Source organism: Triturus cristatus, chromosome 10, assembly GCF_964204655.1.
Source record: "Triturus cristatus chromosome 10, aTriCri1.1, whole genome shotgun sequence".
In the NCBI taxonomy this organism is placed as follows: domain Eukaryota; kingdom Metazoa; phylum Chordata; class Amphibia; order Caudata; family Salamandridae; genus Triturus; species Triturus cristatus.
Window position 1 is genome coordinate 542,012,398 of NC_140593.1, and position 288,358 is coordinate 542,300,755.

At 45.1% G+C, this 288,358-nt stretch overlaps 1 protein-coding gene across 1 annotated transcript; it reads left to right on the forward strand.

Moving 5' to 3' along the window:
* The first annotated feature begins 57,974 nt into the window (after nt 1-57,974).
* On the forward strand, nt 57,975-212,004 carry LOC146789700 (uncharacterized). The gene is made up of 7 exons (XM_085630125.1): nt 57,975-58,107; nt 58,664-58,779; nt 66,195-66,285; nt 66,866-66,985; nt 72,115-72,279; nt 73,833-74,070; nt 211,930-212,004. Exons 5-7 carry the CDS (start codon nt 72,183-72,185, stop codon nt 211,931-211,933), a joined length of 339 nt encoding a protein of 112 aa, XP_085486251.1. The 5' UTR covers nt 57,975-58,107; nt 58,664-58,779; nt 66,195-66,285; nt 66,866-66,985; nt 72,115-72,182; the 3' UTR covers nt 211,934-212,004.
* Nucleotides 212,005-288,358: the final 76,354 nt, after the last annotated feature.

Here is a 288,358-nt window from a genome sequence, read left to right on the forward strand (position 1 = left end):
CTAAGAGTCTATACCTTGGTGCATCCATCATACGCAAAATACAACTCACCCAAGATGCTGCTGCAAGACTTCTTCCCTGCCTTCAGCCAAAAGAACACTTGACTCCAGTCTTGCAATTGCTCCAACTTATATCAAGAAGGGCAATATTCAAGGCACTTTTCATTGTTCATAGAGCCTCCATGGAATATTTCATCTATGCCTACGATCTAAATTCAAGCAATACAAATACATTGTGACACTGAGCTCCAGGCTTGCACCACCTATCATACCACATTACCGTAAGAGATTTTTAGGAGGCACTGCTGTCTCAGTACAAGCTGCCAAGTTCTGGAACACACTACCAGTCAGCATTCGAAGCATCCAGGAACATATACACTTCAGAAGGCAGTTTTAAACATGCCTATTTCCAAGACAACTACACCACCACACATACTGGCAAAAGAACCTAAAAAGACAGTCGCACCCTCCAGTAAATCTTAAACTTACAATCCACACTTTTAAAGCTAACCAACCAGCAAACTACTTTTGATATGCAGGTAAGTTAAGGAGAGTTGACCGATGCTTCGCCGGGGTTTTATACAGTCATGTAAGTTCATACATGACATTTATTGCCCACACTTATACTAATACCATAATACTCAGCGGTCTGCAGCCAACTGTAACTTACACCTCTTATATTCAATTAAGGCAGATATCAGTTGAGCGTTGTCCATCACCAGGACTGTGCAACCAATGAATTGACATCACTAAATAAACAGGCATGGAATAACTGAAAATATTGTCACACTCTTTGGGTCAATCAGAGGACTTTAATCTAATCCATGACTAGGGGTCCCAAATCTCTATACACTATGGCTGTTTTTTTACATTTTACAATGGTTTTCAGATATGATATGATTGTAACAATTCACATCCAAGCAGAATTCTCTACTTTTCGCTCTGCCTTTACAAACGCCTACTCTGGCCCAGAACTATACAGTAAAGGGGAGATGTAATCATATTTTGAATTGAGATTGTGTCACTTTTGTGGCACTGTCCGACGAAACATAATTTTTGGTATTTACTAAGCCATGCAAAGCCAATTTACGTGGCTTTGCATAGTTTAGTAAATACAAAGTAACACTAGGCAGCGAATATCACTGCCTTGCATTACCCTGCATTGGGAAGACATTCCATGGATGTATCATGGATGTTCCCATGTATCCACCCTTGGATTTTGGTGCATTCCCAGACTTGATAAAGCTAGTAAGACTGGGTATGTGTCAAAATGCTATGCCTTCCTCCTGACTTAGACATAAGGAGGAAAAATATCTTTATTTCTCCTTGTTATTTCCTCATTCTATCAGTGCTGCAATCTGCAGCTCACATAGAAAGAGAAATATGCATAAAAGTTTTGTTTTTGTGCAGGAAGGTGTCCCTTCCTGCACAGAAACAAGCCTGTCTGTAACACAGGCAACCTTGCACCATAGTGCACACAGTGCACCAGCACTAGTAGACAGCAGTCTTTGTAAATATAGCAAAGTTAGGCTGTTTGCCTTTAACTCGATGCAGCACAAGTTGCCTTGCTGCGTTGCGTGCAATGTAGGTAAATCTGCCCCCAAATTTCTGATTTGACAACCCAGCGTAGTAACCTGCTACACAGACTACAATCATAGTAAATGCCATAAAGGGACCTGCAGAGCTGTTCAAAGCTGTCAGCATACTGAAAAACCCTAAACTCTGCATTTGTGTGCATCCACCACACTACTAAGCAATACATCTCATAACACCACACCAGCCTACATGGCATAGCTAGCTGCCCATGTAAGTAAGCACTTCAGTGCCACACATAGGGTTAGTAAGCACTATACAAATATGCAATTCAATCCAATATTGATCATTTGTGCATAGCCAAGATTTTTTTGATCCTATCAAAATCTTCTCTTCCATCACACTTCCGAATTATAAAACAAAATGAGTTTCTTTAGTGCTTTCATATCTGCTAGTATATGTTGAAATATTTTGTACTGTTCATTTACAGGTATTACATTTTTGTGTGGATTCGAATCAGATTGACATCCAACAATATTTCTTTTCACACTCCCTGTACACAAACCACTGGAATGAAGCAGTTCTATAGGTGTAGCATTTTCTTCATAATTATGGATTTCCCACAGTTGTCACATCATTCATCATATGCTGCATAATCTGTATATTTTAGCAAAAAGAAAATATGTTTCTAGCTCACACAGATCAAAAGTTACTAAAAATGCTGCAACAGGTGCTGCTGTGCAGTGGAAGGTCCTTTCGTAAAGGTTTACTGACCACCTTTCAGCTAATTACAGCTGTATTTGGATGTGGAACTGGTACTAATTAAGTGAAATCTTTGCCCTGGTAGTGTTCACAAGTGTACAAATGACAGAATAATGCAGTGATACCATAACAAAATGTTTCTGCATTAAGCTACATAATTTGGGTTATCTTGCCACATAATTCAGACCTCCCTTGCCACATAATTCAAGTGGCTCTGTTTTTACCCCTGAGAAATAGTCATATAGTACCCTTTACAAAATCGTGTCACTCTGCACTCAAAAAATGAAATGTAAACAACATCTTTACGTTAATAGAATAAGCAGCAGTTTGTCGGAAGACATTGCCTAACATTTGACCTGTCTTGTAACACATTTAAAATGTAACAAAATAAAAACAAAATGTAAAGACATTTTTATTGCTCATTCTCCTTCTGAACTCCTACACCTCTATACTGTACCAGCCGCCTCAGTTTTTTGGGGGAAGGTCAAAGAATATTATGGGCTGGCCCGGCACTCAAATGTTTCACCATGGCTACAGCCCTGAAAAACACACACAAAAAATACTAAACATATCCAATCTCCATTAGACACAACCACAGGGTGTGTGCAGAAGAGGTGATATTGCATTAGAAGACAGCGGTCGGTTTGCTGCCAGCATGGGGGTTGGTAACATGGGCCTGTCCATTCAGTGGACATTGAAGCCAACTCTAATGCTGCACACGGTCAAAGGCTGTATGTGCAGGGAAATTTGTTGATCATGATTAAAAAAAACAGACTGAAAAAGCAAAGGTTAAAGTGACATTATAGTTAGGTATGAAAATAGGATCTTAGTTCATATTGAGGAAAAATACTGAAATTCACTGAAATATCCAAAACTTAAAGTGCCTTTATAGTTAGGTGAAGAAGTTTCACATGAAGTAGGTTTTCAAAAAAACTAAAAAACACAGAAATTCACCAGTTATAGTTCAGCTAGCTACCTATAACCTGAACCCCTGTAATGCACTGATCTTACATATTACATCACTCATGACATGTAAAATGACATAATCTCAAATGGCATCATTGAAGACATCACTGAGGACATCACTGATGACATCATCCAAGATATTGCTCCTCAAATTACTCAATTAACTGTAAGATCGCTTTAAAAAACAAAGGGGTCTATTAGGATGGCGGGCGAATGTCTGCTGCCACCGCCGGACCAGCGGCGGTCATCCGCTCGCGATCGCAACCCAGAAAACCGTAGTCCCATTAGCATGCCGGTGACGACCGCGGCGGTGAGACTTTTCCGCTGGTAGTATTCCGCACACTTGCCTGGCGGGTGGAGTTGGACCGCTAAAATGGGGCCGGTGCAGGGCCAGGCTCCGCCGGCATGATTATGATGCCGGCGGTAGCCAGCCTTTCCGGGGTGGTGGAACTGCCATGGAAAGGCATGCAGAGAATGTTTCTGGGGGCCCTTTGCAAGCCCCCAATGTGTTTGGAGGAGTGTGGGTGCATTGGGGGGTACCCATGGTACCCCCTACATGTCCCTGTACCAGGTGGCAGGCACTGTGCAGTGCCTGCCACGCAGTGCAGGGATATGCTTGACATGCCTTTTTGGACATCGCGGCAGTGCTGCTGGCAGCAGCAACCACCGCAATGTTAATAGCCGGGATCCGACCGCCGCGGTAGGAATTCGACTGCCGGAGAAACTAATTGGCCCGGCGGTTATGCCGCGGTCCTAGCGAACGGTGTTTTCCTGCTACCATGGCGGTCGGAGTGCTTTTCCGACCGCCATCCTAATAGACCCCAAAGTAGGTAGTGAAGGGCCCACAAACATAAAGCTTAGTTTAACCATATGTGCATGCATGAAACAAATAGTGTAGTACTGGAGACAAGTCTTATTCAGCATGGTAAAAGTTATATAGTCACAGTTCAACTATCAGTAAAGTCTTAAGGGCAAACAGTACTTTATTTTAACAAGGTACAAACTGAGTGTACCTAGTTTGAGTTGCAGGTGTATGTTACAAATAAGATGTAGCTTAAATCAAAGATTTATCACCAAAATATGAAAGAAAAACTAAAGTTTATCCTAACAATACATCATCGATTTCTGTGCACATACTGCCATTAAAGCTTTGTCATGTAGTGTCATTGACAATCTCTATATAAAATTGAGATTTAAGAGCTGGGGACATTTATTTCCAGAGGTTCAGTGAAAATTCTGAGACATTATACATTGTTGAAGAATGACTAATGTATGGGTGGCGCACAAACTGTTCAAGTCACAGAACGATTGCACATTTTGTTCTAATGCAGTATGCCATTCTGCTCATTCCAGGAATTTGTGTAGGTTATTTTTACAAATTATAGAGATTACTGCATAGAATCTGGTTGTGCATGCTATATCTGTGGCTAAAGCATTTGTGGGAAGCCTTTGACTTAAAATTCAAAGTCAGATTAATCTTATCATGAACCAGTCTTTTGAACAGTACTCAAGGTACAACAGTACTCAATCATGGACATTAATGTCTAGAGAGACATTACCGGGGCTATTCATAAAAGTATCTTACACTTGTGAGTAAATTACATGTGTAACTGTACTCCTACATAAATTGCTGTTTGTATTGATGTCTAAAAAGACATAACATTTCTTACACACCTGAAAACCATTTTCTACAAAAAGTGAGTGATTTCACAAATATGCTTCATGGCCTGCATGTTGCCAAAGGTCACATCAACACAACAGATGGGATAGAAAGTTGGGTCTAGGTGTAGCTCTCTCAATACCTTCCAGTATGAAAAGGGGTTTGCAAACTATCACAGTCAATGGATGATGTCATGAGCAATGTTTTCAATGATGTAATTTAACATGAGAAGAGTGATGTCATATCTGAAGTCATAAGCAAAGCATGGCTGGGTTGCCAGTTATAGTTAGCTCATTGAAAAACGACTGGCAAGTTTTAGTTGTTTTTTAGTTTTTAAATGCTAATTTGTACGTGACTTTGCCAGCTAATTATAATACTCTCACTTGAATCTTTTTTTCTGTGCACTTCTGATGTTCTTTTATGTCACTTAAGGTATTTTTTCATACCTTGATATACTGTCACTTTAACCTTTTTTTTCAATTAATATAAATTAAGTGCTCCCCTCACAAAGATGTGATGGCACCCACTGTGGGACTCAGGGGCACAGTCCCCTTTCCTGAAAAAACAGAAACAAAACATATAGCAGGCAGGGTAGGGATAACTGGGGCCAAAACATTTTTTTTAACTGCACCGCAAATAAATATGCCCCAAGGGTATTGTGCTTTTCTCTTTTTAGGGGAGTGAATGTGCAGTCCCCTCCCCATCCCTTTTTACTCTCCAGGGACCCCATCCCTGATTGCGGCTTGTCATTAAAGGGAGGGGACACAAGCTGCCCTCTCTCTGAGCCTTCTTTAGGCACTGGGGATCCTAACCTGTGGAGCTGCTTATATTAAAAGGGGACAGGGTACACGGCCACCTGCCCTGGGACTTTTTGAGACCCGGGGCTAATTGTTATTTTAGGGAAGGAGGGCATGCAGCCCCCTCCCTTTGCCTCATGATGGCATCGGGGATCCTATTCTCTGGGACTGTGATTTACATTTTGGGGAAGGTGACATGTGGTCTCTCTCCTAAAGCCATACATCCACCCCCAGGATCCCATCCCCCGTGGCTTGATGACTGCTGTCCTGGGGGCCTCTCCCATGGGGACACTGCTGTATTCCCTGCCCTGAAGAGTGAGTTGTGAAATATAAACTTGATTCCGTGCCCACAATGTCCAAGCCACGGAACACAACTTTGAACCCATCTGGGCGAAAGGACAGAAATAAGCTGCTCCTGCCCAGGCAGGAGCAATGAAATGAAGTGGCGGCCACCATAAACAAGATGGATTGTGGATGGCAAGCCGGGAAGACTGTGGGTCCTTGAGGATCTTTCCAAGGCTCATAACATTTGGGTGTTTTGTTGGTGCCCTGGGTGGGAACTGAAATTCCTCATTGAGTCAGCACCAGAAAATGACAAGAAAAACCAAATGTTTCAAATCGGGCGCTGGGAGCGGCTTTGCAAAAGCACACACCTATTTCGCTAAGATAACAGAGGGTGAAAACAGCTACCTTTCCGAGCATTGAGAGAAGCTTTCATGATACCTCTGGTACAGATTTAAAAGCATCAACAGCCACCTTTCATTTTAACAGTGCTTCGCGACGATTGGAGTCACCACGATTCGGAACATTGAAGTTAGAACACCTGGCACATTGAGGCTGTTTCAAAGATACGGCCAGACAAATAGACAGCTTGCCCTCACCTGAAGAACAGATTACACCGTGGTTCAGCCCTGACGATAATCCCTATAGTGAAATTGGGATGGGAAACGCGTCAGCACTTTTCTTTATTCAATGAGGGACAGTAATAACACAGCACTCTGGAGAGGGTTTGATAGTATAAATACATCCCCATAGAGAGACTTAATGCCTTTGCCCCATAGTGAGCTCGTCTTTGAATAGAAACAAAGTATAGTTTCTTTGCCTTGAGAGAGCTCATGTTGAACTAATATAGAACTGTGTCATTACTTGTAATATTTTGCAGATAATCCTGATATTTCTTGTTTAATTCACGTTATTGTTTATATGTATGTTCTAATTCATCTGAAAATTGAAGAATGTAACTTTTGAATGCTCCATGGAAAATTCAAATGGTATTACAAAATGTTTGTTTAAAAAAAAAGCAAAGTAGTAAAGCGAGGTGCAGTGACTAGAAGCATTGCTCCTTAGTCTGCTAAAAATAAATAACAGCCTTGACAATTGGTGGCTAGGTTCCTCTTTTTTCTATAAACTGGGTGGGAACTAGGCATACACTTTTCTAAATAACCATAGCCTTTTTTTGCTGGCACCTGGTATGGGTCCTGCTTGGGTATGCAGGGACCCTTAACATTTGGACAGGTTGTTGATATCCCAGGAGGGCTAGCGGGGCACCTACTTGAAAAATACAAAAAAATGAGCAGCATGAGCCATGCATTTATTATTCCCTACTCCATGTAAGGAGTGCCTCATAATGCCCTGAGGCTTGTTACAATTAAATGGGGCACCACCAATCATTTTTATTGTGAGTGCTGCAGGAAGTGCAGCAGACCCCCAGCAACATTAAAAAAATACCATAAGTCTCCTGGGTCATTGAATGCCTGACATCGGGAGAGCTTACCATTCTCTTGTAAAGCACTTTGAGCTGGAGCTGCATGCTCTTCAGCTGGAGGTGGTGGTAGGTTCTAGTGTTTCATTATGTGGTCTGAAAAATAATGGTGTTCTGACCCTTTCACACAGTCAGCAGGTCTGACTTACTTGAACTGACACCCTTATATTACTATATCACATAGTCACCTGTGAATGCCGGTTGGGGTTAGGCGAAGGACCTTGCAGCAGGACAGGCCCTGTGACCAACCCCATTTCTTGTACATGTGCTGGTGGGGGCAAGGCGCCAACACCCATGCCGCATACGGCCAACACATGGCACTGCATGGGATCAGGCACCTGTGGGTGTTGAGCCAAAGTCCATGTGGGAGGTTGAGTGCCCATGGGGAGTTTGGTGCTGGGCCAGGCCCCAAACCCACGCAGCACATGGTCATGGACATCTTACTTTACTTGAATAAAATCATAGAATTTCATCGACATAACCAAAGGTTAAAGTGAAATGTCAGTTAAAACTTACCATTTTAAACGTCATTAAACCACTGAAATTCACTGATTATAGTTATCTCAAGCACCTATTACTTGTGTCCTTGTCATTAGGGATGTTATCAATTGAGTCACTGAACATGTGATGTAATACGTGAGGGTCCAAGCAGTGCAATGAGAGATATATATTACCTACTGGTGGTCTCCAGTAGATAGTAATAGTTAGGCCTTCATTTTCATAGGAAAAGCGTTTTTTGACTTGCCTACATCTTTGGCGCCAGTTAACGAATCTTCACAAAACTGTCTAGGAAAAGTGCCCTACTCCGTCTTGTTGTGTATGGAAAGATTCAGGGTGATCTGTCAAGTGGGGCAGAGACATAGGAGTGGTCAAAAATAGTGCATTTCCCATGTTAATTCCCTTTGGGATTTTGAACATGACTGCCGCCCGAACTGCTGGGTGGAATTATACCAAATTGGGCAGAAAGCTAACTCTTGGTCCAGAAAAAGTGCTTCATGTTATTTGATGTAAATCCATTCAGTAGTTTTAGAGTTAGTAAAAAAAAAACTAATTATTATATCTAGGGACGCGAGCCCTCCGCGAATCCGCTCAATTTCGTGCAGAGATCTGATTAGCTGCCAACATTTCAACCAGGAAGTCTTGTTAGCCATCTTGGGACTCGTATTCAGCCGAGTCCCAAACAAAAAGCTAAAGAAAACAGAAGAGACAGGGTAAGAATACCCTGACCCTGAACCACCAGACTTGGTGCTGGTGTCCACTAGGGACCCAGCAGAGCCAAAAAGCATTCTGCTAAAAATTTTGGGGTGAAAATCAAGGTGGATTCGCGAATTCATGGCAAAAGATACCAAAAAAAGAAAGCACAGTCTCCTTAACTTGTTTTCACTTTAGCCCCCAGGAGGGTCAGGTCTCAGGGGCATGAGGGTACTTAATTTTACAAAAGGAGGGGGTGCACAGGGCCCTCCTCCAAGTGCTCTTTTTAGCCCTGGGGACCACCACCTCCCGGGTGCTTTATTTAAATGTGGGACAGGGGGTCGCGCCGACCCCCCTCCATTGGGCTCATTGAGCCCCAGGGACCACCACCTCCCAGGGGATATATAATGATGAGGGCTGTGCAGAACCCCTGGGACCAACACATCCCCAGGGCAAAATACATATTAAAAACTGGCCTCCTGGGGGAGGAGCCTAGCGCGCATCCAAGATGGTCGCGTGAGCACAGGGCTCCCCGGACCCTTTCTGCTCCTCGGAATAAATCCTGAGACTATCCTGAGTTGGTGTATGGAATCTGAGAGAAGAAGACCAGCTGACTATATATCTCTTTCCAAAATTCTAATCGGACCTGGGAATCCTGAGTTATCGTCGCCGGAACTTTTGGGACCCACCCGACGGAGGAGGCCGGGGTGGAGGTGACCCGTGGGGCCGGGCTGCAATTGAACAACAGCGGCCTCAGCGCGGTGCCAGTCACCGATTCAGCACTTTCGGTTTCGATTTTGGCCTTCAGGAGATCAGCTGGCGTGCGTGCTCAAGGTGGCGGGGTGCCTCTTGGGCCTCTGCCCGAGGTTTGCTTCCATCTGCTACGGACGGGTCTGACGCCTCCGACCCCTACACCGACAGTTTGTGATCCTTTCTCTGGCACCCGTGCACCCCTTGATCGGAGGTCCCATTGAGTGACGGCGCTCACATGGCGGGCAAAGGGGGACCGGAGGGGCGCAAGACCAAGGCCTCACTACGCGGGGGAGCGGTCCAGAGCAACAACATGGACCGCTATACCCAGGGCAGGGGGTCCCCTGGCGCTGCTGGCCTCTCCCCGGATGCTGCGGGGGGAGGCACGACCGTCGCTGCGGAACCTTCCCTACAGGACATTATGGGCGCCATCGAGGGCATCAGGGAAACTATCGCGACGCAATATGAGGCCCTGGCCCGTAAGATCGACACTGTCGCGATCGACGTCACCCTGATTCGGGCCGACCTCTCTAAAACCAACGAGAAGGTCCAGGCCCTTGATACACGGACCTCCACCTTGGGTGCGGAGGTGTCGGATCTGCGGGCCGCGCTTGGGGACATTAGAGTGGTCAACGACCACATGGCCCGGCGGCTTGAGGACTTCGAGGGACGGGCCCGACGCAACAATATCCGTATCATTGGGGTACCGGAGTCCTCCGACAGCCGCCCGGTGGACCTCGTGGTCGAGGAACTTATCCTGCAGCAGCTGTCCCCGGTTGGCCTACGTAAATTCTTCGCTGTGGAGCGGGCCCATCGGGTTCCTGGCGGCCGGCCGCGGCCGGGGGCCCCCCCGAGGCCTATCGTGGCTAAACTGTTCCACTACAGGGACCGCGATGCTATTCTGCAGGCTTCACGGACCCGTGGCCCGGTCCGCTACGAGAACTCGATCGTCAACTTTTACCCGGACTTCACGCAACTGGTCCAGAAACAGCGGATGGGATTCCAGGGGGTGAAGCGCCGTCTCCGCGAGCTAGGCCTGAAGTATTCGATGCTCTACCCGGCGAAACTTCGAGTGGAGCATGGAGAGCGGACAGTCTTTTTTGACACTCCTGTGGCCGCAAGTGACTGGCTGGACTCGCTGCCGGACGGGGGTGGCCGGCCCGGGCCCTCTGGGGGCACCGCAGGTGACGGGTCCCCTTAGACTGACCTTTGGTCCTTGCTTTTGCGTTTTTGCACTGTACAGTTGGGTCTTACTTCTTTTGCATACTGTGTTTTACCAGGACCCGTGAGGGGTGCGGGCGGGTTCGGGTCCCTTTCCTCCTCCGGGGTCTTTTTGTAGAATGGGGTTAGCGGGGCGACAGGCACACTGCAAGTTGGGGGGGGTCTTCGGCCCGCAGGGGTGCAGGGTGGGGGGCGGTGGACTTGGGGTGGGGTTGGGGGGGAAGAGGGGTTGTTTAGTTGTGTGTTTTTTGTTTACAGGGCGAGGAATTGATTTTTATCCATATTTGGGAGCGGTGCTGCGGGCTGGGGGCTTCTTGCTCTATTGGAGGGGATGGGGGGAGACGGGTTGAGGCTTATGTCGTGGAACGTCAATGGGTTGGGGGACCGTATTAAGCGGGGTGTTGTACTGCAATATTTGCGCCGTTTGACTCCTGATGTGGTGTTTCTCCAGGAGACGCATTTGGTCGGCAATGTCTGCCATGCGATGCACAGAGGGGGATACCGCCTCGTAGCCCATTCTGGTTTCACAACTGGCTCCAGGGGGGTGGGCATTCTCCTGCGAACCTCCCTTCCGGTGGAGATCACGAGGATAGTGTCGGATGACAGAGGGCGCTATGTGTGTCTGATTGGGAGGTGGGAGGGGCAGCCCCTTACCCTGGTTTCAGTCTACGTCCCCCCGGGCCTCCAGAACTCCACCTTTGCTGATTTGGGTCGAATGCTGCTTGACCTCCCGGACGGCCTCCTGCTCATGGGCGGGGACTTTAATTCTGTGGTTTCGGGTGAACTGGATCGTCACCCACCGAGGACCCTCCCCGCTGCCCAGTCATGGCTGGGTGGGATGTTGGAGACCTTCGGCTTGGTGGATAGTTGGAGACTACTGCATCCGACCCAGTGCCAGTTCACTTTTCATTCGGGGGCGCATGGGAGTCTCTCCAGGTTAGACTACTTCCTTATGCCAGCGGCGCAGACTGGTCGGATTCGAGAGGTCAGACACCTGGCGCGTGGTATCTCCGACCATTCTCCGCTGTGGCTTCTCTTTGACACCGGGCCGCGGTCCGCAGGGCGGATAGCTCCCATTAACCCCTGGTACCTGCGGGACCCTGTGACTCGTGACAGCCTGGTTAAGGCCATGGACCAATACTTCAGTGAAAACGAGGGGTCGGTGTCGTCTGCGTTGTCCCTTTGGGAAGCCTTTAAAACTGTTATACGCGGACACGCCCTCGCCCAGATAGTGGTGGCCAAGAAGGTTAGGAGCGAGGCGGTGGTGAAGCTGGAGACTGACGTCTCGGGGCTGGAGTCGGCCTTGGAGGCGAATATTACTCCGGACGGGCTACATGCCCTTAGCCTGAAACAGTTCGAATATAGGTCCCTGGTCACTGACGCGGCCCAAACTATGTATAGGGAGCAGCAGGGCCGATTGTATGACGCGGGGGACAAGGCGGGAAAGTTGATTGCGTGGCTGGACAAAAAGGAGAGAGTGAATCGCGTGGTCCCCGAGTTGCGTGCTGCGGATGGTGGGTGTGTGACTGAACCGGATGAGATTGTGGAATGCTTCGCTGACCACCTCCGGGCGGTGTACTCCCCGGTGACTGACAGGGACGAAGATGACTCTCGCCTCCTATTGAGAGATATTGCTCTGCCCGGCCTGTCCGTTGAGGACCGGGAGCGGCTGGACGCCCCCTTATCGTCGGATGAAATAGCGACCGCGATTCGTTCCCTTCGCTCGGGCAAGGCTATGGGTCCTAACGGTCTGCCCATTGAACTATACAAATTGCGTCCTGATAAGCTTGCGCCCTTCCTCGGCCGCATGTTCCGCGACTCTCTTGCGGCGGGTTCCCTTCCGGCCGACCAGCGCCTGGCCACTATAGTCGTTCTCCCCAAGGAGGGCAAGCCGCGTGACCGCTGTACCTCTTACCGGCCTATTTCACTGCTCAATGCAGAGCCTAAAATCCTGGCGAAAGTCCTGGCCAATCGATTGTTGAGTGTCGTGTGCGACCTTATTCATCCGGACCAATGCGGCTTCATCCCGCACCGCAACACCGCTCTTAACTTGCGGCGTCTGCACGGGGTCCTCGCCAGGGCGGAGCTCCTCACCGAGCCGGCCGTGCTGGTCTCTTTGGATGCCACGATGGCATTTGACACTATTGAGTGGCCATTCCTCTGGGCCGTCTTGGCTAAATTCGGCTTTGGGGAGGGATTTATTGGCTGGGTGAGGCTCCTTTACACGGGACCCATGGCTCAAGTGGTGGTGAATGGGCGGGTCTCTCGGCCCTTTGCCCTCGGCAGGGGCACGAGGCAGGGGTGCCCGTTGTCCCCGTTGCTTTTTGCTCTCGCCCTGGAGCCACTCGCTGCCTGGCTCCGTTGGGAGCCCTCGCTTAGAGGGATCCGGTGGGGCCCGGGCTTTGAAGATCGGGTCTCGCTGTATGCGGACGACATTCTCCTGTACCTCACCTCACCGCGGCAGTCGCTCAACGTCCTCTTTGACGTTCTGACCTCCTTTGGGAACAATTCGGGTCTCACGATCAATTGGTCTAAATCCTGCGTTTATCCCATCGCTGGTGGTCCTCCTCTCCTGCCGCCTCGGCTCCCGATTCAAATATCTCTGAGCGGCTTTAAGTACCTGGGGATATACGTTTCGCTGGACCCGGTGGCTCGCTACGAGCAGAATCTTCTGCGTCCACTTCGGCGGCTGCGGGAGGACACGGCCCGGTGGTGCAGGCTGCCCCTGTCCCCGCTGGGTCGGGCCGCGCTGTTTAAAACGATGTCCCTTCCCAGGTTCCTCTATGCACTCCAGAACTCCTTTGACGTTATCCCAGTGGCCTACTTTCGGGAGGTGGAGAGCCTGCAGAGGAGACTGGTGTGGAACGGCCGGGCGCGTATTGCTCTTGCCAAGCTCACTCTCCCCTGGTATGACGGGGGCATCGCGCTTCCTGACATTCGCAGGTACTATTGGGCCTCGCAGCTATCTGCCATTAACCACGCCACGTATGCGCCCGGCTTGAATCCGGCGTATGAGATGGACAAGTTCCTGCTTCCCGGCGGGAACTACAACAGGGCACTTTATTCCCGCCTGGCTGACCGGACCCTTACGGGTCCTACTAAGATTGCTGTGCGGACCTGGAGGGCTGCCACTGCGGCCACGGGCTGGAGTGAGCGAATGACATGTGCTACTCCCTTGTTTGCCTCCGACCGCCTGGGCAGCTTGTGGACCACCAAGGGGTTTGACCAGTGGGACACGATTGGTATCAGCAAAGTGGGAGACCTGTGGCACAAGGGCGCGGTCAAGACTTTCGCGGTGCTCCAGGCCGAATACGAGCTGACCGACAGGGAGTTCTTCCGCTACGCCCAGGTTCGACACGCCCTGCTCTCGGTCTTCGGGGAGGGGACCACGGTCCCTGTTTCCTCGCCCCTCGAGGACCGCGTACTTGACGGACATGTCCCTGATAGTACTATTTCTTTAATTTATAAAAAATTGATTAATCACCGGGCGGATCTCCTGGTGCGCCTTCGGGAGGCTTGGATTGGGGATGGGGTCGAATTGGATGACGAAGACTGGCAGTCTGCACTGTCGTCCCCCAAGGAGGTTGCCATTCCGGCTCGTCTCCGGTTGGTACAGCTCAAGATTCTCCATCGGGTGTATGTTACGGGTCCGCGCTTGGTCGCGATGGGATTTTCCGACGACGGGCTCTGTAAACGAGGCTGCGGGCTCAGCGCCACCTTTCTTCATATCCTTTGGGAGTGTCGCGAGGTGGCGGACTATTGGCGCCGGGTCCACACGGTTATGGGACAGGTCACCGGGGTTGTACTGCTGCCGGAGGTGCGTCGCTGTGTCCTGAATGTGTGGGAGCCCAATGACTACAACGCGGCTCAGACTCGGTGGGCGGCCCTAGGGAACATGATTGCCAAGAGGGATATAGCGCAACTTTGGGGCGCTCAACGGCCGCCCACCGTGTCAGTATGGAAGGAGAATATGGACTGGTGTATGTTTCGGGAGAAGACAGTGTATGTGGCCCGTGGCAAGCCGGGGGCATGGGGTAGAATTTGGGGCCAATGGAATGCGTATCGCGGAGGCATCTGTACGCCCCCCCTGGTAGACACTGATATCGCCATGTCCCCCTGACCCTCGACGGTTCCTGGCGCTTTTTGTAACAACTACATAGGGACGTTCATCTTCCTTGACCCCCCTTTCCCCCCCCCCCTCCGTCCCCGGCCTCCCGGTACTCCTCTCTTTAGCGGATTGCTCAAATGTTCTGACTGGAGTTCCCCGGGGGGAGCCTGAACCGCACTGGTATCCCTCGTAACTCGCCTTTTGTTTTTATTGTTTTTCTTTTGTTTCTGTTACTGTTGGACTGACGCTTGCTGTTCTTCGAGAACTATCTTGAGCCACTGCGGGGCAGTGCCCTGGGAACGGATTGCAACTTTGATATGTGTATATTTCCTTATGTACCTAGCGGCCGGCCCGGGTGGTTGTAGGCCCATACTTGTGACCGAATTGTTGCTCAATAAAAACTTTTTCAAAAAAAAAAAAAAAAAAAAAAAAAAAAAACTGGCCTCCTCCTGGAGCCATTAATGGCCCTGAGGACCGCCACTTTTCAGGGCTGGCTCCTGCTATCTCCTGAGGGGCCCAGCCTCGGGAGGTAGGTGTTTATGTTCACTTGGCAAGAGCTGTGGCAGCTCACACCAAGGGAGAGCAAACACTAACTCCACTCCCAGCAAGCGGGAGATGTCAAACTGCTCCTGCTTGCTGTGATCGTAGTTTTCATCTGCTTCCCTGCCTGCTATCAAGCTAGCAGGAAAACCAACAGAGGAAATAATTGCTCCCACATGCAGGGAGTAGCTTTTTTGGCTGCTCCCTATGTGTAGGAACAATGCCGGCTCCTGTAGAGCTAGCAGGAATGATGGGCATTGAGGCTCCCATGCAGTCCACAACAATGGTGACTGGGTGCCCTGGGTGGGCTCCAGGGCATCCAGGAGCAATATGGGGTTCCCGGGTCAAAATTGGCCCGGGGATGGAGACTGCATGGCTCCACTCCCCATTAATTCTTGGTTGGACCCCAGGGGATAGGTCCCCAGGGCTGAAATCAACCCATGGTGCTGCATGGCCCCCCTCCTCATTAACGTTTGGCAGAGTCTTTCTGGGTCTGGGGAGGGGGCAGTGTGGCCCCCTCCCCATTAATTCTTGGTAGACTCTTTTGGAAAAAAGGGGTAGGTGCAGTTTCGTTGTGGCCTCACTCACTGACACAGCTACTGAAAGACCGCCACAGACACTTAGTCACCCATTCACACACTCAGGCACTCACACACCCACTGAGAGAGCCAATCAGACACTGATATATCCACTCACTGACTCACACAGACACTCACACAACCACTCACAAACACGCTCACACATTCACTCACAGACCTAATAAGAAACTCTCACACATACTGACATATGCACTCAGACATTCTAGTACCCACTCACAAACCTACTCATGCACCCACTCACAGAACCACTCAGACACTCTCACAGCCCCTCACAGACTCATTCAGAAACTCATGCACATACTCACAGAATCACTCTCACATGCACACCCACTCACAGATCTACACAGACACTCATGCCCCCACTAACAACACCACTCATACTCTCTCATACCCACTCAATGACCTACTCAGAGACTCAAGCACTGACTCACAGACCTACACAGGTACTCACACACACACTCACAGACCACTCAGATACTGTCACTTACACTCTTAGACCCACTCAGACACTCATGCATCTACTCACAGAGGCACTCAGACACTCTCATATCCCCTCACAACCCCACTCATGCACCTACTCTCACAGCCAGCCACAGACCTACTGAGAGACTCATGCACCAACTCACAGATCAACTCAGAGAGTCACAGACCCACTTACAGACCTACTCAGACAAAAATTCACAGTCTGACTCATACACTCATGGAGGTACTCGTAAACCCCCACAGATACTCTCACACCCATCACAGACCCATTCAGACACTCATGAACCCACTTACAGACCCACTCAGACAAGTACACCCACTCATAGAGCCACTAAGACACTCAAGCATCCACTTACAGAACCACTCATGCTCTCTCATACCCACTCACCGACCTACTCAGAAACCTACACGCTGACTCACAGAACCAGTCAGAGACTCACACAACCACTCACCTACCCACTCAGAGGGTCACCCATCAACTCACAGGCTCACTCAGACACTGATGCACTCACTCACAGACTGACTCACACCCAAAACCGGTCCCAGGATGCTTGTTTCTGCTCCAGGGAAGACATGGCGTGGCAGTTTGGGCTGGACTGTTCCCATGATAACCAAGGCACAGTGATGCGAAGGAACAGATCATGTACTTTTTTCACATAATGTGAAGGATATCATAAATTATTCCTTCAAGATAAATTACTTACTTTTAGAATTAATCATATATTAATATCATTGTCTGGACACAGCTTCATTTAACACATCCTTTTATCAATAGACACATGAAGTGTCAATTATTCAATTGTACATATAGTTTAATAAACATGAATCAAATAAAGAAAACAAGAAAAAAATCAAAATACAAATAAACAAGGAACATATCATCCATTCCTTATTCCCCTATAAATGACTATGGATGCTAACTCCTTTTTGCTATGAGCATTCCATTTGTTTAAAGTAGCCCCACTCAGCAGTACTAAGAGGCAATAACACTTGTACACCTCTAGACAATTTGTTAGTACTTCGTATATCAGTTTAACAGATGGTTTCAATTTATGAGGGGCTCTTTATGTTCAAAAAAGTCGACGCGTTTCAGCCCAACTTGCTTTAGGGCCTCATCAGGACTAGGGTTTATAAGGATACCTCTCCCAGGACAACACCTATAATATAAAAATATATTTACAATATGTACAGCTATATATGTATATATATTATACACAAGAAATCAATGATAAACAAATCCTCTCTTGGAGTGGCAGTCCCAATGAAATTAAAGTATAATAAACCAGAAAGTGTGTAGGGAAAGAAACCACACCACCTACAAGATTTGTACACCCGTGTAGAAATGCACCACGGAAAAATGAGTCACATTAGTTAAAAGCGCCGTGTTAAGAACACTGTGGTATTACCATTCGGGAAGGAATCCGTGTCGGACCGTCAAATTCATCTGCGTTTATGTCTCAAAAAAAAGGACTATGCGATCCAAACAGTATGTAAGAAAAAGAAGAAAACAAACACACATCACTTTATTCCTATTCAAAATACTAAATAAATACTAAATGAAGACCAAAACGTGTGTCTCAAGGTCATACAAATAACACAAGGTAGCCTTGATCTTACCATTGGGACCAATTCATCGAGTGACACATCATGGGGGAACCCGTAAATCGCAACCCCAAGCTGAAATGTGTTGCTTATGAAGATTCTAACACGAAGAAAAGAAAAGAGGGAACAGACCATAAATACTAGGGAAACCCGACAGATGATTATTCTCTAAAAGGGAAGTATAGGCTAAAACCACCTATTGGTATCATACCTTTCACTCTCTAACAAGCTCGGCGCAATCAAATCCGCCTCTCCACACGGTTCCGAAAGGAATCACGTTACCGGAGTTCATGGAAGCAATTAAATAAAAAAAATTAAAAAGATGACGGACTCATACGTCATCTAACGTGCCAGCAGATAAAGAGGGCAGAAAGACTAACTTCCTCTTACTGCATAGACCAAAACTACACCGGCAAAAATAAAAATATACACATAAAATAGGTTGAAAAAAGAAAGAAAAAATCATAAAAGGAATTAAAAAGAAAAAGAATTAAAAAGGATTAGCAAGCCACCTCGTGTCAAGTAATTAATTCTGCCACTCCGTACAATATTACTAAGCGGATGCTGCACAAGTCACATCAGATTCAAAAATATTAATGATCAAACTTACTCCTATTCTGTCAACATACATTCAACCCTAAGGTTACAATTATGATACAGACCACATTTATTTCGTAGTAATAATGGTTCCGGCTGCCAGATATAAATAAACAGCTCAATAGCAAGGGTAACAACAGAATAAAACTCGAAAATGTTCGAAACTCAAGTTTCTTGTAGTAACGACCACACTTCATCCCTGTCATTAAGGCCTTGCGATTCCGTATGGTACTTTTCTATTAACCTTGCTTCTAGTCTGTTCAGTTTCATTTGGAGAGTGTCTTTGTTGGCATCTTGAAGTACCAACAGTACAGACCAATGTAAATCATTCTCTGAATGGTTATGACTTAGAAAATGTTGTACCAAGGGAGCTCCCTGTGTCCCACATTTAATTCTTGACTTATGCTGTAAAATCAGTTTTTTTACAATCTCAGCCGTTTGCCCAATATAGAACTTCTTGCATGGACAGTTTACACAATATATGATGTTACTTGAATTACAGTTTGAAAAAACTCTCTGCTCATGTATGTACCCATTGATGACTATTTGTTTCGAATCTATAGTCATTTTACATGCAACACAATTTTGACATCTATAATGTCCTATCACAGGTGGTAAACTTAAAAGACCCCTAAGATCTTTTCTTTGGGGGTCAGTGGTTCTTGCTGCTCGTACCAAGTGTTGTCTGATATTTCTGCCTTTCTTAAATGCAAATAGTGGTTTGGAAATATCTAGAGTATCAATAAGCTTCCAATTGGATTGAATGATCTTTTTGATCTTGTTGGCTTTGGGTCCATAAGTAAGGACACACGTAAGAGGTGATTTGTCTTCATGTTGTTTCGGGGTAAGTAATTCCTCTCTTGGCGTGTACCACGCTCTTTTAAGAGCGGTTTTGATCAATTTCTTAGGAATGGATTTACACCAATTAACAAAAAAAGTGCTTTCTGAACCTACCTTGCTGCCAAATTTGGTTTAATTCTGTTCAGCAGTTCGGGCTGTAGCTGTGTCTAAAGTTCCTATGTAAATTAGCATTTTTCTTGGCCCCAGCTTGCCGGATTACCCAAAACGTTCAACACAGCAGCTTAAGTGAGTTGCAAACTAGGTTTGAAAATTGCGCTAGGGTTCATTAAACGATGTCCAGGGGCCCATTTTTTTATTTACATTTTTTTTTACATAACTAATGCCAGTTGGACCAGCTATCCGGAGATCAACTCTCCAAGTTGCCTGCTCCTGACCGCGAGGACTTCAAAGACGTGCTTGGATGACCTGTTAATTATGCAACAGGCCCCATCACTGACCAACCAGCTCTGTTCCCGTGGTCCCAGGCTCTTGCAACCTCCTCCCTCTAAGGAGACCCAACAGACTTACCTGTAAGCCCCTCTGTGTAGTGCTTTTTCAAGTGGGCCCCTTCATTTTGCTCACCAGCTTCCGAGTCCTCAGCACCTCTTCTCCCGGGCCTATCTGAGATTGTTCTGAACCTTTTCTGCTGGAATTTTGGACCATGTCCCGACATCAACCTAAAACGAGAAAGTGAACTTCGTGAATGACTGGGTTTGCAAGTAGCTGTAAGGGTGAATGAGTGGCAGTCTGATTTGGTGTTTGTTTAAACAAGTTGGTGACTGAGTGGCTATATTGGCAACTGAGTGCCTGTGTGAATGGCTGTATGGGTGAGTGAGTGGATGTGTGAGTGGTTGTATGGATGTGTGAATGTGCATGTAAGTGGCTGTGAGTAAATGGAAGTGAGTGTGTGAGTGCTTGTATGGGTGAGTTAGTGACTGTGTCGAGTAAGTGTGTGTGTGAGTGAGTGGCTGTGTGAGCGGCTGTATTAGTGAGTGAGTGGGTATGTCAGTAGATGTATGGGTGAGTGAGTGACTGTGTGGGTGGCTGTATGGGTGGGTGAGTGGGTGTGTGAGTAACTGTATTGGTGAGAGACTGGGTGTCTGAATAACTTTATGAGTGAGTGACTACATTGCCTCAATTTCTATGCATGTTTCTGCTTTTTCCCCATTGTTTCCTATAGTGTGTAATTGTGTAATGAAGTGATACATTTTCTGAAATTTGACAATCCATAACTCTGAAAGTACTTACCTTAGAACTGTGTTAATGGTCTTAAAAATTATATAAAAATGAACATTATTTTTACAAATTGGTCTCGGATTTATTCTTGAATGTGTGTCTCATGTATTGCCTCTGTGAGTACAACAATGCTTAACACTACCCTATGATCAGCCTACACTACCACAAAACCAGAGCTAGTACTATCTACGTTTACCTGTACCTGCCTTTTGGGGATTTTTTGCACTTTCTGCATAGTATACTTTATTTTAGTACACTGTACAGAGAGGAATTTTGGTGCAACCGTGCATTAGATTGACTGTAAGTAACATTACTGCCCCGGACTGTGTTACATCATGTAAGGATAATCTGCTAGAACCTTTAAAGTCTGTTTTAAAATACAACAAATAGTGCTTGTATTCTGAACGGCATGCATCAATTCATTCAAAATTTACATTTTTGCTCCGAGTGACATGCAGCATGTTTGAACGTAATCTGAACAGATCCGAGAAGGAGTTAATTCAAGTTATTGTACAACTACAATCCAATTGGAAAAACATCACATGCGAATTATTAAGGAGAACCGGATTACATAGTTCTCAAACGAGGAACATACTACTGTTTAAATTAAAACAATTTATAAAAGTAAACAAAACGGCAAACCTCAGCAACCTATGCGGCCCCACCAAATGCTCTGTTAATCACTGAAATTGTCCACAAAGCTCCTGATAAATTAAAGTTATTAGTCTCTGTTTTCATACCAGGTACCTTCCGATTCTTACAGCATCATACAGGATCACAAAGGGATACCTCTGCAGTCTGCACTAAGGGTCTGCACTAAGGGGCAGATTTATGTTTGACTTGCGCCTCATTTACGCCGCCGTTGCATCAGTTTTGTGACGCAGCAGCGGCGCAAGTCCTGCGCCATGGTGCGGGGGTATTTACAACGTGACGCATCTGGGAGATGCGTCACGTTGTAAAGCCCTGCGGCACATGTAGGCGTTCCAGGGCAGGTGGGGGCGTTCCGGCGCAGGAACGCCTCCTAAAAGTGGCTGAGTGAAATCTACAAGATTTCACTCAGTCACTTTTGAGCCCATGCTGCGTCAAAACCCTGCGCCTGCTTGAAGCAGGCATAAGGATTGACGCAGCATTGTGAAGATAGGGCCCCCCAGAGCATTGCTGGAGCTGCGTCGCGCTTGCGACGCAACTCCAGCAATGCGCCACTTTTACGGCACAGATGCGTGACGCATCTGTGCCGTTTTTGCCCCATGGTGCGCCGCATTATAAATGCGGCGCATCCATGGTGGCGGAGCTGGGGCGCAAAATAACTGGCGCATCCCTGCTGATATGCAGGGATGCGTCAGTTATTATAAATATGCCCCAAAGTGTGCACACTGATGCTGGGTCTTTAAGTCCGATGTGAGTTGAAACATTATATAAACATAGCTCCTGCCAAGTGAAATTAAACTGCTATGTCGAGAGGGTGGGTACCTTGAGAAATAGCAGGAGCTGACCCTGGTAGGGTGGTGGTCCCCAAAAGCCATTATTTACTCCGGAAGTATGCACGGCCGGTCACAGGTAGGTGGTGGCCCCCGGGCCTGTATATGGCCAGGAGGGGACCATGTGGCCCCTCTCCCAGTTTAAATATGTTTTTGGCCCTGGGGAGATGGTGGTCCCCAGGGTCTGAGGTTCCACATGGCTTGACACATCATTTCTTTAGCCCTGGGGAGGTGGTGGTCCTTGTGACATATTAAAGCCCCAGAAGGGGGTCCACGCAGCACCCCTTCTCAATTATTTAAAAGCCCCCGGGAGGTGGTGGTGACCGTGGCTCAATGAGCTCAATGGCCGGGGTCTGAATGGCTCCCCTTCCATATTCAAATAAAGCCCCGGCAGGATGGTGGTCTCTGAAGCTAAAAAGAGCCCAAGGAGGGGGGCCCATCCACCCCTCCTTTAAGGTTGAGCCTAGCAGCAGCGCGCATTCACTGCTCGCTCTACGAGACTGCTATAGTAGAGTATAGGAGAGAAGCTGCACCCACTCTCCTCCCATATTTTTCATTGGCTTGTGTCATTGTCTTTCATGAATGCTGCCTTTGGATTTGCTAATAGGCTTGTTAGTCCCTCCTTAGCAAGGCCTTGTCTTCATTTGTACCCTTCCATGGTGACTGGTCCTTTTACATCAGTTGTTACACAGGACCTGTTATTTAGTCTGTAAGCACTATTTATTGAGTTTCTCTTACATCAGGCTAGACATGCGCTGCTTCAGCTGAAACCACTTGTATCTCTTTATGACGCCTGCTTTCAATCACTTTAACTCAGCATTATCTTGTGTCTGTTTCAAACCCCCCTCCCATGTAAAATAGATTTAGAAATGCACATAATCCTGTGCTAATGGGCTGAAGCTGACAACAGCACATCTGTGTTACATGTCATCTGTACTGAAGCCCTCTGGCAGGTTGTTTTCAAAAGCCTGTTTTATTAACCACAACACCACCACCAATACCACAACCACCACTAATACCACCACCATCAATACCACCTCCTCCACCAATACCACCACCACCAATATCCCACCACCACCACCAATACCACCACCAATACCAAAACCACCACCGCCAATACCACCACCACCAATATCAGTACCACCACCAATATGAGTATCACCACCACCAATGCCAATACCCCCACCACCAATACCACCACCTCCACCAATACCACCACCACCACCTATACCACCAATGCCCCAACCACCAAATACCACCACCACCACAAAAACCACCAATACCACCACCACCAATACCACCACCACCAATATCACCACCAATACCACCACCATCAATTCCACCAATACCAATGCCACCACCACCAATACCTCCACCACCAATACCAATACCACCACCACCAATACCAATACCACCACCTCAGTGCCTCTTGCTCACTAGTAATAGCAGTGCGCAGTACGAGGCTGGAGCAGCAACCAAGACCCTCCCTCCCTCTATGCCTGCCATAAAGCACAGCCCACCCTGAACCAGGAGGTGAAGCCAGGGCCCTACTACAGCTGGAGTGTTTTTTATTAGGCCAAAGATAGATATGAATGTACGCAATGCCACACTGCACACTCAAATCAGGGAGAGGGCAGGAAATAGCTCTCCCACTCTTCCTCCAGAGCCGTGACAGTGTAATCACAGAGCAAAAAGTGTTGGAGCACTTTGTTAGTTTTTATAGCTCAGATCATATGTAACTCTCACTTCACAATGCGTGTCTGTGTAATTTACAACACCTACACATCTTCTTCACTGCACAATTTATCACTACTTTGAAGACGTCACAGGCCAGTCTCTTCCTCTGATATTTAGAATCTGACAAGCGGCCGAGAAGGCCCTTTATTGCAATGCAATAGGTCTTGCATTTGCAAAAGTTTAAGCTATTATTATTGTAAATGACAATGCCTTTTATTTATCTTTCAAAACCCAAAACTTAAATTAAAGGCAGTGTCATTTAAAATGCCAATAGCTCAAACTCGGGTGAATGTGAGACCTATTGCATTTCAAATGCTTGTTTTCTCTATGCCCACATGACCCCGGGACCTGGTCCACCCAGGAGCTATACTGTAAACAACTGCACCTGTGCTTTTTATGGGGTTTTTTGCAGTGAATTTGTGAATCCATCTTGATTTTTGCCACATTAAAAAAAATGTTTTTGGGCCCTGACGGGGCTCCCAGGGGACCCGGGAACTGGGCATAGAGGGTCAGGGTATTCCTACCCTGCCCCCTTCTCTTTTTCCAACTTTTTGGTTCGGGATCAAATGAGTCCAAGTCCCTAGATGGATGCCAACACTTCCTGGTTGAAGTGTTGGCTGCCAATCAGATCTCTGTATGAGTGGGTCAGGTCCATATATATATATAAAAAAAAAAGATTTCTTTTCATCTTTCTAAAATTACTGAATAGATTTACATCAAATTGAAAAAAGCAATCTTTATGGACCAAGAGCTAGCTTTCTACTTAATTTGGTGTGATTCTGTTCAGCAGTTCGGGCTGTAGTCATGTTCCAAATTCCTATAGGAATTAACTTGGGAAACACACTTTTTTGACCCCCCTTTTTTTCTACATCTTTCTCACCCCTGAAAATGTCCATGCACAACTGGGATCAGCTGCACACTTTTAAATAAACATTTTGTGAAGATTTATCTATCTATCTATCTATCTATCTATCTATCTATCTATCTATCTATCTATCTATCTATCTATCTATCTATCTATCTATCTATCTATCTATCTATCTATCTATCTATCTATCTATCTATCTGTATATATATGTATATATATGTATATCTATGTATATTACCTACTGGCAGTCACCAGTAGGTAGTTATAGTTAGGACCTATTATCCATAGGAAATCTGCAACATTCTATTTGGAATAACTTTGGCGCCGGTTGACGAATCTTTGCGAAATTTTTAAAACTCGTGACCCGCTCCGGTCCGCTTCTACCCTGAAAGTCTCGGGGTGATTCTTCAAGCGGGGGCCGAGAAAAAAGGGGGGTCCCAAAACATGTTTTGCCCATGCAATTTTCCATAGGGACCTTTAGTCGCAGCTACAGCCCGAACTGCTGAACGGAATTACATCAAATTTGGCAGAAAGGTAGACCTTGGTTCAGAGTCGTGCCTTTTGCTCAAATGGTGTAAATCTGTTCAGTAGTTCCTGAGAAAATCAAAAGTAAAATCACATATATATCTGGGCGGAGCCTAACCACACATCTCATCGTGAGATCTGATTGGCTGTCAGCACTTCATCCAAGAAGTGTTGACAGCCTTCTTGGGACCAATATACATGATAGCCCCTCGTTAAAAAGCATGGCAGTTAATAGAAGGTTTTAAGACTTTAGATACATTATAAATCATTTGTTGATGGTACCATACTCATTTTAGGAATTGCGGTATGTTCTAAGGTGATTTTACCATGTGAAAAAGCCTTCTGCTGGGATATCATGAATCATGTTTGAGAGAAAACTATTTTCTCATGCTTTCCCCACAGAGGTTTGGAAGGTGATCTATAAGCTAAACTGAGAGCATATTTTCTGTAAATTCACATTATCTTTCTCAGTCATGTAAGAATGAAGTCTGAAATTCTCAGTAAAACATGTACATCCAACAAGGGCAGAGACTGTCAGTTGATTCCCTTGTGTTCTACTGCAGGTTACCAGTGCTCTAAAGAACAACTAGAGCGCTAACAGTCCTACTTATGACAAACGTATGGCACACCTGAAGCCATCTTGATTGGAATAAAGTGGTAACTCTTAAAACATTTAGTTTAAAAAGGAACAAAATGAGGGGGTTCCTTTTGCCATAGAAAGTATGATTAGTGCTGCCGAAAGAAAAATTAGGTCACATTTTGAGTGACTTCTCAAATCCTCTTCTATTTCATTAAACAATTCTGACATGCAGACTGAAACATGCACTTTCTATACCAGCAGCAGACTTCCCTGGTGAGCAGAAGCTTTACTACAGTGATCTAATGAGCAACTAGAGTGCTAACATTCAGAATTTATGGCAAATGTGTGACACATCTAAATGTCTTCTTGATGGAACCAAAGTAAACAAGCATTGAAAATGCAATAGGTCTCGCCCTCGTTTAAGTTAAAGCAATTCTGTTTGTAATTAGGTGGCTTTTTAGCTTTGCTTTTATTAGTGTTTTTCAAACTTTCATGTACATAACATGCATATGTATGCATATATGTATATGTATGCATGCATTTATCTTTGTATTTATATAGATATGCAGATTATATATGTTTATATATGTATGTATATATATATATTCACTGAAAAAACCATAGGTTTCAGAGACATTATAGTTAGAAATTAGCATTTAAAAAACCTTAGAAATTCACAGAAAAAACATAGGTTTCAGGGGTGTTATAGTTAGATGGCCATTTCACTCGTAAAAAACCATAGAAATTCCTGTTATAGTTAGTTCTGCTAACTATAACTCACGCGCCCGCAATGCACTGCTGATGATGTCACATATTGCATCATTCATGACATGGTCAGTGACATCACTGATGACATCACTGATGACATCTCAAATGACATCACTGATGACATCACTGATGACATCATCCACGTGACAATCTGAAACACCTCATCATACACTAGTTTAACCTTTCATCACTCACTGTAAAATACAGAGTACCATGTTTGAAACCATTGACACACCAATACCAGTTACGACATACCCACTCACTGATTCCTAAGTCTACACACACAACTACCCATTCAACAACAGAATCATTTATACATGCAGTCACTAATTAATAGAACACTATCAAATGCATCAACACCATTGGTATGGCAGAGACCTTTCATAGACATCATAGAAAGACGTTGATAGTAGGCTCTGCAGGGGAACAAAAGGCATCCTGCTCAGGGATTTTGTCACAAGCAGCCCTTCAAAGGCGGCTTCACCTTTGAAGCCTGCCTTTTGGACTAACATCCTGAGTGCAGTAAGGCAAACAAATCCAACTGCTAGATTCTTAAAAATCCTGCATGAAAAGTTGACCTTGACTGAAATTTGACTTGTCACAAATAGATCAGACTGAGCCAGATTAGGGAAGCTGGGCAAGCTTTACTGATATACAGTTGTACGTGTTTAACAAATTCCGATAATTTTTTTATGTAGAATCTTGCCACTTGGGTAGGAGGCCTACACCCCCTACCTGGTATAACCAAAAGTGCAGATTGGTTAGAGTAGCACTGATATTGGCCATAAAGGTGCAAGCCCATTCTATGATAAAGGAGGCTAGAGCGATCTACAAAGGTTGCATTACTGAGGCTAAGAGAGGCTGGGAAAAGATGAAGTGGGCAAACCTACTGGCTGCGGCAAGTAGTAGGGGTTCCTGCTCCTTTCGGAGTCTAATTGCTACCGGAATTGCAGATGGTAACCCCATGATTGAAAATCTCATATCCATGGCAATTTGGGTTAATCACTTCTCTAGCTTGTATTCTCCCAAAGATTGTAGTTTACAACTTATTGATGTACCCTTCAATCCTTGCAGCAGAGCTACCCAAGAGATTAGCACTGACTTGGCCACGTGCCACTATAGGCGACTATCTTGGTTGTTGTTACTGATGAAGAAGTTATCACGGCAATTAATAAAATGGTTTCCCAGAAAGCTCTGGGATTGGACAAGGTCCCTGGAGATCTTTTTCTTGGTAGACCTGATGTGCAGGGGACCTACTTTTCCTTGGTTTTTAGTGCTATAATGAGATGAGCCCCTATCCCCCAACTTGGCTTGGTGCTGAGATCAATCCTGTTTTTAAAAAGGGTGCTTGGGATAGCCCAGCCAATCATAGTCCTATTAGCCTAATTGATTGCACACAAAAGCTTTTTGCAAGGGTTGTGTTCAACAGGCTCCTAGAAGGAATGACTGTGTCTCAGAAACATACACCTTTGCAGGCAGGGTTCAAAGAACAGATCAGCACTTTGGATCAGGTGCTCCAGTTTTAGCTCCTTAATTAGATTTTTTTTTATTTGGGCAGGAACGGCTTATATTGCATATGTTGACCTTAGATCAGCTTTCGAATTGATTCCCCGCCCAAAGTTATGGCAGGTGCTGGATGAACTGGGGGTACCGCAATATTGCTTGCACATGATCAAGCACCTACATGAAAACAACTTTGCCCAAGTAAGATGTGTTCAGATGGGTGAATTGACTTAGCCTTTTCCTGTCCAAAGGGTGGTAAGGCAGGGATTTGTCCTTGCCTCAATCCTCTTTTCCCTCTATATCAATGATCTAGCAACTTTTGTGGACTGTGAAGGTTCCGATGCTCCGTCCCTTTCAAACACCAGGATACCAGCCCTAATGTTTGCAGATGATAAGCAGCTTATTTCAAAGACCCCTTGGGCCTACAGAAGATCTTGGACAGATCTGATATTCTTTTTACCCTTAGAGGCCTAGACAAAACCATTACCAAAACTATATTTATGGTACTCAACCCTGTTGTACCACACGGTCTAATCCTGGCCCCTTAGAGTGTCTCACCTGGAGCGTGTTCGCACATTCGAGTATTTGGGCATAACAATCCACAAGCACTTCAATTGGCAATCACATATAACTAGGAGAAGGCTAAGGCTGGAGCAAACCTCACGGGGTATTGTAAAAATGCATTAAGTTTCCCCTTTCTAACCTATTTCTCCAGCATTTCAAGTTTTCAGCCATCAAGCACTTGCCTCAGCTCTTTATGGAGCAGAGCTCTGGATGCACAGGACATGTCTCTTTTTGGGATTGTTGAAAATCGTTTTTAGAATTAAAAGGGCTTCCCATCAGCCCCTGATGCTTCCCTTAAGGCTAGACATGGGCCAAAATAAATGCAACTGACGTGGTCGGCCTAAAGCCCATATTATATTGGAAGAGGTCTGATCTACTCCGAAGCTGATCTCCGATCAAACAGGTTTGCAGGAGATTTTATGCAGTGTGAGTGCAGCTGATATCCCCTGGCTGAAGTATGTTAGGGTTAATCTGTCAAACATTGGCCTCGGGCAATTGAGGAATGTCCCCCTTAGTCCGGTGAAATATCTAAGGCCCAAATAAAGATTGTCTATTGGCAATGTAAGCTTTAAGTAGGAACTCGAACTTCGGCTTTTAATTACGGGTTGGAGCAATTCTTGGACGACATTGAGTCGGCAGCTGCAAGGAAACTCTTTTTGCAGTTTAGGTCTGGGTCCCTACCCCTCCTCTCTTTTACAGCCTGGTGTGGAGCTGAATAGAGCCCTTTTTCTCAACAATGTGCTCTGTGTCTCTTTTTTTTTTACACTTTATTTTTGACCGCAATATGACATGTGTAGTAGCAGAGTAATTCGTTAGGTACAGTCTTTTTCTATTTACAACAATCCCCTCAGTCAAATTACATAACAAGTCTGCTCTCAGCATTCTGTGCGGTATAAAAAAGGATAATCAGGATCCCATCTTGTAATGACAATGCTACCAATCGAACAATGGACACATTACATCCTTAGCGCCACTTCAAGTTTGTGCATATTTACATTCAACTAACGAGAACTTATACAAACCCCCTTCTCCCCCCCACCCTAACCCACCCCGCCCCCTATGCTCTTTGTCTCTTAGGAGTGAAACAATAGAGCACGTTTTATTTTTCAGTCTGGCGTATCAAGACCCTAGGAATGTGTGCATCCGACCAGTGTGTCATAACCTAGGGTACAGGACATGTAGGGCAGCCATGAGAATTCTTAATTGTGATTCCAGTCAGTGTATAATATTTGCAGTTTCACGGTTTTTGTTAGCTATGTGGCGAATCAGGCAATCTCATATGAAACGATCTATTGCCTTGTGTTATTTGTGGCTTAATTGTTTAGATCTCTAGAAGTCCCCGCTGCATTTGTTTTTATAGTTTTATATACGTTTTAATATGGATTTTAATGACGCATTTATGTCAAATTGTATTTATTCATTTTTTAATGTTTCAATTGCATTGACTTTGTGCTTTAAGGGCATGTTGCCGAATAAGGGGGCATATTATCAAGAAACGGTGTAAAAAGTATCGCTGCTTTAGCGGTAGAAAACTGCCGCTAAAGCGGCGATAATGGGCTTGATAATGTGCCCTTGAGAATTCCAATAGAAGCCCATGTTCTCGTGTCAACATGGGCTTCTATTGGAATTCTCTGCGGCATATTATCAAGCCCATTATCACCGCTTTAGCAGCAGTTTTCTGCCGCTAAAGCGGCGATAATTTTAACGCCCTGCTTGATAATATGCCCCAAGGTTATTAATTGATTGATTGACATAAGGCCTCATTATGAGTGGTGTATAATTATGCTACTGAGTGCAAACATTACTATTTCAAATAATGAGTTGGGTTCAAGTTGCACTGAAACTTGGGTTGTGACCGCCTAGATACATCCAGGTTATCGCTGGAAGATTTCGCATGGCAAAAACAGTGCTGAAAAAGGGAATAGTGTGTGGTTATAACTGCCACAAAGATGTTTGCCGCTCATTCCCCGAATTTGTCTGGGAAAGATTGAAGTCGAAGGAAACTAACACAACTCTGTGGTACCTGTATTTCCCTTAACAGTTTTACTTCGATTCAATCGTGGTACTGAGAAGGAGGGCACAAACAAAGCAATATAAACTGATATTTTGCTTTATAAAACCATTACAGTGCGATTGGCACTTAAGGCTCTCATTTCGAGTTGGGGTATGCCATCTAGAGCAAAAACTCAGAAAGAAATCCTACAAGTTGAAATTACGAGTCTTTGGGCCCGAAATCGTCGGATTTGAAAACAACATGCCTGATGAATTATATTTCCAGGCCCAGTGACACTGGCACTTTCACTTGAGCTGCAGTGGCATAGTCTGAGGACAGCAACATTGCCTGTCACCTGCCCACACCCTGCAGGAAGGGTGCAGACAGTGCGCCCCCCCTGGACAGGCAGAGGCGTGAAATGCAACAACCTTCCAAGGCCCAACAGAACTTCCGCTGACACTTTTTATTTGCTCAGAAGAGGTCCAAAATGTCAGCATTTGTTTTCCAAAATAGTGAAAAACTGCTGGTCAAATGGTCTGGTAAAGTCCGACTTGTTCTCGATACCGGGGGAAAAAGACTTGTGATTACCAAGCTTTGGTGTTGAGATTCTAGCCAGTATGTGCTCCACAAATACCCCATGCATGCTCACACATTGGTATAATGCCTGCGAGAAAGATACTGAGTGCAAACTTAGTTTATTACTTGATTAGGGTTTTTGTAAATCCTAGTAAAGTACTTTGCAAGTTGTGGGACAGGGTTAGAACGAAATCAAACGGTACAAACATAAGTCCATTAGGTCTCTGGTAATAGTCGTCCCACTTTTCTATGACACCCACTACATGGCCCGGGGAGCATCACAGTTTGTGAGGTTGGTGACTGCGGGCAGGTCTGTGTCATTCTGTCCATTACCATGGTGTACCCAACTAAAAAGCTGTAATAAGGGAGGGCTAGTGGTGGCAGCACATACATTGAGAGAAATGAGAGATGGGGGTTTAGTTAGGGGTTCCAGTGGGCAGAGGAAAATATTCTAAATGTGGAGAGCATTATTGGGGTCGTTAATATATAGCCTGCAGCACTTTGTGCCACTCACTTAAGAAGCCCTTGAAAATAGGTCTCAGGCCTTCCCTAGCCTATTGTAACTGCAGACAGACTGGGACCAGGACAGGGAGGCAGGACATTTCAAACACCTCTGTGTGTGTGTGGGGGGGGGGTCAATCCAGATGTGTCTCTCATTTCAAAGCTAGCACCAGGTACACAAAAGGGACATTCAGACCCACTCTTCAGTACACTCCTGGGCCTATGTATACTACAGAAGAAGAACTGCCCTGCTGCTTGAGGCCTCCCCTGCTGTCTGAGAAGGAAGACTGGAGTTGCACCCTTCATCCTAGGCTACCTAAGAGACTCCAAGGGCTAGTTAGTTGGCCTCCTGTTCTGAGCTACAGGGACACAACAAGCTGTAGAGGCCTCCCTGCAATTTCCTAGCTGACCTGCAGCACTGGACCTGCCTAAGCCTGAAACTAGAGCTACAACTGGACCTCCACTATCCCAGGCTCAATGCAAGGAATTGGCGCTTTTACATGTGAACATAGTGCAGGATATTCAGCAATCTTTGCTTAGGGCAAGTGGAAATTTTTCTCAGATTAATATCTCTCCATCATTCCCTTATTCTGATGTCTCAATTTCTGGAGATTCTTCTCCTCTCCACCAGACATTGGACTTTTGGGATACTCTGGACCTGCCTTTATTTGTGTCTCTGGCACAGTCCATAAGTGCAGGTTCTATCAGGGACCCTCGTCCCCCTGCCAAGCTTTGTCTACTAGATCCAGACATCCTACTTCCCCTGGTAAGACTACTCAACTGCTCATTGCAGAAGGGTTCCATTCCTCAGGTGTGGAAGCACACCAGGGTCCTTCCCCTTTTGAAGAAACCCAACATGGACCCTGCCAATTGGTCTAATTATAGACCTATTTCTCTGCTCCCCATTCTGTCTAAAATTCTAGAAAAACATGTCTGTATTCAACTCTCTGCTTTTATGGAGTCTCTAAGTTTTGTACATGACTCCCGATCAGGGTTTAGAGTGGGACACAGTACAGAGTCCACCCTCCTGGGAGTTACAGAACATCTCAGACAGCTCCTAGAGGAGGGCGAGACGACAGTGCTGATTTTATTCAATCTCAGCAACTCCTTCGACATTGTGTCCCATGACACGCTCATACGGTGACTGGAACAATTAGGGTTCCAGGAAACAATATTGGCATAGCTTTCCTCTTTCCTAAAAGGTCAAGTCTTCCAGGTTTCCTCAGGTAGCTCCTCCTCCATGTGTCATTCATTGACCTCTGGGGTCCCCCAGGGATCTTCTCTGAGTTTAGCACATCTCATTGTCTATGTACACCCTCTAGCCGATCTGGTGGAACACTGTGGTCTCACTCTCTTCTATGTGGAAAATACCCATATCATCTTCTCTTTATGATCCAATCAGGACAACAGCTCCACTTCTGTCTGGCTCAAGTAGCCTTATGGATGAATAGCAACTCGCTGAAACTGAATGGTGAAAAAACTGAGGTGTTGATCCTTGGGAAGAATCCATTCCTTTGGGGACAACAGCCTTGGCCAGCTGCACTGGGTGATGTCCCCATCCCTGTTCTCAAAGTCAAGAAGTCAGACTTCTTGGTGGACTCTAAGCTCTCCATGAAGCTGAAGGTGGCAAAGGTCTCTCGGGCCTGCTTCGCAACTCTGAAATTGCTACAGAAATTCATCTGAATTCTCCCCATATCTGCCTAAAGAACTGTCATCCAGGTTCTTATCCTGTTCCGTCTGGACAATGGTAATATCCTTTACCTGGGGGTTGACAAAGCCTCCTTGAGATGCATGCAGGTGATTTACAGACTGCAAAAACATGCCCTGGCTACATCTCTCTGCCATGTGCTTCATTGGTTAGGGGTGGAAAAAAATGTCCAATTCCAGACTCTGTCCTATGTCTTCATACCAAGTGCAGGGAGCTCCCCCCACCACATCAATGATTTTATAAAGCTGTATCAGCCTACTCGCTATCTGCACTCCAGCAACCTCTCCCTGTGCACCCTCCATAATATTAAAATTACTCGCATGGGAAGTTGATCTTTTACATTCCCAGGCCCTAAGCTCTGGAACGCTCTGCCGGAACATCTGAGATCCTGCACCTCGCTGCCCTCTTTTCACAGACAACTAAAGACGTGGCTATTTTTAATCCATCTGAGCTGGGAGAAACATTATCAGTTGCTAAAGCCACCAGTAAACCCTTAGTGGTTAGCCGTTTGGGCTATATAACTTATAAACATTTTAACATAACATAACCTGCCTAAGTCCTGCTGCCCTCTGCTGGATTGATTTCATGATCCCCAAGAGGTGCCTCCCAGGTCCTGAACCTTTGGTGTGGCCTCAGTCGAGCTTCTCCTGCAAGGAATGGAGAAGTCCTGAAGATTTGGGCTCTTTGCTCGCAACTAAAAACGGGCTAGTTCGCACCAATATCTTGCTGCCTGCACTGACCGCCAATCTGTAGCTCTGCATAACCAGACTGTTTGGGCTACAGCAACCACCAGTGAAAACCAGCACTGCACTTTGTGCTATAGCATTGACAGACCATAATACCTGCCAACACAAAGTTCCAGCAATGGCCATCCGCAATGTTTGGCAGAATGTTTGCAATACAGGGATGAATTTTCATGGCACCTGGCCAGCTCTTAGCGTGATAGAGACAGTCACCCACAAAGCGCCCCCTGCTCCTAGTGGCCTCCTCCACTGGGTACTAGTCTCTTCATTGACTTTGAGGAGGTAGCTTTTTCAGCTGGACTTACCTGGCTGGTCCCTGTATCCTGACTGCCCTCTATTGCCGTCAACCTCAACTTGTGACTTTCACCCGGCCTCGCACAACCAGCTAATTACGAATAGTGCTTAGTGCTTTTAGGTGCTATACTTACTTTAAATCTTGGATGTTGCATATCTCAGGTTCTACTGGTACCATTTTTGTCATTTTGGAATCAAATAACTTATTCAATTTTACTCTGTTTGTCTAAATTAGTGTGGGACTTTTCTTGTGTTGTGTTCTCACTTTATTACTGTTTGTGTGCTGCATAAATACTTTATAAGTTGCCTCTAAGCTAAGCCTGACTGCTTTTGTGCTAAACTACCAGAGGGTTAAGGACAGGTTAATTTAGTGACTTTAGTGGTTCACCATGACAAGGATTGTGGCTGTTGCTTGAGAAGGGCTCTCTGCTCCCCTCAATCAACAGTCCAATTTCTCACAATGGCGTTGATCTCTTTGCTGTGAAGGGAGTCTTAGTGGGCACTATGATTTAAGTGTCTGCCTGGCAAACCTTTTTATTTAAAGAAAACAAATTCCCTGAGCAGGAGTTTTCTCAAAGTAAATAACAAATTGCCTAATATGCAGCAAGGTTTCTCCCTAGGCATCTGGCAATTCACTGTGTTCCCTCCCTGTGTCAAATATGCATGGCAGAGAAAATCGGTGATAGTTCCCTGCCCCCAGAGGGACAGTATGATCATCGCTGTGATCAGGTGGCTTTTTGGTGGATGGATTGCCAGACCATATGTTGACATTGGCAGAGGCAGCAGAGGGTCTGTCTGTGTAAACCTGGTGCATTCCCCAACTCTAAATATAGTGAGGGACCTAGAGTTGGGTAGGGCAGGAAGACTGCTGAAATGTGGAGGTGCTCCCATTCCTCCACTCAAAATGAGGCCCTATTTCACATTGCAGTATTGGTCCAAAGGGGAAATGTGCATGGTATCGACAATGAGTATTATTTTTTACTGGCTCCAATTTCAGTAATAGTGGTGAGGAGGTGAGAGTAGTAGGCATTTATTGTGCCCTCACTAGACAGCACACTGCAGTTATTTTTAGCATCAAACTTATTTTTTAGATTTTGCATATTTACAACATGAGGTACAGAGAGTTACAGAGATTTGCTCACAATCACAACATTTTGGTCACATGCTGAAACTGAGATTGAAAGTCATATCTGCATGATCTAAATTCAAAATGAGTACATATAATAATTGCAAAAATGCAAATAGATAATTGAATTGGAAAGTAGGACACATTCATGGCAAGTTCTCAAATACACAAATGATGAAATAAATTGCAACTCAGCATTGCCCTTGCACCAGCATCTCAAGCACTTTGCGTCTAACTATATTACTGCCAGCTAATAACAAGTAAGACACACACTTTTCAAACATAACAAAGAAAATGACTGAGCTTTGCGACAAAATCTGGATCTGCCTGAGCACCCATAGTAAAATCACTTTTTAATGACCTTTTGTTGACCTTCTATAACAAGCGGCTGAATCATAGCTCCCTGAGATCAGAAGTGAAGGATTCTGGACATAAAAGTAATTTAAAGTTACGTTCAGGCTACTGAACCCAATAACTACACTTTATCCAACATTTTCCATGGAACTCTAAAATCCAACAAAACATAGCTAAAGTCCAAATGCAGATCCTCATAGAGCCATACTAATGTGATTTTCCACTAGTGTCTTAGTATTGAAGCTTGGAGATGCTGCATACAATGACTCCCTTACCATTCTCTTTGTATTAGATCTATTGAGAGCATTTAAAATGCTGCTCAACAAATTGTATCTTTCTTGCCTGTAGATGGTAGTCAAGGCTTCACCCCGCACAATTAAATGATTCAGCCATTTCCATGCAGCTAAATAGTGTGAGTCTTCAACTCTTCCTTCCACAGTCCTGAGGCCTGAAGAGTGGCACAAGGATCTCTCCTCTCCACATCTGTGTACACCTACATTAAAGCACCCTTAGTTCTACCCTAATCCTGCAACTAACACTTCCACTGGTCAGCCAATGGCATACATATGTAGTTACATGTCATAGGCCAAGGGGACTGGTCTGAGAACAACTCCAAGGGTATTGAGGCAATAAAATCCTGCAGAGGGACAACAGCCTTAAATTTAATGGGCCAAGATTGAAATCATAGTTCTAAGATCTTACCACATTCACAAGAAGATAAATGTTCTCTTACCAGCTATCATCTTCTTTGCAGAAGTGACACCCATCGAAACAAGAGTAAGGACCTTAGAAGTCATGGGGGATCCATACTTTGTCCTGAGTTATCAGTCAGGCCTAGAAACAAAGTCATCATTCTGCCACTTGACAATCCTCAAAAAACCCTCCTTTCATTCCTGTTTAAATTCATCCAGTGGCGGATGACACCCTAGCAAACTCTCAATTGAGCTTAGCCAAAACCTTCTATGAAAACAGATCTAACTCAATAGATAAAAACAAATCCAGAAAAAGCAAATAACACCTTAGCTTCTGTCTTAAGAAATGATAACCAGCTACAACTCACCTAAGAAGAAAGTATTGTTTCCCACCGAAAGTAAGAGCCCCCTTTAAGACACTGTGGGCCTGATTTATATGTTGGCGGTAAGTATACTCCGTTGCAATGGCAACAAGCATCACTATTGGCAACATAATGATCAGTCTGCTGGATTTAAATGCGACTGTACCATAGGTTTGACAACAGTTGAGACTACGCCGTCCCCGCCATAGCCAAACCTCTCTAATGGCCCGACCGAGTAAGGGCCAGCAGGGAAATAGCTATTTGTCCGCCCACCAATCAGAATGGGGGGGATAGCCATATATTTTACTGTCCATCACTGCCAGGCAAACTCTGGCAGTGAGGGACAGTAAAATGCTAATATTGCTCCCCTGCAATGGAAGATGGTTTCCGTAGTGAGGGGAGCATTTAATGTATTATTTTCATGAAGAAAATCTCGTTTTGATATTTTCGTTTTGGAAGTAAATACCAGTTTGTTGCAGAGCTACATCATGCTGATGCAGCCCTGCACCAAACAGGTTAATGCATTGGCAGAAACCGCTGTGACGGCAATTCCTGTCAATGCTTTCTAAATGACTGCCTACTTGATACTTGACAGTCATTTATAAATCTTATGGGCGGTCCCCTGTGCCATGGGGATGGAGTAATTTACTCCGTTCCCCTGCCAGAACAATGGGCCAGTCACCAAATAATGAATCAGGCCCTCTGTCTGAATGATAAATCCTGTCTGGAGGAAAAGTAAAAACTTTACCAGCACTCACACTCATCAAAAAACACAAGAAACAAGTGCAAAAGCAGAGGAGATTGATGCATCTTCTGAAATACTCTCTTGCCCTGTATTGGGCTCCCCTGTGCATTCAAACTGCCTGAACTGTATATGATTCAGAGAGAAACTGATACTGCACTTCGGCAAAACCTTTGTACGAAATATCTCCTCCTCTTGAAGATGGAAAACGAAGCCTACTATGAAGGCCACTACAGTATATTTTACCTGAGAGCACTATGCCTTTATGTTTGCCTGCAATCACTCTATTAGTTGCAATGCAGAACCTTTATATTTATGTGTGCTTTATATACATTCGGTATGCATTTGCAAACTGCAAGCCAGATCAAGGCAACTAGGATGTGCCTTAGTATATCTCTGTAACTAAGATACCCATGTGGTAATGGCTGCTGACAATCGACTCCATATTGTCTTATCATAATATCTAGGTCAAAATATCTGAGGTACAAAATATTGCGATTTTAAATGCATGGGGCAAATTAATTCTTTTACAATAATATTGATATTTAAAATATTGCTCTTTAAATATTGTGATAGTTTATGCTAATTTAATATGTTTTATAATATGTTTACTTCTGGAACAACTGAATGTAGAAATATATGTTATTGTTTTTAATATTACGCTTTTATAGGTTATGATTTTCTGAATGTGGGGTAGATTTTTATTTAAAAAAATATAATAAATAAAATGTAATTGTTGACATGTCCTTTATGTGTTTAATGTTTTCATTATGTTATATATTTATGTGATTTTTAGAAGCTTTGGGATCATTGGGGGATTGGTGCACGGAGTTGTTTAAAAGATGTGTTGATTTGTTTTTTCCAAAGTATTATTTTCAAATGTATCACTGAGATAAATTCATAATATTTCATTCCATATATTAGTATCATTTTAAATAAAAAATGGGGTTCATTCATTTTTATTATTTTTACTAAAAATATAGGTGGTTAATGAGGGAAGTGGCCGCATACATTATATTAGAAATATCAACTAGTATAAATTATGCAGAATTTTAGTGGTGTTTTGTTTAAAGTATTTGTATGGAAACCTCAGGAAATTAAATCAATCAAAATTATTTATTTAATTAGAGATGAATAAGTCTATTACCATTAATTAATACAAATACGCATTGATTACTGTTGTTTGGAATTATTTATTCTTAATTGATTATATTTAATTTTAGTTTCTCACTTACTTTACTATATAAAAACTGTTGACCATCCTTTTTGGACTGAAGAATAGTAAAACTCATCCCAAATTACACATACATTTTTTATAAAGTTTTAGAATTGTAATTAAAAATAATATTTTTGACATATCTTATATTTTTATTATTGCATTTTATAATTATTTTGTAGAGGCCTATGTATTGATTACACAAAATAATCCTCATGCTAATTTGTTTAATATTTGTTTTTATTATTTATATTATTTTTAAAAGTATTCAATGTTATATATGGTAAAAGCAAAGTAAGTTGTCTGACAGATAAGTATGCTTCTATTTATTTAATTTGTTTTTAATAAACATGAACCATATTTTTAAACATACAAATGTAGTTAATTTTTTATGTTTCTTTAGAGAAGCATTATTAAATATAAATATATTTTTTATAACTTTCATTGCTCTAATTTTAACATGTATTATCACTCATGGGCTACTTCAAAGTGACCCAGGGGGCACATGTAGTTCCATCATGCACATACTTTCACCTTGTGCCATGCACCTCATGGTGCATGGATGTGAAAAAAGTGGTCTCTAACACTGTGGCTTGTGCTGCTGTCCTTTTCCTGGCCTGCAGCACAAGCCGTAATAATAGGGAGCACTTTTCCGATTGCCACCATGGAGGTCAAATCGTAATTGGGTAGTCGGACCGCCACCTGCCTCTTAGGCAGTCCCCGGACCACCGTGGTGGCGGGCAGCGGGCCACTCATCCAGCATCATAATGATGTCCTAGGTTCTGCAGTGCATGCTTTATAAAAAGAGAATATTAATACAGGAATAGTTCTTGACAATCATGGTATACATCCAACATTAGACAATGTATATCTGCTGGTTAGCTAGTCCATACAATTTCAAAATAGTTCACCTTGTGCTTTCAGGAATCAAGGCATACAAACAGATAGTGACCCACCAACAACATGCCTAAACTATTCAAAACAGATGGTTAACGATTTCCTGCTTAGTAAAAGTCTCAGTAGCATGAGCTCGGAAGGAAAAACTCACATTTTACTTTAATGACTATATAATCCAGCTTTAGAACTGCTATTTTCTTATGCCTCAAAGGACTATGGCTCCAAAGGACAAATTGGTTAGAACTAATACTTGTTGAGTGATCATGCAGATAGCTGTGCTCAATTTCCTTTTACCTACAAAATGCATGGAACTACTCCTAAAGATGTTTTATGTGCTCCTGCAGCTATTCTCTTGTGCATCATACCATAGAACAATGCAGCATTGGAACCGAATGTTGAAACCACTCGCCTATGTGCCCCAATCATAACACACCCCACTTGGTACACTAGGTCACTCATACAGTAAGACAGAATTCAGTGAAGATCAATGGACAATCAGATTCCATGGGTAAAGCACTCACCACATTTCCTGTGGCAACTCATTTCTGCATAAGAAGCCCTATGTTCTTTTTAAATCTAAGGGCCCCATTAGGATGGTGGTGAGGAACTTCGATTTTCGATCACGATCGAATCGACCCGCCATTTTGTGCCCCGCCGCCATCTTGTGTTGCCATCACTCAGGCAGCACGGCGAACAAAGTCTATTCTGCTTTTTCTGTAGCCCGGTGTCAAAATACGTCCTCGGCCTTTGTTTGCGAAGCTGGTGTTAGAACTAGCCAAGTACACTAATCCCTGTCTGGCTTTCCTAATCCCTACTTCAACTATCTGTTGGCTCATACTATTCTTTCCTGATCATATCTTATTGACTGGCCTTCAGTGTCTCCTGCTAGCATTCTCTTGTTTCACAACTGTCCACCAATACACACAAACGTATCTCACCACCTGCAAGTTAGTTATAATCTGTTAATGAATTAGTTCGAGGGTGGGGTGACAAACACAGTTGGAGGAGAGGCCTCTTCGAGTCACCTGATATTTCTGTTTTCGAACCTTTCTTATTGGTTCCGCTTTGTTTTTCAACTTTCCCTATTGGCTCTTTTCCTATATGCTTTGGGAGTGTATCTCGTTAATAATTATGTATTGTATAGTATTTAATCTGATGCGCCACAGAGTGAAGTGGCAGTCTCCTGAGAACCTACCTTGTGTACTTCTAGGATAACTGTACTAGCTGCAGCTAAATAAATCCAATCTTCTAACGCCGACAGAGTGTCCCTTGTCTCTGTGTAGCGAAGCAGGTGAACTCCGGAGACAGAGAGCGTACCCTGCGCCGCCAGGTCCAAAAGGTTCTGGTTCTTCAATTGGCGCCCTACGTGGGGCGGCTTCAGTGGTACCGGTTCTGCTCGAAGGTCGTGAGGAACCCCGCAAGAAAATTCCGGAGGGTTCGCGAGCCACACTAAGCGACCCCTGTATGTCGAAAGTGGTCCGAAGGTCTTTTGCAGTGCGGTTACTCCTTCCTGACAGCTACTGATGACCGCTGCCCTGACTGCCGCCCTGCTTTGGCCCATTCCTTTGATGATGTATGGTATGGCGAGACGATAGACAGGCCTCTGTTGGTGGAAGAAGACGTCCTTAGTTAAGTATTTTCGTGGGTCGCGCCCACAATTTGGTTCTTTGTTTGATGTCCTTAGGTTTCTTAGATTTAGCGTTTGCAAAGGCTAAAGCCGAGGGTAAGTGCATTTGTGCTGCATAAACTGAGTTTTACTCCCTTGAAGTTTGTGAACAGTCCGGAGACATCTCGAGATGCCTGGTCTGACTAAGTTTGGAAGAATTTGTTGTCTTGGTTGTAATAGGGATTCCCGACTTGAGGACTCTTGTCCGATTCCTTCGGTTGGAACTCCCACATATGAGCTCTATTCGAAACATGGTATCGGCCCCATTGCCTTTAACGAGACATGGACTCGATACACGAAGAAAGATGGTGTTCTCAAATGGCCAGAAAACGGTCGTTTTGACCCTGATGTGCTAGACAATTCGGAAGCAGTTTTGTTCAAAAGAAAAGCCCGGCCGGCAATGTTTGACTCTTTCCGCCTTTGGCGTAAGGAAGCCATACAGAAAGAAATTAAACAAGCAAAACGAGATAGGAAAGCACAGGGTATGACAATTATACATGCTGCCCAACAGTTCAAAAATGATGAAATTGACAATGCGACTGAAATTTCAGTAAGACAACATCGTATGGCGATAGATAAATGCTATCCGGTGTTGCCTGTTTCTCCTTCTGATAATAAGAAAGATATAGAAGAAGATCCCCTAATGTCTCATTTATTAAGGTTGCCTCCACCCTATGCGCAAAATGCCAATGTACCTCAACTGTTACAGCCTGCTCAGCTGCTAGTGGTACCTCCGCCGGTTCCGGCTCTTCAGCATTTGCCTCCTCCAGTATTATCGCCCCTGCCGGTTTTACCATTAGTCTCAACTTCTTTGCCTTCATCCCCTGATCTTAGCTCTCCTTTGCCTTCTGCTTCTCCTGCAATTTCCAGTTCTTCTCCTGTCAGTTCTCCTAATACTCTGTCTCCAGTCCTAATGTCCAATTCACCGTCTGTGCGTAAGCGTCTCACAGATTCTGTCACTAGTATTCTATCTCCTTTCTTTGGCTTTTGCTCGAAGACAATCTCGTAGTCAGTTCCCAGATTTTGAGGAACGAGAGAAGCTAGACTCTCTTGCACGAAGATGGATCAAGAAGGGTCCACAATATAGTGTGCTTGATATTATGCCTACCTTTTTGCAATGGAATGCGCCTACACAGAGATATGTTTTTAATGTAATGTGCGACATTCTCATTAAAGAAGGGGAAGATGTGAGTTCGAGTCCGATCTCACAAGATCTGTTAGATGTTCAAGCTGATTTTGAAAAAGGACTTATTGTATGTTCCAAAGTTGAGGAAGCTGTAAGGACACTTATCTCTTATAGATCCTTATTGTTTTCCCAGATTTTTCTTGATTCTGATCCGTCGGTTAAACTGACGTCGAGAAATTAACCTATGAGAGAGGTTCCTCCAGTTTGGAAGGAGGCAGTAGCGGCTGTAGGCGCTAATGCAGCTATTCCTGCTCATTTTCAGCGTATATGGGTACATGTCCCTTGGAAGAGGTCTGAAGTTTTGGCTCTTAAACAGACTCTACCAGATCCTCATAAGAACCCTGCAGGTTATTACAAAGAATTATCACAGACAATCGATGCTTGCATTATGAATTTAGCAGATATTGATATGTTGATGGGTAATGTAGTCCCACAGACAATATAGGCAAAGATTCGTAGAGAGGATCACACACAGGAACTAGGTGCTACTTGGAATGTTATAGCTAATACAGATAGAGACCAAGTGGGTGGCGCAAAGCCTGACGCTTTGATCTCGGAACTTCCTGGTAGAATCATCACGTTAATGAAAACTATGATGCCTGCACTGAGAGTTAATTGGGATAAGCTAGCAGCATGCAAACAAAAGAAAGATGAAAGTGTCTCTGACTTCTTTACTCGTTTTGAGGAGACATTTATCGACCACAGTGGTCAGGACATGGCTACCGAGGGTGGACAGTGATTATTCGTGGATAAATTTGTATTCAATTTGCTTCCCGAGCTGTCACACAAATTAAAAGATTCAGAAAGTTCTTGGGCTGTTTCTTCTTCTGCTCAGATATTGGCTACTGCACAATATTATGAGAATAGGGATAAAGAAGAAAAAGAAAAGGAAGAGAAAAAGACGAAAGATTTAAAAACGAACGTTCTCTTGCAGCAAGCCTATCCGCCACATTATGTTCAGCCTCAGACTCAGCAGCCACCGCAGTTTCAGAGGTTGTATCAAAAATCTGAGCCATACATACCTTTGTTAGGTCCTCATCAATGTGCCTATTGTAGAGAGGAAGGTCATTTTAAGAGTAGTTGTCCGGTTTTATTGCAGCGCAACGGAGCGTTATCTGCTCCACGAGGTCGTGCTGGCCTCTAGTCAGCAAACAGAGGTAGAGGTCGAGGTGTGTTGATTCAAGAACAGCGTGCCCTTCCTTCTCCCAATTCCATGAACTACTTTGATCAGCAGAATGTGAGATCTACACAGTATTACAATGAAGACCATTATGTTGAAGGCGAGAATGAAAGTCTTCATGCCAACTAGGACAGCCATGGACAAAGTTGGGGAGTTGTGCTAATCCCAGTAGATCAAAATGGTCCTTATGTTAACGTCACTACAATGGGTGTATCAGAGCCATTTCCTCTAGATACTGGAGCAATGAGAAGTTCTATCATACATTATAAACTTCCTGGGGCACCTTTGTCTGGCTTAACGAATGTTTCTGTAGGATTCTCGGGCGCCCCTGTTCGCAATCCGGTTTCTTGCCCTTTGCCTATTTCAGTTGGTCCTTATGATTTGGAAGCTCCACTACTGTTGACGAATGGTTGCGGTGAGAATCTGTTGGGTCTAGACCTATTGAAAAGAATGCATGCTACAATATATTGTTCTCCCTCTGGCGTACATCTCACTCTAGGTCAGAAGTTGATCTCCCCAATGTATTTGTCCAAAGATCAGTTTCCTCCTGAGTTGCTTTCTCTTCCAACAGCACTTTGGGCCACGAGTCCGAACGATGTGGGTTGTCTTGAGATTCGGCCTTATGTTGTCACTCTCAAGCCCAATGTTGAATTACCGCTCATCCCGCAGTATAGAATTTCTGCTGAAGGTGAAAAAGCGCTTTTGGAAATCATTCATCACTTAATTCGGAAGGATGTGGTTGAAGAAACAAGAGGTAACACATGCAATAGTCCTATTCTTCCTGTTCTTAAACGTACTGATCCTTCTCAGCCTCCTGTGTACCGGTTTGTAATTGATCTGCGAGAAGTAAACAAAATTGTGATTCCACAATTTCCTGTTGTTCCAGATATCACTGCTTTGTTGACAATGATACCTTCCACAGCAACTTGGTTTTCTGTTATTGATCTAAAGAATGCCTTCTTTAGTATTCCCATTGCAGAAGAGAGTAGGGACATTTTTGGTTTCTCTCTTGGAGGCCGAAGCTTCCGATTTAAGCGCGCACCCCAAGGCTATTGTGAAAGTCCCTCCATTTATAGCCAAGCTTTAAAATGTCATCTTGATACTTTTTACTTGCCGATTGGTGCTGCTCTTATTCAATACATGGACGACTTGTTAGTCGCCGCCGATACAAAAGATATCTGCAAAGATGTCACTGTTACACTGTTACGCCACTGGTTTAAACTGAATCACAAGGTTTCACCTTCCAAACTACAATATGTTTGTCAAGAGGTTACCTACTTGGGTCCTCTCCTATCAAAGGAGGGATGACGACTGACACCAGAACGAATTCAGGCGATTGCACGAATGTCTGTACCATCCACACAAAGGGAAGTACGTGCCTTCCTGGGTATTACTTCTTATTGTAGACAGTGGATCCCTAACTTCTCTTTGATCGCCAAACCTATATTGGCACTCATTTTAAAAGATACGCCTCAGCCCCTTCCATGGACTGATGAGTGCCAAAAGAGTTTCACTGATTTACGCACTGCTCTCTGTTCTGCTCCTGTACTAGGCACCCCAGATTACACTAAGCCTTTTACGCTGTATGTTCACGAGAGAGAAGGTTGTGCATTGTCAGTCTTGACACAGCAATTTGGAGACAGACAGCGGCCATGTGCCTATTTTTTAGCTACATTAGATCCCGTAGCTAAAGCATTGCCCAGTTGTCTCAAAGCAACAGCAGCAGCAGCAATCTCTATCCGACAGTCTGCTGGAATGGTGTTGGATAACACTCTCATTGTCATGGTGCCACATGCAGTGGATACTTTGCTAAACAGAACAAAAACACAGCATCTTACGAGTGCACATTTAACTGGTTACGAGCTGACGCTTTTGGCTAGTCACTTACACATTAAACGATTTAATACTTTGAATCCAGCTACTTTGTTGCCCCTTCCAAATGAGGAGAGTGTTGAGGATCAGCATGATTGTTTCTTCCGTACTGAGGAAGAGACAAAAGGAAGAATTGACCTGAAAGACACACCACTAGAGAATCCGGATGGGATTCTATGGGTACATGGTTCTTGTTTCAAAATGCCTAATGGAGATACGGTTTCAGCCTATGCTGTAACTACCTTACATACAATTGTGGAAACTGCACGCATTAGACACAATTCAGCGCAAGCAGCAGAGTTGACAGCACTGACGAGAGCTTGTGTACTATCGAAAGGGAAAAGAGTGAACGTGTACACTGACAGCCAATATGCTTTTGGTGTAGCGTTCAGTTTTGGGCGTCTCTGGAAGGAAAGGGGATTCCTAACTTCACATGGCACCAAAATACAGCATGGTCAATTAGTGACTGATCTCCTTGAGTCACTTGCTTTACCCATCCAAATAGCGATAGTGAAGTGTAGTGCACACAAGAAGATTACAGATGACGTTGGACGAGGAAATGCATTTGCTGATGAAATAGCAAAGAAAACAGCGAGAGATTCAACGAGTCGAATGTATGTGGCAGGTCCTGTGAATTGGGTCAGAGAGAGGAATGTGTGAGAATACAGTGGAAAGCGTGAAAGCGATTCAGAAAGAGGCTTCAGAAAGAGAGTTGAGCAAGTGGAAAGAAAGTACGGGAATGTTAAATGAGATGGGTTGTTGGGTAGAATTATCCGAACATCAACGTTGGTTGTTACCAGATGCTTATGTACTCCCAGTGGTTACTATGGCTCATGGTCCAGCTCACCTAAGTGCAAAAGGCATTTGCAAACTTTTGGCTCCAGTGTGGCAAAATGAAAATATCCCAAAATGTGCAGACAATGTAGTAAAGCATTGTATTGTTTGTCTAATGTACAATCCAGGAAAGGGAACCCCAACTCCAGCAGGTCACTTTGCTCCTCCGACATACCCATTTGAAGTGTTGCAAATCGATTACATTCATATGGATCGATGCAAAAACCTCAAATATGTTCTGGTGGTAATATGTGCCTTTTCGAGGTGGATAGAAGCATACCCTTTGAAAGATAATACAGCTTTATCTACAGCTAAAATCCTACTAAAAGAGTTCTTCCCCAGGTTTGGTTTGCCGCGCATTGTCTGGAGTGACAATGTGAGCGAATTTCTTTGTTGGCCAAGTCATGCAGAAAGTTTGTGCAGGTCTTTGAATCAAGCAAAAGCTCCATGCGGCAAATCATCCACAATCAGCGGGTTTAGTAGAATGTTACAATGGAACTTTGAAGTTGAAATTAGCAAAGGTTCAAGCAAGTACGGACTCAATTGGCCTGATGCTTTGCCGTTAGCTCTGCTATCCACCAGACCTGCAGTACACTCTCGTTTGGGACTTAGCCCTTACGAAGTGGTATTTGGCTGTCCGGCCAACGTATGGGGAATACCTCGCCCTAAGAAATTCTCAGACTTGCCCTATCCAATGTTGATTGACTATCTGCATGACCTTACAACTAAATTGCGTGTTCTTCATCAACAGGTTCAGAGTGCTCTGCCGGAGGCCTCCACAGACCCAGGTCATTCCATCCGACCAGGTGACTGGGTCTGTGTGAAGAATTTTCAAAAGTCTAATAATCTGCAGCCCAGGTGGCGGGAGCCTCGAGTGGTGTTGCTAACCACAAGAACAGCCGTCAAAGTTGAAGGAAAGAAAAATTGGATTCATGGTGTGCATTGCAAGAAAGTACCTTTGCCTTTGCCTTTTGAACAGTGGGTTCGTAGAGGGGTTGGTGACTGTGAAGGCGAAACAGTTCCACAATTTGTACCCTTTAGCGACGCAGACCTGAATGGGACCCTGTCTGAGAAAGAGGACGACGACATTTTACAGGAAGCAATTCCATTGCATCGTCGCTTGAATACGACTGAACCAAGAACATTGTTTCAAAATCAGAGTGTTCCGGGGAAGGAACACTATAATCCCAGGCCCAGACAAAAGAACATTTGAGACTTTCTCCTCCCTTGTGTAGTGTTCTGTTTCGGTTGCAGGGTCACGGTAGGAGTCCAGGTCACGACCTGAGTAGTGACAATAGGTCTGCAGGATCTTCAGTGTCATAGGACGGTAGAGCATCGTGACTTCAGTGATTGAGAAAGATTGCAGTGAGCATCCACTAGTAGGATGGAAACTACACTAAATAATAAAGAAAGAAGAGATGGAGTGAAGAAAGCACCCTGTAAAATAATGTACAGTCGTTTTAGTATAACTTTATGTGTTTTTATATCATTATGTATTGCTTTGGCGATTATTGGTTGGATAATTTATGTTTTGCAGCCAAGAAATACCTCCCCTTCTTCCTCTTTGCCTTCTTCTACTATCTCTCCACACCTCTTTCATACTCTTCCTTCACATGAACTTGTCAGAAGAATCGAGTATTACAACAATTCCTTTATCCAACTATTACACCAGCATCAATTAGTGGTTAACACAACTGATTGTTGGGTATGTGGTCTTATGCCACATACCACCGAGAAAGGAATGCCATATCTAGTTCTTCCTTTTTCTTATGAGGGTTCTGCTTGGGCATTCTTCGTCATTTTCTCCAATGCTTATCAAAGCAAATTCAGACGGTCTGTTACTTCACAAATTAATTATCCGGATTTTAGTCATAGTTCCTTGATTAAGGGCATGGTAGTTATGGCTAAAATCATGGAGAACAGCAAAATTTCCATCGACGAAAGGAAAGCATACACCAATTGGAACGTCACCCAATATATGGCGAGTCTTAATAGTAAAGTGGGAAAGGGAAAGTCCTCACCAATCTGGACTATACCGCATCAAGGTAACTTCTGTTTACAGATAAACGATCGCTCTTCTGACACTGCACAAAAGAGTAACTGCTCCTACACGTACATTTATTCCTCTCAAAACTCGCCTCCTCTAGTGCCGTCTCAAGGCACCTATTTTATTTGCTATGATAGAGCTTATACTTGGTTACCAACGGGTTTCTCTGGTACTTGCTATATAGCCTTTCTTCTTCCTCCTACTTACACTGCTTCTGCCAATTATCACCGAACCCGTTTCGGCAGAGGAATTATTGATTCAAAGGACACAGCGGGACAAGAGGGGGGAGATTTCCTTAAAGGTTTTCTTCCCTTCTGGGGTCCAATGGCTAACAGCAGAAATATAAGGCAACTGGTCCGTGTCGTAGAGACTACAATAGACATCACTGTAGGAGCCTTAAGTAATATCATGGCAGAACTACAGGCGGATCGTCTTATGACCTTGCAAAATCGAGTTGCCTTAGACTTTATCCTTGCCGATCGTGGTGGAGTGTGTAAATTGATCGGGTCAAGTTGCTGTATTTTCATTCCTAATGACGCTCCGACAGTATACCAAGCTATCTCCAAGTTGCACATAATCTCCGAGTCTATTCATCAGGACGAAGGAGATTGGTCTTTAACGGAATGGTTTTGGGGACTACTGTCCAAATGGGGTTGGAAAGCATTGACATTCCTTGGAATAATCTTGACCATTGTATTTTCTTGCTGCCTTTGTATGCACTGTGGTCCCGCTATCTGTGATCTTTGTGCTACTATGTGCATCCCAAAATCCAAGCCACAAGTAATGGAAAACATAAGAATGATGTTACAGCAACAGCTCGATGACCTCATGGCTATTGACGTGGACTCAGATTAACGTGAGTCTATCTTGCCTGAGTTCTGGCAAAAGGAGGGTCTGAGGAACTTCGATTTTCGATCACGATCGAATCGACCCGCCATTTTGTACCCCGCCGCCATCTTCTGTTGCCATCACTCAGGCAGCACGGCGAACGAAGTCTATTCTGCTTTTTCTGTAGCCCGGTGTCAAAATACGTCCTCGGCCTTTGTTTGCGAAGCTGGTGTTAGAACTAGCCGAGTACACTAATCCCTGTCTGGCTTTCCTAATCCCTGCTTCAACTATCTGTTGGCTCTCACAATTCTTTCCTGATCATATCTCATCGACTGGCCTTCACTGTCTCCTGCTAGCATTCTCTTGTTTCACAACTGTCCTCCAATACACACAAACGTATCTCACCACCTGCAAGTTAGTTATAATCTGTTGATGAATTAGTTCGAGGGTGGGGTGACAAACACAGTTGGAGGAGAGGCCTCTTCGAGTCACCTGATATTTCTGTTTTCGAACCTTTCTTATTGGTTCCGCCTTGTTTTTCAACTTTCCCTATTGGCTCTTTTCCTATATGCTTTGGGAGTGTATCTCATTAATAATTATGTATTGTATAGTATTTAATCTGATGCGCCACAGAGTGAAGTGGCAGTCTCCTGAGAACCTACTTTGTGTACTTCTAGGATAACTGTACTAGCTGCAGCTAAATAAATCCAATCTTCTAACGCCGACAGAGTGTCCCGTGTCTCTGTGTAGCGAAGCAGGTGAACTCCGGAGACAGAGGGCGTACCCTGCGCCACCAGGTCCAAAAGGTTCTGGTTCTCCAGTGGGCGGACTTTCATCTGCCCCCTAAACCCCACGGGGGCCCGCAACGGGCCCCCAAAGCAATTCCCGCCAGCCTTTCCATGGCGGCATGGAAAGGCCTTTGAGAACACCCATCCTAATATGAATTGCAGTGCCTGGTAGGCACCGCCACCATATTAGTGCCCAGTTACACCCGGCCGGCAATCGTAACGATTGCCGACCGGTGGAAAAGCGGCGGACGCACTTTGCGTCCCTCGCGATACCCCCGCGCTGCGATACCCCCTGCCATGATAACATGGCGGGGGGATAAATAGGGTTGTGATGGCGGGCGGATAGCCACCGCCGGCCATCATAATTACCCCCTTAGTTCCAACAGGAGGACAGACACTATACATTGTTTTTCCTCCTGAGAGAGTTCATAACTGGGATATAAGTGGTTATTCCAGCTATTTTCATAAGTGATGGATATCACACAGAAGGTATAACCATTTCCCCCTATGCAATTTAGGACAAATACAATTAGGGTAAAATTATCTATTTATTTTTAGAGTCTTCAGCCCTTTTGACTGATCTTTATGTTGTTTTATGCTGTTGAGGTGTTTATCTTCACTCATTACTTATCAATCCCAATTTATCAAGGCAGGTGACCATGGTTCTTCTTTTGGAAATACAGTCATCCTCAAGCCTACAAATCTGGTAACCACAGTACCTGTCTATTTGGAAAGTGCAAGTTTTGAAGGCTAGATCTAAAACAATACCTTAAGGTGTCCCTATGATTGCATCCCTACCATTCCTATATTTGGGATAGCTTCCAGAAACAAAGGCTATTTTCTGTGGCAAGAATCAGTCATTATCAGGATCTAGTAAGGCCCAATGTATTACCCTGAAGTAGAACTATGCATAATTGATATTACAGAAGTGTATTTTCAAGTAATCTAATGTACATCCTGGCCTCTGTGATTGTGTATTTTGTGCAATTCTTATATTTGGTAAGCTGTGATTACCTGGTGGAACTGACCCAGACAGGGACCCCCTTCCTGTGAGTGCAGACGCTGGAGACTGCTCCACTGTTTGAGTGATGGCCACTGACAGTGGATGAGTGCTTTGAATGTCAATGCAAGGAGTCGTAACCCCGGTGCAAAGCCTCATGCTGAGACTACCATCTCCCCCATGGGTTTGCCAGGAAGAAGTTGGTGTATCCTCTGATATCACATCTAGCTCTCTGTGCCATGTCAGATCTATGTAACCTGGTAACTGCAGATCACTGGAAGCCCCTATAGCATTGCCCCACTACTAAGGAGTTTGTGGAGTCGTAACTCCATCAGGGGAGGTAGGGGATTCTGATTCTACCATATGTACTGGACCGTCTAAATGCCTAAAGAGATATTGTATTGTACTACCACCTCCAATTGCTGCTGGAGTTTCTTCCCTGTTCTGTTTTATGTTTATCTCCTTTTTGACAATTGTTTGAACTATGAGATGATGCAGTGCATTTGATATGTAGAAATGTTTACTATAACAGTGACCAAGAGTTTGCACCTGGTTATTTATGAGTGAGACTGAATATAACACTATATAATTTGTATTGCGTATTGTACCTGCCATACCAGCCTGGCACGCCATTACTGCAATACCTGTGTATTTGCCCAGAACATCATGACATCTATTACAATGTTATTGCGTAACTGTCCTTATGATTAAATGCTAATAAAAAATAAGAAAAACAAAAAAGCTTTCATTGTTTGCAAAATGCTTACCTTGAGAAACTTTATTTGAGAAGAAAATTCCTTGTGGAAATTATAAAGATAAAGTGTGTGTCATGGCCCCATGTGGTGCACTAACATTGTTCATCACATGCCTTTAGAAACTCTAAGCAAAATACTTTGAACTGGTATCTTCTAAGCCCTTTGAATGCCTTCATATACCTCTTGTGTAGTTTTTATCCTGAATATGCATTGCATACATTTTGTCAAAATTACATTTATTACATGTTTGCATGTATTAAGTGAAAAGAAATTGCAATTTTGCTTATCCCAATCCTACAGTTCAGTCGTAAACTATACTCCTACATTTTTCTCCACTTTTTAGCTCTCCTCTCACATCTCACTTTCAATCAGAATCGGTCTACATTCAGCAGTGTATCCCACTATTTTCAACAAGGTTCCTGCTCCAATGCCTTATGATTATATGATAGTATTCCCATTATCTCCCACAGGTTTAGCAGACCTTAGTGGTAAATTGCTGCACTTCACTGCCTTTCTGCCCACTAAGACTCAGTGGACCCCTTCCAGAAGCTTATTGCCATCTCCTTTGCATATTGAAATGTTCTCCATGACACAAATGTCATTGCCTGTTGGTGGCATGTTGAGACTGAAGTATTTTCATCCAACCCCTGGGGCCACTACGGTTGGGTCATCTGTGTCAGTTTGGGGGACCTGAACTAACAGGGTGTGCCCTACTTTCAAAATGACTGCTCTCTATTACCATTGCTTTGCAAGGACTCACAACACTGTTCCATGGGCGGTGCCCATGAGCGCTTATCCACACTCTACAGAGATCAGCTCCTGACTATTTGAAGGCTAACAAGAGCCTACTGGAAGTTCCATTCCTACATCTCCATCTATGTACATGCAGTCATTAAATTCGCAACAACACTGCCCCTGCAATTCAAGAACCCATTACCATTTCAGCGTATGCAGTGTCCTTCCATTTGGGTGTGCTGTTACTAGGGTGTTAAAAAGGAAAACCCTGAACCGGGAGATGATGTCAACTAGATGTATTAGGTTCTTTTTTCCCAGTCTTGGAATGAGACCAACTGAAGAAGAGATCTTCCAGTCTTTACAGTTTCCAACAAGATATTGGAGGCTTTCAGTTATACATTTTTTCAAGAATGGGTCATGGAAGCTCTCTCTAATGGTATTTTCACTTATTCTTGAAACATGTGGGAAAATATGAAGTAAGATGTACATAATTGGTTTGAAGTCTATTTTACGCTTTCTTCTCTTTATAGACCCCTAAACGTCTCTTCTGTTTGTTCTCGCATTCTTGGGGATTAACTCCATCTCAGTATTCCTTCTTAGAGCTTTTCTCAAAACCCAAGCCATTTCCTGAAACGGGAAGGTGTGGTTTATTGCATATCATGAAGATGACGTGTGATGGCCATTTCTTTCTTGCTTTCGAGCGACAGTGGCGGGTTAATAATAAAAAATAAATTCAAAGACTTACCTGATGCTGCAGGACACCTCACACTCTTCTGCTTCCAGTTCCTGGTCCCAGCAGTCCCTGGGACAGAATCAGGTTCTCCCCATCCAATCCCAGTGCTGCTTTCAAGCATTAGAGCAGTGTGGGGATTTTGCCTGAGTGATCTGGATTAACACTCGCTCAGGTACAGGGAGTCTGTGCTGTTTCTCCAACTGGGCTGTGCGAAACAGCTGGGTTGGAGAAACCTAAGTGCGCTTGTCAGTTTGGCTGGCCTAAGACTGCCAGCCAAACTGATATGCTCACATTAAGGGGCACCTACCAGTCATCCTTCCCTCCCCCAAGGCCCGGCCCCATCCCATACTGCACACGCTGGCTCAGCCAGCACCTGAAAAATAAAACAATAAGAAAATATTATCCAGTGGGGCGATGCTTCTCCACCATTATGAAGGAGCCGCCGCTGGAGGGGCTAAAGCATATGTTCCTGCTAGAGAAAAGGTTGAGTGCTGTGGGAGGACAATGATATTTCTTCACCCAAATGTTCAGTGGAGAGGCTGCTCATACTCCCAAAGCACTGTATATTTTGGTTTGGAGTGTTTATGGGGGTGTAAATTACCCCTTTGTTATGCACACTCATCTATGGCTCGAGACCATAACCAGGGGCAGTGTAATTCACAGCTGTTATTGCATGACAGAATGTTGAATAAGACTTAAAATAACATAGAATTCTTCCCTTTTCAATGTAACAGATGAAAAAATTGGATTCGCTGTTCCTGTCTGACACTTTTTGTCCTTAAAAGATAAAACATGCATCACGCTGACATGATCTTGAGGAAATGAAGAAAACAAAGTATAGTTCATCACTTTTATATCTGTTAGAGAAATAAAGATCTGTTATTCTGAAAATCAGACTAAACATGTCAAAATTTCCATACAGAAAACTTTAAGGCATAACAGCATATTGCACCACTTTACTAAGCTGCCTGCTTAGTATTCATGACGCTGATGTTTTCAAAGGAGAACAACTTCTATAAAGCACTTCTTTGGTGACAGAGCGGATCAGCATATTCACTGTGTTGATTCCTCAAAGGTCTTCACGAATCCTCCATCACAAGGTATATGCATTGTTTTTATGCTTGAAATGTTTGAAATGCGCCTGACATATTCTTCCATTTATTCAAAGTTATTGCCTCTTTGAAGAGGAAGAAACCACAGGGAAAACCTTTACTGGTGGAGAAAATCAATCTATAATTGGCACATGCAAATGTTCCTATCATTGAGATCCTTCTATTTTTATTTTATGGCGTGACGCTACATTTTTGGACAGTGCTATATAAAAAGATATAAAAAGGTTGCAGTATCGCCGCTCCTTTGTCCTTTAGGGTATTTTGCTCACGTCAGGCATTAGCTAAGGTAGATTTCTAAAGTGTATATTTGCGGCACAGAGTCAGAAAAATGGATAACTTAGCAAAACACAAGATCCAGGGGCGGTGGGTGAGATTTTAAAGTGGTGGGGCGCAAACGAATTAGCATACAGCACCGTAGCGAGCGAGCGCAGCGAGCGAGCCCGAACCCCAAAAGGGGGTTTTGGGGTGGTTACCCCCCCAAGAACATTTTGAAAAAAAAGAACAAAAATCGTGCATTTTCAAGCAAATTTGAGAAAGCAGGAAGGTTAATAAAGCAATTGTGAAAGTGCAGTTATTACATTAATAGATGGCATAACATAGGTAGCTGCCCAGGGCGCCAGACTTTCAGGGGACCACTGATAGAGCCAACTCTGTTCTGCAGAGAGCCTTGTCCTGATGACCGTGGATAATTATTAAATAGATTTTTTTAAAATATCGTTTTCCTTTAATATATTTGTTAATGTGGTTGATGTATGATTTTCTATTACAACATTTTCAGAGAAAGTGTATGTTTGTGCTTCATGCAACATCTATAAAAAGTTGCTTTTAGATCAAAACAGGTCCCGAGATATGAGAAATGGCAGGGTGTCACGGAGACTACTTTCAGCAATATCAGTGAGCTGCTGCTGCTGTGTTACAATACTGAAAACCCAAGTCACTGTCCTTGAATATTAGATGTACACGAAACACATGCTACGAATATCGTGTGTGCCAAATACCACTGTTGTGTAGTCTTGATTCCACTTCATGCCTCTCTTATCCACCAACAGACCACACCAGTCCCAATATCTCATTCTAGCAAGTTCTTTTCCATGCCTATTTTCTCTCTTCATCATTGGTTCCCATCTTTCGCTTCCTCTTTTATGCCCCCTCTTGTGTCTTGCTCTTTTTTGCTCTAGGTGAACGTCTGATGAGGAAGAGCAAGTGTGGGACCCAAAAATAAGTGCTGGTGGGCCACACCACAACCACATCTTTCTCTCTTTTCGTCAGCATCCAATTATGAGGAAAAATAAGGCCTGGTCCCCAAAAACGAGTTCTGGTGCCCATTGCCTGCAATCACGCACACAAATTAAGCACTGGGCCTAAGATTCTGAAACAATGGCCGAGTAGCTGCCTGGCTCGTTCTTGCTCCTGTGAGTAGTGTAAGCAGCTCCATTGCTTTGTGAGCTTTGCTCATCCTCTGCAACACCCTATTCCTATCTGGACTGCCAGTCCTATCAACTGTTCCATCAAGGTCTCTCCTGTAGCCGCCAGGTATCGTCAGTGTAGTGCAGAGTGACTGAGGGCCCATGCCTCTGTAAGCAGCATGCCGCAGTGTTCATAACATATGTGCCAATGCGTTGAGATCCACATTTAAATCTAGTTCAATTATTGCCATTGGCTGTTAGCAGAATGGGTCTAGAAATGCAACATTTGCCGCACATTTCCCCAAGTGTGCCCTGAGGAAAAACACAAAACTCTGTGTATCAACTTTTAGGTTTCATTCGGTTTTTATCAATTTTACCGACCCCTGCGCTTTCAAAACAATTTGACACGTTTCCAGAACATTCCTAATGTTATTGGCTAACTTAGCTTTAACAAGCACACATTTCTACAATGTACCACAAATAAGCGTGAAGGTAGAATTATATTTAAAACAAATACCAAACATATTGCAATCTTTAGCATCTCCACATACTCTGCCCTTTATTAAGGATATTTTCGGGATGGGTTGGGGGGTGAGGCGGTCCAATCTCAAGACCTCTTTATGTTTCTGTACTTTGGTCATTTCGTCAGCATTTTTTTTGTCCGAATTCAAACCTGGTAAATCAACTTGATGCATGCTCATACGTGTGGAGGGTTCTGGGGCCGTGCAGCCCTTCTGTTTAATACTGCTGTTCATCGTGGCTGCACTGCTACAGCTTTTACCACTTTATTTATCCACTTGACGAAGGCCAGGGCATCAGAGTGGACTCGCCAACAGTGAACCTTATCTCTTGATTTTTTAAAGCATAAGTGCCAGGCCTCAATGGTTTACTCAGAAGCCGGCAGCTAGTGCCTTCAACACCGGAGTGCTGAATATCAAAAGTGCGTAGACTGGACTCCCTCTCTTGCTTCTTTCATCCACCACGAAACAGGTCCAAAAAGAGCACAGGGGCCACATCTACTAATATTCAGTTTACTGAATCGTAAATTGCGGTTAACACACAATCTAAATTCCCGATTCATTATTATAAATGAAAAAAAACCTCCAATGATCAATTTGTGACTCATATTCATTCCCATTTTCAGTTTGCTGATTTCTAAATAACGAATCTGTAACATTCGAACATTTGTTTTCCACTCTTTACTGGATTGCAATTTGCCACAAAGGAGAAGAGCAAAGGAGCAGAGTGTCCAAAGAGGTTTATAAAGTTGTGAAATTGCATCCCATTTCCCTGAATACAAGAAAGTGACCCGTACACACAAACCTAAATTCAGTGAGCAGGAGCTGGTAGGAGACTCTACCCTGGCCTATCTCCCTTGAGCCCTGCTCCGTCCCCTCAACCCACCTCTCTCTAGGACCCTGCGCTGCGGCCGCCCTAGAAATCACATGCTTCTGAAAGTTGACTTTCATGTCTCTTTTGTGCATCCTGTGAAGACCAGTGTCACGGGAGGGCTCTGTGAGGGCTGAAGTGACCGAGAGAGAGGGCACAATATCTGGGCAGTGATCGGGGGAGTGAGGGTTCACTACCGGTGCTGAGAGCGGTGCCGAGGGTCACAGGAGACTTTGCCTGCAGCTGGGACCTCAGTGAGGGCTGGCAGTGAGCGAGGGAGTGAGGGTTCAGTGCCGGAGCTGAGAGAGGTGCCGAGGGTCACAGGAGACCTCGCCTGCAGCTGGGACCTCAGTGAGGGCTGGCAGTGACCGAGGGAGTGAGGGTGCAGTACTTGGGGACCAGAGAGTTTCCTGGTCGAGGGAGAGAGGGATCATTGCTGACTGAGAAGGATGGAGTTCACAGTGGAACTCACCTGCTGCAGGGACCGCTGTGAGGGCCGGCAGTGACCGAAGCAGGCCTGGGGGAGAGGGTTGGGTCCCAGGACCAGACTAGGAGTGGCCGTGAGCTGAGGGTGAATATTCCCTGGAGAGAGCGGGCTCTGTGGCAGGACCAGGAGACGGCCGGGAGGGGGCGATCAGATGCATCACTCGCGGTGACTGGAGCAGCCCGTCACGGGCCGTGGGAGAGAGGATCGGCGCAGAGCCGGTAAGAGTGCTCAGGGGGTAGTGCGCCTGCGGCAGAGATGTGTGTCACTGGTTCACTCTGGGTGGGGCATGTGCAGCGTTTCATCCTTGTGATGGGGTGAGTACAAAGATCGCTGCCAAGTGACCCATGGCCCGTGTAAAGCTTTCATAGGGTGACCAGGTGACTCCGTGCCCTTTCATTTCTTCCTTGTTCATGCAGTAATTGTTCAATTGGCTGGCTTGAACCTGAACTACAACTCCCAGAATGCACATGTTTGTTTAATTAACGCCCACGGCTGAAAACAAATCGTACCGGTCTTATGCAGCATTTCCGGACAGCCCTGCTTTACATACCATAATGAAGCATGTAAGGCCTTATGTGTAATGGAAACATCGAAACTTCAAATCCCAGCATTCAAAGTGCTCTTGTCTAAAACCAGGACTGTGATGGGTGGCGCTCACGAGGCCTCCAGGAAGCTACGAGATCAGTATTTCACCCCATGAAACTGTGATACCTGTTACTATAGCAACAGCCACTATGTAAATATCACAAGGTATTTTTACCTTTTATCATCCAGATCAAGAGTGAGAGAAGAAAGGGCAGAGGTCAAACCAACCCCAGGCGACGATAACAGCATCCATGGACACCTTCCGAGCCGGCCTCCTGCCCCTCCTAGGGTACATGATTCTGATGGTAAGTGGAGGCAGTTGTGGCTCGTGGGGTGTCGCGGGGGGGGGGTGTATCGCGGAGGTAGGTGGGGGGGGATGAAATAAAATGTAAAAAATCCTACCTGAGCAGGTCGGTCCGCTGCCTCGGGTCCGTTGGCGCAATGGCGCCTACACTCGGGAACAGCTACGCATCACTGACTGCTTGCTTGCAAGTGGGCGTGCAAAACCCTCTCAGCTGAGCCAATCCTGGTGCTGCTGGCAGCGCCAGGATTGGCTGGGGGCACGTTTTACACTCCGCCCGCCTGCCCAATAGGAGACCGAGGTTTGAGCCTTTGCTCAACCCTCGCTCTCCTAATGGGCATGCGCCAGAACTGCAAACACAAGTGCGCATGAGTGGGCACGGTGCGAAAATTCGTCCTCCGTCCCCACTCATGCGCACTTGTGCATTGTGCTGCTCCATGCCCCTGGTGACGGTCTGACTGCATGTCAGTCAACATGACGCCGGACCGCCCACGGGTGGTCTGACGTCATGCTGACTGACATAATTGTCAGCTTTATTCCCTCACCCGGGCGTTTCTTTCGCTTTCCGGGGCTTCTTCTGGTCGCGCGCTCCGGAAGTGGGCAGCCGCGGGTCCAAGCAGGGCTGGCTGGTGGGGCTACGCCCTTACGCCCCAATGGACGCACCGCGGCTGACAAGATCTTGAAACGCAACACCTTCTAACATTTTGGGGTTGTTTTCTAGATCAAGAGCAACTGACCTACCTTACTTTAATCATATGACATTAGCTAAAGCTGCTTCAACAACCTGGACTAAGAGACAATGTGTGAATATATTCCTTGTTTATTTTCAAGCAGCCCGCTATACATTTTTCATTACGAAAATGACTCCTTCCCTTAAAATGACCTTGCAAGAATTTAAAATATATATAATTAGCACTTTAAAAAGAATATTTTTGCATACTCAATTATTATTATCCAATCGAAACTTTTAATTATTTTATTGACCATGAAGTGTAAAAGGATAAGTCTACCCTGTCCGAATTCAACCTTACAACCTACAAATAAGAGGCAGATCTCAGCTGCTTGGACTATACTAGATCCTCATGCAACTGACATGACTAGTGAAATCCAGAAGTACTATTCACGTCTGCGACGGCCATCCTCTAGGAAACTATCCTCAGTTATTTTTTTAAGTACTCTTTTTGGAAAGTGTAATAGATGCTTATCTTAGCACAGGTAGAATTCTGCCTGAAGGTATTTTTTTTGGGGGGTGATACCCTCTGGGGTTTCAAAATGACATCACAATTTGTCTATCCGTGGTTGTATATAGTCATACATGTGACATGAGAAGGTACACTTCATAGATGTTTTTTTTTTAATTGTCAGCAGCCATCAACATCTTTCACTATGGAATCTATATCACGTTCATGATATTGTGAGACCAAGGGCCCTATTCAGACGGGTAAACTTAGACCTGAAGTCCAAGTTTAGACATGAAGTCTACTTTAATTGGCATCTGGCTTGCAACAGTACACCCGATCAACACCTTCCCTACCAGAATGGACAAACCTGAACCAGATCTTTAGTCCCTGAAGTACTGGGACATTTATACCCTGGCAGGTCAGGGTCTCTTCACCTCTGGTGACGGATTGCCCAATTTAGAGATCACTGCCTGCTTGGGGGGGTGGTCTCCAACCCCTTCTGTTGAGTAGCTGGTTTGGCAGTTGGACTCATGATAGAGAACTTTAACTCACCGACTGATAAAATAGGGTTATTGGTTGACTGGGGTGTGAGGCCTGGTCAAGTAGAAACCAAAATCCTAGTCAGGGTAAGGCATAAGCAAACTCAAAGTTTAACCTGTGCTCACCTCCCTGGTAGCTTGGCACAGAGCAATCAGGCTTTACTTAGAGGCAATGTTTAACACTTCAAACAAACAGTGTCAATGCCAATGTTTATTAGACATGATTTAGTTAATTAAAACCATTACATGATGTAAAAATGTACCATTTAACTTGTGCACACTCAATGAAAACATTTCTAGGACTAAGGTTCATACAATAAATATCCTAGTTGTACATGTTTAAAGTGCAAGTGCCTGAACTCTTCCACCATTTAGGCTTGATCTAATATGAAAATAAGAGCTATCTAAAACTTAGAACTCTTCACGCAAAGGCCTAATTATTCAGATAATTCATGTTATAAAGTGCTAGTGCATTAAATCATCAAGTCAATAAATTCGATGCACTTTGAGCTCAATAAATTAGCAAAACTATAAATATTTTTAACATACAACAATTATGAGTGCGGCCATTGAGTTCCGTCCGAGGGTGGAGAATGTTCTAAAGCTAGTAAATTGATTCTAACCTGGTTAGATTGCAGACCAGACACCCAGAGAATTGAACTTCTGTTTGTAAAAGGGCTAAAACCAACAAGTGTAAATTTGAGCAGAGCGCGAAAGTGAAATCAAGATAAATGGTGGACTAAAGTAGAGTCATAATTAAACAATTTATAACTGAGTGGCCCAGTGAGCCAAGCTAGGTGTTTCCGGTTTTCTTGAAGTAGTAGTCAGTTATACCTTATTTAACACTATGCCAGGATTGGGAGTTACCGGAACGATGTTGAAAGGAATCTCTGAGGACTTTGATGAATTTCCTGCACTTTCATAAAGACGTTGCATCAGATTGGGGAAAGCATATGAGGATGCCTCTACACAAGTGCAGATGCCCTTTGCCAGAAACATTGGTTTTAGTAGGGCCCTCCTTGCATTGTCGATGGTGGGACAGCAACACAGAAGGTACAGTAATGATTCCCGCTTGAAGTTGCATAATCTGCAGGCCTCTTCTTTGTCTGGGTTGGCCCATGCCAGGTTGAAATCTACTGTTAGTAGGCAGAGCAAGCGCATATAAAGAATGTCACTGTGCACCCTGCTGTTAATGGACACTGAAAAGTATGGCTGAGGTCTCCCAACCAGGTGTGATGAATTTAGAGGGTGTAAAATCTCCAAGGACCTTAAGAAGCATAGTCTTGCTGGTATGAAGCTAGCCGTAACTACCTGTTGATTACCTTTTTCCACGTCAAAAAGGTGATGAAGTCAAGAGTAAGCGCTGCTGGTTCAATTTGGAAAGATGCAATTGCCCTCTGTAATTGCCTGTTCCATGGGCTCCCGGGTTTCTTAAAAATAGGCCTTAAGGGAATTCTCTGGTGCTTTCAATGTGCATGTATAATATTTCAAAAATCGGACTCGCGAGTTAGGGTTTGAATTTACAGGCCAAATTCCAACCGAGTTCTTAAACTGAGGAGGTGCCTGGGCAGTTGAAATATTCTCTTGTAATCAGAGCACTGTGCATTCTCAAAGCAGCCAGAAGAGGCTGATGGCCATAATGTAGTGCTAGGAGAAGAGAAGCTTCAATTACTTTGATTATTGATGCAGCAGAGGGGCTGTTTAGTTTCTTATTGAGGCAGGTTAAGCTTAAAATAATGGCAGTTGATTTCTTTTTTAGCCAATTTTTATGGGCCAAGGATTGAGAGGACTCAGTGAACCACACCCCCAAATAGTTGTATTTTGCTGCCGTGGTGATGAACTTGGGCCCTATGCTGCATGAAAGGAATGTTTTCTTCTTGCACAGCCAAATATTACAATTTTGATCTTTTCCTGATTAATTGTGAAAAAAATCCTCTTGTTGCATGTATGAAGGCTAGTCAGTGCTCGCTGTAAGCCCACTTTTGTATGATTCAAATCCCTCGCCAAATGGAATAACAGCAACAGCTTTGTCCCGGATGTGTCCTTCTGTAATCAGCTGGCAGATATCTTTCAGCTTAAAGTTAACTCTATTTTTCAGGCATTTTCCTCTGTCACGAATATGTCAAACAGAGTGGCAGCTCCTGATCAGATTGTGTTCTTGAACTACCGACTAGCCCGAGGGCCATTGGTTGTACCCAGATCTGAAAGTTTCTCACCCCTTATTTGGGATAAAACACTTCATCTTATTAGCTCCATCAAATCCGGGGCCTCGTCGGATCCTTGTCCTCCTATGGTCATTAATTCTGTGGCCAGTATGGTGGCTGGACCACTTATGAATCTGTTAAATGGGATTCTTAGCTCAGGACAAAATCCAATTATCTGGAAGGGAGGTTCCAGGCTTCCTCTGGTGAAAAAACCTTCTTTGGACCCTAGGCAGGTGGAAAGTTACAGGCCCATCTCCTGTCTTCCATTTCCTGCCAAGATTCTGGAGAAGGCAATGAATGAAGAACTACTTTCCTTCTTAGATACCTACCAGCTGCTTTATTCTTCTCAATACGGTTTTAGAGCAAACCATTGTACTGAATCAGCACTGGTGACAGCTTCCGAGGAACTAAAAGGATGAGTCAGCAAAGGTGGCAGAGCATCATTGATTCAGCATCATTGATTCTGCATCATCTTTATGCCGCCTTTGATACGGTTCATCATACACTTCTTATTAATTGACTGCACTCTCTAGGCTTCAGGGACACTGCTCTTGCATTGTTGAGCTCATTTCTCAATGGGAGACAACAGTGGGTAGAGTGGGAGATGCTAGTTCCAGATCTTTCTCTCTCCCCTGTGGGGTGACTGAAGGATCTGCTCTCAGCCCTACCCTATTTAATGTATTTGTCACCCCCCCTTGTTAATCTCATTCATAGTTTTGGCCTGGCGGTATTTTCCTACGCAGACGATACACAGATTGTGGTACCAATCACTTCGGAGGTGGAAAAGGATGCAGATAACTTTTGTAGATGCAAAGCCCAAGTTGCTGAATGGATGCAAAGAAACTGTCTCAGGCTGAAATTTGATAAAACAGAGGTTCTGCTTTTTGGAAAGGATACCTCCTTCTGGGATGCATCCTGGTGGCCATCGGAGTTGGGCGCCTAACTAAGACCAGTTCCCAAGGCAAGACATTTGGGTGCCATCTTCTATACAAAACTATGCTTTTCGGAACAACTCAATGCTGTGACTTCAGCAGGGTTTTTCATGCTGAGAGTACTTAAGAAAATTCTGCCATTCATTCCTTTCGATCTACAAAAGGCGGTGTTGATGGCACTCATTGTTTCAAAGATAGATTATTGTAATTCCCTATATTTGCGGACCTCTAAATATCTGATAAAGAAGCTCCAGTCTCTGCAAAATGCTGCAGCAAGAGCACTACTGAAGGTCCCCAAATTTGGACCAATCCCTCATTTAATGCATGGCCTCCACTGGCTCCCAGTGGAAAAGAGGATCTTATTTAAGGCCCTCTCGATTATCCACAGGAACCTTCACAGAGCCGGGCCAACCTTTTTTCAGGAACGGTATTCCTGGTATACTCCTGGTAGGAACCTGAGATCCAGTTCAGCGCATATGATCACTGTCCCAAGAATAAGAAAAGCACAGTGGGGTGAAAGAATGCTCTTGGACTGGGGGGAGCTATGGAACTCCTTGCCTCTAGCCCTACGCATGCAACCCATCTTGCAGTGGTTTAGGAAAGAGTTAAAGACCTGGCTGTTTTCTCAATAGGTCATTGGCTATGTTTTGAAGTTAGGCCTCCAGGCGGCTTGTCTCCTGGATTTCTGATCCGCATAGCGCCAAGACACCTTTGGGTATTGCGCGTCTACGAAACTACTTCATTCATTCATCCATAATTACCATGTCTTCAGCATACTGTAAAATATGAAGAGACTTGTGGCCTAATCGAGGGAGTGCAAGGCTGCTGTTTGCCAGTGCTTTCCCTGGATCTGATGAACATAAATTAAAGAGTAGAGGAGTGAGCGCGCAGCCTTGCTTCAAACCCCTTTGAATGGTCATTTTGGGGCTGATTGTGTGAGGGCTGGTTCTCACACAGACCCATGTCTCAGAGTGGAGGGAGATTATTGCCCTTAGAAGGTTGGGGGAATACCTCAGTGTGACAGCTTGCTCCACAGCATCAGTGTGTCCACCTTGTCAAAAGCCACACTGTAATCAATAAAGCAGCAAAAGAGTGCTAGCTGATTGCTTTGTGCTGCTTGGTGGCTCAGGGTGGCAAGTCTAGTGGTGTCATCAATGGTGGATGCTCCTTCAGTGAAGTCTGTCTGGAAGTATAGAAGGAGCCCATTTTCCCAGGCCTCGTTTTTTTTAGTATTAATCTGGCATATGCTTTGGCCCCAAGTTCAAGCAGAGGTATCAAACATAATTGGTGGGCTTTGTTGGGTATCCATTCTTAAACATCAGGCATAAAATAGAACCTCCTAGCCTCTGGAATTTGCGCTGAAATAAAAGTGTGTTTGAATATTTGGGCTAAAACCATTGACCAGCCCTCTGGGGCACATTTAAAAATTCCTCCTGGAAGACCTTTGGGACCTGGCACCTCATCGTTTTTCATGGCCTTGATGAGTTTGGAGACTTGGGCTGGTGAGGTTAGTTACAGTTGATCCAGTGGTAGCTGATCGACAGGCCCCTGTTTATCCATAGAGCCTGATACTGAAGGGTGACTGGAGAATAGATCTGTTACATGTCTCACCCATCTGCTTTCTGAGACTCCATTTTCCCTCATTTAGTTGGAGGATTTTAGTTTGTTCACATAGTTCCATAAGTGAAAAGAGTTCTATCTTTAAGCATTTTGATGTACTTTTAACCACTCCTTTTTCTTTCAGGTCTTTCTTTTCTTTCCATACAGCCTTTTTATATGCCTTACGTGATTCTGTCGCAAACCTTGAATTTTTAATAGTGTGGTTGAGCTTGCATATGTGGAGGCTGCTCCTTAGCTTCTTCTGCTTTGTAATGATACCCTGATTATACGACTTGTTGCGCTGAGCCTTACTTGTTGGCTTTGGGGAATGTTGACGGCACCCATTTCACAGCATGGAATCTATCAACTTCGTAGTCAATGTACCCCAATTATTTTGCAGCACCCCCAGGGTAATATTGGGGTCAGTGGGCACCCTCCGTAGCCATTTGGAGACCTAAGAGGTGTCTGTAGGCCTCCATTTAATCCTCCTAACTAGCTTTCTTTCTCTGTGCTTCTTGAAGTGCTCAATGTATAATATTTGGCCACCACTAGAACCCCAAGGTCCACGTGAAGAGTCAGGGGATTGTGATCACTAGGGGATTAGACATGAAGATGTAGTCTACGGTTGATATTCCTTTAAATGTGGTGCGGGCTTGTGGTGGGGATCTAAGCTCATTAACACTGGTTCAGCAGAGATTAATTTGAAAGACGTCAGTAGATCGTTCATTTTTCCCCATTCCTTGGTTATTTGAGTATTAGTAGAAGAAGCCTTTCCTAAGGCCTTAATATTAAAATCCCCTGCAAGTGCACCTTCATGAGGGATGGGCCAGAAGGATGCCTTCTAGACTATTACAAAGGATGCTCATTGCTAAGGATTTTCATGCATGTTATGATAGCAGTTATTAAAGAGCAGGGAGAGGTTCTTCTGACCAAGTGTTAACTCTGATATTGTTGCAACTTGCAGCGCCGGGATGTTTTGATGAAAGGGTATGACTTCGAATTTGCCAGTTTGCTTTATGAAGATTGAAAAAAATGCCTGATGGCAATCCGTATAGGTAAGTACATTTGAGAGACTTGAATACTTCATGGAAGCCATATAAAACTGTGGGGTTGATTGTCCATGTTTCCTGTATTCTTCAAACTAATGAAAAAGTTGACAATAACATCTTGATATAACTCAATTCCTTCCTCTTCACCACTATTATCACTATAATCTTCATTTGGCATTTCAAGATCCTCACCTTGTGGCTCATTATGGCTTCCATCATATGCAATGTATGGGATGTTCTGTCGCAGGGCTATGCTGTGTAACATGCAGCAAGCCACGGTGAATTGGCACACCTAATCGGGTGAGTAGAGGAGGGCTCCATCAGTCTTATCCAGACATCGAAATCTGGCTTTAGGAGACTAAAAGGCTGCTCCACCAGCCTCTCTGTTCTTCCTTGGGCCTCAGTGAACTGGACTTCCGCTGATGTTGTTAGATTCCTTGGCGGTGCCAACAACTATATTCAGTTAGGATAAGCTGAGTCTCCTTTAAGAAATAAAAATAATTTAGCCAATAAATGTAACACTATTTGAAAACATGAAACTTGACATTAAACAAACAATATATTGACAGATTGTCTTTATTAACAGGCCATGCCCTCTCAGGCATATGTTGTGACATTTGCAGGATTATACTGCTGTTCCGTTGTACCAAGGAATCATGGGTCGATCCTGGAAAATGCGCACACACGCTTGTGTTGTACAAATCTGGTAAGCAGACAACTTGTACATTGATTGAATGGAAGTTCCTTTAATTACAGTAGACTTATTCTCTGGTGTGTGCTGCCAGTAAGCCAATACGTGTGCCATCAATTGCTCTAATCACATATGGTAGGTAACCCAAATCATAACAATGTCCCTTCCCATTGGCAAAATCCTCGTTTTATGGAATGTGGATGAAGCTGTTAATGTGTCTCATCATTGAAGAAAGTTCTTCCTGTAGCACACCACTGAAAGTTAGGTGTGACATTCCACCAGATACTGCAACAGTGTATTAGAATGATCCCGTGGCTACAAAATGGAGTACAGCCATGATTCTGACTATTGGTGTTATTGATGTGGGATTACTATTGTGAGGCAGAAGATCAGGCTCCAGCTGATGGCATAAATTAAGAATTGTTTGCCTATTTAATCTGATTATATCCTGTCCTTCAATGAATGAATATAAATTTTGTGGAGCGTAACCTTAGCCCAGGGGCATCAAGGTGCTACGGAAAGAGATCAAGGTAAGAGATGTCCAGGGATTTCAGGGCTTAGATGTTAGGACAAGTGAAAGGCCAGGTCTTCAAGGGTTTGCGGAATAGGGAGTTAGTTTCCAGAGTGGCATTTGGGGAGGGAAGTGAATTCCATAAATTGGCCCCTATCAGCGAGAACGCCCTGCCCCCCCACCTAGCTTTCCTGACCCTGGGAACAGTTACCAGGTTGTTGCTTGCAGATCTCCAGCCATTGCCGGGAAGGTATCTTTGAAACAGTTTGTTAATGCCTTCTGACCCCCTATTGTGGACAGCCTTGTGGACCAGGCAAGTGGTAGCAAGGTCTGGAAATGGTCTGAACACGTGAGTCTATTGTCTCCTCACTCTCCCTGGATGCATATATCTGCATTCAAAGTAACACTAATGTAAATGTTTGCTAAAATATTTTTTAATTATAACACACATTTCATCTACTTTTCAATAAATATACATCTTTTTGCAAACATAATTATACAGAACATGAATATGTTTCGTATTTTTTTTATCGTATTTTTTACCTGTCATTTTTTAAACGTGTAACTAATACATTTCAAATGCATTATTTACAAATTTTTAGCATTTTGCCTTCAAAAGTACTATCAACTGAGGTATAAACAACACCCCGCAAATATTGCATCTAAACACATTAACACACTACATAACAATTTTTGGGGTTAAAAAATTAGAATCTTGTAAATGTAAACAAAGTAGCCACCATTTTCAGTTTTGGTGATGCACTTAAGACTCGCATACATACTAATTCACAATGGCAGATGCCTGACCTTGCCATCAGGACATTTGCCATCAGATGGCTGCATAGGAAGTTGACCAGGTAGTGAGTGTGATACTCCATGACAGACACAGCCATAGGTGAATGTGTGTGATAGCAACATATGAAAGCCAATGGATGTGGTCATGTCCATCGACGATTGCGTATGCCATGTACATGTATGCGTGTAAAAGCGACAGTATCTCAGCAGGATGTACTGAATTATTTAGAAAGGTATGTACAAGACATTACAAGGAACACAAGAGAGGAAACTTAAAGTTGTTCTTTCAAAGCGCCCATAGGCGTCATATATTTGGCAGATCAAAAAAGTTTTTTGCAGTAATAAGAGCACAACAGGGTATAAATACTCTGGCAACCCTAGTGAAAGTGTACAAAGTGCTCGTGCTAGTGAAACAACGGCGCTAGTGACAACGTGAAAAACCACAACAGACGGCGCAAGAAGGCAATATATACAATACAGGGTCCATATAACAATTTACTCGATAGTATAATTGGTATTTTTCTTAGTTTCAATGAACCAGGTTTGTGTGCGCCAAGAACATTTAGGCTGGTGGATAATGGTCGACGGCGTTTCGATCCTGTCAGTTAAGGATCATCATCAGGACCTGGGTCGCCTAAATTGGGAGTGCTCTGTAAAAAACAATTTACCGGATCAGAGCGGCGGTCAGGAGGAAAGGAGAAAGGAGAGCTGGGGCAGGAAAACGACAGGAGGGATGGGGCAGGTGAAATGGAAAACAAAAAGACAAAGGGAAGATGGGGAAGATGAGAAGGAAAGAAGGGGAAAGACAAAAAGGAAGAGTAGGGGGGGTTGATAGTGGGGGTGAGAACAAAGAGGATGGGTGGGGCGAAGTGGCTGGAAAGAAGGAAGGGAAAGAAGGGGGGGGGAAAGGATGGCGGGACGGGAAAAAGGAAAAAGGGGGAGAAAAGAGCAGGGAGAGGGTAGAAGTGGAACAGGCAATGACTGGCAGCCTACCTTGAGCATGGGGGGAAGGGTGTTCAGCAATGGGTAATTGCTAGAAAGAGCAAGGGGAGAAATGTCTCCCTCGGAGATCTGTGGAAAACGAGGGATACGAGAGAATAAGGAGGTGGAAGTGGAAAAATAACAAGGAAAGGGAGGCAGCAAGGCTAACAGCGACTCACCGAAGTAAGGATTAAGGAACTTCGCAGGAAGGGCAAGAAAATTATTACTCGCAATTGGACACTCCTGCGGACGAACAAATCCTTCCAAGAACCGCCACTCTTCTCATACAAACGTGGCAACAATCTATCGAATCATCTTGTCCATGCTATCACGTGGCCCAATAAATCTACCACAACCAATACCATCACCTCGAGTTGGGGTTTACCACCCATACTGGGCCACTACAAATGTCAATCATGCAGCGTATGCGAACTAACCACCAATACCAAGGAATTCAAGTTCAACAACCAATCACATACCCTGAACACATTTACCAACTGCCGCTCACAGAATGTGATCTATGCCATCGAGTGCCCTTGCCATCTCATCTATATTGGACAAACTACTCAGATGATTAAGAAAAGAATCATTCAACACAAGAGCAGAATTAACTGTAAGACCATTACAGCACCTTTGGTCTCACACTATCTGGAACAAAATCACGATGCTCTGGACATGAAATGGCAAGTTATTGACCAGCCTCGCCTGCCTCCCAGGGGAGGCAACCTTCAAGCTCTCCTTGACAAAAGTGAATGCAAATGGATAACTCGTTGTAACTCTGTACACCATGGCTTGAACACGATTGATGAGTGGAACAGTACCTTTCATTATACCACCTGATGTCCAGTTGCTTGTGGCGCCATCTACACCATATCCTGGCCATTCTGCACTCCCGGGTCCCCTGTCCCGTCTCCCCCTTGTTCTTATAGATCCAGAAATCCTTTGCCCTCTTACCCTGAATGGTAGTTCATGTTTTAAAATATGGTGTTTCTACTAATGAATTGTTTTTTCTCCATGATGTTTATCCTTGCATAATTATTTTCATAACACTGTTGTTTACCACAATTACAGTGTTCATAAGGTCGGATTTCCCCTCTCCCTGCTTTCCCTCCCTCCTGCCTCGTCCCTTGCCCCCTTCCTGTCTCCTTTCCGATGCTGCCCTTTCACCCATAAACATGTTACTTTGCCCCTGGCTCCTTCTCTCTACCTTGTCTGCCCTCCTCTCTGCCCTTTTCCTCCTCCTGCCATTCATCCTGCTGTTTCGATCCCCAGCAGCCCCGTTCAACTCTTCCCTTTCCTTCCGTCCTTTCCCCGTGTATCTAGCGTCCTTAGCAACCAGGCTACATTCCCACCACCCTAGTTACCTAGACTGCTGACTCATTCCCCGCCTCCCGTCACCGGCGTCCTATGGACGAAGACTCCGCGTCACGCCCACTCCGCCTTCATTAGGAGGCTCCGTTCTTCACCTCATTGTCACTGATCGACCTAGGGGTTGCACACGCTGTTGGCTCCTCTTGACCCCGCGGTAATTTTCGGCTGCTCTGGATTGACTCCTGTTCTGCTGCTGATCGCCAATTGACTGCGCGACCAGAGTCCTGATTGCTGCTCCATCTAGAATTGGGTAAGCTTCTAAAGGTCCTTGTTCGTTCTCAGCCCTACCTCCGTTGTACAGCCGGTAACTTCCTGCTCCCCCCCCCTTCTTTTCCAGGCTGTATACCGGTCCTCCCCCTGCTTCGGTTGCCCTTCCTGCGAAGTTCCTTAATCCTTACTTCGGTGAGTCGCTGTTAGCCTTGCTGCCTCCCTTTCCTTGTTATTTTTCCACTTCCACCTCCTTATTCTCTCGTATCCCTCGTTTTCCACAGATCTCCGAGGGAGACATTTCTCCCCTTGCTCTTTCTAGCAATTACCCATTGCTGAACACCCTTCCCCCCATGCTCAAGGTAGGCTGCCAGTCATTGCCTGTTCCACTTCTACCCTCTCCCTGCTCTTTTCTCCCCCTTTTTCCTTTTTCCCGTCCCGCCATCCTTTCCCCCCCCTTCTTTCCCTTCCTTCTTTCCAGCCACTTCGCCCCACCCATCCTCTTTGTTCTCACCCCCACTATCAACCCCCCGTACTCTTCCTTTTTGTCTTTCCCCTTCTTTCCTTCTCATCTTCCCCATCTTCCCTTTGTCTTTTTGTTTTCCATTTCACCTGCCCCATCCCTCCTGTCGTTTTCCTGCCCCAGCTCTCCTTTCTCCTTTCCTCCTGACCGCCGCTCTGATCCGGTAAATTGTTTTTTACAGAGCACTCCCAATTTAGGCGACCCAGGTCCTGATGATGATCCTTAACTGACAGGATCGAAACGCCGTCGACCATTATCCACCAGCCTAAATGTTCTTGGCGCACACAAACCTGGTTCATTGAAACTAAGAAAAATACCAATTATACTATCGAGTAAATTGTTATATGGACCCTGTATTGTATATATTGCCTTCTTGCGCCGTCTGTTGTGGTTTTTCACGTTGTCACTAGCGCCGTTGTTTCACTAGCACGAGCACTTTGTACACTTTCACTAGGGTTGCCAGAGTATTTATACCCTGTTGTGCTCTTATTACTGCAAAAAACTTTTTTGATCTGCCAAATATATGACGCCTATGGGCGCTTTGAAAGAACAACTTTAAGTTTCCTCTCTTGTGTTCCTTGTAATGTCTTGTACATACCTTTCTAAATAATTCAGTACATCCTGCTGAGATACTGTCGCTTTTACAAGTATTTACCCAATCTCAGTTGGGTCTATGGGTATAACTCCTGTGATTATTCTACAATGTACATGTATGCAGCATTTCAATAAAGGGTCACTTGTCTCATAACACTGCAGCCAACAACACCTCGTCAACTTTTGCTACTTTTTCCAACCTCTGGGAGCAGTGATGAACGGGAAAGCAGATGACAGGGCCCCAGATTTCTCACCAGAGGAGCTGGTTTGCTGGCGACGGACGTCCTGTCAATGTACAGCCAGCTGTATGGCTCACCATAGGAACAGGTACATGTTGAGAAATTAATATGTAATTCTGACTAACTTTTTATTTATTTTTAGAAAAACAAAGGCTAGATTGCCCCTTTTAGTCCTGAGTGGAGTGAAGTGATTGAAGTGAAGTTTCATTTTTTTTTAAAATTAGCTAGAACTATGATGGTGTGTAGTTTTTAAACACATTAGAATTACAGAACATCACAGCATAAGTATGCTTTGTGTGGTTGATGACCTATATTTTATTTGGTGTGAATTTCTATCTATATATATGTAGAGTATAAAATGTCATGTGAATGCTACAAAATTAACATCTCATTAACTTAGAAAACACATAAAGTAATATAAAATAATAACAGATGTATATGAATATATGTGTATACATATACATAAAATCACTAAGCCTAAATTAGGTGTCTCCAACCAGTTGATTGTGAGCTACCAGTAGCTCCTGGACACCTTCAGAGTAGCTCACAACCTTGAGTTATTATTTTTAAATAGCACAAGATCATATTTTCCTTTATAAATTAAGGGAAGGCAGTGTTCATTTGACATTATTATCATCAGTCTGCATATAGCAGGGCCTGATAATGAGCAGTGCACAGTCAGATTCCTGCCCCAGCATGGGGCTGGACCAGAGAGGTGAACAACTGAAACAATGAGGTATGTAACTCTGAAATAAAAGTCCTGGTCAACACAATATTGGAGCTGTAAACAAAACGATGTGTCTGAAGCCTTTTAAACTTGAGAAAACAAAAATGGAAAGTAACCATTAAAATGTTACTCATTTCAAAGTGTCACATTAACAAACAGCAGGCCCCTTACTCCCAGTGTCCACTAGATACTGTGCCATAAGTATAAAGGAAAAATGCAGTCGTTATTTAAAAGAGAGAAATTTTAAGTGCCGAAAAATCTTCCATATTTTGAACTATCTGGCATAGTATTTTTCTACACTTTAAATATATCCTATTTTAAATTTAAAACATGTAGGTTTGAGGCATTCATGTAACAGTGAAAGGTATATCCTGTGCTGCAAGTAGATACGACACAAGATCTCAGTCACCCCTACAAATATATCCCATTCATACATGCACATGTTCACATATCCCCACAAGGACTGTGCTCTCACTGACACATGTGGCATACCTTTCATAGTGCCCTTAGTCATAGCATGTTCTTAAAACCATAGTCTCTGGCTCTGTAGACATTAGCCTCAAAGTACATGAAGCTTGGCATGGGGGTGTCTGCTAACAATGTGCAAGTTGTTCAACTTCAGTAGTTCTTGAAGATTTTCACTGATCAGAAGTAGGTCTTACTACAGAACATGTTTCAGACCCCTGGAGTAGATGATGTCAGTAGCTTGAATTAGATAGATTAGGACATGACAAAGGATAATGGTACTCAACAGGATACTACAATTTTGTTTGATTGTATACAAAGTTTCTTTACACAAATACAGTTGGAACCTATTACTAACACTAGTGATTGATTTCTCAAAATTGTGTTACATCAATACAAAGAAACAGTTACAAAAATGTGTTTTTCTTTCTTTTTCTGTATCTCTACAGGTCACCATCCATTACAAAAAGCCATACAGAAGGCCATCACCAAGAAGGTGCGACCCTGGGGGTCTACAAGTGGCACAGCATCCTTTTCAGAAAGAGGTGGGAGGATCTATGAAAGCTGGATCAAAAAGTCAGCTGAAGTCCAGCTTGGACGGTCCTCTCAACGTGGGAAGCAAGTGTGCCACACCCTGACCTCCTTAATGGCCTGCATACTTGCAGTGGCCTATCCCCGGCTTGATAGGTAGGTGAGAGTCCAAAAGCAGCATCAAAGGAGTAAGTTATTTGTTGACTTTTTCATGTTACATAACTATTGTTTTTTTCACAGCAACACATTTATGGCTTCAACATAAAGGTTGCCACATGTCCAACCCACAGGAAGAGTGCTTGAATGTGTAAGTTTTGCATGATGTGTGTTGCATATGAATTTGTGGAAAATTAATCCTCTACATTGCTGATCAGTACCATAGGACAGTTTCAGTACACACATTCCTGCCTAAGCAACAAATATACCTAAGTTTGTTAGGTGTTATAAGGGACAGTTGTACCAAAGATGCTGCAAGTTATCAGCATGTCAGGTATGATACTCCATCACAATTGTTAAGGATGTTGTAGTAGCCCTATTACAGGTTGGATTGCATAAAATGCACTTATGATACAATGGATGTTCATACATCACATTGGCAATTTGGTATTATAAATGAACAATAGTGAGCATTTGAGCCAAAATGCCTGGAAACATTAGATTAAATGCAACATTTTATTATTAAAAACATCTCACAAATATGTTTTAAATCAAAAAGACCATTTAATTTATGTTAAAAGTAACACACCTGCATGATGTCATACTCCTTCACAAATGTGCCTATAAGCCTGTCTGTTTGTTGATTAAATATTTGTTTGGCATACTTTGTGGGGAAAAAACAGACAGGATGTGTACACATTGGTGACAGAGTGGCACGTAGGTGAGGGGACTGGGAAAGGAGGCCACCAGCTCTTCGTCATCTTCAGAGGCCTCCACAAGCGACCAGTACCTAGTGGTGGTGGACCCTACAAGAACTGTACCACCTGCATCCTTGTCCACCACCCATATATCCATCTACACCCTCCCTCTTGCTCCCCCTGATTGGCTAAACCTGCTCACCTAACAGGACAGGGGCCTCTTTCAACCCAGGCACCTCACCCCCTGCCCAGGCACCCCAGCTACGTTTAGTGAGGGGGTTAGTTACCTTCTACGGAGCATCTCTGTAGGCCAGACTGACCTGATGAGTGGCATCCAGGGCCTTAGTTGCCAAAGGCAGCATATGGCAGCATACCCTGATGTCATTCACAGTTGTATGTTTGGCATGCAGAGATCACTTGCAGCACTAGCCTCCTACTGACTGCAGAATTCCAAGCAACCCATCCTTGTGCTCACAACTCAGGTCCCTTCCTCATCCCAGTTCCAAAGTCCCACCCAATCCCAAGCACACTCACTTCTTTGCATGCTACCACTTCAACAGACAAAAGCAGCACAATCATGCACACATGTAAACACAAACACGCAAAGAAACACAACAAACACACAAACAACAGACAGACACAACAAACACAACACCCAGAGGCACCACAACCACCACCATGCCCACATGTACCCCAACCACCACTACACCCACAATCACCACAACCACTACCAAACCCACAAGCATCACTACCACCACCACCACATACGCAAGCACTAGAACCACCAGTATTCCCACAACCACCACCACACCCACAACCATCAGCACAACCACCACCACACCCACAACCACCAGCACTACCACAACCACCATCACCACAACCACCAGCACACCCACACCCACCACCACACCCACAACCACAACCACCTACACACCCATAAGCACCACAACACCAACCACCTCAACAGCAGACTCATCCAAACACACACCTACACGCAAAACAACACCCACCAAACACAAACGCACACCCTCACTCAAATACAAAACACCAGAAAAAACACACACATCCAAACACACTCCAGACCCACATGCAATTGCAAAACATATACTCACAGGCACCACAACCACACCATCCACCTCAACAGCACACTCATCCAAACACACACCTACATGCAAGCCAACACCCACCAAACACACACACTCACCTGAACAACATACACCTGCCAGGAAACGGACACCGAAACATACACAATATACACCAAACCCACATGCAAGTGAAAAACCAACTGACACATGCACATCACACACTGCAGCTCCATCTACCCCCAAACCCAATCCTCTCGCACCCCTCCTACCCATACTCCTCCTCCTGAATTTTTAATTTCCCCAATTTTGTCTTGAGATTATTTTAATGTACTATTCTTTGATTCCTAGAACTGTTAATGATTAAAATGTGATTTACCAATTTTTACTTAAAATTATGACAATGCAACAGTTTTCTAAATTGTCTAATTTGTAAAGTCCATACATTGGTAATATATGTATGTGATGGACACTAACAATTTGATTTGGTGCAAGCATTCATCATGATGATGGACACTTACAAAAACACATGGATTTGTCATGTTTCTATTTTAAGTGTTAATACAGATGTGTTTATTTGTACTTTATAATTGATGAAAATAAACACATATGCGTTGCACCTTAAAATAATGATGGCACAAATAACATTTAATTAAATACAAGAAATGCACTATACAAAGGGAAATGTTAAATTAATAAATAGATTAATTGATTAAAGTTTGGTAATGACATTGATTTTACAGTTATTTAAAAACAATTGTTTTGCCTTATCGAGTGCAATTTCTACATTACATCACAAAAATTTAAATTGCAATAAATGTATACAGGTGTGCTTCTTTAAATATCTTAAACAACATCATTACACAAAATTTGAGCCAACGGACCCCTGCCTGTTCTTAAAAAATGAAAAGCAAACTTTTCATTTTTCTTTTTGTAACGCATCTCGTTTTCCTTTAAGGAAAATGGGCTGCCTTACAAAAAAAAAAGATTACTTTATTTAAAAGCAATCACGGACATAGTGGTCTGCAGACCTCAGCAGGCCATCATCCCTCTGATTTGTGCGATTCCTAGGGGGTCGCAAAGTGCGATCTACCTCATTAATAAGGTATAGCAATTTGCGACCCCCTAGGAATCGCAATCTGAAACACTAAGTTTCATGCATTGTAAATTGCAATTACCTAATTGCAATTCTCAGGAATTCGCAATTAGGTTTTTGCAATTTACAATGTTGATGTGTGTGCCCCTTAATCCGGCCCTAAATATGTCGATTTTAGTTCATCAGGGTGGCAGATTTAAAGTCCTGCACCATCCTGACAGACTCTAATCCTGCTGCCAAATTTTAAATCAGCCACAGTCTCCAAAGCAGATTTGCCAACAGCACACAAGCAGGATGTTAACACAGTATACCCAGTCCCGACTATTTTTGAGAAGGGGACTCCCTTTACCCTAGCCTGAGGGTAGGAGGTGTCACCTTGTGCCTCAGCACTGCTGCTGCTTGCGCTGGCATACAATGTATGGGTGTAGGCTTGTCCCGGGTATTTGGAAACCTCAGTCTCACTGACAGCATCACCTTCATTTGTGAGAATGGCCTAGGAGGGGATTATTTTTAATCTCTTAGCTGATAGGGGGCAGAGGTCTTCACAACGTTGACCCTTTTGTTGCTTAAGGAACTTCAAATGTGCAGCACTTTAGTGCTTTGAAGATGGATACAGAACACCAACAAGAAGCAAACCCACATCGATAGAAAGTATAATGTTTACAACAATAGACCCAGCAACTTTTGCTTACTTACTAAAAGCAGTTTACAAATGTGATCGCCTCGTTTCACATGTTGATTGGCAATGGAGTAACTTTTAGCCATTTTCAAGCTTAGTAACACATTAACATGTGGAAACAATATGTGGGATTTTCAAATAGAAAACCAAAAATGTTCCTTGTGATTATGATTAATTATGATTAATTTTGATGAATATATGTGCATAATCTCACGTCCTGTGACATCACTTCCTGTGCTGCCAAAGTAAATTGTATATGAGAATTAGTTCCTCAACTACTTGGCTTAAGACTTCTACCCTGCATACCAACGGAAAAATGAACTGCTTTTACACAGAGACACGGAAAGGCTGCTGGGATATGTAGTTTCTTTTTTCCAAATCGATTTTTAAAGGCTTCTATTAAAAGTGAGCAAGAGAGAAAAGCATAAAACACACCTCAAGTCTTGCCATAAAATTAAAGATCATTAAACGCGGAGGATGTAATATATAGGTGTCGTCTCCAAGTCCCCATAAACATTGATCTGTTTTTAAAGCAATCCAGTCAGACCTTTTACACTACCTGTAAAATCAAGGTATGAGGAAACAGGAGGGTAAAAATGAAGTGATAAAACACTTCAAATAGCCACTGGCTTTTAACGGAGTCAGAAACAATTGATGTGATCTGGATGTGACCTTCACAGGCTTACTGAATCTGCCAGCATAGCAAGGGAGAGGCCCATATATTACGTCTTTAGCAGGGAAGGTTAAGTAATCCCACCTACTCATACCTACGCAAGTAATACTGGGTAGCAAAAGAGCCTTGGATCTTTCCACAACCTGGGCAACGTCCATCACCAAAATGGGGCAGCCAGCCCACCGACATGACCTATTCAACACAAGTAAACATGTGACAGAAGTAATCTGCTACTTGTCTTTGCAAACTTCTGCTTCCGGTGATACATGGATATTTGAAGCCTGTTCAGGAATTAGTAACTGTCACATTCATTTTTAAAAGCAAGTAGAAAATTTGACAGAATACTGTAAGCAAGTGAGGTTTAAGGGGCCTATACTGTTTTTTGTTAGTCCTTAGAAATGAAAAATTACTGTCAAAACCACAAGGAATTTTGGCAATCAACAAAATGATTTGAAATTTGATACATCCAGCATCAAGCAGCTTACTACGCCTTTTGTGGATTGGTAGCTAATAGATTCTTTGGTATGCACACAGAGGCAACCAATTTATGGGTACATATGCACACATAAAACATGCACAATGTACATATACACCCATACCACCACAGCTGTAGACATCTGTTCCAACAGAGTCCAACAGACATACAAACGTTTCCTGTTTCCTAACATGATGCCACAGGACCATGTTCACATTTTTTCAGGCAGTTAATTATTTCTGCTAATTTGTGGTCTATTATTGCAGTGGCATACATTACTCCAATTCACTGATTCATAGTGTGTTAGTACCATTTGTTCTGCCCCATTAGTGCCATGATTTATGGCTGCTCATCTCTGGTCTACAAATGTGATCTCTGGGTAGCTCCTCTCATAATTAAGCGTGTAAGTGTCTGTTTTTGGTTTATAAAGCCACATATTTTCGTGTATCTTTATTATTCAAGTCAGCTGGGTCTTCAAATGTATTGACAACCAGTTGTGTGTAATGGTACCACAGGCAGAAGTACAGCACACAAGATATATTCAAAGCTGAATTTATTGCAGTAGCACTTAATCCACAGGCTTCTATTTCACTCAGTAGACATTGCCCCAAGTAAACATCTATGGAAGAACAAAGCTATACACTCTCGCCACCTCAATAGCACCAATAAAGTGCCTATTAAGGTCAACAGAGGCAACACAAGTGGTAAGCAATTAAAAAATACAATGAGCAAACTATACATTTGAAAATGTAAGTGAATCACAAACAACTTTTGGTTTCCAAATGTAATTTATCTTTCTCAAACTATGTAACAGAACAATCTCTCAAGCAAATGTTAAATTAATAAAATAACTTGCAACACCTTAGGTATACAATTAAGTCATATGCATCGAAGGAGGAAGTGGATGACAGAAAATAGAATTCATTGTCCATAAGAGAAATGAATTACTACACAATTCTTTTACATGTGCTCATGTGCAGATAAATGCCCCTAAATAACAAGTTCCCAGACTGGTAAATGCAAAGGGACCTTAGTGCGCTCTTGCTGGACTACAGAATATAACAACATTGACAAAATGAAGGTGTAATTATTAATTAGTCAATGCAGGAAAATGTTTACATCACGTAGAGTCATTAACACTGATTTTAATCGTGTGGGGGATATGTGCTACTGGGATTGACAGAATCAATGAGTGAAAGGCAATACTTATCCAATCTGAAGTCTCTAAATCTGAAATACCTACTAATTACAAGATAATTTTTCAAGCAAGATTGTGATGGTCAGGTTGAGAGAGGAACAGAGGCGGCGATCTTATCACTAAAGTGATTACATTTAATGAGAAAACCCTTGAAAATACTAAGAATAATGAGGATGTAGTTAAAATAAATAAAAATTACAGAGCTATGACCACCATCTGTGGTGTAGTCTTCGAAAACCTGAAGGCCACCATCTTTAAATTGTAATCATCCTTCTGTGAAGTAAGCCAAGAATTGGTAAACAATGTATGATGATGTGAAAGGGGGAAGACAACTGAGTTCCATGATCTTTGAATGCATTTCTGATAAATAGGAAGGCCATAAAAGAGCAATTAAGAGGGAATAGTAAATGTGGACACGAATATACAAGTTTAGCTATCTGAAATACACATTAGAAGGTCCTAATAAGTCATTTATATTTAACAGGCGGGCGCTAACCTAAAAAACATGTTGATGAAGTTATGCGTAGCAAGCAAACCTCACGCCTCATGTACAAGAAACTGATGCATCGGCATGGATGTGTCAGTGTCTTGCGCCTACGCCAAATGTCCTAGCAACACCATAGACGCACTGTATTTACAATACAGGGATCGAAGGTGCAAGTATTAACAGATGCGTAAGAAATTCTGACACATCTGTTGGTGCAAAAGTGACACCTTGTTGGAGTTGGTCGTAAAACTGTTGCATCTCCAGCAATGTGTCTGAAGACATAGGCGAGTCCCATTGGAAAAGCCCTGGATCATTCCTTACGCCTGTTCTGAGCAGATGTAAGGATTTTGATGCACTGAAAAAGTAGAGTGATGCAGAGAAATGTTGTAAATTTCACTGCTTCAGTTCTGGACAGCTTTTTTCATAGGAACGCCTACCCTGCATACATTCAAACTGGCGCAGGTATAATGTGACGCAGGGCTCTACAAACTGATGCATTGGACCCACAGCACCAGATTGTCGACATGGCGCACTGCAGCACCCGACGCCTGCCAGCGCCAGCGCTGCTGATCCCATCAGAAAGGAGCTCGACCTGCAACGCGAATGTCTTCAAGGGCCCCATCGCCCTGCATTTCTCAAAGGTACTGTTTGCGGGTCCTCCCGACACCATAGCTGACCTGTGACTTAAAAAACAAAATGTATATATTGTTGGGGATTTTTATCGTCTTTGGTCTTGTTTTCAAGTATTATAAAATTATTGGTTATTTTTCTAAACTAGTGTGGTGTCCTTTTGTAGTGCTTACATTGTATTACCGTTGGTTGGGTGCAAAACGCTTTACACACTGCCTCTAAGATAAGCCTGACTGCTCGTGCCAAGCTGCCGAGGGGTGAGCAGGGCTTATTTTCAGAGTGTAACTCCCTTATCCTGACTAGAGTCGAGGTTTTTGCCTGGCTTCGGCCCTTGCCCTAGCCTACCGGAAATCCCATTTCTAACACTCTTCTCCAAGCAGACGCCTGGCACTTTCAGATTATGAGAAATCAGGAGCCATGGTAAGTGCCTTTTCTGCCTTGCATGCCAAACTGTAGAACCTCCTTTGGGGTCTCTACCAGATAATTTATTTATGTTTACATTCCGTATAATTATCTACACTGGCAAACGTAATAGTGTCTGGCAAGAAAAGCAATGGATTCCATTGTAAGGGCACATGTTTTTTGGGTTAGGGGGGCAGAGTTTTCGTTAGATAGTTGCATTTTCCAGCAGCAATATATATAGAAGAGGTGACACATTTAAAAGTGATAACAAAATGATGGAAGGCATGGTACATTGGTTGGGCAGTGATACATAAATTAATGGGATGTAGTTCCAAGAATGAACACTCTAGGGTATAGTGACCAAGCCCAGTGGACATTTCTACACCCAGAAGAACATAGCAAAGTTGTGGGTTCTAGGCCCACATACTTAGTAAATGATAATGACAAAGACACTTGGGTATGGTGCTTACAACTGGCCACTTACACCGGTGACGCCTTTGTTTGATGGGTGTGGGGTGGGTGTAAGGGCCATCCCTCAGGGAAGAGGCTGGTAAAACACTAGACTCTGTCCCGCAGGACACGTCATTCCTCCCAAATTTGATTAAAAACAAAAGTCCAACTTTGGGACGGTATAAAAAACAACTAAAACAGCTTTAAGAGGCAGTCAGCAGGACACCGGTGGACGGGAAACAGCGTTTACAATGCTGTTCTTACCCCGCAGGTAGGTAACAACATGGTTGTTACAACGACCGCGTTGTTACCACAAATACCTTTACAACGCAAGTCGTTTCTACGACTTGCGCTAGATGGCATGAAACAACAGGGAATGTGTTGGATTTTAAATCCAACACATTCCCTGCTTTTGCGCTAACTGGAGTAGGAATAGTAATGTATACTATTCCTAAGTTCAGCACGCCATCTAGTGCAAGTCGTAGAAACGACTTGCGTTGTAAAGGCACACGTGGTAGCAACGTGTTGTTACCTACCGCGATGTAATATGTGGCGTTGTAACGTCACATTTTCCCGGTGGACATGTGCAGCTGGGAGCACTTGGGCATCTCTGCACACATCCATAATTTAACCAGGTACCTCTGGACATGAACACACAGTGCTGAAGAATTCCAGACCCTTCGGCTTCACGTCAGTTGGGTGCCAGTCCATCTATGTGCTGTTGATCAGTCCAGCATGCTCTCACTGTGATGCAGTTGGTGGTTAACAGTTCAAACTTGGTGCGTCAGGAGCATCAGTGGAGTCCACTGTGAAAGAATTGACAATCCTGTTGCCTAATCCACTGAAATCTCTGTTACACAGCCTGGCTGCCTCCTAGAATCCAAAACAAAGTCGAGTCCATCTCTTATGCTTCGGGACGCCCCTTGGTTGAGTTGCCACGGGACTGCCTGTGGGTTGCACTGGGGCTGCATATGGGTCTGCATTGGGACAACTGCAAAACCACCTCTGAGCCACTTCCTAGTCACTCGTGCAATGTCAGGAGTGAATGTGTTCTGGTCAGAACATCCGCTCGCTACCGGGATCAGGATGTAAACTAGGTGAGCAGGTGGTCACTGGTTCTTCAGATCATCACTGGTGCTTCCTGTCACCTTGTATGGCAAAGGTACAGGACTTCAGTCTTGTTACTTGATGCTCCAAGGGTAGTAGTGATGCACATGGCAAATTATGGAGTGGTTGCCATTAGAAGACTTGTACGACAGGTGGTGATGACTAGTATGGAGGTAGAGTGACTTGAGGGACTTTGAAGCCATGTAACTCATTGTATACTTAGTGCAGCTCTTCTGTGGCATGTGCGTTTGCAAGCAGGTATGCCGTTCGCTCTAAGCAGCCGGTGACAGGTGGCTGGACGGACACACTGTGAAGCTTCGGGCAGATGCACAGTTTGCTCATGCAGGTGACTTATGTTCGGTGCTCTCACTGAGCTATCTCCCATGACGTCACCACACCCCAGTGGCTGGCTTGTGTTAGTAGGTACAATAATATAGTATTATGAGTCCTCATTCTTGTCCCCTTGTTAATTTCTCCTGTGCATCTCAGGTCGTCCATTCTTCTGTGTGATGGGATTGTCACACTCCTTTCGCTCCACTCAATTTCTTCTTCACAATGTAGCAACGTGCCACACTCTCTTCTTCATACTTGCCTGCAGTGTGATGTGGTGTCCAGCCACATGTCTTCTCTGCACATTCACCAAAGTGGCGACAGGCCACATATTGCATGTCTTTTCTGCACATGCTGGGACGTGGCAACAGGCCATGTGTTGTTAGCTCTTCTCACTGGGACATCCTACCAGCTCTGTCATGTCTGATGGACTGTGCATCTTCTTCCGTCACGGACCACTGACCGGTCTGTTCCTGTCTCTAGTGCGTCTTCTAAGGTGCATCAGCCATTTCATGGATTAGCAGTGGAGCAGTTGATGGATCCAGTCTGGCGCCTCTACCAAATCTTTCTTCTCCTCAACAAGGTATTCCACGTGCAACTCAGGATCACTGTGGGAGACAAGAGTCTCCTTCCTTTTGTGGTGGAGGCAGCTTGCCACTAGGGGACATGCAACTCTACTCGTGCCTGTAATGGGCAGATGTGCAACACAGTCTTAAGGCACTAATGGGTGTACTTCTTGAAAAGTATTTTGCCCACTTCAGGGCAGTGCTAATGCAGTTTGAGTGAACACGATCTCCTTCCTGTGTTCGGGCCACACAGTGCCCCTCATCTGGGATCTCCTTTTGTGGGATCCCCTTGATGCAGTTCTATTCTTCATTGTGCGATTAATTAAAATCATTACAATAAAACAACACAATCCATAAAACAGGGCCATTTCTTATGTTCCTTAAAGATAATGAGGGAGTGTTAACATACCTTTATAACCGTCAGAAATACATAAAAGATCATTAAAAAAATGTCATTCATAACCTATTATAAACATTAAATTTTTTTATTAATCAACATACATATTAGTAAAACCATCCATACAGATAATCTTTGAGTCCCCTCTCTGGTATTTAAACAGCCCCATAATAGAAGCATAAGGTAACATATATTTGGTCCAGTTATGATCTTAATGCTTAAAATGTAAAGTGCGTCCGTGCTTCTTAAGATTACCTTGAACCTTATTGAATTTATCCTATTACATTGCCAGTATAGGAAAAAAAACAATATAGTATGGTTTCTATTCTTATTGTATGACCACAACGTCGTCCTGAGACAGTTTTTTCTCAGCTATAAGGATGAATTTGACAATGCTAACTGTTAAATTGATAATACGCCCTTGAAGGCACAGTATTATCACTTGGCGACACGTTCACACCCCTTGTTCATTGAATATTAGTTTTAAAAGTGTTTATCTTTCTTGAAGCAATTTGGGGAAAATACATACAATGTGCAATAACGTTTTATTAGTATAACCACATAATCTACACTTTTGTGATTGCCAAACTTGTACCCATCTAGGTGTCCCATCTTTTGTTGGATAGTGGCCAAATCTAAGTAAGCTTAAGCAATATATCTCTTACCGCCGGTTTCAAACAAGATGTTAGATAGGATTGGGGTTCAATTTTATTATACAAATTAATAACCGACCAGGCGTGCTTTTTTTTACAATCAGCGCCTGATCCAATATAAAAGATACCAAATTAATTGATTGATTTAAAATCTGTTTTAAAATGATTTTATTTCTAATCATATCGTCAAAAGGTAGGAGCTTAAAAGTATTCAAACTTTCCGTTTAATATAACCTCCATGGTCTGGTATACTCCTTCTTATTCATTTCTTGCCAACACATAAATGCAAAGGACTCAGGGTCCGATAAATAGAGTGAAAATAGACATTTTAAAAATGCAGCTCGCCTTACCAATATTTGGTTTAACAAACCAAATTCCAATCTAACTGTAGCCTGTCCAACATTTTTTGAAATCCTAAAAATTTACTTAAAAACATTTATTTGTAATTTATCCAACAGTTGGCTATCTTTACCTCGGAAAATTATTGACTCATATGTAAGCGCGGGGATAAGTTATGCCTTCATTACTTTTAATAAGTGCTTGTAACTTGGGCATGAAAGTTTATCACGCAATGATCTAAAGGCAAACGACAAGGAAGTTGCTTTGGCCTTTAAGTTGTCATTTTGAGGTTTAAAAGTCATCTTATCATCCATCGTAACTGTCCCAATAGATAAATCCTTCATTTTCCATAATGTCTTATCTGATTTTGTTGATCATATTATCATAATTTTTCTTTTCTTGATATTTATTTGTAGACCATTCGCTAATGTATATTGAGCAAATGACTCTATCAATCTTTGCAGCCCTATTTGCGTGTGACTCAGTAGAATGGTATCTTCTGCATATTGCAAATATTTTATACTTTGGCCTGCAAGGATTGGCGCGTGTGCATTGACATTATATAAATGATGAGATAGGTTGGCCATAAAAAGGTTAAAAAGACATGGGGTAAGTACGCAGCCCTGTTTAAGGCCACTATATGTTTCAAGGCAACGAGTGGTATGGCTTCCATCCCCCACTTTAACCTGTACCCACGTATTTGTATACAATAGTACAATCATATCTAAAAGATTTTTTGGTACGCCCCATGCTGATAACTTTGCTCAAAGAAGAATACGCAGAACAGAATCAAAAGCTGCCTTTAGATCTACATAACAAATAAAAAGTTTTTGCTTTTGATATTTAGTTTTCTCTGCCAACAAAGTAAGTATCAGCAGGGTCGTTATTGTTGATTGTCCCCTACGAAATCCAGTTTGAAAAATTGGGATAACATTCCTTGTAGTTGCCCATTCCTCTAGATCTTTAAGTAATATTGTTGCAAACATTTTCGCCTCTATATCCATTAGGGCGATTAGCCTTTAGTTTGCTGGTTTATCAGGAGGGCCACTTTTATAAATAGGATGTATTATGTTGCCTTGCCAGGATTCTGGAACCAATTTAGACTTTTACAATGTCTTCAAACACTTGGGTGAGAACTTTTTTAACCATATGTCCGTTCTTGCTTTAAAAACCGCATTCGGGATCCCATTTGGACCAGGCAAACCATTTGATTTACTCCTACTTATCAGTGACTTTACCATGTCCACCTGTGGTGACTCAAATATTAATAATTGATTGTCATAGTTTTTGTGCCTTCTATTCTCATTATGTATGTTAATTATCGATAAGGGATTACATGTGCCATTAATGGTGCGTGGCCCATTTGCAGTATTAAACCCGTACAGGATAGGAATAAAAGACTCCCAAGCTATTGCGGGAATATTAGCACTACTAGCTCTCATATTGCCATGTTCCAGAGAGTTAATTATACCCCAACAAACTCTTAGATCGTTTGTCTTGCTTACATGGTGCAATTGTATCCACAAATCTTCCTTATAGTCTCTTTTTGCTTTCCAAATCTCATTTTTATATGATTTCCTCAAATTCATCAATAAACATAATTGGGTAAATTTGATTACTCCATGTGATGGTTTGCAAAGAGCACGAGAAGCTTTATTAAGAGCCTTTTTTTTAAATAACCTGTGTGAATACCGCATTTTCCTTTTTGATGTAAGAGGGTTTCCCCTAAAAGCTGGTTTTACTGGAAAGCGATCAACCAGTAAAGAACAGAGATCTGGCCAAATTTCCACTATTAAGTTCCCGTGGCACCCCTCATTTATTACTTGATCTATTATAGGGACTAGAAAATCAAAAATCTCATCGTGTTCTGCTGAATGCCACGCCAGCCTTTTTAGATTATAAACAACTGGCCCTTTATCGGGAATTCTTAATTTTGGTAAGTAGTCCACTGCCAATGATAATGTAATTATTTGTGGGTTAGATCACTTTCTACTCTAGGGGTCACTTGTAATCCAATAAAACAATTAATTAATTTGTTTGAAATAATGGTATAGTCAATAGTAGAGTGATGCCTTGAATTTTTAAAGGTTGGGACACCTGTCGTATTCTATTGAATATCCTGCAACAGCACAAGATCCCATTTCTGCAATTGGGAACAGAACATCTTAGTAATAGCATTACCTCTCTTCTTTATGATCCCTGAATTCTCAGTAAACAAATGCATATTAAAATCTCCTGAAATCATAATGCTGGTTGACGGATACTGATGTGATAAGATTGCAATTGATTCCCATAATACTGAAAGCTGAGTCATCTTAATTGCATTCTTTACATTCAAATACACATTTATAAATATAGTTGGTATTTCAAAGTCTATTTTAATACACAATAACCAGGTCAATTGAAGGTCTATTACATGGTGAATAACATCTACGTCCAAGGAAACATAATTAGAGAGCCCGCCTTTTGCTCGAGCGTGAACAGATGTACGAGTTGCAAAGTTGACATATTCGTAAAAGCCTATTATGGGCTCATGGCACATTTTCCATGTTTCCTGGGACATTAAGATTTTAAAATTCTGAATAAAATTTATGGTATCATGATCTTCTAACAGCCTAGAGAGTCCATATACATGCCAAGAGCAAATATTGAAATTGGTAGGTCAATTCTTTCTGGACAGACTACTCCATCTTCCCCTTGATGCTTTGCTTCAATGATGGCGGGTAACCTCCTTTCTGCCTCTTCTTCGCTCGATGGCGCAGTGTTTGTGCCTTGAGCTGTGGTGTCGTGGCTCTGTATCCAGCCTACGGTCATGTGCCTCTAACCTGGTTGATCACTCTGTGTGATGTTCTCCTTGGTGGCTATGTGGTGATGGTCGGCCAGCTGGTGCTGCTTCTTTAATGAAGTGGGGCATTGTCAGCATTTTCTCTTGTCATTGTGTCTGTGCCCTTTGTATTTGGACTCTCTCTATGTCTTCTCTTAGGGACATGCAGCACTCTCAACAATGGTGGGCTGACAGGCTAGGTCCGATCCCTGTTGCCAGAGGTTCCCAACGGCATGTGTTGGTGGCTGGACACCACTAGGGGCATGCAGTGTCTCTTCACTGTCTCAGTTTCACTTTCTTACTACTGCCGGTTCTGCTCCGGAACCTCTTCACCAGCGAACAACTGCCAGTGATGCAATTTTGCCACAGGAGGCAAACAATCTTTTTCACTCACTGCGGCTGACCTGCTGCCCTGCTGCTGCTTCCACAGTATGAAAGGTAAAAAAGCCCATACTTACTGGCGGTATAGAGCCACCAGGTGGCATTCTCTCAGCCAGACTTTGCTCTTTTCTTTTTTTGTGTGTAATAGTGCTGGGCAATGCAGCATGGCTGCTGCTATAAGCACACGGTCTCTTCAGGCGACCTCTGGGGGCACTGGTGTACTGTGGGGGCCTGGTACAATCTCTCACATTCAGTGCCCCGCGGGGGCCTGTTACAAACTCTCACCTTCAATGCCCCAGGTCAGCCTTCCGCCTGGCTCAGTATGCAGTGGTCTTGGTGCTCTTTGACAGCCTCAGTCTCCGCTGGTGCATGGGAAACATAGAGCTGTTTATGCAGGTACTTGGGCAGCTATGGGGCAGGTGCACTCTTTTCTCCGGGTCAGTCTCTCCTGCTGTACTTGCTCCTTTCTTCCATTGGTGGCCACTTGCCACCAAGGACGTACTTGCCCTCTTCCTTCTTCACTGTGAGTGACTGCCAGCTTGTCATCTCTCCCAAGGCAGCTTAAAGTGGCTGCTGTTCCCCACCAAGAGGCGTGCACTGAATCTTACATCTCCTGATTCTGTGCTGAGGACTCTTTCTTGAAGCCCTTTGAGCCCAATGGGCGTTGCGTGCCTGTAGTGCATCACAGGTGCCCACAGCCCTAATTGAGCTGCAGCGGCAAAATGGATGCTGTTCACCCCCAGCACAGCAGTTGAGGCGACATGGGGGTCAGACCTACTCCTCGCCAATGTAAACTTGATGATGACACAGACACTTGGGTATCGTGCTTACAACTGATCATGAGCACGTGCACTCAGGCTCTTTTATTAGCAGGGTCACCTGACTGGTGCCGCCTGTGTTGGATGGGATGGGTGTGGGGTGGGTGTAAGGACCAGTCCTCGGGGAGAGGCTGGTAAAACACCAGACTGTGTCCAGCAGGACACAATAAACATCATGCAGGATTGCCATAATAATTGCACAGCATACGTTATACAGGTTGATACATCCTGCGGTATTATTCGAGAATACCGCAGGAACTGAAGATGTGAAAGCCGATGATTTTCCACGATGCCTGCATGAAAAATATAACTTTACCTGTCATATAAAAATATTTTTTATTTTTTATTACACTTGATAGCCAGGCAATGAATGACTGATCTTCCTCTTTGAAACAAGGTGTATGGAAAGACTGCCTGACGATTTGCATTTTGTGTAGCTCGTTGGCAGACCCCTAATCAATGCAGAGGTTTTGATGCCTTCCTTGGTGTGAATCTGTTTACTGCCTGATAATCAGACAGCACTTCTCTATTGCTGACGGATGGAGGAGGCCCATAGCGGCATTAACATGCAGCAGGCTGCCCCATAATGCCCGAGGACATTTGTCATTCAAATTTGCAGGAGCTTCTCAAGGCCTGATGCGCCCTTGAAGTAATGACTAAGATATCTAAATATCTACGAAGAGGTCAGCGCGGATACGTTTCTCGGTAATTCCAGTTTGCTTTAATTTCCCCTTCATCTGGCCAGAGCATTTCGAACGTTCCCCAAAGTCCTTTACGACTAGGCCTTTGTGAGCAGCGACAGCAGCTGATGAAAGAGAGGGCTGATTAATGTCTGCCTTTTCCACTGCTCACTGCGGCCGTTCCAAGTGAACCAGGGTTGCAGGGGAAATTTCAGTTTTTTATTTTCAGCGGATGGGAATACCCCTCCCCCCCACTCCCTCCCAAACTGCCTCTTTCACCCTCACTTGCTTATTGTTCCCTTAATAGTTTCGGGTCTTTCCAAGGTCACAGGAACCAACAGTTCCTGGCGGAGCTATTTTCGAAAAATGTTCATACGAGGAGGATCGTTTAATACCAAAATCCAGTTGCCTTGAATCACAATTGAATGTGCTGCATTTAGTTGTTTGGCACTGAGGTTTCAATGTGCATGGCGATAGGGAGCACTGAAGTGTGTACAGTGAGGCGCTGTTCTATTCAGCTGGCCTATTGAAATGCTCTTTCGGAAACACTTCAAGGGTTTTGAACTGTTCCACAAAGGCACTCATCTGGCATTGGGAAATAAATCCAAGGGTAACTTCCAGGTACATTATTACTGTTTCTGCAATTGGGAGGTGCAATATAAATCGTGGACACAAATGTGGTTATTTTGTCGCATAATTTACCTCAAATATCTTTTTGTTAACAACAACATTTTTCTTTGAGCTATGACGTGTGATTACGCATGTGCCATTCATGGAAAACATATTGCATTCCATACATACTCTAAGGGCCTTTGGTTCTTCTTCCTTGAGCCATTGGCTTCTTTGGCTCGGAAATCTGCAGTCATTGACTTGAGACGCTGTCAGTTACATCTTGGATCAGCTCACATGAGTATTTTAGCCTCACCTGTCTATTGGCTTTCTATCCGTCTGTCTCTGTTCGAATGCATGAGTGTTGGACCTGGTCCGTGTTGCAGGGTCTCCCCTAGATTTTTACCTTCTGTTGCTAAACCTTTTTTGTTGGCATTAGGACTCTGTGCACCTTCAGCCTGCTAACCTGTGCTAAATAAAGTACTTGAGCATTCTCCTTCAAACGTGGTAAAATTGTCTTACACCGAATTGGCATATTTATTGTATTTGTAAGTCCCTTTTAAATGGTACTGCATGTACCTATGGCCTGTAAGTTGAATACTACTAGTGGACCTGCAGCATTCATTGTACCATCCACTAAAGTAGGCTTTTAAAATATATCAAAGGCCTGCCACTGCAGCCGGTAGTGCAGTTTTATTCTGCCATTTCAACCTGGTAAAATAAACCTTTTGTCAGACCTAAACCTTCCTTTTTGATACAAATAAATCACCCCTATAGTAGGTCCTAAATGCTCATAGGGCAGGGAGCATTGTATGAAAAAAGTAAGACATGTGAACTTAGGTTTTACATGTTCTGGCAGTCAAACACTCCTAAAGTAGTTTTTCACAGTTGTAAGGCCATTCTCTCACATTGACTAACAATGGGTTACCTAACTACATTCAATAAGAGACAACTCTGGATTGGGAGCAGAAGCTATGCTATGTTCAATCAAATGAATTTTAATTTTAAATTCTCTTTGATGGTAAAGTTGGATTTCCAATCAATCAATCAAGCAGCATTTGCAAAATGCAACAGTGTCACCCCTAGGGGTATCTGGGTGGTGTGTCTCAGTCGTTAAGCCAGGTATTGAGGCTCTTTGAGAAGTCTGCCAGCGAGTGGGTTGTGTGGAGCTGGAGGGGAAGGCCGTTCCAGGTCTTGGCAGAGATGTAGGAGAAGGAGCCGCCACCGCTGCGGTTGCGATAGATGCAGGGTGTGTGTGCAAGGGTGAGTAAAGAGAAGCACAAGTGTTCTGCAGGGTTGGGGGAAGTTGAGTCAATGGTTGATATAGGCAGGTGCTAGGCTGTGAAGGTCTTTGAAGGCATGCAAGGGGATCTTGAGCTGGCAACTCTTCTCGATGGAGAGCCAGTGGAGGTTTCTCAGGTGGGGGACGATGTGGGTTCATTTGGGGAGGTCCAGGATGAGTCTGGTTGCAGCGTTCTGTATGGCCTGGAGTCTTCTGTGGAGATAGGTTGAAATTCCAGCGTAGAGGGCAATGCCGTAGTAGAGGCTGATGGTGACGAGGGCCTGAATGATGGTCTTTTGGGTGTTGGGTGAGATCAATCGGAAGATTCTGCAGAGCATGCAAAGTGTGTGGAAGCAGGAGGAGGCAACTGCGTTGATTTGTCATTTCATGGTCTGTTGTCACCTCAGACATTTTGGAGCCTTGCCAGGGAAAGGAGAATAACTTTCTAGAGCCAGATGTGGGGTAGGGCAGGGAGTCCCCCACACAAAGTCTGATACCAGGTATTAATTTTGGACCTCCACAGCCACAGTTCAGCACACTCCTGCACCTGGGACATTACAGAAGAAACTCTGCTCTGCTGCCAGGATCATCCCTCAGCCCTACCCTGTTCAACAGCTACATGACCCCCTCGCAGACTTTGTCAGATCCCACAGACTCAACATAATCTCCTACGCTGCAGACACTCAACAGACCCTCTCACTGACCAATGTAGCCAAATGGATGAGAGACAACTGCCTCCAACTCAATTCGGACAAAACTGAAGTACAGATCTTTGGTAAGAACACTTCTGTGTGTGAACACACCTGATGGCCTGCAGAACTCAGACCCTCACCTACCTCCACCAAACACTCCCGCAACCTCAGCATCATCCTCGATAGCCAACTGGAGAGACGGTGCTCCAGCAGGAGCACCTCAGGCCTCACCATCTTCAAATCTGCCCTCAGCAAATACCACCACTGCCTCAAGAAGGCCAAAAAGGACACCCCAACCACCCGCTTCGAAGCCTGCGACAATCACACAAAAGAACTCGTCAGCATCATCAGAAAATTTGTCTGCCCGTTGGCCACCAAGACTACGATTCGACCCTCCTAAGCCCTCAGCGACTCCCTGGTTGACTACTTCTATAGCAAGATATCAGACAACAACTGCAACTTCGACCCACAGCCAACTGATCTCGGCCACTTCCTGAAACCCACCCGCAACTCCCACAGCCTCCTCAGCGAATGGACACCGCTCACCACATAAATCACCACAGAGATCATGACCTCCATCCACTCTGGAGCACCCACAGACCCCTGCCCCCACCACCCTTCAATCCTGGCCCAAAGGATATCAGCAGCACCTTCATCGACATCTTCAACTCATCCGTCATCACAACCACTTTTCCTGACACCTAGAAGCATGCAGAGGTGAAACCCCTCCTGAAGAAATACTAGCTGACCCCAACGACCTCAAGAACTACTGCCCCATCTTGCTGCTCCCCATGGGACCAAGGTCGCCGACTGGATGAGATCCAACTTCCGGAAGCTGAAAATGGACAACATGGAAGTGCTTATCTTAGAGAAGAACACCTCCCCATGGGACAACATATGGTGGCTCCCTGCACTCGGACCCTCACTGACCTCCACCAACCACTCCTGCATCCTCAGCATCATCCTGGACAGCGATCTCTCCATGAAGCACCAGGTCAACACAGTAGCCTCCTCCTGCTTCCACACTCTCTGCATACTTTATAAGATTTTCCGATAAACTCCGTCAACACCAGTAAAACTGTGACTCAAACCTTTGTCATAGCTGACTGGACTACTGATATGCTCTCTATGCTGGAACATCCTCTCATCTCCTCAAACGACTACAGATTATACAGGACGCCTCAGTCAGACTCATCCTCGACCTCCCCCAACTGAACCAGCATCAACCCCCACCTTAGAAGCCTCCACTGGCTCCCCGTCAGAAGAGATGCCAGTTCAAGCCTCTGACTCATGCCTATAAGGCCCTCCACAACACCGAACCCTCCTATATCAATCACCACCTGACCTTCCACCAGACTACCAGACTTCTCTGATATGATTCCCTCACACACATTACCCGTATCTGGGAGAGCTGAAGCGAGGTCGTTTCTTCACCTACCTCACTGCCAAGTCTTTGAACAACCTCCAGCTCCACCTCAGAATATACCCCTCACTCGCCAACTTCAGGAAGAGACTCAAGACCTGGCTCTTTGACTAAGGCCTTCCATTAATCAGATCCTGGATCCCCCATGGGTAAATAAGAAGCGCTATACAAATACTGATTGATTGATATTGGTTTTTCAAATGCATGTTACATGTACTATTGTGTCCCTATTATGCAGAGTGAGCAGACCCTGCAGACACAACATATGGTCCAAAGCTATTTTTCATTGAGGCAACCTCTGTTACATTTGTCCTCTTCTTCTGAGGCAATTTTCATTTCTGTGTTGTGCTTCAATGCCCTGCTTCTCTCCAGATTGCCAATCCTGTCCCTAGACATGAACTGGAGCCCAAAGGTCTGGAAATGATTAAGGGTCTGATTTAGAGTTTAGCGTACTGGTTTCTCCATCACAAATGTGATGGGTATCCCCTCCGCCAAAAGAGCCAACTCTAGATCAGGCCTTAAGTCTTGAAAGGTTACAATGTCCTCCTTTGGACAGCGCAGTAACTATTCACAGAGTTGCAATTTTTGTTATCAATGACGTAATTTCAGATGCCATTAGGGATGTTATGAAGGAAGTAATTGAACATGTCATAATTGATTTAACATGTGAGGGTACAAACAGTGCACAGCAAGGGCACAAATTGTAGTTACTTTAGGGAGCAAGTTATAGTTAATTGAGATACCAACAGCTGGTGAAACTTAGTGGTTTTGTTTGTTTAAATGTTGCATTTTTCTATTGACATTTACACCTAAATAACGACCCGTCAACCTATGTTTTTTTCAGTAAATATATAATTTTGATTAAATGTAAAGTAAGATACTATTACAATTCCTAGCTAAAATATTATTGTAATCTTTGTTTTTTTCAGGGGAATTTCTACGTCTTTTAATATAAATTAAGCTGTCCATTGCTGTTCATGTATTGCTGGCTGCAGGCCTGTGGCCAAATCCCTGCAGACAGGCAACTTCCCATCTGGTAAGGGCTGCTGCACAGAGCCTGGCCTGCAGTCAGTCCTTGTGCCTAACCCCCAGTGGACAGCCCAGCCCAACCACATCCTAGTATGCATGCCTGTCATCCAAGAGAGAGGTCTCATCTGGGAGGCCAGTCCCTCCCCACATCATACTATGCATACCCAACACCCTGGTGAGGTGTCTCAGTGGAGAGGTCAGTCCCTCACCACACCCTACTATGTACGTCTGTCGTCTAAGAGAGAGGTCTCAGCTGAGAGGCCAATCCCTCTCCACACACTTCTATGTACAGCTGTCACCCTGGGAAAGAATATCAGCAGAGTGACTAGTCCCTTTCTATATTGTACTATGCACAACTGTCACCCTGGGAGGAGTCTCAGCAGAGAGGCCAGTCCCTCCCCACACCCTACTGTACATGCATGTCACTTTGGGTGCGGTCTCAATGGGTCAGTCAGTCCCTCCCCATACTGTACTATGCACTTCTGTCACCCTGTGGAGGAATCTTAGCAGAGATGCTAGTACCTTTTGACATCATACTGTGCACATTTGTCACCTAGAGGAGAGGTGCCAGAGCAGAGGTCAGTCTCTTCTCACACCCTACTGCACACATCTTTCACCCTGGAGAGGGGTCTCTGTGGAGAGGCCAGTCCCTCCCCACACCTTACTATGCACAGCTGTCATTCAAGGGAGAGGTCTCAGCAGAGAAGCCAGTCCCTCTCCACACTCTTCTATGCACACGTGTTGTCCAAGAGAGTGTTCTTAACAGAGATCCAGTCCCTCTCCAAACCTTACTACGCGTCGACCAGAATAGAGTTCTCAGTGGAGTGGCCAGCTCCTCACTGCACCCTACTATGTACACCTGTCACCCTAGAGGAGAGTCTTTGAGGAGAGGCCAGTCCCTCCCCATACCCTACTATACACATACGTCACCTTGGTGAAGGGTGTCAGCAGAGTGGCCAGTTATTTAATTCTTATAAGGGAGGGGGGCGCGTGCCCCCCTCCCCGGGCCAATTTGTTTTCCCGGGGATCCCACCATGCTCACCTGGCATTCAAGAGAAGGGTCTCAGCGAAGAAGCCAGTCTCTCTCCGCACATCCTACCACACATTCTTGTTATCTGAGAGAGAGGTCTGAAAGGAGAGGCCAGTCCCTTACCACACCACTATGCACATTTGTCATCTGAGAGAGAGGTCAGACAGGAAAGGCCTAATATTCTCCACTCACTACTACACACACCCGCAATCTGAAACAGAGCTCTGAAAGGAAAGGCCAGACGATCCAAACATACTATTATGCACACCCTTCATCTGAAAGAGAGGTCTCAGTGGAGAGGCCAGTCTCTCCCTGCACACTCTACCACACACATCTGTCATCTGAGAGTTGTCTGGAAAGAGGGGGCTGCCCTTTTACGCTCACTTCTATGCAAGTCCGTCATCTCAGAAAGATGTTTGGGAGGATAGGGAAGCCCTTCCCCACTCGCTACTAATCACACCTGTCATCTGAGAGAGAGGTATCAATGGAGAGTTTACTCAATCCATACCCTCTACTACGCACACCCGACATCTGAGATTGAGGTCTGAAAGCAGAGGTCTGTCTCATGACACACCCTGCTATGTACAGCCATTATGCAAGAGAAGGGTCTCAATGGAGAGGCCAGTACCTGCACATGACCTACTATACATAGTTGTTATTTGAGAGAGAGGTTTGAAAGTAGAGGGTAGTCCCTTCTCATACTCCAGTATGCATACCTGTTATCCAACAGAGGGTTTTTAGTGGCGAGGGTAGTGCTTACCACATAATACTATTTTCCTACCATTGTGTTGCAATTAGGCCTGGGCGGTAAGTTCCATTCCACTCACGGAGAACGCGGAATTGCCCACAATGAACTAGCTTTTGTGAACTCCTTTTAAAAAAGTATACGCAAGAGAAACTTTGCTGAGATGGTTTTGCTAGCTGGTCTCGATTGAAAAAAACTGCCATATCAAAGACATTTTGCCAGGATGAGACAGTGCCGCTACACCAGGCTGCTCATCATAATGTCATGAAGACATAAATTAGTAAAGTAAGCTGTTTTGTTTGTTTTTTATTTGTTGATATAGTTTGTTAATGTAGTTGTTGTTACTTCAGCATAGAGGTAATTTCAGAGCTGTGACCAGAGAGGTAAGCTTGTTTTTATACCCTAATTTGCACACCCATCGTCCAAGACACAGGTCACAAGACAGGAAAAAGTATCTCTCAACACTGTACTAGGAAGACTAATAATGAAAGAGAGATGTGTCAGCAAACAGGGCAATTCTTCCCCACAGTTCATACCTTTGATGGTATGGTATGAGCAGAGAGATACATTTTTCTCAAACCCTACTACAGACAGCTCTCACCCTGGTGAGATTTGTTAACAGACAGGTCATGCCCTTCCCAGACATCACTGTATTTCCTTGTTGGTCTGGGGAGAGGTGTCAGCAGAGAGGCTACTCCTTGTCAACATTGTACTGCACATCCATTTTGCTCTGGAGATAGGGGTTAGTAGAGAAGAGACTATTTCCCTACACTACGGTATATGTCCGTCATCCTGGGGAGAGCTGTGACTGGACAGTCATATCCATTCCCACAGACTAAATGGTTATTTTCCTGTTGAGAGGTCTCAGTGGAGAGGTCAGTATGTGTTATTCTTACTATGAAATATAGAGGTCTTATATAAGAGGTGAATGCCTTCTCCACCTTACTATACATACTGCTGAGCCTGGGGAAAGGTGTGAGTGGAGAGGCGGTGTCTCTTTACATCCTATTCTATACACTGGTTATCTTTATACAAGGTCTCCCTGGAGAGGCCAGTCTCTCCCCATCGTCCACTATGCATAAACAAACATTTATAGTTTTTGAAAACTGTTAACAAAAACTGCTCTTTAAAAGTTATCCTTTAGCTTCATGATCTCTGTTGTTTGTACTATGTCTCCCTTTTTTCCTTTCTCCAAAGCTCTTGCAATGCTCTCATGAGAGGCAGGGAGGCAATCCCTTGCATGCAGTCAGAGGGGTGTATAAATTATACATACTACATCAGGATATATTTAGTGTAAATCCAAAGTCAATTATAAAAAGTACAATCTTGCGGGAGGCTCCTGAGAGCAAACCAGAGAGCACTGACCCCTAAGTCCAGCTCTGCAGCACGATCCAACTCTTCCCATGCAAGCCTTTGCAAATGCACTGACCTCAGGTGTCTCCACATCACTGTTGTACTCATGCAATAGTCTTTATTTCTGCTCCCCTGGCTGAACTCTTGGCTGCAAAGTTTACAGGTAGCGTACTTCACAGAAACTTTCTTGGCAACTGGACTCATTTCAAAGAATTGCCACATTAAGGATTCATTGGGTGGCTGAGATGGCTAAGCTGGTGCAGAAGCCCCGGCTGTTCATCTGAATCTGATGAAGGCATTTTGAGAGGCAAACAGGAGAGGAGAACAGGCCAAATATGTCTACTCTCACCAAAATCCAATAGTGAAATAAACAAAAAGGATGGAATCTCCTTCTTTTAAATAAAGATAATCATATGAACCAATCACAATCTTTCCTTAGGGTGTGGTTCCTCTCCCAGACCTCTCACAAGACTTCCATTAGTGTTTCGCGAGATCGTAAAAATATTATTGCTTTATATATTTCATGGAACAATTCATAATCAATTTTTCCAAGCTAATCAACTTCTCTAATGTCTTAATTTGTTCAGAATTACAAGAAAACACGGTTGTTAACCGAGTTCCAAATGCACAATCTCTCGAGTAGATCACCAGAGCCAAACAGGAAGTACATCCTCCTCAATGTCTATGCATGGGATTGTGTATTTGACTCCCTCAAGCTTCTCACAAGATCATACAATTTCTATTGCTTTATATATTCAATGGAACAAATCATAATCAATTTTACTAACATAATCAACTTCTGTAATCTGTTACTTTGTCCAGAATTACAGAAAACACTGTTCTTAACTTAATTCCAAATCTATGATCTCAAAGAACATTTTGAGACCCGACCAGGAAGTACACTCCCCACAGAGTCCACGCAGGGAATTGTGGGTTCTACTCCCAATGAGAATCTTGCAAGAGTCACCACTTTACAAAAAAAAAAGAATATTAAAGCCATAGTTTAATGACTCTCTTTTTAAAGAATAATGTTTAATAATAACTGAACTCATAAAAAAGAACACTAAACAGTAGATTAAAACAAAATATATAACTCTAGTAATTAATCACCCAATTAATAAATTAGATTTATATAATGTAACTTTATACTATACGATATTTAAAAATGTTTACACTCTTTGTGAATTATAATTATGACTTTAATGTTAAAACACATACAAAGGCTTTGAAAAGTATGCTATTACATTATTAATAAACTTGCTGGTAAAATGTGTCAATATTAGAGTCTGAAGAACTGAGGAGATAGACAATCTCAAAACAAATATTATAGTACTACATCATTTTGTATTAACATTTTTACAAAGTGTGCACCTTTTCCTGTTAAGTTGCAATACAAAATCAATTCCCTTTCATAATAATGCCCGCACACAGGACATAATATTCAGTTATTCTACTATACATACACTTAAATAAAAAATAATTTACTTTACAAAAAAAATAGAAATTCACTGAAAAACCCCAAGGGTAAAGTAATGGTATAGTTTGATATGGTAAAAAGATCTGTTTTTGTTTTGAAAAAACCCTAGAAATTGACTGAGAAAAAACAAATAGTAAATTAACTTAGGTTAATTTCGTAGTGAGAACATTAACGTTTTGAACTAAGAAAATCACAGAAATTCACCAGTTATAGTTAGCAGCACTAACTAGTTCTCCTGAAGTTCTATTACTTGCATGTAATGTGTGATGTCCTTCAGGCCCAACAAATATAGTCGCCTGAAGGACATCACGCATTATATGCAAGTAATATAAAGTGACCGGCAATATGGCCTCTGCATTTCTCCTCGTTGAGGCATTCACTCATACATACTGCATGTGATGTGGACTTTTCAAGTATACCACGGATGATCAACAGCTTTACGTCTATGAGATCGCCCGTATTTAAAAGGTATGCAATTAATTGACATTTATGGACTTGCATGATCTCAATAATGAGAGAATACCCATTAGGTAAGGGCTTTATTTGTAGATCCACAAAGTATATGGACACAAAAAAGAAGTGGCAAGCATGGAGTTATTTGGTCATGGCATTATGTACACTATAAGAAGGCAGCAGCACTACATCGGCCTGTGCTTTGCTATTGCAAAATAGAGTTGTTTATGTCTAATGATTATGACCAACCAATGAAATGATATGTAATTTAAATGGGCAATTGACGCCAGTCACACTGACATTGAAAGAGGCAGTGTTGCCGAAACGCATCTATTCAGTGCTGTAAGTTTTAGCAAATAAATTAGGGTAAGGAATTCCAGTGAGCACGATTCATTGTCTCAGACATTGGAACGGCGCTGGAAAGCTGAGTATATGTATATATATATATATATATATATATATATATATATTACCTACTGGCGGTCGCCAGTAGGTAGTTATAGTTAGGACCTCTTTTCCATAGGAAAACCTCAACATTCTATTTTGAATAACTTTGGCGCCGGTCGATGAATCCTCGCGAATTTCTCAAAATAGGTGGGGCGCTACGCTCCGCTCCTACCCTGAAAGTCTCGGGGGGATCCGTCAAGCGGGGGCTGAGATAAAAGGGGGGTCCCAAAACGCGTTTTCCCCATGCATTTTTCCATAGGACCTTTAGAACGAGCTACAGCCCGAACGGCTGAACAGAATTACTCGAAATTTGGCAGAGAGGTAGTCCCTAGGTCAAGGAAGTGCCTTTTGTAGGTTTGGTGTAAATCTGTTCAGTAGATTCTGAGAAAATAGCCTTTAAATCAATATATATATCTGAGCCCGCTTACGGTACGCTTACCGTACGCTTACCGTAAGCGTACGGTGGCGTGCGCGAGCGCGATTCTGATTGGCTCTTAGATCTTAGTAAACATTCGAATCGGCCGAAACCAGGAAGCGGCGGCCGCCATTTTGGGTATTTCACTCAGAAAAAAAAGAGTGAAAACAAGAAAAGGGGGCAATGAGGAGAGTTACAGACCCCCTTACATTTGTGAGGGGGTCAAAGAAGGACTGTAAAGTACAAAGAAAACATTTATTGATTTTAAAAAAAATCACGGGGTACGCGTACGGTAAGCTTACGGTAAGCGTACGGTAGAAAAAAAAAAAAAAAAAATGAAAATCAGATTTAAGTGTTTAGATATTAGGGGGCTCTAAAAAGAGCCGTTGTGTTTATGAAATGATTTTTTAGTGGTACCTACAAGTAAGTACTGATGCAGAGTCTAAGGTTCAAGAGGAAGACTCTGTTCCCTTCATCATTGAAGTGCACACCATCTCCTCTATAAATGTCTTGCATGTCATAACGCAAGTTGTTGTGGTAAATGGCACCCATACCATAGTCACGGAGGAAAGCAGAAACAGATTTGTTGACGTGCTTTCTTGCTTTGTCATCGCACCGCGTGCCCACCGTGCGTGCACGGAACGAACTGCGTTAAGTGGGCGCGCACGCCACGAATGGCGTAAAGTAACTTAGCATTTAAAAAACCATACAAATTCACTGAAAAAACCATAGGTTTCACACACGTTATAGTTAGGAATTAGCATTTAAAAAACCTTGCAAATTCACTGAAAAAACCATAGGTTTCACACATGTTATAGTTAGCGGAAATTTTACTGATAAAAAACCAATGAAATTCCCCCGTTATAGTTAGTGCAGGCAACTATAACTCACGCGACCGCAATCTTCTGCTGATGACATATGTGTCTTTATGAAAAAAAAATATTTGTAATATATGTATAGCTAAAAATGTATGGATGAAGACATGGGCAAATAAGTGTCTAAATACAGTATTAGCATCAGCAGAGGATTGCGGTCGCGTGAGTTATAGTTGCCTGCACTAACTATAACGGGGGAATTTCATTGGTTTTTTATCAGTAAAATTTCCGCTAACTATAACATGTGTGAAACCTATGGTTTTTTCAGTGAATATAGATATAAAAATATATATATATAATTTATACATAAATATATATATGTTCTCAACCATCTCCAACTTCCGCTACATAAATCAGACTCCGACATTTGGGTAAGCTTCACCATCCAGCTTCAGGTTATTTACTTCGCTTGACGCATTTCGGCAAAATACAATTTTTAAACACAAAGTCGAAGGTCACATGGTTGTTTGTTAAATAGATATAGTAAACAGACTACGCAAAAGAAACATCATCATTGACATTGCTCAGACCGACTCATTGTTCCAGTAGTTAAACATCACTACTAGACCCACATATATAGTATTATAAAATCCATATTACATATGTTGAAGCTCAATGCAAAATGAGTACCGTAATTGTTGAAAATAAGCTGTCTTTTCTTAAAAATAAATAAATTTGTCACTATTTAATTTGAAGTTTAATTACCACAGTAATTACTATTTCCTGATAAAATCTCAGGATAGCTTAACAACTTAAAATATCACTCATGGTATACTATGAATCATCATATCCAATCAACCTTGGTGTCGGTCACAATGTCCATTTGCAAAAGAGTATCGGGCTAGTGCCCCAATGTTAAGTCATGTACAAACCATGGTTCTGCCAATAAATCAAAAAGGTTTCAATTTAGTACAAGTTATAATTATTAAAGTGCAAATGCATTACAGTACATCTGATATTCAGTGCAACATTCCTATAATTTTACAGTATCTCAGATTTTCTGTGCAAAATAGCAGTTTAAAGTGCAAAACTGTTACATAAACCAAAAGATTTTCTTAAAAAATTCAAACCTTCATAATAAAAATCTAAAAATTTCAAAAGACCTCTATATTCCATATCAGGTTGTGCTAAATATTTAAAGCCTTTATTGTATTATTATACCCATATTGCACCTCACGGGAATATAAGGACACAAGTACATAAAATTGCTAGTGCAAAATCATTTTATTCCTATATTTCCGTGAATTACCAATTAGGCGCACTATAATATTCCCTTGATTATCTTTTGCAGTATAGAATATTATTATCTAGTGACTCAATATAGCACTTTTATTAATCATGTTGCCACATACTCATATTACTTTAATAAAGTACACCTATTGATTGACCTTCTTTCTTCCTCTGAGTGTTAAAAACTAGTAGGGGTGGGCGGAATTTGCGAAATACACTTTCGCAAATTATCGCGAAAATGTCACAAATCTCCGCAAACACGCGGAAATATCGCGAAGATGCGTAAGTTTTTTTCCCGCCCGTTCGCGATATTCTCTGCATGGTTGCGGGTCGCTAACTTACCCCTGCGTTTGCTCGCGGGCGCGGCCATCTTGTTTTCAGTTGTCTCGCGGTGCATGATCGCGAGAAGAAAGATGTGATCGCGCGACGCATGACGTCACTGCGGACGCGAACTGTCGCGAGACAGCGCAAATGGCTAAAACAATACAACATCTCATGGAGAACGCGACCGGATCGGGAAAACTTGTCGGCGAACGCGGGGATTCAGGTAAGGCGATCGTGCGCGCGTGAGAATGTATTATTTTACAGCGCGAGCAAGAAACAAATTATCGCAAAGCTACGGAATGCGGAAATTTTGACATTTCCGCGCTCTCCGCGGAACGCGAAAATGCCAAATTATCGCAAATTCCGCGAACGGAACGGAAATTTCGCCCAGGCCTAAAAATTAGTATTCAACTAAAAATTAATTAAAATTAAGATGACAAATGGAAATTTGAGTTAGCAATTATATCAAGTGTACATATAGATCCTCCTCTATATTCAAACCATTTGGAATTTTGGTATTGAATAAGAGTATGTACTTAGACTCTAATTTACGCAACTTTCTTTCTCTATCACCACCTCTCAGATTTTTGGGGATTTGATCAATTGCAAAGTAAACAAGATCATTAATGTTTCCCTTGTGTTCTTCATTAATGTGGCGAGCTATCACATAGTCCTTGTCATTATTCTTGATTGCTCTTAAGTGTTGGAGTATGCGAATGTGGACCATATGGATAGTACTACCAACATACATTTTTGGACATGAACATTGCAAAACATAAACAACATAGTCACTTTTACAATTTAGTGAAGTTCTTATCTTCCATGGGCTATTTAGCAGGGGAGATGTTAACCAATTTTTCATTCTTACCATGTTTACAGGCCTTTCACTTATAACATTTATGGAAGCCCGGGGTGGTCTGTAACCAACTCCTTCCTCCCTTCTCCATATATATGTGTATACTATATACAGTTGCTTCTACTGTATATATGTATATATAATATATATATTTATACATAAATATATATATATATGTATACTATATACAGTTGCTTCTACTGCCCTTCTCTAGCCTGCAGCAGTTGGAGCGTCGTGTTGGCGAAGCCCACTGAACATCCAATAAAAGTTTTTTGTACCAAGTAGGCGCTCACTCATGGGAAAGTTTCTCCGGCAACGGTTTTATTATACCAGGTTACGCGTTTCGGAGACCCTCGTCTCCTTGCTCACGTACTGGTTTGAATTCCAACCACTCATTTACATGTTTGTATATCAACGCGAAAAAAAGACAGCACAAACATAACTCAAGATGTACTGAGTTATCACAAGGGCCACTTTGTAATGGCATATTTTAACATAAAAAGAATAGCATTTGCTTGCACTCTGTTATTATTAAACAGCCAAGTGGGATACTTTTGCATGCTTCAGTCCAATATTATGATGGTATAGTACCTGAGAGAATCAAACTAATGTTAGTAGATCATATACCCTGTGACATGATTACAGTGCATCATTGACATGTTTTCCTGTGGCCCACTTTCTTGGAGGGTCTACTAACATTTCAGAAGCAAGGTACATATTTACATATAAAGCAGAATACTTTTATCGTTTTACCAAAGTGGTTAGGAAAAAACTTGACTGATCTCCTTAGTGGCTCAAAAGTACTGTCATGATGTAGTGTATAACTATACATCCATTTTCATTTGTTACCCTTCATGCTCACCCAAAGTACATATACTTGAGTATCATTATCTGTACACCCAGTGGCAAAACAAAGAGTGGATGATCCGTCTCTATTCAAAGGACGTAAAAGAACAATCCTATACTGCCAGTGCTATAGACATGTGTTCTCATGTGTGGTTGATAGACATTAGCTGTATCGATAATATTCACCCTGTGATAACCCTATCCCTACTTTTTAATAATTATAACAATAAGTGTACATATGAATCAATACTCGCATGGTACCAATTCAATGGATTTATCTAACAAGTGCTCTTAAATCACGATGACGTAATCACAAAGAAAAGGGTAGGCGGCCTCCACTGATCGGAGCACTTTCTGTGGGATTAATTTTGCTGTGAGCCCGGCCCGCCTTGCAAACCAAGTGTTAAAAGACGGAAATAAAACCCAGATGAAAAACGAAGGTGAGCAGGCAAGGGTTGTGAGATGGATTTTCCGCTTGCTGATGAAGTTGTGTGAAAAGCTAAGCACGAACAGCCATGGACAATAACAGGTTTTAAAGGAATCATGCATCTACAAACATTCTTTATTTTAAACATTGAGTAGCAACTGTGCAAGGAGTGTTAATAAAGTTTTGCCATGCTACGTTTAAGGAAAAGAAAAAACGAACTCACCTGTTTGTAGTTCATTCTGCAAAAAGACATAAAGGCAGTGGTGAATATCACGCAGTGAGTCAAAGGCAGAAACTTTCCACCCATGATCAAGCCTTGAAAGAGGAGAAACGCGTTGGGTGTATATGACCTGAAAGGCTTCGTGTATGATATTAAAAGCAATTTACCAATTTCATCCGGTGTCAGCGCGCCTCTCTGAGTTGAAGGGAGGCGTTGTGTGGATTTAAATGCGGATGGCTCCGGTGCCGCTGCGCTGACCCACCCTGCAGTGTCTGTGGCTCACTGATCGGAGCACTTTCTGTGGGATTAATTTTGCTGTGAGCCCGGCCCGCCTTGCAAACCAAGTGTTAAAAGACGGAAAAAAAAAACAGATGAAAAACGAAGGTGAGCAGGCAAGGGTTGTGAGATGGATTTTCCGCTTGCTGATGAAGTTGTGTGAAAAGCTAAGCACGAATAGCCATGGACAATAACAGGTTTTAAAGGAATCATGCATCTACAAACATTCTTTATTTTAAACATTGAGTAGCAACTGTGCAAGGAGTGTTAATAAAGTTTTGCCATGCTACGTTTAAGGAAAAGAAAAAACGAACTCACCTGTTTGTAGTTCATTCTGCAAAAAGACATAAAGGGAGTGGTGAATATCACGCAGTGAGTCAAAGGCAGAAACTTTCCACCCGTGAACAAGCCTTGAAAGAGGAGAAACGCGTTGGGTGTATATGACCTGAAAGGTTTCGTGTATGATATTAAAAGCAATTTACCAATTTCATCCGGTGTCGACGCGCCTCTCTGAGTTGAAGGGAAGCATTGTGTGGATTTAAATGCGGATGGCTCCGGTGCCGCTGCGCTGACCTACCCTGCAGGGTCTGTGGCTCACTGATCGGAGCACTTTCTGTGGGATTAATTTTGCTGTGAGCCCGGCCCGCCTTGCAAACCAAGTGTTAAAAGACGGAAATAAAACCCAGATGAAAAACGAAGGTGAGCAGGCAAGGGTTGTGAGATAGATTTTCCGCTTGCTGATGAAGTTGTGTGAAAAGCTAAGCACGAACAGCCATGGACAATAACAGGTTTTAAAGGAATCATGCATCTACAAACTTTTTTTATTTTAAACATTGAGTAGCAACTGTTGAAGGAGTGTTAATAAAGTTTTGCCATGCTACGTTTAAGGAAAAGAAAAAACAAACTCACCTGTTTGTAGTTCATTCTGCAAAAAGACATAAAGGCAGTGGTGAATATCACGCAGTGAGTCAAAGGCAGAAACTTTCCAACTGCGATCAAGCCTTGAAAGAGGAGAAACGCGTTGGGTGTATATGACCTGAAAGGCTTCGTGTATGATATTAAAAGCAATTTACCAATTTCATCCGGTGTCGGCGCGCCTCTCTGAGTTGAAGGGAGGCATTGTGTGGATTTAAATGCGGATGGCTCCGGTGCCGCTGCGCTGACCCACCCTGCAGGGTCTGTGGCTCACTGATCGGAACACTTTCTGTAGGATATATATATATATATATATATTTCTTTTTTTTCACTGAAAAAATCATAGGTTTGGGCAAGATGGCGACCGCCAGCTCAGCGGGGAGAGTCGCTCCCGCTCCCGCTATTCTACTCCCTGACCCGAAGAGAAACGGCGCCTAAGGAGGACCGATTGATCGGTCCTGGTTCCGCCCCTGGCTCGCAGCAAGGTTTAAGGTTCAAGGTGGAGATACACGAGCCTCCGGAACGGAATAAAGGAATAAAGGGAAAAAACGCTAGCTTACTCACAGCTCTATCCACGCTGACTTTCAACGCCATTGGCTGGTCCGGCTGAAGCTTTCATTGGCATCGGCATACGGCTAATTAGCTTCTCTCGGCTTCCCTCTACTTGTTTGTGCCGAGCTGGTCTCACTGCGTTTGATACTTTGTTGTTACGCTTTCATCGTTCACCGTTTCATCGCTCCAGGACTGCCTGTGTTTTGTATCGGCTGCATCCTATGTGGCTTGCTTTTTTCCAGCTCTCCCGGCTCTGCCATCTTACCCGGTGCCTCTCGCTCTGGTTTTGGCGGGCTAGACATCCTGTGCCTTGCTCTTTTTTGCGTTCTCACATAATGCCGCCAAAAAACATCAACCAGCAGGCGAAACCCCCGAATACCCGCAGTGGCAAGAGCAAACATGCTCCAACCAACGACACAGAGGAGCCTGAAGTCGCCAATCTCATGCGTGGGACAGCCAAAGCTGGTGAGTCTACCTCTGTTCTCTCTGCTAAAAAAAAACGGGGAGAGCCTCTCTATAGGGGCACAAATCAAACCGTACCCGCGCTTTTTGAGAAACACGCTGTTAAAAATACTATTAATCAGCCCATTTTGGCATCGGTTGTTTCTTCTGCTCCAGCAGTTACCAAAGCAGATGGCAATTCTGCTGCAAACTCTGTAGTCGATGTCACCTCAATAAACCCTGACCCTGAATCAGCGGTGATGTTAGTCTCTGACCCCCTGATTGCATCTGGAACACCATCGCACAGCATTCTGGGACCTGTAGTTTCAAACACATTGAACACTCTTGGTGGAACCGAAACAGGAGACGGGGAGCTATTGTGCGATAACGTATATCCTCTGACCAGTCCCGCGATTCTCACTGCTCAGCTTGCTTCAGTCTCTACTGAAACCTTTCTACAAGACATTGCTTTGGAGCCCACTGAGAAATTTTTTTCTATGTCTGATTTAACATCCGACGAAAGTTTGGATAAGGACTGGGCTGATTACCCGGAGGACGGCAGTTTGGGTGACGAGACGGGGGCTAGTAAGACCTCTCCTGGCTCCAGCATAACTGTTAAGAAACACAGGGTCAGGCGGTCACCTGCATCTAGGAACAGATCTAATGGTGCTGAGGATTCTCTATCTGTACAGCCGGATTCCCTAAATGAGCAAGCTATTTCTGAAGAACCTGCCTCTGATCCATCTTCGGCAGTGATTCTCTCCATGATATATCAAACAATGCTGGCACATAGATCAGATACCAAAATGGAGATTGCCCGTACACAAGGCACGTGTCAAAAAGTTAAAAATGCTGTGCGCAGTTTTACAAAATTCTGCACTGACATAACTGCCAGAGTTTCGGAGGCCGAAACCAGGATTTCTACCCTGGAAGATGTAGTTGCCACACAAAAAAAGGAACTTGCTTCTATTAAGGCACAACGGGACGATGTCAGCTTCAAGCTTGCCGAGTTGGAAAATCAATCGCGGAGAAATAATTTGCGTGTTTTAGGCGTCCCTGAGAATCTTGGGGGAACAGATATCCGGAAATTTATTTATGATCTTTTTTCTACAGCATTTCCGGAACTTACTTCGTGGGACTGGCCGCTAATCATTGAACGTGTCCATCGATTTCCACTTCAAAGTAGATCTAAGCCTAAAGATGGAGAGTACCCGAGAGCCATTCTGGTTAGATTTAATAACTTTTTAGCCCGAGAAGCTATTTTTGATCTAGCCAGACCTAACAAAAAACGCTCTGCTAATGGCTGTTGTTTTTTTGTTCGGCCAGATTTCTGTCAATCTACTGTCACTAAGCGGTGGCAGCTACGGCAATTAATTGCTGGCTTTCAAGAAAAAGGCGCTACTGTTTATTTACAAAATCCAGCCAAACTCAAAGTTATCTTTAAGAATCAAACAAGATTTTTTGTTTCTGAAATTTTGGCCAAAGAATATTTGGACTCTCTATAATCTAATGCTAAATTTCTTACAGCGCTGTCTTTTTTTTTACATGCTATAGTTCTGGCCAAATTGTCAAAATCGATATTGTTTGTGTGCTGGATTAATCTGATTTTTGAAAGTTTTTTTTTTTCTCTTCGGGTCATCTGGGAGGGGGGCGGGATGGTACTCGCTGATCCCAGGGACTGGCTGTCCCTGTGCCTCATAAGGTGGGTTGGGGTGGGGGGATGGTCTCAGGGGAGGGTGTGTCGGGGTGGAGGGGGAGGTGGGGGTGGTGGGGGTGTAATTCAACCTCAGTCAGAGTTGAGCAAGACTGCTCGATTGGTTATTTTTTGGTCACGGAGTGTAGTTCAGATTTGTTTTCTATTGATGTAATATTTGGTAAAGCATTGGAAGTTTTTTTTTTTGTGGTCTTCAATTTCATAGGAAGCCATGTGTAAAAGACCACAATTTTTATAATTCTTTTTTTTGCCTCTTTAGTCAATGCATAAAATAATCAAAATATGTACTCTTAACGTTAACGGTCTCAATGATTCAAAAAAGAGAGCTATGCTGACTAGAATGATTTATCTGTCACAGATCGACATACTCTGTCTTCAGGAGACACATTTATCTTGGGAGAAAAAAGATTTGTTAAAGTTTCTTGGATTGGATTTGTTAATAGCCTCCAGGCAGACTGGTATTAAACGAGGCGTAGCTATACTCATGCGCCGGAATCTGGGCACAGTTATCGAGATCGCTGCAGATAACTGGGGCCGGTGGGCTATGGCAGAACTTCTTGTCTCTCAGTGTAGGCTTTTACTTTATTCAGTTTATGGCCCTAATCTCGATGACTCTGAATTATTCAATTATCTAAATCAGGAGCTAGCTCTCAGCAATGTCCCTATTATTTTCTGCGGGGATCTCAATATCCACTCTGATGCTGACGTTAATATTAGACAAAATTTAAGATATAATGGTTTGAAACCACGGTCTTTTAGGGCACTAAGGTCTTTGGTATTAGATAATGCCCTATTTGATGCTTGGCATATTATCCACCCAGAAGACTCTGGTTTCACGTTTTTTTCTGCTCCGCATAAGAAGTTTGTTCGTATTGATTATTTTTTTTTATCCCAGTTTTTTTGGGATAAAATCGAGGTGGAAGTTCTGCCCAGACTGTTATCTGATCACAACCCTCTCTGTTTAAAGCTTACTTTGTTGTCAGGTGGACAGGCATACAAATCAACCTGGACATTTCAACGGAATTTACTCTCACAACCAGATTATGTTCAATTTATGTCTAATGTTATTCGGGAGTTTTTTGAGATAAATAATGATTCTGCTTCAATCCCAGTAGTTTGGGATACATTTAAATCAGTTGTGCGGGGAGAGACATTAAAATATGCCAATTTTCAATTAAAGGATAAGCGGAATAAATTTAAAAGTGACTGTGATATGGTTCTGAATGCAGAGAAACGGCTTGCGGAGAGTATCAAACTGAATAAAGACATAGAGGAATCCCAACAAGATCTCTCGATTAAACGCAGTTCTGTTTATGCCCATATAGCCGACCAGGTCGCTTCCCTTTATAATCAATATCGGACAGAAAGCTATGAACTGAGCGAACAAACTGGGAAAGTTTTAGCACAAAGATTACGCCAAAGAGCTACGGCTAATGAGATTTTCAAAATCCAAGATCTTTACGGGGAGTTTAAAACCTCTAAAGCTGACATACTAGCAGCATTTAATGAATTTTATCAATTGCTATATCATCAATCCGATACTGTATCCGGTCTCGATATTAAAACATTTCTTGACAAGATTACTAACACAGAAATGTCACTAGATTCTTCAGAGTGTCTCAGTACCTTAATCACCTGGGAAGAGATCGAATTAGCTATTACTGGTCTTGCCGCTGGAAAAGCCATGGGTCCGGACTCTATTCCTTTAGAATTTTATCAAAAATGTAAAGGAATTTTAAAGCCTGAGTTGACGAACATTTTTTGCTCTGCCTTCGCTGGTAATCCACCGGAGTCATGGTCTCATGCCATTATTGTAATTTTTAAAAAGAAAGGTAAAAATAGCGAAGAACTTGGCTCATATCGACCTATTTCTCTGATCTCTACTGACAGTAAGATTTATTCCAAAATCCTCGCCAATAGACTCAATCCACTGATGTCGACTCTCGTATCCATTAGACAACACGGCTTTATATTGAAAAGAGATACTACAGACCATGTCAAAAAGATAATAGCATTACTAGAATGGGCTCAGATTTCTGAATCCGCAGTTGCGGTGGCCCTGTTGGACACAGAAAAAGCGTTCGACAGGGTCTCCTGGGAGTTTTTATGGTCTGTCATGCTCTGGATGGGCTTTCCCATCGTATTTATTAATGCAATTAAAACCTTATATACTCACCCCAAAGCCGTTATTAGAATTACCAACTCTCTTTCTAGTGGTTTTGCGATAACAAGGGGGACTAGACAAGGTTGCCCTTGCTCTCCCCTCCTATTCACATTATACCTAGAACCATTTCTTCGCAATTTATCTTCCGCCGCAGATATCATACCTGTACAAATTAACACCAACTTATTTAAAATTTTTGCATATGCAGATGATGTAGCTGTCACCACCATAGACATCAGACGTGCACTACCTAAAATCATCTCCCTTGCGGAAGAATTCGTTTTTTTATCTGGCTACAAACTAAATGTGGCTAAAACTCAATTAATCCACTCTGATTTTGGCCGACCTAATGAACTAGTTTTTGACGCTCAGGCTCAATATTTGGGGATAACGATTTCTTCCAAGGTTGACGAGATCGTACGTTTGAATATTGAGCCTGTTCTGAACTCTTCTAACAAAACTCTGGAGAGATTAAACAACCTACATTTTTCTCTTTATGGTCGAGTTAACATAATTAAAATGTTAATTTTTCCCAAGATTTTATATTTATTTCGAACGATACCTCTTTTGTTCCCTGCATTTTATTTTACAAAGATTGATAGAATGATTTCAAGATTTTTTTGGGGGTATCGTCGCTCTCGTCGAGCGTTAAAGTGGTGCTTTTTACCCAGCCTGAAAGGGGGCTGGGGAATCCCCAATTTCCGGCTGTATTATTGGCTTATCTCCATAAGATCTATTGGTATACTTATTTTCTCGGACACTGTCACTGAAGATTCTCTTTATCCATCCGTCTATGAACTATTATTGGGCAAGGCAGCCCCTCAATGCTTAGTTAAAATCATTGAGACCAGTTATTATAAAAAAAACTAAATTCAAGATTATCCTAGCCTGCGCTGCAATTTGGCGACAATTCAGGAAAAAAATTCTTGGTCTGGGTACAATTAGCTATTATTCTCCTCTGTATAATAATCCTGCTTTACTCTCCGTTTTTCACGACCAAATTATTAGAGCATGGTTTCATTTAGGTATACAGACTCTTGGTGACTTATATCAAGATACTCAATTCTCCTCATTCTCTGTTCTCCAGACTAAATTTGGCCTATTACAACATTATTTTTTTAAGTATCTTCAGATTCGTAGTTTTCTAGAATCAAAAGGTCTTCTCACTCATTCTTCCATGAACTCTAATAAGATACTAGAAACTATTAGGAAAACAAAGAAAATCGGCTCAGTTTACCAAATGATTAGCAATCTATGTGAAGATGATCTATTCTCGGTTGAGAATAGATGGGAAAGGAAGCTAGATTTATTAAATATTTATATGGGAAGATCAATTGAAATATCTATGAAAGTACTTTTTAATGGATCCCTTCAAAGCCAACACTCTGGTGCCGATCACGATCCGGTAAAAAAATTCCCCGTGTGACTCGTATCCGGTCTTTTTACCGTACGAATCGTACAAGTGCCGTACGAACTGGCAATCACGATTCGCATGGTAAAAAGTCCATACGAACCGCATCGGGAATGATTTCCCACACGTCCTCGGGTCGGAAAATGTGTCCGACACGTCCTCGGACGATTTACCGTACAAATGTGAAAGGTGAAGTCCGACCGAGGAAACACGATCCATCCCGTGCGTCCGATGTTACAACCGTATGGAAAAAACACCGTCCGCACCGAACTCCCATAGCAACCATGGAGACATGTGCCCGCATACGCGCCCAACACTCCCCCCCGCCCCCGTACGTCCGAGACATACCCCCCGTGTATGTACACCCCCACCCGTGTATGTACACCCCAGTACGTTCGAGTCGAACCCCCACCCCTGTACGTGTCGTACCACCGTCTATGTACACCCCAGTACGTTCGAGTCAAACCCCCACCCCTGTACGTGTCGTACCACCGTCTATGTACACCCCAGTACGTTCGAGTCGTACCCCCCCTGTACGTGTCGTACCACCGTCTATGTACACCCCAGTATGTTCGAGTCGAACCCCCACCCCTGTACGTGTCGTACCACCGTCTATGTACACCCCAGTACGTTCGAGTCGTACCCCCACCTCTGTACGTGTCGTACCACCGTCTATGTACACCCCAGTACGTTCGAGTCGAACCCCCACCCCTGTACGTGTCCGACCCCCATGTATGTACATCCCAGTACGTTCGAGTCGAACCCCCACCCCTGTACGTGTCGTACCACCGTCTATGTACACCCCAGTACGTTCGAGTCGTACCCCCACCCCTGTACGTGTCGTACCACCGTCTATGTACACCCCAGTACGTTCGAGTCGAACCCCCACCCCTGTACGTGTCGTACCACCATGTATGTACACCCCAGTACGTTTGAGTCGAACCCCCCACCCCTGTACGTGTCGTACCACCGTCTATGTACACCCCAGTACATTCCCGTCGCACCCCCAACACAACCTCCTAAGTACGGAGCGCACCCCAGGCCCCAACATCACAACCGCATGTACGAGTCGTACCAAGCCACACACAAGGACAGCACCGTACAACCAAATGGCCCATGTACACACCGTACTCACGCTCAAAACGCACGGACACAACCAGGACAAAACAAAACAACACAAGAATACACTATTCGAATGGCACAAAGCCACTAAACATGGCCAACAAACACTAAAAAACACACATTCACTGACCTGCAACTGCCAAAAACAAACAGAGGCCCAAAACACCACCACTCCTTATAACACACCCACCCAAACTTCAAACACAGCCACACCCACCAATGGACCAATAAAAAGGGCCCACACACACAAACCATGAGCCTTTGCAACAGACTCACTGCTGCCAGACACCACAGAACCATACTACAAGCCTCACCACACCTTACACTTGCACACCTTCACACAACCACCTCCACAAACACCCCCTCATCACATTCACACACACACACCTGCACAACCACACCCACACACACAACCATCCACACACACCCCCCACCATCCACACCCACACCCCTCACCATGCCCACTAACAAGAATCCAAAGTTCAGTAACCGAGAGTTGGAGGTCCTTGTTGATGAAATCCTCAGAGTCGAGCCACAGCTCTTTGGAACATTGGTCAGAAACACCAGCATGGCAGCAAAAACAGCCATGTGGCAGACCATCGTCGATGCTGTGAATGCTGTTGCGGACACCAGAAGGACCAGGCAGGAATGCCAAGCCAGGTGGTACGATCTGCGGAGGAGGGTCCGAGCCAAGATGCTGGAGGAACACAACCAGGCCAACGCCACTGGAGGAGGGCCCTCCTGCAGACCCGTACACTACCAGCCCTGGGAGGAGAGGGTGATGGCCATACAGCCGGTGGAGGCAGTTGAAGGATTAGGAGGACTCCGAGACCCAGGTGAGTACACAAACAACGCACCTCACATGGGGGGAACGTCATCCACAACCAAAATCACTAACAGGCACGCAACCACCCCAAGCTATCGCATGACTCAACCACACTCCATGAACACGCACATGCCACTGCCGCCACCATGCTCCATGCACCCAGCTGGACAATGTCAAGTCACAGGCCACAGAAGACACCAACACATGACACGGTAACCCGGATGGCGGGAGGGTGGGCCCCAAAAATCACATAGTGCAACTCAGAAGCAGACAACAATGCCCTCTGCCCATATGGCCTAGGTCACAGCCATACAAACACTGTGTCCCCACACAGGAAAGACTCGCCAGCAAATGGCGGACGCCTTGCATCAACACATGGGGGTGAAGGCACTGTTTTGCACATGACAGCAGCAAATGAACAGCCAACATTGTGAAAGAGTGGCAGCACACACCACCACAGCAGCAGCGCAGACACACACACTACACCCAATGGGTGCCTGGAGATCACAAACAAACTCACATCAACAAGCCAAGGGCCATTCAAAGATAACAGTGTGTGCCCACGAAGCTGGGCTGAGGTGACAGAGGGTGACACACAGAGGGAGGGACAGGGGGACACAGAGGGAGGGAGAGGGGGACAGAGAGGGAGGGAGACACAGGGACACGGACAGAGGGAGGAGGCTGACACACGGAGGGAGGGAGAGGGGGACAGAGAGGGAGGGAGACACAGGGACACGGACAGAGGGAGGAGGCTGACACACGGAGGGAGGGAGAGGGGGACAGAGAGGGAGGGAGAGGGGGACAGAGAGGGAGGGAGACACAGGGACACGGACAGAGGGAGGAGGCTGACACACAGAGGGAAGGAGAGGGGGACAGAGAGGGAGGGAGACACAGGGAGAGCAAATCAGCCGTGTGGTGTGTGGGAATGTCTGCTCGTCAGCAGGTAGACTGCGTGCATGTAGCCAAGGGTGGCCAGTGCCAGAACCCCCCCTCTTCTCCATGGCAAAACACAGGGCCATGTCACAACCTGTTCACGAGCACAACGACAGCTACCTGCATTATATAAGTGTGTGGATCCACTCCATGTGCACATGTACAGTGCTACACGGAAGGCGCCAATGCATGGCTCGCCACACCTGCCCACTCCACTGCTGACTGCAGTCACACTTGACGCAGCAAGTAAGACTGTGCCACACATAGTTAAAGGGGCCAAAGTGGTGCCCAAGGGACACACCCATGCACAAGTGCACTGTGAGTGGAATGCAAGACAGATCCTAATTCCAAGAGGAAAAGTGCCAACTTTTAAACTGATGAAACATGGATGTTGCATGGACCAATATTAACATTGTCTCTCTCACAAACAGGTCAACGTCGTGGTTCACCCCCCAACACTGGGGGGGAAGACTCACAGGACCCGGATCTGCGGGAGCCCGATCCCACCGGCAGCGACGACTCTCACCACTCTGTGGACGACCCCGACCGACCTGGCCCCTCTGATGTCCAACCACCTGCAGCACCTGCGTCAGGTACAACTGTGCCAACCACCACCCCCACTCCTGCCACATCCCAGGAGAAACCCAGGATCCCTGCCCCACCACCACAATGCAGCCAGGCTGGCCAGGAGGGACACGGTGTCCCGGGCACCCAGGAGGAGGCAGGCGACAACGCCAATGCCACCCCTCAGGGGTCCCGGAGACCCGATGTACCCACAAGGGCAGGCCAGGTGCAAGTGGGCAGGGGCGGTGGGAGTGGAGGACGGCGGAGGCGCGAGCCTGACCAGTTGGCTGGGGAACCGGTATATTCCCATGTCCGTAACATCCTGGACACATACCGGCAGGACACCACGGGCCTGGCCCAGGTTGTGTCCGTCCTCGAGGGGATCAAGACCCAGCAGGCCCAGCAACATGCGGAGCTACATGCCTGTCTACTGCAACACCAACGGAGGATGGAGGACGGACAGGCTGAGCTCGTGACGGCGTACACGGGAATTCACGATACACTCCGTCGGATGGCCGACAACATGGCCGACCCTCCCTGTGCCAGAAGGCGGAGAACATCACCACCCACAGGGAGGGATCAGGAGGAGGAGGAGGAATCATCCGATGGAGCATCCCAGACGTCGTCACGGCCTGCTTCTGAGGGTCCCCGCAGGAGGGCGGGTCGTCCACGGAAAAGACCGTGAGGGTCGGCGCTACATCACCATCTCCCAGGACACCTGGCCTGGCACCTGGCCCACTGGAGCAACAGCATCACAGCATCAAGAGACATTCTCTGCCACATGGCCCTGCTGGTCACTGTCTGACCAATGTTGACAAAGACTGTGGCATGGACAATGAGGATTTCCAATGGCAAGGACACCAACTCCCCTACTGAACTTTGGATTCCAAACTCCCGGAAAGCCCCTCACTTTATACCCCCCCCCCCCAAATAAAATATCACACCATGAAGAGAAGATGCCTGCTGGTTGCATTATTACCTTACATGTGTGTTGTAAAGTCTAAACATGCCTGAGTTCTCTTTTGACTTCAACCATCCACACCCTGGGGCCTGAGTCTGGCACAGGACACACGGGTCACAGTGTATTAGGCAAGACAGACATGGAGCACCATACACACCCGTGATGGGCCCAACCAGCTGAGGGGGTGGCCGCACAACCGTGCTGACAGACACATTGAGTACAGCAACAGTCATGCGCAGAGGTCAGGGATCATGTCCAGGGTCCTGGGGGGCACCCAGGTATGTGTAGACAGGTGGCAGAACCATGTCCTGCAAGCTTGAGTCCGGTGGATGCAGAGAATGGGGGCCTGGCCAACGTTGGATGCATGGGGATGGCACATGTCACATTACCCACACAGTCATGGACATCATGCACAATACACAGTCTCAGCCCACACACACAGCTTGCATCTTGCTACTCGACACATCGACACATAGCCACTATCAGGGAAATCCATGCCAGACATGCTGGATGCACTGTGGCAACACACCAGCATTGACTGAGAAGAGGCACCTTGGAGGCATAGGGACACCTTTATTAGTCATGTTTTCGGGATTGCAGAAGCAACTTGAAGTACACATGAACACATCTTGTGGAGTAACATGTGGGTCCAACACTGGCACCCCCCTTCTGCAGCACAAATGCGTGTTAGCCATGGAACGGGCACACAATTGTCGGCTAACAGCTAAACACCCACAGCTGCTCACGGAGAGACTGCCATACACCATTGATCCGCTGATGTGGAAGTCCCACACCATGTCAAGCCAATGCTAACCGTATGTGTCCGAGGGCAGTGTCACACACATTGATGCCATCATCACAATCCACTATCCCATCACTGTTGACTGTCAACCAGGCAGACCATCTATTCAGGTGTACACAGCTGCATGTTGTGTCCCATGGTGATGCTACATGGCTGCAGAGGAACCAAACATCGACAGGGGCAGTGTGCATACATCGTGAACAACTGCCACACCCAATACACCCCTGATGAATCCCTTACCCTATGGAGACTTCCAAACGTGTCCGTGCCTGTAACGCTGAGTCAGCCCACGATGACGTGTCCATGAGGAATAGCAGTGCCACAACAATGCAAGCAGCAGACGGCATGCGCAAGTACCTGGGGAAGAGAGACACACAAGAAGTCAGCCACAAAAAGCACAGCCACTTGCATGTGCATTTACTCGACACATGTATGGATGACAACATGCTAGGTCACAATTATGACTGGGGAAATACAACCATCACTGCCACCATCACTCCAGTGACACACCCACACACACCTCTGACTCCCGTGCCATACATGCAGGTGGAGACACACATCACAACACATGCCATACGGGGACCAATGCGTGCACACTCAGACACTGGTACTCACCACTAAGCAAAGAAGTCGCGTATGAGCCGAGTCCGGATGTCCTCTTGCGGCTCCACATCCTCCACATCACTAGCCCCATTGCCAAGCCCTTCGTCCTCCACGGGTGGATGGTCCTCGTCATGTTGATCCAGGATGAGTGGCACAGCTCTCTCAACTGCCATGTTGTGCAGCATGCAGCAGACCATGAAGATTTTGCAGACCTTCGCAGGGGCATATGGGAGCGCGCCGCCGGTCTTAAGGAGGCACCGAAATCGGCTCTTCAGCAGGCCAAACGTCCTCTCTATCACTCGCCTTGTCCGGCCATGGGCGGTGTTGTAGCGGAGCTGGGCCGGCGTGATGGGGTTGCGGAGAGGTGTGAGCAGCCATGGCATGTTGGGATAGCCAGCGTCCCCTACATGGGAAGCACATGGACATCGTTAGAAGTGGTGAAGCGGTCGTGCTGGTAGGCTATGCAAAATACAGGACAGACAGACTGTACCCACCAACAACACATGCTCTTTCGTTGCGCAGCTGCATCATCATTTCAGGCATCCTGCTACGCCTCATGATGTAGGCATCGTGTGCTGATCCTGGAAAACGAGCACAGACATGTGAAATCACCATGTTGGACTGACACACCACAAGGGCATTGATGGAGTGGTAGTGCTTTCGATTGCGGTACGCCACCTCCCGTGCGTGTGGTGGTACCAAAGCTACATGTGTCCCATCTATGGACCCAATGACATGGGGCATCCCTCCCAGGGCATAGAATCCACGCTTGACCGCAGTCAACTGTTCAGGGGTTGGGAACTTGATGAAGTCATCCAGGTGAATCAACATGGCCTCTAAGAAATCATGCAGCACACGGCAGAACATGCTCTGGGACATGCCAACAACATGAGCTATGGTATATTGAAAGGTACCCGTGGCAAGAAAATGTAGGGCAGCCATTACCTTTAGCTGGGGTGTCAGTGCCGTAGGATACCTGTGTTGCGGTTGCAGGTGTGGTGCCAGTCTCGCCGTCAACTCCAGAATCAACGGTTGGGGGAAGTGGTAGCACCGGATGCTGTCATTCTCCCGCATGGCAGCCAAGTCCGGAATTAGTCGGGCAAGAGGCGGCGCTCTGCAGTACTTTGGAAGTGACAAGGAAGAGTGAGTGCACTACGACAACAATTCATATGTACTGGACACATGTTAATCTGTCAATACACTTATGCTACATAGGGAGTCAGGTATGTGCTACATGCCCAGGACACGTATGGATGCAAGGTGACACTCCTACCAAGACCCAGCTACACACGGAGATTGAGAACCTCCCCATGCCATGACATGGGAATAGCTGTGTCCCAGTGCAAGTGAACAGCCAGACGCAAGACAGGAGTGACATACGCCCATACATCAGCAGAAGTAGGATGCCGATTGCAGAGACTGGTAGCGGAACACTAGAGCCACAGGTCACATGACATTACACTAGGACAGCCCACACACCTTGCCATGAAGGTGCACATGTCATGACTCACCACACATTCATTGTGAGGATGCAGACATGTCCTTGTCACGCTACTCCGTGTCCCATGCATACATGTGCACCTCACATCCGATACCACATGTGGCATGGTGTGCGGAACAGTGTGCAATGTCAATCTACACACAGACACATGTTGGTTGCTGCAACAGCTGCAGCTTTTGAGGGTGCTCCAACATCAACCTGATGGGAAGCCCCCACACATACATGACAAGGTCACATTGTGCACCGTGGGTAGTGACAAGTCAGGTGTGGTAAGCCCTGTACCGGGCATCAGGGGACACTTCCGTGTCTTGGTGTCCGTGCCATGCCAGTGACGCTCACCCCAAGTGTGCAGTACGACATGCACACATGTCAAAGGAGTCAAGGGCATGCCTGGCACACATTGCACCGTCACACAGTACATCTGTACACATCTCATCATACATCTGGTGCCTTCTCGACTCAGGAGTAATGTTCCACATCACAGGCCGTCACACCTGTGCCCCACACATGTAGTAATGCACAGACGATGCCCTGATGTCCATTCATGGACAAGTATGTCCATTCATGGACAAGTATGTCCATCCATGGACAGTTATGTCCATCCATGGACAAGTATGTCCGCCCTATCCCTACCTGTGTGCCGCCTGTCACCACTGTGATGTGTGAAAACCGCCGTACTGCTGCTAAGAGGGCCTGTGTACGTTCCCATATCACTATGGGAGTGCTGCCGTATGTGTACCCATCGTGATGGCGAGCGTACAGGCATGTGTACGGCCCGTACCACTACGAGTACGCATACGCAAGAACACCCATAGTGGTCGGGCCGTACGCACGCCTGTACGCTCCCTATCACCATGGGTGTCCTCGCGTATGCGTACTCGTAGTGGTACGGGCCGTACACACGCCTGTACGCTCACTATCAATATGGGTGTCCTCGCGTATGCGTACTCGTAGTGGTACGGGCCGTATGCACGCCTGTATGCTCACTATCAGTATGGGTGTATTCGCGTATGCGTACTCGTAGTGGTACGGGCCGTACACACGCCTGTACGCTCACTATCACTATGGGTGTCCTCGCGTATGCGTACTCGTAGTGGTACGGGCCGTACACACGCCTGTACGCTCACTATCACTATGGGTGTCCTCGCGTATGTGTACTCGTAGTGGTACGGGCCGTACACACGCCTGTACGCTCACTATCACTACGAGTACGCATACGCGAGGACACCCATAGGGATAGGGAGCGTACAGGCGTGTGTACGGCCCGTACCACTACGAGTACGCATACGCGAGGACACCCATACTGATAGTGAACGTAGGCACGTGTGTACGGCCCGTTGCAATGCATTTGGGGTGCCCTAGGGCCCCGGAACGCACCGTACCTGTGTGTGAAGCTCCAAATTACATAGGGGACACATGAGGGACAAGTATCAAGGCCTACATGCATGCTGGTTGTCATGGAGACCAAGTTCAAATTTTGAATTTGTTCTGGAAGGTGCACAGCAGAAGTCAGTTGGAATTAATCTACTTTGTTGCAATGTGTTTGTGGGGCTGACATCATGCAGGAGAATAAAACCGATAGAGAACCCACAGACTGCTAGGTTGGAAGGGATTGGAGGAAACATAGGATGCAAATGTGAGTGACCAATCACTCTGTACTCCTGTGCATGAGATGGGCCAGCAAGGCAGATATAAGGCAGCCAGGTCCCATGAGGGAGTACTTGCCTGCACATCTCTGTATTCCACGACCCAGCTGCTGCTACTGATTCCCTGGAACCATGTCAAGGGCTGTGGAGAGGTCACAGCCATTCACCCTGGAGGAGAACATGGCTTTGGTGGATGTGATCCTCCCACGGTACCCCATTCTGTATGGGCGACCAGGTTATCAGGTGAGTTCAGTGTCCACTGGCACAGACTGTGTCCCTTTTTAGTGACTGTGACTTCTGCCATTGTGTCCAGGTGTGACACACATGCTTTGTACTGTAGGGGGGGTCCCAGGGGGGGAATGCCTGATGTCTCCCAGCAGTGCCCCGAGACAGGAGGGGTGGGGGCCTATCACTCCCAGCAGTGCCCTGAGACAGGAGGGGTGGGGGCCTATCACTCCCAGCAGTGCACTGAGACAGGAGGGGTGGGTGCCTATCACTCCCAGCAGTGCCCTGAGACAGGAGGGGTGGGGGCCTATCACTCCCAGCAGTGCCCTGAGACAGGAGGGGTGGGGGCCTATCACTCCCAGCAGTGCCCTGAGACAGGAGGGGTGGGGGCCTATCACTCCCAGCAGTGCCCTGAGACAGGAGGGGTGGGGGCCTATCACTCCCAGCAGTGCCCTGAGACAGGAGGGGTGGGTGTAATGCACAGTGTGAGCCTGGATCATTGATTGTGTAGTTGCCCTCATTCCACCTGTGTCCTTTCAATGGCACGTACTGCTTTTGGCCTTCCCCCACAGGATCATGTCCCTATGACAAAGGTGCAATGCTTTGGATGCACACTATGCCTTGTTGTGAACAGCAAATGTGTTCTAATCTGTGTCCCCGTGACATGTGCAAGGTGTATTGATGTGGTGTCACTTGTTCATCCTCACAGGTAGACGCCTCTGCCAAGGAGCAGATATGGCTGGACGCCGTCAGCGCCGTGAGGAGTGCGGATGGTCGGAGGCGGCACCTGTCCCAGGTGAGGAAACGCTGGCAGGATATCCGGTGCTGGACGCGGAGGATCGCACGGCTCCTGCTGGGGGACTCACCTGAGAGCCACAAGAACCGCGGGCGCCGCCGTCTCTCCCACATCCAGAAACGTGTGCTGGCGGTGGTCTTTCCTGACTTGGACAGGCGTCTACAGGACATGCAGCAGCCGGAAGGGGGTAGGTACATGTGTGTGTTTGTTGTGTTTCACCAGCATTTGTAAGTGCACTGTTCCATGGATACACTTCCAGGGTTTATGGTGCTGTGCAGATCCTGTCACCCACAGTATTGCAGGGCTCTCCTGCCTCCCTTCCCCTCCTTGCAATGTGTTCCCTGGTCTGTGTGTAGTCACTCCATCACAAGGTTATGTAGCCTGACACCTTCTCCAAGTGTACAATGCCTGCAGCATCATGTGTGGGGGTGGTGTGTAACAGGTTTTGTGACCTTGCCTGTGCCCTGTCCAGTTCTGGACTTGTGGGTTCCATGTCAGTTGGCACTAATGCTGAGTCCAGACATGGGAGTTAATCTCTCGAGTGCCAGGCCTTCCAGCAGGCATGTCCCATGTGGTGGCCTGTGACATGATGTGCATGAGTGTGCGTTAGGCATAGTGCAGGGATGTTAGCGTGTGTTGCAGTCATTCCCATTCAGGAGCATGGAGTTGTGTGGCCACTACTGTCCCCAGGGGCATCTTTTCCTAGGTATCATGTGTGTAATCCGAGAATGTCGACAATCTCTGTGTCTACAGCCTAGGTTGTGCTCTGTGCCATTGTCCCCTGGCACCATATTTCTTCACGTGAGATGTATTAAAAGTGTCTACTGTCCAGCCTGACCTGATTTTCAAAGTACATACTCACGGTGGCCATTGCCTGTGTGTCTTGTTGCAATCATCTGATGTTGCCCATTTGTAGATTATTATTAGGACAGGCGCACCTTGGGTATTTGGTGTGTAATCTTGAATTGTTGCATCCCATGTGTATTTCACCCTGACTAAGAGATGTAAGTGCTTCCTGTGTCTCCACAGATTTGTCTCATGTAGGGGGTGGGTGGGGCGGGCATGGCCTACATGTCAAGACCTGTCATCTCCTTGCTCGGACTGGCCAGTGTGTGATGTTTGTCTGGACATACACTCAAGGTGCAGCGTGCCAGTCAGGGTGGGCATGTTCTCAGTATTACCTATGCTGCATGTGCCTCTAGTTCCTGGCTGTGGTCCCTGCTCATCCCAATTTCCTGCCACGCTGTGTGGTGCAGATGCAGTGCTGTATTGTCCCCAGGGCCTTGCTCCTCAGTCAGAATACCATGTCATCTCATTTGCTATTGTGTCATGCTCTCCATAGTTTTTCCATGGCTTGGTGGGTCACACAACTGTGTCTTGCTGGGCCTACGTATGTAGTTGTAACTCATCCTTTGTTTCAGGCTATGCACTGTAACCTACGTAGATTTGACTCATGTGACATATGTATACAGGTGTATGATTGATTTCTGTCTCTTCACCCTGCCCACAGCATCGTCGGGGGACATGGAGGGAGACATGGACACAGACGGCGCGGAGGGACCGAGCACCAGTGCCAGCGGTGACATCGGGGCTGGCACTTCGAGTGGGACTGATGCGGAGGAGAGTGAACCCGGGGACCTGTCGACTGGCACAACAGAGTATGAAGCTGACGGGTCCGAGGATGATCTCGCCGAGTGGGCGGTGGCTGCACCACCATCTGACAGCAGCCCTACATCTGGCACCGCCCCCTCCATAGGCATCAGCCGCCTCCCACGTGCTCGTGTCCCTTCCCAACGTGCCCGGTCACTACATGTCTCCTTCCTGCCAGGCACCGCACCCCCTGCCCCTGTCTCCACTGCTGCCGCCAATGCTGAGCCTGTGGACATCCAGCAGCAGTTGCAGATTGGTCGGACTGCGATCCTTAATGTCCTCCATGGCCACAGCCAGGTCCTCAACAACATGGAGGCATACTTGGAGGGCATTCATTCATCGCAGGCTGACCAACGCAACTTGCTGAGGTCCATAGACTCCACACTGACTGCAGCAGTGGGTCTCCTGCAGCGCTACGTCCCACCCCCTACCCCTGCTCCTTCCACAATTCCCACTCCCATGCCTGTCCCACATACACCCAGACGTAAGCATGCACCCACCACAACAGACACAGGCACCACACCAGCAGGGAAGGTCTGCCGCACACCTCCTGACACGCACACACAGGGTGCAGTAGGCACACCCACTGGGTCGGGGGGCAAACGTGTGACACGCAGCAAGAGTGGGAGTCCGCATTCCACCCAATCCACTCCCTCCAAATCCCCTCCCCTCAGCTGTCCTGGCCACGTCTCCCCCAAAGACTCCTTCATGGCCGCTCTGTCCCTGAGCCCCACAGTGACGCCACCACACAAGCGGTCAAGGAAGTCCTCGGTCAGGGTGGTTGAGTCCCCCCCCTGTCCACACCCTCCCCCAGTGGCGCTGCGACCCATCCCTCTGACCCCCCCCCTCCTTGGGGCCTGTGGTTCGGTTCCTTTGGGTGCAGGGGAGTCCCTGGAGGACCTTGCTAAGGTGTGCAGCGAGATCCTGGCCTCCGCCTTTGGCCCTGCCCCACCCCCTGTGGTGGAGTCCTCCATCCCTGCACCCACGACGCCTACCCTTCACCCCCCTGTCCCTGCGGTGCCTGTTTCTTCCCCCCACATGATGCCCTGACCCCTGTGGAAGACAACGGATTGTAACTGTGCAGGCAAGCTAGGGGACACGCATCCCACTGTGTCCCCCATCCAGCTGGGACTCCTGGACTGCCCTATGGCCTTTGTTAATATTGGACTTACGTCATACTAGTTTTTTGCTCATGCTGAATAAAGCTATTTATTTTTTGCCCTTGGAACAGTCCTGCATTGCTGGCATTGCTGTTGGTGGGGCTGCTACATGGTTGTGGGTTTTGGTCATGTGTTGGGTGTGTGGGAAATGTAGTAGTGTGCTGCTCATAGGGGGGACCCTGGGATCTGTGTGCCATCACTCGGTGTTAGCTACCTTTCTCCATTCATGTAAGCAGTTGCTGCATGTTGCAATTGTCACAAGGTGTATTCCTTCCTCTGTGTACCCTGACTTCTTCCCTGCAGGGTGTCCCCTGACTTTGGCACAGAGCTGTGTGTCCATTAGCTGGGTGTGTGACGTAGTCCTTCACCTTTGCACATGCATGCTGAGCGAGGTCTCCACCTGCATCATTCGTGGCATCCTTGGTAGTCATTGTACTTGTGTATGTGGCCTATTGACATGACTTCATGTGTACATGTTTTCTTTTCTGCGCTATGCATGCGTATACTCCCAGCCTCGCACACATGTGGTACATGTACTGCAGGGTCTTTGTGCACCTGACTGACATTTGTGGGCATGGTATCTGTGACTACTCCACCCTTTGCGTTCCATGGGCACTGCTGGGAGGACTCTGCACCCACCCCTCCTGTCTCTGGGCACTGCTGGGAGGACTCTGCACCCACCCCTCCTGTCTCAGGGCACTGCTGGGAGGACTCTGCCCCCACCCCTCCTGTCTCTGGGCACTGCTGGGAGGACTCTGCACCCACCCCTCCTGTCTCAGGGCACTGCTGGGAGGACTCTGCACCCACCCCTCCTGTCACTGGGCACTGCTGGGAGGACTCTGCACCCACCCCTCCTGTCTCAGGGCACTGCTGGGAGGACTCTGCCCCCACCCCTCCTGTCTCTGGGCACTGCTGGGAGTGTTAGGCACCCACCCCTCCTGTCTCTGGGCACTGCTGGGAGGACTCTGCACACACCCCTCCTGTGTCTGGGCACTGCTGGGAGTGATAGGGCCCCACCCCTCCTGTCTCTGGGCACTGCTGGGAGGACTCTGCACCCACCCCTCCTGTGTCTGGGCACTGCTGGGAGTGTTAGGCACCCACCCCTCCTGTCTCTGGGCACTGCTGGGAGGACTCTGCACACACCACTCTTGTGACTGGGCACTGCTGGGAGGACTCTGCACACACCCCTCCTGTGTCTGGGCACTGCTGGGAGTGATAGGCCCCCACCCCTCCTGTCTCTGGGCACTGCTGGGAGGACTCTGCACCCACCCCTCCTGTCTCAGGGCACTGCTGGGAGGACTCTGCCCCCACCCCTCCTGTCTCTGGGCACTGCTGGGAGTGTTAGGCACCCACCCCTCCTGTCTCTGGGCACTGCTGGGAGGACTCTGCACACACCCCTCCTGTGTCTGGGCACTGCTGGGAGTGATAGGCCCCCACCCCTCCTGTCTCTGGGCAATGCTGGGAGGACTCTGCACCCACCCCTCCTGTCTCAGGGCACTGCTGGGAGGACTCTGCCCCCACCCCTCCTGCCTCTGGGCACTGCTGGGAGGACTCTGCACACACCCCTCCTGCCTCTGGGCACTGCTGGGAGGACTCTGCACACACCCCTCCTGCCTCTGGGCACTGCTGGGAGGACTGTGCACACACCCCTCCTGCCTCTGGGCACTGCTGGGAGGACTCTGCACACACCCCTCCTGTGTCTGGGCACTGCTGGGAGTGATAGGCCCCCACCCCTCCTGTCTCTGGGCACTGCTGGGAGGACTCTGCACCCACCCCTCCTGTCTCAGGGCACTGCTGGGAGGACTCTGCCCCCACCCCTCCTGTCTCTGGGCACTGCTGGGAGTGTTAGGTAGGCCTGGGCAAAAATTTCGTTCCGTTCGCGGAAATTGCGATAATTTGACATTTTTGCGTTCCGCGGAGAGCGCGAAAATGTCAAAAATTCCGGTTTCCGCAGCTTGGCGATAATTTGTTTCTTGCTCGCGCTGTAAAATGATACATTCTCGCGCGCGCGCGATCGCCTTACCTGAATCCCTGCGTTCGCCGACAAGTTTTCTTGATCCGGTCGCGTTCTCCATGAGATGTTGTATTGTTTTTAGCCATTTGCGCTGTCTCGCGACAGTTCGCGCCCGCAGTGACGTCATGCGTCGCGCGATCACGTCTTTCTTCTCGCGATCATGCACCGCGAGAACAACTCAAAACAAGATGGCCGCGCCCGCAAGCAACCACATGGGTAAGTTGGCGACCCGCAACCATGCAGAAAATCTCGCGAACATGCCGGAAAAAAACTTCCGCATCTTTGCGATATTTCTGCTTGTTTGCGATAATTTTAAACATTCTCGCGATAATTTGCGAAGGTTAATTCCGCAAATTCCGCCCACCCCTAGTGTTAGGCACCCACCCCTCCTGTCTCTGGGCACTGCTGGGAGGACTCTGCACACACCCCTCCTGTGTCTGGGCACTGCTGGGAGTGATAGGCCCCCACCCCTCCTGTCTCTGGGCACTGCTGGGAGGACTCTGCACCCACCCCTCCTGTCTCAGGGCACTGCTGGGAGGACTCTGTCCCCACCCCTCCTGCCTCTGGGCACTGCTGGGAGGACTCTGCACATACCCCTCCTGCCTCTGGGCACTGCTGGGAGGACTCCGCACACACCCCTCCTGCCTCTGGGCACTGCTGGGAGGACTCTGCACACACCCCTTCTGTGTCTGGGCACTGCTGGGAGTGATAGGCCCCCACCCCTCCTGTCTCTGGGCACTGCTGGGAGGACTCTGCACACACCCCTCCTGTCTCAGGGCACTGCTGGGAGGACTCTGCCCCCACCCCTCCTGTCTCTGGGCACTGCTGGGAGTGTTAGGCACCCACCCCTCCTGTCTCTGGGCACTGCTGGGAGGACTCTGCACACACCCCTCCTGTGTCTGGGCACTGCTGGGAGTGATAGGCACCCACCCCTCCTGTCTCTGGGCACTGCTGGGAGGACTCTGCACCCACCCCTCCTGTCTCAGGGCACTGCTGGGAGGACTCTGCCCCCACCCCTCCTGCCTCTGGGCACTGCTGGGAGGACTCTGCACACACCCCTCCTGCCTCTGGGCACTGCTGGGAGGACTCTGCACACACCCCTCCTGCCTCTGGGCACTGCTGGGAGGACTCTGCACCCACTCCTCCTGTCTCAGGGCACTGCTGGGAGGACTCTGCACCCACCCCTCCTGCCTCTGGGCACTGCTGGGAGGACTCTGCACACACCCCTCCTGCCTCTGGGCACTGCTGGGAGGACTCTGCACACACCCCTCCTGCCTCTGGGCACTGCTGGGAGGACTCTTCACACACCCCTCCTGCCTCTGGGCACTGCTGGGAGGACTCTGCACCCACCCCTCCTGTCTCTGGGCACTGCTGGGAGGACTCTGCCCCCACCCCTCCTCTCTCTGGGCACTGCTGGGAATGTTAGGCACCCACCCCTCCTGTCTCTGGGCACTGCTGGGAGGACTCTGCACACACCCCTCCTGTCTCTGGGCACTGCTGGGAGGACTCTGCACCCACCCCTCCTGTCTCAGGGCACTGCTGCACTGCTGGGAGGGCTCTGCCCCCACCCCTCCTGTCTCTGGGCACTGCTGGGAGGACTCTGCCCCCACCCCTCCTGCCTCTGGGCACTGCTGGGAGGACTCTGCACACACCCCTCCTGCCTCCGGGCACTGCTGGGAGGACTCTGCACACACCCCTCCTGTGTCTGGGCACTGCTGGGAGTGATAGGCCCCCACCCCTCCTGTCTCTGGGCACTGCTGGGAGGACTCTGCAGCCACCTCTCCAATTTCACAATATGTACGCTCATGACATACACGGATGTGGGTACGCTCCATGCATTCGAGGTGGGGGTACGTGTCGTACTTACACTGTTGGGGTGGGGCTACGCTCCATACGTACGCGGGTGGGGGTACGGGTCGTACTTACACTGTTGGGGTGGGGCTACGCTCCATGCATTCGAGGTGAGGGTACGTGTCTTACTTACACTGTTGGGGTGGGGGTACGCTCCATACGTACGCGGGTGGTGGTACGTGTCGTACTTACACTGTTGGGGTGGGGGTACGCTCCATACGTACGCGGGTGTGGGTACGGATCGTACTTACACTGTTGGGGTGGGGGTACGCTCCATACGTACGCGGGTGTGGGTAAGGGTCGTACTTACACTGTTGGGGTGGGGGTATGCTCCATACATACGCGGGTGGGGGTACGTGTCGTACTTACACTGTTGGGGTGGGGGTACGCTCCATACGTACGCGGGTGGGGGTACGGGTCGTACTTACACTGTTGGGGTGGGGGTACGCTCCATACGTACGCGGGTGTGGGTACGGGTCATACTTACACTGTTGGGGTGGGGGTACGCTCCATACGTACGCGGGTGTGGGTACGGGTCGTACTTACACTGTTGGGGTGGGGGTACGCTCCATACGTACGCGGGTGAGGGTACGTGTCTTACTTACACTGTTGGGGTGGGGGTACGCTCCATACGTCCGCGGGTGGGGGTACGGGTCGTACTTACACTGTTGGGGTGGGGGTACGCTCCATACGTACGCGGGTGTGGGTACGGGTCGTACTTACACTGTTGGGGTGGGGGTACGCCCCATGCATACGGGGTGGGGGTAGGGTCCGTACATATCCGTCCCCACGCTATGTGATGCTTGTGCGGGCCGTACCCAGGCCTTTGCCACGTGGGTACGAGCCGTCCCGCCATTGTTGGGGTGACGTGGGTGTGGGCGTGGTACGACTCGTACCCACGCTCTTCAGGCGTGGGTACGGGAGGTACCTGTCTGGTTGTGTTGCCGGTTCGCGTCGTGACGGACTTCCGTTGTGGCGGTCGCTGGCTTAGCTGGACACGCCCCCACCCCCTCGTAGTGACCAGGGCATGGGAGTCAGGTATGTCCAGGGCATGTGTGCTGTGTGACTTTGGTGGGGGGTTTGTGGCCTGCCCTGGTCCTGCCACCCCCACCCCACCCCACTTTCCCCCCTCCCTTAGTTGTTCTGACCTTCTGCGGCGTCTGCGTCCGAACCTGTAGAGGAGGTCGACTGCTATGAGGGCCGGGATGACACGTAGGATCGGGTCCATGTCTGTCCATCGCGTACGGGTCCTCCTTGTTCGCGTCGTCCTGTCTGTCCGTCGCGTACTGGTCCTCCTTGATCGCTTCGTCCTGTCTGTCCGTCGCGTACTGGTACTCCTTGTTCGCGTCGTCCTGCCTGTCCGTCGCGTACTGGTCCTCCTTGTTTGCGTCGTCCTGTCTGTCCGTCGCGTACTGGTAGTCCTTGTTCGCGTCGTCCTGATTTCCCGGCAGTTTTTGGCAGCCGGAAAATATTCACTGTGCGGGATGACGTCGGTGCGAATCGTAATTCCTGGTTCGTGAATGGCAGGCTGCGAGCGTCCCGACGTCAGGTCGGCGCTTTCCCGGATCGCATTTGTAGGTTTATTTTGTTCGGTCGGGGTTTTTTACGATTCGTACGGAAATGGTGTTCCCGTGCGAATCGTAATTCCATGTTTGTAAATTTTGACGACCGGGTACGCGTCGGACGGAGAATATGCTCCGTCCGACTGTTCGTACCCGGTTTTTACCGGATCTTAATTGGCACCTCTATGTCTATTTTTGATCTCTACTATTCTCCTGTTAAGATAGCCAAGTGGAAGGTCGGGGGAGAGTCAAGATGTAATCGCTGTGTGGAGGTGGATGCGGACTCTATCCATATGTTTTTTAGATGTGAGAAACTTTCTCGCTTTATTACCGATATTGAATTGTTTATTAATAATATTTTAGGCATTGTTGTGAAACTCTCTCCTGAATTGGTAATTTTTGGCACTCAAACAGATCAGACATGGATAAGACCTTTCGCTGAAGAAGCATTTCTGTTCATTTGTATGTCTGATTTTCCGGTTCTGCATCACCTCCCGCTGGATTGATATTGAACCCCCTACCTTTCATCAATGGCAATCTAAGTTACTTCATATTTATCATATAGAAATGGCTATGTACAGGCTCAAGGGGATAAGGAAAAAAAAGCAAGGTTTAAAAATTTGGGACCCAATTACTAAATGGATCTAAGGTCTTTTCTCTATTTCTGTATTATTGTTGTCTGCTTTTCCTTTGTACAAATTACCTCAAACTTTTTTTTTTTTTCCCTTTTATATTGCTCAATGTATGACTGATTGTTGAAATAAAACAATAAAAAAGCATTTAAAAAAAAGAAAAAATCATAGGTTTTACAGATGTTATAGTTAAGAATTTGCATTTAAAAAACCTTTGAAATTCACTGAAAAAACCATAGGTTTCAGGGACGTTATAGTTAGTTGGACATTTGACTCATATAAAACCAGAGAAATGTGCCCGTTATAGTCTGTTGAGATAACTATAACTCGCACGCACGCAATGCACTGGTGATGACGTCACATATTACATCACTCATGACATGGTCAGTGACATCACTGATGACATCACTGATGACATCTCAAATGACATGACTGATGTGTACCAAGCTCCATCAGTACGCGAATCCTATATGCCATATTGCTAAACTCGTAAAGGATGCGCATTTCGTATCCGACAGGTTCGTGGCACCACGTCCCGTGTAACATCATATACGTATGTGGCCGTGCCAGCTGCTACTTTGGTATGCGACGGGTACGCAGTATCAAGCTGCGCCTTACGTCATGTATGTATGGGGTCACGCCCACTGCGAGTTGCGTATGTGACGTGTGCATGCTGCCAGGCCCTGTGTACGCATAGATGTATGGTGTCACGCCGGGTACGCCATTCCCTCATTTTTTTTGTCTCAAAACTATATCTAAATAAGTTAAAAGTGTATATGAGAACAAACGATAATCTAAAATATTTTAAACATTTATATATTTCTAACTAATAAACTTATATTATTGTAAATATATTTTCTAAAAATCGCGTCGGGTGCGGCCTCCTTGCGTGCTCGGTGCGCGATTGCCATGTGACCTTAAAGAAAAGCATTTGATTGGTTCATAACATTTCCCATTGTAACAGTTGGAAGACCCCACCCATTTCAGTCATTCTCTCTACAGCGTTTGATGAATGACTCCTCTTCTGGTTAGAGAGCTTTTTTGAAAACATTTTGCTATGTACACATATCAGACACTACACACAACATGCAACCATCATCTTCATCAGTATTCATGCTCTGTAAAATAGCCTTCCACCTATGATAGCCATGCATCTAGAAGCTACATAACAGAACTTTTCCCCACTGCCAGAGGTAACATGGTTGCATACGCTGTCCACAGCACAATGTAATGCGGTATGGCCCAGGGGCAGTATCATGTATAGATAATGAACACACGGACACAGATGGATAGTGGAAGTGGGTACGGGCACGTGCGCTCGACTCCTTTTTATTACCAGGGTCACATATCCAGTGACGTCTGTGCTGAATGCGTGTGGGGTGAGTGTAAACCAGCCCTCAGAGAACGGTTGCTGATAGCATCAACTACAATAGTAATCATTGCATCACACACAGAGATTCAATAATAAAATGGTCAATAGTTTGTGCTACAGTATGGTAGGGACACTAGATGTGAAATAATACAGAAAAGATTCTATCGTAAAAGAACCATAGCTTGTGGTATACTGAGATACAGGCAGTAGATCTGAAATAATACACAAAAAGATTGTATCATGAAGGGTCCATCCGGTCTAGTGCACTCAGATAGCCACATCAAAAGCATTCAGCATGTGCACAGCCAGCGATGATGCGTGCTGCGGGCGGGCCTTACTAGGAGCAATGTCTGTTGCCTACAACACTACATCATATGCAATAGCGACTCGATATGAATTGTAAACACTGCTGTCTGCAGTGTAGGCCAGAGAGCGGTCAGCAAGTGCCAACAGCCACGTGGCATTGACTTGAGCTGTCCTGTTTGCCGTCCGCGAAGCAACAAAAACCGTGTGCGGACCCTGTGATGATGCGTATGCGTGGTGCGGAAAGAACGCACTGGAGCAATGTCTTTTGCCTACAGGACTGCGTCATCTACAATAGCGACTCCATCTGAATTGTGAACACTGCTGTCTGCAGTGTAAATTGAAGGCAGTAGTGAGCACAGTCTTCCATGAATACTTTTTCTCACTTCCTCTTAGAAAAATACAACATAAATTACACAAAACTCTGCAATAAATAAATCAAAACAATTCAAATTGCGATCTCTGCTGTCCATTGTGTAGACTGTTATTTAGTGTTCTTTACCACTGCCAAGAAGAATTTGGTCATTGTACTAGACCTATAAGTCATCTTAAAAAAGTACTACAAGCAAGTATACTAAAAGGCTATTGTGTATATTTCAATAGACGTTGTAGTTAGTTGCCTACTGGATTCTGTAATTAAACAATCACCACTTGATCTGAATTGTGAGCCCTGCTGACCGCAGTGTAGGCCAGAGGTAGTGGTCATTAATGCCTCACAGTCATGTGCCGTTGGATTCGAAAGCATGGAGTTGGTTGCACCTGATCGGAGGGGGTACACACAAATCATCACAGACTTTAACTTCTGACATCCTCAATCACAGAATCATGACCCCGTTTCACTGTTCCGACCTGCTGTACCGTGGTGTACTCCACCGACTGCAGTCACCCAAGCCCAATAATAATGTGCAGCAGTTAGCTATGGAAGCACAGAGTCTGATGCACCTCAACGGAGGGAGTTCTGTGAAAACCAAGCAGCACGTAATATCGTACTTCGTCCATTTTGGGATCAAGACACCGTTCCACTGTTGGGAAGTAGAGTTGGTTGAACCTGTTCGAAGGGAGTACCTTCATCTCCACTCTCAGATGCAGTTCTAACATCGAACATTGTGGGATCAAGACCCCGTTTCATTGTTCGGACCTGCTGTACCGCGGTGTACTCCAGCGACTGCAGTCAGCCAAGCCCAATGATCATGTGCAGCAATTACCTATGGAAGCACAGAGTCTGATGCACCTCAACGTAGGGAGTTCTGTAAAAAACAACAAGCAGCAGGTAATATCAGACATCGTCCATTCTGGGATCACAACACCGTTCCACTGTTGGGACCTAGAGTTGCTTGCACCTGGTCGAAGCGAGTACCTTCATCTCCACTCTCAGATGTAGTTCTAACATCGACCGTTGTGGGATCAAGACACCGTTCCACTGTTGGGACATAGAGTTGGTTACACCTGGTCGAAGAGAGTACCTTCATCTACACTCTCAGATGCAGTTCTAACATCGTCCATTCTGGGATCAAGACACTGTTCCACTGTTGGGACCTGGAGTTGCTTGCACCTGGTTTAAGAGACTACCTTCATCTCCACTCTCAGATGTAGTTCTAACATCATCCATTGTGGGATCAAGACACCGTTCCACTGTTGGGACCTAGAGTTGGTTACACCTGGTCGAAGGGAGTACCTTCATCCTCACTCTCAGATGCAGTTCTAACATCGTCCATTGTGGGATCAAGACACAGTTCCACAGTTGGTACCTATTGGACTACTGTGTTAGTAGTATAACGAGCACTCCACCGTGCTGGGCCTCAGGCTGGGCTCTGTCTGCCTGTGTCACGGTAGCCAGCGTTGATTTCAGGAGCCTTCCCAGCTCGCAGACCTCGACCCAAAAGCTTCCGCCAAGTGTTTTTGAAGGACAAGGGTACCCCTTATGCGAACCTGGGGTGATACAATGTGGAAGAAAACAATGGTTCGGGATGGCCTAAGAAGGTCCAGTGCAAAGAGAAACCCTTAGGAGGGCGGATGATTTTGTATAGGTTCAAAGACTCATACGGGAGAATAATACTTAATATAGAGAAACAGGGGACAGGAAAGGTCAATATATGACACTTATTTATTGTACAAAGGTTGAATTCAAGTGCTCACATATTTAGTAAAAACAACAATTGATGGACAGAATGCAGAACAATGTCATACATTCACCCCAGTACAGAGATCTGGGCCTAAATCCATCGTTTTTTTGCTCACCATGCCATTCCAGTTTGAACCCAGCCATATGCAAATCAGTCTTGACCCTGTGCCCCATGGGAACAGTCCAGCCCGAACTGCCAAGCCAGGTCCTCCCTGGACTGGAAACAAGCATCCTAGGACCGGTTTCGGGCTTTCAGCCCTCGTCAGCCAGGATAGCTTGATTCCAGTGGCATGGAGAGCAAGGGACTCACGTCTGAGCATACCCTTCCCACTCGGGGTGACAAATGCAAAAACAACAATTGATGGACAGAATGCAGAACAATGTCATACATTCACCCCAGTACAGAGATCTGGGCCAAAATCCATCGTTTTTTTGCTCACCATGCCATTCCAGTTTGAACCCAGCCATATGCAAATCAGTCTTGACCCTGTGCCCCATGGGAACAGTCCAGCCCGAACTGCCAAGCCAGGTCCTCCCTGGACTGGAAACAAGCATCCTAGGACCGGTTTCGGGCTTTCAGCCCTCGTCAGCCAGGATAGCTTGATTCCAGTGGCATGGAGAGCAAGGGACTCACGTCTGAGCATACCCTTCCCACTCGGGGTGACAAATGCAAAAACAACAATTGATGGACAGAATGCAGAACAATGTCATACATTCACCCCAGTACAGAGATCTGGGCCTAAATCCATCGTTTTTTTGCTCACCATGCCATTCCAGTTTGAACCCAGCCATATGCAAATCAGTCTTGACCCTGTGCCCCATGGGAACAGTCCAGCCCGAACTGCCAAGCCAGGTCCTCCCTGGACTGGAAACAAGCATCCTAGGACCGGTTTCGGGCTTTCAGCCCTCGTCAGCCAGGATAGCTTGATTCCAGTGGCATGGAGAGCAAGGGACTCACGTCTGAGCATACCCTTCCCACTCGGGGTGACAAATGCAAAAACAACAATTGATGGACAGAATGCAGAACAATGTCATACATTCACCCCAGTACAGAGATCTGGGCCTAAATCCATCGTTTTTTTGCTCACCATGCCATTCCAGTTTGAACCCAGCCATATGCAAATCAGTCTTGACCCTGTGCCCCATGGGAACAGTCCAGCCCGAACTGCCAAGCCAGGTCCTCCCTGGACTGGAAACAAGCATCCTAGGACCGGTTTCGGGCTTTCAGCCCTCGTCAGCCAGGATAGCTTGATTCCAGTGGCATGGAGAGCAAGGGACTCACGTCTGAGCATACCCTTCCCACTCGGGGTGACAAATGCAAAAACAACAATTGATGGACAGAATGCAGAACAATGTCATACATTCACCCCAGTACAGAGATCTGGGCCTAAATCCATCGTTTTTTTGCTCACCATGCCATTCCAGTTTGAACCCAGCCATATGCAAATCAGTCTTGACCCTGTGCCCCATGGGAACAGTCCAGCCCGAACTGCCAAGCCAGGTCCTCCCTGGACTGGAAACAAGCATCCTAGGACCGGTTTCGGGCTTTCAGCCCTCGTCAGCCAGGATAGCTTGATTCCAGTGGCATGGAGAGCAAGGGACTCACGTCTGAGCATACCCTTCCCACTCGGGGTGACAAATGCAAAAACAACAATTGATGGACAGAATGCAGAACAATGTCATACATTCACCCCAGTACAGAGATCTGGGCCTAAATCCATCGTTTTTTTGCTCACCATGCCATTCCAGTTTGAACCCAGCCATATGCAAATCAGTCTTGACCCTGTGCCCCATGGGAACAGTCCAGCCCGAACTGCCAAGCCAGGTCCTCCCTGGACTGGAAACAAGCATCCTAGGACCGGTTTCGGGCTTTCAGCCCTCGTCAGCCAGGATAGCTTGATTCCAGTGGCATGGAGAGCAAGGGACTCACGTCTGAGCATACCCTTCCCACTCAGGGTGACAAATGCAAAAACAACAATTGATGGACAGAATGCAGAACAATGTCATACATTCACCCCAGTACAGAGATCTGGGCCTAAATCCATCGTTTTTTTGCTCACCATGCCATTCCAGTTTGAACCCAGCCATATGCAAATCAGTCTTGACCCTGTGCCCCATGGGAACAGTCCAGCCCGAACTGCCAAGCCAGGTCCTCCCTGGACTGGAAACAAGCATCCTAGGACCGGTTTCGGGCTTTCAGCCCTCGTCAGCCAGGATAGCTTGATTCCAGTGGTATGGAGAGCAAGGGACTCACGTCTGAGCATACACTTCCCACTCGGGGTGACAAATGCAAAAACAACAATTGATGGACAGAATGCAGAACAATGTCATACATTCACCCCAGTACAGAGATCTGGGCCTAAATCCATCGTTTTTTTGCTCACCATGCCATTCCAGTTTGAACCCAGCCATATGCAAATCAGTCTTGACCCTGTGCCCCATGGGAACAGTCCAGCCCGAACTGCCAAGCCAGGTCCTCCCTGGACTGGAAACAAGCATCCTAGGACCGGTTTCGGGCTTTCAGCCCTCGTCAGCCAGGATAGCTTGATTCCAGTGGCATGGAGAGCAAGGGACTCACGTCTGAGCATACCCTTCCCACTCGGGGTGACAAATGCAAAAACAACAATTGATGGACAGAATGCAGAACAATGTCATACATTCACCCCAGTACAGAGATCTGGGCCAAATCCATCGTTTTTTTGCTCACCATGCCATTCCAGTTTGAACCCAGCCATATGCAAATCAGTCTTGACCCTGTGCCCCATGGGAACAGTCCAGCCCGAACTGCCAAGCCAGGTCCTCCCTGGACTGGAAACAAGCATCCTAGGACCGGTTTCGGGCTTTCAGCCCTCGTCAGCCAGGATAGCTTGATTCCAGTGGCATGGAGAGCAAGGGACTCACGTCTGAGCATACCCTTCCCACTCGGGGTGACAAATGCAAAAACAACAATTGATGGACAGAATGCAGAACAATGTCATACATTCACCCCAGTACAGAGATCTGGGCCAAAATCCATCGTTTTTTTGCTCACCATGCCATTCCAGTTTGAACCCAGCCATATGCAAATCAGTCTTGACCCTGTGCCCCATGGGAACAGTCCAGCCCGAACTGCCAAGCCAGGTCCTCCCTGGACTGGAAACAAGCATCCTAGGACCGGTTTCGGGCTTTCAGCCCTCGTCAGCCAGGATAGCTTGATTCCAGTGGCATGGAGAGCAAGGGACTCACGTCTGAGCATACCCTTCCCACTCGGGGTGACAAATGCAAAAACAACAATTGATGGACAGAATGCAGAACAATGTCATACATTCACCCCAGTACAGAGATCTGGGCCTAAATCCATCGTTTTTTTGCTCACCATGCCATTCCAGTTTGAACCCAGCCATATGCAAATCAGTCTTGACCCTGTGCCCCATGGGAACAGTCCAGCCCGAACTGCCAAGCCAGGTCCTCCCTGGACTGGAAACAAGCATCCTAGGACCGGTTTCGGGCTTTCAGCCCTCGTCAGCCAGGATAGCTTGATTCCAGTGGCATGGAGAGCAAGGGACTCACGTCTGAGCATACCCTTCCCACTCGGGGTGACAAATGCAAAAACAACAATTGATGGACAGAATGCAGAACAATGTCATACATTCACCCCAGTACAGAGATCTGGGCCAAAATCCATCGTTTTTTTGCTCACCATGCCATTCCAGTTTGAACCCAGCCATATGCAAATCAGTCTTGACCCTGTGCCCCATGGGAACAGTACAGCCCGAACTGCCAAGCCAGGTCCTCCCTGGACTGGAAACAAGCATCCTAGGACCGGTTTCGGGCTTTCAGCCCTCGTCAGCCAGGATAGCTTGATTCCAGTGGCATGGAGAGCAAGGGACTCACGTCTGAGCATACCCTTCCCACTCGGGGTGACAAATGCAAAAACAACAATTGATGGACAGAATGCAGAACAATGTCATACATTCACCCCAGTACAGAGATCTGGGCCAAATCCATTGTTTTTTTGCTCACCATGCCATTCCAGTTTGAACCCAGCCATATGCAAATCAGTCTTGACCCTGTGCCCCATGGGAACAGTCCAGCCCGAACTGCCAAGCCAGGTCCTCCCTGGACTGGAAACAAGCATCCTAGGACCGGTTTCGGGCTTTCAGCCCTCGTCAGCCAGGATAGCTTGATTCCAGTGGCATGGAGAGCAAGGGACTCACGTCTGAGCATACCCTTCCCACTCGGGGTGACAAATGCAAAAACAACAATTGATGGACAGAATGCAGAACAATGTCATACATTCACCCCAGTACAGAGATCTGGGCCTAAATCCATCGTTTTTTTGCTCACCATGCCATTCCAGTTTGAACCCAGCCATATGCAAATCAGTCTTGACCCTGTGCCCCATGGGAACAGTCCAGCCCGAACTGCCAAGCCAGGTCCTCCCTGGACTGGAAACAAGCATCCTAGGACCGGTTTCGGGCTTTCAGCCCTCGTCAGCCAGGATAGCTTGATTCCAGTGGCATGGAGAGCAAGGGACTCACGTCTGAGCATACCCTTCCCACTCGGGGTGACAAATGCAAAAACAACAATTGATGGACAGAATGCAGAACAATGTCATACATTCACCCCAGTACAGAGATCTGGGCCAAAATCACATATTTAGTGACAAAAAGCGTGACATGCAGGTGAGGGTGGACTTTTTAAAAAGGAACATCGCATTGGCAACAATAGAGAACCATTTTTTCTTGGTTAAATCAGTACAAAAAAGGTTCAAGTTGCGTAAGGTCGACGACGTTTCGAACTCAATTATTTGAGTTCATCTTCAGGACAAATGTGAGCATATGAACTTGAGCATATGGGAGGTTAAGTAATGGGGTTGTCGTCATTTAAGGAAGATGCAACGGTGTGATCGCCACAGCAGTGAAAGTCTCGATAGGAACCGGTGGCTGGAGTAACGGACTTAGTCCAACCTGCTCAATGTATGGAGGCGGGGTTCCGGTGCCGGGAAATTAATTCATTACAGGCGGCACACGGTTCAGTCAATGGGGTTCTCGCGGGGGGTGGGTGGACGCATCCAGGACCCGCTCCACCCCCCGCGAGAACCCCATTGACTGAACCGTGTGCCGCCTGTAATTAATTAATTTCCCGGCACCGGAACCCCGCCTCCATACATTGAGCAGGTTGGACTAAGTCCGTTACTCCAGCAACTGGTTTCTATCGAGACATTCACTGCAGATTAATTTCACGGCACCGGAACCCCGCCTCCATACATTGAGCAGGTTGGACTAAGTCTGTAACTCCAGCCACCGGTTCCTATCGAGACTTTCACTGCTGTGGCGATCACACCGTTGCATCTTCCTTAAATGACGACAACCCCATTACTTAACCTCCCATATGCTCAAGTTCATATGCTCACATTTGTCCTGAAGATGAACTCAAATAATTGAGTTCGAAACGTCGTCGACCTTACGCAACTTGAACCTTTTTTGTACTGATTTAACCAAGAAAAAATGGTTCTCTATTGTTGCCAATGCGATGTTCCTTTTTAAAAAGTCCACCCTCACCTGCATGTCACGCTTTTTGTCACTAAATATGTGAGCACTTGAATTCAACCTTTGTACAATAAATAAGTGTCATATATTGACCTTTCCTGTCCCCTGTTTCTCTATATTAAGTATTATTCTCCCGTATGAGTCTTTGAACCTATACAAAATCATCCGCCCTCCTAAGGGTTTCTCTTTGCACTGGACCTTCTTAGGCCATCCCGAACCATTGTTTTCTTCCACAAAAGCTTCCGCCGGCATGTGGTGGGCCCTCTTTCACATATGGCGGTGTCGAAAGGTGAACTGTGGGACATATGTGCGTCGCAGCGGCCATGACGGTTTCTGGGTACCAGCAGGCTGAGAGCATTATTCCCGCAGCCACCTTTGCTCAAGGCCTCAGACTCATAGCGGTGTAAACTGCGCAGACCTGACAGACATGTTCCCCATTCCGGAAGAGAACCACACCCAGAGAAACGTGCCTTTTATTCATACCCCTACGCTAGCCTTGCGTATGCTGAGCCAGCCCACTACGCTCAAGATTTGAAGGGGGCACGTAGGCACTATGTTTTCGTAATCTTCCCTACTGACTTTACTATCATGGTTGCGTCCACTGTCCACTTCACTCAATAGACCATCAGTGTATGTTGACATGTACATGTCTGTGCTCTGCATACTCAAGTCTGTACGGCACATCCCCTCAACACTTTGCATTGTGTACTTATATAATCGAGAATCACTTGCCACCTTTGCACATACTTTGCTCCCATCTCTCCCCACATTCTGCATTGTGTGGCAGAGGTGCTATGTTTGATTTATGTACATGGCTAGCCGCGGTTCCCACAGTACGTAGTGTCGTTGTATCTGCTAGGTGTACATGTTGTTTGTCATGTTGTATGTGATTATATAAGGTAGCGCTTTTATTTACGAGCAGTGGTTTCTCCCATTTACATATCACTGTCTTAAAGAGGATACAGAAGTTTTTCTCACAGGTGAAAAGTGGGACCACAATGGCAGTCATTCATTACTATCCAAGAATGTCCAACTGCACGCTTCTAAGCTTACAGCCCCCAATCTTTTGTGCTTTCTTAAAAGCACGCCAACTCCCACAATCAGACCAACATTCACACAGCTTTCTAACGGCAGTTATCTGCTTCTTAATAACATGGACTGCTACGCAATGTGAGCTGGCATACCGTATGTCCTTACTGTTTCAAACCGGATAACTTCCTTTGGCAATCTCTATTCCCACCCATACAAAGTAACTCCCAAAGTTCAACTTGGCCTTCAATACGTACTTTGAAAACAGATTTTATTAAATGAAGCAAACTGAAAGCGCTTTTGTTTCAAACAGAAGTGTCCCTCACTTCTCCAAAAGTAATTTATCGACTGCAAATAGCACAAACTTCAAGTAAAATACTCTCCCTTTTAAATACGAACCTCCCATTACACTTTGTGAATTGTTACACAATTTTCAACACATCTGACATTTAAGGTCTGGCACAATTTTTTAACACTATCTCCTCCGGCGTTGTCACAGGCTTTCAAACTGTTTTTAGTCTAATTCCAGACTTCATTCATTCGATCATCTCTGGAATAACAGGAACAGTGCCCATAATTCTCGCTCTGTTTGCGGCCATCCTACTACTATTTTAGCTTGTTAAAAATGGCTGCGCTCCCTGTGGTAACAAGCAAGTCCAACAGAATATGCCTCTACGCGAAGCTACATCAATACCGTGAAAAAATGGAACAACTTTTCGGCTGCCTGCCTCTATCTTTTATCGGAGCCAGCTACAACATGACATTTATTTACACATATATAATCTGCGTGCAACCATCTTTTTATTGCAAAACTTGCCCAATCGACTGGCAAATGGACCTATGCCTTGCCAACATCCCAGCAAATGCTCCCGATATCCAGCAGGTAATGGAGTATCTTGAAAACCATGAACTTGATTGTTCGGGTAGTGGAGCAATGGCGGATGCAAGCCAAAAAAGGTATCCTGGCGGAATGGGATTTCTGTGCAGCCGTGAAAGATCTCCTGCAACGTGCGACCTTTGACAACATCGCAGATTGTCTGCCAATTCAAATTGCTGCTCCAACATTCAAGGAACATTACTGTCCCTTTGAGGATATGAATTGGATCGCTTCACTTTTCTCACACGATGGCAACAATCGCCTCTTGGAACATTATGAATCTCAAGCCGCTGAAGAATTTCCAGACTGCAATCTCCAAGACTTGTAAGAAATTCACTTTATTCTTGGATTGATTTTTTCCAACTTTTTTGACTTTTTCCTATAACATTTTTTAATACACTTCAACTTGAACTATTTTCATATAATAACTTTCTAAGTATGTTTAGGCATTTGAACTCTGTTTTCAATTTTGGCCCTTACGTCTCCAGACTAACCAGGGATGGATGATGTATGGCCTATGCAAATACGCTATTTACTTGCTAAATTAGCCTAAACCCGACATCCATTTTGAAACCATGTCTATTCTTTGTACACATGTCTCTCTGCCTGCCTGTTATCCATAAAGCCCTTTCACACAAATTAGCTCATCCTCAGCCTTTGCCTTTGCTCCAGCTTTTGCTCCCTTTGCTCTGGCGATCAAGATAAAAAAACATGGCATTGTTTAGGAACTGGTTGGCACAGTGTGGTAATCGTATCCTACCTTTATTTTCATTCTACAATTTACAGTCATTCATGTCTAATAGGTATTGTTTATGTCACATTGAACTGTAACATGTAATGTGGAATTGACTGATGCAGGAGCTTAGGTTTGAATACCAGTGGGTCCATTTATGGCACTTAAATAAAGACACTTTTTATATAACTTGCAGACTCCATCGCTTTATCCCACACAGCCACTTTCTTAAACACACCTGATTTCACCATTTGTCTTCTGTGGCATTGCAACATTCTGCATTATATTCTTCATGATTATTTCTTTATTCCTGCTTGCCAAAACACTCCATTCGAGTCTTCAGACCGGTAGGGATGAGTAGTTTGCTTCCCACTCCCGCTATAGCCTAAACCCATACTAACACCACTTGCACAGCTATGTTACAGCGGCCAGTATGCTACAGCGCCCAGAGTACATCAGTTTACAGCAATCAGCTCACGGTTTCATCCCCGAGAGTACTGGCACCTCACCTCAGCACCATCTCACTCTGGGCAAAACAGCACTTTCACACCGGTAGGGGTGAATACATTGCTTCACACTCCCTGTGTAGCACACCCTAACCACCCCACAGACCTCACAGCGCTCCTACCCTAATCTTTCCTACTCTTTTTGCCCTTTTTTCCCCTTACTCGCTTCAACGGAATCACAAAATGGCTGGCAACACTTCCTAATTGCAACCGCTCGCACCGCTCGCAGCCAATAAGCCTCGCAGCAAACTCGTGCTCATAACGCCTCAGCCAATCAGATGGCAGAATTCCCAAATATCGATATCTGTAAATTTTTATATTTCTCCAAAACTACTGAACGGATTTGCACCAAATAAACAAAAGCATGCTTTCTAGACCAAGACCTTTCTCCCTGCAAAATTTGGGGTAATTCCGTTTACCCATTCGACCTGTAGCCTTGTCTAAAGTTTCCTATGAAAATTACCATGGAAAAAACACGTTTTGGGACCCCCTTTTTTCTCAGCCCCCCCTTGACGAATCACCCCCAAACTTTTAACATAGGAGCTGATATGAATATAAAATTAGTTTGGAACATTTCATGAAGATTCATCAAACGACGCCAAAGTTATAAGCAAAACAAAAAATGTTCTTCCTATGGAAACTTGGTTCTAACTATAACTACCTACTGGCGACTGCCAGTATGTAATATATATCTATATCTATATCTATATCTATATCTATATCTATATCTATATCTATATCTATATCTATATATATATATATATATATATATATATATATATATATATATATATATATATATATATATATATATATATATATATATATATATATATATATATATATATATATATATATATATATGCAAAGAACTTCTTCACCAACTTCCAAAACTGCTGGAAAGACGAAACAGACCCAAATCCACTAAGTGCAAGGTATTTAATTTAGTCCATAAGTGTACCATCCACCGCCATGACACGTTTCGGCCCCAACATGGAGGCCTTGATCACATGATGCTTGTAGTGGAAAGCATAGAATTTCAAGTGCAAGTATTCACATCACGTGACCATCGGGCCAATAGACATAGAAAAAACTGTTGTATTATGTCAGAACGAACTCGATAATCAGCATAGTTCTCAAATAAAAGGGCATAAAAAAATATAATTCAATGATTTAGCAACTTAGGCAGCAACTGTGCAAATGAGCGCAATAGTGCAAAATCGAAAATGTGCAAAAGTATCAGATATTAGCGGTCTCTATGGGCAATCTCTTATACAGTGAGAATAATCCACTAAGATGGTAAAGCTTAAAATGCTACCTGGCCAATTGATAAAAATATGAATACTTAATGTTGTAACAACGAACCTGAACACATGTGCAAACTATGCAATAGTGCAACTTAAGCAAATGCAAAAATTAACAAGTGATAATAGTCCCCATAGTGAGGTAACAACTTCACATAGTTCAACATGTTACAGTGCAATCACATCCTTGCCCAGTATAAGATAGGAATATATAGTCCTATACCCAATAGAGCAGAGAACACAACAAATATTTTTTGTGTTACCTCTCAAAAACATATGGCATATTCTGGTCATTAAGCCCAGAAATACTACCTTTAGCAAATTATCTACAGGTCATCAACAGGAGAATCAATAATAACAACAGAATCAATGGCCGTATCTATAGAAAACAAGGAAAAACTAATGTCCAGGGACCCCAATACTATCCTGGTAAACTTCATCCAATATTCCCAGAAACTGACAAGGAATACATAGCCTAAAATCATCACAGCCAAAGAAATTTTGTAGCAGTTAAGACATTCACTGAACAGTAGCATATCTCTGGACCATTTCATAATAAAAGCAAAAATTCCCAAGTCCCTAAGAGAACATTGATACATTTCTATTATTTCATAAATATCTAAAACATGACCCTAAAACTGTGATGGTATTTATGCATAAAGCCCTGTAAACTTTACATCTAATCTGCCCTTAAAGGTCACGAACCAATGATGTATAATAATAAAAGAGGAGTGAGGTGACAAGGAATGAGAAAGTGATAAAAAAGTAATAAAAAAGTAATAAACAAATGCAGCAGATATGATCAACCAACGTATAAACAGAATGTAGGTACGGAGATTGACCAACTACCTGAGACGACGTGATGAAGCCTTAAGCTGCCTGACAGAGTACTGTGTGGAATTAAAGGCAAGTAAAGAGATCCTCACTTGAGTTAAGACCATTTGGGGTTTTAGTATCTAATTCAAGAATGTACCTGGTCTCCAATTGTCTGAGCAGGGACTCACGGTCACCCTCCCGACACAGCCGTGGGTCTGCGTCCACCACAAAATAACTCAAGGAGTCTAGACAGCTGCCATGGGTCTCTTTAAAATGTCTAGCAACTGGGTAAGCTGCGTCATTTTTGCTGATAGCCCGCATGTGCTGGAGTATACGTTTGTGGACCTGTAATTTGGTACTACCAACATATTGCAGGCCACACGCACACTCCAGCACATACACGGCATATTCAGTTTTACAAGTCAGTTTTTTCGATATAGTTACAGGAACATCACTGAAAGGTGTCTTATATGTGGTCTTATTCCTGCCCAATTTTCAGGCTTTGCAATTGGCACATTTGATAAAACCCTTGGAACTTTGTAACCAGGAATTGCTCGTACTAATTTCTGGGCTGCTCTTTACCAGGAATTGCTCGTACTAATTTCTGGGCTGCTCTTTACCAGCATATCATTCATGGAGCGAGCCCTACGAAACGTGACGGCAGGGGATTTGGGCAGAGTGTCACCCAACACGGAATCATTACGAACCACCGGCCAATTTCTATTAAAAATCATGCACAGTTTGTTATGTTGCCGGCGGTAAGTGGTTATTAACCTGGGTGGCTCTGAGTTGGAACTGGAAGTATTGGGCAGTATGATGGAGTCAGATCTATATATATATATATATATTTATATATAAAAAATATATATATGTAAATATATATTCTCCATAAACGAACACTCGTAGAAACCTGGGGACCCGTGGAGGGTGGTGCATACCTCGGGAGAGCACCCAGTACTTTAAATCCAAAGATCCAATGAGCAAGGCTTTCTGCCGCCTTTAGAGGAAGCAACAATAAACTTCCTGATTTGCAACGTTGCACATATCCTGAGAGAGCATTGTTTTCATGTGATTACGAAGGATTCTTTGGATATAAATATATATATATATATATATATGATTCCTCCAGGCTTAGGTAACTGCCACCGCACTCCTGAACAGAGGGTGCGTCGTCGAGGCGGACCACCCAGGCTCGGTCCGTAATAAATTTCGAAAATTCCTCGTACCGCAAGGATGACGACGCCGTGTTCTGGTCAAAAAAACTTTATTGCAATCGGCTGGTAGGACGCGTTTCGCCTGACTAGCAGGCTTGTTCACCAACGACTTGCCCGTTTCTTTAGCCATTTTAAATAAAGTGTTCACATCGTGTCACATGACTAAGACTACTAACAGAGTGTATTGGAAGAAAGACTCGTAGTTTTTCATCATAGCATACATGCACTGAATATCACGATCGTCACATGAAATTGGATATCAGTTTTGGTAAACAAATAAACGCTTGCTCCTTAATACATTTCAAAACATAATTAAGAAAGCATAATCTCATTATTTATAAAACAAGATAGGTAGATGTTTGTTTAGGGAAGTGTCTTTTTGTAATCTGGTGTAAATCTGTTTAGTAATTTTTGAAATATTGAAGTAAATCCAAATGTGTATATATAGGGAAGTAGAGGATTTGTAACCCCTCCCTATCTTGTAGTGAGATGTGATTGGCTGCCAACAATTCAAACCAGCAAGTGTTGGCAGCCATCCTGGGACACTGCTTGAGCCGTGTCCCAGAACAGGAAAACATTAGAAAAAATATAAGGGGGCAGGGTAGAAATAACCTGACCCCTTAGGCCTCTTAGGGAGGGTCTCACAGGGACCCTGCATGGCCCAAAAATAGAAAAAATTCTCAAAAACAATTTGGCAGGATCGGTGGATCCCGCAGACATTTTTTATAAAAACAAAGCGTGGATTCCAGGTAATTATCGTGGCTTAACACTGACTTGTAAATAAGGCACCCTTTCAGTGCACTGACTTGTAAATAAGGCACCCTTTCAGTGCAAGGGTGCCTGCATTGGCACTAAGCAGCTGTAATTAGTGCCAGCACTGGGGGAAAAGAAGGGCTGCACTGTATTGTTATAAATACAGCGCAGCCTGTGTTTCAAAAGTGGCAGAGAGCGGCATTAAACCAAGAAGGCTAACACCATGCTCTGTTACTTATTTTAGAAAAATGCCCCTTGGTGCCTACTTTATAAGGAGGGTTTGATAGAGACATGTTATTTCTGACATAAGAAGTAGCTGTAGTGGTACAGAGGATCTCTTAAGAGGATTGTAGAGGTCCTTTGAAGTCATATTCATTGTGATGGGTCAAACAACATACTGGTTCTAGAGAAGGGGATGAGGTAGAGGTATCCCACTATATAAGAGGGCCTTGTCAGTAAGTATGAATTAACCCCAGAAGAGTGCAGGTTGAAATTCAGTGTTAGTCAGAAACTGTGTGACTACGATTGGGAGGATTCTGTGGGGTAGTGTTGAAATGCTTGTTAAAAGTACTGCTGTTGTTTTTAAGAAGGTGTTTCTAATAGTTTGATACTTTTTTTCATTTTTCAAACAGGACTGAGAAAAGCAACTTGAGGAAAATTTTCTCCAGACACTAATTGGAGTCCTTTTAGCTTGCTTCATCTGATACAGATCAATGGCATACCCATAATCTCTTTTGAATGTAGCAGATGGATACTACAATGCTCATATATTTCTTCAGATCTACTTCTATCCACTTTTTCAAACTGTCTACATGAAGGCAATATTTCTTCAATATTAGACAACATCTACATTGAGATTTAATATAACTTTTGTCACCTTATTTACATCCACTACTTCCTGCCAAATTTTTTTGTTTTCATGGGCACACCATTCACTGTAATAACAAGGGGTTCTTCCAAAGTCTCTACACTCGTAATTTCAATATTTTGTAGCAAACCTAAAGTAAAATACACAAATCTTTTTCTGGTTTTGAGTAAATATACGGTTGTGCAGAGGGGACTATCCACCTTGCCTTCATGGATCTGTCATCGGCCTTCGACTGTGTTAACAGGGGAAGGCTGTGGCAGACCATGAGGGACAAGGGTGTGGACAGGGGGATTGTTGATTTTCTGGTGGACTTGCACAGTAATACTAGTGCAAATGTTAGGTATTCTGCAAATGGGGATACTACAGGTAATTTTGACATTAAGAAGGGAGTGCGCCAAGGCTGCATTCTCGCCTCATTTCTTTTTAATTTTTATATTAATGATTTAGATGTTGTATTACAGGAGGTACAGGCAGATTGCCCTAGAGTTGGCAGGCGGAGTATTCCAGTTCTTTTATACGCAGATGATGCGGTTTTAATTTCCAGAACGGAGAAGGGTCTTCAGGCTCTCCTAAATGCTTTTAACATTTTTATGACTGACAGAGACTTATTGGTCAATAATTCCAAATCATATATTATGCATGTTGGCCGACAACCAAAAAAGAATTTTGTTTTTAAACTAGATGATGTTTTAATACCCACTATACAATCATTTTTATATCTTGGTGTCTTATTTGACTCCAAGCTTAGCTGGGGTCCCCACCTGGCTAAAAAGAAAAAGGGGAATTGGCAAGGGTAAATGCCTCTATTTTTTACTTTGCAACAAAATTGGGGAAGAAGCCAAATAATGCAATGATTAAACTTTATAATGCTAAATCAGTAGCTACCGCTGTATATGGTAGCGAATTATGGGGCTATGTAACTGGAGAACAGTTACAGGTTGTAGAAAACAATTTTCTTAAACGTCTTCTCTGTGTCCCCGCCAGCACATCAAATATGGCAGTACATGAAGAATTGGGGACAAAGTATTTATGCGATATATTTGCCCTAAGGCCCCTGACCTGCTGGGTAAATTTGTGGTTAAATAAGGATATACCGCTTACCCATCTGATCGTGAAAGACCTTGGTGCCGATCACGATCCGGTAAAAAAATTTCCCGTACGACTCGTATCCGGTCTTTTTACCGTACGAATCGTACAAGTGCCGTACAAATTGGCAATCACGATTCGCATGGTAAAAAGTCCGTACGAATCGCATTGGGAATTATTCCCCACACGTCCTCGGGTCGGAAAATGTGTCCGACACATCCTCGGACGATTCACCGTACAAACGTGAAAAGTGAAGTCCGAACGCGCAAGTACGATTCATCCTGTGCGTCCGATGTCACAACCGTATGGAGAAAACACCGTCCGCACCGAACACCCATAGCAACCATGGAGACATGTGCCCGCATACGCGCCGACCCCCCCCCAGCCCCCATGAGTACACACCGACCCCCCCATGTATGTACGCGCCGACCCCCCCGTGTATGTATGGAGCGTACCCCCGTGTACGTACGAGTCGTACCCCATGTATGTACGGTGCGTTCACGGGGGTACGACTCGTACGTACACGGGGGTACGCTCCATACATACACGGGGGGTACGCACCGTACATACACGGGGGTACGACTCGTACGTACACGGGGGGTACGCTCCATACATACACGGGGGTACGTACATACACGGGGGTACGACTCGTATGTACACGGGGGTACGCTCCATACATACACGGGGGGGTCGGCGCGTACATACCCGGGGGGGTCGGCGCGTACATACACGGGGGGTCGGCGCGTACATACACGGGGGGGTCGGCGCGTACTCACGGGGGCTGGGGGGGGTACGGCGCGTACTCACGGGGGCTGGGGGGGTACGGTGCGTACTCACGGGGGCTGGGGGGGGTGTTCGGTGCTTACCGGGCCCCCAATTCCACTCGCATTGCGGCGTACTTTGCTTTTCAGGCACTTTTTGGGTGCCGTAAAAATATTGCCGTCCGGACCGCTGTCGGTTCAAATCGTACTTCCTGGTTCGTGAAACGCTGCCTGAGAGCGTCCCGACGTCACGTCAGCGCTTTCCCCGGATCACATTTGTATGTATCTTTTCGTCGGTCGGTGTTTTGTACGACTCGAACGGAAATGGTGTTTCCGTGCGAATCGTACTTGCATGTTTGTAATGTTTTACGACCGGGTACGAGTCGGACGGAAAAAAGCCTCCGTCCGACGGTTCGTACCCGGTTTTTACCGGATCGTGATCGGCACCCTTGTGTCTCAGGATAATTCAATGTGCGTCCCCTGGTTAAAATACTTGAAATCCTGCTTTCTCAGGCTTGGCCATCTGAATTTGTTTGAAAATCCATGCAGGATTGTAAAGGGGGATGTGGTAGCAATCAAGCAGGCTTTTTATATGGATAGGGTGGCCCAAAGAGAAGGGGTGGAGCTTATGAAACCCAGTATCAGAAAATATGTGATCCTTAAAACCTGTGACACAATGGAGCCGTACTTAACGGGCACTTTTACTTCGCATGAAAATTTTTGTTGACAAGGTTTAGGCTCAATATTTTTCACCATCTTTTAATTAGACCACAGTCAGATATTTTTAATAAGACTGCTGCTTCCTGTGGCTGCGACGGAATGTCTCCACAGGATATGCTGCATTTTATATTTTTATGTAAGTTTTATGAATACCCGCGCAGACGTTATCTTGCTGCCCTTTTAAAAAAACTTAACTTTAATCAAATCAGACCAGCACTTGTGCATCTACAGCTCCTGCATAGTGATAGTGTCTTACATGTAATAGAATTTTTAAAATTAACAGTTAAACTGAGAAATTGTTTGGATCAGTGAAGTTGCATCTCTCAAAGTATGATCAGTTTACCTACTGGATGATCTTTTTAGCTTGTACCAAACCTGACATTATTTGCACTTTATATTCTATTCTGTTTACTTGCCTCATGTATTATGTTTGTATTGTGTACATGTGTACTTTTATGGTGTGAAACAAAACCGAAATAAAGTCTCTCTACTACTACTACTACTACACAACTGTCTATTTAAGCACTTCCAGAAGCTCAGTGGATAGTATCTTTAATGTTAGAGATTCCTTTTCTCAGAAAGTAATGTAAGTGATACCATGGATATTCTGCACAATTCAGGGTTAGAAACCAAGCTAGTGTTCCTAAATTTCACAACATGTACTTATGCTCAGCATGACAACGATACCAGTACTCATTCATCTCAATATTTGCAGAAGTAAAGTAAACAAACAGCACCCATGCAAGTACATGGGTGGGGTCCTACTGTATCAACTTATTCCTGGCAAATAATACAAATACTACTACACTCCCATTTATACAAAGGAGCATGTCTACACCTCCCTTGTACTTCTTCGCCTATTTCTCCTTCTACATTTCTAGGAATCATTTCTTCTTTTCCAATTGTATTACTTTTTGTTGTAAAAGTTCAAGTTTCAGTGTGTTTCTGTAGTTGTAAATGGTTAAATAAGTTGTGTTATGTTTGTTTGTTGACCCTAGAGGGCACAAGTAGGCTGAAACAGACAGTTTACTTAGATGTGTGGTACACCTAACCTCTCCCTACACACATCCTTTATCTTTTTAACTTTGCCACTCCTCCCCATTTTGTAATAAAGCCAAACGTTTTTGGAGGTAAAAAGGTAATTTTAAACACAATTTCTGTATCATGGATCACAAACTGTCTCTGGTTTGAGAGACGATCCCTCCTGGTGGAGGACAGACCAGATGATGTTTCTATCAGTAATCAGTATGACAGCGGGGAAACATACCACTGACAGAACATAACTGTTGAGGGTCCCACAACAATTTTCGTTGGAGATTCTGTGATTTAATACTGTGTTTTCCCACTCCTATTGATTTCAAAACACACACTGACACACCCAAGGACTTACCAATGCAGAAAATCACACACTCAGGCATACAATAATGAAGACACTGATACATCCAGCTAAACACTTATGCATCCAATAACATACCCAGGCACACACTAACACACCCAGGGACTTAGCAATGCAGACCCTGACAAACCCAGGTATACAGCAATGCAGACACTGACAAACCCAGCCAAACATTAATGTATCCAATAACACATTCAGACACACACGGATGCATATGCTAACACATCCAGGCATATACTGATGCATAAACTAACACAGCAAACACAAGGAGATGATGGATGGAGCGCTGAAACTTTTCAGACACTCACCCCCAGTCACAGATCTGGGTTAAATCACTTTGCCACTGGATTCAAGCTAGCCTGGCTGATGAGGGGTGTTAGGCTGACACTGGTCCCAGGATGTGTGTTGCCGGTCCAGGGAAGACATGGCTTGGCAGTTCGGGCTGGATTGTTCCCATGTGGCACAGGGTCAAGACTGATTTGCATTTAGCTATGGCTGAACTGGGGTGGCGAAGTGAGCTAAAGTACGATGATGGATCCAACCCAGATCTGTGACTAGGGGTGAGTGTCTGAAAGGTTTCAGCGCTTCGTCCATCATCTCCTTGTGTTTGCTTTGTTCGCCCTAAGTTGGCACGGTATGCTCAGAAGTCGGTACCTTGCTCACTTTGCCACTGGATTCAAGCTAGCCTGGCTGATGAGGGCTGTTAGCCCGAAACCTGTCCCAGGATTCTTGCTTCTGGTCCAGGGAAATCATGGCTTGGCAGTTCGGGCTGGAGTGTTCCCATGAGGCACAGGGTTAAGACTGATTTGCATATAGCTGTGTCAGAACTGGGGTGGCGAAGTGAGCTAAAGAACGATGATGGATCCAACCCAGATCTGTGACTGTGGGTGAGTGTCTGAAAAGTTTCAGCACTCCCTCCATCATCTCCTTGTGTTTGCTTTATTCACCCTAAGTTGGCAGGATATGCCCAGACGTGGGTCCCTTGCTCACTTTGCCACTGGATTCAAGCTAGCCTGGCTGATGAGGGCTGTTAGCCCGAAACAAGTTTAGGATGCGTGTAGCCGGTCCAGGGAAGACATGGCTTGGCAGTTTGGGCTGGACTGTTCCCATGAGGCACAGGGTCAAGACTGATTTGCATATAGCTGTGTCTGAACTGGGGTGGCGAAGTGAGCTAAAGAACGATGATGGATCCAACCCAGATCTGTGACTGGGGGTGAGTGTCTGAAAAGTTTCAGCGCTCCCTCCATCATCTCCTTGTGTTTGCTTTGTTCGCCCTAACTTGGCAGGATATGCCCAGACGATGGTCCCTTGCTCACTTTGCCACTGGATTCAAGCTAGCCTGGCTGATGAGGGCTGTTAGCTCGAAACCGGTCTCGGGATGCTTGTTTCCGGTCCAGGGAAGACATGGTTTGGCAATTCGGGCTGGACTGTTCTCATGAGGCACCGGGTCAAGACTGATTTGCATATAGCTGTTTCTGAACTGGGGTGGCGAAGTGAGCTAAAGAACACTGATGGATCCAACCCAGATATGTGACTGGGGTGAGTGCCTGAAAGGTTTCAGCGCTCCGTTCATCATCTCCTTGTGTTTGCTTTGTTTGCCCTAAGTTGGCAGGGTATGCCCAGACGGGGGTCCCTTGCTCACTTTGCCACTGGATTCAAGCTAGCCTGGCTCCCAGGATGCTTGTTTCCAGTGCAGGGACCCTCGGTCTAGATCCAGTCCCCCCTCGCAGCTCCGCTGTGCCCTCTCTAGCCTCCAGACCCCGACCTCCTCCTTGTGAGTTTCGAGGCTGCTGCCCGCTCCTGCACCTGCTGTCCGCTCCAACTGGGACCAGACTGCCTGCAACCACCGTAAGCTTTCTCAGCTGTTTTTTTTCTTAATTATTCCCTGTTGTGCCTTTGGTATTGTGTCCATCTGTGTCTTGTTCTAATTCCACCACTGTTTTTATTTTCTTGTTTCTGCCTGTTCTTTTCACCTTTCGCCGCTGCTGCCCCTGTGGCCACTCTCCCCCGGAATTCCCCCACTCCCCCCTCCCAGCCTCTCCTCCCTCCCACCTCCCCTACTTAATGGCAGCCGCTGTGCGATCACCCAGCAGCCACGCGCAGCAGGCATGCTGCCGGCCCACCGAAGGGGCACCGAAGTCAAGCTCGACTGCGCCCGTCCGCGACCTGACTGTGGCCAGTGCCAGGAACCCTGGACCTCCCACTACCCATTGCTGCAACACCACAACCCTCCTCACACTCAACCCTGGAAGACTTAGAGAATGTCAACAGGCCTTGCCGAACACCACCCATGGTCAGATCTCCTGCCTCCACTGCCACCAGACCCTCACCACCACCCCTGCCTCCAACATCGCCAACAGCAGCACCGGCAACACCCTAAAATGCATCCTCCTCAGCGTACGCTCCGTACACAAACACGCCATGGAAATCTGGAACCTACTCGACTCGCTCTCGCCTGACATCACCTTCTTCACAGAGACCTGGACCAACGCATCCTCCGCCCCCGACATCAGCACCGCCATCCCAGACGGATACAACATCCAGAGGAAAGATTGCCCCAACCACCCAGGAGGGGGCCTTGCCATCGCCCACACGAGTACCCTCCACCTCACCACCTCTAGCGAAACCTTACCCTCCGCTGAACACCTGCACTTCCAGATCCAGACCACTTCCAAAGCCACATTCCGAGGATCCCTCATCTACAGCCCCCCTCGGCCCCCGAACACCCTTCGCCACCACCATCACCGACTTCATTGCACCCCATGCCATCGCCTCAACAAACTACATACTCATTGGAGACCTGAACGTCCACCTCGACAACCCAGCGACGCCAACTCCACTATCCTTTGTGACAACCTCACCAGCATCAGACCTAAACAACTTGTCAACACACCGACCCACAGAGCAGGACACACCCTCGACCCCATCTTCGCCACAGGAAACAGTGTCCGATTCAGCCACACAACACAGCCGCCATGGAATGACTACCACTGCGTACACTTCGCCATCAACAAACCCAAGGCACACAAACGTGCCCCACGTCTACCACGAAGAAACTGGAGCAAGGTTACCGATGAGCAACTTAACTCCACCCTCACCCGAGACAACCACACCTGGGCATCCGACGCAAATGACGCAGCCAGAGAACTCCACACCTGGATCTCCAACTGCGCAGACGAGCTCGCCCCGCTAAGCAACCCCGACAGACAACACCCCGGGAAAGCCACCTGGTTCACCACCACTCTCCAAGAAGCCAGACGCGCCTGCAGGTGCTTGGAGAAGAACTGGAGAAACACCAATACAACCGAAAACCACACCACCTACAAGGACGCCATGACGGACTACCACAACCAGATCAGAGCCACCAAGAGGAACTTCATCCACAACAAAATCCTGGCCAACTCCAAGGAACTTTTCAGTGTCATTCAAGAATTCACCAACCCATGCAGTGAAGCCACAGAGATCACCCCATCCCAAGACCTCTGCGACAAGCTTGGAACCTATTTCCACCTCAAGATCAAAAACCTCGACGACAATTTCATTGACCATCCACCAGGTGCCACAGACGGCCCCCCACCACCCATAAACAGCAGCCAGCCCACCATCTCCAACTGGACACCGATCATGGCCTAAGACATTGCCTTGACTATAAAAAGCATCCACTCGGGGGCCCCCATCGACCCCTGCTCCCCTCACATCTACCACACAGCCGCGGCCGCCATCGCACCCAAACTACAATGCACCATCAACACAACCTTCAAAACAGGCACCTTCCCAGATGACTGGAAGCGCGCAGATGTCAGACCCCTGCTCAAGAAGCCCACAGCTGACCCTACCGACCTCAAGAACTATCGGCCCATCTCGCTCCTCCCCTTCGCAGCCAAAGTTGCAGAGAAAACAGTCAACAGGAAACTGGCACGATTCATTGAAGAGAACGCCGTCCTCGACCCGTTCCAATCCAGATTCTGAAGCAACCACAGCACGGAGACTGCCCTACTTGCCGCCACAGATGACATCCGCACCCTCCCGGACAAAGGCCACTCCGCAGCCCTCATCCTTCTTGACCTATCAGCGGCCTTCGACACCGTCTCCCACCGCACACTAGTCGCCACACTACACAACGCGGGCATACATGGAACAGTCCTAGACTGGATCCGGTAATTCCTCACTGGAAGAAGCTAAAGGATCAGACTCCCACCCTTCATCTCCAACCCCACGAAAATCACCTGCGGAGTCCCACAGGGTTCATCCCTGAGCCCCACACTCTTCAACTTCTACATGGCCCCCTTCGCAGCCATTGTCCGACATGACGGCCTCAACATCGTATCCTACGCTGACGACACCCAGCTCATCCTCTCCCTCACCAAAGACCCCACCACTGCCAAACTCAACTACCAGAAAGGAATGCAAGACGTTGCAATCTTGATGACCAACAGCTGCCTGAAGCTCAACACTGAGAAGACAGAAGTCCTTGTCCTCGGTACTACCCCTTCTGCATGGGACAGCACCTGGTGACCGACCACCCTCAGAAGCCCACCTACCCCTTCAGACCATGCCAAGAACCTCTGCATTGTACTCGGCTCATCAATCACCATGTACCGACAGGTCAACGCCGTCACCTCCAGCTGCTTCAACACCCTCCACATCCTCCTCCAGACCTTCAAGTGGATCCCCCTGAGTCAAGGAAGACAGTCACCCACACACTCATCACCAACAGACTGGACTATGGAAGCGCACAGACACCGGCATCAACAATTCCCTACTCCGCACACTCCAGACAATACAGAACACCGCTGCCAGACTAGTCCTCTGCATCCCCCGACACGTTAGCCAACACCTATGAAGTCTCCACTGGCTTCCCATGGAGAAAAAAGTCAGTTTCAAAATCCTCACTCACGCCTACAAATGCCTACACAACAACGGACCCAAATACCTTAACGACAGAATCAACTTCCATGTACCCCAAAAAAAACTCCGATCTTCCAACCTCGCACTGGCTGAAACCCTGCGCATCCACAGAGCCAGAGCAGGCGGAAGATCCTTCTCTCACATTGCAGCCAAGACCTGGAATGAGCTACCGGCAGACATCAGATGCACACCTTCAGGAAGACCCTCAAGACCTGGCTCCTTGGCTAAACAGATCTGTGGACCCCCCCCCACAGCGCCTTGAGACCCTCAGGGTGAGTAGCGCTGATTGATTGAGGGAAAATATGGCTTAGCAAGTTGGGGCTGGACTGTTCCCATGAGGCACAGGGTCAAGACTGATTTGCATATAGCTGTGTCTGAACTGGGGTGGCGAAGTGAGCTAAAGAACAATGATGGATCCAACCCAGATCTGTGACTGGGGGTGAGTGTCTAAAAAGTTCCAGCGCTCCGTCCATTACCTCCTTGTGTTTGCATACACTAACACACCAAGGCCCTCACTAATACATACACTAACACATTCAGGCATACACTCATGCACATAATGACACACCCACTCTCACACCGATACAGCCACTGACACATTAAAAACACAGAGTTAGCTCTTTGTTTGAGTAGATGGGGGTTTTAACAAGAAAAGTTTATATTCTAGAAGGGTTTTTTCTAACCAGTTTCTCTTTCTTATCCTTTAAAAAAAAAAATGTGAGGCATGTAGTAATAACGGTAAGATTGGGGAAATGCAAAGAAGCAACTAGCTTCACTCTTCAACAACATTATGGTGCTGATTCCGATCCTGTAAAATCCGGGTACAAATGGTCGTACGGAGCGTTTTCTCCGTACGACTCATACCCGGGAATTCCACCGTACAAACCAGCAAGTACGATTCGTACAGAAATACCATTTCCGTACGAATCGTAAAAAACACTGTACGGATAAAAAATACATACAATTCTGATCCTGGACAGCGCGTACGCGACGTCTGCACGGAGTCAGGCAGCGTTTTACAGACCAGCAAGTACGAATCGTACCCACAGCCCTCCGCAGGGCTATATTTTTACGGGAGCCAAAAAGTGCCGGAAAAGCCATGTACGCGATGCACGAGGAAAAGGGGGCCCGGTACGTGCCGTACATGCCATCACCCACATCGTACGTGTCATCATGTACGGTGCGTACCCCAACATTGCATATGTACAGACCGTACCCCCCACCCCCCGTATGTATGGACCGTACCCCAGGCGTACCCCCACCCGCGTATGTACGCACCATACCCCAGGCGTACCCCCCACCCGCGTATGTACACACCGTACCCCTGTCGTAGCCCCCACCCACGTATGTACGCACCGTACCCCAGGCATACCCCCCACCCGCGTACATACGTGAGGATTGGGGTACGCCTGGGGTATGGTGCGTACATACGCGGGTGGGGAGTACGCCTGGGGTATGGTGCGGACATACGTGGGGGGGTGGGGGGTATGGTCCATACATACGGGGGGTGTGGGGGGTACGGTGCAGATGTACGCGGGAGGGGTGGGAGGCTGGGGGGGTAGTACGACTCGTACCCCGGGCACAAGTGTACTCGGGGTAGGGCTCGTACAAAGTTCGCTCCGTACGGAGCCTTTTCCATGCGCTTGTGTTTTCGGACGCGCGGTACGGATCGTACTTGCGCGCTCGGACTTCAGTTTTACGATTTGTATGTAAAACTGTCCGGGGACGTCTCGTAGACTTTTCCCGAGGCGATTCGTATGCATTTTTCACATACGAATCGTACTTCGCCGTTTGTACGGGACTTGTACGATTCGTACGTAAAAAAATATGGATACGAGTCGTACGGGAAAAAAAAATCCAGGATCGGAATCGACCCCCATGTAGTCACTGGAAGCAAAGCAACAACAATAACTAACATCAATGCTTCTTCACTGTATCCAAGAATGCACCCACAGAAGACATTTTTGCAGCGACAAGCTTGTGTCATTTTTCGCAGTGAATGCATGTCACTCAATTCCTCACAGGCAGCTGGAATCGTAAATAGTGCAGCTGAAGATGGTTCTCCCAAGGCTGCTGTAGAAGTTGACTGTCATGTTGCACCTCCTTTCTCTCATATCATCTGCATGTAGACCCTCTCATGAATTCTTTTTAGGTGCTTCCACATAGAACTTGTGCCATGCAAATACTTCTTTGCAGTGCCTCTGGATAACTGCTTGCCACAAATTGTACACTTGACATAGTTTGCTAATACCTTCTTTACCCCAGACGGTATAGCAAAGTGCTTCCACACATCACTTTCTTTTCTGCCAGCTGGCTTGTCTTTTTCATCCTGAACAGGTGTGGTTCCGCATCATAGACATATGATGTAGCTTCAGCCGTTGTCTAAAAGCACAGCACTGCTGTTTCTAAAAACTCCTTCTAGAGACTTCACTGGAGAAGTAACTGCTTTTGGGTGTGGTTTTCCATGTGGAAGGGTGGGGTCTTAATGTATCCAAGCAGAAGAGAAGTTATGGGTGTGTTTTTGAGTGAATTTGCGAATCCAGTTCGTAAATTTGCGGATTCGCGAAACTGGTGAAGTGGGTGAATGTTTTGATAAACAGATATAAAGTGGTTTATATATACTTGTAAATATGTTCACCCTGATTATGTTAATGACAATTGAGGGCTGTACATATGCGCAGTAATTTGTAAAAGTTTCATGGAGTTCGCAGATTTGGACTCAGGGATTTATACCGATCACATGATCAGGAGTAAAAACCATAGAGTAGCAGCCTGTCGATATTTCTGGACTCGCAATGGTACTGCTGTGTCTCAAGTACATTTTTACAAAAAAACTACGGGGGATATTCTCAAGAACGTGTGATAATCATCGCAAAATTAGCTTAACGCAATTTTGCACATCGCAGTCTATCAGGGGAAAATACCACCGTGGTAACGTGGTATTCTCAAGCCAGCGCACCATGCAATAGTCCCTCGATAACGCGTCAAATGACCACGTTAAAATCAACACGACGCCGCAAAACTGCGAAACACCAATGCCAGAAAAGGTTCGATGAGGCCAATCACAATATACAAATCAGCAATAACCAGCGACAGGCCTGCAATTCCCACGCGTCATGCGCGAAAACGCACCATAAAAGCAGAGTAAAAAAAAAGGTGAGATGACAGTGTACGAGCACAACCCCACATCCGTGACGTAGAACAAATGACCATTGTCCCGCACCAAATAGGCATCTCCTCACAGTCACAACGTACCGAAGTCTGCATGTAAACTGTGCCAATGCTGAAACATGCATGGAACACACTGTGAAACCACATCTCCCCTTCACATCGCAGACGGACAAGCCACCCCTCCTGCACACAGACGTGTCATGACCATGATCAATCAATTATGAAAGCGTGGACGAATGGAGAGGTAGTGACTCCCACTTACGTACATGTTGCCCATGTTGTGGGACTTGAGTCACAGGGGGCATCCCTGCATCATGGAGGTACATATCTGATCCCAAAAGAAGCCTTGTTGTCACATGTAGGTCACAAATGGCAGCACAAAATGGAAAGATTTGGGAAACATGTGAAACGCCGAAGAGTGGGATTCCCTACTAACTGTGACACAGAGAACTGGCACTTCGAATACGTTACACCATAAACAGCCGCTCTGCACAGAGGTGACACACCCACCATCCACGAACACATCATAAAAATGTTAGCCCCACATGTCACACACACACCTGTCTGAGTGATGTGCCTGTACAGATGAGTGACATGCACTCAGGGAATGTGCATGTGGAATGCATTTATTTGCACATGCTGTGCCTGTGGTCATTTTGTACTGTCCCATGATTGCTAAGGACTGTCACAATGTGACGTGCTCATGAGAAGAAACTGTCAATGATGATGTTCCTACGGGCTATTCCTGCTGCAGCTGCAGTGGGGTGTTGTCCACCTGCCTTATCTTCATCATCATCGTCCAGTGCATCTGGCACTTGCATCCATGGGGCATTACTGCGTACACATATGTTGTGCAACACACAACATGCAACGATCATCTTGCACACGATGCTTGGGCTGTACAGGAGCCTTCCACCTGTGATGTCCAAGCACCTGAAACGTGACTTCAACACGCCAAATGTGCGTTCCACGATGCTCCTGGTGTGTTTGTGGGCCGCATTGTACTGCCTCGGGCCTGTGTGTTCGGTGCTCGGAGGGATGCCATGATCCAAGCGCAGAGTGCATATCATTGGTCACCTGTGACAGTGCAGAGACATGAGTCAATAGTTGGTTCTGCATGATGTGTTGGCAGGCTCACTGGTTCATTGGTGCGTGATATGTGTGACTTTGTGATTCCTGTATGACATGTACTGCTTGTTGCAAATGAGCGGCATCAATGTGTATTACGTAGCCTCACTGCTGCCCCTCCCTCCCCCGAGCCTATTCACTAGTGTGCGCAGCGCGGTTGCATCACTTGCACCCCTACGGCACAACATTGTCATGCCTGTCTGCACATGTCCACAAGCTTGACAACGACACAGTGAGGTTGTGCGCTGAAGGTGGGCGGCCACTTGTGTGTAGGCCTATGGTAAGGACAGGGCGGACACAGATGTAGAGTTCATGCCTGGCTAAACTTGCCATGCGGTTGAGGGTAGACCTTTGGCCTATGCTGCAGAAATAGCGACACACAAACAACAGTTGGCATGTCTGATCCCGGACCGCGAGCGGGCTTGCGCTCCTTCATTAACCCCTTCAGCCGAGCCTGCACTCTGGGGGTATGCTACCTAGCAACATTATATATTGCATGACGGGTGGCACCAACACTACACCAGAGACACACGCATTAGCAACTTCCTTGGCAAGGCCTAAACTCATCCACGCCCAGAGCCACGTGTTGAATGACCACACCCCTACGCCGTACTGCTGTATGCCGGTCCACTCCCTTACGCTCACAGGGGGTCCAACACAGCTACATGTCCCAGGTCTACCTCACTGCCTAAGGTGACAAGGTAGCGCCCACTGTACACAGCACAATGCAATGTGGTACGGCCCGGGGCCCTCATGCATACATAATGACCACACGGACACACTGAGATAATTTGTGGAACTGGCTACGGCCATGTGCGCCCGGCACCTTTTATTGCCAGGGTCACACATCCAGTGATGCCTCTGCTGGATGGGTGTTGGGTAGTGTGAGCCACCCCTCAGGGGTTGGTTGGTGCTGGCAACAGCCACAACAGTGATCAGACAATCGGAAGTTCAAAGTACAAACAGAAAGGGTCCATGACTTGAGCTGCACAGAGTTAGTGGTCCGGGATGCACTGCGGCAGACACAGTCACACCTGCAAGGGATGGTGACTTGCGGTGCACTGAGATAGGGCCACGTGAGCTGAGCGGGTCCGCGTTGATGTCCAAGGAGAATGTCACGGAGTGTTACAGGGTTCAGTGGAAGGTGTCCATCCAGGGCTTGATGCCGAGGACATGAGCAAGCAGAACTTGGCAATATGGAGGAGTTGAATGCTACAGTCCAATTTTTCCCACCATGTCAGTATCAGCTACATGATGATCATGACAACACCCAGGCCATAGACTCAGATGCCACCAAAGTTCAACCAGAGAGTGTCCCTGACTCCCGTGGCACAGAGTCAGTGGCACCAGAGCTGGAAGGGGATGCAGTCTGCTATGAGGCCTGTACAATGATATCAAGTCGTCCATAAATAAATCAAGGCTTAGTTCCAAAGGTGTGACCTACAGGACTACAGTGTGGGCCGGAGGCAGCGGTCAGCATGGGCTCAAAGCTGCGTGTCGTTGGCTTGCGATACACAGAGTTAGTGGCACCAGAGCAGTTGTTGGTAGTGTTCGATCACCTCCATAATGAGGATCCTTTTTTCCTCAGGACTGAACCACGTCTTCCTCTTACTTCTCTCCTTGCGTACAACGATGTGTACTCTGCCATTGCATAATCAAGACCTAGTTCCAAATGTGTGACCTACTCACCCGCAGTGTAGGCCAGAGGCAGAAGTCAGCAAGGGCCCACAGACACGTGAAGTCGGAATGATGCTATGCACAGAGTTGGTGGCACCACATCGAAGGGAGTATAGTGACATAAACACAGCCAAGACATATGTACTCTGCCATTGTGTAATCAAGACTCATTTCCGAATGTGTGACCTAGTTGTCCGCTGCGTATGCCGGTGGAGTACGTCAACAAGAAAGGAGTACTGTTGGGCTTTCTCGCGGAGGCTGTGATGGTCTGAGTAGGCTGCCAAGGTTGCGGGCCTTGGGCTTGGAGCTTGCGCCGGAACGTGGTGGGCCCTTTTGGAGACACGCAGGTGTAGGAAAGTGAGCAGTGAGGCCTGGATGTGCAGGGGCAGGCAAGATGAGGTCTGGGGACCAGCGGCCTGGGGTGCAGCAGGCACACAGGATCGCAGGCAACACTGCTTATGGTGTCGGCCTCATGGTGGGGTGAGAGGCACCGGCCTGGGAGACACGTTGGGCATTCCAGAAGAAAATCACGCCCTGGGCTACGTGCTTTTAATTCACACCCCTACGCTGACCTGGCGAAAGCTGGGCCAGCCCACTCTGCTCACGCTGACAGGGGGGACGTAACTGGCTACATCTCTGAGATCTTCCCCACTGGCTGGGGTGACATGGTTGCGTCCACTGTCCACAACACTACCACCACCAGCAGCATATGTCGACATGGATATGTCTGTGGTCTGCATACTGCAGTCTGGCCAGCACATCCATGCCACACTTGACATTGTGTGCATTCTCATTCATGGGTTACTTGCCTCCTTCGCACAAGCCTGGTTATCACCTCTCCCCACACTCTGCTATTGTGTGGCTGAGGTGCCATGCCGTTGATGGCTCATGTACATGGCTAGCCCAGGTTACCGCAGTACGTTGCGCTGTCGTGTATGGTGGGTGTGCATGTTGTTTGGCATGTTGTATGTGAGTTTGTAACGTGTGCATTCTCAGAGTTGTGGGTTTCATGATTGTGAAATTGAGGTGTGTCGTGTGTTCCTTTGGTACTTACAAATGAGCACTGCATTTCTGTAGGGGCCATCTAGGAAGCAAGGTTGATGATGGACTGTCGGTAGATGTATGAGCCATGCACACTGCCTGGGTAGTTGGCACACTGCCTGGGTAGTTGGCAAGAACATTGGTGAAGAGTCCCCGATGGTCCACTATTGCCTGCACATTGAAGGAATGCATGTGCTTTCTGTTGCGCTAATTGTGTGCAGTGTCGGCAGGGGGCACAAGTAGGACATGTGTGCAGTCAATTGCCCCCAACATGTGCAGAAATCCAGCTATGGCGTAGAAGCCTTGCTTGGTCTCCAGCTGATCCTACGCAGTGTGAGGGAAGTATAGGTACTGTGGTACCAAGCCGATGATGGCATCCAGGACAGGTGTGAGGAACTTGGATAGGACTGGCTGTGAGACTCCTCCGACTCTGGCGGTTGTTGGTTGGAATGTCCCAGAGGCCAACAGGTGCAGCACAGCCAGCAGCTTTGTCTGAGGTGGGATGTTGGTTGTTCTCTGTGTTGGTACCGTCAGCCTGTGGGCAATGATGTTCAGTGATGAGGAGGATGGTTGTCCTTTTGAGTCTGTAGTGGGAAATGACATTCTCTGGTGTTAAGTCTGTGTGGCTGGTGCGTTTCCTGAAGGTCTGCTGTCTTTGTCTGCGCTGCTTCTGTGGTGGTCTGGGGAGATGGGGGGGTCCGGGGGCGGTGGCGGGCCTGGGGTTGTGGTGGGTGTTGTGGCCCGAGTTGTATGATGAGTAGCTCCATGGCATCTGTAGTTCTTCAGGTGTGGCTCTGGACTGGGCTCCCTTTTCTGGTGCCGATTGTCGTCCGACTTTGCACCAGATCAGCGCAGGTGTTAAATTCCTACGGCTAACGCGCCTTTTTGCCAGTTTTGTGATCTTATCACCGATCTGGCTGGTCGTTGAGAATGTTGCGAAGTGGTGTGTTCACTGCTTTTTTGCATGGGAACGCCTACTCTGCATCTCATCAGCGTTAGTTGCCAGTGTCATCTGTGGCGATGTTTTTAGCAGCTACTATTGCAGGTAAACTGGTGTTATGGACTGTTAACACCGGCTTGTGAATGGGGCAATAAGTTTATCGCCACTTTGGCTGCGATAACATGCCGCTAACTCGGCAATGCGTCCTTGAGAATATGCCCCTAAGTTTGTTTAATTATATTAAATAAACTTAATTTACTTTACATTAAGTACATATGCGAATATTATATTTTACAACCTACAAAAAGTTTATTTGTAAATAAAGAATATTTACAGGTTAGAAAAAATTGTAATACACTTAGCATTAAAAATAAACCATGCAAATTAACTGAAAAAGTAAACATTAGAAGGAGGGGCGCTAGGTGGCGCACGGGCGGAATGGCAGCCATTTGGTGAGGCTCCCGCAGTCCGGCTAAATAATCCTACATTTATCCTTCACCCTGCTGTTGCTGTGCTCCCGAAATCTCCGTGAGGCGGAGGCTGCGAGTCCGGTGCATGATCGGTGCGACTTAAAGCGGGGCATGACGAGCACTGCGGTGGCGGCGGACGACCTGCTGTGCTGAGCGAGGGCACCTTCAGAGAGTCTCGGAGCTGCGGCTAGGCTGCGGCGGGCACGCGAGTGCCGGGGATCCCACGTGGTCTACGGGCCGGAGGCTTAGCGCTCGCTGCTTTGATATTGCAGAGGCATTGGATTTGAGTGGAGGCCTTGCATGGATCCCTCCTCCGTTACCGCGATAGTGGCGGTTGGCAGGTACTACTGGAGCATTGTGTGGGGGCAGCTTGATTGAGTGAGGCGGCCCTGGGCAGCGGACGGTGGTTGTGGATGCCGGCATAGGCTCCCTTTGATGGCAGGTGCAAAGTATGGATGCTGACAGCTGGTGGCTGTGCGATCGGCGGTGACATATTGGCTATAGTGCTACTGGGACCTGGCATTATCTTCTGCGACGGGCATCGCTTTGCCTTGCTTTCGGTCTTGCCCCGGGCGGCCCGCCGCTTTCCCGCCACGCTGTTAAGGGAGTGCCTGGGACGGGCATAATCAGTTCCTAATTGAAGGTGAGGAGAGGTGGCAGTGGGCGCCCAGGGTACTTGGAGTCAGGAGCGCTACGAATGGATTGGCAGGAGTGACTGTGTGCGCCCTTTCCGTGCGGGGAGGAGTATATTATCCCCTCAGGGCTTTGAGCCCCTGATGGTACAGATGGTGATCTGGTGCATGGGACGGATTGGATCTTACAACGCTGTCTGACAAGCTTGGTGCAGATTCAGGGGAAGGCTACTGGTGCTGATCTATCGACCATAGCTCTGAGTTCTGCTCATAACAGGAGACTGAGGACTAAACTGAGCCTGTGAGTGGGACCACTGGTCTCTATCACACCTGCTGTGGTGCTTATTCTAGGCTACAGGATGGGAAAGATGGACGCGCACCAACAGAGACTGACTTTCGAGGCTAAGATGGGTGCTCGACAGCAGGCGGTAGGGGAAGAGCGCCGAATAGAGGAGATGTCTCACAATTAGCATGCTGGGTCCAGTAGCGAAGTGCAGTCGATCCTGTCGGAAGTGCGGCAGGGGTTTGCAACAATGGCAGAGAAGATGGATACGCTCTCTAATCGTATGGCCGCTATTGCCCACAAGATTGATGGTCATGAAACTCGGTTAAAGGAGGCGGAGCAGAGAATATCGGAGACTGAAGACACTACAACCCAACTGCAAAGCGCGTTGAACCAGATGGATAAGCTTATGAAGCTTATAGCTGTTAAGAATGAGACTATTGAAGCGCGCAGCAGACGCAATAATGTTCGCTTACTGGGCATACCAGAAAGTACGAATATGGGCCCGATGGAGACATATGTCGAGCAGCTGCTCACTGCGGTGATTGGAGCGGACTCTCTGTCTTCCCACTTCATTGTGGAGAGGGCTCATCGTACCCTCGGTCCGTGGCCTCCCCCTGGGAACGCGCCTAGGCCCATCATCGCGCGGTTACTCAATTATAGAGATAGGGATACCATATTACGAGTGGCCAGGGAGATAAAGCAGCTTAATTATAAAGGGGTGTCCTTTACTATTTTTCCAGATTTTACCACGCAGGTGCAGGAGAAGCGGCATAAATTCATTGCAGTCAAGCAGAAACTGAGACAAGCACAGATAGATTATGCCCTACTGTACCCTGCGCGTCTTCGAGTTACTTATCAAGGTACCCAAAAGATATATACGAAGCCGCAGCAGGTGGAAGACTTTCTTAAGACATTAAAAAAGCGGAAGAGTGTACCGTCTGAGCGTGGTGGCCCTACAGCAGCGTTCTTGGATGATGTGGAAAGATGGCCTCCGAAATTAGTGAGAGAAAACCCTGGGGAGATGTGGCGCCTGTAGCATAGTCAAGTTGGAGCCCATTGTGCTGCGGGGGCTGTTGCCGCCACTGTGAACTGGAACTTATGCTGGAGTTAGTGCAGCTGGGCAGGGCATGGACAAAATGGATAGTCGGACACCTCTGTCGCCTACGTGGGGGCTTGCTGGGTGCTGCAGGCCTCCTAGATCGGTGGGAGGTACCCGTAGGCCGCCCAGTAGTGCTAGCCCCCTAATGGGTGTACCCCTTTTTTGTCACTTGTGGGTTGGCTGTTTTTTTTTTTTTTTAGACCAGTCCCTTATGAGATTGGGATTGTCATGATGAATATCTTTGATTGTCTTTTTGAGGGGAGGGTTGAATGATACTGGCATAGTTGAGATGCTTCAGTGGGTGGGGGGAGGGGGACAGGGGTGTTTTGCAGCTTGGACTTCACTGCTCTCTGTTATGTGATAGGACAAATGATGCGTCTCTCAGTTATATATGACATTATCTCATGCTGCAGGGCTGTTGTTATTGCGAAATAAGATGCTATGACGGCGCTGGAGGATGATTCGGTCTTGAGGTTCCTGTCCTGGAATGTTAGGGGGTTAGGGGATCCTAGAAAATTCAGAAAGATATTGGCTTATATGGATAGGCAGCGGGTTCAAGTGGCCATGCTACAAGAAACGCACATACATCGGCGTTCTACACATGCCTTTGCCTCTAAGTGGGCGAGTGTTAGGGCCTTTTCTTCTTACTCATCATTTGCACGTGGCACAGCAATCCTGGTTAAAAAAGGACACCTTTTGCGCTGTCTGGCACGCTGGAGGACCCGCAGGGGAGATATGTAGTTATTTGGGGGAGATTGGGTAGAGATTTGGTGACGATTGTCAATTGCTATGGCCCTAATGGTGATGTGCCTGAGTTCTTTACTACCCTCTGGGGGAAAATTGTTGCTCTGGGGTCTACTCATATCATTTGGGGGGGAGACTTTAATATCACCTTGAATCCTGTGCAGGACAGGTCCAACCCTACCGCATACCATTATACTAGGTCTCGGGAGGTGCTGCAGGGTATTATGGAGGAGGGAGGCTTACTAGACGGGTGGTGTCACACTCATGTGCAGGTGTTGGAAGGGACTCATTTTACGTCCTGCACTGGAACGTGGGTTAGGATTGACTACTGCCTAATATCGAGGGGGTTGGGAGCTAACATACAAAGTGTCACACATCTGGCCAGAACCTACTCGGATCACTGCCCTGTAAGTCTTACGCTTGTACTGCCTGGTAATAACAGACCCAGACCTACTTGGCGGATGCGGCCGAATGCCCTTTTAGACCCAGTTTTCCAATCTGAACCTGGGGAAGAAATACAGGATTTTTTTCATCGCAACAAAGGATCAGTAGATAGCGTAGAGGTTATTTGGGAGGCATTTAAGGTCACTATCCGGGGGTAGTGTATTTCTAAAAATGTTGGCGTCCTACGTGACATACAGCGCACGCTCAAAAAACTCGAGCAAGATTTGAAGGGGCTGGAGGGCCGCATGATGCGAGGGGAAGCGGGTCAGATACACGCAGATTTACGGGAAAAGCTATCTTAATATGAAGACAGTGCTGCTAGGGAGGTTAAGTTTCAAGGACGATATTGGGTGGCTCATAGGTATGGCGAGGGAGAGCGTCCTGGGAGGGCCTTGGCTGAAATTACACGTTGTCCGCGTTTTGCTACGCAAGTATTAGAAATAGAGAAGCCTGGGGGGGTGCTCTGTTAGCATACCCTTGGAATCCTTGACGCATTCACCTCGCACTATGCTACATTATATACCTCGCAGCGCCAGGGCACGGTGGACTTAGATGCATTTATGGGGGATGTTGCGTTATGCTGGCTCAGTGATGCACATAGGGAATTCTTGAGTGCACCGTTTGAACTTGATGAGATTAGGGATGCCATCATGTCCCTGCAAAATGGAAGGGCATCTGGTCTAGATGGCCTCCCCGTGGAATTTTATAAGAATTACATAGACATCATGGCGCCAGTACTCAAAGAAATCTTTGAGGAGTCCTTAGAGGTCGGCATACTCCCGCCTTCGATGAGGGAAGTATTGATAACATCACTTTTGAAATCGGGCAAACCTTGAAGCTCCTGTGATTCCTATCGACCCCTATCGCTCATAAATTGCAATACTAAGATTCTAGCCAAGGTTTTGGCTAATCTCTTATCACTTTTGATGGACAGGATTGCTCTACCCGATCAATCCGGCTTTGTCCCTGATCGGGCCACTACCCATAATCTGCGTACATTGTTCTCTTTGATACAGAATGTAGCACCGGATTTCCCACTTGCTGCCGTATTTTTAGATGCCACCAAGGCTTTTGATTCTTTGGAGTGGGACTACTTATTCGGTGTGCTACAGAAGATGGGATTCCCCAAATTATTCATTTCGTGGATACAGTTGTTGTATCATCAACCCACTGCAAAGGTGTTGATAAATGGCCACATATCCCCTTCATTTTCTATATCACGGGGCACCCGGCAGGGGTGCCTGCTATCTCCCCTATTGTTCGCTATTGCGATCGAGCCGCTTGCGTGTCGTTTACGCCAAAAACATCGGGATAAAGCCTTTCCGTGTTATCAACGTCAGCTCCTCATATCATTATATGCTGACTTTATACATCAGAGATCCCCAACAAAACATCAATCCCTTGTTAAGGGAATTTCTGGTTTTTGGCAGACTGTCCGGAATCCATATTAACTGGGGGAAGTCGCAGATATTTCCTCTTACGGCTGCCGTTCCGAGGTTCCAGCAGGACTTCCCGCTCGAGTGGTGTGACTCTGACCTCCGCTATCTCGGCATACAGGTGGCTCGAGATAAGGCAGACACGTTAAGATTCAACTATGGGGTGGCCATCACACACTTGGTCAGTAATGTCACGCGGTGGATATCGTTGTCGTTGTCATTTGCAGGCCGAGCTTCCCTCATCAAAATGATCGTTCTTCCTCAATTTATTTACTTGTTCCTTCATATACCCTACCATCCTAGGACGTTTATTTTTCAGAACTCTACATATTGAACTGATACAATTGCTCTGGGGAGGCAAACAGTCACGCCTTCAATGGTCTGTACTCACGAAGCCGTATGACCAAGGGGGTTTTGATATCCCAGATTTTGAGGTGTATTATGTATGTGCGCAAGCCCATTATGTGTACCATTGGTTGTGGCCTGTGGCTTATATGCCGCAGGTGGCTGCCGAGGATTGGCTTGCACATCCTATTCTGCTCAATGGCTATATTCATGCACCCGCAAGCACGCGTGGAACGCCACCCACAACGGTCTCCAGCACGGTTGACGTATGGAGGCGTATGGTAGGTCTCCTTCAGTCACCCCCCTTGTTGTACTCCTCACGTCTCCCGCTCGTATATCACCCTGATATGGCACTGTTGCAGGAAACCTGATTTCGCAATATGTGTCAGCGGCTGCATATCGCTGCATGGGGGGACCTCTTCCACGATGGTGTGTTTCGCTCTCTTGAACACATGTTCCAGGCAATGCAGCCTACGCCCTTAGATGTCTTTTTATGTGTGCGCTTGAGGCAAGAGATGAAGGCTGTTCTTCCTGATTTCCTTCGAGAACCGACGAATTTTGTCCCGTTGCACTTCATGCTCACCTCGCCGGATGGTAAGCATTTGGTGTCGGGTATATATCGGAGCATACGGACGCAGCAAAAGGGCGCCACGCCAATAGCCTGGCTCGTGAATCTTGGAGTGCGGACCTGGGACGGGAAGTGACGGACGCACAATGGTTGTATTGCTGTAAACAAACTGGGCAAATTTCTGCTAGCTGTAGACTGAAGGTGATACATTACAGGTTCTTGCAGCGTTTATATTATACACCTGCCGAAAATTCCAATTGAAGCTGTCTGATAATGATAGGTGTGAACGGTGTGGCCGGACTGGAGCGGGATTTCTGCACCTGGCGTGGGAGTGCCCGGAGGTATGGGATTATTGGGTGCAGGTCTATGATGCCCTTGACAACATGGTAGACACTACACTTGAGCGGGATCCATTGGTAGCGCTACTGGGCTATACTGCACAGATTCCCAATAAGTGTAGGAAATTTTGTGCGGTGGCTTTGTTGCTGGCCAAGCGCAGGGTCGCTTGCCGATGGGGCAGAGGGCGGGCCCCAAAGTTTAAGGAGTGGCTAACAGATCTTTTATATTGTCAGGAACAGCTTTCGGTTTATGCTGAAACACAGCCGCTTGCCACCAGACCCAGGGATATCTGGGGTCCGCTTCAGACCTTTCTCCTTCAGCAGAGGGCGGAGGATGCAGACCTCTCTACTGTAGGTGGCTCATAAGTGATGTATGGGATGTGTGGACTCTTCTGGAACCTTGGTACTACACCTTTTGGATGGGTGGTACACCCCTCCTGTGGTTGTGCTAGGATATGGTATTTCTGCTCAGCTATGCTACTGTTGGTTGATGGTCTCTTGTGCCTTATTAGCAATCTTCCAGGTATCCGTATAGGAGGTACGGATCAGACGCAGCTTTGAACAATACATGTTTGATGTGATTGTTGTCCTGCCAATCAGAAGAATGTATATGGATCTCTATTGCGATGTATTGTAACTGTAATATGGATGTCCAGCTGTACTGTTTTGTTCTGTGCTTAAAACCATAAATAAAAGGTTTATAAAAAAGTAAACATTAGAAGGACATAATATTTTAGAAATGTAACTTGAAAAATCTTTGAAATTCAGAGAAAAAACCAAAGGTTACATGGATATTGTAGTTAGGAAATAGAATTAAAAAAACCTTTGAAACTCCCTGAAAAAAACAATGACTACAGGGACGTTCTAGTTAGGCTCAAATTTAATTTGTACAAAACCATAGAAAATCAGCAGTTATAGATACATGAGCTAACTATAATGTATGCCCCACAATGCACTGCTTATGACCACACATATTACATCACTCATGACATGGTCAGTGACATCACTGATGACATCTCAAATAAGAACACTGATGACACATCTGACTACATTATCCACAGAACTACTCACACACCCACTCACACCCCCATATAGCCTCTTACTCTCACTCACACACCCAGAAAACCACTCACAACCTTTTTCACAGACCAATGCAGACACTCACATACCCACTGACAGATCTGTACAGCTATTCACATACCCAGTGACAGATCCTTACAGCCACATACTGATGCAGACGGTCACACAGACACTCAAAAGACATATTTTAGAAACAGTATCAATCATTAGTAGCACATAAAAAATAGTAGTACCTTATTATATAGCTTTAAGTCTCAGAAAAGTTTTCGAAACACTTACATTCACTGGATGATGTTATCCAGTGCAGGCAGTGCTCCAGTGCTAGAGAACTGCACAAATGTACCATATTTTACTACATATGGTGTATTTGTTATGTGTTTTAGCACTGGGGCAATGTGTACTACATAGTACACATTTAGAATCTTTACCACCATTGTGCAAGGATTTCACCATTACAGGCAAAATTATTTTGGTGTTGAAAGGAATTCCTCACTGCATACAAACAATGCTGCCTGTAACGTTGGCCCCCTTGCACCATGGTGCAAAGGTTCCTTGTTGCTACCAGGTAGTAGACAATGCACTAGTGCTAACAGACAGACCAAATGGACCATATCTTAGTGGATATGGTGCATTTCTGCTGTCTTGCTTTCACAGAAGTCAACACAGCAACATTAATTGCTGCCCAAAGTTGAGGGAAACATTTGTATACCTCGCCCTCTTTATGTCAAAGTTTTGTGTTTCAGATTATGGAGCCATTAAAAACGGAACCATACTTTAATTACTTATATGCTTAGGAGAACTTTCATCTAAGACCACAAGTGTGTATACAAATGATTCACTAGTAATTTAGAGTTAAGTTTTATCACAGTAAACAATCTGAGGGTGTATACTAATAGAGAATGGCAACATATAGATGTATGCAACGCAAATGGTATTATATTTTCTCTTTCTTTTAACCAAGATAGGCAGCTCTGGTCAGACGTATTAGTGGAGAGATCAGTCCCTTTCCACTCCCTACTAGGCACAACCAAAACCCTGGGGAGCAGTCTCAGTGGAGAGGCCACTGTACTTCCCATATCCTACTACCACATCTGTCTCCTAGGGGAAAAGTGTCAGTGGAGAGGTGAGTTCCTTCCCACATCCTAATATGTACACATGTCAACCAAGACAGAGGTCTCAGCGGACAGAGAATCCCATCCCTACATCCTATTTTGCATGCCTGTGAACCTGAGGAGGGGTCTCTTCAGAGAGGCCAGTCCCTCTTCACATCATACTACACACCTCTTTCATCCAAGAGAGGTCTCAGCAGATAGGCCTGTCCATCTCTACAATCTGCTATGCACACTTATCGTCCAGGAGGGAAGGGTCAGCCTAGAAGCCTGTACCTCAATACACCCTACATGCACTATCAGCTGAGATGTCAGTCTTTCATCACACTCTACTATGGACATCCATCACCATGGGTAGGTGTCTCGGCAGACAAGTCAATACCTCCCCACAACCTGTGCACACATATTGCCCAGGACAGGGGTCTCAGCAGACAGAGAAGTCCCTCTCCACATACTACTACACACATGTGTTGTGCAAGAGAGAGAGACATCTCAGCAGACAGGACAGTCCTTCTCCACAAGGTTCGTCCAAGAGAGAGATCTCAGTTTAGAGGCCAGTCTTTCCACACATCCTACTACATGCCTGAACTCAAAGAGAGAGGTCTCGTGGAGAGAACAGCCCCTTCCCGCAATCTACTATGTACTCCTGTTGTCCAAGAGAGAGGTTGCACTAGAGAGGCCAGTCCCTCCTAACACCCTACTATACATACCCATCACCTAGAGGAGAGGTGTCAGTGGAAGAGCCAGTCCTACCCTACACCCTACAATGCACATCTGTCACCCTGGGGAGGGGTGTCAGCAAAAAGGCTAGTCACAATCCACACACTACTAGAGACACCCATCATCCAAGAGAGAGGTCTCGCTGGACAGGTCTATCCTTTAGCACACTGTACTATGCATGCTTGCATGCTGGGAAGGACTGTCATTAGAGAGGCCTGTTCCTGCTCACATCCTACCATGCATGTTTGTTGCCCACGGATGAGGTGATAGGGAGGTGAGTCCCTCCGCACACCCTAATTCACTCACCTGTCATCTTGGGGACAGATAATATGGGAGAGGCCTGTCCGTGGTCACACTCTACCATGCACACTTGTTATCTTGAGGAGAAGTGTCATCAGAGCTTAGTCCCTCTAGAAAACTTCTACGCTCACATATTGCCCTAGGAGAGGTCTGACCTAGGAGTATAGTTACTAACAACTTCCTACCTTGCGTGCTTGTTCCACTGGTGAGAGGTCCTTGCAGAGAGGATGAGTCCCCGCCCACATGGTACTTTGCACAGTTCCCGGACAGTTACTAAAGATGAGATGTATGAGCTTCTGAGACTGTTGCAGGAGCTGAACAAATATAGGGAGAGGGTGCTGTTTGGACGGACACACTCCAACAGGACTTCCTCAAGTGTTGATTTTTTTTCAAACAAAAGGTAATTGTATCGTAAAACAATTAGATAAGAACCTTTTTCCAGAAGTTTTTTTTATTTTCTTCTTGTTTTTGTTTTTATGGGTAGAAAACTAAAAGACAAATCTTCTGAAAAAACAGGAGCTGTCAAGTTGGAGGCAAAAATAAAGGGAAATTTGTGAGCCTGCACAAGATTGTCTCTAGCTGTATCTACATCTGAGAGGCAAAAATAATTATACTGCAGATACAGCAGTGTATAGTCATATAGGCAGGATTACAATCTGCCTACCTAGTTTGTACCTGAGGCGGTACAGGTTCTCCAGGTTGTACAGATGTTGCTGCACTTGAGGTTGTTTCTGCTTCTGCACTTTTCAGCACCAGCTAAGCATTGTCATAATATGGTTCCATATGCCAGGGGTGCCAAAACTACACTGTTTTTTGGTGGTGCAAAAACATTGCTTTACACCACCGTGGCAGACACCTTCTTTGCACCAGCCGGTATATCATTAAATTCTCAAGCATGGGTTTCCTTGTTGGGTTTTGCTGTCTCAGATGTGGAAGGTCCTGCTTACCGATCTGTCTCAGATGAAGAAGATATGATGTATGTTGTCTCCTCCAAAATATTCTTTCAGAAGAATTCGGAATGGCAGCACTGGGTTTAGCAGTTGATGTCAATATAGCCAAAACTTTCCTTAATTAGAAAAGAGGGAGGGTACTTCCTGTAATAAACTATAACATTAATATTAATCAATTACAAACAAAGTAAAATTTACTTCAATAGTTATTTAGATTAAACCCTACATTGTAAGCATTATTAAATATCAAATAATACATGAACATGATGTATTAAGAACACCATTATTCTAAATGTATTAATGTACAATCCTGTGACAGGCTTTAGAGAGTCTCACAAGACTCTCGCAAGAGTAAAGACACACCCATAGAAGAATCCCATCAGATAAAATCAATGTCAAACTTCCTTTTTTCTTTTGAGAGTGTCAAGTTGATGTCTACACATCTACTCCTCAGTCCAGTGAGCATCTTTCCAAAAGATTTATTAGGACTGTTTAGGAGAGCACCAGAAGATACCATCTTCTTCAGTTTCAGAAGAGGAAGCAGGCACATCAGAATTCATGCATGTGAAGACATGAAACGTGTCTCTTTTTTTGATTTTGCTTCAGTAGCAAAGAAAGTGTCTGTGCAGTATGTAAAGTGCAAGCTATTCCATACAAAGCATTCCCATGGCCCAAAAAAACAGCACATCTTTAGAACTACTGGAATGTGGCACCATATGAAGGCTGTTCACCCAGCACAATTCCTTTGTGCTGACATGCAGAAAAGTGCTGAAAGAGCATCCACTTCTGGAACACCAGCAACTGCAGAGTCAGGCCAACCAGCGCCACCTCATGTTGTAGCGAATAAAGCTGATACTAACCAAGCTTACCTTAATAAAATATTGTACTGCCTACAATGTAACACAATGATATTTTCAACTGTGCTGAGCCGAACAGCTCATGACAAACAGGACCATAAATGTCTTAGCGAACAGTATTTTTCTTTTATTTCCTCCAAGTTAATTGTCACTACTCAATCTTACTGTCATTTTTTCAGTTTTTTCCTGCTGCACTTCCATTGCCTTAAATGGAGCTCTCAAATTTCCTAGTTGCTGATTGTTGTAATGTTTGGTAATAAAATATTGCTGTACGTTAAAAGAAACCCTACAAATTCACTGAAAAAAACAAAGGTTAAAGTAACATTATAGATAGACGTGGTAATAATATCTTGCTTTACATTTTTGCTAAAACTTAGAAATTCACTTGAAAAAAGGGTTAAAGTAATGTCATAGTTAGGTGAACATGTCAGTGACAACATAACATTTGAAACTCTAAAAACCACAGAAAGTCAATATTTATAGTTATCACTGCTAATAGGTTGCACACCCACCATACACTGCTCATGAATTCACATATCACATCACTCATGACATGTGCTATGACATCATTGAGGAAATCACTGGTGCCATCTTGAAGGACGTGATTGAGGACTTCACTAATGACATCTCAAATCACATCATTAATCACAACACTAAGGACATGATTTAGAAGCACTATGCAAGCAGGAACCAACCCATCTCATCCTTTTTTCCCTCTCCCATTAGTCCTTTCTCCTGTCTGTTTGTGTGCGATTACATGGCTGGTATTATGCTCTGCTGATCTCATTCTTAAATGTCAGTGAAAACATTGATTCTGAGAAGCTCTCCAGGCTGCACTGGATATTATCACACTCAAGAAACACCCCTTGCTTTCATCCTTTAGTAGCACGCTGAGAGGTTTTGAATACTGCTTTAAGTGCATGAAACAGATATACTTTCAATCCATTTGACCTTAAAAGGCTTTCCTGATGTAAAGACACAGCAGGGTGCTGTTTTTTATACACCTGCACCTTTTAACCACCTCTGGCACTAAGTATGTGAATGCATCACTGCAGCCCCAAACAGGATTTCTGACAGTGGTCAATAATATATCTTGTGTGAAACATGACCGATTATAATCCCCCTGTGTCTATTTTATCTCCTCTCGATAGTACATGAGCAAACATAGAAACATTTATCTGTATAACCAAGGAATCAGTGTTTTATCTCATTGCCAATACCAGTTTTATCTTACAAAATACACCTCAACCAACTCCTGAGGCAGAAGTCAATGCATGTGGAATTGGGATAGGAAATGAAACTTGTAAGGTGATACTCAAGGGGTAAAAGGAATTCCAGAATAGAAAAGAGGCTTGAACGGAACAGACATAAACTAATACCAGTCAAACAATTAGCAAAGCAGGTTTCAAGCCACTACTAATGGTCTGATTTGCAAAATAATGCTATACAGCCAAGTCCCTCACAGACCGCACACCCAGCTTAATCAGTGAATAATTATTTACTGGAAACCCAACCTCTTTGTTGGAAGGTCAGCTGCTTCATTAAATACAGCCCCTTTTTGAACATGTAGACGTTGTATGACACTGCACATTCATTAAATATGTTAAAGCTGCAAAACCTAAACTCTCCTCTAAATATGCATGTAGTGGAACACACTACACCTTCTTTAATATACATAGAGTGGTAAAGTGGGGTAAGCCAAAATGATAGGGACCCCCTATCGAATGTGATGAAGATCCCCTGAGTCTCCCATATATCACTAATATTCATGGACCTTAAGCTCAATGGGGTACCCTGATGGATAGCCCCCGCCTGCATTGCAGAGGCTACAAGGGCCTGTCTAACACTCCAGAGCTGGTACACCTAAATCTTCCATTCAATACATACACTTTTGAAAACTTGGTTCCTTGATTGAAAATGCATACAATGTATTTGTATACCTAGCCCCTTCATGAAATATGCATCTTCTGGAAAATCCAACCTTTTCATTTGATAGTCACAGGCTGGAAATGCACTTGCTTATGAACTTAGACCTTTCATTGGACATACATAGTTTAGCCAGTACTGATATGCAAACTTGTGACAAAGATCTCTGCCAGGCAGCTGCAACAAGTTGTGAAACCCTGAAAAACAGCTGTCAGATCATGATACACTCACAGCCTCCTAATTAAATCGTAGTACAACCTACCTTTGTCTTTGCCAACAAGGTGCCATCCTACCAGAATAATGTCTCCATGGACTGGTAATTTAAGAAGCTTTCACTCCCTCCACTTTTGCTATGATATTTCTTTGTAAAATGATATTCTATTACTGTTATTCAGAAAAGAAGACTTTAACAGAAAAACATTTTCAGATAAATACAACTGTTTAGGTCCCATTAAGCCAGGTTTGCTACTGCCTCAGATATGAAGGTGTAATCATTAAACCATTATCACCTGTAGAAAACACAGGTTAATATTTATGCTACATCAATGGAGCAACACATCACAATTATTACTACCAGCACAACCAACTTCGTGGATATAGGCAATTCAGGAATATGGAAGATTACCTCTGATTACAAGCTAATGGCAAATAGCATGCAGTAATCAGTATTTGCTCATGATATTTAAGTTTATATTACTCACAATGTGATCTTTTAGTTTTGTTCCTATTGCAATTGGTACCCAAAATGTGCTTGCTTTGCTTCTGGTACTATTGTAATTGGTAATCACGTTATGATATTTTGTTCTGGTCCTATTGTAAAGCGCTCTGATGCCCACGAGCCAAGTCTGCTCTAAATAAACTCACCAAAATAAATAAATACATTCTGGCATGTTTTGTCCACGTTGAGCAAGAGATTTACCCAGAAATTTCCCAGTTCTCTGTTAAAAACTCTGTAAAAAACAAAGGTTATAGGAATGTTATAGTTAGGCTCAAATTTCACTCATACCAAACCAGTGAAATTCAGCAGTTATAGTTACCTGAGATATCTATAACTTACGCCCCCACAATTCACTGCTTATTACCTCACATATTACATCATTTAATGACATGGTCAGTGATATCACTCTTGATATCACTTATGACATCTCAAATGACATCACTGAGGAAATCATCCAGAGATTGTGAGTGTTTTCTAAAAGATTACGAGTGAATTTCTAAGGTTTTTTAAAAGTCTCTTTCCTAAGTACAACATCCCTGTTACCTTTGTTTTTTTCAGTGAATTTCTAGGGTTTGTTTAAACGTTAAGTAGGATGCCCATTGCAATGGTACTCTCTATGTAATTACATGGGTGCATGAGTAGAGACTGAGTGTTTCATCAGTGAACACGTGTGCCTCAGTATTTCAATGACTGCATGGGTTGTAAGTGGGTGTTTAGATGGCTGCATAGGTTCTGTGCAAATGTTATAATGATTGCATAGTTACAGCCTTGTTAATTGCATAACTCTATAGATAGTACCTAGATGATTAGATGAATGCATATGTAGTGCCTGTATACTTCAATGACTACATAATTTCTGCTTGCCTGATTGCAAGAGTACATGTATAGTTCCTGGATAATTGAATAACTCCATGGAAAGTGAATCACTGATTTGATGACTGCCTGAGTAGTGGCTTGGTGATTCCATGAGTGTCTGAATGCTGCCTGACTGACTGAGAAAGTACCTTCATTGATGTTAGATTCATAACAGTTGTCACTATATCTCTGAATCATTGGTTATCTCCTTCTGTAAGTATCAAACTGCCTGTTTTAATGTTTAATGCTTTTCTACGTAGCTATGTGTGAGTGAAACCTAGGTATCACACTTGAAATATAATTGCATACATGGCCCTCTTGAAACATACATTGCTTTGATACTGAGCGTGCATATGCATCAGTAAGTTTCTGAAATGGAAAACTGCATATTGATTTTTTTCAATGCACAAAACCTTTTGCGAATTGCATACCTACATCATGTCTCAAATACTTCTTCTGTGTCTAATACATATATTCAGCATATCTCAAACAAAAGTTACACTCAAAATGAATCTAGCACAAGAACTCTTGAGGCACTCTGCACTATTAATCCTTCTCAATTTTAAACAAGCCATGTTTAAAGAAAAATACTATCCTCACCATATACATGAAATTTTCATATGCCTTACTGAACATAGATCACCATGTAAACAGATATGCGATTTCTTAATAGATGTACACCTTCATGCCATCTTTCCCAAAATATATACCTATCTGCATCTTTAAGTAAACTCAAAAGTCCCAACGTATATATAGCTATGTGCAGGCACAAAAACCATATCTCACCATCTAAGCATATGCAAATTGGTCATATAAGTTAAAAGTCACACTGACAAACACTTCCCAATACATACCTAACAAGTATTACTTCTTTCTAATTCATATACAGGCGAACAACATTTTTATTTTATTTTTTATTTATTTTGAAGGTTTTATATAGCGCGAACAAGACCCTTGCGAGTATCAGAGCGCTTTACAAGTCATATGTAGAAAACAAGATAAAGCACACAGAGATACAGGTGAAACAGCTATACACAGCTTATACACGTACACATAAGCTAGCGCAAAAAAGAAAAGGACAACTATGGAGCACAAGAACAGAACTAGTAATAATATACAGTAAAAGGACAGAGAGTTCATGAGAATTTAGTCATGAGGATCGCTTTCACTTCTTTTTTGAAGGAGGCAGTGGACGGGTTCATTCTTGTTTCAATAGGCAAAGCGTTCCAGACCCTAGGAGCCATACCAGAGAAGGATCGGTTATAGGTTTTTTTCTTGGCAAATCGTTGTGGTTTTAGAAGAAGAGTCTTGGCACTCCTGGAGACCCTGATGCCCGCAGAGAGCACCAATTTCTGAGCTAGGTCGTGCGGGGAATTGTGGTGTAAGGCCTTGTGCATCATACAAGCGATTTTCAGATGAATTCTAGCTTCAAACGGTAGCTAGTTGAGGGCTCTCAGGTCAGAGGATATGTGAGAGTTTCTCTTTGAACCCGTGATGAGTCTCGCAGCTGAGTTGATAGTGGCTCTTAGTGGGGCTGTCGATGACCTTGGGAGGCGGCATAAGGTTACCGCCCCATATTCCACTCTATGGATTACTAGGGCTTGAACTGCTTGTTTGAAATTGTAGGCTGGCAGAAAGGGTTTCAGTTTTCGCAGGGTCTTCAAGTGGAAGTAAGCTCCTTTTGTGGAGGCGCTGATATGCTTCTGCATCTTTAGGTTGCTGTCAAGCATTACACCTAGCGATTTTGCTGAGTCAACGATGAGAGGTTGTCCTTTGAAAGCTGTTAAGTGCTTCAGCCAATCCAGGATAGTGGGAGTTTTGTTAGGGGGAGCGATTAAGAGGAATTCCGTTTCGAGGGAGTTTAGTTTCAAATGGTTTTCGGCCAGCCATGTTTGGGTTTTTTGTAGTGTGAAGTTGAGTTATTTAATGCCATCAAGTGAGTGGATCTCGATGTAGATTTGGGTGTCGTCAGCATACATGTGGAAGTGAATCTTGGCGAGGCTGAGAAGATCGGTAAGAGGTTCCATAAAAAGGTTGAAAAGGGTCGGTGAGAGGGAGGAGCCTTGTGGAACTCCTAATGTGACTGGCATGGGGTTGGACAGAGATTGGTTGACCTTGAATCTTTGGGAGCTATTTTGGAGGAAAGAGGCGAACCAGTTAAATACAGTTCCAGACATTCCCATTCTGTGTTTCAGGAGTTCAAGCAGGTTGCCGTGTTTGACGGTGTCAAACGCTGATAACAGGTCGAGTAGGATAAGTAAACAAGCTTCGTTTTGGTCCAGGATTTTTAGAGCATCGTCAATTACATGTGTCATGGCTGATTCGGTACTGTGACTTGCTCGGAAGCCTGATTGAAATTGGTTAAGCAGATTGAATTGATCAATGTAACTGTTCAGCTGCATGTTAACGCATTTTTCCAGGAGTTTGGCTAGCATAGGTATGTTAGAAATCGGACAATAGTTATTTAGGTCCGAGGGGTCAGCTGTTGTTTTCTTTAGGATAGGCAACACCTGACCTGTTTTCAGGATGTCTGGAATAGATCCTTGAAGGAGGGACGTATTTATGATCTTGGTCCAGAGTTATCAGAGGAATGAAGTCTTTTAAGTAATTAGCATTATCAGACATCATGCCATTGTTTTCTAAGATAGACATTGTTTGTAAGGTCTCTATGTCACCAATATTTAAATTGCTCAAGGGTTCTGATCTACTCCCTTGTACACTCCTACTATGTTGCGTGTCAAACCATTTCTTCAGTTTTAAATACCTTGAAAAATAAACTAGATCGATTCGTGTTTGTGTAAAATTCAAATTCATAGAGGGACAAAAAGACAAACCTAATGAAAGGAGTTCCATCTCTACAGTAGAGAGAGTCCGTCGGGTAAGGTTGACCACTGTCATACGTTCGCCTTCTTGCCCCTTGTTTCCATTCCCACGGGCTTTATTGTGTCGTCTTTTGCTCCTTGCTTTGGCTTGTTTGTTCCTCGCGTTCTTCTTCTGCCGCCGCAACCTCTGCCTGTTTGTGCATTCTGTGCCTGAAAGAATTCTGTCCTTCCTTGGTTCATCATCTGGAATTGTAATAAAAAATTATTTTTCTGATTAACTTGACTTGTTTCTTGGTTCAAAGCTGTTACAGATTTATCTGATAAACTACCATCAGAGACATCACTTTCATTGATCTCTCTGGTCACTATTGGAATGGTTGATTTTCCAACTGTGCACCCTTCATTCTTTTCAAGTAAATATCATATTTCTTATGGAACGTTAGGGTGCAACCAGCCTGGTAGTCCTTGAAGTCTCTGAAAAACGTACGCTGCATTTTAGCTGTGATCTCCTCCTCTAATTTACCCATCCGTATTAAGAGGTTTCTCATAAATTCCTCCAATGCTTCCTTGGCCAGCAGTTTTTCTAATTCAGCAAGAACTACATCAATCTTGGCCAGAAGTTTGCTTCTGTCTTTCATGGCGTATTTTACAAGAATGCGCCTCATCGTGAGTGAACATCCAACAGAATTGTTAGACCACTCTTCTGACATATCAGGGTCAGGATCCTCGTAGGTGGGAATTGTAAATATTCTTAGACCCCTAGGCACACGTCCCACTTCAATGTATCTCTGAAGTGATTCTGCCTCCCACCATTTGGAATGTTCTTTTTTATGTAGTTTTTCCAATGCATTATACAAGGTCTGTGCTCTTATCTCCCATGTTATATATTCGGTGTTGGGGTGGCCGAACTCCCACTCTCTCCCATTTGCGTAAAGAAAAGTCTGTTGGCCGTTTTCTTAATCATTGCTTCAAGAGCTGCAGCCATTCTGTTCTACCTCAATATCATGTACCTTGCAAGTGCCGACTATTGAGACCTTTCAGACTCTGTTATCAGTCAGCTCCTGGCCTTCTGGCTCACCACAGCCACACACTGGAAAATAAAAACCCGACCCGGATTCGCACTCACCAGCGCCGTGAGTGGAGCCCACCGCGTCCTTCAACGTCCGGTGCGCTCCTGAGGCACTGGAAGACGTTTCACCGCTAAGGTTCTAAATCCCCAGGTGGGTGCTGTCTGTCAGTTCGTTTCTCCGTCGGGCAGCCGCTCCAGAGTTTCAAAATCTGAATACGCTGTTGTTGATCCTAGCATCGGACCTTTGTTTCCTCAGGTCCACAATGCCGCAACAGCAGAGCCGGATAGGGGTCAGCCTCAATATTTTAATTTCACGTACAACACCAATCCCGGTTAGGTTTAAGAGGCTGTCGAGTGTCGAGCGGTCCGAGTGGGGTTACCGGAAACCCTTCAATCCTCTCAAAACTCCCACAATGTCAGCAGAAATTACTCGGACACCCTTGCAAGCTGCAAAAATACGTTTTTATGACTACAAACGATGCACTTCAGCTTTCGACTTGATCACGCTCATAAGCAAGCAGTGGTATCGTAATTCATTATAAACAGTGAAAGTGACAATAATAGAAAAACGACTACATCCATGTGCTTTTTTCACTGTAACTGCATCACAACGTTTGTAACACTGGAGGTCATTCAGCTGATTGTGAGCTTCCTCCAGGTAAAGGTCTCGTGGCCACAGCACTACGTTACCGCCTTTATCAGATTGGTGGACTATGATGTTGTCATTGGCCTGCAATTTTTTAATAAGCTGGGTGTAACAGCTGTTGTGTGCTGTGTTCATATATTTTTCACGTAGTGTAGAAGAATACAGTTTCTTGATCCCTGAGATGGAGAGTTCATGAAAAATGTCAATATCGTCATGTAGCATTAGGGGAGTAAAAGTCGATTTAGGTTTGAATTTTGTGTGGCCAGGAGTATTTAAGACCAACTGTTCCTCCATATTGCCAGAACTAGGGACTTCATTGTGTAATTGCTGTAGATTTTGTAGCAAATCTAAGTCGTTGACAGATAATCCTTGTGGCATCTCTTCAGCAGGCATTAAGTTAGGCTTTGGGGCTGTCATGTTGAGCAAAAAGTATTTTTGGAGTTTCAATTTACGCGTGTATTTCTATAGATCAATACGAGTTTTTGCATAATTCAGATTACTTGATGGACTATAGGTAAGACCAAGATGGAGAACTTTAGTCTCTGCTTGACTCAAATGAATATCAGTGAGATTTAAAACTAATGAAGCAGCTCCAGTTTGGTCATTGTCGACATGGAACACGTTCATTGTTTGTTCCATCTTTTGTTGTTTTTTCTTTTGGACTTGGCATTTGAGGCCTGCTTTTCGACGTAATCTGCGCTTTTTGTTGTTTCTTTTGCGTTGCTCTGATTTGGCCTCCTGGGTCGTAGGGTGTCGCGTCTGTCCTGACGCAAGCAATCCAACTCTTGCTCTAGGGAAACCTTTGTAAACCCCAATCATGTGGCATTTCTGTTGAGCTCTGTGTCAGACTCACTATCAGGTACCGAACTGAGGTCCAATACTGAGGACGCTGATTGCGGTGTTTGTTTAGCGCTAGTGCTTGGTTCAGTGGAGAATTGCACCATTGGATTTTTAGAGGCTTTAATGGCATCAAATTTCTTAGCGAAAGTAAAATCACGTCCCTGTTGGTAGTCAATTTTGTCTTGCTGAAATTTGAATGCCTTTCGCTTTTTTATGATTTCCTCCTCTTTGCTTAGTCGGATATGCATTTTATCCCTATATTTTGTACAATCGACCGGCTTGTCAAATGCATTGATTTCTTTGTTTAGTTCATCAATTTTCTCCTGCAACGCTGAGCGATCACTTTCTGCGTATTTTACTAAAATAGTAACAAGCTTGCGCGTGGTTGGGCTTGTTTTGAAACACATTACATGGATGTAGTCCCTTTTCTATTATTGTCACTTTCACTGTTTACAATGAATTACGATACCACTGCTTGCTTATGAGCGTGATCAAGGCGAATGCTGAAACGCGTCATTTGTAGCCATGAAAACGTATTTTTGCAGCTTGCAAGGGTGTACGAGTAATTTCTGCAGACATCGTGAGAGTTTTGAGAGGATATATATATATATATGTATATATATATATCACGACCACAATCCTGACTTCCAAGTGTTAGTTACACAGGACACAACCGGGAACGGACCACCACGCAGATAAGAATTCTTTAGTGTGCGATTTTATTCCCCATTAACAGCAACATGACGCGTTTCGACCGGGATTACCCGGTCTTGATCCCATATATATATCCTACTGGCGGTTGCCAGTAGGTTGTTATAGTTAGGACCTAGTTTCCATAGGAAAATAATATTTTGACTTGGCAATAACTTTGGCATCGTTTGGCCAATCTGCATGAAATTTTGCCAACAAAGTGTCATGGTGAGCACTATTTAGAGGACCAGTCCTGCAAGAATTCGGGGCTTTGCTGGCAACATGGCTATTTTTCCAAGTGATTGGATGCCTCAGGACCGCCTCGAGATCGGACCAAGCAATCGGCCGCTGCCAAAAGGCTGTCCGTGACTGCACGGAGAAGCGTGATGAGTTCATTAATGTTTCACGGCCTGGTCTGCAATCGGGGCAGGATGTTGGGGACCCAATGGAGTCCAGGACACTTTATTTACGGGGTTTCACTTCTACACAAAGGCCCCCCTCTTTTGCTTGGCACAACAGCGCTCATTGTGAGCATTATTGACTGTAGTCAAAAATGCCAGACTGCAGCTGCAACCAATGGAATGGGGCCAGCTGAACTCCCACTAGAGGCGGGACTGACAATCACGAGTGCGATTTCACCTGAGAACAGCTGTTTTTCCTTTGACGGCAAGCCAGTGAACAAGGGAATCAGACCTGAAACACGTCTGGCGTACTGGCGTATTGGCGAAGAACTTTTATGCTGGGAGGGCGATATTGGCTTTGCTGCTGTCCTTCCAATAAAAGAAGGTGTTATCTACGTTGTGTGTGGCCCCTCAAACTCTTGAGCGTTTTCAAATGGATTATGTAGCGGCCTGCTCCGGCCGCGAGGAAGCCCAACTGCAGACAGTAGCAGGTCCGTGCTGCTTTCAATGCGTCATTTAACAAGAAACAAGGGCATCCTACTCATACTGACCCTGGGTATTAATTATTGGACAGAAACAATGGCTCGTATGGCTTAATAACCAAATATGTAATATATAAAGCCCAATGGCAATGACAACAAAGGGTTAACTTGATGTCAGAAAGGAAAGTTGACCACACACATTAGAAACTTGGTAAAAAACATTGTTCTTTATATTTACAATGAAAAAGTCTTTTCTAAAAACAATTTCACAATATACATTCCAAACAAAATGACAGTTTCTTTAGACAATTCTGAAAAGTGTCCCAGTGAAAGACAGTGAATAAACCTAAACAAAAAAATTAACAACAAGGTGCAACATAAAAGGTTTCAATTATTCATTGTATGGGCGACCAAGGAAAGGGAATTAGTGAGATTTAATATACCAACACTTATTTATCATAAGTGTTGGATAGTGGTTCGCCTCTTAAATCTCGTCAACGACGTTGTGACCCTATTTGCAATGGAGGGTCTCTTCAGGACAATTTAATATAGGGACACCTGAACAATACTAGTATTGACCAACACGTCAAAAGAGTGTCACCGTGCTAGGAGTGAAGCAAAATAACTCACAGAGTACCCGGCCAGGTGCCCTGTGAGGGTTAGAACGGGAGGAAACAAATCCACAATCAGTATTCGTCTCACATATGCCCAACGAATACTTTTTAGCGCAAGCGAGTCGGTCTGGTAACAAAAAGGCTAAGGGATATAGCCATAGTATGTCAACCGCGTTCTTAATATCGCTGGTATCAGGAGTTATGATATACTCACACAAAGACGTTATGTCGTCTGGCGCTACTACGGGCAAACAGCAAACAGTCCGCTTGGTTTCAATGCGTCAGCGCACAAGAGGAACTACGCATCTGTTTTGAAAGGACACAAACTAGCAGCAACTCCAATTTGCCTGTAACAGCAACCAACAAGGACATTTTATTAATTGTAAAGGAATAAACACAGCAGCATCCAAATGACTATAAAAACCATGATGCACCTAGTTAACACGCCCACTAGAGGCGGGACTGACAATAATATCGCAAGTTCCATTTCACCTCAGAGCAGCCGTTTTTCCTTCGATGCCAGGTCAGTGAACAAGGGAATCAGACCTGAAAAGCGTTTGGCGTATTGGCAAAGAACTTGATGCTGGGAGGGCGATATTGGCTTTGCTGCTGTCCTTCCAATAAAAGAAGGTGTTATCTACGCTGTGTGTGGCCCCTCAAGCATTTTCAAATGAATATGTAAGTCTTGTTAGCCATACAGATGAGAACATCCTTCCATCTTATTTGCGAAATTTATTTAATTGTTATGACTTATAGCTCAGATAAATTAGGTCTGTGATACAAGAATTAGCTTTAAAGTCATTTGTGAATATATATACAAATTATTTTTGAAGTACATTTTTCATATATTTCCTTTGCACAGGCACTTTAATATTTTAGCACCGGTTCTTTAACTTTTCATAATTATATTGGGTACACTGTTTTATGTATGGTTGGCACATAGGGTCTAAATCTATTTAATAGACATCAACTCAAAACATAATGTCTCCCGCATTTATGCTGTTATGTTGTTAGGATTGACATTGATTAGATTATATATAAAATACATATACAGAGTAGCTATAGAACTCCGGACATTGAAATGTAATATGCATTTAAGCAATTAATTTTCTTTGTGTCACGGAATGCATTTGTGTGTATATATATATACATATATTTTTTCTATGTCTATTGAAACATGTGACCCGGCACTTGCACTTTATAAATGATGATCCTCCATGTGAGCGCTGTCATGTGATCAAGGCAGAGGAGCTGCCGAAACGCGTCATGGCGGAGTGATGCTTATAATAAAAACAAGTTAAGCACCTACTTGGGCCCATTCTCGTTCTGTTCCAGCGGAGTTGCAAGGAGTTGCAAGGCGAGCTTTCTTTATATATATATATATATATATATATATATATATATCCACTCGAAATCAGCTCCGTTTGCGTGGACCCCTGGCGCCTCTGTTTCCGGTGCAATTCCACAGCAGAGCCACAGCCGTCAATAAATCATCAACCAAAATCCCTTGCAGGACAGTCGGAATGCACTCACAGATTCCGTATTCATATTCCAAAGTTTCTTTTTATTTAAGCCATTGAAGCCCAAAATGTGTCGGAAAGAAACCAACGCGTTTCGCTATCAACCGATAGCTTGTTCACGGTCAGTTTTCTCTTTCAAAAAACAACCAATAAAAACACAAAGATGCCAAGACATTTGACCAATGATGTCACTAAATTGTTGCCCCTAAGATTTCTGGTTATAGTAGTCAACAACAATATTGGTACAGCCATTCAAACTGAAGTAATAACAGTGATTTTTGGGTAATTACAATTTCTGTGATTAAAAACCGCAGATAGAGTGTGTGAAAGCACTTCGCTCATTTAAACAAACACTGCCCGTATGCATCGAGAAATTTGCATTATTCACTGATAACAGCATAAGCGAGTTATTATTACCATGCCTAATATATGTGCATATTGCAGGACAGCGATTCTATCATGGTGTACTGATGTAGTCCAACCTTGGGTATTAACTTAATATTCTTAGAAGAAATTGATTCAGACTGTATACTTTGGATACCATACATTTCTAGGTTGTATTAAAACAGTCCTAGAGTTTCGATTGACACAGCGCGATGTCATATATAATCGTGTAAGTATGGCAATAAAATGGGATTAATGTTGGTAGATTGTTGCCCCCCGGTGGGCTTATGTGTAGCGAATGTACTTGAGTAGTTGTTATTACCCCAAAGAGTGACTGTAATGTCTTCCCAGTATCCCCAATTATATTCACATCGGGTGTCCTGATTGTAGGGTGTTACTACATTAATTGTCTAAAATTGAATGGTTGACTAAAGAAAAATTATGTGCATGTGGTGACCAGGGCCTAAAGACACCTCAACTTCTTCTCAAAGGTATCAATCACAACATTGTTCCTGAGACAGAAACATGAGTTCTATAAATGTATATACAATTCTTCGCTTTGGTTGAGACCCCATGGTGTATATGTCCGAAAGTTCAGAATTTGTCGAGACTCTCTGCGTCTCAGATTCTTTTCCCGGTCTCCTCCTCTTTCATGTATTGGAATTGTCTCTAAAGCATAGAAACGTAGAGATTTCCAGTCCCCACCATGGTTGCCTTCCATGTGCTTCGCAACTGCATTGCTCCTGTCTTTGTTTACTGTAGCCCGTACATGTTCAAGTATTCTTTTTTTAAGTTCGCACTTGGTGCTGCCGATGTATTTTTTCGGGCAAGGGCATTCGATTACATATACCACATATTCACTTTTACATGTGATAAGGTCTTTGATCTTCCATTTTCTGTTGTCTGGTAATGTAACCTCAGTGACATTCTTTGCAATTTGACAAACCTTGCATGTGTGGCATTTCTTGAAGCCCTTCGTTGCTAGCCATTGTGTTCCCTTTTTCTTTTTGTGATCCTGATGGTGACTGTGGACTAGTTTGTCCCGTAAATTTTTCGCTCGTCTGAACGTGATCTGGGGGTGTTTTCCCATAATTCCACTGACAGTTGGATCAAGTTGTAAGAGTTTCCAGTTTCTTCGGAGGATATCCCCTACTTGTTTGGCCTCTTTGGAGTGATCCAAAATCAATCTTATTGTTGGAGTTTGTTGATCAGTCGTGTCTTTTTTATTGCCCTTGTAGTTGACATCCAAGATGGCTTCTCTTTTTTTTCTCATTTGCACGTTTCCAACATTTTTGAATAGTGCCTTTCTTGTATCCTCGATGCTGGAATCTTCTGGCTGTATTGTGACTATGTTCCACCCATTCCTGTTGTTCCGAGCAGATGCGTCGCAATCTCAAAAATTCCCCATATGGTATATTGTCCTTCACCGATGCTTTGTGGAAACTTTTTGCATGTAGGGTGGAATTGGTAGATGTTTCCTTTCTGTGTAGGGTTGTTTCCAGTTTGTTATTGGCCACATAAATCTCTGTGTCCAGGAAGATTATTCTTTCGCTGCTGATATTGTAGGTAAATATATATATATATATTCACTGAAAAAAACATAGGTTTCAGAGACGTTATAGTTAGTTGGACACTTCACTCGGACAAAACCAGAAATATTCCGCTGTTATGCACACACACTCAGTCTCCCACGCAAATACTCAGGCAACCAATCGATAACCCATATAGACACTCATGTCGCTTCTGACCAACCCATGCAGCAGCTTATACAACAGACAGACAGATACAGACATTCACACAGTTTAGTCACTAACCCATGCATTCAGTAAGACAGATTTAATCACTCACTTATACAGCCAGTCACGCACCTACTAAATCCTCCACCCAGACACTTATACACCCACTCATTCTTCAATACACCTTGGCATATATATAAAACATATTTAAACTTTACAGAAACACACAGTCACTGGATGATGTCATCAGTGATGTCATTTGAGATGTCATCAGTGAAGTCACTGACCATGTCATGAATAATGTAATATGTAACGTCAACAGCAGTGCATTGCGGGGGCATGCATTGTAGTTAGCTGAACTGATTATAACGGCGGAATTTCTCTGGTTTTGTACGAGTGAAATGTCCAACCAACTATAACGTCCCTGAAACCAATGTTTTTTTCAGTGAATTTCTAAGGTTTTTTAAATGCTAATTTCTAACAATAACGTGCCTGAAACCTATGGTTTTTTCACGGAATTTCAATGGTTTTTTAAATGCTAATTTCTACCTATAACGCCCCTGAAACCTATAATTTTTTCAGTGTATTTCTAAGGTTTTTTAATTGCGAATTTCTAACTATAACATACCAGTCGCGTTTCCAGAGTGGTGGAGAAAGGTGAGCGTGGCCTCCGAAACACCTCTTAGCAATCCCACTCTGTGGGATTTACTGGAGGTAACAGGAGGAGTAGTTAGCCCCAACATCAACCTTGGGGGCCAACTATCCGTTTTACTACCACCAGCAAGTCCCACACAGCAGGATTGCTAATTTCTTATATCAGGCCAGCCCCCTCCCTGCACCACTGTGAAAGCATGCCCCCTAGCACGTTGTAAGTTGGGGGATTAAGTCCCCTTGAATCCTGAGAGTCCCTGGGGCTAACTAGCCCACCCGGTACCTCCAGTAAGTGGCACTGAGCTGCTTTGCTGAGATGTGGTCCAAAGCCACGCCCCTTTGTACACCTCTCTGCAACACAGCTCTGTGGCGCTTACTGGAGGTACCTGGTGGGCAAGTTGGACCCAAGGAACTCTCAGGATTCAAGGGGACTTAATCTACCAACATACAACGCCAGAGGGCCCGTTTGCACTGTGGTGAAGGGAGGGGGTGGGGCCTGATGTGACAAGTGTGCAAACATAACCCATGGCGCGTTTTAAGTTGGGGATTAGGCCCCCTTGAATCCTGAGGGTCCCTGGGGGCCAATTAGCCCACCAGGTACCTCCAGTTAGCACCACAGAGCTGCATTGCAGAGAGGTGGTCCAAGGCCACACCCCTTTTTACACCTCTCTGCAATGCAACTCTGTTGAGCTTACTGGAGGTACCTGGTGGGCTAGTTGGCCCCCAGAGACCCTCAGGATTCAAGGGGACTTAATCCCCCAACTTAAAACATGCCTCAGAGAGCGTTTGTACACTTGCCACATCAGGCCCCTCCCCCTGCCTTCACCACTGCGCAAACGTGCCCGATGGCGTGTTTTAAGCTGGGGGATTAACTCCCATTCAATCCTGAGCGTCCCTGGGGTCCAACTAGCCCACCAGGTATCTCCAGTAAGTGCCACAGAGCTGCGATGCAGAGAGGTGGAAAAAGGAGCGGGCCTGATGTGACAAGTGTGCAAACGCACCCTGTGGCACGTTTTAAGTTGAGGGATTAAGTACCCTTGAATCCTGAGGGTCCCTGGGGACAAACTAGCCCACCAGGAACCACCAGTAAGCGCCACAGGGCTGCGTGCAGAGAGGTGGTCCGAGGCCACACCCCTTTTTACACCTCTCTGCAACGCAACTCTATGGCGCTTACTGGAGGAACCTGGTGGGCTAGTTATCCCCCAGGGACCCTCAGGATTCAAGGGGACTTAATCCCCCAACCTAAAACATGCCACAGGACATGTTTGCACACATGTCACATCAGGCCCCACCCCCTCCCTTCACCACTGTGCAAACATGCATTTGGCGCGTTTTAAGTTGGGGTATAAGTCCCCTTGAATCCTGAGGGTCCCTGGAGTCCAACTGGCCCACTAGGTACCTCCAGTAAGCGCCACAGTGCTGCATTGCAGAGATGTGTAAAAAGGGGCCGGGCCTCAGACCACCTCTCTGCAGCGCAGCTCTGTGGTGCATACTGGAGGTACCTGGTGGGCTAGTTGGCCCCCAGGGCCCCCAGTATTCAAGGGGAATTAATTCCCCAACTTTCAACGTGCCACGGGGTGCTTTGCAGAGAGATGCACTGAGGAGGCAAGGCCTCCGGCGCGATGCCGTTTTTTTTTTTAGAAGGGGGCAGTGTTGCCCCCCTTTTTTTCCTATTTTTTGGGCCCTGGGGACCTCACCCCCCAGGTCCTGACCCCTATTTTGTTAATTTTTTTTAAAAGATGAGAAGGGGTCCACTTGGCCCTCCTCCCGAGGCCATTTTGGGCCCCTGGGACCCCATCCCCCGGGACATGGGCAGTATTTAAAAAAAAATTTAAAATATTTGGAGGGGGGCCACGTGGCCCTCCTCCTCAGGCCATTTATGGCCCCGGGGATCCCATCCCCCGGCGCCGGCCTTACCTTTTTTTGTAATTTATTTTTGGTGGGGCACCCCTGGACACTGCAGGAGCCGACCCTGGGGATGGCATTCCACAGGGCCATCAAGGGCTCCAGGAGGGGGGCCCCACGGCCCCCTCCCCATCAGTGCAAAGCCCCATGGCGGTGGTGGTCCTTGGGGGTCCATAACAGACCCCCACATTAGGGAGAGGTGTGGCACCGCGGCCAGGGCGACTGACGCTGGACGCTGGGGATCACGGTTCGATCCCTGGCTCTGGCAGCAGGGGTCTGCCCAGCACCATGCGACTCTGGGCAATAGCTCGCTTAATCTTCCCAGCGGCCCCCAGCGGGGGTGATTTGTGTGCTATACAAGTACTGGGTTACATTTTTTACATTTCTATATCTAGTGCCCCGGGGAGGTGGTTGACCCTCAGGCAAAAAACAAATAGAACCTCAGGGAGGTGGTGGTCCCGGGGCAGCTTGGGGGATTGGGACCCCCCATGCATTTCGTTTTCAAAGCTCGGGGAGGTGGTAGTACCCGGGGCTGCATGAGGGCCAAGTACCCCCTGCAGTTGTTTCTGAAAGCCCCGGGGAGGTGGCGATCCTCAGGGCAGCGTGGGGGGGATTGGGGGGATTGGGACCCCACGCATTTTTTTCACAGCCCCGGGGAGGTGGCAGTCCCACCGCAGGCCCCTGTTAATTAGTTGGCAGTGCCCCCAGGACCTGGCCCAGCTGGGGGCTTTTTGAAAACGCTCCCGTGCTTCATTTTTATTTTATAATTTCGGCGGGATTCGCGTCCCCAACGCGATTTCCGCCAAAATTAGTTTAAAAAATGCTTTTTCGGCCCTGGGGGTCCTTGTGGGATCCCTGAGCAGGCCTAGGGGGTCAGGATGTTTATAGCTTGCCCCCTTTTATTGTTTTTAACCTCTTTTTTCTGTTTTCTTGTGACTCGGTTCTACCGAGTCACAAGATGGCTGCCAACACTTCCTGGTTTGGAGTGTTGGCATCCAATTAGAATGAAACTCATGGTCAGGAGGGTTTGCGAACCCTCCTCGGCCACAGATATCGAAACTTTTTCTTTTTCTCATTTTTCAGGAACCACTGAACGGATTTACACCATTTAAATAAAGGTTTCTGTCTGAACCAAGACCTACCTTTTTGCCAAATTTGGTGTAATTCCGTTCAGCAGTTCGGGCTGTAGCTTTGGCTAAAGTATCCTATAGAAAATAAAATGGGGAAAACGTGTTTTGGGACCCCCTTTTCTCTTGCCCCCCTCTTGACGAATCACCCCGAAACTTTCAAGACAAAAGCTGACCGGAGCGCCTCACTCGTTTTTAAAATTTTGCGAAGATTCTTCAAACGACGCCAAAGTTATTGGGAAAACAAAAAACGCTTTTCCTATGGAAACTAGGTCCTAACTATAACTACCTACTGGCGACCGCCAGTAGGTAATCTATATATATATATATATATATAAACAAAAAAGTTGCTGCTCCGAATGGTTGCACTGGCTGGAGGTCTGGCCACAGGCAGGGCTGCTCCTTCAAAACATCTCCCCACAGACGCGCCACCTACGTGTTTCGGGATACCTCCCTTCCTCTGGGCAACATGCACACCAAATAAGGAACACCAGCAGTTTGATAAGGAAATCCCACCTTTATTTTCAGAGTAGCCCCGATAAGAATCAGGTGAGCAATAAAGCAAGGCATGATGGGATTTGAAGTCCTTTAAAATTTACATATCCATGTGGGCGCCGGGGTCCCCTTAGTGCAAATAACTTGTGGGACAAACAATGTTCGAGGCGCTTAAGGACTTCAAATCCCATCATGCCTTGCTTTAATGCTCACCTGAGGTATCCCGAAACGCGTAGGTGGTGTGTCTGTGGGGAGATGTTTTGAAGGAGCAGCCCTGCCGGTGGCCAGACCTCCAGCAAGTGCAACCATTTGGAGCGGCAACTTTTTTGTTTGAAAAAATATATATATATATATATATATATATATCCACCACAGTCCCGCCTTTTAAAAGAACGGGTCCGACACATGCTATTGGACCATTGCGAATGCCTTAATCATTGCCAGCATTGTGTTTTAAAACAAGTTCAAAATGTGCAGCAACTTTGCATACTGTTACATACTTCTTCAATCTCTGTGGATGGTAAGCGCAAAGAATGCTGGTAACTGGAGTCCCGCAATCCATATTGTCCCACGCACAGTGTGAGTCTGCAGTCCCACATCGCGAACTTTGGTTAAGTAACCGGTCCGTGCATTCAGTGATGCACTGGCAGTTGCCAGCGTATGAGTCTGCTTATCCACTCCTTGCGGGGACCTTGGCGGCCAACGTCGTCTGTAATTGTCCAAATCAGCAGTAATCTGCTGCTCTCTCCTCATTGTACCAGGAACGTTGTCTTGGGCGAGGGGGCGCCGCTTTTGCGCGTTCCGCACAGCACACCACAGAAGTTGTCGACATCAAGCGGAGCACCTGACCGAGAGGCGTGTCGGATGTGCAGCGTCGACTGTTGCACTTAACATCCACCACCAGTCCCGCCTTTTAAAAGAACGGGTCCGACACATGCTATTGGACCATTATTATATATATATATCCCAAAGTTTGCTCCTTCCGGACGCGAGGGACCCGAGAGAGGTGACGCATATGCCGGTGGAGCGCGCCGGCTAGCAAATGTCTCCAGGCAGTTACAAATCAATGCGCTCACAGAAATCAAAATGCTCCAGTTCAGTCAATTTCCTTGTTGAAATTGACTGAACTGGAGCATTTTGATTTCTGAGTGCGCATCGATTTGTAACTGCCTGGAGATATATATATATATATATATATATATATATATATATATATATATATATATATATATATATCTAGAGAGAGAGAGAGAAAGAGATTACCTACTGGCGGTCGCCAGTAGGTAGTTATAGTTTGGACCTAGTTTCCATAGGAAAAGCGTACAAGTGAAATGTGTAAGTAACTATAACATGCCTAAAACCTATATTTTTTAGTGAATATCAATGGTTTTTTAAATGCTAATTTCTAACTATAACGTCCCTTAAACCTATGTCTTTCCACTGAATATATATATGTGTGTATGTATGTGTATATATATATATATTTATAACCTGCATAGGTTTTAGGCACGTTATAGTTAGAAATTAGCATTTAAAAAACCATAGAAAGTCACTGAAAAAAACACAGGTTTCAGGGACATTATAGTTATTTACACATTTCACTCGTACAAAGCCAGAGAAATTAGGCCATTATAGTTAGTTGAGCTAAGTGTAACTCCCCGCAATGCACTGCTGATGACATCACATATCACATCACTCATGACATGGTCAGTGAAATCACGTATGACATCTCAAGTGACATCACTGATGACATCATCCTGTGACTGTGTGTTTCTGTAAAGATTAAATATGTTTTTTATATATATATATATATAATATGCATGCCAAGCGTATTGAAGAATGAGTCGGTGTATAACTGTCTGAATGGATGATTTAGTAGGTGTGTGACTGACTGTATAAGTGAGTGATTAAACGTGTCTTACTGAATGCGTGGGTTAGTGACTAAACTGTGTGAAAGTCTGTATCAGTCTGTCTGTTGGTGTGTGAGCGGCTGCATGGGTTGGTGAGTATCTACAAAAGTGTCTAAATGGGTTATTGATTGGCTGTCTGAGTATCTGTATGGGTGCCTGAGTGTCTGTGTGGGTGGGTGGGGTGTGTGTGACTCACTGCATAGATGTGTGAGTGGGTGATTCACTTGGTGTATGAGTTCAAGAGTGCGTATGGGAAGGGCTATATGGGTGGGTGGGTATGTGTATGGCTGTGTTGGTAAGTGAATGGATGTCTCAGTGGTACATGTGTGAGTAACTACATATGTGAAAGGCAGTATATGTGAGTGTTGGAGTATATAAAGGACTATATGTGAGAGTGAGTGATTGTGAGCATGGCTGTGAGGATGAGTGTATGCTTGTGTCAATGATTGTATAAGAGAGTAAGTATGTATTAGTATCTGTGTGAATAAGTGAGGTGGTGTTTGTATAACTGTATAGGTGAGTAAATGGGAGTGTGATTGATTATTTGAATGACTGACTAGCTGTGTAAGTAACTCTATGGGTGAGTGGTGGTATGTGAGTGTCTGTATAGGTGTATGAGGGCATATGATAGTGGCTGTATTGATGAATGACTTCATGTAAGAGTGACTGTATGGGTGAGTGAGTGGATGTGTGTGTAGACCTACGAATTAGTGAGTGGGTGTGTAGTAATTGGTATTGGTGTGCCTATGGTTTAGAGAATGGTAGTCTGTATTTTAGAATGGGTGTATCAGAGGTTATATTAGGGTGTGAGGAGGTGCATCAGATTATCATGTGGATGATGTCATCAGTGATGTCATCAGTGATGTCATCAGAGATGTCCTCAGTGATGTCATCAGTGATGTCACTGACCATGTCATGGGTGAAGTAATATGTGATGTCATCACAGGTGCAGAAAGAGGCAGGAGAGGTGCAGAAAGAGGAAAGAGGGCTGCAGAAAGAGGCAAGAGGGCTGCAGAAAGAAGCAAGAGAATTGCTGAAATAAGCAACAGAGGTGTAGAAAGAAGCAAGAGAAGTGCAGAAAGAGGCAAGTGAGGTGCAGAAAGCTGCAAAAGAGGTGCAGAAAATGACAAGAGAACTGCAAAAAGAGGCAAGAGGGATGCAAAAAAGGAAAGAAGGGTACAGAAACAAAGAAGAGGGCTGCAGAAAAAGGAAAGAGGGGTGCAAAAAGAGACAAGAGGGGTACAGCAAGAAGCAAGTGAGGTGCAGAAAGAGGCAACAGAGATACAGAAATATGCACAAGAGGTACAGAAACAAGCAAGAGAAGTGCAGAAAGAGGCAAGAGAATAGCTGAAGAATCAACAGAGGCGTAGAAAGAAGCAAGAGAAGTGCATAAGGAGCAAAGTGGGGTGCAAAAAGAGGCAAGAGAGGTGCCGAAAATGACAAGAGGGATGCAAAAAAGGGAAGAAGGGTGTAGAAAGAAACAAAAGAAGTACAGAAAGAAAGAACAGAGGTGCAAAAAGAGAGAAGAGAGCGATGCAGAAAGAAGCAAGAGATGTGCAGAAAGAAACAAAAGAAGTGCAGAAAGAAGGAACAGAGGCACAGAAAGAGGCAACAGGGGTGAAGAAAGACTGAAGAAGGGTGGAGAAAAAGGCAAGAGGGTGTAGAAAGAAGCAAGAGAGCTGTAGAAAGAAGCAAAAGAAGTGCAGAAAGAAGGAACAGAAGTGCAGAGAGATGCAAGAAAGTTGCAGAAAGAGGGAAAAGGGGTGCCGAAAAAGGCACTAGGGGTGCAGAAAGAAGCAAGAGAAATGCAGAAAAAACAACAGAGGTGCAGAAAGAGGGAAGAGGGGTGCAGAAAGGGACAAGAGAAGTGCATAAAAAAGTAACAGAGTTGCAGAAAGAGGCAATAGGGAAGCAGAGAGAAGCAAGAGAGGTGAAGAAAGAAACAAAAGAAGTACAGAAGCAAGGAACAGATGTGCAGAAAGATGCAAGAGAAGTATACAAAGAGAGAGGAGGGGTGCAAAAAGAGGCACAAGGGGTGCAGAAAGAGGCACGTGGGGTGCAGAAAGAAGTAAGAAAAGTGCAGAAAGAAGCAACCAAAGTGCAGAATGAGGGAAGAGGGGTGGAGAAAGAGGCAACAGAAGTGCAGAAAGAAGTCACAGAGATGCAGAAAGGGGAAGCGCTGTGCAGAAAGAGGGAAGAGGGGTACTGAAAGAGGCACAAGGGTTGCAGAAAGAAGGGACAGAGGTACAGAAAAAGCAATAGAACTGCAGAAAGAAGCAACAGAGGTGCAGAAAATGGGATGGGGTGGAGAAAGAGACAAGAGAAGTACAGAAAGAAGCAACAGAGATGCAAAAAGGGGGCACAGAGGTGGAGAAAGTGGCAAGCGGGGTGCAAAACGAAGCAATAGAGGTGCAGAAATAAATAAAAGAAGAGCAGAAAGAAGGAACAGAGGTGCAGAAAGAGGCAAGGGGGTGCAGAAAGAGGCACGAAGGGTGCAGAAAGAAACAAGAGATGTGTAGAAAGAAACAAAAGAAGTGCAGAAAGAAGGAACAGAGGTGCAGAAAGAGGCAACAGGGGTACAGAAAGAGGCAACAGGGATGCATACAGAGGGAAGAGGGGTGGAAAAAGAGGCAAGGGGGTGTAGAAAGAAGCAAGAGAGCTGTATAAAGAAACAAACGAAGTGAAGAAAGAAGGAACAGAGGTGCAGAGAGAGGCAAGAAAGGTGCAGAAAGAGGGAAAAGGGGTGCAGAGAGAGGCACAAGGGGTGCACAAAGAGGCGAGAGAAGTTCAGCAAGAAGCAACAGAGGTGCAGAAAGAGGGAAGAGGGGTGAAGAAAGGGGCAAGAGAAGTGCAGAACTAAGTAACAGAGATGCAGAAAGAGGGAAGAGGGGTGGAGAAAGAGGCAAGAAGAAAGCAGACAGAAGCATGAGAGGTACAGAAAGAAAGAAAAGACGTACAGAAACATGGGACAGATGTGCAGAAAGAGGCAAGAGAAGTGCAGAAAGAGAGAAGAGGGGTGCAGAAAGAGGCACAAGGGATACAGAAAGAGGCACGAGGGGTGCAGAAAGAAGTAATAAAAGTGCAGAAGGAAGCAAAAGAGGTGCAGAACGAGGGAAGAGGGGTGGAGAAAGAGGCAACAGGAGTGCAGAAAGAAGCAACAGAGATGCAGAAAGGGGAAGTGCTGTGGAGAAAGAGGCAAGAGGGGTGCAGAAAGAAGCAAAAGAAGTGAAGAAAGAAACAAAAGAAGTGAAATAAGGAGGAACAAATATGCAGAAAGAGGTGCAGAAAGAGGGAAGTGGGGTGCAGAAAGAGGCACAAGGGTTACAGAAAGAAGGGACAGAGGTGCAGAAAGAAGCAAGAGAACTGCAGAAAGAAGCAACAGAGGTGCAGAAAGAGTGATAAGGGGTAGAGAAATAGGCAAGAGAAGTTCAGAAAGAAGCAACAGAGATGCAAAAAGGGGGAACAGGGGTGGAGAAAATGACAAGCGGGGTGCAAAAAGAAGCACGAGAGGTACAGAAAGAAATAAAATAAGAGCAGAAAGAAAGAACAGAGGTACAGAAAGAGGCAAGAGAGGTACAGAAAAAGGGAAGAAGGGTAGAGAAAGAAGCACGAGTGGTGTAGAAAGAAGCACAGAGGTGCAGAAAAAAGCAAGAGTAGTGCAGAAAGAAGCAACAGAGATGCAGAAAGAGGGATGAGGGGAGCAAAACGAGGGAAGGGGTGCAGAAAGAGGCAAGAGGGGTACAAAAAGAAGCAAGAGATGTACAGAAAGAAACAAAAGAAGTACAGAAAGAAGGAACAGAGGTGAAGAAAGAGGCAAGTGGGGTGAAAAAAGAGGGGAGAGGAGTTAATAAAGAGGCAGAAAGAGGGAAGAGGGGAGCAAAAAGAGGGAAGGGGTGCAGATAGAGGGAAGAGGGGTGCAGAAAGAAGCAAGAGAGCTGCAGAAGGAAACAAAAACAAAAGAAGGGCAGAAATAAGGAACAGAGGTGCAGAAAGAGGCAAGAGGGGTGTAGAAAGAGGCAAAAGGGGTCCAGAAAGAAGCGAGAGGTGCAGAAAGAAACAAAAGAAGTGTAAAAAGAATGAACAGAGGTGCTGAATGAGGCAAGAGGTATACAGAAAGAAACAAAAGAAGAGCAGAAAGAAGCAACAGAGGTGCAGAAAGAGGCAAGAGGAGTACAGAAAGAGGGATGAGAGGTGCAGAAAGAGGCAAGCGGAATGCATAAAAAAGCAACAGAGATGCAGAAAGGGGAAAGTGGGGTGGAGAAAGAGGCAAGAGGGATACAGAAAGAAACAAGAGAGGTGCAGAAAGAAACAAAAGAAGTGCAGATAGAAGGAATAAAGGTGCAGAAAGAGGCTAGGGGGTGCAGAAAGAGGGAACAGGGTTGTGAAAGAGGCACAAGGGGTACAGAAAGAGGCAAGAGGCATGCAGAAGGAAGCATGAGAGTTGCAGAAAGAAATAAAAGAAGTGCAGAAAGAAGGAACAGAGGTGCAGAAAGAGCCAAGAGGGATACAGAAAGAGAGAAGAGGGGTGCAGAAAGAGGCACAAGGGTTGCAGAAAGAAGGGACAGAGGTGCAGAAAGAAGCAAGAAATGTGCAGAAAGAAGCAACAGAGGTGCAGAAGAGGGATGAGGGATGGAGAAAGAGGCAAGAGAAGTACAGAAAGAAGCAACAGAGATGGTGCACAGACATAATATCGAGTTTTTATTTTCAAAGTACAAAAATATCGAGTTGGAAATATCGAAGGGACAGAATATCGACATCAAGAATATTGCTGACCAGAATATTGATATGAAGGTAAGAAATATTGTTTTTGTTAGTATCAAAGTCAGTAATATCATTTGTAAAAATATTGTTGCTATTGTTGTTATTGTTAATTGATTTTTATATAGCGCTACTGGCAGTTCTCTAAGTGCTTGAGAGAGAGTTGCCCGATGTTGTCAATGGATGCATGGCCGCATAGTTGGCCAGTTAAGCCGTGTCTAAGGCCTCCTTAAACAGAAACGTCTTAAGCTGTTTCCTGAATGGGAGGAGTGCCAGTTCCTTGGGCAGGTACTTGGGCAGTTGATTGCAAAGTTGTGGGAGCAAGTTGGAGAATGCTCGACCCCCGTTGGATGCAGTATTGTATCCTGGAATGGTCAGGCGGCAGGTCTCGGAATACCGCAGTGTGTGGCCCGTCACATAATTCTTCAGGCGTTCTCTAATATAGGCCAGGGCTTTGCCACGGATTGCTTTATGGGCGATACAAAGGACCTTAAATTTAGCTCTCTGTTTGATTGGAAGCCAGTGCAATTTGGCAACCTAAAGATCGATCTGGTCATTCAGCACCACCTGTAGTTTATTAGTCAACTTCTGAGGAAGGCCTATATATAGGGCATTACCGTAATCCAATCTGGAGACAATTGTGGCTGATGCAATCATTTGCAGCGAGGCAGTTGAAAGGAGGGGGATACATTTCTGTAGCTGTCTCAGAAGCCCTATGCAGGTTCCGACCACTGTGGTGACTTGGTTGGCCATGGAGAGCTTTGAATCAATTTTTATGGCAAGTCTTTTTACGGCATGTACTGGTGTCGGGGTGGCACCCAGCTCTTGGGGCCAGAAACGGTCGCTCCAGGGGTTGTCTTTCGTGAGGATGAAAAGTACTTCTGTTTTTATCTGGATTGATTTTCAGTGAGTGGGCAGTCATCCAGTTTACAGTGAATCTAAGGATTATTTGTGCCACGACCTGGGCATAGCTGGAATTGTCAATCTGGAGAATGAGCTGGGTGTCGTCTGTATAGTTAAAAACTCTGCATTCAGCGTGGGCTAGGGCTGTCACCAGAGGCTGGAGGTTGATGTTAAAGAGGAGCAGGGACAGTGTGGTGCCTTGAGGGACACTGCAGGTGGGGATGCCTCTGTCTGATACCCACTCCCCTAACTGGATCCTCTGGGACCGCTCTCCCAGAAAGGAAGCTAGCCACTGGTGTGCCGGCCCATGAATACCCAGGTCCGCTATTCGATTGAACAGCCGGGTGTGGTTGACCGCATCGAATGCTGCTGATAGATTTAACAGAATCAGGGCGCTCGTTTTTTTGTTGTCCGCCATGATTCTGAGATCATCAAGGACCAACAAAATCACCAATTCCATGCTGTGGTGGGCTCTAAACCCAGATTGTCGCTTCTGGAGCAGTTAGTTATCCTCCAGGAATGATGAAAGTGTTTTGAGAACATGTTGTTCTATCACATTCGACAAGAAAGGGAGCTGGGAGATGGGCCTATAGTTCTTGAGGCTAGCGGCATCTGCTCCAGGTTTCTTTAGGAGGGGGGGTGACCCTGGCTTCCTTCAGGTTGGAAGGTAGCTGGCCAGTCTCCAAGCAGTTATTCAGTAGGGCGAGGAGCTGCTTTTCCAGGCCAGGGAGGGCCATTCGGAAAATCCTTGGGGGCCACGGGTCTGCGAGGGAACCCGATTTGGTACGGTTCATCAGCTGTATCAGTGACATAGAATCCAGCATAGGGAAGGCGGAGAGTTGCTTACCGGAAGGGGGCCTGATTCTGGACTAGTGGACTTTGATTGATGGGGGCATTGTCAATCTCAGAGATGATGTCCCTGACCTTTTGGAGGAAGTTGGTCTGGAATGTGTTGCAATCTAGGGGTACATCTGCAGATTTCACCTCCAATTTTTGGCTGAGTTCTTTCAGTATTCTAAAGGTCTCTTTCTGCTTATTAGGTGCGTCTGTGATTCTCGCCTCGTAGTATTCGGCTTTCCTGACAATGATGGATTTGTTATACATAGTAAGCATGGATTTACAGGTTGTCGGTTTCGCCGGGTTGTAGGCTTTCCGCCACCGCCTCTCGGCGTGGCGGAGGCTTTGTTTCAATGCCCTCAGTGTCTCATTAAACCAGTGGTTCCCAAACTTTTTCGACCCGCGGCTCCCTTCCCCCATTGGCCATTGCCCATGGCTCCCCACTGTTACTTTTTTTTGGCGGGTGGGGCTGATGTAAACCCGTCCTTGGGAGTACATGCATTTTCTCCCTTAAAATAAATGGGATGAAGCTCATGAAGGTATTAGAATCATATATGCAGGATGTTTCGTATTACTAAGGCAGCACCACTAATAAAATATTCCTAGTTACACTTCTTTGCCCATACCTTTTTTAAAGTACCCTCACAAACGTTATCACACTTACAGTGCTAGATAGCACACCTATGCATGTAGGCCCCATTGCCAATGTGTTTCTGCTCTTGAAGAATATTTGCATGCACTTCCATTTCTACCCATGTCTAACGTGCCAACGCACCTCTCTCAGCAGGGTGACTCATGATTTTTTAAACCACATTCAGCTTTATTTTTGCTGCCTCCTACCTGAAAGTGCCTCCAAATCAATGTAAGTAAAATAAATTCTTCCAATTCTTTTTTTAAATGCACATCTTTCTTGATTCCAAATGTTGGCATTATGCCATTTATGGTGTTTTACTTCCCTGTGCTCAAGGAGAGAGCAGGCCTGTCTGCAAATGTGTGTGTAATGAAAGAAATGTGTACTGGAAGTACTTATGATTCAAGTACAAATGTCAATACTTAATACTTAGGGGCCTATTAGGGGGGCGGGCGTACCCTAGCGGTGCTGGGACCGGCCGCCAGTGGTGCGGTGGTCCCGCACCGGCAATTAGGATGCCACCACCACGGTGGCGGTGGCATCCCGCATACATTGCATTGTGGCGGGCGGCGCTGGAAGCAGCACCCGCCACAATGCAATATATGCATGTCGCGCATTTGCATGCACAACATGGCAGGCACCGTGAGGTACCTGTTACTTTATGCATGCAAATGCAGGGGGGTACCACATGTGCACCCCCTAGCCCCCCCAACACCCTGGGGGCCCGCAACGGGCCCCCAACTGAGAGGACCGCATGCCTTTCCGTAGCGGCGAAAGGCTACTTCCCGCTGCATAGTAATATGGATGGCGCTGTCTAGCAGACACCGCCACCATATGCAACCCTTTTCTGCCCTGTCGAAGAGCGCAGACGCTCTTCCTGTCCGCCGCGGTACCCCCCGCCATCTTAATATGGCGGGGGGAAATGGGAGGCGGGCGGGGGATTATGTCGGGCGGACCGCCACCGCCATGCGGGCAGTGGCAATCTGTCCGACATACTAATAGACCCCTTAGTGTGTTTAATAGACAGAACAACTGTATTTTCCAGAGACCATGCATTGGTGCAAAATTAATTTGGGAAAAAACAAAACTATTAACTGGTCTAACAAAATTAATCGAGCATATTTCGCTTACTTTGGGAGTGTTGGAATGTGGGGATTCAGTGAAATATGGAGGTCATCCCCCTCCATATGCCATCAATTAAGCACTATATTTTTAACAACTTTAGGCATGTCACTTACAAATTGACATCATGCGTTTAAGTCTAATTAGTTCAACAGAAGCCAACAACCGCTTCAACATTAAATGCATTAAAGTGATTGGTGCATGGCTCCCCTGGCTAGGTTTGACGGCTCCCCAGGGAGCCACGGTGCACAGTTTGGGAACCACTGCATTAAACCAAGGGACCCCTTTCCCTTTATCTCTCACTCTATCTCTTTGGTCCGGTGCCACTTTAACTATGGCACATCGTAGAGTGTTTGTCAGGGCTTCGCTCTCCTGGTCGAGATTCCCTGGTTTGAGTTTAGTGGGGGGGGAGATCCTGAGTAGGGTTTCTACTAAGTTCTCAGCTTCGATATTTTTCCAATTTCGCACCTTTCTCCAAGCTGTGGGTGGTTGAGATAATTGGACATCTGTTGGAACCCAACAGCTGAGTAGTGCGTGGTCAGACCAGGCACAGGGGCTGATGGCTATTAGCATGGCCCATGGTTGCGAGGTCCAGATGAGATCCAGGATGTGCCCTTTTGACTTTGTCGGTGCGTCCACCAGTTGCTGGTGCCCCATTGTGCACATTCCTGTCTCAAACTGGCTAGCAAGTGGCTCCTTTGGAGCTTTATCCCATTGATAATTAAAGACACCTGCCACAAAATGTTGTTTGTATCGTGAGCAGAGGTCAGTGATAACCCCTGTAAACAGATCGTTAAAGCTGGGGGTTGAACGTGGGGGTGATATACCACCAGCAGTAGTAGGCAGGACGATTTAAGTGAGATTTTGACCCCTACTATATCTGCATTGTCAATGCTCTCTGCCACTACTTTGGTGGCCATTATCCATTTAATAAACAGAATGGCTACACCCCCTCCCCGCTTTTTTCCTTGACTGTTTTGCCAGAAAGTATCAAAGTTCCCCGGGAGGGCAACGATGATGTCTTGAACCAAAGTGTCACCCAACCATGTTTCAGTGAGTGCTAGGATGTCTATGTCTCCATCCTGGAGGAGTGAAAAGACTTCTAGGTAGTGTTTCTGTAGGGCATGCGTATTAAGGACTGCCACCTTCAAACCTAGTGGGTTGCTAGGTGTGGTGATAGTATGGGGGACTGTGCGCGAGGTAATAGGTCCTCCCGCCTCATTGCTGCTCAGCAGATTTTCAGCTTTCAGCTTCTCTACTGCCTCTATGTTAAGGGCATGACTCCCTGAGGCTATAGTCTGCAATTCTGCCCCTGTGTAATCCCGAATTTGGCAACGGGTCCTGGCCCCTGACCCCGGTTCGACGCGGACGGGCGCACTCTGGCTTGCCTTAGGCGTGCCTTCAGCACGCCTGCTGCGCGTCCACTCCAACATGGCCTTCGGATCACCAACCAATCAGCTCTGCGTTGTTAATAATATCGATGTTTATATCAGTGTTATGTATTTTAATATGCAGTTTAAATGTATGTGTTCTATATTTTTGGTTAAGTACTGTATTTTTATTTTTAATATATGTATTACATTTTTTGAAGTTATTAATTTTTTTAAGTACATTTTGCATTTTAGTTCCGTAGCGGGTTGGGGGTTTATAGGGGAATAGGGTGGGAAGTAGTTTAATTATAGTAAATGTAATAACTTTTGGAAATTATTAATTACTTTTAATTAAATGTTGCGTTTTTATTCCGTAGTGGGTTGTGGGTTTATAGGGGAGTAGGGTGGGAAGTAATTTAATTATAATTAACTCATTGTTATTTTTTATTAATTTTATTTGTATATTTAATATTTTATATTGTTAATTGTGGTAAATTTGTTTATCAATTTGTTATTAATTGGTTGTTAAGTATAAATAATTATTTTGTAAATATCGTTAATTGTGTTATTTTTTTTAGGAGCGGGTTGTGGGTGTATAGGGGAATAGGACGGGAAGTAATTTAATTATAATTAATTAATCATTTCTATTAATTAATAATTAAGTATTTATTATGTTATATTGTTAATTGTGGTAAATGCTTTCTTATTAATTAATTATTAATTGTTTGTTAATTATTAATATTTAATTGGAAAATATGTAAATTGTGTTATTTTTTAGGAGCGTGTTGTTGGTTTATAGGGGAGTAGATTGGGAAGTAATTTAATAATAATTAATGTATTTATATGTTTACTTATTTAATATTTATGTATTTAAAAATGTATATTGTAAATTGTGGTAAATAATGTATGGTTAATTATTTATTAAGTGGTTATTAATGATTATTAATTAATTATTAATTATGTTATTTGTGTGATTTTTTGGTCTGAGACTCCTTTGAAAGACTATTTGTGTGGGTGGCACAACCAGTGCTGCAGGCCCACTCGTAGCATTTCATTTGATTTACAGGCCCTAGACACACACAATGCACTGTACTAGGGACTTACTATTAAATAAAATATCCCAATCATGGAAAACCAATCATAACACTATTTACATGGAGAGCATATGCACTTTAGCACTAAATTGCAGTGGTACAGTGCCCAGAGTCCTAAAACCACCCCAAAAAAGGTCAAAAACAGGAGGTCAAAAAGCAAAAAGTCTGGGGGTAAACCCACTGAAAAAGCCAAGTCTACCAATTTGCATCATAAACATTAATGACTGTCTCTTCCATGAAACTGTATCCTATTGACTACAAAACCACTTCAATACTGCCTCGGCCCTAACACACAGGGCTATTGTCAGAAAGTGACAACACAATACTGCAATCACCAAAACGTATCTCCCAGTTTCATTTTTTTCACCATCATTATGTACAGCAAACTTGAGCCTGTTGGAACCATCAAATGTTGCCATCTGACCCAACTTCATCCTCCGACATGACCACAGTCTGGCAGCCCACTTGTCGATCCTATTACCTTACACTCAGAACAATTATTCTTAAACCTTCTGCTGCACTCTACACTTTACACACTGAACATTATCATTGCTGTAGACATGAGTGAAATGGATTTTCCTACCACAACTTTTGCACACAGCATTCCCAGCGAAACAGTTTGGGCTGTTGGACAAATGCCAGAGGTTGCCACACCTGTAGCATTTCCCTATAGTCTCCTTGTTGTCTTTGTTTTCAAACTTCTCACTTCAGAGACAACTTACATACAGTTATCTTTTTCCTTAAAGGGTACTTCACCACTACCTCCTGTATGCACTGCACTCTAGCCCTCACCATGTCCTCTCTGCATCTCCTTTACCCATGATGTAATTTTTTCCATACCCTCAACATCCGACTGGGGTTTTTCACAGAGAGTTTCTTTTGGACCCTTGGATTATTGGTGCACCTCATCAATTTGTCTTTTATAAAAGCATCCCTAAGATCACCAAAAGCACAGTGGATGCTATGAGTTGTAAGACACTTTACATAAGTGCGTCCTTTCTCAATTTTAAATTGTATCCTTGCAAAGAATTTGTGGTGCTCCAAAACAACATTGATATGAGTATCAAAATGTCTTTCCAACATCCGCATAGTCATCTCATACACATCCCTTAGTTTCCACTCTCCACTTCCAAAAGGTAGTTCATTATTACTTTCTTACTTGTTCCTCCCTTTAATGCATAGGTGATGCACGAGTACACCTTCCTTTCTGGCAGGAGAGGACTTTTCTACTCCAATGCGAATGAGATAGAATTCAAAATATTGTGTCCATTCTTTCCTTAGAAGAAAATGATCACTTTTCTCTAAAAGGAAAAGAGGAGGTTAAGGCATGATTGCTGCTGCAAAGGTGATCAATGCCCTGTCTTGTCAACAATAAGAGTAGGGCATTTTCATATTTGGGGGAACCAGGATCTTGGAGTTAATAGTTAAATCCAAACACCGTCACCATGGATCACATACAAAAACTGGGCTCCTACAGTGTGCTATTAAAAAGTGTGGAACAGCACAGACACTAGTACTTGTGCAGATAAGGGACATGGGGGCATATGTATGAAAGCAAAAATTAGTCGCAAACGCTGCGAATCGCAAAAAACAGCGTTTGCGACTGATTTTTCGCTATTTCATATGCATGACACACTTTTAAAATGAAAAATAAGAAATCGCTAAATTAGCGATTTCTTAGGCTGCGAAACAAGAAAACAGCGAATTTCCTAGCGAATACTTAATTTGCGATTCCTTAGCGTTGCGAATATCGCTAACAAGAAATCGCTAACTAAGAAATCGCAAACACATGTATGAAATTGTCGCAAATTGAGATTTCACAAAATTCGCAATTTAAGAAATCGCTATTAACACCAATTGCTTGCAGGTGGTAAACTGGTGCAAGGTACAAAAACCAGCCCACAATGCAACAAACACACCCACAATGGCTGCAATGTACGTGATAGCCAGGAGGCTGCGTATTCGGGCCCTTGCACACAGGAGAATGAGACAGGAACGTATCTTCAGGCTGCGCATCACCCTGTTCCAGAACACTGAAGAGGAGATCTATGACAAGTACAGACTGCACCCACAGACCATAATGGACCTGATTGAGGAGCTGAAACCCCACTTGGAGCACCCTACTCGCAGGACACAAACAATTCCCACACATGTGCAGGTCCTGTGCTCCCTGCACCTCCTGGCGTCAGGGAGTTTTCAACGGGTCATAGCGGAGGTTGGTGGGGTGTCACAGAGTGCACTTTCGAGCTTCTTCCATGCCTTCCTAGATGCAATGCTACTGAGGCTCTCACATCACATTTACTTCCCCACCACCCAACAGGCATTACAGCAAACGATACTGGACTTCTACCAGATTGCACGTTTCCCCCACGTCATTGGCTGCATTGACGGGACCCATGTGGCCATCACACCCCCAGCAGAAACTGAATATGTCTACAGGAATCGGAAATGCTACCATTCACTCAACATACAGATTGTGTGCAACGCTAAGTATCACATCACAGACATCGTAGCCAAATACCCCGGCAGTGCACATGACTCCTTCATCTTCCGACACAGTGGAATACACAGAAGTCTGAGTGCTGGAGAGTTTGGGGAGGGGTACCTGCTCGGTAAATACATTGCACACATCAATACATCCACTACATCACTTGAGGGGGGGGGGACATTGACTCACCTATTGTGTTTTTTTCCATGCAGGTGACGGTGCCTATGCAGTGCGCGACTTCATCCTGACCCCATACCTGGATCCTGCAAATGCAAGTGAGAGGCGCTACAACAGGGCACACAGATCTACACGCTGTGTCATTGAGCGAACCTTCGGAATCCTGAAGAGCCGCTTCAGGTGCCTGCATAAAAGTGGAGGCGCACTGCAATACAGCCCTGAGACCTGCTGTAAAATCGTTGACAGCTGTGCAATGCTACATAACATGGCAATGAGGAAAGGCACCACAATTGATGTGACCGATATTGAGGAAATGAGACTACAAAGCCTGATGATGTGTCAAGTGTTTAATCACACTTCACATGTAATTGTCCCCAGCACATGTTGTACACACAGTGCAGAGAAGGCACAAGTAATTGTTCAAACAGCCTTTTCGGGTAAATGCACCCGTGTTGCAGTCAGTGTCCCCGCAGATGATCACCTCCGTCGGTGCCGTCCAGGGTGAGTGCCCCCCATGGTGCGCCCTTGGCCTGCTACCTGTCTGCCACTGCGGCGTCTTTCACCTGGCAAGGTTGGAGTGATGCTGCTGCGACTCGATGTGTCCTCACTCTCAGCAGAGGCCATTAGTGCGCTGCCACCAGCATTGGCTGTCTGCAGCTGTTCCACAGCAGTGGTTACCTGCTCTAACCCTAGTGCAATGTCCTGGCAGCAATGTGCCATGTCCACCTGCATGGTTACGCTTCTGCGTGTGAGTGCACTGGTGGTGGTGGTGCAGAGGCGGTTGACTGCCTTTGTATAATTGTGTAGCCGTGCATTGGCACGTCGTCCAGCCCTGTCATTGGCAGCTTGGGTGTCCCTCAAAGTGGCACAGAGCTCATGTATTGCCGCTACCATGTTGCGATTGTCCTGATGTATGCGGCCTAGCTGGCGATTTATTGACCGCATTGCCTTGCTTTGCAGGTGCTGTTCCTGCAGCATGCACTGTTCCAAGCCGGAGAACACGGTGCCTTCTCCTTCTGTTGCAGTGCTGCTCCTGGGCCTTGACCTGGATATGGCTTGTTCCCTTTGCCTTGGTGTTGGTGCGTCATGACGGGGCATATCTGTCACACCCTGACTCCCCTCTCTCCTGTCGGTGTCATCGCCTGTTGCTGGGACTTCGTCCTCAAATGGAGGCAGTGGGGGCACATGTGCGCGCTTCCTGCGCTGAATTGGCTGCTGCTCTGTCTCATCGCTGGAGTCCGCAGGGTCTGCAGGCTCCTCTCCCTCTGCGCTGTCTTCTTGTGGCATGCCGTGTGCTGTGGATGTAAAGGGGACTACATGAGTTTGTGTTACTGTCTGCATGTGGTACTCAATAAAGTTACAATTCTTTGACGGCTAACCTCTGACTCATTTCCATTCAATGATCCCCAAAACACATATGTTGCATTTAATTGTGATGGTGTCATGGACACACAGTCACACACAGTACTACGAGTCCCATGATGCATTGCTGGGTGTGCTGTAAGACCTGGGCAGGATTGGCATGTTGGGAGTTTACTATGCGCATTTGGGGGAGTGTGCAAGGGATGGGGAGGAGTGCAGGGTGATTTGGCATGCATCTTACCTTGTCTGCTGGATGAGGGGTCGGAGCTGTCTATTGCCGCCAATCCACCAACGCTTTCAGGCAGGAGGGTAGACTCCACGAGCTCCTCATGGGGGGGTTGGCTGCTCTGCAGTGGATGGTCCTCCTCCAGTCTGATTGGCATCCTTGAGTCTGGCTGCCACCCTCTCCTTGGACCTCTGGCGCATATCATCCCACCGCTTGCGCAGCTCCTCGATGGTGCGTGTGGTGACTCCAACAGCATTCACCTTGCTCTGTATTTCCAGCCAGATTTTCCTCTTCCTGGCCTCTGGGACTTTGAGTGCCTTCTTCCCAAAGAGGAGCTCATGGCTGCAGACCATCTCCTCAATGAGGACCTCCTGCTCCTTTTCTGAAAACTTGTGTTTTCTCTTTCTTTTTTCTGCATCTTTGCCCTGCTGGTTTTGTTTGGGATCCATTGCTGGTTGCTGTCTCCAGGAAAGCCTCCTCACACTCCACAAGCAGCCTCTGGGTGTGGCTCAGGTGAGCAGGTGCAGGCAATCACTACAGTTTCCTGTTTGTGATGTCATCAGCCTGCACCAGGCTTGCAGATTCCCGTTTTTGCGATTTCTTAATTAGCGAATTTCGCTATTAAGAAATCGCAATACGGGATTCTGCGAATTATTTGCGATTTTTAAGGAATCGCAAATGATTAGCGATTTATTTTATACATCCCATTTAGCGAATCTGAATTTGCGAATCGCAAAATCTCGCAAATTAGGATTCGCTAAAGGGGAGTTTGATACATATGCCCCAAAGACCCTTGCAGAATTAAAGAGAATACTAACATCCATATTTACTAAGATGTTGATTTGGGGGTTGCATAACTTTTGTGGTTAAGTCCCCATGCAGAACCATTCTGGCATTTACCAAGCCATGTAAAGTCGATTTGCTTGTCTTTGTGTGGTTTAGTAAATACAAAGCAATACAATGCAACACATAGCGCTGCCTTGTGTACTTTTGCATCAGGTAGGTGTTACATGGGTGGAGCTTGGGTTTCATGTGCATCTGCTCATGTATTTTTGATGCAAACCCAGATTTACAAAGATTGTAAACCTTGGTTTGTGCCCGTAACTCAGGCACCCTTGCGTCATGGCACACGGGTGCATGCGTTAGCGCTAGGTAGACACAAGTCCTGATTTATTACTTCCATTTAGGTCTCTTGGACTGTGACCTCCTAAATAGGCATCTCCCTCAGCTTTTGCACATGCTCTTGCAGCCACTGCTAGGCGCGTTGGAGGTTCGGATAGACTGGGCCTGTGAGCTCACGGTGAACAGTCCAGTCCCATACAGATAAACTGACCATGCAGGGTTGGTTTCTCCAGCTGTGTATTGCCCCTTCAGCACATCATAAATCAAGACTCATATCTCCTCTGGATGGGCATGTCCCAATACTTAACTGCTTGTGCCCTATCGAACTCTAACCCATATTGAACTGTACCCTGTAAGACAACAGAGCATTTTATAGTGACGTCATTCTAGGGTTGACTGTTCCTATCCCATGGAATCTTTACTGGTAATTCTGCTCCCTATTTCCCCATGTGGAACCAGGATAATCCTGTTCCCTATTGAGGACCATATGCCTTCAGGGAGGATGGTAGTGATTTCAATGTATCAGAGCATTGATAACTGTTTGTCTTCTTTTTTTATGAGCTTGTCCCTAAAGCTGTCTGTTTCTGTCTATCATTGCAATGCAGGGATAAACACTCGTTACGCGTGATCACAGTGCAATGCACTGCTGACGTCCCCATATAAAACTTAGTGCAGCTGGCAAGTACAGATTTTGTACAACAAGGAGAGCCTTCCACTACAAAAACTATGCTTTAATGCTTTTTTTCCATGTTGCATGTGTGCTGTACAATGCAGCACACATGCAAAGTTTGAAAAGTATTGCAAACATTTCTCCTCTGTTACACCTGCCTTGAGGAATTGCAGGGTTGTGTGAAAATTCGATTCTAGTCTACAAATGTTAGTAGATAGGGATTTTCTTCAAAACCCATGGGTAGTTGCATGAGAACAGTCAAGTACCACCCATGAAATGCCCCCTGAACAAAGTAGTGCAAAGTAGCGTAGAGTACTACTTTCCTTTTCTTTGGCCAACATTCCAACTCAAATCCTGATTTGCTTTGGAAAATACATAGCAGCAAAATACGTTGAGCAGGGTTTCTAAAGTAACTCAAATCCAGTGCAAATTATTAGTAAATCTAGGCCAGAGTCTCGTAATTCCACGCTCACTCCACTCCGCTGTCTGCCTGAGGACTGTTGCTGCTGCTTTTCATTCCATGCCTCCCCACCCTCCCAAAAGTAAACAGAGCTAGGCCACAGGCACATAAAAATCAAGTCAGAGCGTGCCCACTTTGAAAAATAGCTGCAGCTAGTGGAGGGCACAATGGCCCCCCTCACTTCTCTGGGACTCCTCAGTCCTCTGGGCACCGGTGCCACTGTACAGGATGCACTACTAGTAGCTACGGCCCACCTGTCAGTCCTTCTCCAAATTCTACAAATCATAATGGAAAAAAGACCCTTGCTCTCCCTTCCTCATGGTGTGCATTCTATGTCACAAGGCTGACATTACAGTAGAGGAGTGGTCAGCTGTGAGAGGCAGTCAAGGCCCTGCACGTGCTTTACAGACCAGTTAAAAATTTAAGGAAGGTAAGGCCTGCCTCTCTTGTCCACACTTCTCGGTCAAAAGTGGGCTGCTGTTTCTGCTGCGTTGAACCCAAGTTGTGTGCCGCCCTGCTCAAAAACATTTTGGGAACCAGATTTATTTTTTCTCCCACAAATTACACATTGGAGTTTGAGGCTACAAGGTTCAGGAATACGATTATTTATGTATTCATAGAAACAGTAGTGAATGCATGAAAATGCCAGGCAGCATAATGGATGAAGGTTAAGGAATGTTCACACCAACCCACTGTGGAAGAAGCATACCCCCAAATTCAGGATACCCCCAAATTCAGATTACCCAAAATGTACCTCACATGGTTCTCCCCTGGGTTGATCCTGCACATAAAGGCACCCTCACCGAAATCTATTTAGCAGAATGAATAATCATAAATAACTGGACCCACTCAATAACTGAGCTTTAGATCAGAGGAAAGTGTAGAGTTGTGTTCCAAAAATCTCAAAAGTCAAGCAGCATGGGATAAATGCCACGAAGGCTCAAACACAAAGTTATACAAAGTAGTGATCAATCAGAAATAATCTAAGTCTCAAATGAGCAGCAAAATCATTACAAAAAAAATTCATAGCAAACTGGAGAAAATGCAGAATCCTCATGGCATGATTATAAGTCACAACCCTTTCAGCAAATTAGAACTTTAAATGTCATTTTCTAAGTTAACACATTTAAGAAAGCGTCGAGCATGTTCTAGGGTATTTCCATCTGGAGATATCCAACATAATATGAAACATTTCAACAACAATGCTTTACACCAATAAATAAGACTATGACCAGCAATAGAACTACAGCTCAAGGGCTTTGAAAACCTTTTTAGTTAGGAAGCCTAGGAAGTTCATTAAAAGCAGACAAACGCACATTAAAAAGGCAAGGCATAGCCCGCCTTCGCTTCTGCAGAGTCCGTGGAGAGAAAAGATGCACAGGGAGAGAGATGGAAGGGGAAGAGCAGGCATGAATGCCAAAAGCAGCATCAGAACAGCATCCATGTTATCCAATATGGCGCTTCTATATTAATGTGCCACAACTAAATTACATTAATAGCATACTTCTATCTCATATTGAACTAATTGCAACTGTAATCATGATAATTTAACATTTGCACCTGGTCTGAACTTCCAGATACTGGGGAGGCAAGATGGCGGCCGTGTAGTTGCGGTCGCAAGCAGTTGGTCGCGAGGAGGATAAAGTAGGAGTTACGGGATTATTGTGGTGAAACCCTGGCTGTCCTACCTGTGGATTGAAGGAGTACTGTTTCACGTAATGATACTCTGTTTCGCTGTTCCTGTAGCTTTTGGTGGCGAAACACTTCGTGCACCAGTTGCTGCCGCTGCTGATCGTTTCTTTCATCTCCGGAGAGGCTCGGCAGGCTGTAGGCGGAGGCAGTGGCAGCTGCGAACTCAGCGGAGGCTGCGGAACGGAGCAGGCTGCTATCGAGCGGTATTGTGGGAGTTGTGGGAGTTGTGGGAGTTCGGTGCAAGGGGCTGTGTTCGGGAGGAAAGCTCTGGCAGTCAGGTCCCCGTCATGACGAGACGAGGCACTCGACTGCTGAATACGGCTGCCATCCCCGGAAAATGAATAATGTTAAAACGGCTGTGCCTAAAAAGAAAGGAGAAGAAGAAGGTGCAATGGCAATTACAGGAGCAGGCAAGTACTTCAACAAACACATTGGCTGAGCCTCGATCCCTTGCCAATAAGAAACAGCAGCTAGCCGGTAAGACTCGTCAGAATACCACTGCTCCTGCCCCTACCACAGCCCCCACCACAGCCCCCCCTATTGCTAGCATGTTTTTGAATTCCGGAAAGGAGAGAGGGGCTAAAAGAAACCTCCCTTTGGAGTCTGGTGAGGGAGTACGTGAACAGGAGCAAGAACACCTCTCTACCAAAGATTGCAGTGAAGGTTTTGATCTGATGGGGGAGGCTTCAATCGCCGCTGCCTCTGACGGAGGGAATGCACTGGCTGTCAGCTCAGTTGCTACCCCGACTGCAAGGCTTTCTGAAGGTAAAGTAAGACTGTAGTTAGTTCCAAGATGAGCCCATCGCTTAGTAGGGGAGGCATGGGGGGGTACAGCTTGAGAAGGATGTCTCTCGAGAGATGGTAACCCCCCCTCAGTAACTATCGGGACTGTCGGAACTGCATCAGGGGATTTACAGCCAAGTGTCACGGAAAAAGTTTCAAGCGAGTGCTTTTTTTCGGTTTCGGAGTGGTCAGACGATGATGACGAACATCATCCCTCTATGGAAAGTAGTACGCATGGCACGGACAGCGATATAGAGCAGGAGCCTCCTGTTACCGCGGTAAGGTCAGGGGTAACTTCAAAAAGGCAGACTGATTTTGAAAGCAATTGGGCTCATCCACTGGCCACGTCTTCGCAAGGGAGCCCCTCTGAGCTGGCTTTACTGGAATCTATACACCAGGAAATCATTTCTCACCGAGAGGAGACACGCCAAGCTAGTAAGAAGATGCAAGCTGCAATGAGGAAAATGCAGGGGGCTGTGAGGAGGCTTTCAAAAGCTAGTGCCTCACTGGGTGACAGAGTATCAAACTTGGAGGAGAGGATTGTGTCATCAGAGTCCCAGGCTGCTGAGGCAGTAAACAAGGTTGACGCTCAGTGCTCACAGGTGTCTGATATCCAATGGAAACTGGAGGATTTAGAAAATAGGCAAAGACGGAATAATTTAAGGGTCCTAGGGATCCCGGAGGGGGCTGAAGGGTCAGATACTAAAGCCTTTATTCTTAAATTGTTCGCTCAAGCATTCCCGGAGCTCTCCAACTGGAACTGGCAGTCCGAGATTCAGAGGGTTCATCGTACTCCTTTTAGGGTTCGTACAAATGTGAGAGAGGGGGACAAACTGAGGGCAATTTTGATCTTTTTTGGCAACTTTACATTAAGACAGCTAGTTGCGGAGAAGGCGAGACCTGATGCAAAGAGGACTGCTGAAGCAATGTCTTTCTTTGTCCGCCCGGACTTTTGCCACACCACGGTGGAGAGGAGATGGAGACTTCGCCAGCTTATTAAACCCTTCCAGGAGAAGAAACTACAAGTGTTTCTGATAAACCCTGCTCAACTAAAGATTATTAAGGAAGGGAAAGCTTTCTATTTTGCCTCGGAGATAAAGGCTAAGGAGTTTCTAGATTCTCTGGAAAGTTAGGGAAATCATTTGTCGGCATGGTTCTAGGTTCTCTTTCTCTAGGATCAATCCACAGGGCTTTCTAAGATCTCTATGATTTCTAGGTGGTGTTCTATGTCTTTATTCCTTAACGCGACCACTGCTCTCATCATATGCACAGACTAGGTCTGTGCGCCTCATTTAAGGGGGTAGGGGACGGTGTTGGGTGGTTTGGAGGAGCGGGGTGGGGGGGGTTCATGGGGTGTGGCACAGGTTTGGGGGTGTAAAAATAAAAAGGAGTTGATCAGGTGTTGTAGAAGGATATATAGTTGTGAATTGTGTTCTTTTGCTGATATACTAACAGCATGCTTAGGCAATTATGTTTTTTGCTGGGTATTGGTATTGCAGGATTGTTCAGAAAAAACCATATCAGTATGAGTATTATAATATGTACGATTAATGTTTCGGGACTAAATGACTGGAAGAAGCGCCAAAGGCTGGACTTCCTAGTTAGACATAATAGGTTGGATCTAATTTGCTTACAAGAGACCCATCTTCCCTGGGCTAAACGTAAGTTGCTGAATATAAGAGGCTATGAGTTGATTGTATGTTCTTCACAGACATCCATGAATAGGGGAGTAGCATTATTGGCCAGAACTTCTTTAGGGGGAGCAAAGAGGGTTAAAAATGATAGGTTAGGTCGCTGGGTCATTGCAGAATTAAGTTTAGGAGTTACAATTCGTTCTATTTATGGGTCAAATTGCGATGATCCAGACATCTTTGACTATTTGGAAGCAGAGTTGGCAGGGTGGCCAACGCCGCTGATAGTCTGTGGGGATCTAAATATATCCGCAGTCTGGCAGAATATGTCTAAATATCTTGGAAGGAAACCTAGGGTGTACAGTGCTCTGTCCTCCCTTATAAGATCGCATGGACTCAAAGATGTCTGGGGTGAAAAGGAACCACAGGACCCGGGGTTTACATACTTCTCGAACCCATATCAAAAATACTCCAGATTAGATTACTTTTTTATTTCACAATCCGAACTTACTAAGGCTACTATTAAGAAACTCCCCAGAGTAATCTCTGACCACAATCCTCTTATTCTATCGTATAGGGTCTATTGTTCAGAGAAAAGATAAAAAACATACCAATTGGACTTTTGAAAGAAAACTACTATCAGATTGTAGGTTTCTTGAACATATCAAAAACTGGACTGGCGAGTATTTTGATGCAAACAGATATAGTGCCTCTAGGAATGGGGTTTGGGAAGCTTTTAAAGCAGCTTTTAGGGGGGAAACTATAAGCTGTTCTGCTAGATTAAGGAAGGAGGATATGGCAAAGGTTGATAAGCTTATGGAGGATCTTGCGATAGCAGAGAAGGTTCATAGTGAAGAAATAGGGAGTAGTTTGGACGGGCTGGAGAGTTTTAGAAGTATGGCGGTTATTAAAGCTAATTTGCAAAAATTGGTCACTCAGAAGGCGGTGGGGGAGTATCAGGCATCAAAGGCGAAAAGGTATGAGACCGGGGAACAGGCGCTGCAGGATTTTGGCCTTACGCATTAGGCAGGAAAGATCAAAGAATGTTACCACGAGTATTCAGGATGAGGGGAAGACATATTCGGAGATTAAGGACATACTAAAGATCTTCGAAAAGTTTTATCAAAATCAGTATGATGATGAGAGCCATCGGAGCCAACAGCAAGAGTTGTTTAATTTAGAGATTGGCAATATAGGCCCCTTACTTGATGTAGCCTTAAGAGAGCAGCTGGAAAGGGATGTATCGATTACAGAGATTAAAGATGCCTTGCGAGAACTGGCTGCTGGGAAAGCTGTGGGTCCCGACGGAATCCCTTTGGAAGTGTATAAAAATCTGGAAAACGAGTTACTTCCTATTTTGCTAGATCTTTTTAATGGCATTTTATGCTCAGGCATTATACCAGATTCCTGGAAGGAGACCAACATTATCATATTCCATAAAAAGGGCAAGCCCAAAGAGAAACCAGGGTCGTATCGGCCAATCTCACTTATTAACGCAGACACCAAGGTGTACTCAAAAATTTGGGCTAAAAGGCTGGGGAGGGTCATTGGCGGCCTTGTCTCCCCTTGGCAGCATGGGTTTGTGCCCGGACGGGGCACTACGGATCATACTCGCCGGGCCATTGCTCTTTTTGATGCCCATGCTGCTGGGGGGAGGGAGATGGCCATGATCCTCCTCGACGCGGAGAAAGCTTTTTATCGCGTAATATAGAATTTTTTGTGGCGTATTTTAGATGCAAAGGGTTTTGGCCCCAAGATCATCAAAGCTCTCCGAGCTATGTATTCAGACCCCGTGGCTAGGGTGTCAGTAATGGGGGAGAAGTCGGAGAAGATCTTGATTAAAAGAGGAACACGGCAGGGCTGTCCCTGCTCCCCGATATTATTCTCACTATATATCGACCCCCTGATCCTTAGAATAATGGGCTGCCATAGGATTAGTCCCGTTATTTATAATGGGCACACAACTAAACTGCTAGCTTATGCAGATGATCTGGCGATCTTTACCAGTGATCCACATCAGGCAATGTCTGCATTAGTGGAATTGGCCAAGGAATTTGGTAGCAGCTCGGGATATTTGCTTAATGAAGAGAAGACCCAGATCATCTGCACTAAGAACATTATTAAGTTAGACAGCAGATATTTGGATTCAGCAGTCTATCTAGGGATCAGAGTTAATTTGGATGTTGAGAAGATTATTATGGAAAATTACAGCCCCCTTATGGTGGCGATGGAAGCAGAGTTAAAAAGGCTGTATGTTCTACACCTCTCCCTGGTCGGAAGGATAAACGTACTTAAGATGACATTTTTTCCCAAGATTCTTTATTTGTTTCGAGCTATCCCTTTATTACTGGAGGAAAAAAATTTAAAAAATCTGGAAAGTCTTTTTAATAGGTTCATATGGCAATACGGGAAAACCAGACGATCGTTGAACCTTATGTCACTCCCGTATGACAGGGGTGGTATGGCTCTCCCAAATCTCCGGCTATATCATCTTTCTTGTTTATTAGCACATATGTCAATTCTCTTCCATCGCGATTCTAGCCTGGTAATGATTCAGGGAAGTATGCAGGCCCCTCCCTCCATTTTTGAGCTTCTTCTTGGGAAAAATGCTATAGGGCTGCTCCTAAGGGAGGTTGATAGGAGATTTTACAAGAAGCCTAGACTGAAGATACTGAATGGGATATGGGGGACTTGGAAAGCAGTCCAAAAGCTATTGGAAATCCCCAAGTATAGATAAAGATTTGGAACGGTTGCACTCACAGATAGACCGTGGTAGTTCAAAGTAATCCTTGTAAAAAATCCCCAAGTATAACATGTACCTCCTTCTTTGGAACTCTAGCCTATTTCCGTTTTTGGGCAAGAATATGATTAATCCTCTCTGGAGTGAAAGTGGAATTAGATCTGTAGGCGATTTTTTTGAGGGGGAGGAATTTTTAAGTTTTGGAGCATTCCAGTCTAAATTTGGGATTTCTACCAATTATTGGTTTCTGTATGGACAGGTAGTAGAGACTTTGAAGGCATTTAGACTGAGAATTCTGATATCTACAAGGCTTCCTGTGATAGACTATGTAGGGAATGGGGGTAATAAAATAAAAATTATATATAGTCATCTGCTGGAGGGAATACAGGATGATTTGGAGAAAGTAGAGTCTTCACTAGCAGTTAAAACAGATGATCCTGATGTGGACTTAGATCTTGCTTTATTGTTAAATAAGAAATTACTCCGCTCATCTAATCTGAGGGCCCAGCATTATAAAACCCTTTTTAATCTATATTTTACGCCGGCAAAGCTTGCGGCTTGGGGTTTGGTGCCGAAGGATAATTGTCCTAGATGTGATAAAAGCCCAGCGGATCTAATACACATGTTTTATCAGTGTGAAAAGCTGTCTATTATTTTGAAAGAAATTTCAGTCTTTTTGGAGGGGCTCTTAAAATGCAGAATTGATTTCTCTTCTACACTGATGTTAACGGGAGTCGATAGGAACATGAAATTAGGTAGCACCGCGGAAGCTTTGGTTTTTATTTGTACAGCTGTACTTCGCATCATTATATCCGCAGGCTGGAAGGAGCCTTCTCCCCCCACATTCCAAATGTGGCTGGCACGGTTGCTTGGGATACATAATATAGAATCATGTTTATTTGAATCAAAAAGTATCAAAGTAAGGGATAAGGGGAGAGCTATTTGGGCTCCAGTAACTAGCTGGAGAGATCTTTAGCAGCAAAATATTGGATTATTTTTCTCTTTCTTTTTCTTTTTCTATTTTCTCTCCTTTCTGTAAAAGGTTCTTTAAGGCATGTGAGGGACAAATAAGTGTTTACTGTTTTGTGGATTTCCTTTGTATAACATCTGTAACTCGATAATTTAACATTTGCACATTGGATCCATCATAAAAAATCTTTATGTATTATGATTATTTATTCACGAAATTATAAACTCAGGAAAAGTGCTACTACACTATTAAAAACATGTGGCACACATTAGGAACAACAGCAGTTTTAAATACATATTGAAACCAAATGAAATCGATGATCATAGATTATAGGTCTATATAGGGCTTGGCATCCATTAACCACTGTTGGTTCTTATGTTTCCTAAAGGCTATACAGACATAAAGTACCCAACTATTGAATACATTTCTAGCTAACCAGTTAGATGCCAATGACTGGACCTTGTTACCTGACAACCATCCCAGTAAATTCAGATTACTAAGGCCCTGATTATTAGGGCCAGGCATTATTGTACCTAGAGACGTCCAATATCCTGAAGGTCTGAATTCAGCACTTCTAATTAAAAGTTTTGCCCTTCAAAATGGGTGATGCATGTGAATCTTTGTGCTCTCTGCACCAAAATCAGCATGTTCTGGTACTTACTGGCCATTTTATCTCAGATTTGAGCCACGGATATGAACTTGAGGAAAAATTGCTGGTGTTGGAATTTTATTGTCAATTACTGGGTGTGATATACTTATACTATACTTCCTATCCTACGCAAATAGGGGTTCAGCAAGAGTTGGAACTATCTGGTCCACTTGTAGTGAATACTTGAGTCGGTAACAATTATAATGATTTGCAACCAAACCTTTGTTAATTAAGTGTTTTCATAAAAGGCTATTCTATTTGGATCTGCTCATGCGTCTCTCATTAATTCCTTTGCTGCCCCTTCTAACCTCTTGCAGGGTGCTCCAAGGTGGCTACTAGTGAGTGGAGCATTTTTAAATACCCCAAAATAAATAAATAAATAAATAAAATGAATAAATCAGACTGTGCCTTTAATATTAAGCATTCGGTTAAGCTAACCTATAAAGCAATAATCTGCAGTATCTGGACTGAATGAGAAACTGGTTGTTACAGTTCTAAGGGGCATATTTATGAGATGTTTGCGTCATGCTTGCACCACGGAGCATGCGACATGCATGACGCAAACCTCTGCAGCAGGTTTTTGAAGCCATGCAAAGCCACTTTTTCATGGCTCTGAATGACTTCATAAATCTGGAGTGAGGCAATGCAGCTGAAATAGGCCTTTTGACTTACTCTGCTCTGAGTAGGTGTTCCATTGGTGTTGCATGAGTGTTCCCCTACCAATGCCATGGATTTTGATGCATTTCCAGATTTCTAAGGCCTTGTAAACCTGGGAGTGCGTCTAAATCTTACACCTTCCCAGGGGAGACGTAACAAGGGGAAATGTCTTTATTTCTCCTTGTGTTTTCCTCTTTCTGTGTGTGCTGCATTATGAAGTACACACAGAAAGAGGTAAAAGCCTCTCAGGGTTGTATTTGTGCAGGAAGGTGCACCTTCCAGCGCAAAAACAATCCTGCCTACATCACAGGCATCCTTGCACCATGGTGCAAGGATGCCTACATTGGCACTAGGCTGCCAAAACTGCAGCAACACAAGGGAAGAGGACAGGAATGTGCCATATTAAAAAAATATGGTGCATTCCTGTCCTTTTCCTGTGATACAGGGCAGCGCAGTAAGGTGTCTTGCTGCCCTGCTTCAAATTTTTCATAAATGTGCCCCAAAGTTTCTAGGCATTAGGAAGATGTAGGGTAGTATAGGGTGCAGCTAGTGTGCAGAAGCTGGCAGTTGCTGGTAGTAGTTGGGAGTTTTTCTCCTGTCTCCTGACTCTTCTGTTGTGTGAGGTACTTGACTAAGGCATTTTGGGCCACATGTATGAACCTATTTTGCAATCGCAAACTGGCCGATTCGCAGAATCGGCCCGTTTGCGATTGCAAAAAAGGCTTTTCCTATGTATCAAACCCTATTTTGAGATTCTTTAACCTGTTACAGAATCTCAAAATGGGATTGCAATTCGGTATTTGGAAGGGGTGTGCTTAGGGCATCCCTTCGTAATACAGAATCACAGTGGTATGTATGAATGTTTTGTGACAATTAATGTGATCGCAAAGTGTTTGTATTTCACCACCAACTTCAAGTTGGTGGCAACCCATTTACAAATGGGAAGCAGTCCCAAAGGGACCCCTTCCCCTTTGGGAATGGGGGTGAAAACGTTTTTTAAGAGCAGGCAGTGGTCCCATGGACTTGAATACAGCATGCCTCGCAGAGCAGAGCATGCGCTGCCCAGGCTCGACCTAAAAAACGCTAAGATTCGAGAGTAAAATGGGCAGGGTGAGAGCCGTGTGCCCTTTATGAGTTCAAAATGTAAGCTCTGGGCCATACGGCCCAGCGCACAGATGCCACACACCGGAGCTATCAGGAAAGAACCCACCTGAGCACTGTGAGCCCAGTGCAGGCAACTAGACTTGCAAATGCTAGACTTATTCCAGGGAGTTGTGGAGGACTCATCTTCCTCAAGATGCCCAAGGACACTTTTTTACCCTCCCCCGTTTGCACTTCAGCCAGAACCTAAAGAGCATAGGTAGAGACCAGAAAAAAGGCAGTAGCTTGCGGGGAGTGGTGAAGGTGTCTCCTACCTCTTAGAAGCTGCCTGACTTGCTATAGAGCTGCCCAAAGCTTCTAGCTCTAAAGCTGCATGCTGTCACTCCTCACTCCCGAGATCTAGCTAATACTTTGATTTGATTGAATTAAGAAAAATGTGTTGTTAAAATTAGCAGATAATTCAGCAGGTGGCAGCAGGGGTGTAAAACAGGGGCCCGAGTCCTTTAGAAGGTCTCTGTTTAGTCTAAGGCCCATGAATATCCAAGATATGGGAGACTTAGAGGCCCCTCTTCAGATTCTGCGGGAGAGCGGAGGCTTGGCATCACTCCACTGGATGGTGTGTGACGTGTCATGGGCTTTAAATGCAGCAGCTTAATTCAAGTGGCCCTTGCCCTGGATATAAGCTCAAACCCTGTGACAGAAGGTTTCTTGTGCCCTCATTTTGCTGCCTGGTACTGCTCATCCAGAGGTGCCAGTTGCAGTGTGCAGACTCCCATGACATCAGGATTATGCGGTCCTTTGGCAGAGCCACCAGAGCATAGAGCTCGATTTGTGACTGCTAACTCCACCACACTGTTCGAGTTTCCGCATTCACCAACTTTATGTGCATGGAAAACTCTACCACTCCGATTCTGTGAATCAAGACCGTGCATTTCCATGTGCAAACTGAAGTTTTGCCAATCTGCTTGATAATGGTGTCTGCAACTGCATTGACCAACTGGGTTTAAATCTGCATTAGATAGCGTAAGCCCTACATTGCTTTGAGATTTTTCAGTAATACGGAAAGTTACGATACTGCAAAACCTTTAAGCACTGGTTAAACTTTTTCACGTAGGCAGGTGCCAAATGAAATATAACATCAGGATTCTGAATAAACTGGATTTTGTTAACAATGGCATCTAAGCAGGGTCCTCAGAAGTTAGCGTAGGTGCGACTTTTGCATTCATTGCCATAAGCCTCACGCAGATGTGTAGCGTAAAGATGCTCTTTCGGGACTTTGCGGGCTAGGAAGATATTTGGGAAATCCCATTGACATGCTGCATGAGTGACAGGAGACAGTGAAGAAGAAAGTCAAAGCCTCTGACCACAAAAGCATAGTTTACGCTGGAGCCTATTCATCTTGCCCACAACCATGGACTCGTTCAGCCCTTTTCAATCCCCAAACACAATTAGCTCAATCTTCTTTCCATTTAATTTAAGCCAGTTGGACGTCATCCAGTTAACATAAACAACGGACAGGCAAGTGCACACTGCAGCAGCTGCAAACTCAAGATCGTCTGAGCCTGAAGCAGACTCTTTTGTTAAATGGTAGCGGCAGTCGTAGTCGATAACCTTTCAAGTATTGCCCGGCGGTAATCGCCTCTTATACCATTCGATGCTAAACCAATAAAAAAGCAGGCGCCGGAGACTGGAAGGCAGGAAACAAAGTTTTATTCCGTCGGAGTGGAACACATCAGATCAGACAGCGAGGTATCGTCACGAGGTGCTCTAACTGCATCTCTGAGGCCTGGCCTCTTATACACAGGTTTATGACTTTATTGCAGGTTTATCATACATGGCACATTTTTGAGATCGCTTTGATACATGAAAGAACATCCTCAGAATCCCCACTTCAAGCTCGTTCCCACACATATCTACAGTGGAAGTCCCCACCCCACCCACAGTAGGAGATGGCTATCACACAGCTGGACATTCCGCCAATTCCCGGGGGTGTGTGCGACCGGTCGGGTCTCAGGGGGTGGGGGGCCTTGATCTACTGTAATCCCTTTGATGTGGGGTGTTTCCCTTACAGTAGGGGCAATAAACTGCATCCGCAGGGCTAGGTGATGGCCTGGGATCGGTTCGGACAATGGGGCGCAGAGGAAGGGGGTTATCAAAGAGATGCATGACCATGTATGGGATGTCGGTCAGGCGTGGGATGTGGTTCCATGGCAGGGTCGCGCAGAAGGAGAGGGTTTATGGCCTGTGTATGAGAGAGCGGGGGTGGCCGGCGCGCGGGGGAATGCTTGCAGCGCCAGGGGGACGCGCTGGCGATCGGCAATGAGCAGGGAGAGACCAGGGTGCCTAAAATGGCTGCCGTGCGCTTTCCTGTGTGTCGCGCTGGGGAGAGACAAGATGGCGCAGATAATGTTCAGTTCGCAAGCTAAATTTCCACAGTCCTCCCTTTTAACATATCTCGCCAGCTTGTTTAGTTCGGATCTATCCCCATAATACTACGAACTTCCACCTCATACAAAGCTTTCATTCGCTCCGCTTCCAAGTTCAAAGTCTTAGGGCAGATGCAGTTCATAAAAAGCGAACATAAAGGTGGCAGACACTGAATCCCCAAGCAACATCCACATAGTATCACAATTGGTATTAGGATAAATGAAAACAGCCTCCATCCCCAACTTCTAATAGTGTCCCAAAACCAACTTCCCAGTGACCATTCTTCTTGCTCCTGATGAACCTCTGCGGAAAGTCTGTGGAGGTGTTCAATTGCTTTGTAGACTGAGGGTGAGTTATCCGGTACGTAGGTACAACAACTGGACCCAATGATGCGGCATGCTCCTCCACGATCAGCCAGAACCACATCTAGAACGAGGCGGTTCTGAACAGCCACCAGGCGGACGGCCTGATGTTCGGCGGTGTTGTTGGCGAGGATGCCAGCCGTAATGTTCATCGCCGTTTCGACTGCCTGGGTTAAGTGGCGGATGGCACGGCTGTTTGCCATTGGACCCCAGAGTGGAACAAGACCTTTTACTGCGTCCATGAACTGTGCTCCGGTGGAGTCGGCTTGCGCAATGTCTTTGGCACGTTTCTGTCGGTGATGGTTTGCTGGAGCCACATATGTCGGAGGAAGGACAAAAGCGATGTAGCAGGTGCCTCCCCAACCTTTCGGAAGCCAGGTGTAGGCCTTAGTACCACAGACGAAGTACATATTTGGGGAGGCAACAAAGGAGGGTGGATCAACTGAGTCCAATGTTCGGGTGATGAGGCAGGAGCTGTGGCCCACCAGCTGCGCCCCCAGGCCTTCGAGGCACACAAGTCCAGTGATGTTGATGACGGATAGGGCCACTGTTAGGGTGGCGGCCGTTCGTTTCCGGAGGTAAGAGAAGGTGGGTCTGGCTGGGTTGTTAAACACCTGCATTTCAACTCGTTCTTTGGCAGGGATGTCCATGTGAAAGGAAGTGTTTGATCTCAGAGGACAGAAGGGGGCAGAAGTTTTTCCAGTTTTGTTCAGCCAGAACCCATGGTAGAAGTGTGACACAGTTTTGCCGGAAGTGGCATTGTCCTTGTAGCTTTCCTGCAGGAGGATTAGCCAGGCGAGGCAGGAACAATGGACCGAAAAAGGTGAAGGGATGAAAGGGATAGAGTGTCCGGTGGCATGTGGTAGCAATCCACAGATCCAGCAATTAGTGGCATTGGAGGCAAGATTGTGTTGGTGGAGCAACTGCACAAAAGAGTTATTCCAGAACTCCTTACGCCTTTCTCGGATTTGGGGTGAAAGTGAGATCAGATGGTGTTCTTTCATGGTGGTAGGTGGAACGGTGGTCAGCAATATCTTATGGGCGGGTGCGCTCTCCTCCATGATCCAGAAGGTGACCATGAGGAGAAGGCAAAAGAGAAGGGTAATGAAAAGTGCAATAGTCTCTGAGCTGTGCATTTTGTCAGTCTTTGGGATTTTGTAGTGGATCTTTGGGCGTCCGGTTGCTTCCATCATCTTCATGTCGGATGCTTCCATCACCTTCAAGGGACTCGGTAGCGGGCAGGACCACAGACTTTGTTTAGTTTCTCTCCTGGTGGCCTTTGAGGTGGCTAGGCAACCGCTCTTGAGATTTCAACTTAGTTTGTGGTCTGCTTAGCCAAAGTTCCCTCCTTTCGTCGTAGGTTATACCCTTCTTTGGATGGGACAGTGGGATCGGGATATTTCGTTAATTCAAGTGTCTCTGTATCCGGGCAGTGGCTCAGGGATGGTCGGTCTTTGTCCAGTAGTTCCTCTTGGGCGGTGATGTTGTCCGTGGTCGTCAGGGTCGATGATACCTTCTTGCAGTGGTGTGCATGCAGCCAATTGCGCTTCCCCTCCACTCAAAGAGCTGTTCGGGTGGTGATCAGGACTTGCAGAGGGCCCGTCCACCGGGGCTCCAGACTCTTGGTGCGCTGGAAGTTACGCACTAAGACAAAGTCACCCGGTTGGATGTCGTGTCCGGGGCCTCTGGAAACGTCGGGAATGGCTTGCAGCACCTGCTGATGGATAACAGACAACGTTTTAGTTAGGTTGTACAAATAGTCAGACATGAGGACGTCCGGGACGTCGTGGATGGATGTTGGTTTCGGTGCAGTCCAAAGGTTCATGGGCCACCCGAAGACGACCTCGTAGGGGGTTAAGTGGTGTTTGGTGGGGGTGGAACGCATTGATAGCAATGCTAGCGGGAGAGCGTCTGGCCATTTCAGTCCTGTGGTGGCAACTATTTTTGCTATCTTAAGCTTCAATGTGGCATTATGTCGCTCAACCAAGCCTGCAGATTGGGGATGGAAGACCGCATGGAACTTCTGTTTTACACCCAGCCCCTTTAAGATGAGTTGGATAACCTCGGCTACAAAGTGGGGGCCGTTGTCGCTCCACAAAATTCGACAAAGGCCGTACCGGGGGAATTCTTTCAGTAGTACTTTTGCCGTAGTCATAGCGGTGTTGTCGCGGGTTGGGTAGGCTTCCACCCACTTGCTGAAGGCGCACACAACGACAAGAACGTACTTCAAACCTTGGCACCTTTCTAACTGGACGTAGTCCATTTGTAGGACTTCAAAGGGGTGATTGGGAACCCCAAACCCTCCCCGGGGTACAGCAGTTCCTTTCCCAGGGTTGTGTTGGAGGCAGACCAGACATTGTTGGACCAGACGTTTGGCTGAGTCTGAGATTTTGTCGTTGTGCCAGACTTTGGAGAGGAGTTTGATCATGGGAGCAGACCCTATGTGTGCGGGGGAGAGTGCCATGGTCAGCATGGGGATCAAGTATGAGTCAGGTAGCAACCATTTGTTCGAGTCTTTAGTTCGCCAGCAACCGTCATCATCCTTCAATCCCACCCGTGCCCATTCAGTTAATTCGTGTGGTGAGCTGGCTAATTGGATGTCCCTATTCGTTTCCCTAGCATCCTTCCATTTCTCAGTTTGTGACCTGGTTACGTACATACGGGTCGTGGACCTATTCTCGGCTGTGCTTCGGGCAGTAATGTCAGCTAGTGCATTTCCCTGTCCATTTCCCATGTCTGTCACTTTCTTGTGTGCCTGGCATTTGATCACAGCCAGCCGTGTGGGGAGGAGGACTGCTTCGGTCAGGGCAGAGACTAGATCTCCATGCAGGATGGGTGTGCCATGGGAAGTCAAGAATCCCCTCTCCTTCCAAAGGAGCCGAAAGTGGTGAACTACCCCAAAGGCGTATTGGCTGTCTGTGTAAATGTTTGCGGTTGTCCCTGCTGCCAGGATGCATGCTCGTGTGAGAGCAATCAGTTCAGCCGCCTGTGCGGATCGCTGTGTGATGCGGGCTGTCTCAACAACTGTTCAGGCTGTGGTGACTGCATAGGCAGCGGAAGTGGTGCCATCGGGGAGCTTGATGCATGAGCCATCCACCCATAGTTCTCCGTCAGGGTCCGGGAAGGCAGTATCTCGAAGGTCAACCCTACTCTTGGTCTGTTCGTCGGTGAGAGTCACGCAGTCATGTATGGGGGCGCATTGGGGTCAGTGTCAGGGAGAGGTAGTAGAGTGGCTGGATTCAGAGTGGTGCATCGTTTCAATGTGATGTGGGGTGCAAGCAGAGTCAGTTCATAGCCAGTCAGTCGTGCGCTAGTCAGGTGTTGAGTCTTGGTCTGGTTCAGGAGGGTGTCAACCGCATGGGGTACCAATACAGTGAGGGGGTTCGAGAGCACGATCCCCTCACTTTGCCGGATAGAGACAGCAGCGGCGGCTACTGCTCAAAGGCAGGCGGGCAATGCTCTGGCTACAGGGTCAAGAGTGGCAGAGAAGTAGGCACAAGGGCGTTGTTTAGGGCCTATGGACTGGGTTAGGACAGACAACGCGCATCCGTCCCTTTCGTGGGTGTAGAGGGAGAAAGGTTTAGTGTAGTCTGGGGTTCCTAGGACTGGGGCCGAGCAGAGGGCGTCTCGTAATTCTTTGAAGGAGGATTGGCATTCAGGTGTCCAGGGGAGGGGGAAGGGGACATCTATAGCCAACAGGGAAAGCAGAGGTTTTACAATAAGACTGAAGTTTGGCAACCATTGTCGACAAAAGGAGGTGAGGCCTACTAGAGACCGCACTTGCTTCTGAGTTTTGGGAACAGGGGTTTCTAGCATGGTCTGAATTCGGTCAGGGGTAAGTTTCCTCCCATCCTTGGATAGGAGGTGGCCTAAGTATGTCACTTGGGGTTGGCAGAACGGTAACTTCTTCCTGGAGACCTTGTGACCGTTCTCCGCGAGGAAGTGGAGGAGGTGAAGGGTGGCCGTGACAGCAAGTGGGGTGGTGTTGGCCGCCAAAAGAATGTCGTCGACGTACTGTATTAACACCACTCCATCAGGTAATTGGACTGTATCTAGTTGTCTCTTGAGGGCTTGGCTATAAATGCTGGGACTCTCAGTGTAGCCTTGGGGTGCACTACAGAATCTGTACGACCGGGCTTTCAAAGTGAAGCCGAACAGGTAGCGGCTGTCTGGGTGGATGGGGATGGAGAAGAATGCGTTCTTGAGATCAATAACAGTAAAGGTGGTGGCAGTGGATGGAATTAGGGTGAGGATGGTGGTGATGTCTGAGACCACGGGGTACTGAGGTATGACTACTTTGTTAACCTCTCGTAAGTCAACAATGAAGCGGTATGCTTTCTCATCTCCCTCGCCTTGCTTCTTTACAATGGGTAGGATAGGGCTGTTGCAAACATTACTGACTACTTCTTCTACTACTCCTGCATTGACTAGGGACTGGATGATTTCCACCAATGCCTTCTCACCTTCGGGCGATATTCGATACTGTGGAAGCTTTGGTAGCACTGCGTCCGGTCGGACGGTTATGTGTACTGGGTCGATCACCATGCGCCCTACATCTGAGTCGGTTTTAGCCCATAGATGTGAGGGTAACGTGTCGAGTAGGGACAGGTTAGCATCAGTTATAGAGAGCATACGTCGTGTGTGACAAGGTCTGAACAGATCTGGGTTATTGTGCAGGATGACTCGAACTCCGTCTGGGGAACATCTGATGGTAGCTCGGAAATGTTTTAGCAAATCGAGTCCCATAATAGCATCGGGGGTGTTGGAGGAGAGCAGAAAGGTCGTGTCAGTGGCGTTATCTTCTAAGTCAAAGGAGATTGGTGCTGATAAGGGGTTAGTGGAGGGCGTTCCATCGAAGCCTATTGAGGTTACGTGTGAGCCAGACAAGGGTGCCCTAGGAATCAGTCGTTTAGATAACGCACTACGTGTCGCCCCAGTATCTACCAGGAATGGAGACTTTGTGCCCAAGACCTTAGCAGTGACGTAAGGACCTTGCTGGTCAACACGGAGTTCGACTGGATCCCTCCCTTGCCCCTGGCGGTCCTATGCGAAGTCATGGGTGCTTTCGTAGTCGGACTGCTGACACTGGTTTTGTCGGGGGCGATCAAAGGTGTTTGGTCTGCCTGGCCTGTCGTTGATGGCGTCGTTCGTGTACCCTCGTCCCTGTCCTCTATTTCTGGGGTCATTTGCTGTGTCTCTGGGGTCCCTATTCTTGTTCATTTCCAGAAGGACCGGGCACTGGGATTTCCAGTGTCCGAACCCTCTACAGAACGCACATTGGTTCCCATCTAAGTCTCTCCGTCCGTTGTAGGGTGCAGGTGTATGGTCTCTAGGGGGTAGCTTTCTAGAGGCGGTTGGTTGGTAATTCCCTTTTGGGGGTTCCCTTCCTATGGTCACCCCCTGCAACTGTGCTATCATTACCCTCTCCTTCAGTTCCTTTTTCTTCCTCTCTGACGCCCTATCGTTCTCATTCTTTTGGTTTTCGTAGTATTGGGCCATCTGGAGGATTGCTGCGGGTTTGGAGGCTGCCCAACTACTCTCGCTGGTCTGTAGCTTCTGGGAGACTTCTTGTGACAGACCCTTCACATAATTCTGGACAAAGAGGTGATGTCCGGTTGCGGTGGTCATGTCCTGGCCACTATAATCGGAAAACACGGTCTCGAATCGAGAGAAGTATTCAGACACATCCTCCTGGGGTTTCTGGCGACAAGCCGTCACTATCGACCAGTCAACCTTTCTTTCTGGGATTAGAGTCTTCAACTTCTGTACAATCTTGTCTGGGAGCTCCAATATGGCTTTCGGGGGTTTCTGTCCCGGTTCTCGCTGTTTGTCTATGGTATCAAGTTGTACCCAAGTATATCCGAACGGCTCAGCGTGGTCAACTTTCCGGATTTGCTTCCACACATCAGCCGGCAGACATAACCCGAAGAACAAGTCGATATCTGCTAAGGTCATTATTGTTGAACCTAAGGCTGTACCTAGTTCGGTGTAGAAGGCAGTCGGGTTCTTTCTTAAGTCGGGTAGGGTTTTTCTAAAGGTCAAAATGTCTTGTCGGTCCCATGGCTGGTAGACCCAATTATATACAACCCTTCCCTTCGCATCTTGGTGGTTGATGTCGTCATGTGTTCCCTGACCTCGTGGGGGGACCCAGTAGGGGGCGGCCTCTTTGATGGGCATCATGGTATCAGCCCTTCCTGCCTGGGGCTTAGTCGCTATGGGGGTTTCTGCTTTGGTTGTCTGTCTGTGCTCCTTAAGGTGCCGGTAGACCTTGAGTGTACGAGTGAAGAGGTCCGTCACATCGCCCTCTCCTTCTTCCCCAATGTCTACCTTCCTATATAGGGCCGCTAAGCCTTCGGGACCTTTATCGTGGTACCTATCCTCATATGTATTCAGGGCGTGATAACAAAGTCGTACGACAAAGTGTCGTCTGCGGTTGTCGGCATACGAGTTATACACGTCTGTTATATACTCCTCACTTTCCTTTCGCTCCACCAGTGTCCTTACTATCTTGTCGATTCCTGCTCGTTCATCCTTTGTTAGTCGATTCATTCTGGTGGAATCTTTCTTTCTCATCTCAGGGTCATCCAACGTTATTGCCAACGTTGTGTTCAGTACAAGAGGCTCGGCCGGCGCGGAGGCCGTGAGGACCGAGGCCCCTGTACTGCTTTCGCTTGTGTTTGGGGGCTGTGGGTGTTGCACTACCGGTTGGGAGGGTGCGTATGGAGGGGGCATGTAAATGATCGGGGGACCTAATAGCAATTCGTCATTCGATCGTTGCTTAGAAGACAACTCAGGGTAGAGCATAGAGGGGGTCCTAACAGGGTACTGGCCTGATGTTTCAGGCTCCTGTCTTAGTTTAGCTTCCCTTCTCTCCTTTATTTCTTCTTCTAACTTTCTAGCGGCAAGGTGAGCTGCCTTTCGTAATTCCTTTTCTGCTTTTACTTCTTCCCTCTTTTTCCGTTGTGTTGCTTCTTTGCGCCACATGCCGATACTGTCAAGCATAGTAGGTGTCGTTTTATTACTACGCAGAGCTATTTCTAGCATTTCTATTTTATGGTCGTCGAAGGATCCCATCAGTGGCCACTGACTCTCGGGGTCCTTCTTTGTATATTTATGCCATAGCTTGCTATAAGCTACGGCGACTAGTCCATATTTAGTGAACATGTCCTTATTAGGGGTGCCCTCCAGTGGAGCCGGGTGGTCCACCTCTAATAAGCGGTCCGGGCAGAACCAACTACCAATCAGTGGGGAGAAGATAGGCATGACGGGTTACAACGGGGACAAAAGTCAGCACTACCTATCTTTTCACTGCTTGCAAAGACTAGACAGAATATCTCTATTCCTCGTTATTTGTAAGCAGAGAATACCTCCAAAGAACCAATATCGAACAACTAGTGTTCGGACAATCAATCAATCAATGGTGAGAAAGAGATAGGCACGACGGGTTACAATGGGGACAAAAGTCTGCGTTACCTACCCTTCACTATTTGCAAAGACTAGACAGAATATTTCTATTCTACGTTATTTGCAAACAGAGAATATCTCAAAGAGCACTATCCTTCAAAACAATCAATATTCGGACAATCAATCAGTGGGGAGATAAAAATAGGCACGACGGGTTAAAATGGGGACAAAAGTCTGCGTTACCTACCCTTCACTATCTGCAAAGGGAGAGAGAGAGTATTTCTACTCCTCCCCGTTTGTAGACAGCGAATATCTCAAAGAGAACAATCAGTAAGCAATACTAGTATTTTCAATCAATCAATCAATCATTTCGCAATTTGTCGTGTTTCACGACCTTACCCGGACCGCGTGGACAGTTTCTCGTCTTCCGCCTCCAGCGCCCGATCGTCCTCTACTCTCCGTATTTGCCGCGGCACTCCTGATGGTTCCCAGTCAGGACCGTAGATCACTCGAGAGAGGTCTGCTCGGAACCAGTGAAGTTCGGATGATCGGCTGCCAGACGAGGGTCTATCGGGCAGGAGTTCTCCCGATCGTTGCAGTCGTTCACTCTGTCGTCGGGACCTCTCCCACTGGATCCACGTGTCGCTGATGGGCCCCACGCTTGGGACGCCAATTGTTAAATGGTAGCGGCAGTCGTAGTCGATAACCTTTCAAGTATTGCCCGGCGGTAATCGCCTCTTATACCATTCGATGCTAAACCAATAAAGAGGCAGGCGCCGGAGACTGGAAGGCAGGAAACAACGTTTTATTCCGTCGGAGTGTAACACATCAGATCAGACAGCGAGGTATCGTCACGAGGTGCTCTAACTGCATCTCTGAGGCCTGGCCTCTTATACACAGGTTTATGACTTTATTGCAGGTTTATCATACATGGCACATTTTTGAGATCGCTTTGATACATGAAAGAACATCCTCAGAATCCCCATTTCAAGCTCGTTCCCACACATATCTACAGTGGAAGTCCCCACCCCACCCACAGTAGGAGATGGCTATCACACAGCTGGACATTCCGCCAATTCCCGGGGGTGTGTGCGACCGGTCGGGTCTCAGGGGGTGGGGGGGCCTTGATCTACTGTAATCCCTTTGATGTGGGATGTTTCCCTTACAGTAGGGGTAATAAACTGCATCCGCAGGGCTAGGTGATGGCCTGGGATCGGTTCGGACAATGGGGCGCAGAGGAAGGGGGTTATCAAAGAGATGCATGACCATGTATGGGATGTCGGTCAGGCGTGGGATGTGGTTCCATGGCAGGGTCGCGCAGAAGGAGAGGGTTTATGGCCCGTGTATGAGAGAGCGGGGGTGGCTGGCGCGTGGGGGAATGCTTGCAGCGCCAGGGGGACGCGCTGGCGATCGGCAATGAGCAGGAAGAGACCAGGGTGCCTAAAATGGCTGCCGTGCGCTTTCCTGTGTGTCGCGCTGGGGAGAGACAAGATGGCGCAGATAATGTTCAGTTCGCAAGCTAAATTTCCACACTTTGTGCAGTCAAAGGAGGTGAGGGGATTGGGGATAGTGTGAGAAATTTGCACAATAATAATTTGCAGAAGTAGCCGCCATTGTCCCAGGCTGCTTGGAAAGTGAAAGCATGCATGGCGAGTTGAATGTTGCAGGAAAGCTTGTTATGCTTGCAGTAGGAGAAATGCATTAAAGAAAAATAGTGTTTACAGACTAAATAAGACATACCGTGTAACAACAGAAGTAAAAGAGCCAGTCCTCATGGGAGGTTACAAATGAAGACAGGACTACCTATTAACAAATCAGAAGCCAGCATTTACAAAGGACAATGACACAAGCCAATGAAAAAGAGTGGGCAGAGCTTCAAGTCCATACTTGAATACAACTTGCTTCGCAGAACAGCGCATGCGCTGCCCAGGCTCGACCTAAAAATGAAAATATTTTTTTTCTTTTAAACGCAACCCATTTTCCTTTAAGAAAAAAATGGGCTGCATTTTTAAAAAAAAATTGCTTTATTGAAAAGCAGTCACAAACATGGTGGTCTGCTGACCCTAGCAGGCCACCGTCCCCGTGATTTTAGGGATTGAGGTTGCAAATTGCGGCCTGCCTCATTAATATTAATGATATAGGTTGATTAGCGACCCCCTAGGAATCGCTGAATGAAACTTTGGGAGTTTCATACATTAGGAATAGCGATTTCCTAATTGCAATTTGTAGAAAAACGCAATTAGGAAATCGCTATTCCTTATGTTGATACATGGGGCCCTTTGGGTCTAGTTTGAAGGGTAATTAATGCACGTGCGCTCTGTGACTCTGAACGTCTGCCTTATTTGTCATAGTCTGTAAAGCCCCCATGCTGCTCCTCGCCAGCAATATAAAAGAAAAATATATTTTTAAAAAGAAGCCGCAATGACACTTCCGCATGCTTGTAAAGTTGTCAAGCTAGCTTCATCTCACAGGGCAGAGCACGGTTCTACTAATATTCACATATCGCTGTCTCCTGAGACGACACTTATTTTAAAATGCATTTAACATATGCGTCCTTAAAATCTCACAAAACTGCATACAAAACCTGTAATCTGCCAGCTTCGGTCTTGGTTCCACAAAAGCCTAGCATATTTTTGACCCAGCCAATTCATTTACACATTTCCTTTTTTCGTTGCACAAAAGCACGTCTGCATGTGGCTGTCTTTCATATCGTCCTTTCACACACAGGGTTAATTTTGTTTCCTCCAGGGGATGCGCATTTTAGCAGATTTGTGCAGACCAGCTGCCTACCAGAGGCAGCAGGAGGGCAGGCAGGGCAAGCAGATGCGCCCAGTGGGGGTGAAAGAGCACGGTCTTCAGTGGCCCGGGGAACCAATGAGAGAAAACACTTCTGAAATGAAACTTTGGGCTGCCTCCCACGAGCCCCTCTCCAAAGCAATCAATCAAAACGCATTAACAACAGAGATGCTGCTGAAGGGGCAGTGTAAACAGTCTTAACTCTGCGGGTTGGAGAGTGAGAAAAAGACACTCCCTCTGGCTAGTGTTTACTTCAAGTCTTTTGATCAGCTTGCTTATCATTTTGACCACTGCTCAGTCCACAGCCTCTGTAGTTCCATGAAATTAAATCACCCTCAAATAAAAACAAAAATATCTTATTGCTGTATGTGTTGACTACTTTACTGTATAGAAACCTAACTGTTCCATGATATTCTACAGACAAGATTCAGGAAGTCTGTCGCCCATTTCCTGCAGTAAATCGCCTCAGTAATGGTAAACAAAAGTGGGTGAGATTGTTTTAGTGACAATTTCTTAGAGACACTAGGTACAAAATAGCTAAATGCTGAATTAAAATTTCCCATCATAATTTTTTTTATTGCAGGTATCCATTTAGTCCAGTGCATCTTAAGAGGATGAGCTGAACACATTGTCCCATATTTATCGGGGTTTTGCGTCGCCCTTGCATCACGCAACGGTACGCTAGGGAGATGCAAATCCTAAATGAGATTTACCAGGCCATGCAAGGCCACCTGGTGTTTCCCTGTGTGGTTTGATCAATCTAGAGTAACGCAAGGCAGTACAAATCGCTGCCTTGAGTTACTCTGAGGCAGGGAGGCATGTCGTGAGTGGAGAGCGGCTGTTTCCACCCATCCACCCATGCATTCTGGCACATTCCCAGATTTACCAACACTTGTAGACCTGGGAATACATCATAATTGTAAGTTTCCCCACCACAGGTGCAACGAGGAGAAATATCTTTTATCTTTTTGTGTCTTCATTCTAAGTGTGCTGCATCATGCAGCACATGTGGAAAGAGGAAAATGCCTCTGAGGATTGTTTTTGTGCAGGAAAGTATTTCTTCCTGCACAAAAACAACTACCTACGAAGCAGGAACACTTGCACCATGATGCAAGAGTGCCTGCATGGGTGCTAGGCAGCAATTTGTGCGCCAACACCGGCAGAGAGCAGGAATGCGCTGTATAATGTTGCATTTGGTGCATGGTCCTTAAATAAGCATTATTTTAAATGAGGAATTGTGGCCCACAGTCTTTAAAATAAGAAACTATTTTTTCCTACTAAATTGTACAACCAGTTTGGTTTTTTGTGGAAGGGAATACATGAAGATTATTCCTGACATTTCACGCCACTTGACAGATACCTAAGGTCAACCTCATTGCATACTCCCTCCAAGGTAATACATTTTGTTAGGGTCTGGGTGGATTCCTTTAGGCTGAAGATTCTTTCCTATAGAGTTTCTCCAATCAGAGAGACTTATGAGAGTATCAGTAAGGTGTAAATACATATATTCTTAACTGAATTAAAGACTTTAGGCCTTATTTAGCATTTGACTTACAGGCTACTCTCGCACAAAATACATTTCTCAATGTTTTGAGGCAGAATGATTTTATTAGAGTAAAATAATAGCTTTGCTGATCAAAAGAGGGATTATATAGTTGCTTACCCCCTGTTTATAGGTGGAGAGATCCATAGGTAAGAAGGATATTTTCCAGCGACATTGAACATATATGCATATACATATTGAATATAGATGCCTATCTAACACAAGTCCAAATGGACAAGCTAACAAGATCTAATAGTGCAAATTCCAATTAAAATCTCTTAATAACTCATAACCAGGATGACCGTCCTTGTGCTCTGGTAAGGTGTCCTTACATGGTACGGGGGGTCAGGTTACCCCAACACTGCCCCCTTATACCTTGCTATTTTCCATTTTCAGGACACTGGGACCGGTCCCTGAGTCCTGAAATGGCAGCAGCAACATTTCTCTTCCTGTTGCACCCGCCAATAAGAATGAGAACGAGACAGCTGATGGGAAAAAAGGCCTCTCAACCCAATAGATGGCTCCATTTTTTAAATGACCACTCCTTTATCTCGACCCCCACTTGATGAATCACCCCAAAACTTTCCATGAAGTAACTAGCTAAAAAGAGCACATTTTTGGAAAGTTTAATGAAGATTCGTCAAACGGTACCACAGTGATTGGCAAACCAAAAAAGGTGTTTTCTATGGAAAAGTAGACATAACTATACCTTCCCACTGGCAATCGCCAGTAGGTAATATATATATATTGTCACAATATGGTATGTAGATGTAAAGTTGGGTACAGAAAATCTATACAAACTTCTCTGTCAATATTTTGATGCTTGATATTCTGGATGTGATATTAATATTCCTTCCACAATATTTCCAACCTCTACTCTAACAGAATAAATGCTTATAAGAAACAATATAAAATCTCCATTCACTTCGTAGCAAATCTGTGCGTTCTCTAAATCTCCACCAGCCCCCATCCTTTAAAGTTGAGCGTTTGAGCAAATGGATGATAAAAATATCCGCAGAGGATGAAACTTTCAGCATCTTTACTAACATTGCAGGTGCTGGGCACTAATAATAATTTTTGCCTCCTTAAGTCTCTTTTCAACAACCTCCTCTCTGTTTGACTCATGTACCATCTTCTCCTCACCTCCACCACCCTGCTGCCAATTCGGTCAACGTCAGTTGTGAAGGTTGAAACTGCTCCAGAAAAGCTTTTCCTCACATCACACATCTCCGAATTTAGGTGATCCTAAAAACACAAAATGCAAATCTTATTTCATGATTGGAGCATTGTCCCTTCTGTTGACCATTGTCAATGTGTTACGAGGGCACAAGAGGTGTAGTATGGTGGTATGGTCAAATCACACCACAAATAGTACTAGATGTCTTCTGGATCATTGGTGCTCTGACCTCGGTTTCTTCTCTCAAACCCGACTATTGTTTATCATCTACCGTGATCAAGGGAGATGGATTTTTAGTAAGATTTACACAGCGGCAAATATTGTTTTCAATCATGACAGCTACAGACAGAGAGGGCCAATTCAGACAACATGACATACTGTAAAGTTGTTTAAAAAAATCTCTATAGAGGCAGACCACAAGTATAAGGAGCACGGCTTTTCATTTTGTTGTTGTCAGGCTTCGGTAGCCAAATTTGAGACTCTATACACTAATGAAAAAACTGGAGGGGGGATGACAGTTTGCACTATTTTGCATCAGTGTGTGATAAGGAAAGTGCAAACATACTTATCCAAGCCCGTTAAAATGAAGGCTTTTGCACCTGGGCAAGGATGACAATAGGCTGTAAAGCTATTGCTAGGGCATATATCAGGTACTTTTTGATTAGTAGTCTTGTTATATTTGTTAACAAAAAGTTAACAAAGAAACCCTACTACTTGAACAACTTTGCTATAAAACATAAAAAATGAAAGACAGCTTTTACCTAATAGTCTCTCCTTCACACCTGTTAAAAAACAGAAAGTGCATTTTTTACACTTGAGGTGAAATTTATCATTCCTTCATGCAGCACAACGCAGCAAGCCACCTTGCTGTGCAGAGCGAATGGGAAGTAATCTGCCGTATTTACCAGTATATGGTGCATTCCTGGTGCTGTTGCCGGATTACGTTTGGCTACCTAGCACCACTGCAGGCCCCTTTGAGTCGTGGTGCAAGGGTACCTGCATAATAGGCAGGATTGTTTTTGTGCAGGAAGTGACACCTTACTCCACAAAAACAATTCTGGGAGGCATTTTCCTCTTTCTTTGCGAGCTGCAAAATGCACCACACATAGAAAGAGGAAAAAAAACAGGAGAAATAAAGATATTTCTCCTTGTACGCTTCCCCTGGGGAGGTGTAGCGTTTTGAAGCATTCCCAGGTTCACCACTAAAGTTGAACCTGGGAATGCACCAAAAGCCATGGGTGGATGCATGGGAACACCCACGCTGCAGCCATGGAATGCCTCACTGCCACAGAGTAGTGTGAAGCTGCGTTTTGTGCTGCATAGCTTTAGTCTAGATTTATAAAGTCATGCAGGGCCATGCAAGGTGACCTTGTATGGCTTGATAAAACTCACTTCGGGTTTGTGTTGCCATGGGCCCCCTTGTGTGATGCAAGAGCAATGCAAAACCTTGATAAATCTGGCACCTAATTATGTAAACATAATAAAATAATATGAATTCAGTGTGTGTCATCTTTTCCTAGGTTTGCAATACCCTTTGTTTCAACCATTACACAAGCAGTAAAGCAAGAGGGAAAATGTATTAAAATTTATTAAAAGTAGCACAACGCAGCACAGCAACCAAAGCTTCTGGGCTGCTTTCTGCCTGGGGAGAGAGACTTACAGAGCCATATTTACTAAATATGGCCTGCTAGTGCTCTCCTCCTGTGTGTTGGTGCAAAAACAGACTGCGTATTGCCACTCAAACACCAGGCATGATGTCTAGTTTAGGCTTTATACTGGAATAATACTCTTCCAGTACAGAATCCGATTGTTAGACACTTTTTTAACATTTCACTCAGTGGATATGTGCTGCATAGTGAGCATTGTTGTTACGTTCAACAGGAGTATCACCCATAGACCACCTTGTGATATGGGTATATATGAGAGAATAAACATCAATATCACAATTGGTGTAATTAAGAAAGACGGTTTAAACAGAGTATGTCAAAAACCATTGCAGAGCATAAAAAGGAGGACTCTTAGTCATTGATTTTTTTGAGGAGTGCACAAGGCATCATATATTTAAATACAATCAAGGACAGTTGTATCAGCACTCTAGGCAAGGGAATGCAAAAAACAACCCGACATAGAACTTGGTGCTATAAAGTGCAAGTGGCAAGACAAGTGGCGACGCAAGTGGCAATGTGTGTAACAGCGAGAACGGCGCAAGGTGAAAAATTTATATACAGTGAAGGATGGTTCAAATATTGCGTTCAACAGAGTATACAATCATTTAGTTGAACCAAGGTAAACAATGCGCTATAATGTGGCGCTGAGTAGTCGACGGCGTTTCGATCCTTTTAAGTCAGGATCATCTTCAGGACCAGGTTGTTGTTTTAAAACGGTGCTGTACAGGGAAGAAAGGGAGGATGTCAGGGGGTGGGCGGGAAGGGCGGGTGTCAGGTGTGGCGATAGGAGAGGTGAAATTGGAAGAGGTGGGGGGAAAGAGAGGGGGTGGAAAATGAAGAAGAGGGGGTGGGGGGATGCAGAAAGGAAGGGAAGGGAAGGGGGGAAAAAGGAAGAAGTATAGGTTAGGAGTGTTCACGAGGGGTGGACAGGGATGGAGTATGACAGAAACGTTGTGTGCAGGGAGTATCTGGTGGTGTAAATACACAGAGTGAGATAAGAGCCGAGTAGGTCATCTAGTTAAAGGCTGATGAGTGGTCCGTAGGTCCGTAGTGGCAAAAGTGTCAGGGCGAACTGAGGAAGCAATGGAAGGACAGAGGGTCAAAAAAGGAATGAAGCCGGGCGTACATGCAGAAAGGAAGGGACAGGAATTACCTGAGCAAGAGTATCAGCTTATGGGAGAGACAGGGCGGAATCACAGGTCTATGGATCCCAGGTGCCTGGGTGGATCCGAACCGGTATGAGGATCGGACGGGACGATGCTGTGGAAAGAAAGGGAGGGGGGCAATCAGAGTGCCGAGGGAAGGGCAATGGCAACCGGTAGCGGGCAGGTGGAGGGGAGCGAGACCAAGTGGAACTTACTTGTGCAATGAATGTTGTCGAAGGCGGGGGTGCCGGTGCTGGCGACTCGCCGTGGCAATGAATGCCGGGGAAGAGGTGGCGCGAGCATATTGGCCTAAAAAGGAGAACGGGTGCAACTTCCGGGTCATGTGACCGCGGAGGGCGGGTCGGCGTGAGGGGTCTGTAAAAGTGATTGGTGGAAGGAGGGAGGGAGGGAGGGAGGAGGGAAGGGAAGAAGGTAAACAGGGAAGGGAATTAGAGCAACCAGAATGTTACAACAAAGTGTTGGTAATATTACGAAGTGCACCAATAATAATGGTATTACATATACAATTGTAATTAGTATGGGTAGAGGACAATTTACTCGAAAATGAAACCGGGAAAAGGGCATGGAGAAATAGCAATGGATGACAAGGTATAGTTCAATGAACAGAAGTAAAGGCACTCGCAACAATTGTAGAGCTACAAAGGAACGAGCAGTAGAGATCAGGTTAATGGCGTTACATATACAATTATAATTAATATTCCAGAACATTGGTACAGGACAATTTACTCGAAAATGAAAACAGAAGCACGGCATGGAAAATTAGCAGTAGATGTCAAGGTACAGATCAGGAAACATTAATATATGTCCTCGCAACAAATGTGGAGCGACCAATGAATAGAACAGTAAAGATCATGTCAGGAGTACATGAAGAGTTAACAATTGACGTCACGGTACAGTTCGATGAGCATAAGTGTATGTGATCGCAAGATTTAGTGAAGCGGCGGGGAAAACAACCCAATGAAGATTATGTTAGGAATGACGGGAGAAGGCATAAGAAAAAGGGGGGGGGGGAATACAGTTCTGCAACACAATGAATCATGTGGACGCACTGAATAAGGACTGGTGTAGCGAAGGAAGGCAATGGGAATGGAACAGCAGAAGGGGGACGAAGCATTCAGAGAGAGACTGTGCCATTCCATTCATCTAGGGTGTTGAGGCCTGTTTGCACAGAGTTGCAAATGGTCATCCATTTGCATTCAAGTTTATTGAGCAAAGCAGACATGTTACCACCTCTGATGGGGAGGATGGGTTGGTCTATCACTTGCCATGAAATGTCTGTCTTGCGGTGGTTCTTCTGGATGTAGTGTGAGACCAGGGGGGCAGTTAGTACTTTGCAATTAATCCGACTCTTGTGTTGGATTATTCATTGTTTAATCATTTGAGTGGTTTCTCCAATGTAAACAAGGTCACAGGGGCAACAAATCGAGTAGATAACATTTTGCGATCTACATTTAGTGAGGGTTTTTAATTTATAGGTATGGTTGTTTGCTTGGAAGTCTTTAGTGTTGACTGTGAGATCGCAGACACTACAGGTTTGGCATTTGTAATGGCCTATGACGGGAGGTAGGCCCCAAGCAGCGGTGATCGTGTTGTTGCCTTTAGGCTCCAATGGCCAAGTTATGGCATGCACCAGATGAGTGGCTAGGTAGTTGCCTCTCTGGTATGAGAAAAGAGGGGCTTCCTTAAATGTTTCAAATGGTTGAAGCAATCGCCAGTTGCGTTTGATCATTTTGCTGACTTTGTTACTGCAGGGGCTAAATTTGGATACAAAGGTACTCCTGGTCATAGTCTTTTTGGGCTGGGGGATGAGAAGATGTTCTCGATGGCAGTACCATGCTCTCTTGCGTGCTCTGGAGACAAGTCTTTTGGGATACCCTATGTCAAGGAGTTTCTTGATTAGGAGTCTGAAGTAGTCTTTGCGCCATTTACAGTTTCTGCGGATTCTGAGGAACTGTCCAAAGGGGAGGCCATCCCTAAGGCCTCTTGGATGGTAGCTGGAGTATTGTAGTAGGGTGTTCCTTTAAGTGGGTTTGCGATACAGGCATGTGCCGATTTTATTGTCTTCTGCGTGTATCGTGATGTCTAGGAAGGGTAGATCGTTGGATTTGGATTCATGGGTAAATTTCAGATGAATTTGGGATTGATTGAGCCAGTCAATGAATGGGAGGAGAGTGAGGATCGAGCCTTTCCATAAGAGAAGGATGTCGTCGATATATCTCCGCCAGAGCGTGATATGGTCGAATAATGGGTTATTAGCGGTGGGGATATGTGTACTCTCCAAATGGTGGACAAAAAGGATGGCAAAGTTAGGAGCGAAGCAAGCTCCCATGGAGACTATGACCAGGATTCCCTTTGTATCCAAATTTAGCCCCTGCAGTAACAAAGTCAGCAAAATGATCAAACGCAACTGGCGATTGCTTCAACCATTTGAAACATTTAAGGAAGCCCCTCTTTTCTCACACCAGAGAGGCAACAACCTAGCCACTCATCTGGTGCATGCCATAACTTGGCCATTGGAGCCTAAAGGCAAAAACACGATCACCGCTGCTTGGGGCCTACCTCCCGTCATAGGCCATTACAAATGCCAAACCTGCAGTGTCTGCAATCTCACAGTCAACACTAAAGACTTCCAAGCAAACAACCATACCTACAAATTAAAAACCCTCACTAATTGTAGATCGCAAAATGTTATCTACTCGATTTGTTGCCCCTGTGACCTTGTTTACATTGGACAAACCACTCAAATGATTAAACAACGAATAATCCAACGCAAGAGTCGGATTAATTGCAAAGTACTAACTGCTCCCCTGGTCTCACACTACATCCAGAAGAACCACCTCGAAACAGACATTTCATGGCAAGTGATAGACCAACCCATCCTCCCCATCAGAGGTGGTAACATGTCTGCTTTGCTCAATAAACTTGAATGCAAATGGATGACCATTTGCAACTCTGTGCAAACAGGCCTCAACACTCTAGATGAATGGAATGGCACAGTCTCTCTCTGAATGCTTCGTCCCCCTTCTGCTGTTCCATTCCCATTGCCTTCCTTCCCTACACCAGTCCTTATTTAGTGCGTCCACATGATTCATTGTGTTACAGAACTGTATTCCCCCCCCTTTTTCTTATCCCCTCTCCCGTCATTCCTAACATAATCTTCATTGGGTTGTTTTCCTCGCCGCTTCACTAAATCTTGCGATCACATACACTTATGCTCATCGAACTGTACCGTGACGTCAATTGTTAACTGTTCATGTACTCCTGACATGATCTTTACTGTTCTATTCATTGGTCGCTCCACATTTGTTGCGAGGACATATACTAATGTTTCCTGATCTGTACCTTGACATCTACTGCTAATTTTCCATGCCGTGCTTCTGTTTTCATTTTTGAGTAAATTGTCCTGTACCAATGTTCTGGAATATTAATTATAATTGTATATGTAACGCCATTAACATGATCTCTACTGCTCTGTTCCTTGGTAGCTCTACCATTGTTGCGAGTGTCTTTACTTATGTTCACTGAACTATACCTTGTCATCCATTGCTATTTCTCCATGCCCTTTTTCCGGTTTCATTTTCAAGTAAATTGTCCTCTACCCATACTAATTACAATTGTATATGTAATACCATTATTATTGGTGCACTTCGTAATATTACCAACACTTTGTTGTAACATTCTGGTTGCTCATTCCCTTCCCTGTTTACCTTCTTCCCTTCCCTCCTCCCTCCCTCCTTCCACCAATCACTTTCACAGCCCCCTCACGCCGACCCGCCCTCCGCGGTCACATGACCCGGAAGTTGCACCCGTTCTCCTTTTTAGGCCAATACGCTCGCGCCACCTCTTCCCCGGCATTCATTGCCACGGCGAGTCGCCAGCACCGGCACCCCCGCCTTCGACAACATTCATTGCACAAGTAAGTTCCGCTTGGTCGCGCTCCCCTCCACCGGCCCGCTACCGGTTGCCATTGCCTTTCCCTCGGCACTCTGATTGCCCCCCCTCCCTTTCTTTCCACAGCATCGTCCCGCCGGATCCTCGTACCGGTTTGGATCCACCCAGGCACCTGGGATCCATAGACCTGTGATTCCCGCCCTGTCTCTCCCATAAGCTGATACTCTTGCTCAGGTAATTCCTGTGACTTCCTTTCTGCATGTACGCCCGGCTTCGTTCCTTTTTTGACCCCCTATCCTTCCATTGCTTCCTCAGTTCGCCCTGACACTTTTGCCACTACGGACCTACGGACCACTCATCGGCCTTTAACTAGATGACCTACTCGGCTCTTATCTCACTCCGTGTATTTACACCACCAGGTATTTCCTGCACACAACGTTTCTGTCCTACTCCATCCCTGTCCACCCCTCGTGAACACTCCTTACATATACTTCTTCCTTTTTCCCCCCTTCCCTTCCCTTCCTTTCTGCATCCCCCCACCCCTTCTTCTTCGTTTTCCACCCTCTCTCCTTCCCCCGCCTCTTCCAATTTCACCTCTCCTATCGCCACACCTGACACCCGTCCTTCCCGCCCACCCCCTGACATCCTCCCTTTCTTCCCTGTACAGCACCGTTTTAAAACAACAACCTGGTCCTGAAGAGGATCCTGACTTAAAAGGATCGGAGCGCCGTCGACTACTCAGTGCCACATTATAGCGCATTGTTTACCTTGTTTCAACTAAATGATTGTATACTCTGTTGAACGCAATATTTGAACCATCCTTCACTGTATATACATTTTTCACCTTGCGCCGTTCTCGCTGTTACACACATTGCCACTTGCGTCGCCACTTGTCTTGCAACTTGCACTTTATTGCACCAAGTTCAATGTCGGGTTGTTTTTTGCATTGCTTGCCTACAGTGCTGATACAACTGTCCTTGATTGTATTTAAATATATGATGCCTTGTGCACTCCTCAAAAAAATCAATGACTAAGAGTCCTCCTTTTTCTGCTCTGCAATGGTTTTCGACATGCTCTGTTTAAACCGTCATAATTACACCAATTGTGATATTGTTGTTTATTCTCGCATAGGGCCATATGTAGGTAAATTATATTTACCGATTCTTAAATACCGAATTTTACCGATTCGGTATTTATGAATTGGTAAATGTAATGTAGGTAAACAATCGGTAATTATTACCGATTCGGTAAATATCGGTATTTAAGAATCGGTATTTACCGAATCGGTAATAATGCATCCCTTCCCATTCATTCCTATGGGCCTGGAGGCCCATAGGAATGAATGGGAAGCCAGTTGCCATTACCGATTCGGTAAATACCGAATCGGTAATAGGGGAGGCATTATCATGGGTGGCAGGGTGTCACATTGACACCCTGTTGCACCCCTGATTTGTGCATGTGTGCACATGTGGCGCACATACATGCCCTAAGGGCATGTATGTCTGCCACATTGCACTTCTCAAATAGCACAATAATGCTTTTTTAAAGGTATTCGTCATTTACCATCAACTTGTAGTTGGTGGTAAATAACGAATCCACACACCGATGATGCACTCCCCCTACATAGCATTTCTGGATTCGGTATTTACCGAATCGGTATTTTACCGATTTCTTAATTTCCGATTCAGTAAATACCGAATCCAGAAATCAGCCCCCTACATCTCAAATAGCTAAATACCGGTCGGTAACGGGATATTTACCGAATTTCGGCTGTTACCGACCGGCATTTAGCTACCTACATATGGCCCTTAGTGAGCAAACATGCAATGACAGAACTATTCGGAGAAATTAAAACAGTTTTCGGGAGGAGTTATTTTTTATGTAATCAGGAAAGGGGGGGACAAGAGAGCTGGTTGTTTAAAGAGGTCCTGTTCTAATGCTCCCGGGGGTCTACGTAGGAAAAGACAGGTAAGAGCAGTTCCTCTAAATGGCCAATTTGGAAAAGATCGTGATGATTTTGCTGTTGAATCTGATCTGGGAAGGGAAAATTAAATTTCAGATCTTGTTGCCCTCACACACCTGTTAGGGTGTCATGCTTCATCATTGGGCGCTCCTCGTCGGACCGGCGCTGCAATGTCCAACGGGCATGGTGGCATCTTTAGCGGAGATCTTTTGATCTGAGAACGCCGTTTTGTGTGAAGACCATGTGTATAACTGTGGAGGGTAATAGCTCCTAAGAATGTGGGGATTCGTAAAAACTAAAATAGACCCTGGCCCCTCAGTAATTTTAATTAGGTTAAGTAGGGCTGGGACTAGGTAAAACCAGGGAGGCTACTCAGGTGATTCTAGGTATCAGGGTAGCCTATAGTTGACAGGGGTCAACATGTTTCGTGTCGTGGATGCTCAAACTCGAGCGACACTTCTTCAGGACCGTGGGACCAATTATAAGTACATATACCACAATTTCTTATAACGGGGTATTTAAGGTCAACCACATGTAAAGCTGAACCTAAATATGGTACAGAATAGAAGGCTCCGCCTAAACAGAGGGAGACAAAAAGTAGAGGACAAGCAGAAGCCACCCATTAGCAGCTTAGTCAAGAGATAGGGGTCCAAACGTCATGGTGAGGTGTCAATTATCTCCTTCAAAGGACCAAGGTTTCTCCTCTCAATAACGAACTAGTTAGAGAGAGGACATTAAAAGTTTGAACTAGTACACATAAAACACAACTAAATTTGATCAAGCAGTGGTAAACGACTAAAATCGCCTTACATGTCACAAGAGAATTTCAGGATATCGATCTTACCTCAGAGTGAGGGGGTCAGAGCTTCATAGGTGAAGGAGTAGCAACCGGACCACTGGAACGGTCCCACTAAGACAAAGATATAAGCATCGCAAAATAACATGCTGTACAACATGTGAATGAAATACTCTATCACTATTAAGAGCGTGGGAGGTGTTGCTCGGGGTGGTCAATATGCTACTTAGTGCCAATCTGTTCTCTCCTCACATCAGGAATAATGCAAAGTGGTAAGGGCTAAGTAGTCTAGTACACACTTGTGATGGTTGGTGTCTAGAAAGCAAGTGGTGATAGTCATGGAACTCCGTGGGTGTAGATTAACACGATATTACAGAGTCCGCAGTGGTGGGATGTTGTAACACACACTCGTGGAAAAGATGTGTTTGGATCGCAACAGGCACGATCTCCGTAAGTTAAACCTAACACGATACGCGAGGTTGACTATAGGTGTGGTATACATAGTGGTGTTCTTCCGATTAAGAAGTGCATAATAGTAGTGGTGAAAAAGACGTCCTAATCTGTGAACACCAAATGTTGCCCAACCCTTTACGGGTTGCGTACTGTGGCCAGACAAGTGCGGGCGGAACAAACCCATAAGCAGAGTATGTGGTGCTGGTATTTACCCTTGGCTAGAACTCCGGTCGGGACTTTGTGGTGATCGCATCGCATACAGTGAGCGTAGTTAGAGACTTACCCAAAAAGTAGCGGAGGGCAGGCCAAAACAGGACGTGTCTGCTGCTCACCTGAATATTACCGGTACCGGATTCACTTCCTGTATTTAACCGACAACTCAGTTGCGAGGTCTCGCGAGACTCTCCGGAGGGCGACATCTTGTCCCGGGAGTGGTGCCTGACCTAGGACTAGGAAACCCTTTGCGAGCTAAATGGTGTGGTACGAGGAAGATACAGACGTTGAAATACAACGTTATATCTTGACAGACTGTTATGTTTAGATTAAAAACTATCGGTTTCCACAGATCTAGATACTAAATATGGCATGTTGCAAACCCAATAATAATAAAGGTTACTAGGGGCTAGTAATGGCCGTGTAGTAATAGATTAACCCTGGTAGAATCCAGAGGGTGCTCTCCCATACAGAAGTAGCAAGGTGTATATTGAGGAACGTTATATCACTGCCCAGGGAAGGAGACGTAATTTATGTATAAGATACACAGGGTATGGTTAGGTGATATAAACCAAGGAGTTATAGACACATGTTTATATACACGTTAATTCTATGTATATATAGAGACAGGGGTTTTGATAAGGAATAATAAAATACCATTAAAGGCCTCGAGACGTTACACCACCGTCCATGTTAATGGAGGTGTAGTACTGACAGAGCCATGTATAGTGAGTGTGTTATCAAGTTAGTTCTGTCCACGGGATTTCGTCGTTAAGACCCCTTTCTTGCGTGGATAAGCGAAAAATCCATCTCTGTTCAGTTTCAAAAAGTTTCTCGTGAGACCATGAGTGGTTGCTTTCAATCACGGTCCATTGTAAATCATTGTGTCCATGCGGGTGAGTGAGGTAGTGTGTACTCAGTTTTGTCGTGGATCTTCCACACCGTATATTGCTGCGGTGTTCCATAATTCTTGTCTTTACTGGGCGTGTTGTCATGCCGACGTATCTTCATTTGCAGGGGCAAGTAATTAAATAAACGCAATTGTTGGAATTACAGTTAGTATGGTTTTTCTGAGTCCAGACTTTGCCTGTTTCAAGAGTAAGTTCTTTGGTTGCCTTAGTAAGGTCACACACTCCGCATTGTCCGCAGGGATAATGTCCACGTACGGGATCCATATCCCACAGGGTCCTTTGTTTTGTTGGTTTTTCAATCTTAGGACGGGTATGTACTAGGATGTCACGTAGGTTACTTGTGCGTTTGTTCGCAAATCTTGGAGGGGGTAAGGCCACTTTTCCTGTAGTCAGGATCTTCCAGTTCTTTTTAATGATCTTCTGGATCATGTTAGATTCTGGTGTGAACGTTGTCACGCATGTCAGTGATTCATCAGTAGGCTTAATTTTTGGTTCCAGCAGGGATTCTCGGTTGTTGTTGAGTGCTCGTTTGTTTGATCTTTTTACAATAGATGTGGGGTAGTCTCGAGTCTTCAATTGGTGACTGAGAATGGCTGCTTCCTTTTTGTAATCGCTGGTCTTTTCACAGTTCCTGCGAAGACAGAGGAACTGTCCGAAGGGTAGGTTGTCCCTTAAGGCTTTTGGATGATAGCTTCCATATAATAATAAGCTATTCCGATCTGTGGGTTTTTTGAAAGTCTTGGTTGATAACCCGCCATCTTGTAAGGTTATGGTAAGGTCTAGGAAGTGGATCTCTGTGGATGAAACAGAACGGGTGAACCTCAAGTATGGATCCAGGGAGTTGACCCATGTGAAGAATCTGTCACACGTCTCACTATCACCTTTCCATAGGATCAAGATGTCGTCAATGTAGCGTTTCCACAATACAATGTTGTCGCGAAAGATGTTATCTGTCAGGTGAAGATGTTCGAAATCAGCTACATAGAGACAGGCCAGGCTTGGAGCAAAGGTACTGCCCATACAAGTACCTTGGGTTTGGTGGAAGAACTGGTCTTTGAATTGGAAGTAACTCTCACACATGGCTATTGTTGCGCACTCCATAATGAACGACACTGGTGTGGTAGAGGTCCAATCTTCTTTAAGAAGAAGTTCTTCAATCACTCTAAGGGTTTCAGTTTGAGGAATATTTGTATAGAGTGCCTCCACATCCAATGTCATAAGGAGGTTCACTTGATTGTTGGTATTGAACTCGGATATGAGATTCAAAACATCCCTAGTGTCCTGTAGGTATGATGGTATACGTTTCACCAGGGGGCGAAGAAAGTGATCGCAAAATTTGCTGAGGGGTTCCAAGACTGAGCCGATCCCTGATACTATAGGGCGTCCAGGGGGTGGATTTTGGCCTTTGTGAATCTTGGGGAGCGTGTAAAACGCTGGTATGCGTGGTTGTGAGTTCACCAGGAAGGCGGCCTCGTTTTTGGAAATCCAGCCCTGCTTATTTTTTAAGCAGATCCAGGTCTGACAATCTTTGTAGATTTGACTTTGCTTCAGACCATGGGTGGAAGTGTTGGAGCGCCCAGATACCACCCATGGAATGTTCCCTTGATGCAAAGTAGTGCAAAGCAATACTACTTTAAGGGCAGCTTTCCAGCACAAAGAAGGTTTTCCACTGGAAAGTAAAAACTCTATCAAAAGCTTGTGGTGCTTTGCGTCACTTTTCGAGCCTTGGCAGCAGTGTAGTCTTGATACATCTGCTCCAGGGTGTATAAAGATTTGCGCTGTTTCTTGCACAAGTGCAGGGTTTCTGTAACATGGCCCAGTGTGCTTTAAATGGAAATGTAGAAGGGCAGGTACTCTTTAGCTAAGAGAACCTGTTTGCAGGTACTCAGTACTGCAGGTACTCAGTACCAGACCGTACTCTAGGGCGGTGCGATTGGTGCCACCGCACCGGGCGCTGACTTGGGGTAGGGGCGCCCTGTTTGCAAGTAATTTTCGTTTTAAAAGCACCAGCTGCCTAGTTCCTGGCTTCCAGAAATTTTCAGCCATCAATAAAAACGTCAAGATCACTCCAGTGATTTATGTTTCTGCTGGAGAGATGGAGGGTTGTCTAGTGGAAGCTTTAACTCATCGTAAGGTAGTGCAGTGGGTTAATATGGCTGTTGCAACGATTGTGCACCATGCAGATCACAAAGTGCATATAATGTAAATAGGTCAACGGGTTACTGCTTGTGTCACAGGGATCCTTTAGCTACTTGTAGTTTTATAAGTAAAAATCCTAATATAGCATAGTTTGCTATTAACTGTCCTCAAAGAGTTCCATGCAAACTCTAAGATATATATTAGAGCTATATGTCTTTTTGCCCTGTCTTTCATTATCCTAAACTTGCAAAAAGGGTTCATTTGGGGAGAAATAAATTCCTATTATTAAAGAGGACCCCTAATAATGATGATGTGTTTTAAATTCTAAATTGGTGTTTTTCCAGACCAAGGAATCTCAAACTATACTACCTACCAGTATAGATGACATGTGACTCCTACACCTTGTAGTCCTCTGACTTATGCAACATTTCCTATACACTGATTTACATACGTTTGATTGTCTCTGTGCCAATTTGTGTGTGATTTAAATTGCTCTGACACCACTACACTGGTATGAGTGGCACAATAAAACTACATCAGTCTGAGAGAGAGTGGCTATAGGGACTTGAGGAGCACTGTTAAATGAGGGAATCCATGGTAGATGTGGTCATTGGGGGGCGCCAACAAACATTGTCACACAGGCCACCACCAGTGCTAAAGCCCCCCTGACAGTACCTGCCCATATAAGCACTGAGTATACCATAATAAAGACAATCTATCCCTGATTTAGCCCAGACAGTTAGAGTGACATCTTTGTTCAGCACCTTTAGATGTACGATGGATGCATTTGAAGGTAAAAATCCCTGTCACTCTATCTCCGTTGATACCCTCTCACCTTATTTGGCTCTTCACATTTCCCTAGGGGTGAAAACCAAGCAGGACTAGGGGACGGTGATATCCTGAACTCTTGCGAGAGGGAGAACAACAATCAGGCGATCCATTAAACGCTCCCAAAACAGATCCATACGGTTCTGTAATTTCACCCACATGCAGTTTGCACTTTCAATTAATGAAATTTCAGATAAAGGGCAATGCAATTACACTTCTATGTACTTGTTACATCAGGAAATGAGGTCCCAATGATTGTAAAATAGAGGCATAAGGGGCAGACGCGGAGAAACCGGCGGTCATATTGATTTACACAGCATTGGTTGTGTTCATTGAAATTCAGGGGAGAAGGCACAGCTTCGTTTGGTATTTATGAGGCATTTTCTCAAATCTGAGCTGTGTGATTGTTAGTCATAATGAGGCATTCAAATGTCGGCTATATAGCTAAAACGTGTGAGAAAGCATCGGGTTACAAATGCAGCCGACAAAAGTAAGGAGAACAGAAAATAATATTTGGAGGAAAATTGCACAACACTTGCTGCAGAATATTGACATCAGGAGCCATTGAGTTAGCATGCCTGCTTCTTTTCAAATAAATTTTTTTCATTTTATGCATTCACCAGCCAAGCATCAAATCACGCCAAAGTGCTGCATGGGATAGATTGGAGGAGGGGAAAAGGAGCATGTTTGTCAATTAGGGTTAGCCGGCTGTGACCTTTGTTTCCTGATTTGGTGCTACTGCACATGATACAAAGAGCATAGGGACAAAAGTTAGAAAAGAAAATGAAATGAAGTTAGTTTTCAAAGCACTCGTGCAAGGAATTTAGAAAAGCAAATTCACTGTTATCAAAGTTAGTGAACATTGTGAAAAATATCCAGTTTGAGTGGATTTCACACTCTTGCACTGAGAATAAGGTATCATTTTATTTCATGTTCATAATTTTTACAATTGGAAATAGAGTATTCCATCAGTAATGTGAGAAGCCGAAACACATTTCACTCAAGCAAATTACCAGCCATGAGTTTTGTTTAAGGCTGTTGATTTAATATTAAGCAGCAAAAAAGCACACAGTTCTCATCAGGTGCAGAGTACAAAAATGAACGGAAAATTGTAGCAAGAAGGGGGCAGATTTATGTTTCCTGGCGCATCCCTGCAAATCGGCAGGGATGCGCCAGGAAAGATGCGTCACACAAATTTACCCTTGCGCCACCACAGATGCGCCGCATTTACAATGCAGCGCATCGTGGCGCAAGGATAAACAGATGCGTGACGCATCTGATGGCGTAAGGGCGGCGCATTGCTGGAGTTGTGTCGCAAACACGACGCAACTCCAGCAATGTTTAGGGGCTGCCCATACCTTACATGCTGCGTCATGCCTTACGCCTGCTTCAAGCAGGCGCAAGGTTTTAGGCAGCAGCGTCGGAAAAGTGACTGAGTGAAATCTTGTAAATTTCACTGCGTCACTTTTCCGAGGCTTTTTCCGCTGGAACGCCCACCCTGCATACATTAAACCTGACACAGGTTTAATGTGGCGCAGGGCTTTACACCGTGACGCATCTCCATAGATGCGTCACGATGTAAATAGGGTGCAACGTGGCGCAGGGTTTACGCTGCCGCTGCGTCACAAAAGTGACGCAACGGCGGCGTAAAAGTGGCGCAAGTCTAACATAAATCTGCCCCACGGTATGCATTCCCACATCCTTATTAAGTTTCAAATGAATACAAATGTGTTTGAGAATCTATTTTCCTTCTTGGCTCCCGAATATCCTTTTCTATGTCGCCCCTACAAAGTTTTTGGGAGGATGGGTTTTGAAACTTGAAGGTTCTGTTATCTCAGTGTTATGGGCATAATAATCAGTGAGCTGATGTTTTGAGTCTAGGTTTGTGCTAACTCTGAGGTGTTCTTGAATTCTTGATTTCAATTTAAACTTAGACCTACATAGATAGGCCAGGCCACGGAATTATTTAATTCATTGGGGTCTTTTTGTATAAATATGGATTTGCCGCATTTGCAAAATCCATCCTCTGCTGCATTATTTACGGGTTTTAACAAAAAAGAAATTGTTTCCAGATCAAATGGATCGAAAGTTAAAAAAATTGTGATAAAGTGTGTTGTTGTGCAGCGGAAGGCACTTCGCATAAGTTGTCTGTTCACCTTTCAATTGCATATAGCTATATTAGATGCAAAACTTGTGCTAATAAGGTGAAACCTTTGTACATACAGTGTTAAAGTGTAAACATGATAAAATAATAAACTGATACTAACACAAAACAATTTGCATGTTCTTGCATCATAATTTAGCAAACCCTTCAATTTAGTCCTCCCTTGCATTACAATTCCAGAGGCCCTGCAGATAACTTTTTTTAACATGGGCTCAGCATTATGTAAATTACGTAGATATTGCTGCATTGAGCTGCTGCTTGATAAAATAAAACAGTAAACTCCGGATGTTGACTGGTGTTTTATGTTATCAAGAGTACATACAGTGAAATTGTGGTAGTTAAGACCACCTGTGGTTGAGCTAAACTAAAGGGTGCTATTGTTTGTAACTAGCGTCCTTACATTCAGAGGGCCATAGGGGTTGTCTATGACTTTTACGGAAGGTTTTGCAGTAAGATGGTTGCTGAGCATTGGGTCACTGTATCCCAGTTGTTTTGTTGCAGGGATTCTGCTCAGGAACAGAACTATGCTTGGGACCACAGAACATTAGTAGATAGGTCACCATACCACGAGCCAGAGTTTGACTAGCTATAGTGTCTCACTTGCCCTCCTACTCATATCCTGAGAAACAAGTGAATTGGCACCCCAGAACACAACACTCCCGACCCTCTCAGGGATTGCGGTAGCAGGACACCCCCTTTTGCTTGCTCACTCACTCACTCATACTAGTCCACAATAAGACACGACTGAGACAGAAGGAAGTTTGAAATGTTTAACTTAATTTAAACTATTGTGCTCTATAATGCCGTATACGTGCCACAATCAGAAAACAGCTCCCTAGCAAAAATTCCACCAGCATTGTCAATAAAACATATATTATGAAAAGCACTGTCATATTATAAGACAGAATAGTCTAATCCCTCTCCCCTTTTACAGAAGCAAACTGATAATACAGCAAACATCTCTGGGCTAAGTAGCAGACCGTGTACCTAAGCATATATAGATGAACATTCTACAGATCAGATACAGCTGTGATCTTCTCTCAGAAAATATCTGTCTCTCTCTCAATGTGCTACTTTGCTGTGCATACCTATATGACATGTTCATAAACAACAGCTGCACCTCTGTGTTGTGTCTAGGTACGAGTGCCTGACCAGAACAAAATAACAAGGGACATTGTTGTTTGACCTTGTCCACTGTTCAGACTAAATCCCAGGAATGAACAGGGCCAGAAAACAACTACAGGTTCTGTGGGAAAATATAATGTAGCACAGAAGCAAACATGTTTATATACTAGCATGTGCAAAGTTAATGCGGCCTGTGTCATGTACAGTTAGGCTAACAAAGGAAAAACCACAATGGGCCCTGTATAGAACACATGATAGTTTAAGATTACTCTCTGACTAACGTTTTGTGTGGTTCTATGAATTAAGTGATGCATTTAATGGGCTGGATTATCGAAAGGTCTTTTGTCTTTTCAATACTGAATTCTTGATAGCGTCTTGCAAAGAAACATTCTGTGACTCACTCTTTGTGATTGATCCTCAAAGGTTTGGTACTTAGAACAAATGTGTTTGATGCTCAATAATTCCTTTTGGGCATATTGTTAATCTGATGTTTTGTATGATCACTCAGTGCGTACAAGATGGCAAAAAAGTTATTACTTTTTCTGATTCCTCAGATTCAGATAATGAAGGCCAGTATACAGGTAATGGATATCAAGGCTTTAGAAGCAACAGCAGACAACGTGGTACTCAGCCTTTTTTAGGGAGGTGCTTCGCCAGACGGGTGAATTGGAGACCACAATACCAACCGAGGTTTCAATCCAACCCACAAATGGACCTCAATCAATTCCAGGCCAGTAGTTCTCAGTTATCTCCAACAATTATGACAGTTTTATCTAAAGGCCTTACTTTTGCCCCCCATTCGGGTCTCAATAAATTTGAGTTATTTAGAGACCTTCAAGCATTTTTAAGAAAAATCAGGTTAAAAGTGTTTTTTTCTGAACACAATGATCACAGTGATAGTATAAACTTATCAGGCCTTGCACCCAAATCTATTTTTACTCCTACGCTTGAACAGTTACCATCAGAGGTGGCTACATTTGAACAAGTACTGTACAATAAGTTTATCAACATCACTAAGTATGTAAAAAAAAAACGTTTAATCTGAATAGAGATGAGTATAAAGCTCTAGAGGATCTAAAAGGAAGCAGTGATAAGATCATTAAAGCATGTGACAAGGGGGGAGGAATTGTTGTATACAATACTCCTACTTATGTAACAAAGATGGAGCAAATGTTGGGTGACACACATTTTTATACATTGATTAAAAGAGACCCTACACTACATACAGTGAATCAGATACGTAAACTTACCACTCAAGCATTGAATAATGGAGAAATTTGTGAAAAAAATGGGCCTTTTTAAATGTAGAGAAACCCAGGATGGCTAGTATATATGGCATTCCTAAGGTACATAAAAATGTACTGGATCCACCATTAAGACCGATATGTCCCCATGTATCTAGGACACCAGCTTTTGTGCAAGACACAAGACACAATATTAATCTTGTGGAAAATATCACATTTTTAGCCCGACACTCAATTTTTGGTGAGGCACTGTATAACAATATTCCCATTGATGGAGCAATATCGGCAGTGCATTGGTTTATTCAAAGCTTTAAGATCAAATGCCCATCTTTGTTCCTTCTGGAGTGTTTCAAAATAGTGTTGGGTGATAACGTCTTTGAATTTAACAATCAGCTATATAAGCAACAACAAGGTGTCAGCATGGGGGCATCATGTGCACCGACTGTAGCCAATATCTATATGTCACATTTCGAGAAGAAATATGTCTTTAATGAGGTAGCTCTGTTCTATGAATCCGTGACCAAATGGTGACAGTTCATAGATGACATTTTCTTTATTTGGATTAATAATCAGGAAAATTTACAACAATTTCTAGAGTGGATAAATCTGTGTGATGTTAATATACATTCTACGAATCACATCAGAATAGAACAGGTTGAGTATCTAGATATATTGATTAAACATCAGGCAGGTGTTCTGATTGAGGACTTATATGTTAAACCTACAGCCAGAAACACATTGTTAAATTATGATAGCTATCACCCAACCATACAGAAAAATAGCATTCCATTTGGAGAATTTTTGCGACTCCGACGAAATTGCACTAACATCCAAGACTTTGATATCAAGGCTGAGACAATGAAAAAGACGTTCCTGGCTAGGGGCTATCCTAAAAAGATTAGAAGGGACTCCTATAAAAGAGCCCATTTTTATGATCGACAGCACTTGCTGACGACCATTAAAGAGAAAAAAGATCCTAATTTAGTCTTTGTTACCAGGCATTCCATGCTAAACGAAAGAATTAGACAGGCGGTATGTGCTAGTTGGCATATACTCAATGTAAATGCATCTATAGCAGAAAGAATTCCTAAACCAATGTTTGCATATAGACGAAATAGATCTATAAAAGACCATGTGGTACATTCACGCATGAGTAAAACAAATGCAATTCAACAAAAGGGTATCATAACTGATAAACCAATAGTAGGAACATACAAATGCATGAGTTGTAAATATTGTGCCACAGCGTTGAAAGCGCCAACATTAAACTTTAATGATCAGGTAATCTCTCCCAAAAATCTTAATAATTGTAAAACTTCAAATGTAATTTATTTGATAATATGCCCTTGTAGATTGGGCTATGTAGGGGAGACAGGCAGGGCATTAAATGTGAGATTAACGGAACATAGGTCAGCAATTAAGACTAAGAAAACGGCAGCACCAATGGTTAATCATTACATTGACAACAATCATGCCCCAGAAGATATGCAGTGGTACATTCTAGAAAGAATTAGTCAAAGAAAAGGACTTAGTTCAGACAAAACTAGAAAACTCAGAGAAGTCTATTGGATATTTGTATTGGGAACCTCCATTAAAGGACTTAATCTTGAGATACCCTGGGATCAGGCAATAAAATAAAGACTGTTTGTAGAGAACTTTCTCACACTAATTAAATATCTAAATATATGCAAGCCTCTTTATTACACTTTATAACAATCTGCTGCTTGATGTAAGATGTCACTCACCAGTTCTTCATTGCAAACCAATTAATGACATATGCATAATACACCGCGAATGCCACTTGAAAAGAACACTCATAATAAGATGTCACCTAAGAGCTCTCCATTCTGAATTAATTAATTATGTATAAAATTTTGTAAGTTTCATCTCAAACCAGAGCTTATATCTTGGATTAGCATTCAAATATAAGGTATCTTGTATTTAACATGCATCCTTTACTCATTGATTAGCCAGTAAATTAGGAAAATCTATATCTCTTTATGGTAGCTATAGATGATCATAATAATAGACTATGTACCACATGGCTCTACGGCACCATCACGTTAGTTTATACCATAGGCAACAAAGTAAAAATTATTTTGAAATAAGTAAACTTTATTGAATTTTAAGTTAACACAGCCTTCACTCATTAACATCTCGACATTAGGCTGAATTTTTATGGTAAATGCTGGCAAATAAATGTAATACTTATAGTCCGATAGTTATAATAACCAGTAAGCCGCTTATGTTAATAAATACACCAATATGGTGATCCCTGATTAGAATAATAACATGCAGAGCGAAATACGAAATCATCGCATCTCTATAGTAGATTAGGCCATGGTAGAATGCCCTATATCGTAAGATATAACAACAAGACCTGTTAGTCGATAAAGGAAAAGTAGATATACGTAGCGGATATGTCATAATTTAGTCAGGAATAGTCTATAAAATTATTTTTACATAATATAGTAAATTTGAGACTATGTCATAGGGGATGTATGACGTTACAACGCACACTTTTACAACGCATGCACTTACAACGCATTTTTTACAACGCATAATCCATTACAACGCATGACATTACAACGCATGACACTACAACGCATTTTTAAAAAATACCTTTACAACGCATTTCCATTACAACGCATACTACCTTTACAACGCATACCATTACAACGCACAATATTAAATTACATTTAAGGTAAGTATTAGATAGTATAGGGGTAAAAGTTACTTTTCTAACTCCAGGGGGTGCAACAGTAGGGTAAGTGTTGGATAGTATAGGGGTAAAAATTACTATTCTAACTCCAGGGGGTGCAACAGTGGGGTAAGTGTTGGATAGTATAGGGGTAAAAATTACTATTCTAACTCCAGGGGGTGCAACAGTAGGGTAAGTGTTGGATAGTATAGGGGTAAAAATTACTATTCTCACTCCAGGGGGTGCAACAGTAGGGTAAGTGTTGGATAGTATAGGGGTAAAAATTACTATTCTAACTCCAGGGGGTGCAACAGTAGGGTAAGTGTTGGATAGTATAGGGGTAAAAATTACTATTCTAACTCCAGGGGGTGCAACAGTAGGGTAAGTGTTGGATAGTATAGGGGTAAAAATTACTATTCTAACTCCAGGGGGTGCAACAGTAAGTGTTGGATAGTGTAGTGTAATATTATGCGTTGTAATGGTATGCGTTGTAATGGTAGTATGCGTTGTAATGGAATGTGTTGTAAAGGTAGTTTTTAAAAATGCGTTGTAGTGTCATGCGTTGTAATGTCATGCGTTGTAATGGATTATGCGTTGTAAAAAATGCGTTGTAAATGTAGTGCGTTGTAAAAGTTGCGTTGTAAAGGTTGTTCCCCGTCATAGGGTTTATAATTATGCCAAATATTTATGAACATACGCAATATATTATAACTTAATTGCAAAGATAATCATCTATTAACTGATGTAAATATACATTTCAATATGGCAGCCATAGACGACAACACCAACGGGTAGTTGAGCATTTGACGTGATCGCGTAATCATGCAAGAGTAGGTCAAGATTGAATACTTAAGCCGGAAGAGACAATAGGAAAGCTAGTTTGGCGATAAAACAAGTCAGAGCGAGTTGGAAGAAACGCTGCGCTCTAGGTGAGTCGTTATCTTGATGATTAACTAATAATAATAGTGATCTTTTGCTGACAGCGCCTTCCTTGGCAAGTCAGTGAGAAAACACATTGTGGCATGTATAGCTAGCGTATTATAGTCAACTACATTGTTTGTAAAGGCATAAAAACAATTAGACCCAAAATTTGTGAGATACAAGTATCACAATTTGTTCTCCTGTAAATGACAATGATAGCAAATTCAGACAAACTGCACTCCTATGTTTTGAATACAGATTAATCAAAAAGTGCTGATAGTAATCATAGGTTAATCGAAGGTGCTGCCTTTTTATAGCCAGTGCAACCCCTACACAGGCCCTAGAGAATAACAAAAGATGTTCAAACAGAAAGTTTGAAAAAAGGCGCACTATCCACCTGCCCTGTAAGGTGCAACTGGTAGATCTATACAAGTGAACAAATGTATTCGTACATCGCTACGCTAAACAAAAGTAAACAAAAAGCACCTATTGTGCCATTTTCAATACAAGTCGTGAAGTAGCGCCATAAGTGAAGAATAAAGTAAACTAAACCATGAGTATAATTTGAAACAATTTGGCAATTGAACTTAAGGCAATAACAATAGTGCTGATAACTTAGAAACAACACAGAGGCAAATGGATGTTTTGTGAATCTTCATAAGTTTCTGAGATTCCTCTTTATTTTCTTAGCGTTTTCAAAAAGAAGAACGTCTGGTGTCCCAATGCATTTCGGTGTGACACACACCTTCTTCAGGGGAATACTGTAACAGTATATACATGTAGGTATATAAGTAAATTCGAAATTGAAAACAATGTAAATGTCAAAACAAACTTATATATATGTTCGACTGTGGCATTGTATGATATTTTATAAACCTTAATATCCAGTGCTAACCAGCCATTTGCAGCATGCAACTGACATGAGAACCATTTTTTTAACAACAGACTGAAAAAGGATGCAATAGATGAAAGGAGAAAAAAGAAAGGAAAAAGGAAAAAAGAAGAACAGAAGAGGAAGTTCCTTAAAATAAAGTTTATTGAAGATTGACAACCAAAAAAGTAAAGATAAAAATAAAAAAGGATAAAAAAGTCAAGAATACCAAAATGACACCAGTGGGTATAGAATCGTGATACCTATTACGAATCAACTGACTATCTCAAAAGTGCCCGTCCGAGTGAAAGGTGAATACTGACGTATTAGGTGCTCGAGTGAACCAAGAAACCACCGTAATCTAACCATAATGGCCCGCCTGGGACTCACCTCCCAACGTTCAAATATCAAACATAAAATGTCAAACGAAGCACAAGAAAAGGTCCTGGTCCTCGCTCACACAACCTGTGTGTTCAAAAATTAAAAAGAACATTCTAGTGTTACCCAAAGATTGGATGTGTCAATCAAACGGTAAGGAAATGGTGTACCCGACATTAAAGTATAATTCACTTCACCTCATACATATTACGTATGCGTCCAACTTCAAACGACAAACAGCGCTGTGAGGAACCGTGTCCGAAGACGTCTAGGATTGAAAAAATTGCAAACATAGTATCGTTAGCTTAATGCCTACAGCGAACGGGCTGAAAAGCGGTTAAGGTTATCTATGTAGAACCAATGAGACGTCACCAATACACGTACCTTTTAATACAACGTGCTGTGTGATCTAGAAAGAATCCTGTCATCGGGCAGCAAAGATTCGTTGTAGCTAGAAGCGTGCGAGTGCATATTTAAAAGCCGTGGGAATCATGTGACCAAAGGGAAACTAGTGGATAACGAAAGAGGACTATTACGGGCGCCATGTCGGAACGGGTGCCTGATCATGACCACAGTGCCAGTGAAAAGTAAAAGTAGACGATAACAAGTACAGGGAACATGAAAAGAAAAAACCGTTTCAAAGGTATCTAAGAAGTAGATGGCAAGAGTGCCATGTAGGAAGTTTTTGCCGAAGTAGGCAAACAGGATGCATCGGTGAAATAACAATAACAAGCATAAGTCAAATGTAACATATATAACTCAATGTAATAACAAATATAAAATATAAAATGAAATGCAATCTGCAATCCTTAACAGTGGAGATAACTGTAAAATATATTAGTGATGCAACCATACTCAATCACAGAAAATGTATCAGTTCTATTTTGTCATTCAAACCCCCAGGGCTCATGGTCTGTAAGAAACGTATCCAAAATGTTTCTCTTTGAGCCAGGTGCCTGTTGGGGTCAGCATGTAAGGGATCGGATATCTGCTCAAGTACAGTGAATCGGAGTTGAGGTATGGTATGCTGGTGTGTATTCCAGTGTAATGCCAGACAAGATTTCTGATTAAAAATGCGGATAGCACTTTTGTGTTCAGTTACCCGTATTTTTACTTTTCGGGTTGTTCTCCCCACATAAACTAGACCACAGGGACATTTGATAGCGTATACTACCTGTTGTGGGTTCAGGTGACAGATACGCAGGCTCAGGCTTTAGGAGGTTCTAGTAAGCTTTTATTCAACAGTTTACACCGCAATACGTTCCCACTTCGGGACAGCTGCCTGGCGTAGGGGTTGTCGTTGGATGTCTTCCCGGGTCTTGGCGGTGTCTCGGAAGGGTGGTCCTGGTCTGGTCTCTCCCGGTGTATCCGCCCCAAAAGATAAAGGAAAGCAGGTGTCAGACAAACGCTGGGTACTGTGGTGAGTTTAGGGCCGGGAGTGAGGGACACCGTGTTGGGGAATAGTCGTTGCGTGCCTACGTGCTCAGGGGAAGGTGCTGTGGTCTGATCGGAGCTGAACAGTCTACAGGCAGCTTTAATCAGAAACGTTTTCCCTTCCCCACCCACCCCGCAACTTTCCCTCGTACCTGCTCCAGCCACGCTCCTCCCCCGGGAACGTGGCAGGGCGCCTCACGGATACGTTGGCCTCCTGGCTTGTAGGTTTCTCCCCTCGTAGTTGTCACGTCGAGGTGGGTTCCGCCTTCCGTCCGGCCTCTGGGGTCAGCCCGTCTCCTCCACTCCAGCTCCGTCGTCTCCGCTCCCTTCCGCTCGGGCTCGTGCTCCTCCGATGTTCCGCAATCCGCCTCACGCTCCTCCGCTCTCCTTCTCTCCGACTCCCGCTCCTCCAGTCTCCTTCTCACCGACTCCCGCTCCTCCAGTCTCCTTAGCTCTCTCTCGACCTCCGGGGAAACGCCGTCCGTCGTCTCTCTTCTCGGACTCTCCTTTGAAGTCCCGCCGATGAAGACGTCATCCGGGGGAGGGGCTTCCACGCAGGGAAACTCCTTCTTAAAGGTATGATGCTCATCCTCTACCGTCCAATCGAGGTGATTGTACGGAGCCCAGTTGTCCAGCCGGGAAGGTCCCTCAGATGCCTGCGTGGTGAGAGAAGGGTTTTTAGCGCAATCAAGTGCCTGACAGTGACAGTCAGGGGTGTTTTTGGTACCGCTATCCCCTACCCCGTCACACACCTCCCCCCCTGGCGTCTCCCGATCGGGGAGAGGAAAGACCCGTGACAAGAAATCGGCGTTGCCGTTGTCCTTCCCTTTTCTATGCTTCACTGTGAATGCGTATGGTTGTAAAGACAAGAACCAGCGCAGTATGCGCGGGTTGGAGCTACGGTTCTGGTACATCCAGCGCAGAGGCGCATGATCTGTATATAACAGGAATGGCTTGCCCTCTAAATAGTAGTGTAACTTGTCAACGGCCCACTTGATGGCCAGACACTCTCTTTCAACCGTGGGATATTTGGTTTCCCTAGGGAAGAGCTTGCGGCTAACAAAGAGTACTGGATGTTCCAACCCGTCGCCCCCTCCTGTGATAGAACAGCCCCGAGACCCAATTCGGAGGCATCCGTGGCCAGGATGAAGGTCCTAGAAAAGTCTGGGGACGCTAGAATTGGTTGGGTGGTTATGGCTGTCTTCAGGGTCGTGAAGGCTTGTACTGCCTCTAGGGAGGGGTGTACCAGGTCTCGTGGTTTTGCGCTTTTCTGGAGCAGATCAGTAAGAGGGGCTGCTATATCGGCAAATTTAGGTATAAACCGTCTGTAATACCCTATAAGTCCCAGGAATGCCCGTAGTTCTCTTTTAGATTGTGGGAAGGGGGTTCCATCAATGGCTTTCACCTTTTCCGTTTGTGGGGTTATTGTCCCGTCTCCCAGTACAAAACCCAAATAGTTCACGCGGTGGAACGCCGCCCTAGACTTCTTGGCGTTCACATGTAAACCTGCTTTCTTCAGGGCGGTTAAGATGGTATCCACGTGTTGTAGGTGTTCATGCCAGGTTCTACTGTGTATGACGATATCGTCAAGATATGCGGAACAGAAGGCCGTGTAGGGACTCAGGATGGCGTTCATGAGGCGTTGAAAGGTGGCAGGTGCCCCATGTAGGCCGAAGGGAAGGACGGTGAACTCGTACAGTCCCTCCTCTGTGATAAATGCGGTCTTCTTCTTGTCGCTTTCTCGGAGGGGCACCTGCCAATACCCCTTTGTTAGGTCAAGTGTGGTGATGAACACCGCGTCCCCAAGTTTCTCGATCAACTCGTCCACCCGTGGGATGGGATAAGCGTCGAATGTCGAAATGGCGTTTAATGCGCGGAAGTCCATGCAGAAACGCCGTGACCCGTCTGGTTTGGGCACCATCACAATTGGTGATGCCCACTCGCTCCTTGATGGCTGGATGACGCCCAATTGCAGCATGTCATAGACCTTCCGTCTTATGGCTTCTCGTCGGGCGGCAGGTATCCGGTATGGTCGTTGTTTCACAATTTTTCCTGGTTGGGTCTCAATGACGTGTTCCACCAACGTGGTTCTCCCTGGTACATCGGAAAAAATGTCTTTAAACGGTTGCAACGTCTCCATGAGTTCTTTCCTCTGTTGCGTGGAGATCTCTTTGTTCACCACAAGTTCTGTAATCTTGGAATCGGTATTCTGACCCGTGGGTATAAGGAACTGGGCATTTGTCGGTGGGGATCCTATCCACTTCTTCAGCATGTTTATGTGATATGATTGGAGTTTCGTGGGGGATATCTGCAATCTATAGGTCGTATCCCCGATAGTCTCCCGGACTTCATAGGGACCCACCCACTCGTTTTTGTTCTTGTTGGCGATCGATGGCAGGAGGAGTAGAGCCCAGTCCCCCTTTTGTAACCTCCGGAGTTTCGTCCCCTGATCGTAGTACCGTTTCTGTTTCGTCTGCTGCTGTTCCAAATTGGAGCAGGCTAGGGCCTGTAGTTTCCCTAACTTGGACCTGAGTCGTTGGGTGTAGTCAAGAAGGGATCTCTGTTCTCGGTCTTCTTCGGACTCCCACACGTCTTTGGTTATCTCTAATAAAGAGCGAGGTTGTCGCCCGTACAACAATTCAAAAGCTGAACAGCCCAAACTGCTTTGTTTTTGTGCCCTTAAGACGTACAGCGCTAGGGGTAACAGACGGTCCCACTCCTGGCCCTCAGCCGTGAGCATTTTTTTTAGTGTTCCCTTTAGGCTTTGGTTATATCTCTCGACCAGACCGTCTGTCTGCGGATGATATACAGAGGTACGTAGGTGGTGTATATCCAAGGTTTTGCATACTTCTTTCATCAGTTTAGAGGTGAAGGGCGTACCTTGGTCCGTTAAGATTTCTTTAGGAAATCCCACGCGAGAGAACAATTCCACCATTTTCTCCGCGACATGCATTGTAGTCGGGGTGCGTAAAGGGAAGGCCTCGATGAATCTTGTGGCATAATCAACCACCACGAGGGCGTACAGGTGTCCTTTCGCCGACTTCGGCAGGGGTCCAATCAGATCCATTCCCACTCTCTCGAATGGTCTTCCGATTATGGGTAGAGGTCGTAACGGGGCCGCAGGGGGGCGGTGTGTATTTTTCCGTTGGCATATCTCACACTTCATGCAGTAGTTCTGCACATCTTTGTATATCCCTGGCCAGTAGAAGAACCTCGTTATGGTCTCTGTTGTTTTCTCCTTTCCGCTATGCCCTGCTGTAAGGTGTGCATGGGCAAAGAAAAGGACCTGTTCTCGGAAAGAAACGGGTACTAACAGCTGTGGAGTCCCTCCCTCTGCCCCCTCCCGGTACAGTAACTCGTTTTTAATAAAAAAACGGGGAAACTTTTTAACCTCCTGGTTTTGGGTCACATGGGCGTTCTCCCAGGCGTTAAATAGGGTGGTATCATTAGCCTGCGCGAACCGAAAACTGCGGTCCAAAACCCATGGTTCTGGGGACAGGAGAGCAGCCCTGTCGAACCGGCTCTCTACAGGGGCTGTAGCCATAGACCCTGAAAACAGTGCCATAAACTCTGGGTTATCCACCCCCAACAGCATCTCCTCAGGAAGGGACTTCACCACTCCCACTCTCACCGTACAGGGGCTTTTGTTCACGGGGTGTATAGTTATCTGGGCAAGGGGATACGGTCTCACGTCCCCGTGTACACAACGGATGTGAACCACTGCGCCTGGTAAATACTGGTGTGGGTGTATGAGATGGTCCTGTACCACCGACTGTCGACAGCCTGAATCTAACAAGGCTCTCACTGTCCTCCCGTTCAACTGCAAACTCACGTAGAATGAGCTCCCCATCTCGGCTGAGTACAGTACGGACCGTGGCAAGTATCCTACTTCCATCGGCTCCTCAGTGGACCGCTTCCTCGGGCAGAGCCTGGCTATATGACCCCAGTCCCCACAATCGAAGCACTGGGGCCCTCGAACCGGAGGGGGACCCTCCATCCGCATAGGCCGGGGTCTAGGGGGTTCAACAACGCTTCTCTGCTTCTTGCCTCCTTTTCCGAGGATGACTCCCTTTTGCCCCTTTTCTCCCTCCCATCCCAGGGACTTGGGTTGGGCTCTTGCATAGTTGGCGGCCATTTCTATGGCCTCATCTAACGTTAATCCGGAATGTTGCTTCAACCATCTCTGACTGGCGTACGGCAAAGCCTCCATGAACTGTTCTAGATATATTTTAGTCATCACGTCCTCCATTGTACTAGTCGACGGCTTCAGCCACTTGTCAGCGGCCATCTTGAGCCTGATGAACAGGGTTTTGGGGTTCTCTCCCGGTATCCCTCGTTCTTTCCGGAACCGGATCCGGTAGGCCTCCCCATCAAGCCCCAGATGGTTAAGTATAATCGTCTTAATGGTAGGATATGGGACCAGTCCCGAGGGGTTGGCTAGCTGGTAAGCAAACTGGGCTTCTCCGGTCAATAGGGGAGCCAAAAAATGGGGCCACTTTTCCTCCGGCCACCCCAATGCCCTGGCGGCCCTCTCGAAGTTCATAAGAAAGACGTCGGGGTCTTCACCATGGACGTATTTCTGCAAGGAGATACCTGAGGGGTTAGGGATAGACAGGGGCCGGCGGTCTATGGGTACCGGTAGGGTAGGGGCTGAGCTGGTCTTCTGTATACTGTCCAGTTGAGCTGTTATGGTGTTTTGGAACAAGTCCCGGTCTGCCTGTGCTGACGTCATCTGTCGTTGTATTGCCCATTCCAATTTCTCCTGTCCCTGGACGAGGTGCTGGATTAGGGCGTCCATCTTTCCCTCCAGATGGACCTTGTGGTGGTAAATCCCACTTCTGACACCAGTGTTGTGGGTTCAGGTGACAGATACGCAGGCTCAGGCTTTAGGAGGTTCTAGTAAGCTTTTATTCAACAGTTTACACCGCAATACGTTCCCACTTCGGGACAGCTGCCTGGCGTAGGGGTTGTCGTTGGATGTCTTCCCGGGTCTTGGCGGTGTCTCGGAAGGGTGGTCCTGGTCTGGTCTCTCCCGGTGTATCCGCCCCAAAAGATAAAGGAAAGCAGGTGTCAGACAAACGCTGGGTACTGTGGTGAGTTTAGGGCCGGGAGTGAGGGACACCGTGTTGGGGAATAGTCGTTGCGTGCCTACGTGCTCAGGGGAAGGTGCTGTGGTCTGATCGGAGCTGAACAGTCTACAGGCGGCTTTAATCAGAAACGTTTTCCCTTCCCCACCCACCCCGCAACTTTCCCTCGTACCTGCTCCAGCCACGCTCCTCCCCCGGGAACGTGGCAGGGCGCCTCACGGATACGTTGGCCTCCTGGCTTGTAGGTTTCTCCCCTCGTAGTTGTCACGTCGAGGTGGGTTCCGCCTTCCGTCCGGCCTCTGGGGTCAGCCCGTCTCCTCCACTCCAGCTCCGTCGTCTCCGCTCCCTTCCGCTCGGGCTCGTGCTCCTCCGATGTTCCGCAATCCGCCTCACGCTCCTCCGCTCTCCTTCTCTCCGACTCCCGCTCCTCCAGTCTCCTTCTCACCGACTCCCGCTCCTCCAGTCTCCTTAGCTCTCTCTCGACCTCCGGGGAAACGCCGTCCGTCGTCTCTCTTCTCGGACTCTCCTTTGAAGTCCCGCCGATGAAGACGTCATCCGGGGGAGGGGCTTCCACGCAGGGAAACTCCTTCTTAAAGGTATGATGCTCATCCTCTACCGTCCAATCGAGGTGATTGTACGGAGCCCAGTTGTCCAGCCGGGAAGGTCCCTCAGATGCCTGCGTGGTGAGAGAAGGGTTTTTAGCGCAATCAAGTGCCTGACAGTGACAGTCAGGGGTGTTTTTGGTACCGCTATCCCCTACCCCGTCACACTACCATAGCTGTGTTGCAATCAGAAGAATGTTTTAACTTAATGGGTTTGCCCGTGTGTGGATGTGTAAACGTGTCACCCACCATGACATTCCCACAGTGTCCACAATTGTAGCATTTACGCATCCCTGAGTGTTTGAGCATGTGTGAATTGGGGGTGCTTTTGGCCAAAATCTCTCTGATGTTCTTAGATCTAGAAAAGGCAAAAATCGGTTTGGCATGAAAGACATTCGTGAAATCATTTTCTTGCTCTATAATCTCCCATCTCCTGATGATGCTGCGTTTAATCGCCATAGCTGATGTGGAAAATTTTAAAACACAAACTTCACGTTTAGACTCAGGTTTTTCAGTTTTTTTCAATAGTTGCATTCTGTCCATGCTGTACGCCTTATGTTTCGCCAAGTCCAGAACGGGTGCTGGGTAACCTCTATCTAAGTATTGTTGATACATGATATCAGTATCAATTTTCCCTTGGTCCTCATCAGAACTGATTCTACGCACCCGGATAAACTGAGATAAAGGTAAGTGGTTTTTCAGGGATTGTGAATGGAAACTCCGAAAATGTAATGCATTATTTCTATCGGTTGGTTTCTTGAAGATCCTGGTCGTTAGTGTAGAGTTGCATTTTTCAATCTGAATATCCAAATAATTAATGGTGGTATCATTGATGGTATGTGTGAATTTAATGTGGGGATGACAGTCATTCAAGCTTGAAATTACATTCTCCAAAGATTCCTTCGTACCCCGCCATAAAACCAAGATATTATCAATGTATCTAAGATACAGTAGTAGATGTTCAGTCCATGAACTGTTGTTCAAAACATGCTCGTCCTCGAATTTGGCCATGAAGATGTTGGCATATGTAGGTGCCCCGGTAAAACCCATTGATGTGCCAGTCTTTTGAAGATAGAACTGTTGCTTCCAGGAAAAATAGCTGTGGTATAAGCTGAATTGAAGTAACTCAAGCAAAAAAATATTCAAAGTTTCTGCATAATCATGACGAAGCAACATCCATTCAACCGCCTCAATTCCTTCCCCATGGGGGATTGAGGTGTAGAGGGCTGTAACATCTATGGTAGCAAGGAGCACCTCTTCTGCGTTGGGTAGCAGGATTTTTTGAAGTTTATTGAGACAATCCGTGGTATCTTGTACATATGTCACCCATTTCTGAACCAGTGGTTGTAAAAAATGGTCGATAAATTTACCTAATGGTTCATGTAATGACCCGCAACCTGCCACAATGGGGCGAAATGGTGGGTCTACCGGGTTCTTATGCATCTTGGGAAGCATGTATATGTGTGGCCTTTTAGGGTAGTTGTTGCTTAAGAATCTAAAGGTATTGTCGTTGATCCAATTTAAATCTTTGGCTTTTATCAGTATCGACGACAAAGTTTTTTGAAAAATGTCAGTCGGATCTGTGTCTAAAACCAAGTACGTGTCAGTATCCGAAACATGCTGATCCACTTTGGCCTCATAAAAAGTAGTGTCCATAATTACTAGGGCACCACCCTTATCAGCAGGTTGGAAAGTTAAGTTTCTGTTGGAGGCTAAATTTCTGAGTGTTGTCCATTCTTTCTGACTTAGGTTGCTCTTAGTAGTTGAGGCTTGATGAGAATGTAAAAGATCTTTTTTCACAAGAGTTTCAAATAAATCGATAGCCTTGTGACTGGTCGGTGCCATGAAAGTGCTTTTGGGCCTGAATTTTTTTGATGCGATGTCCTCTGCTGCGGTGTTGGATGAATCCTGTACGATGTTATGGAAGAACCACCGTAGTCTTAGTTTTCGAGTGAATTTAAAAAGTGCAATTTCTGTTTCCAGTGCATAAGTGCGATAGGTTGGCACAAAAGACATACCCTTGTTTAGTAAGGTTTTTTCGATGGGTTTCAGATGTACACTAGAGATATTCATGATTAATTCCTCCGAGGGTTCCGTCGGCCTCCGTTTGTTGTTGTCTTTTTTGGTACCTTTTCCCCTCCTGATTCGCCTGTAGCGCCTCCCGATGTTGACGTTCCCTCTGGGGGATGGTTGGACGTCCGACCCAGGTCTAAAAAAGGTGTTTGTTTGTTCGTGCCACTGGTAGAGGGAGTGCTCTCAGTGGTAGCGGTAACCAAAGGAGTGCGAGTGGGAAGTGTGTCTTGCTCAGTTGCAATGCTCTCTTCAGAGGTCGAGGCCTCAGGTTTACGAAAAGTTCTTCTTTGGGCGTACACCTCTGCCCAGGTGTACACCTCATCGAGCTTATAGTCAATAGTGTCTCTACGAAATTTCCGCAATTTGCGGTCATGCACTTCTTTTGCATGTTCATCCAATTTATCGTTCATGTCTTTTAGGGTTTGTTGTAATTCCTCAGACGTTAATCTCTGTGAGAGGTCATCTTTCAGGTCCTTGATCTCTACTTCTAGTTCTTTTAGGATAACTGATAGTTCCTCAACTATCAATAAAATCAGATCTAAGGAGCATTTATTCAGAATTGCAAACCATTTATTCATAAACGGTTTATTGAATTTGAATAACATGGGTCTCAGTGCTATACGTAACCCTCTTGGGATCCGCTTGGCTTTGTGATACTGGATAAGTGTGGTTGCATGCAGTCTTTGGTTGATTTCCCGCCTTAATCGAAGGTGCTGCCTTTTTATAGCCAGTGCAACCCCTACACAGGCCCTAGAGAATAACAAAAGATGTTCAAACAGAAAGTTTGAAAAAAGGCGCACTATCCACCTGCCCTGTAAGGTGCAACTGGTAGATCTATACAAGTGAACAAATGTATTCGTACATCGCTACGCTAAACAAAAGTAAACAAAAAGCACCTATTGTGCCATTTTCAATACAAGTCGTGAAGTAGCGCCATAAGTGAAGAATAAAGTAAACTAAACCATGAGTATAATTTGAAACAATTTGGCAATTGAACTTAAGGCAATAACAATAGTGCTGATAACTTAGAAACAACACAGTGGCAAATGGATGTTTTGTGAATCTTCATAAGTTTCTGAGATTCCTCTTTATTTTCTTAGCGTTTTCAAAAAGAAGAACGTCTGGTGTCCCAATGCATTTCGGTGTGACACACACCTTCTTCAGGGGAATACTGTAACAGTATATACATGTAGGTATATAAGTAAATTCGAAATTGAAAACAATGTAAATGTCAAAACAAACTTATATATATGTTCGACTGTGGCATTGTATGATATTTTATAAACCTTAATATCCAGTGCTAACCAGCCATTTGCAGCATGCAACTGACATGAGAACCATTTTTTTAAAAACAGACTGAAAAAGGATGCAATAGATGAAAGGAGAAAAAAGAAAGGAAAAAGGAAAAAAGAAGAACAGAAGAGGAAGTTCCTTAAAATAAAGTTTATTGAAGATTGACAACCAAAAAAGTAAAGATAAAAATAAAAAAGGATAAAAAAGTCAAGAATACCAAAATGACACCAGTGGGTATAGAATCGTGATACCTATTACGAATCAACTGACTATCTCAAAAGTGCCCGTCCGAGTGAAAGGTGAATACTGACGTATTAGGTGCTCGAGTGAACCAAGAAACCACCGTAATCTAACCATAATGGCCCGCCTGGGACTCACCTCCCAACGTTCAAATATCAAACATAAAATGTCAAACGAAGCACAAGAAAAGGTCCTGGTCCTCGCTCACACAACCTGTGTGTTCAAAAATTAAAAAGAACATTTTAGTGTTACCCAAAGATTGGATGTGTCAATCAAACGGTAAGGAAATGGTGTACCCGACATTAAAGTATAATTCACTTCACCTCATACATATTACGTATGAGTCCAACTTCAAACGACAAACAACGCTGTGTGGAACCGTGTCCGGAGACGTCTAGGATTGAAAAAATTGCAAACATAGTATCGTTAGCTTAATGCCTACAGCGAACGGGCTGAAAAGCGGTTAAGGTTATCTATGTAGAACCAATGAGACGTCACCAATACACGTACCTTTTAATACAACGTGCTGTGTGATCTAGAAAGAATCCTGTCATCGGGCAGCAAAGATTCGTTGTAGCTAGAAGCGTGCGAGTGCATATTTAAAAGCCGTGGGAATCATGTGACCAAAGGGAAACTAGTGGATAACGAAAGAGGACTATTACGGGCGCCATGTCGGAACGGGTGCCTGATCATGACCACAGTGCCAGTGAAAAGTAAAAGTAGACGATAACAAGTACAGGGAACATGAAAAGAAAAAACCGTTTCAAAGGTATCTAAGAAGTAGATGGCAAGAGTGCCATGTAGGAAGTTTTTGCCGAAGTAGGCAAACAGAATGCATCGGTGAAATAACAATAACAAGCATAAGTCAAATGTAACATATATAACTCAATGTAATAACAAATATAAAATATAAAATGAAATGCAATCTGCAATCCTTAACAGTGGAGATAACTGTAAAATATATTAGTGATGCAACCATACTCAATCACAGAAAATGTATCAGTTCTATTTTGTCATTCAAACCCCCAGGGCTCATGGTCTGTAAGAAACGTATCCAAAATGTTTCTCTTTGAGCCAGGTGCCTGTTGGGGTCAGCATGTAAGGGATCGGATATCTGCTCAAGTACAGTGAATCGGAGTTGAGGTATGGTATGCTGGTGTGTATTCCAGTGTAATGCCAGACAAGATTTCTGATTAAAAGTGCGGATAGCACTTTTGTGTTCAGTTACCCGTATTTTTACTTTTCGGGTTGCCCGATGACAGGATTCTTTCTAGATCACACAGCACGTTGTATTAAAAGGTACGTGTATTGGTGACGTCTCATTGGTTCTACATAGATAACCTTAACCGCTTTTCAGCCCGTTCGCTGTAGGCATTAAGCTAACGATACTATGTTTGCAATTTTTTCAATCCTAGACGTCTTCGGACACGGTTCCTCACAGCGCTGTTTGTCGTTTGAAGTTGGACGCATACGTAATATGTATGAGGTGAAGTGAATTATACTTTAATGTCGGGTACACCATTTCCTTACCGTTTGATTGACACATCCAATCTTTGGGTAACACTAGAATGTTCTTTTTAATTTTTGAACACACAGGTTGTGTGAGCGAGGACCAGGACCTTTTCTTGTGCTTCGTTTGACATTTTATGTTTGATATTTGAACGTTGGGAGGTGAGTCCCAGGCGGGCCATTATGGTTAGATTACGGTGGTTTCTTGGTTCACTCGAGCACCTAATACGTCAGTATTCACCTTTCACTCGGACGGGCACTTTTGAGATAGTCAGTTGATTCGTAATAGGTATCACGATTCTATACCCACTGGTGTCATTTTGGTATTCTTGACTTTTTTATCCTTTTTTATTTTTATCTTTACTTTTTTGGTTGTCAATCTTCAATAAACTTTATTTTAAGGAACTTCCTCTTCTGTTCTTCTTTTTTCCTTTTTCCTTTCTTTTTTCTCCTTTCATCTATTGCATCCTTTTTCAGTCTGTTGTTAAAAAAATGGTTCTCATGTCAGTTGCATGCTGCAAATGGCTGGTTAGCACTGGATATTAAGGTTTATAAAATATCATACAATGCCACAGTCGAACATATATATAAGTTTATTTTGACATTTACATTGTTTTCAATTTCGAATTTACTTATATACCTACATGTATATACTGTTACAGTATTCCCCTGAAGAAGGTGTGTGTCACACCGAAATGCATTGGGACACCAGACGTTCTTCTTTTTGAAAACGCTAAGAAAATAAAGAGGAATCTCAGAAACTTATGAAGATTCACAAAACATCCATTTGCCACTGTGTTGTTTCTAAGTTATCAGCACTATTGTTATTGCCTTAAGTTCAATTGCCAAATTGTTTCAAATTATACTCATGGTTTAGTTTACTTTATTCTTCACTTATGGCGCTACTTCACGACTTGTATTGAAAATGGCACAATAGGTGCTTTTTGTTTACTTTTGTTTAGCGTAGCGATGTACGAATACATTTGTTCACTTGTATAGATCTACCAGTTGCACCTTACAGGGCAGGTGGATAGTGCGCCTTTTTTCAAACTTTCTGTTTGAACATCTTTTGTTATTCTCTAGGGCCTGTGTAGGGGTTGCACTGGCTATAAAAAGGCAGCACCTTCGATTAACCTATGATTACTGTCAGCACTTTTTGATTAATCTGTATTCAAAACATAGGAGTGCAGTTTGTCTGAATTTGTTATCATTGTCATTTACCGATCAGCCTCACCTTTGACAACTAGCACCCAACATGGATTTCGATGACATTTCCCATTTAACCACTAACCAAGCAGAAACAAAAGGCTATTCTGCTGAAGAAGCAGCAAATATATACTCTCTCATAGATGAGACAAGGGCCTTTCAAGCCCCATCCGGATCGACCAGCCAATTACTCAAACAACTACATTACACATTAAGGCGGGAAATCAACCAAAGACTGCATGCAACCACACGTATCCAGTATCACAAAGCCAAGCGGATCCCAAGAGGGTTACGTATAGCACTGAGACCCATGTTATTCAAATTCAATAAACCGTTTATGAATAAATGGTTTGCAATTCTGAATAAATGCTCCTTAGATCTGATTTTATTGATAGTTGAGGAACTATCAGTTATCCTAAAAGAACTAGAAGTAGAGATCAAGGACCTGAAAGATGACCTCTCACAGAGATTAACGTCTGAGGAATTACAACAAACCCTAAAAGACATGAACGATAAATTGGATGAACATGCAAAAGAAGTGCATGACCGCAAATTGCGGAAATTTCGTAGAGACACTATTGACTATAAGCTCGATGAGGTGTACACCTGGGCAGAGGTGTACGCCCAAAGAAGAACTTTTCGTAAACCTGAGGCCTCGACCTCTGAAGAGAGCATTGCAACTGAGCAAGACACACTTCCCACTCGCACTCCTTTGGTTACCGCTACCACTGAGAGCACTCCCTCTACCAGTGGCACGAACAAACAAACACCTTTTTTAGACCTGGGTCGGACGTCCAACCATCCCCCAGAGGGAACGTCAACATCGGGAGGCGCTACAGGCGAATCAGGAGGGGAAAAGGTACCAAAAAAGACAACAACAAACGGAGGCCGACGGAACCCTCGGAGGAATTAATCATGAATATCTCTAGTGTACATCTGAAACCCATCGAAAAAACCTTACTAAACAAGGGTATGTCTTTTGTGCCAACCTATCGCACTTATGCACTGGAAACAGAAATTGCACTTTTTAAATTCACTCGAAAACTAAGACTACGGTGGTTCTTCCATAACATCGTACAGGATTCATCCAACACCGCAGCAGAGGACATCGCATCAAAAAAATTCAGGCCCAAAAGCACTTTCATGGCACCGACCAGTCACAAGGCTATCGATTTATTTGAAACTCTTGTGAAAAAAGATCTTTTACATTCTCATCAAGCCTCAACTACTAAGAGCAACCTAAGTCAGAAAGAATGGACAACACTCAGAAATTTAGCCTCCAACAGAAACTTAACTTTCCAACCTGCTGATAAGGGTGGTGCCCTAGTAATTATGGACACTACTTTTTATGAGGCCAAAGTGGATCAGCATGTTTCGGATACTGACACGTACTTGGTTTTAGACACAGATCCGACTGACATTTTTCAAAAAACGTTGTCGTCGATACTGATAAAAGCCAAAGATTTAAATTGGATCAACGACAATACCTTTAGATTCTTAAGCAACAACTACCCTAAAAGGCCTCACATATACATGCTTCCCAAGATGCATAAGAACCCGGTAGACCCACCATTTCGCCCCATTGTGGCAGGTTGCGGGTCATTACATGAACCATTAGGTAAATTTATCGACCATTTTTTACAACCACTGGTTCAGAAATGGGTGACATATGTACAAGATACCACGGATTGTCTCAATAAACTTCAAAAAATCATGCTACCCAACGCAGAAGAGGTGCTCCTTGCTACCATAGATGTTACAGCCCTCTACACCTCAATCCCCCATGGGGAAGGAATTGAGGCGGTTGAATGGATGTTGCTTCGTCATGATTATGCAGAAACTTTGAATATTTTTTTGCTTGAGTTACTTCAATTCAGCTTATACCACAGCTATTTTTCCTGGAAGCAACAGTTCTATCTTCAAAAGACTGGCACATCAATGGGTTTTACCGGGGCACCTACATATGCCAACATCTTCATGGCCAAATTCGAGGACGAGCATGTTTTGAACAACAGTTCATGGACTGAACATCTACTACTGTATCTTAGATACATTGATGATATCTTGGTTTTATGGCGGGGTACGAAGGAATCTTTGGAGAATGTAATTTCAAGCTTGAATGACTGTCATCCCCACATTAAATTCACACATACCATCAATGATACCACCATTAATTATTTGGATATTCAGATTGAAAAATGCAACTCTACACTAACGACCAGGATCTTCAAGAAACCAACCGATAGAAATAATGCATTACATTTTCGGAGTTTCCATTCACAATCCCTGAAAAACCACTTACCTTTATCTCAGTTTATCCGGGTGCGTAGAATCAGTTCTGATGAGGACCAAGGGAAAATTGATACTGATATCATGTATCAACAATACTTAGATAGAGGTTACCCAGCACCCGTTCTGGACTTGGCGAAACATAAGGCGTACAGCATGGACAGAATGCAACTATTGAAAAAACTGAAAAACCTGAGTCTAAACGTGAAGTTTGTGTTTTAAAATTTTCCACATCAGCTATGGCGATTAAACGCAGCATCATCAGGAGATGGGAGATTATAGAGCAAGAAAATGATTTCACGAATGTCTTTCATGCCAAACCGATTTTTGCCTTTTCTAGATCTAAGAACATCAGAGAGATTTTGGCCAAAAGCACCCCCAATTCACACATGCTCAAACACTCAGGGATGCGTAAATGCTACAATTGTGGACACTGTGGGAATGTCATGGTGGGTGACACGTTTACACATCCACACACGGGCAAACCCATTAAGTTAAAACATTCTTCAGATTGCAACACAGCTATGGTAGTATACGCTATCAAATGTCCCTGTGGTCTAGTTTATGTGGGGAGAACAACCCGAAAAGTAAAAATACGGGTAACTGAACACAAAAGTGCTATCCGCACTTTTAATCAGAAATCTTGTCTGGCATTACACTGGAATACACACCAGCATACCATACCTCAACTCCGATTCACTGTACTTGAGCAGATATCCGATCCCTTACATGCTGACCCCAACAGGCACCTGGCTCAAAGAGAAACATTTTGGATACGTTTCTTACAGACCATGAGCCCTGGGGGTTTGAATGACAAAATAGAACTGATACATTTTCTGTGATTGAGTATGGTTGCATCACTAATATATTTTACAGTTATCTCCACTGTTAAGGATTGCAGATTGCATTTCATTTTATATTTTATATTTGTTATTACATTGAGTTATATATGTTACATTTGACTTATGCTTGTTATTGTTATTTCTCCGATGCATTCTGTTTGCCTACTTCGGCAAAAACTTCCTACATGGCACTCTTGCCATCTACTTCTTAGGTACCTTTGAAACGGTTTTTTCTTTTCATGTTCCCTGTACTTGTTATCGTCTACTTTTACTTTTCACTGGCACTGTGGTCATGATCAGGCACCCGTTCCGACATGGCGCCCGTAATAGTCCTCTTTCGTTATCCACTAGTTTCCCTTTGGTCACATGATTCCCACGGCTTTTAAATATGCACTCGCACGCTTCTAGCTACAACGAATCTTTGCTGCCCGATGACAGGATTCTTTCTAGATCACACAGCACGTTGTATTAAAAGGTACGTGTATTGGTGACGTCTCATTGGTTCTACATAGATAACCTTAACCGCTTTTCAGCCCGTTCGCTGTAGGCATTAAGCTAACGATACTATGTTTGCAATTTTTTCAATCATAGACGTCTTCGGACACGGTTCCTCACAGCGCTGTTTGTCGTTTGAAGTTGGACGCATACGTAATATGTATGAGGTGAAGTGAATTATACTTTAATGTCGGGTACACCATTTCCTTACCGTTTGATTGACACATCCAATCTTTGGGTAACACTAGAATGTTCTTTTTAATTTTTGAACACACAGGTTGTGTGAGCGAGGACCAGGACCTTTTCTTGTGCTTCGTTTGACATTTTATGTTTGATATTTGAACGTTGGGAGGTGAGTCCCAGGCGGGCCATTATGGTTAGATTACGGTGGTTTCTTGGTTCACTCGAGCACCTAATACGTCAGTATTCACCTTTCACTCGGACGGGCACTTTTGAGATAGTCAGTTGATTCGTAATAGGTATCACGATTCTATACCCACTGGTGTCATTTTGGTATTCTTGACTTTTTTATCCTTTTTTATTTTTATCTTTACTTTTTTGGTTGTCAATCTTCAATAAACTTTATTTTAAGGAACTTCCTCTTCTGTTCTTCTTTTTTCCTTTTTCCTTTCTTTTTTCTCCTTTCATCTATTGCATCCTTTTTCAGTCTGTTGTTAAAAAAATGGTTCTCATGTCAGTTGCATGCTGCAAATGGCTGGTTAGCACTGGATATTAAGGTTTATAAAATATCATACAATGCCACAGTCGAACATATATATAAGTTTGTTTTGACATTTACATTGTTTTCAATTTCGAATTTACTTATATACCTACATGTATATACTGTTACAGTATTCCCCTGAAGAAGGTGTGTGTCACACCGAAATGCATTGGGACACCAGACGTTCTTCTTTTTGAAAACGCTAAGAAAATAAAGAGGAATCTCAGAAACTTATGAAGATTCACAAAACATCCATTTGCCACTGTGTTGTTTCTAAGTTATCAGCACTATTGTTATTGCCTTAAGTTCAATTGCCAAATTGTTTCAAATTATACTCATGGTTTAGTTTACTTTATTCTTCACTTATGGCGCTACTTCACGACTTGTATTGAAAATGGCACAATAGGTGCTTTTTGTTTACTTTTGTTTAGCGTAGCGATGTACGAATACATTTGTTCACTTGTATAGATCTACCAGTTGCACCTTACAGGGCAGGTGGATAGTGCGCCTTTTTTCAAACTTTCTGTTTGAACATCTTTTGTTATTCTCTAGGGCCTGTGTAGGGGTTGCACTGGCTATAAAAAGGCAGCACCTTCGATTAACCTATGATTACTATCAGCACTTTTTGATTAATCTGTATTCAAAACATAGGAGTGCAGTTTGTCTGAATTTGTTATCATTGTCATTTACCGATCAGCCTCACCTTTGACAACTAGCACCCAACATGGATTTCGATGACATTTCCCATTTAACCACTAACCAAGCAGAAACAAAAGGCTATTCTGCTGAAGAAGCAGCAAATATATACTCTCTCATAGATGAGACAAGGGCCTTTCAAGCCCCATCCGGATCGACCAGCCAATTACTCAAACAACTACATTACACATTAAGGCGGGAAATCAACCAAAGACTGCATGCAACCACACGTATCCAGTATCACAAAGCCAAGCGGATCCCAAGAGGGTTACGTATAGCACTGAGACCCATGTTATTCAAATTCAATAAACCGTTTATGAATAAATGGTTTGCAATTCTGAATAAATGCTCCTTAGATCTGATTTTATTGATAGTTGAGGAACTATCAGTTATCCTAAAAGAACTAGAAGTAGAGATCAAGGACCTGAAAGATGACCTCTCACAGAGATTAACGTCTGAGGAATTACAACAAACCCTAAAAGACATGAACGATAAATTGGATGAACATGCAAAAGAAGTGCATGACCGCAAATTGCGGAAATTTCGTAGAGACACTATTGACTATAAGCTCGATGAGGTGTACACCTGGGCAGAGGTGTACGCCCAAAGAAGAACTTTTCGTAAACCTGAGGCCTCGACCTCTGAAGAGAGCATTGCAACTGAGCAAGACACACTTCCCACTCGCACTCCTTTGGTTACCGCTACCACTGAGAGCACTCCCTCTACCAGTGGCACGAACAAACAAACACCTTTTTTAGACCTGGGTCGGACGTCCAACCATCCCCCAGAGGGAACGTCAACATCGGGAGGCGCTACAGGCGAATCAGGAGGGGAAAAGGTACCAAAAAAGACAACAACAAACGGAGGCCGACGGAACCCTCGGAGGAATTAATCATGAATATCTCTAGTGTACATCTGAAACCCATCGAAAAAACCTTACTAAACAAGGGTATGTCTTTTGTGCCAACCTATCGCACTTATGCACTGGAAACAGAAATTGCACTTTTTAAATTCACTCGAAAACTAAGACTACGGTGGTTCTTCCGTAACATCGTACAGGATTCATCCAACACCGCAGCAGAGGACATCGCATCAAAAAAATTCAGGCCCAAAAGCACTTTCATGGCACCGACCAGTCACAAGGCTATCGATTTATTTGAAACTCTTGTGAAAAAAGATCTTTTACATTCTCATCAAGCCTCAACTACTAAGAGCAACCTAAGTCAGAAAGAATGGACAACACTCAGAAATTTAGCCTCCAACAGAAACTTAACTTTCCAACCTGCTGATAAGGGTGGTGCCCTAGTAATTATGGACACTACTTTTTATGAGGCCAAAGTGGATCAGCATGTTTCGGATACTGACACGTACTTGGTTTTAGACACAGATCCGACTGACATTTTTCAAAAAACTTTGTCGTCGATACTGATAAAAGCCAAAGATTTAAATTGGATCAACGACAATACCTTTAGATTCTTAAGCAACAACTACCCTAAAAGGCCTCACATATACATGCTTCCCAAGATGCATAAGAACCCGGTAGACCCACCATTTCGCCCGATTGTGGCAGGTTGCGGGTCATTACATGAACCATTAGGTAAATTTATCGACCATTTTTTACAACCACTGGTTCAGAAATGGGTGACATATGTACAAGATACCACGGATTGTCTCAATAAACTTCAAAAAATCATGCTACCCAACGCAGAAGAGGTGCTCCTTGCTACCATAGATGTTACAGCCCTCTACACCTCAATCCCCCATGGGGAAGGAATTGAGGCGGTTGAATGGATGTTGCTTCGTCATGATTATGCAGAAACTTTGAATATTTTTTTGCTTGAGTTACTTCAATTCAGCTTATACCACAGCTATTTTTCCTGGAAGCAACAGTTCTATCTTCAAAAGACTGGCACATCAATGGGTTTTACCGGGGCACCTACATATGCCAACATCTTCATGGCCAAATTCGAGGACGAGCATGTTTTGAACAACAGTTCATGGACTGAACATCTACTACTGTATCTTAGATACATTGATGATATCTTGGTTTTATGGCGGGGTACGAAGGAATCTTTGGAGAATGTAATTTCAAGCTTGAATGACTGTCATCCCCACATTAAATTCACACATACCATCAATGATACCACCATTAATTATTTGGATATTCAGATTGAAAAATGCAACTCTACACTAACGACCAGGATCTTCAAGAAACCAACCGATAGAAATAATGCATTACATTTTCGGAGTTTCCATTCACAATCCCTGAAAAACCACTTACCTTTATCTCAGTTTATCCGGGTGCGTAGAATCAGTTCTGATGAGGACCAAGGGAAAATTGATACTGATATCATGTATCAACAATACTTAGATAGAGGTTACCCAGCACCCGTTCTGGACTTGGCGAAACATAAGGCGTACAGCATGGACAGAATGCAACTATTGAAAAAACTGAAAAACCTGAGTCTAAACGTGAAGTTTGTGTTTTAAAATTTTCCACATCAGCTATGGCGATTAAACGCAGCATCATCAGGAGATGGGAGATTATAGAGCAAGAAAATGATTTCACGAATGTCTTTCATGCCAAACCGATTTTTGCCTTTTCTAGATCTAAGAACATCAGAGAGATTTTGGCCAAAAGCACCCCCAATTCACACATGCTCAAACACTCAGGGATGCGTAAATGCTACAATTGTGGACACTGTGGGAATGTCATGGTGGGTGACACGTTTACACATCCACACACGGGCAAACCCATTAAGTTAAAACATTCTTCAGATTGCAACACAGCTATGGTAGTATACGCTATCAAATGTCCCTGTGGTCTAGTTTATGTGGGGAGAACAACCCGAAAAGTAAAAATACGGGTAACTGAACACAAAAGTGCTATCCGCACTTTTAATCAGAAATCTTGTCTGGCATTACACTGGAATACACACCAGCATACCATACCTCAACTCCGATTCACTGTACTTGAGCAGATATCCGATCCCTTACATGCTGACCCCAACAGGCACCTGGCTCAAAGAGAAACATTTTGGATACGTTTCTTACAGACCATGAGCCCTGGGGGTTTGAATGACAAAATAGAACTGATACATTTTCTGTGATTGAGTATGGTTGCATCACTAATATATTTTACAGTTATCTCCACTGTTAAGGATTGCAGATTGCATTTCATTTTATATTTTATATTTGTTATTACATTGAGTTATATATGTTACATTTGACTTATGCTTGTTATTGTTATTTCTCCGATGCATTCTGTTTGCCTACTTCGGCAAAAACTTCCTACATGGCACTCTTGCCATCTACTTCTTAGGTACCTTTGAAACGGTTTTTTCTTTTCATGTTCCCTGTACTTGTTATCGTCTACTTTTACTTTTCACTGGCACTGTGGTCATGATCAGGCACCCGTTCCGACATGGCGCCCGTAATAGTCCTCTTTCGTTATCCACTAGTTTCCCTTTGGTCACATGATTCCCACGGCTTTTAAATATGCACTCGCACGCTTCTAGCTACAACGAATCTTTGCTGCCCGATGACAGGATTCTTTCTAGATCACACAGCACGTTGTATTAAAAGGTACGTGTATTGGTGACGTCTCATTGGTTCTACATAGATAACCTTAACCGCTTTTCAGCCCGTTCGCTGTAGGCATTAAGCTAACGATACTATGTTTGCAATTTTTTCAATCATAGACGTCTTCGGACACGGTTCCTCACAGCGCTGTTTGTCGTTTGAAGTTGGACGCATACGTAATATGTATGAGGTGAAGTGAATTATACTTTAATGTCGGGTACACCATTTCCTTACCGTTTGATTGACACATCCAATCTTTGGGTAACACTAGAATGTTCTTTTTAATTTTTGAACACACAGGTTGTGTGAGCGAGGACCAGGACCTTTTCTTGTGCTTCGTTTGACATTTTATGTTTGATATTTGAACGTTGGGAGGTGAGTCCCAGGCGGGCCATTATGGTTAGATTACGGTGGTTTCTTGGTTCACTCGAGCACCTAATACGTCAGTATTCACCTTTCACTCGGACGGGCACTTTTGAGATAGTCAGTTGATTCGTAATAGGTATCACGATTCTATACCCACTGGTGTCATTTTGGTATTCTTGACTTTTTTATCCTTTTTTATTTTTATCTTTACTTTTTTGGTTGTCAATCTTCAATAAACTTTATTTTAAGGAACTTCCTCTTCTGTTCTTCTTTTTTCCTTTTTCCTTTCTTTTTTCTCCTTTCATCTATTGCATCCTTTTTCAGTCTGTTGTTAAAAAAATGGTTCTCATGTCAGTTGCATGCTGCAAATGGCTGGTTAGCACTGGATATTAAGGTTTATAAAATATCATACAATGCCACAGTCGAACATATATATAAGTTTGTTTTGACATTTACATTGTTTTCAATTTCGAATTTACTTATATACCTACATGTATATACTGTTACAGTATTCCCCTGAAGAAGGTGTGTGTCACACCGAAATGCATTGGGACACCAGACGTTCTTCTTTTTGAAAACGCTAAGAAAATAAAGAGGAATCTCAGAAACTTATGAAGATTCACAAAACATCCATTTGCCACTGTGTTGTTTCTAAGTTATCAGCACTATTGTTATTGCCTTAAGTTCAATTGCCAAATTGTTTCAAATTATACTCATGGTTTAGTTTACTTTATTCTTCACTTATGGCGCTACTTCACGACTTGTATTGAAAATGGCACAATAGGTGCTTTTTGTTTACTTTTGTTTAGCGTAGCGATGTACGAAT

Excerpts from the sequence above, each read along its gene's own strand:
- LOC146789700 (XM_085630125.1), top strand. The coding sequence starts at position 72,183 with ATGACAGGGCCCCAGATTTCTCACCAGAGGAGCTGGTTTGCTGGCGAC. Across the intron at positions 72,280-73,832 it reads ATGGCTCACCATAGGAACAG|GTCACCATCCATTACAAAAA; the intron begins GTACATGTTGAG and ends GTATCTCTACAG.